A 238836-nucleotide genomic window follows, 5' to 3' on the forward strand; every position below is an offset into this window, starting at 1 on the left:
CAGAGAGACAATTAAGTTCCCAGAAGGTACAGTTACCACAATAGCCCCAGAGCAGGCTCCTCCTCCAGGGGGCTCTGCTGCTTTCAGAAACAAGCTGCTCTTGAAGCGGGAACACCTGTGTCCCCAAACAAAGGGGTGACGTTAGAATTTGACCCCCGATTTTGGAACAACATCATTTTCCCTCAACTAGCCTGACTGGACATGTTGACTTTTAGGAATGTACGCAGAAAAAGTCAAACGCCTGTAGTTGTCAGAGTTACTCCCTCATCGCTGTGCCAACACCCGACAAAAACAACTGAGTGGGGAAAACGGTTTATTTTGTCTAACAGTTCCAGAGGCCGTCGCCCCTCGTGGTGGGAAAACAGCTGGCAGCAAGCAGGCTAGGCGTGGTGCTGAGTGCTGGGGGTTGGCTGGCCTTCACATTCAGGAAGTGGAGCATGAACAAGAAGCAGGGCATGCATAGGAAGCGGAGCGTGAACAGGAAGTCGAGCGTGAACAGAAAGCAGGGCCAGGCTGTAACGCCTAAGGCGCTCCCCACAGTGATTCGTCCCCTCTGGCAAGGCTCTCCTGAATGTTTCACAACCTCCCCAGAGTAACTCACCAACTGGGGGCCAAGCGTTCAAACACATGTGTAGCATTAATCTAATTGATCTTATTAATAAAAACCTGGTTATAGGTGAAAGCTGAGTGATCAGAGAAGTAAAGTCTCCAGACACTAAAGTTCTTACCTCTACAAAATCCTCAGACCGAATGGGCTGAGTTCTTGTCTCCTCCTCCCTTCTATTCCTCTTTCCTCCCATCAATATCACTCATGTCCACCTCCCCAGTGCTGAGATTAAAGTCATGAGATCCTGAGTGCTGGGATCAAAGGTGTGAGCTCTGCTTCTCTTCCAGACTGATTAAATCTCACATAGCCCAGTGTGGCCTTGAACTCCTCATCTTCCTGCTTCCACGTCCCAGGTGTTGGGATAAAGGTGTGTGCCACCACTACCTGGCTGCTTTGGTTAACTAGTGGCAAACTCCATCCTCTGATCTTTAGGCAAGCTTTATTTGTTAGAGCATAAACAAAATATCACCACACACATGAGTCTAGGCGGGACATCTCACATTCAAACCACAATATTTAGTATGTTGTTTACTTAACTTTTATTTTGATTGTTTTGAATTATGTGAGTCTGGGAGTGGGTATGTGCATGTGAGTATAGCTGCCAGTGGAGACCACAGACATCAGACTCCCTTTGAATTGGAGTTACAAGCATTTATGAGCTGTCCAACATGGGTTCTGGGAACTGAACCTGAGTCCCCTGTGAGAGCAATGCCTGCTCTTGACTACAGAGTCATGTCTTCAGCCTCTGATACATTATTTTTGCATTCATTTTAAGACACACATTACAGCCGGGAGTGGTGGCACACACCTTTGATCCCAGCACTTGAGAGGCAGAGGCAGGTGGATCTCTGTGAGTTCGAGGCCAGCCTGGTTTACAAAGTGAGTTCTGGGACATAAAAGAATAGTTTTAGTGTATTCTTTACTTAAGATATATTATTACTTTTGCTAATTCCATAGCTCAGTGGTGGAACACTTGCCAACAATGCAGAACCATGGATGGGTTCAGTCTCCAACACTGAAAGAAAAGAAAAAGGAAAGAAAGACAAACTCCTATTTTTCTTTTCTTTCTTTTGAGGTGGGGTTTCTCTGTGTAGCCCTGGCTGTCCTGGAACTCACTCTGTAGACCAGGCTGGCCTCCAACTCATGAAGATCCTCCTGCTTCTGCCTCTGGAGTGCTGGGATTAAAGGAGCGTTCCAACATCACTAGACAAACTGCTATTTTTGATCTCACAGCTCATGAAAATTTTATTCAAATTTCTTTATGTACAACCATAATATTAGCATCTTAATCATCACACAGACCAGTCATTCTGGAATTGTTTAACACCATTTTCAAGAGAATATTGTTTCTCTTGTCTAAGCATTTAAAATTCCAGATTTGACAATGTCATCAGAAATGCTATCCTATTTTTGCTTTTGTCCTCTGAATTGATATCATAATTTTTATTCAACCTCCCATATTAGGATATTGCTCTTGCTTCCTGAAGACTTCCAAGAGATAAAAGCTTTTGCCTCAAAGGAACAGCACAAAAATCAAATAAAGGAGAAAAATGACACTTGACATTACCTTTGCAGCAAACAATGATGAAAACAAACTGAACCTGACCCCAACCATAAAATTATGTCCTTGCTACTTCATAACTGTGATGTTGCTGCTGTTGTGAATCGTAATGCCAATATTTGATTGATATGCAGGATATCTGATATGTGACCTTAGCAAAGGGGTCACAACCCACAGGCTGAGGACCTGCTCCGTGGAAAGAGGATAAGTTTGAATTTGTATGCTCCACCTGTGAAATGCTGGGCTTACGGTGTATGGCCACTGCTCACTCCTAGTCTGTGTATTGCAAATTAAACCCAGAGCCTCAGCTGAGCTCCAGATCTCAGACCTGAGTCTGTTCTCTTTAAAGCTGTCCAGTTGTTTGTACTGGAGAACTCTGGCAGGGGTTCCCTACGAAATCTCGTGAGTCACCACTCTTGTACATGCAAATCCCAGTATTTCAGAATAATCCTCTTATGTTCATTCCAGCCTCTAGGATTCAGTGGGTACAACAAGCATTGGCATCGGCCTCTGGCCATCTCTGGTGCTTGTGGATATGAGGGTCTTGTAAAAGAAAACTGTGCTTTCGTTTCCTGGCTGCCCAGACCTGAATAATCACACAGAAACTATATTAATCACAACACTGTTTGGCCAATGGTTCAGGCACATTCCTAGATAGCTCTTACATCTTAAATTAACCCATTTCTATTAATCTATGTATTGCAACGAGGCTGTGACTTACAGTTAATTTCTGGCATCTTTCTCCTTTGGTAGCTCCATGGTGTTTCCCTCAACTCAGCCTACTATCTATCTATCTATCTATCTATCTATCTATCTATCTATCTATCTCTATCTCTGTTCGGATTTCCCGCCTGGTTTTACTCTGCTAAGCCATTGGCCAAAATAGCTTTATTCATTAACCAATAAAAGCAACATACATACAGAAGGACATTCCATATCAGCGTATGCTCCTTTAGGCAAATCGAGACCTGTTTCTCAGAAGACTGGTTCCCTCACCCTCACCCTCCTTAAGGCATTTCCCTCCTTCTTCCAGCAGTAATATTCAAGACAAACATGCAAATTATATTTCTTGTTCAAATCCCATGTTACATTTCCTAGAATTTCAAGGCATTTTCTTTTCTAATTTGCATTGTGAGTTAAACAGACTTCTGTGGGCCCATCACAGCACATTGTTACCAGTGCACAGAAGGAAACTTGTCTCTTTGTAGAGCGAGGACTGTCTGACCAGCCTGCCAGTATCACAGCTAAAGGCTAGAAGGTTCTCTTTTCAAATCTGGGAGGCCTTTTTAGAAATTAATTTAAGGTAGGAAGTTATGAATATGGTTACAGGGGATGGGGAGCTGAGAAGCAGGTGTCTGGTTTGCTCTGGATCCTCTTCCTAATTAGAGGGGGACAGAAAGCGGGGCATGACAATAAAGTCACAGTTGACCCCTTCCGTGGGAAAGCAGTCACACTCTGAGGTGGTAGAAATGGGTCAAATTTAATCATTAATGTTATCACCTATGGTGGGTTGAGCACCTATGGGGCCCCTGGCCTGTTCTAGATGTTCAGGTGACATCTCTGACAGGTCAAGCAAAGACCACAGGGAGACTGACACCAGGTAAGAGAATAAAACAGGTACCCAAAACCATGTAAGGTAGTGACAGGTGTCATGAAAATCCCACAAGGCAAATCTTGAATAATATGTGTCTGTAGAGGTGGCTTCTGGCTGGACATCCAGGAAAACTGTGAAAGCCAAGTTTACATTTTAAGTTTTAATTACTATGCCTAAGAAACCCTTAAAACAAAACAAAACAACAACAAAAAAATTGCTCCTGATTCGCAAGCCCTTTGCCCAAGGACAGAGATTTACTGAAATGCTGGAGGCTGTTGTTTATGGGAGATGACCAAGCCACATGGTTTCACTCCCCTAAACAAGTTTTCTTGACCCATCTGCACTGGGTGTGCTTAATCACATATGGGCGGGACATAACGTCAGGAAGTACCCTTGCCCCGTTTGGCTGTAGGCAGTAGGTATGCAGGCGGAAAGTTCGTCAGGATGTATAATTGCTCCTGATTGGACCTTGTGGGAAATGCAGTGAATTATGGATTTGCCTTCTTCTGCAAAACGTGGCTGAGGCCATTTCCTGGGAATACAGGTATGAACCTTGACAGAACCCATTTACCTGGCTAATATTTAATTAAAGCTTGCTTCAAATTTGACTTTAAACTCAGGTAGCAGTCCTATTCTCAACCAGTGGTATTAACAAAACCATCTGAGGTAGCACCTTCCATGTTAAGACCGAAAACCAGCTATGGGAAGCTGTCAGACGAACATCCCAAGCAGACAGTGTCTGCAAAGGCTCTGCTGTGGGCTAGAACTTACCAAGGGCCAGTGTAGCTGGAGTACAAAGCCTGAATAGAGGTCAGGCACCAGAGAGCAACTGAAGGAGGTGAAGGGGGCGTCTGGTGTGTTGATGTGGGATTCCCCTCTGTATGCTGTGAGTATGCTTTATTACCATTGGTTAATAAAGAAGCTGCTTTGGCCTATGGCAGGGCAGAATATAGGTAGGCAGGAGAACTAAACTGAATGCAGGGAGAGAGAAGGCGGAGTCAGGGAGATGCCTTGTAGTTTCCAAAGGAGAAAGAGTCCAGAACCTTACCAGTAAGCCACAGCTTCACGGCGATACACAGATTAATAGAAATGTGTTCATTTAAGATGTAAGAGCTAGCTATAAATATGACTGAGCCATCAGCCAAACAGTGTTGTAATTAATGTAGTTTCCATGTGATTATTTGGGTCTGGGCATCTGGGAAACTAAAGCACAGTCTGTGTTTACATGGTGTGTCAATTCAGAATTGACCCCAAGTGCCAGGACACCAAAGGGGGCCATCCAGGCAGTAATTTACGAAATACCACTTTTCTACTCCAAGAGTATGAGCCTGGTGACCACCAAGACAATGGAGACTGCCATGTCCCCAACACTTACCCTGTACGTGGAGGGCTTTGCTTGGGCTTGGTTGATCCCAATCATCTCTCTAGGGAGCAGAGATTACTGGAATTCCAATATCGCTTATAAAGGAAATGAAACCTAGAAAAGTAAAGGACTTGCCTCCAGCTGTGAGGGATTTTAAGAACCCCTTTTTATAGTTATATGAACCAAAAATAGCCATTATTAAAAAACTTTTGTTAACACAAAAAGAAAAAAAATTGATATTGCATTTCTATGATAGAATCATTGTTAACATTTGGTTTACATTTTCCTACCTGTTTCATGTAAGTATTTTAACTACTGCTTTCTTTAATATGTATATTATATATGTTATATACATATTAATATATATTGTATATATTAATTATATACATATTAGTATACAAATTAACATATATATTAATATGTATATATAGAGAGAGTATGTGTTTGTGTGTGTGTATTTATATGTATACTCACATGCTCCATGTCCCTGCGTACATATGAAGGTCAGAGGATGACTTTTGGGAGTTGATTTTTTTCCTTCTACAGTGTGGGTCCCAGGAAATGAATTCAGGATGTCAGGTTTGGCAGCAAACACCTTTGCCCTCAGCCGTGACTACTGTTTTCAAAATCATATAATTGTCTTTCTGCTTCCAATGCAATAATTCCTGAGTGTAGGGTGTTTTTTTTTACACTTTTATTATCTCAGAACTGAATGATACTATGAAAAAATTGTGAATTATTGGAAAGTTAATCCATATGAAATATTACTTAAGAATACAGTTCTTTTCCAAAAAAAAAATACAGAATGCTGCCATCAACAGAGGGGTAACTGAGGCAGAAGGATTGCTGTGACTTTGAGGCCACTCTGGGCTACATAGTGAGACCTTGTCTCAGTCGCAGTAACAAAGGGTCTGGTTGCTAGTGGTGCTCCAGGAAACACAGTGAGTGCTCCTGCACTTTCTGAAGTAGATGTGGTAAGCACCAAGTCCACAAAGTGACTCAGAAGAAGGGCTAGGATTCTCTGGGGGCCCGGAGGAAGCCGGTTGGGACAGTGTCTATGCTGGGCAGCTTAAACCCAACCGAAGTTCATAGACAATACTAGAAGTCCAAAGAATGTGCCAGGTCTAAGAGAATGTTGGCTGGCAAGAAATACAAGCATTGTGAACAGGGAGGTGAGAAGTAGAGAAAGGGCCAGTTGATCTAGTTCTAGCCAATCTTGTTATGACGTTACATTCACACAGAAAACGTGTCTGAAAGGATATATACTGCATGATTTAGGGTGCTACTGTTGTTAGGAACCAGAAGGATTTCTACTTTGTTTTATATCCTTTCTTTCTAATATCGCTATCAAGAATATTTACTTCTGAAAGTGATACTAAATTGTCATTCAGAAGAATAGGTTAAAACAAGATTGGGGCTGGAGAGACGGCTCAGAGCTTAAGAACATTGACTGCTCTTCCAGAGGTTCTGCATTCAATTTGCCCCAATCACATGGTGGCTCACAACCATCTATAATGAGACCTAGTGTACAGAAAAACATGTAGACAGAACACGGTATATATAATAAATAAATAAATCTAAAAAAAAAGGAACTAAACGAATGACATTCCCCAACGACAGTGTTCATAGCTCTCTGAGTGCCTTGTCAGATGCAAGCTGCTCCCAGAAGGGCCATGTTCATCTGCTCATGGTGGGTTTGTGAACCAGCCCCACTCACTGACAGTATGATTCCAGCTACTGATGAGCTGTCCTGACTCTCTAGAAGCCCTACGTGCCCTCAGCATGGAAGAGGCTATTACATCTGCAGCGGGTGGGCTGTTTGCTTTCCACTCAATCTTCACAACCCAAAAGAGCAACAAAGAGTATGTTGGCAGAGACTGCTCAGTTATTTCCTGGCTGCTCAGACCTGAATAATCACACAGAAACTATATTAATTACAACATTGCTTGGCCAATAGCATGGACTTCTTATTAACTAACTCTTACGTCTTAAAATAATCCACTTCTATTAATCTATGTATGGGCACGAGGCTGTGGCTTACTGGTAGGGATCCAGCATCTGTCTCCTTTGGCAGCTACATGGCATCTCTCTGACTCCGCCTACTCTCTCTATATCTCTGTTCAGATTTCCTGCCTGGCTTACTTTGCTAAGCCATTGGCAGAAACAGCTTTATTCATTGGCCAATAAAAGCAACACATATACAGAAGGACTTCCTACACCAGAAGTCTGGGATCTCAATGAAGTGAGTCATCTCAAATAAGGAAAGTCTCTTAGGACACATCCATGAAGCTGTACCTTCATTCAACACTTTCCTTGCCCTGCTGTGGCCAGTTACATAGCTGTATCTCATTTTCTTTAACATCTCTATGACCAAAATAATTGCCAGAAGAAACATAAGGGAAAATAGAACTACCTTGGCTCATGGTTCAGAGGGCCCAAAGGAGTCGCTCAGGTTATGATGAGACTGTGCAATGGAAGCTGTTCATGCCATGGCAGACAGGAAGCTGAGAGCCAGCCTGAAACCAGGGGTAAGATGTAGTCCCAAAGGACCACCCCTAATGGCCTACTTCTACAAACTAGGCCCTACCTTTCAAAGTTCTCAGAACTTTCAAAATAGGACCAGTTGTTAGAGAGCAAAACATTCACAGTGTGAGCCTGCTGTTTCTATGTGTGACCTGCAGAGAGCCAGCTTGTATGGCACCATAAATATCAGTGTGAAAAAAAAAAATCAGGTGAGCGGCTCACTCCTATATTCCCAGCACCTGGGAGGATCAACCACAAATTCGAGCTCAGCCTCGGTTATGTAGTGAGTTCTACGCCAACTAGGACTGCAGAGTAAACCCATAAATATATATATGGAGATGACTGAGGACTGAGTTGGTAAAGTGCTTGCATTGCAAGCACAAAGGCCTGAGTTCAGATTCTCCAGCATATAAAAAGCTGGGCTTAGGGAGCTGGAGAGATGGTTCAGCGGTTACGAGCACTGGCTGCTCTTCCAGGGGTCATGAGTTCAATTCCCAGCAACCACATCATGGCTCACAATATCTATAATAAGATCTGATGCCCTCTTCTGGCATGCAGGTATAAATACAGAGAACTCATACATAAAATATAAATAAGGCCAGGCAGTTGTGGCACACACCTCCCAGCACTCGGGAGGCAGAGGCAGGCGAATATCTGTGAGTTTGAGGCCAGCCTGGTCTACAAGAGCTAGTTCTAGGACAGGCTCCAATGCAACAGAGAAACCCTGTCTCGAAAAACCAATAAATAAATAAATAAATAATAAATAAATAAATGAAGTGAAAAACAAAACCAACATCTGGACTTAGCAGCATATGCATATCTATAATCAGGAGGCAGAAACAGGAGAATCTCTGGGACTTGATGACTAGCTAGTCTTGTCAAATCAGTGACTGTAGGAAGGAGGCCACTTGTGTGTTCTTGACTGCTCAGCAGCTCAGACCCGAAACAACCACACAGAAACTGTATTAATTAAATCATTACTTAGCCCATTAGCTCTAACTTCTTATTGGCTTTTACATATTAATTTAACCCATTTCTATTAATCTGTGTATCACCATAAGCCTGTGGTTTACCGGGAAAAGTTCTGTCTGGGGTTGCTACCTGATTTCTCGCTAACTCCACTTTCTTCCTCCCAGCATTCCATTTAGTTTTCCCTGCCTGGCTCTGTTCCCCTATAGCTCTGCTAAAGGCCCAAAGCAGTTCCTTTATTAACCAATTATATTCACAGCAGACAAAGGGGAATCCCACATCACCTCCACTTTTCTGTTTAAATAAAAAGGAAAGTTTTAACTTTAACATAGTAAAATTACATATAACAAAACGGGTATCATGCATACACATACACGGGGACACATACACACACATATACACATGGGGTCACGCATGCACACACACAGGGATACACACACGCACACACACTAACGTGATGATGTGATGTGTCTTCCAGCACTTTCCCCTTACCCAGCCATCTCCTAGAATGAATAGTTTTGATACCTATGCGGTCCCACTCTTACTACATACGTGATGGCAGGAAGTTATTTAACACTGAGGTTCTGAATTCCTCATCTATAAATGGATTTCAAAAGATAATTTTTAGAATTAAATCTTATGACCCAACCTGTTGAGACATTACAGACCATGCCTAAGTGCCATTCCTTCCTCACTTTAGTCCTGCTAAACCTGTCAACTCCTTGAAGGTTCCAGGTCCTATTTATGAAGAATGGCAGGCAGCTGAAGCCTCACAGAGCCCTAGTTTTTGTCTCATTGGTCGTATCTTAGTTGTGAGGTCCTGGGAAGAGTCTTGAAGTCGCTCTTGCCTCGATGACTGCCAGGAGGTATAAAGGAAATGATGTCAAATGACTTTCTAATCGGGTTAAATCTATCCTAAACCTTGAAGGAATATGCACCAATAGAAATGGTACCTGGAATAAAAATGACCTTATTAACATGATGACATATACACACATCCCGAATAATGCCCAAACTCTGAGTCCTCATTTTCAGAGGACTGCCTGGGAAGTGGAAGTTACATGTATGTTTTATGTCATCTACATCTGCCCATGAAAGACCATGGTTTCGTGCAACCTCTTGCTATATTTGTACAGGGAGAGGAATCCAAAGAGAGAGAGAGAGTTCGGCATGGTGAGGGGGTGTGGAGAAGGCACTTTTACAGGCCAGCAGTGATGAGGTGCCCCACTCTGCTAGACAGCGCGAGTATATCTCAGCCCAGGCATTCCTCAGCTGCCAGGCTGGGAAGGGTGCTGATGACTTGCAGAAGACCCATTCCCATGGCCATGCTGATCAACGGGCCCTTGGCCAAGGAGACAATACAAAGCCTGCCTCTGGACCGCCTGTCTTGTGTCCGTCCCTCCATCCCAAAGACAGACGCATTTGAGCTGAGCTCTTTCAATCTGCCTGACAGATACTCCAGAAGGTTAGCCAGAAACATCTTTCCTAGGAATGAATCTATAGAATCAGCAAAGAGAATCAATAGGACCTTAAATGACCTAAAAGGACACTCTAGATCCAGAGACTGACAATCCCCACAGCAAAGGACATCCCAGGAAGAAATGGCAGCATCTAGGCTTGTCTGACCTTTTAACATTGCGACATGACGTTATCTTCTACTAAAGTCAAGCTTAAGAGCTATTCAATCAAGTTAGAAAACTACTCAGGGCTGGTGTGATGGCTCAGCAGATGAAGGCTCTTGCCACCAAGCCTGAGTTGGATCCCTGGTCCCACATGGTGGGAGGAAAGAACCAATTCCTGCAAGTTGTCTGACCTTTACACACTGAGTGTGAGTGACACACAAGCACCTGCCCACGTACACGTAAGTCCAGTGAACCTGGGCTAGCAACTCTCTCACAGACATGCACCAAAAGGTGTGTCTCCTCAGAGACATCAAATTCTTGTCAAGTGGTCAGCGTTAGCCACCACACCACCGGTGATGGTTCATACCATACAAAAAGTGAGACGATTCAAGGAGATTGGGAGGACCGGTTTGCTCTCTGAAAGATATATTAGAAAAACCAGCACACACAACACATTTGACTAGAATTCAGCCAAAGTAAGCCAAGATAGCAAAGGAAAGGAAGAAGCATGGGTATCTTATTCCCCTAGAGGGATTTCACTAATCAGAAAGAGAGAGAGATGTGGTTATGACTTTAAAAATGAAGATGTGGGGAGAGGAGCTAGAAGATAGCACAGGTTCAATTCCCAGCATCCATATGGTGGCTCTCACTAATTTGTCACTCCATTTCCAAGGACTCCAGCACCTTCTTTTGACCTTCTGGGGTACCAGGCACACACACAGTACATAAACATACATGCCACCAAACACTCATGCACATAAAATAGACTAGAAAACCAAGGTCGTGTGGAGAACTCAGTGATGAGGGAATGCTTGCCATGCTTGGGACCCTGAGTTCAATCCATCAAAAGAAGAGAGAAGCGAATAAATGTGACCGTCTGTTATGTTGGCTACACAGACGTGGAGAATGGGAAAAAGACTCAAGATCTCGGGAGCCGCTAGAACAATGTAAGGAGGAGTGGGTGAGATTGAGCCTCATGCTTTTATGTCTCGACATCTCTCCTGTGGCTCACACGGTTTTCATTTATCCTAACTCCAAGCTGCCCGAGCAAATGTGTGCAGGAAACTTGTCTTCTCAGCCGGGCGGTGGTGGCCCACACTTTTCATCCCAGCACTCAGGAGGCAGAGGCAGGAAGATCTCTGAGTTCAAGGCCAGCCTGGTCTACAGAGTGAATTTCAGGACAGCCATGGCTACACAGAGAAACCCTGCCTCAAAAAAAAAAAAAAAAAAAAAAAAAAAGATAAAAGAAAGAAACTTGTCTTCTCAAACACAATCATCTTCATCTTCAAAAAAAGATTGTACTTGCCAGGACAGTCTGAGAATTCTTATCTGTCAGTCATAACTCAGATATGTACATCATTCTGTGATGTAGTTTGTGTGAGTCCAGGAGACTGTTGAGACATATCTAGTCAGTCCGTCAGATGGGGGAAAATGAATAAAATGTATGTACTGGCAATGCTAAAGCAGGCATGGGCAGCCCATATATGTGGTTCTGTTGAACTTGTCCATATTGGGTTTCATGATCTAAGTTGATAAGGACGACTGACCAGGTCTCTTCCTCAGGAGGGCACCAGATCTCATAACAGATGGTTGCGAGTCACCGTGTGGCTGCTGGGAACTGAACTCAGGACCTTTGGAAGAGCAGGCAGTGCTCTTAACCGCTGAGCCATCTCTCCAGCCCCATATATCAGATGAAATTGATCTTTTATTCATACCATCTTTTCCCCCTCCCCCTTGGTTTTCTCTTTTTAACTTTTTATTGACTTTCTTGAGTTATACATTTTTCTCTGCTCGGTTTTTTTGAGACAGGGTTTCTCTGTGTAGCCCTGGCTGTCCTGGAACTCTCTCTGTGATCAGGCTGACCTTGAACTCAGAGATCCACCAACCTCTGCCTCTGCCTCCTGAGTGCTGACATTAAAGCCATCACACCGCTCCCCCCCACCCCCCAAATCCATACTGAGTCTTCCAATGTTAAAGGAGTATACTCCTTGGGTTCCAATCCCAGTTTCCCACAAACTCAAGAGTGTGCAATGGATTGATTGCCTTCTGCAGTGTCTGCATTTCTGTAGGGCAATTGTGAGACCCCGTTACCTATATGTGTTCAGATGTGTGGAAGTGTGTGTGCACACGCATGTGGCGGCCAGAGGTCTCCTTCTGTTGTCCTTCCTCAGGTGCTGTCACCTTGTTTTTGAGACAGTCTTTCACTGGGACCTGGGACTCACTCATCAGTCAAGCTGGTTAGCCAGTGAGCCCAGGTATCCATCCAAGTCTTTCCCCACCCCCAGTGCTGGGTTACAAGCATGTGCCACTAAACCTGTTTGGGCATTTTATTTTCTTTTTGTTTCCTTTTCTCGTTTTGTTTTTTAAAATATAGATTCTGGGGACAGAGTCAGGCCCTGGTACTTACAAGCCAAGCACTTTACCACCTGAGCTATATCCCCAGCCTCTAATCGTTGCAATTGTAGCCAAAGACGATACATTTCAAAAGCTGGTGAAACCGAATTGTTCTTAAGGAAGCACGGCACGTTTGGTTTTGACGGTAAATGTATTTCTTTTTCAATCTGCATCTTTATTGATTTTTCTGAAGTTACTACTAAGGCAGTTCCTACACAGTTTCCAATTTGGCCTCTTCCCCTCCCCCAAGTTGTGTTTGGCAGCTTCACTAGACCCAAATCTACCGTTTTCAGATCTGAGACGGCAACAGGCAAAAGATCCAAATATATCACGGATAGAGATATGGCCCATAGTACACGAAGACAGAGATCTGGGCCACACGATCTCTTTCCCATTGTCCCAGAGGGTCTAAATTTAGTTTACTAGATACACTGCAGGAACATGGGCCCGTTGGCAGAACAGGAATCAAGCAAAAGAAGACAGAGATGTTTGATGTGGCCGGAGGTATTTTAACGCCATGGCAACCGGGAAGTCTTCGCTATTATTTAATTCACTTCCTCAGAAGAGGTTATTTTCCCCACCCCACCCCACCCCACCCCAACCTCCCTGCATTTCCTGTTGCCATAATCAAATCAGGTCACCCTGAATTTATGAGTCTTCTCCTAACGGCAGCCATGTCTATTTCCGGCAGGATGAGGTTTCTCCTCTCCTGCCTTGCTCCCTGGCATCTTCATGTGTTGCCCTGAGTCCTTGTTCTCCCTGACCACAACTCAGTATGCATCCATGTCCCCTTTCATGCAGCCCCCTCCCCCACGCCCTTCTCCCGGGCACGCCTGGCCCTGGCCCTCCCACATCTCCTGCAGCTTTTGCACATGTCACTAACACAGTTAGGCACTGGACTGGCGTGATTTAGTGATTCAGAACCCGGGAACCGTGGTCCTCATAAGAGCCCATGCCTCCCTCCCTGAGGTCAAGAAAATGGCCTTTCGGGCCCTCCCTTTGCGTTTTCCTTCATCCTAGGAAGAGATGCGCTAGAAAAAGTGAACGCCCCGTTTGTTAGTCAGCCTGGATTCAGCCCTTTCCCTCTTCCCTTATGATGCTGGGCTTTGATGATTTACTTTGCCTAAACCGTGAGCCCCCGACTCCCTGGCCCCACCCTCCCCACCCCACCAGCAACCTGTACGAAGTAGGTTTGAGCAGAGCATTGGTAAGGACCAATTTTCCGCTGTACAAGGTGTTTTATCACCCAGTTGCTAGTTCTTACAAGGTGAAAATTCAATCATACTATTTTATTATCATTTATGTATGTGGGTCTGTGGCCAGCGGTGAAGAGTGGGGTGGGGGTGCGGTACCCATGATCCCCTGGGGTTACAGGCAGTTGTAAGCCTCCTGGTGCCAGTGTTGAGAAACTCTGGTCCCTCTGGAAGAGCAGTATGTGCTTCTAACCAGAATCAAATGGGACTTGACTGCTTCACAGTTCCTGGGTTGGGGATGTAGCTAGGTAGGCTCTGGGTCCCATCTCCAGCATAGCATAGACCAGGTCGTTGGCACACACCTGTACCCCAGCACTCAGGAGTTAAAGGCAGGAGGATCAGTAGTTTGAGGCCGACATGGGCTACGTGAGACTCTGTCTCAAAAATAAATTTAAAAAATAGAAAGCAAAATTAAATTAAAAAAAAAAAAACCCTTCACTGGACAGCTATGGTAGCACCACGCCTATAACCCCAGTGCACTGAAGACTGTCACAGGTAGATAAATGGGAATTAAAGGCAAGCCTGGGCTACATAACAAGTTCCAAACCAAACATAAAACCAACCTTTCTCAAAAACAGTAGCAAAAGGAGCTGCTGAATGGAGCTGAAGAGATAGTTCCGTGGTTAATGGCACTGGCTGCTCTTCCGGAAGTCTTCCCATGTTAAATTCCAAGAATCCAGATTACAGCTCATCACAGTCTATAACTCCAGTTCCAGAGCAGTTTTAAAAGCCCTTTTCTGGCTTCTGCAGGCACCAGACATGCAGGTGATGTGCATACATACAAGCAGGTATACACTTATACACAGAAAATAATTTAACATTTTCCCCCCCAAACGAGCTCCTGCTGTCTAACCTTGGAAACCCCTTAACTACCAGAAGCACCTGGACCGGAAGGATGTCTGAGGCCTTCCGATCCGGATCTGCTGGGGCACGTGGGCCTGAAGGATGCTTGGGGTCTTCCAAACCTGATCTGCTGGGGCAGCGGAGGAGTAATTTTTTACTAACCCCCAAGATAAGCGCAGCCACACTGAGTTTTTCCCCTGGGGTGCTCCAAACGCACAGCTGCTGACAAGCTTGTTTACCCTGGATATGGGAAGCACCTTAAATACAGAAAGATCGTAGAAATATATTCACTGTGAAAGTGAGATCACTTTTGCAAGACGAATCTGGTGAGTTCTCCGGGGAAAGCCATGAGTGGGGAAATGACTCAAAGTAGCCGGGTGCTTTGATTGTTTTAGACGGTGGAGGAGGGACTTCGGTTTCCCACACAGAGTCTGGAGAGATAGATAGACCACATGAGTGCGGACAGTGGAAGCTAAACCAGAGAAGCTTTGAAAAATCATCCCGTGCATTGAGGTAATGGCTTAGCAGTAGAATGCTCACTAGGAGACAGACACTGGGGGAGCAGTAGAGTCCTGTCTAAAATCCACCAGTGAGGGGCTGCGGGTGTGTGTGCTCAGCTAATAGAAAGAAGCCTGCTGCCGGGCGGTGGTGGCGCACGCCTTTAATCCCAGCACTCGGGAGGCAGAGGCAGGCGGATCTCTGTGAATTCGAAGCCAGTCTGGTCTACAAGAGCTAGTTCCAGGACAGGAACCAAAAAGCTACGGAGAAACCCTGTCTCGAAAATTTAAAAAAAAAAGAAAAAAAGAAAAAAAAAAAGAAGCCTGCCTGAATCCACCGTCAAAGGGTTAGGAGTAGTGATAACATGCTTGCTTCCATGTATGAAGCCTCAATACCGCAAAAACTAATTAATCAAAATAAGTTAATAAATAAAAGAAGGGAAAAAAAAAGCCAGGGCTCCTTGTGAGTAAGCAAGCAAGTCTCATACCAGAGTTTCCCGCTGACTCTCTTGTACACATCCTACTGTACTAGAACCTGAGTTAGGACCAGGCAGCTTCTATTGCTGCTGCACACTGCCTCTGATTAAGAGTTTCACTGATTTTCTAGCCCATGACCACACTGGCAGGGACAGAGGGAGACAGGGGAACCTGGTGGGAAGCCAGGTGGAAGGGGAACTCACAAAACGAGTTCTCAATGAAAAACTCTATAGGGAAGAAGGTGATAGATGCTTGTATGGGGCCAGCAGAAGAGTGCAAAAGATGCCCTTCAAATCTATGCTGAAACAAAGCTCTTGGCCAAATCACAAAAAGAGGGTCGGTCAGAGAACAATTCCGCACCGTTTACAAGAAATAGAATAGTCTTTTCTGTAAAATTATCAACAATATTTATCCTATGCTTGGTTCCAGATGCTCTGTTGGGTTCTGGGACTGCAAATAAGGATCTGTCGGGCTAGAAACTTAGCACACACACACACACACACACACACACACACAAATTTGTAAAGATCCAAGCACCCAAAAAGGGAACCAGCAAACATTTTGCCTAAATTCGTGGTCTAGAGTCAAGAGGGATAAAGGACAAGGCAGATGAGATGGGCTGTCCCAACGGCAGCCTGCCCTGTGGGAAGAGCTGGTGAGTTCCTTCCTGGTCCTGCTCCCCTCCCAGCCATTCCAGTTATAGAGACCCACTTCTGCAGGGTGTGGGCACTGGTCCCAGACCCCATCAAAGTGGCATATGGAAAGGGTAGGCGGGGAAAAGCTCACTCCTCCAGAAGGACATTCTCCTCTGAATCCAAAGGCAGAGGGGTAACACTTGTGACAGACCCGCCATCATATATACCCTCCCACCAGGAGACCATGTCTCACTGTGTTTAAACAGACATTTCCTGCCCCAACCCATTACCCCCTTTCAGAAGAGAAATACATTATTTTTGCTTCTCCCTTCAATTTTCAGCGTTTTTATTGTCCAGTAGCTGACGGAGGTGAGTATCTGATATTCTTTGGTAAGCAGAGTGGTGATATGTAAAAATTAAAAATAATTAAATATAATAACTAATTTTAATTAATATAATAATTATTATGAAAATAATTAAATATATGAAATGTCATATAAATCAAAACCTGGAAGGGATGAAGCAGTAGGTTCCCTTTCGAAAATCAGAATAAGGCCTGGCTTGGAATGTTCGATCTCTAGGACACATGCTTTAAAAGAAAAAAGACAAATTCGGAAGTGTACGGGTGTAGCCCAGCCACTGGGAAGGCAGAAACAGGTAGATTTCTGAGATATAGTCTACTCTTGAGTTCCAGGCAAGTGAGACAGTCTGTCAAAAAAAAAAAAATTAACATTACCTGAAGGACATCTGAGGTTGTGCTCTGGCTAGCGAACACACACACATGTACAGACACATACACACATATGTACATGCCCACACTCAGTAAAATCCTGCTTCTGTAGTTCATGTTTTAAAATGATGTAATATGGGACACTTGCTGATCTTCTAGAAGACCCAAGTTTGGTTCCCAGCACCCACACATCCAAGGGCTCACTACAGTCTGTAGCTTCAGCTTCTGAGTTCTGATGCTCCCTGGCCTCCTTAGGTATCCCCATACACACAGCATCCACCCACAGAGAGTCTCTCTGTCTCTCTGTCTCTATTTCTCACACACACAAATAAAAATCTTTAAAAAAAAGAGGTTTTAAATTATATTTGAATTTATAATTAACTAAAATTTAAATTATAATCTGAAGGTGTTCTTTCATCTTTCACAGCAAGAACAGATTTCTGTGGAGTCCACAGGCCCAGGTACCTGCCCTGAGAGACCTAAGGAGGTCAGGCCTGAGATAGAACTCAAGGTGATCTGGAAAACTTCAAAACAGTACAGGCTGAACCAGAGGACCCTACTGGGGTGTAACCTAGGCTAACGGTTCAAAGGCTAATCCAGTCTAAACCAGAGGAGTCTCTGCCCGGGTGAGTAGACTGTCTAATGCCCAGGAAGAGGAACTCATACCCTAGCACATCGGGGAGGTAAGGGTCACTAGCCCTGACTTTCCACAACCTTCCAATGTCTAAAGGGGTCAGCGTGGAGCTAAAATTCTTGATAATACTGGGAACTAATATCTCTAGAATTTTTTTTCTTAGATACTCCCACCTCTCCCCGCTTCAAGACAGGGGTTCTCTGTCCCTGTCTGACCTGGAACTGGCTGCGCAGACCAGGCTTGCCTTGAAGTCAGAGATCGGTGTGCCTCAGCCTTCCCACTACTGGGATTAAAGGCGTGAGCCACCGCCCCCGTTTGTTTGTTTGTTTGTTTGTCTTTTAAACCTGGCGTTTAATGGCCAGGGATGCAGTTCAGTTGGTAGAGTATTTGCCTAGCATGGAAGAACCCGGATTGATTCTTCAGTATCATTTCAATTCAGCGTGCTGGCCGATGCTTGTAATTGCTGCACTGGGGAGATGTGGAGGCGGGAAGATCATTAGTTCAAGAACATCTTCCTGGTACACAGTGAGTTAGTGAGTTAGAGGCTTGGGCTACAGGAGACCTTGTCTTAAAAATAAGAAGTTGGGGGAACGGGGATACTGCCTTTCCCAGGCGTTGAAAGTACTTTGAAATTCCGGCCTCGTGCATTGTTCACAAAATCAAATGGAACAACTTTCTTTGCTTCCTGCCCCACCCCTCCCATCCGCCGCGGTGGCTGTTCTTGGCAGAAGGCCAGACTGGCACCCGGTAATTCCACGGTACATTGTGTACATCTGCATTCATTTAACCCGCTATTTAAAGCGGTCCTTTACTGCCACCTGTAAGAGACAGAGTCATAATGACACTCTTAAGTGATTGTGGTGGGGACCGGGATTTTCTTCTCTCCAAGACGCCTGAATCTGCGAAGTGGTTGGTATTTGGAGAAACCAGAGAAACATCTAGAGACATCACACGTACAGAACGGGAAGCGAGAGGAGGCGCGCGAGATACAGGGTCCTGGCTCCTGCTCCCCACTTGGTGGCTCCGTCTCCAAGACAAGGGCGAGAGGGAACCTGCCCAGCCTCGGGTGAGGCCTGATTACCAGCCTGCTGCCATTTGGGTTTGATGAATTCCTGAATCTCCTCAGGGGGCTGGGGATGCGAAAGAGGGTGGAGCCTGGAGACCCCTGGGTGGGACCTGCGCTGGGGGGGGGGGATTCGGAGCGCAGGTCGTCCCCTAGAGTCTGGGAAACTGGATTGTGGAGGCAACGCTGAGCTTTGGGGGACATCTGCGCTCCTGTGCGCGCGGCACTTTGTAGCTCCGGGTGGTGACAAGCAGGGTGAAGTGGGAGCGCGAGGGCGAGAGGAAGTCAAGGCTCAGGAGCATCAGAAAACGCTTCCTTAGCACTGCGTGAGCTCTAGCTATCCTGCAAGGGTATAGTGGTGGGAAAACCCTGCACCGCGCATTTCCAAGTCACCGGTGGCTGCGCTCCGAGCCCCCGCCAACCCCAGGGCGGATACCCCAGCGATCCCCAGTGCTCCTGAGCAGCAGGCGGCGACCAGGACCGCGTGGCTGTCGCGCGGCGCGCCAAGCCAAAAGGTAAACGCCGCTGGGCCTGCCCACAGCCTAGCAGAGGCGGCGCGGCCCCGAAGCGCCTTCGGTTCTAAGGATCCTCACTTCTGGGAAAGGACAGGGAACTGTCAATCAACGAGGGAGGGAGCGCACCGGCGCCTGGTGATGTCAGCGGATCAGCTGCTCCATAACAAAGAGGGGATATTACAGGAGAAAGTTGCAGCGGCCGCTGCACCCCGGAGCCTTGGGGACGGGGGACGAAGGGAGGAGGGACGGCGGCTGCGGCAGCCGCGGCAGGCCGAGGAATTGAAAGGACTGTAGGGGGAGGCAGCGCGAACCGCCCCGACTGCTCCTCCTCTTCCTCCCCCTCCTCCTCCTCCAAACTCGCAGTGCTTAGCCCCAGCGCTCGCTCAGCCGCCGCGAGCACCCGGAGGGACGGGAACCGGCCGCACGGCCCGGTGCTGGGCAGGGTCGCAGCCGCCATGGATAGCGACGACGAGATGGTGGAGGAAGCCGTGGAAGGTACGACCGGCATTTCTCCAGGACCTGGGGGATGGGGGAGGCGCCTGGGGCCGCGAGCGCGAAAAGAGTGGTGGTCTGTGACTAGCTCCGGGCCGGGCCAGTGGTCATCGCGGTCCCTAAGCGGGTGGCCGGTCGCTTGGCTCGGGCGGGGGCTGCACTGCCACCGCCACGCCGCCGGGAGCGCGCGGGGCGCGGCGGGGCACAGGCGGGGAATGGGGCCCCGCGGGGTCCGCGGCCCTGGGAAGAGTCGGCCCCTGCATCCCGACGGGCCACAGCAGCATCCTCCCTGGGAGTTGCGAAGCTGCCCCAGCACCTTGGCCTCGGTCCTTGCGGGGATGGAGGAGGGGAGGGCGCCGGAGGTCAGTCCCTTGAGGCCGGCGACCTCCGCGGAGCAGCCGCGTTTCAGCCACCTCGACTTCCCTCTCCTACCGCCAGCCCTTTCCTGGCTGAGTCGCAGCGTCCCGCGGACACCAGGGCCCTGTCTAGGTGGGTCTCCCATCGCAGCGTACCCAGTTGCACACCACCAGGCACATGGCAGCCCCGGCCGCTCCTCCGAAAAATGATGAAATCATTGCTAGGTAGTGCATACCGCTCCCCACCGGGCTCGAACGCTCGGCACCTCGGAGGCGGCTAGCCCGGGTCGGCGCTGCCCCCGGGCGAACTCAGCCACCCGCTCCCTCCCCCTCCCTGCTTCCGAGCCGGGTGCGGGCTCTCGAGCCTGGAACGAAATTGCTGGGTGACACTTAACTTTCTGAATTCCGAGCTGTTGGCTGCGGGTGATATCACCGCCTGGGTGTCAGGTTTCTCCGCCCTACTCGAGCACCCCTCCCCCGACTTTTGTCGCCACAATGTTTTGCTGAGTTCCTCCGCCTCTTTTTTTCAGCCCCCAACTTCTAAAAGACGCGGTGGGGACGTTATACAATCTCGTTGTTTGTGTCATGAGAGGTTATGATTTTGTAACAATGTACGCTGTAAAACGGTCTCTAGGGTATTTATTATTTATTTTATCCTATCCCCCGATAATGTTCCCGTGATGTTTTGCAAGACCGAATAGTGTTGTTCCCCGATTTGTTAACCGGAGCATCTCAGTAAATAATTTTAAGTCGCTGGTTGAATCTGATTTTGATCTAATTTGTATAAACAGGTTCTGACAAACGATAGAGAATTTAAAAAAAGCGACGGTGTTTCACAACGCATATGGATATGTATTTGTTAGTGCTACATTGGGAGAAATCCCATTCTGATGCGCTCATAAACATAACTGCTTTTCCAGGCTTCTGGAGACTTAGGGTGAGATGAAGTAGAATGATTTTTTGTTTTGAATTCTTGGAAAGGCATCCATTCTAATGTAAGTTGTAAAACTTCTTTCTTCATTTAGTTTTTAAAAAACAGTTTTAAAGTGCATGGTTTTGCTTGGAACTTTAGAAGAGACTAGAAATGTGAATTTGCAGAGCTTCTATTTCTTCACATAAACTCAATGTTGAGGTTTAGTGAGGCCCAGAAGACTCAGCCACAGGAAGCCTTCTTTAACTTTCAAGTTATTGACTTCTTGCACCTTACTGTTAGTTAGGATAGGAAAAGCAGTTCTTAACAAATTGCTAGTGTTGCCCTCATTCCTTTCCTTTTAAAAACTGTCTACTTTTAGTTTTTAATTTATTTTTATTTCATGGGCAATGGTATTTTGTCTGCATGTATGTCTGTGTGAGAATGTCAGATCCCCTGAAACTGGAGCTACAGACAGCTGTGAGCTGCCCTGGGGATGCTGGAAATTGAACCCCCGTCCTCTGGAAGAGCTGCCGAAGCTCTTAGCTTCTAAGCCATCTCTCCAGACCCTCCTCCTTTTTTACTATTTTTATTGTATTGTTGTTGTTGCTTTTTGCTTAAAATTTTAGAAAACAAACCATGGATCATAGATAGTATGCCAGACTAAACCAACTCCCCCCGTGCTGCTGTTTAGAAAATGTACCCTGTTCTCTATGACCCTACCACTGTGAACAAAAACCTGGTGCGGTGGCACACACCTGTGCGTAGAGGTGGAGGCAGGAGGATCAGGAGTTCAAGGTCATCCTCAGCTGCATAGCAAATTCAAAGCAAGCCTGAAATATGCGAGACCCTGTATCAAAATAATAATCTTAAAAGTTTGTTTCCATGTGGATTGTGAGTTATTCCAGTGGATTCAAAACACTGAAATTTCTTTTATTTTTTTTCTCTTCTTCTTCTTCTTCTTCTTCTTCTTCTTCTTCTTCTTCTTCTTCTTCTTCTTCTTCTTCTTCTTCCTCTTCCTCTTCCTCTTCCTCTTCCTCTTCCTCTTCCTCTTCCTCTTCTTCTTCTTCTTCTTCTTCTTCTTTCTTCCCTGGGTTTTTGAAACAGGGTTTCTCTGTGTAACAGCCCTGACTGTCCTGGAACTAACTCCATAGACCAGGGTGGCCTCCAACTCACAGAGATTCACCTGCCTCTGCCTCCCAAGGGCTGGGATTAAATGTGTGTGCCACCACCGCCCAGCTTGAAGTTTCTTTACATAAACAGGGAGGCCTGTTATATAGGATGAGCAGTCAGTGTTACTGTAAATCAGGAGTTCACTTGAGCAAGAAAAGCATGATTAACAACCGTGCTGCAACGACTGACTTAAACCTTGGCATGCCTTGGGCAATCACTCCATTTTACCTAAAAGTAAACAAGTAGAGTAGCTTTCTTGTTTTGCTTTTTGTGGTTTTATTTATTTATTTACTTTGAAACAAGATCTCTGTAGCTTACACTGGCTTCGAACTTTAAACATTCCTCTACCTGAGTGCTAGGATTACAGGTGTGAGCAACTATATCTGAATTTTTAAAAGAACAACAACAACATTTCATTTATTTATTTTGCTGTATGTGTTAGGCAGACAGTATGCCACGGAGCTACATACTCCAGCCCAAAAGTAAATCCTAAGATTTTAAAGTCCTTAGAATGGCCAGGAACAGTGGGACATTCGCTTAGTCCCAGTTACTTGGAAGACTGAGGCAGAGAGCATCACTTGAGGCTGGAAGACTAACAGAGTTAGACCAACAGAGCCTGGACCAATAGTTACATCCTATGTCAAAAAAAAAAAAAAAAAAAAAAAAAAAAAAAAAAAAAAGGAAGGAAAAAAGGAAGAGAAGAGAGCTTGGTGCTTAGGAGCATTTCATTTGCTTTTACAGAGGACCTGGATTTGGCTCCCAGCACCACATGGCAACCCACAACCACCAGTAACTCCATTCCTGTGGGCACCAACACTCACACATATAAGATAAAGTAAATAAGTCAGAAAAGGAAAGAAGCCTTTCGACTCATTCCAGGCTGGGATTTGCAGGGTGCCTGGAGCAAGTGTGTGCTTGCAGGAGGACACTGCTTCCTTGGCCTTTCTTCAGACATTCTTGGCCTTGGCACTTTGCACTGCTCTTTACTTGAAGTCTAACGCACATCTCTGAACTGGTATAAACAGCTGTGAGCGTTTCCTTACCAAAACTAGTCTGGGTACCTTGCTGCTTCGACACCAGCTACTCAGCTCTGCACACACGCCGTCTTCCCGCCAGTTCCCTTGTCGCAGCTATTATTAACATCCTCTCTGTAATTGTTAGCTTTTATTGTGTGCAGCTATTGTGTGCAGATAATGTCTAGGCTAAGTGCTTCTCAGACATTATCCATCCAGTCTTAGGAGTCGGGTACTACATTGTCCTCATTTTACAGAGAAACTTAAGTTAAAAACACCTGTCAAAGAAGGGAGACAGGCTAGACTTGAGACGTTCCTTTGTCAATTGCCACTGTTCTTTCTAAGCCTGCCTATCTACATTTATTCCTTCTTTTCTTTCTTTCCCAACAATGTCTCGCTCTGTATTTTATAGCCCAGGCTAGCCTAGAATTCATTATGTAGCCCAGGCTGACCTGAAACTCACTACGTAACCCAGTTCTCCTGCCTCAGCTTCCTGAATGCAGAATGACAGCTTGAACCGCCATACCCAGATACATCTTCTTATCTTTTTAAGGCATTTCCCTTTAAAATTATTTTTTTGCTTAGATTCATTTATTTTATGTATATGAATGTTTTGCTTTCATGTACTTGAACATTGTGTGTCTCCTGGGACTAGCATTGTGGACATCTGTGAACCATCATGTAGGTACTAGGAATTGAACCCCAGGTCTTTGCAAGAACCGCTCATGCGCGCGTGCACATGCGAACACACACACCACACACCCTGAGGCCCACAATTCCTTGCAGCCTAGAGAAGCAGATAGTACAAGACTTCCCTGAAGAGGTGGCGGAATTGAGCTGAGAGCGGAGTTTGGTGAGTGAAGGTGAACAGTGTGGAATTGTCTGGCCCATCCAGAAAATATTCTTTGGCTCTGGCTGAAACAAGGGGCTGAAAAGAAGAGATGACACCCATGGGAGAGCTGGGGGAAGGAAGCTGGGTCATAGACTGAGAGCCTAGGCTGTGGGTTGAAACCACGGCTGTGGAGCCGGGAATGACAGGGTCGGAGTGCTACTGGGAAGTTCGGCTGTCTGATGCGTTAGGCAGTCGGAGGGCTAGAGCAGTAGCTGAGGCCATCACCTTCAGGGTCTTGCGGTATCAGATGTGCAGTTATGAAAGTAGAAAAAAAGAAGAAAAGCCTGGAAATTCATAAGACACACTGAGGGAACGTGCTCAAGATGGGAAAATATCAGAGGCCTCAGAACAAGGAACTCAAGTGAAAGCCAGTAGTTCCACATTCTACTGTCCCAACCACCTCCAAACAGTAAGGATACTTACTGTCCCTTACTGTCCGATCTGCCTGACTCTTACATGTGTGTGCCCGGGACAGTGTGCTGTGCTCTGACTGTACCTATTCCGTGTGGGCCACATGAAAACTGTGATCCTCACCCGCTGACATTTGGGTTCCTGTGCCTCTCCCAGGGTTCCTGTGCCTCTCCCAGGGTTCCTGTGCCTCTCCCAGGGTTCCTGTGCCTCTCCCAGCCACTGTGGCTACAGCAGGAAGAAATCACGCTCCTTGCATCCATGAGTTTGCCTTTTCTTAAATGATTTTTGTGGAGGGAGAGGAGGAGGTGTTTTGTCAGCAAATCCAGGGGTGTGCATAGGTCAGGAGCTCTTGTTCTGAGGAAAATAATCACACTGTCAGATTTCTGTGAGTAACTGGGAGACGGCCAGGGACCCATCTCCGATCCACAGCCAGTTTCGTAACAAACTAATCTTATCAAGTTAAGAAAAATACCTCTGCTCAGAGGTAACTTCAGGGGGGGGAGATTTTTAGCTTTCTATTTGTTTGGTAGATAAACATATTTAAAACAAAATGGGAAAAAAAATTAGGCACATTACTTTTTCTTTTCTCCGGCTATCATTCAGTCTGTCTGTGGACAGATCCCGGGTGGCTTGCTTGCTGGGACTGTTATGAGCACAAAGCGGTCATTCCAGTGAACTCAGCCTGTTGTTTGGGCCTGGTGCCCACCTTCTGTGTAGTGGGAACTGGCCTGGAAGGTGGTTGGCTGACTCCACGCATTCTGTAGTCTTCAGCAAAGACCAGAGTTTCCACACTGAGTTAGGCAACTCAGGCAAGGGATAGGAATTTGCAACCAGGATATGATGCGGAGAATCTTGGCAATTCTCTGCAGCCTGCCCACAAAACCTCCTTCACTTCTCTATAAGGAGCCTGGCATTGCTGGTGGTTTCCTTGTTTCTTTGTTTCTTTGTTTGTTTGTTTTTAGAGATTTTTTTTAAGTTGAAAAGCTATATAAGAAAAAACAAAATCACAGTACACTATTTGCTCAATAGCGCCCAGTCACTTACATGATCATAAAACTTGAAACATTGATTTTTTTAAAAACATATATTTTCTTTTCATCATACTTGGTGCTGGATTGTAAGAGTATTTCATACAAGTATGTATTGAACTTTGGCTATATTGCCCCATACTCTCCTGCCCCCCACTTAATCTCCTTTGTCCCCCTAAACAGCTTCTCTTTCCCTTTCTTTTTAAATTACTATTATTTATGTGTCTACTGGTGCCCTGGAAGGGCTCGAGAGGGTTTGGGATTCCCTGGAGCAGGAGTTGCAGGCATTCCTAAGCAGACCAATGAGGTGCTAGAACACCGTCCTCGGGATAGAACAGAAAGCCCTTTAACTGCCCAGCCGTAGCTGTAGCTCTTAGAGCTAGATCATTCTGCCATCAGAGAGGAGAAAGAGCAACCAGTTTGCCTTTCTCTAGACAGAAAGCAAATTGGTGGGTTTGAGGCGGAGGCTTTTTTTTTTAGAGTGGTCTGCAGTCTCTTGCAGGTCCCACCTGGTGTTGTGAGGTTGAAAAGAGGCGACAAGAAAGCATTTAGCCCAGGCCCACAAGCAAGGAGCTTTGCTGTTGTTTTCTTCTCTGGAGGCCGGCAGCTAAGGCTGTGATACCACAGAACCTTGTCGCAGCAGCATTCACAGGAGAATAGTGCCAAGATCTCACACAGCACTAATACTCAGTGCCACCAGGACTGTAACAACCTAATCTGTCCCCTAGCCTTTTCTGCTCTGCAGTCCTTTTGTTGTTATTGTTTTGACTGGGGCTGTCTGTTCCGTTCCGTTCTGTTCTGTTGTGTTTTGTGTTAGAGACAGAATGTTATGCAGCCTAGGCTGGCCTTAAACTTGCTATGTGCCTGGGGGCCACCCTTGAACTCCTAATCCCGGCAGGAAGATTGCAAGCTTTCAGGGCGAAGCCCAGCTTTTGGCTTTGCTGATGTTGTACACTGCCCAGAAAGCTACAATAGGTGTGGAAGTTTCGGATGCTTCTCTAGTTTCTAATTCTTATTATTGCATGGCACCTAAGAATGAAAAAAGCAAAACAAAACCAAGTCAAGAAGGAAATCCTGCTGAGGTCTGACAGATTTCAGAACTTGCATACGCAGCCAGACTAGCAGAGACTGGCCACCCATTCAGACAGACATCTTCTAAATGCACAAGGTCACCTGAGAAGTGACTGTCACACAGCAGTTCTCTGGGATAACATGAAGGAGGTCCTGCAGAGGGGTCCACGTGGAGCAGGTGTGAGATGCCCGCGCCCTCTCACCTGGAGTCGGAACTGCCCTCGGCCAGCCTCCGTTACACAACACCTTCCATTTTGCTTTAGAGTCTGAGTTCAGTGCAGAAGGTGACACACCTTCAGTGTTTGATGCAGAAATAGGACGAGGGAGGAAGGCGCACAGGAAGGATTACACCGGCCTCTTTCCCCGCAGTGTTCATGTTTATCATAGCATTTCTCTTGATCTCAAGTAGAAAAACAATTTTACTAACAACCGCTGTTTAACGTCTGAAGTGTGCGAACCTTTTTCCATTGTGGGAGTGTCTCCGGCCCATCAGTAATTACTCCCCTGAGAGACTAACCTAATTATTCTGATATCTCCACCTAAATCAAAAGTAGGACACTAAATTCATAGGAATGTTAATGGCTACATTTAATTGATTTCAATGTTTCATAAGAGAAGCCTTTTAGTTCTACATTGAGTGTTTTTTTATTAAAAGAGAAAAAAGGTAAATTTGCTCTGTTTTAATGAAAGAATATCACCAGTAGGTAGTTAGAAAAGAGTTCTCCAAATTATCCACATGACTCAGGTGTCAGAATTACATCACGTCATTCAATTTTTCTACCAGAAGAAAGTAATTTTGGACCAGATCCCTGTTGATCATGGATTTTCTGAGCCTTGTAGAAAAAGGTTGTGTTTAAAGAAGGGAAATAACCTGTCCGTGGTGTATTTACGTAGCCCTATAGGACTGTCTGTGGTGTATTTACCTAGCCCTATAGGACTGTCTGTGGTGTATTTATGTAGCCCCATAGGACTGTCTGTGGTGTATTTAAATAGCCCCATAGGACTGTCTGTGGTGTATTTAAATAGGCCTATAGGACTGTCTGTGGTGTATTTACCTAGCCCTATAGGACTGTCTGTGGTGTATTTATGTAGCCCTATAGGACTGTCTGTGGTGTATTTCCATATAGCCACATAGGGTCTGGAGAGATGGCTCATGTAAGAACACTGCCTGCTCTCGTAGAGGACCTCGGTTAGGTTCCCAGCGCTCACATGATGGCTCACCACCTGTGACTCCAGCTCCAGGGCATCCAATGGCCTCTTCTGGCCTCTGAAGGCAGGACCCTTCATGTGTATGGTGCACATAAACCCAACCAGGCACAGACATAAGTAAGCAAATACATAATAGCATGCACTATTGTACTATGTTCTAAGAAACTCATCCCATGTAGAGTCAGGTAGAACGAGGAAACATTGTATTTTGTTGCTATTATTTTATGTGTCAGTAGTCAATAATAAAAAGAATATTTGATTTCATTGTAGCTACTGCTTCCTTTACGACTTCTATTCTCTTTCAAATTTTTATCTTTCCTTGCGGGAGGATTATTTGTGATCTCAGACATGCTATATAAGCACTCTACCACTAAGTTCTATCCTTAGTCTGGTACTCTATCATCTTAAAATAAAAGTTTTAGGAGATTAAAGCATTCATTGTGGCGGCCAGTGTTCTGTGTTTACACCAGTGAGCCATCTGGAAGCCACGTTCACGTATTTAATATCCCTGCATTGCACGGTGTTCCATATTCCCACCCATGATCCAGGTCGTTAACCCAAGGGAAAAGACAGCAGAGTAATTGCTGTCTTTATTTTCATTTCTGCAAAATCTATTCACCCAGATGATGGGGGGGGGCGCTAATGAGGGGTTCATGGGGTCTGCTAAACACGGAGGTGATAACAAAGAACCTAGACACTGACTCCAGATTTGGGCTTTAGGCTGTGTGGTCTAACCAGAAAGCACCAGGAAGTCAAATGTGAGTGTCAGACTGTTCCTGGGGCCCAAGACCACTATTTCAGTGGCAATATGGACATCTGAATCTCCATTTAAAACAGAAGCCCTCTGACACATAGGGAGGATGGAAGGCTACCGTTAAACATTCACAGCTGAGATGATTTTCTAGCGTAGAGCACTTAGGGTTAGCTTAAGTTTAAGTTTAGAAGGACTCTTGGTCGAGAAGATTTAAATATTAGGGCAGTTTTTGACACGTGACTCTCTCCTTTGTTATCCGAATGTAAGATTAAAAAAAAAATGGTGTGTCCAGACTGTACTGGTGCTCATTAACATACTCTAGGGTAACATAAAATCAGATTGCATGTTTGCAACATATAAGATCTGCAGAGTAGGGGCTGGAGCAATGGCTCAGTGGTTAAGAGCACCGGCTACTCTTCCAGAGGACCTGGGTTCAATTCTTCAGTTCCTAGCACCCACATGGCAGCTCACAACTCTCTGTAACTTAAGTGCCAGAGGATCCCACACCTTCACACTAATGCATATAAAATAAAGTGAAATAATTAAAAAAAAAAAAAAAGAACTGCACTGTAGTGGATGTGACAATAAGATTGTAACAGTACCGTCTGAGCCACCCTTCAGGTGAATATGAGAAGCTGGGATGTTCATCCCAAACATAGGTACTATGGGGAAGCTTGGGAAGTGGGAACCAGTGCTGTAGATGGCCCCACTGATGAGAAAACCCAGTTCCAGAGAAAAGGCAAGCCAGCCTGTCCTCAAACGAGTCCAGGCCTTCCTGTGTGGACTGGCCAGTTCATGAAGTATACAAAACCTCAACTTCTGCCTGCTGAGTCCTTCCAAGACACAGAAGCAAGGGCTGAAGCAAGGGCTCAGCAGTTAAGAGCATGTGCTATTCTTTTTTAAAAAAATTATTATGTGGGCTGGAGAGATGGCACAGAGGGTAAGAGCACTGGCTGCTCTCCCAGAGGTCCTGAGTTCAATTCCCAGCAACCACATGGTGGCTCACAATCATCTGTAATGTAATGAGACCTGGTGCCTTCCTTGCCAGCAGTATATTGTATGCTTAATAAATAAATAAATCTTTTAAAAAAAATTATTATGTGTATCGTGTTCTGGGTACCAGATCTCATTATAGATGGGTGTGAGCCATCATGTGGTTGCTGGGAATTGAACGCAGGACCTCCGGAACAGCAGTCAGTTTTCTTAACCTCTGAGCCATCTCTCCAGCCCCACATGTGCTATTCTTGCAAATGACTGAAGTTCAGCTCCCAGCACCTATGCTGAGCAGCTCACAACCATCTGTAAGTCCAGATGCATAGGGACCTAGGCCCTCTTCGGGCCTCCACACAAAGAAGGGGCACCTTCGGCAGCTCTGAGCTGACAGTGGTTGCGTCGTGTGGCTGGTGTTAAGGTGTGGCCTGTGCTTCTCTCTCCCCAGGGCACCTGGACGATGATGGGTTACCCCATGGATTCTGCACCGTCACCTACTCCTCCACAGACAGATTTGAGGGCAACTTTGTGCACGGAGAAAAGAACGGACGTGGGAAGTTCTTCTTCTTTGACGGCAGGTAGCCCTCGCCTGTCTGTTTTGTTTGGGGTTGGGGGGAGGTCTCCCAATTATTTCAAAAGAAGGAATGATTCAAATGCATGAATTCAATTAAAAGTTTGTGGACACCTCATGCAGAAGATGAGTGAGAGTAACCCCAAAATGTAGGCAAGGCTTTGGTGGCCAGAAATGACAGTGGTGGCTATACGGAAGTCAGTCTAAGGTGTGCTGAGCCTGGCATGTGTCTGTCCAGTGATGTTCTGCTAAGTCAGATTCAGGGGGTCAGATTCAGGGGGACCCATTTGCACAAATACAGTTCAAAAGCTGTAACATAGCTCAATGACATCACACAAGTGGGAAAGCAAGAACTGACACCCCAGGTTGTCCTCTGACCTCCACATGTCCCATGGCCCACACTCACACACACCCGTGTGCACAGGCACACACATCATATATGCACACATACTCACACATCATATATGCATGTACAATATCCACTGGATACCTGATCCCAGGGTCTCTTTCAAGGTGTTGGCATCAGTGGCTCCTCTTTCAGAAGCTTCTGTCTAGAAAATAATTCCCCTGCTCCACTTCCATGACAATTTAACCAAAGCTCTCTTACTGGAAAATGTCAATTATTCCTTTACTCTGAGTCAAGCTACTTGGTTGTATTTAGTTGTATGTAGCTTTACAGACCTGGTGTACAAGAACATTAATGAGCTCATTTGGGCTAGACCGAGCATTTGAACCAGTGTGCCAAAAATGCACTCCTTATTATCCACAAGAAACTTAGTAGGCAGGTAGGGACCAAGATTCCTTTCAGATGGCACTCGGTCTGGAGCATGACAGCAGATGCGTATGGTCCTGAGGATACTGTGGAAGCGTTTGTTTGGTACTGAGAATGCTCTGTTATCTGCACCTCTGACTGTAATCTCTAATCTCGATGTGCAGTACAGTTTAACTGTTCTCTGTTCCACCAAAATGTGTAAAACTAGAGCCAGAACTTGTCACTAGCCTAGAACTGGGAGAAGGAAAACAAACAAACCAACAAACCATTGGCATCTACTTTCAGGCTGTGGAATGGGAATATTAGGGAGTTGGGTGGTCCAAGGCCCAAGATGAAAGTGAGGTAGTTTATTATATGTATGGTTATCCTTGGTATTGGGGGACCAAGGGCCTCATGATGCTGAGCGTCCTACCGCCAAACTTTGTTGCCTGCTCTTTCAATGCTGTTCCAAGTTGTCTGGCTGTCCTCACACCTGCTGTCCTCCTGCCTCTCCTGTAGAGTGCTGAGGTCACCAGCGTGTGCAATAGAACCCAGAGTGTAAATATTTATTGTCAGTGCTTTTCCTGGATGTGCCAACTGGTTTTCAAAGTATTTGCTATGCTTTTATTTTTCTATACCTAAGTCATTTTTCTTTTGTGTGTGCGCATATGTATGATATGTGTGCATCTGTATGTTTATATCTGTGTGTGTGTATATGTGTAAGTATATATGATATGTGTGTATATATGTGTATTATGTGTGTGTATGTGTGCGCACACTCGTGGAGGATAAAAAAGGTTCATTGTTGTTCCTCGTTGCCATGAATCTTGAATTATCCTTTTTTATTGCATTAATTGACTTATTGGGAGGGGCTAGACATGTCACAGTGTGTGGAGGTCAGAGGACAGCTTGCAAGAGTTGGTTCTCTCTTTTTACCATGTGGGTGCCAGAGGTGAAGCTTGGTGGCAAGCTCTTTACCTGCTGAGCCATCCAGAAGGCCACATCTTGGTGTGTGCTTTGTGTTTCTTTGTTTGTTTTGAGACAGGGTCTCTCCCTGACTTGAAACTCGCCAAGTAGGCTAGATAGAGATTACAAACCCACGTCATCATACTTGGCTTTGTTTTTTAAGTGGGTTCTAAGGGACAAAGGCACAGCCTCATGTTTGCAAAGCAGGCAGCTTGTCACCTGAGCTCCAGCCTCCCAGAGCCAGTTTCTGACATTGGCTTCCTGTACTGATGTGTCCTGATGAGAAGGACCCTACGGGCTGAGGGCCGATGAGCACAGCTGACATTTCCCAGGTTCTTACAAGGTGCTTGATTGCATCTCAGAGAAGCTGGGGTGGAATTGAACTTTTGAAATCATGTATTCCAGCCGCTCATGTGAGACAAAATCCTTTCTGTGTTCCTGACCATCTTCAGGCTTTTGTTGAAACCACGGTCAGCAAGCAAATACATTTGGATTTACAATTCCATGTTTATGAAGAAACTAAGGCTTGGGGAGGCTGAGTAACTTTCCCAGAGTCCCCTAGGTAGTAAGAGTAGAGTTGAGGTGAATTCATTTCTATATTTTCTTTCTTTTTTTTTTTTTTTTTTTTTGAGGGAGGGGTTCGAGACAGGGTTTTTCTGTAGCTTTGGAGCCTGTCCTGGAACTACCTCCCGTAGACCAGATTGGCCTTGAACTCACAGAGATCTGCCTGTCTCTGCTGGGATTACAGGCGTGTGCCAACACTACCCAGCCATTTCTACATTTCCTCCCTCCCTCCCTCCCTCCCTCCCTCCCTCCCTCTCTCCCTCTCTCTCTCTCTCTTTCTGTCTTTCTTTCTTTCTTTCTTTCTTTCTTTCTTTCTTTCTTTCTTTCTTTCTTTCTTTCTTTACCCCTGAGGCAGGGTCTCATGTAGCCCAGGCTGGCCTCACACTCACTATGTAGCTGAGCATGATCTTGAACTCCTGATCTTCCTTCCTCTATCTCCCAAGTTCTGAGGTTACAGATGTGAAACACTAAATTCATTTCATAGGCAACTGGTTTTTTTTTCTCACTACTTCTGCCACTGCATTCTCACCAGAAGTGAGAAAATAGTAATAGGTCTGCTTCCTTTTTCCGGTGCTTTCTTTGTTTTGTTTCTTTCTTTTCGAGAATGGGTTTCTCTGTGTAGCCCTGACTGTCCTGGAACTCACTCTGTAGACCAGGCTGGCCTCAAACTCATATTTCTTTGTTTTCTTTAAAGTCACTTCTTAGCTATTTTTTGTTTATTTGTTTGTTTCTTTGGTTAGTTGTTTGTTTTCCAAGACAGGGTTTCTCTGTGTAAAGCCGTGCTGTCCTGGAACTAGCTCTTGTAGACCAGACTGGCTTTGAACTCACAGAGATCCACCTGCCTCTGTCTCCCGAGCGCTGGGATTAAGGAAAGGTGTGTGCCGCCTCCATCTGGCCGGCTTCTTTTCTAAAGGTGCGTTAGCTCTTGCTAGGAGCCAGGTAGGTTGATGGAAGGTGTTCCTGGAGGGTCATTTGGTAGCGGCCTCCCCAAACTCCTGTTTTCTCATTTGCAGGATGGGGTGAGAAAAACTACAAAGACCTTGGAAGGCATAACACATCTGCCAAGTGCCCGGGGAGGGGGTAGATGGAGATGGTGACTAACCTAACCCTGATGTCACTCCACTCTTTGTTGATTACAGTGGCCTAGAAGACTGCTTGCTAGGGAAAACATCAAAGTGTCAAATGTCTTAATGGTGCTACAGTCACACGACCATCAACTACTCCTAAAGGTGTGGTTCTCCCATTCCCCTGTCCCAACCCCATCAGCAAGCAAGCACTTAGCACCAGGCACCAACCAGTGTTCACACATTCCAGTTCAGTTCTGATGATGTTTACCTGAGGTGTGTTCACCTCTCATAGTTCTGGGGGGTTGAGAGCTTTGAGATCAAAAGCTTAGATTGGAGTCTGGTGGGGACCAGCTTCCTGGCTTACAGATGGCTGCTTATCTTGTCACGGGCTAGAGAAGGAAGCCAGAGAAAGCAACCCCCCTTGTGTCTTTTATACGGGCAGTAAATGCACTCAGGAGGGCTCTGACTTCATAACCTAATACCTCCCTCAACACCTCACCTCTTAGGACCACCCCATTGGGAAATAAGGTTTCAATGTACAGATTTTCCAGGGACCTAAACATTCAGTCCATAGCCGTACATTTTTTTAGGGTTTCCTCTTAAAGAAGAGAACAAAATTGTGCTAATTGCTGTTATTTTGGGTCTTTGTGATCATCAGATTCTCTAGACTCACACATTCTCTGTGAAAGGATTAAAAACAAAGACAGGAGCGACTTTGAAGGTGCCCGGCACACGGGCAGGCGAACTGCAGGAGGAGCTACGCTTTGCTTGCCCATCCCACCCTGAAGGCTGAAGGTGTTAGCTGGAAGTCGCTTTAGCAGATGGGTTAGGGCTCCTTCGCCTTTCTCCACTTGCAGTATTAGCTAATAATACAGCCACATGGAAGAGTTCCTAGAACCATGTTTTCGAACTAAGCCGCAATTTGATTTGTTAGAGATGAGACTTGAATGTAGAATCTGATTCACTTTCAAGTCTCTTTCTCGACTCATGCTGACGAGGACAAAAATACCAGCAGGTGTGTCCAGCCTTTTGTATTGGACACAGTGTTCCAGTATAAAAAGTTGGACACACCTGCTAGTATTTTTTTTTTGTAGTTTCTTTCTTTTTTAATTGAGCTATACATTTTTCTCTGCTCCCCTCCCTTCCTTCCCTCTCCTCTCCTCCCCTTTCCTATGACCCCCACGCTCCCAATTTACTCAGGAGATCTTGTCTTTTTCTCCTTCCTCTGTAGAACCATGTATGTCTCCCTTAGGGTCCTCTTTGTTGTCTAGTTTCTATTGGCTTGGGATACAGTGTTATTAGCTACAAAGTTCAGACTTGAAAAACACAAGATAATAGAGTTACTAGAAGAAAAAAAAAATCGCCAAAAAAAATCTTAAGTTTTAACCAAGCTCAAGATTTAGTGTTGGCCACATTTATAGCTACCCCACAAGCTACAGGTTGGGCACACCTGTTAGAGAAAAGAAACAACAGTTAGGTCCAGAGATGGAAAGGGCAGAAACTCCTCAGTCTCCAAACTATGAAGAAAAGCTAAACTTCCCAAATACTTTTGTGTATTCGACACTATAGAGGCGACTTCCAAATGAAAATACGGTAATGTTTAAATAAAATGCAGGTGTGTCAGTTGGGGTGAGCAACTGCTCAATTTCTCCTCTAAGTTCTAGTTCCTAGTTTAATTGTTTTTGGAAACTTAGCACCTCGTAAAATAAAAAGGCTTGGCCTGGCGGTGGTGGTGCATGCCTTTAATCCCAGCACTCAGGAAGCAGCGGCAGGCGGATCTCTATGAGTTTGAGGCCAGTCTGGTTTATAGAGCGAGTTCCAGGACATCAAAGCTACACAGAGAAACCCTGTCTCAAAAAAGTAAAAAATAAAAATAAAATGTTGAAAAAATAAAAAGGCCTGTATATGTGAGGAGTAAGAAATGTAGTTAGGCTGATGTTTTCATTTCTCCTAAGTTTTCCAGTTGTTTGCTTCAGATACCATTGCCAGAAAAACCAAACAATCCAGTGCCCATTGTGGTCGTTTCTTAGTATCATCTAAGTCTGTCAGCAGGTTAAAAGGAAACATGGATTAAGAACATTAAAACTGGGCCTAGAGAAATGACCTCCTGGTTAAACACTTGCTGCTTTTTCAGAACACCCACGTTAGATGGCTTACAACCACCTGTAACCCCAGGTCCAAGAGACCTGACACCCTCTTCTGACACACACAAAAAGAGAGAAAGAAAGTTGAAACAGCAGGCGCCATTAGTGGGGGCCTATGTCTACAGTTCCAGCACTTGGGAGGTAGAGGCAGGAGAAGCAAGCATTCACACTCAACCTTAGCTACACGTTGAGTTCAAGGCCAGCCTGAGTACGTGAGGCCTTGAACAGCAGTGAAATACAGAGCTGAGCATAGTTTTCTAAGCTTGTAACCCAACACCAAGGAAGAAAAGAGGGGTCCTGAGCTTGAAGCTAGTCTGGACTACACAGTGAGACCCTGTGACCAAGAGAGGCCGGGAGGACAAGGAAAAGAAAGACGATGGGGAGGGAGAATGGAAATGTGAGATGTTTACATAAAAAAGTCAAACAAATACTTTGGATAAGAATACTGAAACTCTATACTTTCTGTAGCTTAGTGATACTTAAGTTTGTTTGGTTTGTTACAATGAACACATTGCTTTTTATTTTTAATATAAAAGGTATCTATTCCTTCCTTCTTCCATTCAATGGGTCACTCATAAATTACTGCAGAAAGAGAAACAGCTTTCTTACATCCCTGAAAAGGTAGCTTTTCGGGGTCTGGAATTTAGGCTAGCTGTAGCGCCCTTTGCTACCCGGCCTTCAGAAACTGCGCTCACTGTGCACAGTAAGCCAGCTGTGCAGAGGAAAAGACTGTCTCTCTTGAGAGGGAAGTGAGAATCCGCTCCCAGGCCAAGGGGCGAGGACAAACCATTGGCCACTGTTGGGGCTGAGATCAAAACAAGATGACTCAGTGGAGCTGGGTGTAGAGGCCCCTCCCTTAGCCCCAGCACTCAGGCAGGCAGATCTCTGTGAGCTGGAGGCCAGGCTGGTCAGTATAGTGAGTTTCAGGACAGTCAGGGCTATACAAAGAAGCCCTGTATGGGGGAAAACCAAACAGAAAGATGACTCAGGGGTAGAAGCATCTGCCTGATGATCTGAGCTCAGCAGTGGAAGGAAAAACTGATCCCCAAAGGTTGGTCCCTCCCACCTCCGTGAGCAAGCCCTGGCATGCGTGAACTTACACTCACAAAAACATTTGCAAGCCTGTGCTGTTGTTTTTAACTTGTCTGAGAGACCTGCGACTTTTAGATTTGATCATGAATCTGAGTGGTATTGGAAGGTATGTCTGTTGGGACAACACCCAAGTATACACAGGAACGTTCTGAACGCTACTGACAATCTAAAGTCAAACAGGTTGGCAGAACTAGCAAATAAAAACATTTAGAACACTGGTTAAATTAAAACCTCAGACAACAACGACAAAGCGTGTTTTTATATTTATATCTTATATTCAATATTTGAGATATGCACCGGCTGAAGTTTATAACCTGTCTAAAATCCAGGCTTCCCTGAACACCTTGTGTCTTTTTTCAGGGTATGGAGTTCAAAACAGGGTTTCTCTGTATAGCCTTGGCTGTCCTGAAACTCACTTCATAGACCACGCTGGTCTCAAACTCACAGAGATCTGCCTGCCTCTGCCTCTTTGCCGCTCTGCTTCTCTCTCAGCCTCTCTCTCTGCTTCTGCCTCCACCTCCCAAATTCTGGGATTAAAGGCACGCACCACCACCTTCTGGCCCCATCTTGTACCTGACCTGACAATCCCTCCCAGAAACGAAGAGATAGATGGCTGAACCGCTGCACACAGCAGCCGGCCCGTTGATTAGCGCTCCTTCTCCAAGCCAACTCTTTGTTAATTATGTGAATCTAATGACAGTCGAATCTCATTGATTCAGCTTCACCGACTTAGAGTTTTGATTAGTTATGCAAAAGCTATGTGAAAGTATACTTTATTCCATTCATGAATTTAATAAGCCTATTTGTCATTAATAACGCAAACAAACGGGAAGGAGAACTATTTATCTCCTTGGGAGGCCACAGATAGTGTCATTACAATGAAATGAGACGCTGTCACAGTTCAGGCTGTGCGTTTCATTTTAATAATTACAAATCGTTCTCAATCATAAGACGAGACGTCACGAGACAGAGAGTCAGGGACAGGTTGCCCAGACCCTGTGCCTCGCTCTGCATTCTCCCTGCCCTGGAACATGGTGTGTGCTTATCTTACCTAGCTCAGAACGTGGTGTGTGCTTGGCCTACTTAACCCAGTACACAGTGTATGCTTGTTCCAGTAGAAGGGATGTGTTTATTCTCCCTACCCCGTACGGACTGTGTGCTGTCCTGCACGGCCTCTTGAGCAGTGTGTGCTTGCTCGGCAGTGATGTTGTGCTGGATTATTCTGTGCACCATGCAGGCTAGAGCCCCACATGATGCTCACGACATAGAGTGCATACCTTAAATGCTTACTAGCGAAATCTGGGACTAAAAGCCAGGTGTTAAACCATCTTTGTTTCTGAATAGCTAGTATTTATCTTTTTGATCTTTAAATTACATTTGTTTATTGTGTGTATATGTGTTTTGGGTAGGGAGGTGGAGGCTTGCGTGTGGACATCGGCGTACAGCTTGCCTCTGTTGGTCCTCTCCTTCCAGGGAATCAAACTCAGATCCTCAGGTTTAGCAGCAAGTGCCTTTACCCTCTGAGCTGCAGTGTTAATGCTCACATTTAAAATTTTAAAAATGCTTTGAGCTGCCCTTCCGTTTATTCCAAATGGTATTTTTGGTAAACTTCCTTCCATTGCATAAGGATATTGGACAGAAAATGTATTTCTGAACTTCCAAATGTGTTTTCTGAGGACAGCGGTGGTAAAATCACTTTGAGTGTACTTTCTTCTGGTCTAGCCGTGGGGCTCGGGCTTTGTCAGGCTGCTAACGGGGTGACCAGGGTTGAGCCTGCAATCTCCCTCCTTTACCCCACCGATCCTTTATGTCCATGATCGCGCACATGAACACATGTGTACAGTTGAGTGTCACACGCACGACTCCATGAGCGGCATATACCACAAAAGCCCTGCAAGATTAGCGTGTAACCTAGATATGGACCCAGCTATAGCATCTAGAGTTGTGTGTGCATACTTGTGTTGTTCATACAGTGATAAAATCTTCTAATAACACATTTTCCAGAGCCTGTCCCTGTCATTGAGGGATACATGACCGTATAACACAAAAATAAGCCGGGCGGTGGTGGTGCATGCCTTTAATCCCAGCACTTGGGAGGCAGAGGCAGGCGGATCTCTGTGAGTTCGAGACCAGCCTGGTCTACAAGAGCTAGTTCCAGGACAGGCTCCAAAACCACAGAGAAACCCTGTCTCGAAAAACCAAAATAAAAAATAATAATAATAACATAAAAATAAGGCCTCATCAGTCTTCCAGAGGGATCAAAGGCGAGTCTGTTGATTGGGTGCCAGTTACCACTGCTACTGTAGAATGAAATATTAGTGACTTGAAAGTATGATAACCATTTGCACAAGCTACCCCACACTTGTGTGATTGGAGAGCTCCGTATGCAAGCCATCTAAGAACTGCACAAGTTCCCCACTGTTAGAGTGTAACCGTGGGAATGCTGGTGCCCCAGAGTAAGCTGGGCATCTGCCTGGCCATGGACACACAGGTAGCTGAGACTTGTTCTCAGCTCAACATGGGGCTTTCTTCTTCTCTCTTTCCTTTAGCAAGGAAAAAAAAAGATTCACAGGAATCAGGAGATTATGGGTCAAAGCTTGCTCAAACCCGGGGGCCTTGGGCATGCTAAGTAAATGCTCTACCAACCACTAGTCACCTCTGCCTTTTCCCAAGCCATCCATCTATGGGCATTCCAGATGTTGTCTTAGATACATGAAAACAGAGCTGGGCATGTGGACTCTTGGACCTGATTCTTTCTTTATTTTAAGATGATTCGGTGGGTAAAGGTGCCTACCACCAAGCCTCACAACCTGAGTTTGATCCCTGTCACCCACACAGTGGAAAGAAGGAACCAGCAACCATGAGATGCCCTTTACCCACCGCATGTATGAGAGAGAGAGAGAGAGAGAGAGAGAGAGAGAGAGAGAGAGAGAGAGAGAGAGAGAGAGAGAGAGCTGTAGTGCTGTGTAATCTGACTGTTTCTGTTCTTCCTTGCCTCCCAGTACCCTGGAGGGATATTACGTGGATGACGCCCTGCAGGGCCAGGGTGTATACACCTATGAGGATGGAGGTGTTCTCCAAGGCACATATGTGGATGGAGAGCTGAACGGACCAGCCCAGGAGTATGACACCGACGGGAGGCTCATCTTCAAGGGACAATACAAAGACAACATTCGACATGGAGTGTGCTGGATCCATTACCCGGTAAGCTGGCGCCTGTTGGCTCTGAGAGAACCGAGCTCGTTTTAAGACAATGTTTTGACTCCTCGTGATAAACAGTACAATGTATCTGCTATGAAGTCAGGGATCAGCCGCTATTGAGCTATTGACGAGAGTGTCTGAGGCCCACCTGCCTGCTGTTGCTCGCTATGACTTAGATGACTAGGCCTGAGGTTGCTATTAATTATTCTTCTGAGTCATACTGAGTAGTCCAGAGTGTTTATTCAGCACTGGAACAAACTAGCTTTATTGTACCATTTCTAAAGTAAAAAAAATAAGTTGCTTTTAATTCCTTTGGCATGTAGAAAGAAGTAGTGGGGTAATTTCGTCATTGAAATGCCTATAAGGGATGGCTGGGCGTAGTGACATGCCTTTAGTCCCAGAACATAGTGAGCTCCAGGACAGCCAGAAGTATGTAGAGAGACTGTGTGTCAAAATGGGGGGGATGAGAAGAAAAAATAAATTCATATAGGGGGAGAGACAGGCTTTCACTGTGTAATCTGGCTGACCTCAAATGCACTCTGTAGTCCAGGTTGTCCTCAAACTCATAGAAATCCTCCTGCCTCTGCCTCCAAGCGCTGATATTAAAGGCATGCGCCTTCTCTCCCAGTTGTTGCTTAGTTTTATACGTGAGACTGAATCCTTTTTGGAGTCTCTACAGCACTGCAGCTTGGTTTTTACAGCCCTCTCGCTATGACGAAGCATCATGGACTGCACTGCTTACATTAAGATGATTTAACTGAACTTGCCTTTATGTGTTTGGTAACTAACTGTGTTGGTTCTGAGTGAACTGCAGCAAATAGAAATGGCAAAGCCCATGATTTGGAATTAATAACTTTTGTTTGCATTTCAAATATCCCATCTGTTGTTGATGAGTTTGAAAACCATGTTTTGAAAAATAGACCGTAAGATATACTTTGTTTACTATTTTATCACGCCCAGAGCTTAACTGAAAATACCTTTCTGCTTACTCTGAGTTATTAGTAAGAGCAGGCTAGATGGAGTCGTGCTTGCCTGGAATCCCAGCATTTAGGAATGGAGGCAAGGGGATCAGAAGTTCAAGGTCAGCCTCAATGACAGACAGAGTTTGAGGTCTGCCTGGGCTACAAAGTAAAACTTTGTCCCACAAAAAGCACATTATTACATGTAAACCAAGAGAAGTGGTCCTCAGTGAATGCACTTACACGTTGTTACATTTATTTATGTGTTGTTTGTGTGTGCATGACGTGGGGGGATGCATGTGTCATGCATATGTATGGCAGCCATGTGAGGGCAATTTCTAGAATCCATTCTCTTTCCCACCTTCACATAGGTTCCAGGGCTTGAGCTCAGGCTTGTGCAGCAAGCACCTTTACCCCGCATCCCCTTCCTGAATCATCTCACTAGCTAACATTACTATTCTTTTTTAAAAAACAGCATACATAGTGTTTATGTATTTTTTTATACTTTTACTTTATTGTTTTAAGATTCATTTACTTCTTTTAGCTATTCGAGTACTCTATCTGCATGAATGACTTAATGCCAGAAGAGGGCATCAGATCCCTAGATGTTGTGAGCCACCATGTGGGTGCTGGGAATCGAACTTAGGTCCTCTGGAAGAGCAGCCAATGCTTTTAACTGCTGAGTCGTCTCTCCAGCCCCCACATTCTTGTTCTTTTGGGGAGAGGGGTTATAGAGTTTATTTAGTGGGTTATGGAAGGGAAGGAGGAGAGGGAGAGGGAAGGGGAAGAGAGAGAGAAGGGGAGAGAGAGAGAGGCAGCAGCCCCCTCTTCAGAAGACAGACAGGAAGAGCCACATTATTATTCTTTAGAAACTGTTTAAGTGGCTGAAAAGATGGCTCATCAGATAAGAGCACTTGCTATGAGTATAAGGACCTGAGTTCAAATCCTCAGAAACCAAGTAAAAAGCCTGGCTTGGTCACTTATGCCCCCCCAATGCTCTCACTGAGGATCTCTGGGGCTGGCACACCTCCAAGTTCAGTGAGACCCTGCCTCAAGGGAATAAAGCAGACAGAGCAGGATATCCAACATCGTCTAAGTATAATTGTTGTTGTTGTTGTTGTTTTATTTTTTGAGAAAGGGTTTTTCTACATAGTTCTGTCTGTCCTGGAGCTCAATGTGTAGACCAGCCTGGCCCCTGCCTTCCTAGTGCTATGATTAAAGGCACACACAATGGTGCCCAGCCAAGTCAATTGTGTTTTTAATCCGTTGAACTTGACACTGTTTATGCACCTGTGGTCCCAGCTGCTAGGAGTTTTGAAGTTTGAGGCTGGGGAAATGGCTCAGCAGTTAGGAGCTGCTGCTGTTTTATCATGAGGATTGGAGTTTGGATCTCAACATCCACAGTGGGAGCTCTAGAGAAGCAACACCTCTCTCTCTCTCTCTCTCTCTCTCTCTCTCTCTCTCTCTCTCTCTCTCTCTCACACACACACACCATATACACATGCACAAAGAATTTTAAAAAGAAACTGTGTTCTAAGGGAAGAATGTGGTTAATCTCTGTCTAAGACTTGCACAAACATTTAGGTCTCCGCTTGATCGGCTCTGATCCACAGACATTGTTTGGGGACTGTCTAGGTAGAAGCAGACAAGCAGATGAACAGGTGCCAAGGTACCTACAGTTCTAACACTGAGAGTGGGCTTCCTGCGTGGCCAGGCGGAGCTCCACGACGCTGGGGAGCTACTGACATTTGAGAGAGACTTGTCAGGAGAATGAGTGGAGCCCCGTGTAGGCAGAGGATGGGAGAGAGACGAAACAGGAATTCCCAGCGACTCCCACTCCCTGTCATTTCACTTCTGACTAGGATCAACTGAAGTCCTCTGATGAGATCGAAGGTACACTGAGACCATTTCCTGCCTTCATCTCACTGGGTGGAGCCAAATTTTGAAACCCAAATGTACAATAACTGTTTTTAGAGGATCTTTTGTGTTCTTGACAATTTTATAAACATGTATCCATCATATGCACCTCCAACTCAGCTTCCCAATCCCCCCAGACGCCCCCAACATGTCAGTTCCCACCTTTATGTTCTTTTCTCATTTTTTTATAGTCCCCTGAGTACAATTAGTACTACAGGCACACGGGCGGGGACCAGTCACTAGAGCGTGGACCACCCATCAGCCACTATAGCAACATTTCTCCCTGTGGTCTTATTAAATACCAAGAGAAGATCCTGGCGTGGGAAGGAAGCATTGGGAAATGGCTAGCTTCCAGAACAGTCGATGGCGCCTGCTTCAAGTGTGGTATCTGATGACAGTGGAAGAGGAAGATGGCACCCCTCTGCTCTCTGGAGTCCGAATCAATACGGAAACAGGCATTAGTGTCAGAGACTGAATTGCCGGTTTTCATTGCAATAACTTCAGATTAGAGGCATGGTGTGAACCCAAAGCCACAACAGGCTTCTCGGTCCCTTCTGCTGTGGAAGAAGGGGCTTCTCTTGAGGGACATGGGCCTTCCTGGAATTGACAGGGCAGTGCCTAGGACCCAGGGGAGGGTAAGTGAAAAGGGAGACTAGACACTCCAAGCAGCCTTTATCTTGTTAATCCCCACCCAACAGAGAATTGCAGTGACTACTCCTTCGGACAGGGGTGCCAGTGGGCAGACCGAGGCCATGGCCTCCACCCGATGCTTTTTGATAGAGTAGTTGGGCAGTATTTGTAACAGGCTAGAACAAGAGAAGGGAAAACAGAACCATTCTTCCTAGTGTACTTATAGGATCACTCTAGGAACTAAAGATACAAAAGTTTTGCTGTGGATGTTTTGGTTTTTGAGACAGTCTTCTGTAGCCCAGGCTGGCCTCGGATTCTCTGTGTACCTGAGGATGACCCTGAACCTCTGATCCCCCTGCCTCTGCCTCCTAAGTGCTAGGGTTACAGATGCCACCACCACGTCCAGATCGTGCAGTGCTGAGATCCAAACCAGGGTGCGGTGCGTGCTAGCTGAGCTCTCTACCGAGAGACATCACCTGCGATCCCGCTAAGTAAGCCCTTTTGTTTGGTTTGATTTTTAACTTCCAATGCATCTTTTTTCTTTTTTCAATTTAAAAGACTCATAACTCCCTTTGAAAACCAAAGGATTTCTATTTTGTCAGTCCAAAGAAATAAACTTTTGAGGGAAAAGGTGAGGCCCGAAACACAGACTGTGGCTTCAAATAAGCATAATGTGGGCGTCTGTTAGCTATGGCACGTAAGAGGCACGCGTGCTCCAACGCGCTGAGCCTCAGCGGCACCCCAAAGGCAGATCGCACAGAAAGATCACACGTTAGTAAGAATTAACTTCAGAAGGACGACGAGCAACGAATGTCACCCTACTGTGCTTCCTGCCAGTGAAAAATGACGCTGTGTGTTTTTCTTCAAAAGTTCTGAAATTTACTTTAACTGATCATTTCTCCCCATGAAAGAACGGCTAGACCGGGGTGAGCTGAGCAAATCGTGTAGGTCACGCCGCTTATTCCCACCTCAGTAAGCAGCACGGAGGGTTAACCTGCAACAAGCAGCCGTTCCCAGATACTTGAGCTGAGGACATCAGCCAAGCTATCCGAGAGGCCATGCTATCAAATTGTTTAGCAAGCGTACAAAGGACGTAGATGGATGAGTTATGCAGTCAAGATTTCCATGAGAGGGAACCATCCCTTGCATCCTAAATGAAATTAACACTAATGCTGCAGTAGCCTAGTTCAACTGAAAAAATGTCTAAGAGGTGGCTTTGTGGGTAAAGCTCCTGCCACTGAGCCTGGCAACATGATAGGTCCCTTGGGATCCACGCAGTAGAAGGAGAGAAATGGCTTCTCTGCAAGTTGTTCTCTGACCTCCACACACGCACCGTGTCACATGCTCACCCATGCAGTTACATGCACGTATACAGGAGCACACACATACAACGTGTGTGTGTGTGTGTGTGTGTGTGTGTGTGTGTGTGTAGTTGGTTACCTGCTGTGACCCTGGCCCTTACCAGGACATAGAATTACTCTGGTGCGGGTCCTATGGAATGAAGCAAAGCAGGCCCTTCTCCTGGAAGGAGGCTGGGGAGTCACAGATGAAGAACAGAAGAAAGAACTGATGTGGAAGAGACAAGGTCTTTTGTTTAGCCCTTAGAAAATACAGACAATTCTATTTTTACTTGAGTAGGTCAAACTAATTCTTAAGTATGCTTAAGGGCATACGGATTTAGTTCAGAGGTAGAGTATTTAGCATGTCCAGTCCTACAAGGTCCTGGGCTCTGGGTTCACCCCAGTGCTGTAAAAAGGGGGGGGGAATACATTTTAACTGAAGTTGTTTGTTTGTTTGTCTGTTTGTTTGTTTTGAGGCAACATCTCTTTATGTGTCCTGGCTGTCCTGGATAGATCAGGATTTTCTCAAACTCACAGATATCAGAGATCTGCCTGTCTCTGCCTCCCTAGTGTTGAGAGTACAGGTGTGTGCTGTAATATATATTTATAATATAGTTACGCTGTAATATATTTCCCTTAACATATTACAGGTGTGTGCTTAATTATATCTCCCTTAAATGTTTGCAAGCGTGTTTTGAGTGTAACGTGTTTGTTTCTTAAATAACACACCAAGCTAGAGTACCCGTAACTGAGTACACTTCAGTCTCCTACTCTAAAGGAGGCATGCATGTCCCTGAGCATAGAACATTCCAGAAGTGTATCTATATGTGACCATGGGACTATCTGCAGAGGCATGAAGAGCTCTGACTCCTGTCAGAAGCTCTAGGTTCTTACACTGTTATTATCAGTGTTGGTGTTCTTAAGGTTGGGGCAGTGAGTGCAGAAAAGAAACTTTCTGAACTCAGGCCCTACAGATGGACACTTTGTATAATACACTGGGCTTTGGTTTCTCCCACCAGGATGGAGGCAGCCTGGTCGGGGAAGTCAATGAAGATGGGGAGATGACTGGAGAGAAGATAGCCTATGTCTACCCTGATCAGAGGACAGCGCTCTACGGAAAGTTTATTGATGGAGAGATGCTCGAAGGGAAACTGGCCACCCTCACGGCCACAGAAGAAGGGAGGCCACACTTTGAAGTGACATCTGGAAGTAAGTTGTCCAGTGGGGGGCAGGTTGAAGAAGTTTTTGGTGGTGGTGGTGGTGGTTTTGGTTTTTTGTTTTGATTTGGTTTTTTGGGGACAGGATTCTCTGTGTAACCCAGGCTGTCCTGGAATTCACTATGGACCAGACTAGCCTCTGACTCACAGAGACCCACCTGCCTCGGCTCCCGAATGCTGGGATTAAAGGTGTGCACCACCATTGCCCTACAAAGAAGTTTCTTTTCTTCTCTGGGGAGCCCACTTTAACGAATGTCAGTCAGTTTTTCTTACTCACACACACACACAAAAGCAGGCTCCTCAGTCCGTCCCTGTTTATGACAGCAGCCACATGTCTGCTGCACCACGAGGTTTGGCTGGTCTAGGCTGGTCTGTGTCTTACGCTGGGGCCTAGTCTGAAGGCATCGAGACCACTTTAGGCAATGTTTTCTCACAGTGGATCGCAGATGTACCAGAGTAAACAGATACGAGAGGTGCTTCCCAAAGCCTCAGCCTGGAACTCCCCCCACTTACGTTGCATGTCCTGCCCGGCTCTGCACCTGACCTGACGTGCTGGTTTGTCTTTCAGGTTCCGTGTATCACTTTGATAAATCGACTTCCTCCTGCATCTCCAGTGATGTCCTTCTTCCAGACCCCTATGAGTCCGAGAGGTAACTCTTTCCTTGTGGCTTTCCTCGCGCCGTTTAGGCCCTGGTGGTGGGCACCCTTAAGCTTCTGTGGCTCTCGGCTCAGGCTGGGCTCCTGCTCAAGCCACACCTCTCCATAATGAGTACTTTTCCTTGGCACACTTCCAAGTAAGTGTGTGTGTGTGTTCTGAGGAAGACCAATTATATTCTTATATCAAGGCTGTTCACAGAAGGTCTCTACACTTCCAAGTAAGTGTGTGTGCGTTCTGAGGAAGACCAATTATATTCTTATATCGAGGCTGTTCACAGAAGGTCTCTACACTATCAAGCAGGTTCATGTCTAATTCTAGAATGAACTCTCTCAGTAAAGTGTTGAGTCAGATGGTCACACCCTTTCTGGGGACGCTGGGAAATTGGGGGAGCATGCAGGTAGAAACCAGAGAACAGCGTTAGAAATCAGCTCTTTCCTTCCACCCTCTGAAAAGGTGCAGCCTTGGGTCAGGCTTGGAAGCAGGTGTTTTTTGCCCAGTGAGCCATCTTCCAGGCCCTCTCGGGGTTCTTGATGATACAGTCCTCTAGGGGAGCAATCCATGCTCTTTCAAGCCTAGCCTACACCTCTGGTAGGACCCTTGGAACATAAAGCAACTTCTTTATTCCTAAGGGAAGACAGGATTGAAGCAAAGGCAGTGATAGCAAGCATTAAAGCATTCCTCCATGTCAGGTCTGTCCATTTCATACCTAACCTATAAAGAAGGCTGCCCTCTACCGTGGATTCTCCATACCCAAAATTCTCTTCATTCTCCTTCAGCTGAGGAAGTAAAGACAGCTCCTGGGGCGTGGCTTATCCTCGGCTGGTCTGCTGAGTAAGGACAGCCCTTGAGGGTGTGATTTACCTCTTGTTTACTTTCTGCTCCAGTCAGAGAAACAAGCCTCTTCCTGGTATAAGTGACAGCTCTGATCCCACAGTGCCACAGGCAGGGAGAAAATGTTATGGTTTTTTTGACAAGAGATCCTGGCCCAAGGCCAGTGGTAGTAGACTGGCTTCTGTGTTCACCCCAAAACACCAGGACCAACTGTATCCATCTATCAGTCTAGTCTGTTGTGAGATCCTGCAGAACAATACTCTCAAACCGCTTAGCTGTTTACAGAGGTCAGTGTTTTGTAGTATGCTCATGGTTCTGTGGGTTGGCTTAGATTCAACCATCTTTTGCTTGGGCTTCACCAGGCTCAGCCAGACTAGGCTGGACTCCAGGATTCAAGTCGGGTTCAGGTCTGTTTCACATCTCTTCATTCCAAGACTCTGACTAAAGGAACAACAGCCCCCCAGGACATATTCTTCTCTGGGAGGCCATGGAAACTGAAAGAGACTGGCAAAACTCACCGTGTCTCTTAACACCTGACACCCGGCAGCAGGGGCCTCCTCCACGCTCTGCTAACAAAGTCAGCAGGAAGGGATGCATGCCCCACTGCACCAAACGAAGTGCCACGTCGTGAGGTCACCTGCAAAAGGGTGACATGTATCACTCTGTCACAGGAAAGGAGCAGAACTGGAAGCAATAATTCAGATTTCCAGGCCATAAAATAAGCCAAAATTACAGGCGCCCACCTCCTAATAGGGCCATCTATCACAGTGCACAGAGAAATGAAAGATTTGTTGGTGCGACATAAGCTCTTATTCCCTCCGTTCCACAGCCAGGAGTGCTTCTCTTATAAAGCAGTGATTAGGAGTGGCTTTCCGTGGAAGAACACCAAGTAACAATGTGGACGCTTGGAGGCTCCGTGTTGTCTATTGCACAGACTCAGTTCCGCCTCTGAACACTACAGCAGCCAGATACCGTCTTAAACTGGGGAAGGCAGCTGTATCTCAATAAAACTTTATCAACAAAAATGAACTGTCAGAATTGACCTGGAGTTAGCTGACCTCTAACCCCTTTGTTGGGAAATGCTTGTTGGCTATAGCTCATTGTCGCTTTTTGCTGAAACAATCCATCTTGGCATTTAACTAAATAATGGTCTTCCTCTGTCTTCTGGCTTTGAGAAATTTGAGCACAGTGTTAGTAAACTTTGGGAAATGTTCTCTCATCGTTAGCTATAAACATTAGTTTCTTTTTCACAAAGGTCTATCGAGTACTGTGCTGACTGGTTTGTGTGTCAACTTGACACAAGCTAGAGTCATCAGAAAGGAAGGAGCCACCATTGAGGTCATGCCCCATGAGATCCAGCTATAAGATCCCTGGAACTGACGTTACAAATGGTTGTGAAATGCCATGTGGGTGCTAGGAATCAAACCCAAATCCTGTGGAAGAGCCCCATCTTCCCAGGCCTGGAGAAGACATCGTTTGAGGCCTGGGGTGTAGCTCAGTCGGTATGCCTAGCGTTCACAAAGCCCTGGGTTTGATCTCAACACCACATAAACTTGGGCACTTAGGAGATGGAAACAGGAGGATTAGAAGCCCCTAGTTATCACTAAGTGGTTGTCACCAGGGCCGGTGCCTCACACCTTTAATCCCAACACTCGGGAGACAGAGGCAGGAGGCACATGCTGTGAGTTTGAGCTTAGCCTGGTCTATATAGAGAGTTCCAGAACAGCCAGGGCTACACAGAGAAACCCTGTTTTGGGAAGGAAAAAAGATGAAGAAGTTCCTGCTTGCCATTGGCCAGAGCAAGTCTGAAGGAGGTGGGTGGAATTCATTTTGAATACAACTCTTAAAGAGATGAAAGTTATTTCTTCCATTACTGCTGCTAACTTAGTGTGGTTTAATTTCTCACCCTGTCTCCTTCTTTGTTGAATAATTGGAAACTGTCATTTGGAATTCATATGGTACTCATATTCACATGGATAACCATAATGGGGTTTCAGTGATTGATATCAAGAGTGGCACATCACACTGAAAACCTCACGATTTTATTTGTTGTTTGTTTGTTTAGGGTTTATGTTGCGGACTCTCTCATCTCCAGTGCGGGAGAAGGGCTGTTTTCCAAGGTAGCAGTGGGACCCAATACTGTTATGTCTTTTTATAATGGCGTCCGAATTACACACCAAGAGGTAAGTGGGAAGATGTGAATGTCAACCTAATTGATGAAAGGGCTTCAATAAATCCACTATCATGGTCCACAACCATCTCATAGAAAGCGGAATGATGGGGCCAGAGAGATGGCTCGGAGGTTAAGAACGCTGAGGTCCTGAGTTCAATCCCCAGCACCACACAATGGCTCACAACCATCTATACTGACATCTGGTGCCCTCTTCTGGTGTGCAGACTGAACACTGTATACATAATAAATAAGTAAATAAATAAATTTAAAAAAAAAAAAAGGAAAGGAAGGAAGAAAAAGAAGGAAGGAAGGGAGGGAGGGATGGAAGGAGGGAAGGAAGGAAGGAAGGAAAGCCAGGTGATGCTACAGCTGTAGATTTCCTCTAGACCACACCCAACATCTTTTTTAGGAAAGTTCCCTACTTTTTGTTAATGAATCAGCGCAGACCGGGCTAATGCCTCTTTTGCCATACGGAAATATGGGCCTACATGTGACCATTGCACAGCCGTGTCCCCATTGCACAGCAGTGTGACCATTGCACAGCCGTGTCCCCATTGCACAGCAGTGTGACCATTGCACAGCAGTGTGACCACTGCGCAGCACTGTCCCCATTGCACAGCAGTGTGACCACTGCACAGCAGTGTGACCATTGCACAGCAGTGTGACCATTGCACAGCAGTGTGACCATTGCACAGCAGTGTCCCCATTGCACAGCAGTGTGACCATTGCACAGCAGTGTGACCATTGCACAGCAGTGTGATCATTGGTGTCTCAACACTTGAAAATGAGTTCTTTTCAATCCGCCCATCATCTCTTCTCAGAATCATGAGGGTGTGCCAGGTAAAGTGTGCACCCATAACCGCAGCATTTATGAGGCTAAGGCAGGAGAACTATGAATCCCAGGCAAGCCTGGGTTGTATAGATGAAGGGCCTATCAGAGAGAGAGAGAGAGAAGGATCTGAGGACATACTGCGGGTATTAAAGAGAGAGAGAGAGAGAGAGAGAAGGATCTGAGGACATACTGCGGGTATTAAAGTAAGAGAGGAAAAGGTTCCAGGAGAGGCAAGAGTACACAGAGAAACTCTGTCTCAAATAACAAGCCGGGCGGTGGTGGTGCACATCTTTAATCCCAGCACTCAGGAGGCAGAGGCAGGCAGATCTCTGTGAGTTCGAGACCAGCCTGGTCTACAAGATGTAGTTCCAGGACAGGCTCCAAAACCACAGAGAAACCCTGTCTCAAAAAAACAAAAAACAAAAACAAAAACCAAAAAAAACAAAAACAAAAACAAAAGAATGAAAGGAAAAAAGGAAGGAAGGAGAACAAAAGAAACAAACACGGAGAATCCCTGGGGAAGGACCCTGACATCCTCTGGCCTCCCCACACATATTTATGACACACACCCCACCTCTTGCCTTTAAGACCCAGTCTGGTATATTTTAGAACTCCATAACTGGCCCTGCTTAAGTTTGTTCGCCTGTGGCTGACTCTTCGGGGTCTGTTTAGTCTGCAGCCTCCAGCACAACCCTGAGCCCCGTCACGGTCGCTAATGCTCGGGGCTCAGGCTCGTGACTGTCATCTCACGTTCCGGTCTCCACTTCGTCACATATTCCTGGGGTTACTAAGGGAGCATTCCACAAAATGTTCCAGTTAGTCACACATTCAGCGCAACTGGGCAGGCAAAAGACAACAGAATAGAGTCAGGTGGAGCAGATGGTATCCGCACAGGTGGCCGTGCTTCCCCAGCCCTCCAGAAGGCCCAGACAGTCATCGGAGAAGGGTGACTTTGGGGTAAGGGTGTATTACAGGTGGAACACCCCTTATCTGAAGTGCTTGGGACCAGAACGTTAGAAATCCGGGGTTTTAAAATATTTGCATCTTTAAATTATCTTAGGGATGGGACTCCGGTCAAAATATGAGATTTAGTGTTTCCTGTGTACAGAGTTAGGAGGCAGTTATGTATTTTTTTATATTTTTTAAAATATATTTATTTATTACATATACAGTGTTCTGATTGCATGTATACTTGCAGGCCAGAAGAGGGCACCAGATCTCATTACAGATGGTTGTGAGCCACCATGTGGTTGCTGGGAATTGAACTCAGGACCTCTGGAACAGCAGCCAGTGCTCTTAACCTCTGAGCCATCTCTCCAGTCCCTATATTTTTTTATTGTGTCTGCATTTTGCCTGTGACCTGTCATGAGGTCAGGTGTGTGGCTTCTTCCAATTGTCCATCAGCCTCAAAAAGTTTTGAATTTGGAAGCATTCTGGACTTTTAAATATTAAACCCGTTCTTCGTCCCTCCAATATCTTGTAGATGAGGAAATGGAAACCTAGAGAGATGAAACTGTTTGCTCAAGGTCACAAATGCAGTGAGGTGCAGAGTTCAAGCAAGGCTAGCATCTCCGCCGTGAAGACTCATGCCCCCTCGCACCCAGTGCCACCTAACAGCAACTTAAAGCCACCAACGCTCCACACAGCCGATCAGTGCTATGTGGTCACATGATAGGTGGGGAATGATGAAATCCAAGGGGACTTTGATCGATACTGCTGCCTGTGGCAGATACCTGGTTTGTTGACTGGATGTCACATATAAATGTAATGAATAGGAGGAAGGGTTGGTTTATCTAGGAGAGGTGTCCGTCCTGTGATCCACGGGCTACATGGGGCCAAGGATAACTTGTAAAAATAAATGAAGACAAGGCTGTTGAATTTACTTAAAGTTGTAAGTTTGCTTAAAACTTAAGAGACTGATACTCGATTGTTTGGTTCATAAACACCAACTGTGGATGGCGTTTGTTTCGCAGTGACATTTGTGTTGGACATGCCTGGTAGATTTACAAGTTCTACGAAAACATGATCCTTTTTATAAGGGCCATTAGGCTATTCTGCTCGCCTCCCAATGTCCAACCTGAAGGTGGCAAGTGGTTGTGCTATAGACGATGATGAGCCCTGGACAGGTAGGAGAGCACACTGGCTTCAAAATTGTCTCCTGCTTACCCTGATTCCTCCACTAGAGCAGAGGTGTGGGCCTTTTATAGATACTTTTAAAATGCATTAATGACTGGGTAGTGGTAGCACATGCCTTTAGTCCCAGCACTTGGGAGGCTGAGACAGGTGAATCTCTAAGTTTAAGGCTAGCCTGGTCTACAGAATGATTTCCAGGACGGCCAGGCCTACAGGAATAAAGGAAAACAAAACATTTATTTGGAGGGTCACGTGCTATCGTTCAAGTGAACAACTTCCAGGAGAAGGTTCTCTCCTCTGGCCATGTGGGTTCTGTGAACGGAACACTTGGGCAGTCAGTCTCGGAAGTCAGTGTCTGGACCCACTGAACCATCTCAACAGCCTCTTCTTCGTTTATTTTAAGTTCAAGTTTATCTGCTATTTTTGCATGTCTTTGGAAAGAGTCAAAAGCCTTTTCTTCTATATGAAAACACAATAAACAGTAAGCTGAGCTGTCTGGTCGCTCCATCCTTGTATGGGAAGATGTCCTGGCCAGCTCTCGTGTCTGCAGTACTCAAACCATGAAGCGTTAGCATAAATGAGTTAGTGCCTCTGCGATGCTCTGAGCTCTTGTGCGAAAGGCCCTCTCCAGCGCCGCTTCCCTGTGTCTTGCAGGTGGACAGCAGGGACTGGGCCCTAAATGGGAACACTCTCTCCCTTGACGAGGACACAGTCATTGACGTGCCCGAGCCCTACAACCACGTATCCAAGTACTGTGCCTCCCTGGGACACAAGGCGAATCACTCCTTCACGCCAAACTGCATCTATGACATGTAAGTGGGATGCCTGGGGACCCAGCATCACGGAGAGCATGGGAGAGGAGGGCCTTTGCCATGAGCCTCAGCCTTGTGGTTTAAGGCTCAGGGTCTAAACGGGCCTGCTTTCTGGCCGTGAGATGAAAAAGTGATTTCAAAAGAAGGACTCTCATAGAGATATGGTGGCTGCTTTATTGTGTCCTTATTTGCCCTTAGATTTTTTTTTCCTCATTTAAAGATCGAATTACAGGACCAGGGACGGCAGGAGCAGTTAAGTCATCCAAGGGCTTCATGAAGACTTGAGTTCAGTCCCCACTCAACACCTTTATAAAAAGCTGCGGATGGGGGAAGGCACTCATAATCCGAGCACTGAGGAGGCAGAAGCAGGGTGATTCCCTGGGCTCACTGACCAGCCATCCTAATCAGGACGTTCCAGGCCAGTAACCCAGTAACGCAGTACTTAAAACAAGGTGGATGGTGCTTGTGGAACACACACAAAATTGTATTTTGGCTTACACACACACATACACACACAATTGTATTTTGGTTCGCACACACACACAATTGTATTTTGGCTCGCACACACACACAATTGTATTTTGGCTTACACACACACGCACACACACACAGTGTGTGCACACAGGTACAGACATAACCCACATACGCATGTGCACACAGACAATGGGAACGGCAATGCAGCTCAGCCATAGAGTGTGCCCTTCCCTGCTTGGCGCTGTAGCTGCTGCCCTCTGCCCTCTACTGTGCAAGACCACGCTCCAGACATTTTATCTTGCCAGGATCTGGAGCTTGCTGCTCCTGAGACTCGTCCTTGAGACGCCATGGAAATCATCCCGGCAGTGACTAGCCAGGTGACGTGGAGTACTGGTGCCCCAGCTGCTTCTAAATGGCTGGCTAAAATGGCAAAGGACGTGTGTCATGTGGAACGAAACGGATGCTGTTATTAGCTGTGGGGCCTCCACGGCTAGTGTGAATTTAGCTAAAGCTCATTCCCAGCTGTGCCAGCCTAACAATGGCTGCTTAAAACCACAGCAACTAACCGTCCTAAACACCACTCAGACCCCCTCATTTGAATCAAGCCTGTCTGTGACTTCTCTACAGCAACAGCTTTTTTCCCAAGCGCAATAGAGAACTGGAAACAAGAGAAGTTTCTGTTTGTGCAAAATCAGTCTCTGCTCAGCAGGTTTTATTTTTAGTTTATTTTGTTGTCTTTGTTGGTGGTGGTGGTAGTAGGTTTTTTGTTTGTTTGCTTTCTTGCTTGCTTGCTTGCTTGCTTGGGGTGGGGAGAGTCAAAACAGGGTTTCTCTGTGTAGCCTGGCTGTCCTGGAACTCACTTGTAAACCAGGCTGGCCTCGAACTCATAGATTCTGCCTCCTGGGTGCTGGAATTAAAGGCACGTGCCTCCACTGCCCGGCTGTTTTCTTTATTGTGTTTTTGCTATTTGTTTCGCAAGCCCAATATGGCCAAAACTCAGTTATATGGGGTGATGTAAACTTCAGATTCCAATTCCTGGCGTTTGTGTGTTTCCTCGAGTCACTGGCATTAGTGCATACATTAATACAAGTGGAACAGCACTTCTCTGTGCCCCTTTCACTGGCGTCTGGCACACAGTGCCCAGTGGGCAATCACGCAAGTACTCCGCTACATGTAAATACGGGAATGTGTCAACTAAGGTCCAGAACTATTGGGCCCAGAGGTTTGGTTTCAGTGCTACTTCTATAGACATAGCCTCTGAACATTCATTCTGGGTCCCTCTCTCTCTTTCTCCCCTCATTCCTTCCTTCTTTTCTTCCTTCTTCGTGTTAGAGATTGAACCTAGGAGCTCACACATACCAAGCTCACGCTCTGCCCGTATATCCTAGCCTTACTCTGGATGCTTTGCATGTTTTACCTCATTCGTTCCTCCCAGGAACTCCCAGTCAGTTAGGTCTCAGATCTGGAGGCAGAGTGACCCAGTGCAATGTGTACCTAGTGTCCTGGCCAAGCCTTAACACCCGAGACCAAGTCTTCCTTTATATTCCATCTATTCCGATTCATTATATTCTGTGTGTGGTGATGCCCACCTATGACCCCAGCTCCTCGAAGTCTGAGACGGCGGAAGACTGAGTTTCTGAATCGCAGCACTGGAAGACAGCGGCAGGTGAACCTCAAATTCGAGGCCAGCCTGGTCTACAAAGTTAGTTCAAGGACAGCCAGGACTACACAAAGAAACACTGTCTAGGAAAAATTAATTAATTAATTAATTAAATTAAAAATAACAACAAAAAACACATCAAAATAAAAAGATGGCAATGACAATAAACAGGAGGATAAAGCCACAAGAACATTGGAAAAGAAGCCTTGGGCCCAAAAAATCAATATCAGATTCCGCTCCCCCACCCCCAGTGGACCTTCTAGGAATTAATCAAAACTCCATGTCAGGACATTATTTAATTTTCATACAAAAATCATATGATAAAAATTATAATTAAGTGTGTCAACTTAAAGACAAAATTGTCTGGCATGGTAGCTCAGGTCTTAATCGTAGCACTCAGGAGGCAGAGGCAGGTGGAGCTTTCTGAGTTCAAAGCCAGCCTGGTCTACCTAGGCAAGCAGTGCTACACAGTAATACACTTTTGTCTTAGTTACCATGACAATGGCAAGTCTTACAGTGGAAAACCTTTAACTGGGGCTGGTTTATTGTCCAGCGGGTGAGTCCATTGTCATCTGGGCAGGAAGCATGGCAGCATGCAAGCAGACACGGTGCCGGAAAGGTAGCTGGGAGTTCTACATCCGGATCCACAGGCAGCAGAAAGAGTGACACCGGGCCTGTTTGGGCTTCTGAAACTCCGAAGCCTGCCCCCAGCGATGCACTTTCTCCTACAAGGCCACACCTCCCAATAATGCCACTCCCTGTGAGCCTATGGGGGCCATTTTCATTCAAATTACCATACCTGTTTATAGATAGACAGCAGACAGATAGATATAAACATATATATATATATATATATATATACATACATACATACATACATACATACATACATACATGTATACCGAATTGTGATCTTAAGCCAGGGCTTTGTATGTGCCAAGCAAGTACTCTACCACTAGCTATGTCCTCAGCCAAAAGCCACAATAATAAAAAAATTCCTGAATCTGTGGTCTAGACATCTTTGTGAAGGAGCTCAATCTGAATGCTTTGTGCACACATGCTCACAGAAACACGTATATACCACATAATCCATGCATGCGCACACTCCTATACACATATTCACGCATGAACATGTTCACATGCATAGTAACTAATAGTAAAGTCTCATTTTGTACCAGGCGCTATGTAAGGGGCTTGCTACATGTGACCCCATTTTCTCACCACAGAGACCATCAAGGGTAAGTCTCACTGGTATTGTTGTGATTTTACAGATCAGGAAAGTGACATTCAGGAAAACAGGAACATAATGGAACACAGTGATACACACAGAACCAGAACTTAGAGCCAGTCTCCTGACCCCAAGTTAGAGGCCCCTTTCATGAAGATAGAGGGAGGCCTCTTTGGTGCCCAATAGGAGTTGTTGCTTTTTATACCTCATGAAAGTTATCCCGAACCATATACACAAGGCTGGGAATGTAAGCCCAGGGAGAGCACTTGGCCCTTGGTTTTATCCCAGTGTTCTAGAAATGCTGGCTTCTTCCCATTTGATGTGTCCTCTGTCTTATGTTCCCCAAGGGACTCTAAATGTCTCCACAGGTAAAGGTATGTGTCACCAAGCCTGGAGACCTGAGTTGCATCCCCGGGGTCCATATGGTGGAAGGAAAGGACCAACTTCTACAAGTTGTCCTCTGACCACCACGACATGTGCTGTGATGGCATGTCGTACACACGCACACGCACATACACGCACACATACACACGTGCACACGCACACAGATACAATAAAAATAAAAACACAAGGCTAGTGCACTGTCAGAGGTATTCGGATTTGGGGTTTTCTTTTTAAGACAGGATGTGGTATATCTCAGGTTGGACTTAAACTCGTTATAAAGCCAAGGATAGGCATGCGCCACCACGCATGAGGAGAGAGCCCAGGACCCCATGCATACTAGATCAACACTCTGCCAGCTGAGCTCTCTCCCCAGCCTGCCTCGAGTGTTCTAACCCAGCAGATCTGGAGCCGAGATACCCCTGGTCTCACGAGTTCCTATTGGAGCTGCAGCTGCTGGAGCTGTGCCCACACTCTGAGAACCCAGGAGTGATGCCCAGCCCGTGTACCTGGACAAGATGCTCCCCTTTGCCACTGAGGTCCTGCACTTTGGCTCAGGAATGACCTTTCCCATCTTGATGTTTAGGTTTGTCCACCCCCGCTTTGGGCCTATCAAGTGCATCCGCACGCTGCGAGCTGTGGAGGCTGAGGAAGAGCTGACCGTTGCCTATGGCTATGACCACAGCCCTCCAGGGAAGAGTGGGCCCGAAGCCCCCGAGTGGTACCAGGTGGAGCTGAAGGCCTTCCAGGCCACCCAGCAAAAGTGAAAGGCCTGGCCCTGGGGTCCAGAGACCTGGAGTAGAAACTTGGATCTATGCACCACATTTATCTGTCAACGGGACAACCAGGGACTGTTCATGCTGTGACATCACATCCTCTCGCCCTGCGTTAGCAACGACTCTCTCGCATACTAACTAGGTTTGACTATTACTCATACCAGATTTAAAATTAGCTAGCCTTGCAGCAACGCCCTACTGAGAGGTACTGTCGAACTGTAGACAGCATGATGTTCTTTGATGGTTGAAGTCTAAATCTGGACCACGTTCAGAGATACCAAATGATTCAGCTGAAAAAGGGAAATGGGATTCTTTGGTCATTTTTCGTCGATGGGTTTTTTTTTTTTTCCATGATGTTTTTTTCTATGGCCATTGCAAACGGTGTTGGGTCACCCTTGCATGATGCCATCTGCGGGGCAGGAAGCGATTACATCTTTATATAAACGTAGGGTCATTTGCCTTTTAACCTTTGATCTGTATCTTGCAGTAGAATGGCTTTGTTTTTGTTGTTACTCTCCTAGTGAACTGAAGCCCAGTCTTTTGAGCCTTTTCGTTAGCCTGACTCCCTATCTTAGCTATCCTTTCCGGGAGAAAGCTTCCCAGTGGACTCTGCCTTCACAGCAGTGTGCAGGTCTCTCTGGTTCTTTCTCTAGCATCTCATTCTTATGTCCTGATATAAAGTCCTGGCCCATAGGGCCAGACTGTTATGATAGACTTATTACTCTCGCATGTAAACAAAGATACCTTTGCTTTCGGATGTGAGAAGAAACGAATTTGCTTTGTTTGCATTAAGTTACGAAAGGAGTTGTAAGATACGCTTTCAGGAAGAAGAGAGGAAAATTGGTGTTTCTAAGCAGTCATCGTGATAGTTTCGCAGGATATTCAGTAGCGCTGGCAATTTTTTTCTCCTCGGGTACACATTCATTGTACATAACCTAGCGCAGTCTGACTTGTGGCACGGCTCACTGAATTCAAACTACAAGAGCCAACGTGCATTCCGACACGGACTACAGAACGCTTCCCTGACCACCAGTGCCAGGAAGACAGACGCGCTGATGGCTAGGTGCAAATCAGACCCGTAGCTAAAGCTTTCTCCCCACCGTGATCTCAGAGCACTTAACTGCTTCCAGGCTCTGCAAGCCAAGAGTTCACGCCTGTGCGGTCTCTACCAATAGTATATTGCCACCTCACAAGCCATATGTAATCACAACTGCAGAAACACAGAGAAAAACCCATTGTTTTAGCTTAGCTCATTAGATCTGTAACTGGATGGCTCTGAATGAATGCTGAGTTTGGGGGACACCTCCCCCAAGGTGTCGCTCCATCACAAGAAAGCCTGGGAAGAACCGGTACTGAGGCCTGCAGCTGTCGACAGTGCTACCTGTGCCTGAGTTGGGTTAGGGTTTGAGGGAGCTCAGAATGGATAGAGATGTTTGCTGGGAATGGGCAGGGATGGAGGGAGGAGACAGGTCAAGGGATGTTTGCTCTTTTCTTTTTCTTTTTCTTTTTTCTTTTTTGTCAGTTGCACGTTGCTCTTAACAACAGCTTTCACAAGTGTTCTCATCTGGGGCTGCGCTGTTTGCCCATCAAACAGCCCCAGAAAGGAGGACTCAGCCCTCAGCTGTGATAGCCGCACCCTGGGCTCTTTTACAAGCTTCCCGACACACCCAGCTTCCGGCTCTGCACCTAGGTGGTGGGGTTTTCCAGGACAGATGGCCGCAGCCTTGTTTGAAAAGCTTAAGAAGATAGTTCCCTCAGGAGAAACATCCTTGGGACTTCTGAGGAGGTCTCCTGCAAGACAACCGAATCGTTTTTTCAGACTACAAGTCACCAGGATAGGATCGCTTCTATTCTGTAGACAGAGACCCTCAGTAAACTGTGACGGAAGGATGGGGTCTCTGGATTTGGATTCTGAGAGGTGCTTTCGTGTCAATGTGCCCAAAGGCAGTTGGCTGCCTCAGAGAGAAAGATGGCTTTCTTCAGCCGCATCAGTCGGGTGATGGGACTCGGTGGAGAGACGGGGCAGAGGAGGAGAGGGCAGATCCCACCTCGGATGGTGTGCCCACAGGTTTTCGGTGGAACCCAGCCTCAGCTGCAGTGGAGGCTCAACTCCTATCCTAAAGGGCTACTCTAAGAGATCTCATTCAAGTGAAACTCGAGAACAATTTTGCGGCCTTGAGGACCAGCAAAATAGTTTAGCAAGTAAAGGTGCTTGTTGCCAAGCCTATGACCTGGGTTTCATCCCTAGGACCTCCATAGCAGGAGAGAGCCAGCTCTTTAAAGCTGTCCTCGACCGCACACGGTGTGGCGTGCGCGCACCCACACACCAAAAATAAATCATCCTTTTTTTTTTAATATATAAATGGATTGAAGAACTGTGGCCGGTGAGCTAGCTAATCTACGTTTCACATTCCATAATGGAGGAAGACAGTCAGGGCTTCAAGCCCAGCGCTGTGTACGTGACCCTTAGATCCCAGAAGCAGTTCGCGCAGCTGAGCCGCTCCGTCTTCCTTCTCCCCGTCTGCTTCCCGTATCTTTCAGTTTTCTTTCTGCTATGTGAGAAGCCTTGGTGCCTGTGCAGAACGGCAGCCCAGCTGATTGCTCGGCCTCTTTCTGTCTAGCGTTCCTCTCCGGTCTGGCTTCACTGTCTGTGTGTCTTTCTCCGAGTGGGACCCATTCTGGTCACTTGTTCGCGCCCTCCCCGAGATAACGCAGTTCCGTTGCAGGTCGCAACGGCCGGGTGTAGAGGCAGAGAAGTATTTGTAGAGCGTAGGGGATGTAGAGAGAATTGACCGCCAGTGCAGTTTGAGGTTTGTTTCTCTTTTGAACCAAAGTGGAAAAGCTTCAGAAAGCATCTTCTACTTCGCGTCTACTGTAGAAGGAAACAGGAAGCAAGCAAATCTGGTCTTCCATCAGGATCAAAATCACAGACAGACAGGATTGAGAGGCTATGTAGTAGGGGGGAAAGGATTACCCTTCTGCTGTCTTCCAAACAGCCGAGGCCTGTACAACTCGCCTGACGCCATGGTTGCCAGGGCATTCATTCAGAGCTGTCTCGGTCCAACCCCGCATGACCTGATCCATCGTTAGCACCTTTTCTATGATAAACTATTATTACCTGTGTTAGATTTAGGAATAGGAACTAATCTACAGAGCATGCCCCCTAGTGGGGGCATTCGTTTGAACTAATAAGCAAATGTAAGGATTGAATTTAGGACATGAGGCTAAAAATGCAAAGTGCAGGGAAGACTTGAGTTTTTAGTACCTATTCTTACTTTAACCTGCTTAATCCCGGATCTCCCCTATCAACTAAAAAGGAAATTTTTTGTCAAGACCTCTTTGAACCTGACTGGGACTAGAGTTCAGATTCGTTACCCTTTGGGGTTCAGCACACTTGAAAAACTATTTTCTTATCACCAAACCCCCCTCAAACACACACACGCATGCACGCTCCTACGCGCACACACACACACGCACACACAAGTGTTATGAGGTGTGTTTACAAGTGTGTGCGTGTGTGTGTGTGTGTGTGTGTGTGTGCCAACTGACGAGGCCATGTCCATTTACAGCATTTAACTGTGACAATTAGAATTTCATTGAGCCGGGGATGTAGCTCAGTGGTCCAACGATTGCCTAGCAACCAGAGGCCCTGGATTACATCCCTAGGAGGTGGGGGGGGAACACGACCAATTATGAACACTGAATTAAAAGTTTGTCTTGTGAGACAGTATGTGGCACTATTATTAATCTTCACTTAATAGATTTTTTTTTAAAAAAATCTAAATTTCTCACTGCAAAATACACTTAAAATCTTCTGAGAAGGTCAAAAAGCTCTGGGTTTTGTTTGTTCTCCAACAGCCACCTCAAGTTCTGTCTTTGGAGTAGCCATTTAGATTCCAGACATCTTTTGTTCTAGACAAACAAGCAAAACTATGTTGCAAGATGGATAGTTGTAATGTTTATTTGCTGCAGATCAAAGGTTCACAAAATATATTCAATGTAAGGGTACTTGAGGTACCGTGATAGATTCCTCCAATATACACCTTGGATTTTTTTTTTTCCCTTCAGAAATTTTAAGCCTTGGTGTTAGGGGTCTTTTTGCTTTGCTTAGTTTTGGTTTTGTTTTTGGAGGGTTTTTTGTTTTGTTTTGGGGGAGGTGTTGGGATTTTTTTGTTTTATTTTTTGGGTGTTTTGGGGGGTTTGTTTTCAAAAAATACTAAATTTTAAAAGTTTTATTTGCCAAACGTGTGCATACATATTCAAAGCAATGAAACTATTTCAAGCCATACAGCTGCAGGGGTGGGAACCCTTTTCACAAATTTCAATGTGTTTGTATGTAAATAGATGTTTGTATGAAATATTTTCATGGTAGAATGAATATATTTAAATGAAGTTGAATTATTCCAGTGCTATTTAAAACATGACAAAATTTTTGGTGAGAATTATGAGTCTATTGAGATATAATGCAGATCAATTTTCATTTTTAGAAATCAAAAGCCTACAAAGCCCTCTGACTGGCGCCCACCTCCTGGCGGGGTGGTGTCTGATGTGAGGTAGGCTTCCCCAGTGCCTCAGCCGCTTTCTGGTGGTAAGTTCGGTGCTAATGGAGGTGTGTTTACCTTTTAGTGATTCCCTGCAGGCCTCTCAGGGGCCTGCGAGAGAATCGAGGCATTAGAGACACCGGTGCAGTTATCGGAGCACAATTTCTTTGCAGGGCAGCAGAATCAGAAACCAGACTTGGCCGCGGGTTTCCCGGCCACCTTCTCTCGCCACCCCTAACTGCCTAGTCACAATGTCAGGGAGGCTACCCTCAGTGGAGTTGGGGTCCAGACCCCGGGGTGGGACTTCACAGATTTACCAATGCTTTTTGCCTTCTGACCTCCCTCTGTCCTGAGAGGGAGGGCAGCCGCTGGCGGGGGGGCCATTCTCAGCACAGTCCATATCCTGTCTCAGCTCTGGAAGACTATGCATCCAAGCACCCAACTTCACCAGAGAGGGAGACTTCCGCGGATAATGGAAACCCTTGACTCCTGTCTGTGACTTCGCACGCACGCAGTTGTTAAATGTCCTATGAAGACCATTCGTGTACCTAAGACATACCTCCCAATTCTGATGCTTGAGTTACAGGAAAGGAAAACAAAACAAATTTTTTTAAAAAAATCCTTTACAATCATTATGCCACTTGAGTGAGTTCCCCGATCCATCTTTGGTCCTGGATATAATGAAACAATAATCCGACAAATTTTCACTGTGTACACTAGCAATATGAACACTGAGCCAGTTCACCCTCCGCTGTCTCCTTGGCTTACTATCCTTACCTTCACACTACAGGGACTACGTATGTCATGCCTGTGGTTGATAAGAAAGCTATGAAGTTATGTCCATGATTTCTAGCTCCCTTCTTCAAATGTTTTTCCTCCTGGGTTTTCTATGTTCTCTCTACCCTAAAATGCATTTATTGGGTTATGAGGTGTGTTTACAGAACGTAAGCCAGGGGCTATGCTTTCGGCCTTGATTGTAACCAAAAGTCAGCCACATCACAGTTTAAAAAGAAAAAAAAAACATTTTTGGTCTTTTGTGGAATCTGAATTAAATCTATGAGCCTTATTCAATATCTATAATTCTATGATTTTTTTAAATTATGGGAAATTAATGGAAGATGTTTACATGAGTAATGTTTGCCCTTACTGTGTTATGAATGAATTTTTTTGTAGTGTGTCTGAGCGCATGTGCAAGAAAGTAGGAAAAATGTTTCTGAAACAAAACTTGACAAATATTTGTAATGAAAAGTAAACTTAAAGATTGCTATAATTGCGCTATAGAAACAATGCAAGTATTAAACAAAATATAAAATCCTCTGTTGTCTTTATTTATTTATTTATTTGACTATCTAGGGAAGAAAAGCAGCAACAATGTCCACACGGTGTGCCTACCTGTGTATTTAAATTACTAAAGGAACTTCACACTGTAAGTTGTTTAGCAATCCCAGCACAGGGATGGAGACATGACTCAGTGGTACTCGCTCCATTAAGATCACACACTGGAGCCGGGCCGTGGTGGCGCATGCCTTTAATCCCAGCACTCGGGAGGCAGAGGCAGGCAGATCTCTGTGAGTTCAAGGCCAGCCAGAGAAACCCTATCTTGAAAAACCAAAAACAAACAAGCAAAACAAAAACACCACACACAGCTCTGCTGGAGGACTAGAGCCGCCAGTACCCATGTCAGGTGACTCATGCCTGCCTCTAACTCCAGCTTCAGGGATCATCGTGACAGCCTCGTCCGACCTCTGCCGGCTCACGCACACATGCGCACATAACCTCACACGGATACGCACTTATACACATGATTCAAAGTAAACGAATCTTTAAAATAAAGTCTTATTCTGAGGGCTGGTTTAGAAGGTTCAGCGGGTTAAGATGCCTGCCACCAGTGTAATGGGCTGAATTCAATCCCTAGGACCCAGATGGTGGGAAGAAAAGATCTAACTCCTGCAAATTGTTCTCTGACCCACGGCACATACGCCCCCTGCTAGCAATAATAAAATTGTAGTTAAAAAAAAAAAAAGGCAGCGATCACTGCCCCTTTCTTCCTCTCTATAATAGCCTTGACTCTCCAGCTAACTAGGACAGGTGCCCAGAGATCAGTGTCTCCCTGTATGTGGAGGGCGCACTCTTAAGTAATTGATGGCGGAACCTAAAGCCATGTTCTCTATTTGTCCATCCGACATCTCTGCAGCCTTACATAGAGCGGGCCCAGAGTCCATAGCAAGGGGGAAACATCGCTAACAAGCCAGAAAATAACCAAACATGCTCAGGTGGGTAGACATGGGCAAAGGAGGAGTGTGGGGAAGGGGTGAGCCTCATAAGGGGGGGTCGGGGAAACCCTACCTCCATAAGGGTGACACAAAGCACGAGTCTCCATCCCGGGCTGGGGAGAGACAGCCAGACCCCAAGCCTGAAATGAGTGTGTCTGGATTTTGCAGGAACCTCAGGAGTCAGGGCTGGCGGCAGAGTTGGATGAGCAGGGGTAGGACTTAGGGTTTCTGTTGCTGTGAAGAGACAGCATGACCACAGCAACTCTTATAAAAGAGACATTTGGGGAGCTGGAGAGATGGCTCAGCGGTTAAGAGCATTGCCTGCTCTTCCAGAGGTCCTGAGTTCAATTCCAGCAACCACATGGTGGCCCACAACCATCTGTAAAGAGGTCTGGTGCCCTCTTCTGGCCTGCAGACATACACACAGACAGAATATTGTATACATAATAAATAAATAAATATTTTTTAAAAAAAGAAACATTTGTTGTTGTTGTTTGTTTGGGGTTTTTTGTTGTTGTTGTTGTTGTTCTTTTGTTTGCTTTTTGGTTTTTCGAGACAGGGTTTCTCTGTAGCCTTAGCACCTGTTCTGGAACTAGCTCTTGTAGACCAGGCTGGCCTTGAACTCACAGAGATCAGCCTGCCTCTGCCTACCAAGTGCTGGGATTAAAATGGAGATTTGGGGCTTAGGAGGTGACAAACATGATGACCCAAGTTCACATTCCCAGCAAGCACCCACAGAAAGCTAGTGTGGCCTCCACCTCAATGTTGATCTCAGAACTGGGCCAGGGGCAGGGACAGGGCGGAGACAGGAAGATCACTTTGGGCTTGCTGGCCACAGGGTTTCAGTGAGAAACCCTATCCAGAGAGTAAGGCAGAGAGTGAGCATGCCTAAAATGTTCCTCTGGCCTCAGGAAGCTTAGAATTATACGCGCGCGCGCGCGCACACACACACACACACACAATATGTAAGGCATATAGTGACAGAAGACCAGACACAAGTGCCCTGGAAGAGATAGCTTGTCAATGACAGCATCTTGTAGAACCACACATAGAAGTACAAGATAGGCAAGGAGACGAAGAAATCAAGGGAGCACCCTGGGCCAGGCAGTACCGCCAGAGCCACCAAGGACTGTCCATCAAAGCAGAGCTGAGCTGCGGGACTGGGGATGTAGCTCAGGGGCAGGGCACTCACATCCCACCCATCAACCGTTACGTCCTGGGTTTGCTCTCCAGAACCAAAAATAAGTCACTGGAAAGTGAGTGAAGGGCGAACCCTATGGTTGGGGTCTGAGCGACCAAAGCGTGGATGGCGTTAGTGACAGCATCTCCCACCTGCTGACCACTCCTGCTGGACCAGCCTTCACCCTCAGCCCTTGAGTACGAAACAATCCTTGAATTTCTCTGTGGCTCAGCGCCCCTTGTGGTGAGGATTTATTCTCATCCTGTTTCTGGCAAGAAGACATAAAACAATGACCTAGTTCTAGTGTGTCTTCAGAAGAAACGCAAAGGCCAGGCAAGTGACACTTGGGAAGCAGAGGCTGGAAAATCTGGAATTCAAGGTCATCCTGGGCTACATTGTGAGTTCAAGGCTAGCCTTGGATACATAAGACCTTTTCTAAAAGAAGTAGGAGAAGGCGAGGGAGGGGGAGAGGAAGGGGAAGAGGAGAAGGAGGAGGAAGAGAAGAAAGAAATCTGCTGGGTTGGGAAATAGCTGAGTGGCGGGTGCTCACTTCGTGTGAGGCCCTGGGTCCCATCCCCAGCACCACACACACACACACACACACACACACACACGATCACAAACAAAAACAACTTGAGCTAATTTTTTAATCACCAGATTGAGCTTTTAATAGCTTTTTAATTGTTTTAAAACCCCAAATTTCAAGAGGGCTAATAAACAGCACATTTGGTGCCTACAGTAAACTAGATCAAACTAGAATGCAGTTATCTGCCAAAATACAAAATATGGGTTCATTAGTCCCAGCAGGTGTACACCTGTGCCTCCCTAAGTTGTCTGCTGTGGAGGAAGAGTTCTGGTTCATGGAGGAAACTGTCCTCTCCTTCATCGTACACACCAAGCACAAGGAATTAAATCCGGCCATGGGTAGTAGGCAGCTCCCTAAATCCTTCTAGAGCAGTGCTTCTCAACCCTCCTAATGCCGCAGCCTTTAGTACAGTTCCTCATGTCGTGATGACCCCAACCATAAGATTATGGTCGTTGCTACCTCATAACTGTAACTTTGCTACCAATGGGAATTGTAATGTAGATACTTTTGGAGATAGAGGTTAGTCTAATGAGTCACAACACACTAGTTGAGACCCACTATTCTAGACTCCAGCAAAGAGAACACCTCTCTAAGATAGAGAAGTCTCCGGCGCCTTTACACAGATGGAAATAAACCAGGTATGTCAGAACATACTGTTAATACCAGTGCCCAGGAGGCAGAAGCAAGAGGAGCTCTATGAGTTCAAACTTACCATAGTCTACGAAGCAAGTTCCAGGAGCAACCAGGGCTCTGCAGTGAGACCTCATCTCAAAACAAAGCAAAGGGCTTGAAATAAAAATTAAATCAGGGATGACCAGAAAGCTCAGCAAGTAAAGGTGCCCGCTGCTACTGTAGCCTGCTGACTTGGGTTCGTCCCACGTGGTGGGAAGAGAGAGTGGACTCCTGGAAGTTGTCCCCTGCCCTCCACTGGTGCACACACACACACATACACACACACACAGCCTAACCCGTGATATTTTTCATCTGTCTTTCTCTGTGTGTGCGTGTGTGTGAGGGCGTGTGTGTGTGTGTGTGTGTGTGTGTGTGTGTGTGTGTGAGCACGAATGTGAATGTCAGAGGAGAACTGTGGAAGTCAGCTCCCTCCATCGTATGGATCCCAGGGATCAAACCAAGGTTGCCGACACCTCAGCAGCAAGTGCTTTCACTGGCTGAGTCATCTTGCCAACCCATAAAAAAGAGTTTAAAAAAAAATCGTATTCCACCCGGTCAATGATGGTGCATGCTTTTAATCGCAACACTTGGAAGGCAGAAGCAGGTAGATCTCTGTGAGTTTGAGGTCAGCCTGGTCTACAGAGTGAGTTCCAGTACAACCAGGTATACACAGAGAAACCCTGTCTCAAAAAACAAATCAAGACAAAACAAAACAATATTCCAGCTGGGCAGAGGTGGCACACGCCTTTAATCCCAGCATTTGGGTGGCAGAGACAGGCAGATCTCTGTGAGTTCGAGGACGACCTGGTCTACAGAGCAAGTTCCAGGACAGGCTCCAAAGCTACAGAGAAACCCTGTCTCAAAAAACAAACAAACAACAACAAAAATAACCCACAGTATTCCAACTTGTCATTTGAGTGAAATATATACTAGAAGGAGTAACATCCACCCCATAACAACTAAGTTAATTTCTAAAAGAGCTATAAGATATTTATAATATCTTGGTTATATATTTATAATATTATAAATGTATGTAACATTACATATGAAAATTATAATACTCAACCTACATGCATGGATGAACATATGTTTGTATGTATGTATACTTGTGTATGTATACACATGTGTGCACAAGAATTCTTAGGTAGGTAATGCCTACCTAAGTACCCACAGCATGTGGCATACAGTCAGAAACCTGACAGCAATCAATCACTATTTCAAATACCATGCACTTTGCCTTGGCACAGCTACTATGGGACATCAGAGTTGAGACTCAGAGCCTCAGATCAGGGAGAAATGAAATCCAGCAAAAGGAACGGGAGGGGGGAGCATCAGGAAAACGCAGTTGGTTGTCCAGCGGTCTCCATGAAGGTTTAAACACTACAGCCACCACCTATTCATCTTATTAACCACTGACAACATTCCTGAGTTAACTCTCAAACCTCAGTGGAGTCAATGACTATATAAGGGTTTGTCAAATGTAGAGCCTCTTGGACTCCAGTCTCACAGAGCCCATATCTGCATGGAGTTGCCCAAAAACACCCTGGAGCTCTGCCTTGCAATGCAGTTCAGTAACTAATGCTCATGGTAGTGTTCCCAAGTAATTAAGAGAAGATTAAAAGTAAACAGAAATGATGGCAGTTACTGTCTTGAAACCTCTCTCTGGAGGCTGTATTAAGACCCAAGCAGTGATACCTAATGTTGCCAGAGAACAGGGGTAAAGTTCCAGTCAGCAGAGCAGGATTGGATAAAATATCTTTCAAAGCCATCACAAGGTTTGGCGCTGCCTTTAAGATAATACAGGAAGTGGGAAAAGTAGCTGGGGCATAAACAGAAACAGGCTGGCCCTGTGTGGAAGCTCAGAGAGGGGCACGAGGGAGTTCATTATATTATAATCCTGCTTTATGTTTTCAGATCTGGAATAAAAAAAAAAAAACCATAAAACAATTTTAAGCCTCCCAAAGGCTATTAGCTAGAAACATATCAAGTGCAAGAATCACTGAATCTGATTGCGGCAAACATTGCCTGACGTAATTGTATCTGAGCCATTGCCTTTCTTTAGTTTCTTGGGCCCAATGGTATCTAATCCCTCTTGTGAAATGGATGGATCAGGTTTCATTAAGGGCTGCACTGATATCAGAGAACCCTCCGACCTGATTCATGCTCTTTAAGTTGCTCTCTGGCTGCCATTCCCCTTTGGGGAAAAGGTGTCGAATGCTCCTTAGTCCCTGCCGTCACAGTCTTCACTGTCTGTGACTGATTCTGAACATTGCTCTTAGGAGTTTGGCTCATAGATGTGTCCTCAAAAGTGGAGCTATTGTGTGCAGACAAAACATCCAGGTCCAAGGGGCCTGGAGAGATGGCTAGGTGGTTAAGAGCATTTACTGAGTTCAATTCCCAGCCCCCACATCAGGCAGTTCACAAATGCCTGTAACTCCAGTTCCAAGGGATCTGACGCCTTCTTCTGGCTTCCAAATATTTTTTTTTTTTTTGGCCTCTATGGGCTGGTAAGACAACTTATTGGGTAAAGACATTTGCCACAGGGCTGGAAAATGGTCACCAGTTAAAGATCACTGACTGCTCTTCCAGACAACTCAGGTTTGAATCCCAGCTCCCACATGTCAGCTCACAACTGTCTGTAACTCCAGGATCTGACATCATCACACATGGACATACATGCAGGCAAAACACCGAAGTACATAAAATAATAAAAACAAATAAATAATTTTTAAAAAGACATTTGTCATGCAAGCCTGCTTTTTAAAATACTTTTGCCTCTAAAATGATTTAGTTACAAGCAAACCTTTTAATTTGTAGTCAGTTTCTCAGCATGCATGATGAGTAGTTGTCAATCTTTTGAAAAGAATAATATAACGCGCCACTATCTGTCTCCATTATAATCACTATTTTTATAAATACTAGCTTTCTTGTGGTCCTAGCACGGTCTTACACACATCAGGTAATTTACCACTGGGCTACAGATTCCCAGCATAGTATATACTGACATTTATCGATTAATAATGTCAGTGTAAATGTCAATTTATATTTAGTTAATACTTAGTTTTTTTATATTCACTTTATTTACATATTCATATTTGCATATTCATAGTTGGGGGGTCAATTCTTTTTGTTTTCTTCTGAGTCTTCTACACAGGCCATCTGAAAGCTCCTTGGTCTTTCAAAACTAATTATTAAAAAAAACCTTGCAGAGATCAGGAGCTAGAAGGCAGCTCAGGGCAAAAATAGACACCAGCTGTAGCCCAGAGCCACCTCCTCCATCAGACAGCTGCTATTCATAAGCTCCAAAACTGAACCAAAGTGGAAGTGAGCTGCTCTCAGGCCGTGAGGACAAGGAAGAGATAAGCAGAGCCAGAAAACAAAAGCTCTTTTACAAAACACCAGTTCTGAGCTAGAGAGCTGGCTCAGGGTTAAGAGCACTGACCTCTCTTCCAGAAGACCCAGGTTCAATCCCCAACACCCACATGACCGCTCACAACTGTCTGTAACTCCAAGATCTGACACCCTCACACAGACATACATGTAAGCAAAACACCCATGAAAATAAATTAATTATGGTAGAAATATCTGTGAGAAGGTAACAGGACAGAGTCAACCCCTCTGTCCTCTGTCCTGGGCAGAAACAGCTGAGTGGGCCCACACTACACAGAGTTCAGTGTCTCTCTGGTTCTTCTGCCCTACCTGCTGCAGAGCCTGAGACTTGAGGCTCACGACTTCAGGGCCTACCTCTACTAGAGTGTATTCAAGGACAGCCTGGACGATTTAGTGAAATCCTTCTTTGAAATATATGAAACCCTAGCCGGGCAATGGTGGCGCACGCCTTTAATCCCAGCACTTGGGAGGCAGAGACAGGCAGATCTCTGTGAGTTCGAGACCAGCCTGGTCTACAAGAGCTAGTTCCAGGACAGGCTCCAAAGCCACAGAGAAACCCTGTCTCGAAAAACCAAAAAAAAAAAAAAAAAAAAAAGAAAGAAATATATGAAATCCTGCTTTGAATTATAAGAGTAAAACTTTTAAAATGAAGGGGTTGGGGATATAGATAGCTCTATGCTAAAGTGCTCTTAGGATGTGTGGGATCCTGGGCAGGAGGAGACAACACAGAACAGCAAGCTGGGGCATCTATGTTAGAAATGACCTTGGGAGTTGCAGAAGAATGCAATTTTATTTATGTGTCTAAGAGACTTAAGTTAATGTAGGTCAGTCCAATAAAGAAGAAGAATCTTGAGATTCACAGAGAGGCAAGTGGGGTGACTTAGGGTAACTTAGGTGGGAAAGCAGGAGCAGAGAACCATGTTCACGGAGATTGGACAAGCAGAAGTGGCCCTCGCTGACTGTCAAAATACGTGGTAAGGAGGTGAAGAATTGGTTGTTTCTCGTTCCCTTTCTGAAACAGGGTCTTATTGTATAGTCCACGCTAGCCTCACCCTTGCCATTCTCCCTCCGCCTTCCGAGTGTTGAGGTTTCAGGTGTGTGTGCCGTACCTCGCTCCATCACTGAAAGAGATGCTACTACCTCACTGAGCTTAGCCAAGAAGTCAAAATCAGAGTGCCTGTGTGTTCACTTTCCTGGAATGAAACTCGGAAGGCGCATGTTCCCAGCAAAATCCCAATGCAACACAGCCAGAACATCATGCTGGGCAGGAATTACTCATTTTTACAAAGCGTGATTCAACCATCACATCAGGAAACGTTTCCTCTTGTAAAGCCCTGGGAGCCAAATTGGTAGAGAATCAAGAGGAATCGTTTAAAGAGTGATTTTCAAATGTCAAATGCTTTGGGGAGAAAGGATGATTGTGTGGCAATCAAATACAAGGTACTGGCCTCAACATGCGGAGATTGTTACAATCAAGGCTATTATAAACAGAATTAACGAGACCACTTCTTTGCACCGTGCTATGAACCTGCAAGCAGGAACCCTTGACTGTGCCTTACATAGTGAGGATACTAGGCCCCAGCATCACAAGGCCACAGAGCCACAGGTTGCACTGCTGTCAGCTGAAGAGACAGCACCTGAAAAGGCTGGTTTACAAACCACCAGCAACGCAGTTTGTGCAGGGGCTCCAAACTCTTCAGGTGGCAGATTCTCAGCAAGATGGCTATGAGTAACGGTGCTTGTTGCCGAGCCTGGAGAACTGAGTTCAATCCCAGGGACACACGTCAAAGAGCAAATTGATTCCCAAAAGGAATCCCCTGACTTCTATGTGAGCCCACACTCAATACACACTGTCCAAGTTCGCTTTCCGTTGCTGTGATAAACGTTATGACCAGAAGGACTTGGGAGGAAAGTCATTTGGCTCACACATCCCTGTCACACTGAAGGCAGGCACTGAGGAAGAGGCCGTTGAGGAGTGCTGCTTGCCCGTTGGCTGCTCACAGCTCACTCGGTTTACATCCATCCCTGGCCAGGCTTAGCCCTGTTCCTGGGGTTTCTGTTCCACCATAAGCTGTGTGAAAAGTGTCTTTGTTGGAACTTGTTTGCTGGGCTGGCATCTCTCCCAACGTGCTCTTGAATACTAATTAGGTATCACATTTGTCTTTTTAACAAACGGGTCCGGAGTCTAATGTGGGTCTAAATTTGGAAGGATTTTCAACAAGATAGAAAATTCTAACTTTTAAAATGCCAAGATCAAGATGGGTGCATTTTTCGACACGGCGTAGACTTCAGATACAAAAGCACATCAGACCAGACTTTCCTGAGGAAGCAACGGCTTAAGTATTTGTTTTCTTGTTTTTCTTTCTGTTTTTTTTCTTTTCTTTTCTTTTTCAAGACAGGGTCTTATATGTATCCCTCTTTGTCCTGGAATTTGCTCTATGGAGCAGGCTGGCCTCGAACTCAAGAGATCCACTTGCCTCCACCTTCAGAGTATGGGATTAAAGATGTGTAGGTGTGTGCCATCACTCCCTGGCTAAGTGTTTGTTTTTCTAAAAATCATCATTAATGGCTAAGAGGTGGAACCTGCCTAGATGTCCATCAAAAGGTGAATGAATAAAAAAAAAAAAAGAAAGAAAGAAAAATGTGATGGAGAGCCATGGAATTCTATTCAACCGTAAAGAGCTCAACCCTAAATGGGACATCTCTACCATAACCCCTCCCCTTGATACTCAGGGGTCATCTCAGAAAAGGAGGTGGGAAGACTGCAAGGGCCAGGGCCAGAGGAGGGCTACTTCAGCACAGTGTTTTCCAGGCGTGAACTCACGTCGCTGTAGCTGTGACTGCATACACAAGTTCAAACCAGCCAAAATTCCACCATAGATACAAGATGGGTTCACCAAAACCAGTCGCTGAGGCACAACTGACAGATGCCAGAGGAGGGATCATCAGTTTCTTTGAATGTGGTCCCTGAGATTCCCAATCACATATTGGCAACAATAACTGGGCTTAGCAGTCTTAAAAAAGACTATGTAGGGGCAAGAAGTTCAGCAGTTAAGAATACTTGCTTCTCTTTCAGAGGACCTGGGTTCAGCTCCCAACACGCACAAGGTGGTCCAAAAAAAAAAAAAAGGTACATGAAGTTGGAAGGGAAAAGTATTTTTAAAAGAAGAATAAAATGTTATAGAGATGGTTCACCCACAGGGCAGGTCACAAAGTGCCTGTGACTCTGACTTCAGGGGACCCAACGATACATAGATCTTTTTTAAAAATGAAGTAACATGTACAGGACAGTATATGGAACTAGGAATATTACGCTGAATGAAATAAGCCAGACAAATACCTCAAGTGTTCTCTCACGTCAGGGTCCTTGATTTAAAACTGTGTAACCGTGTGTGTGTGTGTGTGTGTGTACATTAAACTATATGTGGGTCAGGAAACCAAAAGGGGGTCCATATGGGGAAGATGGGGAAGCACCCTTAAGGGTGTTGGCAGGAAAAGGAGAGAGAGAGAGAGAGAGAGAGAGAGAGAGAGAGAGAGAGAGAGAGAGAGAGAGAGAATGTGTAGAATATGGAAGTTGGGACAAAGGGGAACAATTGGCAGAGAGAAAGAGGAACCAGCAGGGGGTGGCAGGGGGTGGGAATAAGAGCAGTGTACATAAGAAAGTGTCATAATGAACAACCCACTGTTTCAGATGGTAACTTAAAAATCAAAAGAAACGAAGGAAGGAAGGAAGGAAGGAAGGAAGGAAGGAAGGAAGGAAGGAAGGAAGGAAGGAAGGAAGGAAGGAGAGAGAGAGAGAGAAAGAAAGAAAGAAAATTAAGTCAAGAGAATCATTAAGCAGAGTGGTGGTGCACACCTTTAATCCCAGTACTCGGGAGGCAGAGGCAGGCGGATCTCTGTGAGTTCAAGGCCAGCCTGGTCTACAAGAGCTAGTTCCAGGACAGGCTCCAAAGCTACAGAGAAACCCTGTCTCGAAAAACAAAAAAAAGGAAAAAAAGAAAAAAAGAAAAAAGAGAAAGAACCGTTAAGGTAACATAGTCCTTGGTATAAGTGCATTCTCTGCAAATGCATGGCATAGCTTTCATCTTCGCAAGGATTTTATTGGCTCTAGCATGGCACAGACGAGGCTGCTGTGAGCAGTAACTTCCCACAGTCCCCGGGTGGAAATGTTAAAAGGCTACAGTTTTCCAGATAGAGCTCCCCCACAGCAGCCAGAGGAAGCCGTTTCAATTGCTCTTCAGAGACATTTGTACCTAATTAGAAATGGCAACAGGAGCAGGCTGTTACCAGCTATAGTACAGGAAGTCCACTGGACTTGAAGCTGCCATGCCGTGAGGAGGGTACAAATGCCTGGGAGGACCAACCCTGAGAGCTGACCGCCCCACCCCAGATGTCCAACTTTTCCCAGCTACCCTTCAGATGACAATGTCCTGGACACCCAAACAGGAAGGGCCTAGCTGAAGAGCTTGCTATCCCACACCCACCACAACTGAGGGGTAATAATTGTTTTATCAACTAGGGGTCAAAGAAATTTGCTAGGCAACCATAGAAATGACAAATATGACAAATCATTTAGTTGTCACAATAACCCAAAGAGTTGCTGTCAGTCTCTTCTAAAATAAGGAGAGTCCGGCTGTGGTGGAGCGCACCTTTGATCCCAGCACTTGGGAGGCAGAGGCAGGTGGATTGATCTGAGCTCTACCTCGGGAGACCCTGTCATTAAAAAATTAAAAATAAAATGGGGAAAGTGGAGGCCAGGGATAGTGGGATGGCTCAGCAGGTGGACTGTGCAACCCTGAAAACCTAAGATCAGTCTCCAGAACTCACCAACGAGGAAGGAAAAAAGTTGGGCTGACTTCAGGGCTGTCCTCTGAGCACATCACTCCTCAGCACACAGATATATGCATGCTCAGTAATAAATGAACATTCAGAATGAGATTCGAAGCTGTACAAGCAAGGCCAAGAGCTAGGCAGAGCTCTAGGTATGAAGGCAGACAGGAAACACAGGCCAAGCAACTCGGTTCTGTGGTCTCTTAGGTCACATACACTGGGCTGAGACACGCGTGACTCCTGGGCAAAACACGGCTGGCTTGACAAATATTGACACGCTTAGACAGGAGAGCTAGAAATGTGAGATGTGCACAGAGTCATATAAATATGTCTGCATGTAGGCTGGAGGGGGGGGGGTGGAGCCAAACAAGACTGAAAGTCTGTCCAGCAAGAGTGGAGGTTGGATAAGCGTGTGACCGAGGAGGGTACACAGGGTGGAGCAGTGCCAAAGCGTCACAGTGGCAAGGATGTCTGAGTGACATTCTGAGGTCCACGGGAGGAATTCCCTAAGTGAAGGGGAAGAAGCCCCGGTGATGGCTCCAGAGGAGCTGGGTTCCGAACAGTGGTTTAGGACTGTTGTGTACAGGTATCAGTCTAAAGCAGGCCTGGGATGTAGTTGGCAGAATGCTTGCCTAAGGTGCTCAGAGGCCTGGGCTGGGGAGGGTAGAGTCCCAGCACCACACTCAATAGGCATGGTAGGGTAACTCTGGAACGCCAGCACTCTGGAGGTGGGGGCAGGAGGATCACCCTTGGCAACCTAGTGAGTTCAAGGCCGACCAAGACATGAGCGCCTACCTAAAAATTAAAAATTAAGAAGAAAAAGGTGAGAAGCAGCTCAGAAGGAGTTTGTAGGAATCTGGCTCATCTTGTAGCACTCACAGGGACACTGAGGTTGACCCTGACTTTCTGACTGAGCCCCACACTGAATGTTCTCCAGTTTTCTGGCTCAGTAGGGAGGAAAATGGTCACCGACCGTTTCTGATGTTGGATACTGCAACATCTAAACAGAAATAAACTAACGGGCAGTCCCAAGGTGAAATTTCTAGAACGGACTGGTGAATGACCTGGCCAGTTGGGGTTTTCCCTAAGGCCGTCATCGTCAATAAATCCATGGACAAATAAGGCAGTGTTCCCATTTCAGGAGAGAAGGGATTCGGGGTAAGGGAGTAAAATTAGCAGAAAGCCAAGTGGTGGTGGCACACACTGTTAATCCCAGCACTTGGGAGGTAGAGGTAGGTGGATCTCTGTGAGTTCGAGGCCAGCCTGGTCTACAAAAGCTAGTTCCAAGCCAGGCGGTGGTGGCGCACGCCTTTAATCCCAGCACTCGGGAGGCAGAGGCAGGCGGATCTCTGTGAGTTCAAGACCAGCCTGGTCTACAAGAGCTAGTTCCAGGACAGGCTCCAAAACCACAGAGAAACCCTGTCTCGAAAAAAACCAAAAAAAAAAAAAAAAAAAAAAAAGCTAGTTCCAGGACAGGCTCCAAAGCTACAGAGAAACCCTGTCTTGAAAAAAAAAAAAAAAAAGAAAAAAGAAAAAAAAAGTGTAAGTAGCTGTGACAGCTTACAAGAGCATTTGTGCATTACCGTAAAAGGGTAACAAATGCGATCACTTAACAGAGTAACGACATCATCACACTTCTGCTGGGAATTCTGTGGCAATAAAGGGTATTTGGAAATGAGGTCACGGTGACAGCTGATTTACTGTGATAGCCTAGACAAAGCTTTAACTGAGACGCTGGCAGAGTACATGTACACCCATAATCCCAGTGCTGGCGAGGTGGAGGCAGGAGGATTAGAATTCAAAGGTCATCCTCCTCTACACAGTGAGGAGGCTGCGTGTCTGTCTCAAAACTGAATGGGTGAATGGATGGATTAATAAAAGTCCAAAAGGTTGATAGAACTGTGCAGTGGTACTTGTCTAGGGTGCCTGAGACCCTAGACTTAGTACCCTGTGCCCCAACCCAATACACTTATCCCCTATGACAAAAGTCCTACTTACCTTTGGTGAAGTGCTTTCTGAAAGCATCTCTTGCCTACAGAGAGACTGAACTTTTGCTAGCCCTCACAGTCAAGTTAATAATCTGCCTGGGGATTATTTAAGACTATGTGTTTCATCCGCTGTCCTACTGTGTGCACTGCCCTAATGTGTGCTCGGCTTGTTTAACCTGCCTTTAAGAGAACAATGTAACCAATCTTTTTTTTAAAGATTTATCTATTATATGCACAGTGTTCTGCCTGCATGTATGCCTGCACGCCCAAAGAGGGCACCAGATCTCATTATAGATGGCTGTGAGCCACCATGTAGTTGCTGGGAATTGAACTCAGGACCTCTGGAAGAGCAGTCAGTGCTCTTAACCTTAAGCCATCTCTCCAGCCCAATGTAACCAATCTTAACATGCTTTGGATTTTCCATGCAATCAGCTTTTACAACCTAAGCTAAATGCATAGTTCTACTCTTAAAAAATTATGTACTCTTCCATGAGCCAGAATACTGTGTGTGTGTGTGTGTGTGTGTGTGTGTGTGTGTGTGTGTGTTAATCATTTATTGAAATTAGCCAACAGGTTGAAAGCAACCTTAAACAAAATGAATATCCACCATAAATATTGGAAACAACATGTGATATCGGTTGATAACGTGTGAGGTTTTGAGTGTTGAGTCAGTTGAAGTCAGCAGTTTCTTTCCAGGTAAACCTGCTGAGGAGTTCTGTAAAGAAGCCCTCGTTTCGGCTGGAGAGATGACTCAGCAGTTAAGAGCACTGGCTGCTCTACCAGAGGACTTGGGTTCAATTCCCAGCACCCACATGATAGCTCACAACTGTCTATAACTCCAGTTCCAGGGAATCTGACACCTTCACACCAATGCACGTAAAACAAAAAAAGAAGCCCTCATCATTACTTTCCCATACTATGTTTCCTAGGCTATTAAATAAATACAGAGCAAAGCCTTTCGCTAGGGACAGGCATAACACACAGGCAGCACAGGGCAGGCACTGGGGGCAGATTGGACATACAACACACAGGCTACAGACAGGTCAGAAATCACAAACTACAGAGGGAAGACACAGGGAGAGAAGTGGGGAATTCACATTCGGGCTCACTGTTGGTCAAACTGTCCCGAGAGGAAGTCCGATTTGCTCCTTAATGTGACATCCATGCACTGACCTATCACTTATTGTATGTTTGTGTGCGTCACTGTATGCCGTGTGTATGCAGGTGCCTGTGGAGCCCAGAAGAGGGTATCGTATCACCTGGAGCTGTGTTATAGGTGGTTGTCAGGCCAGCATGGATCCTCTAAAGAACAAGCACTCTTGACCACGGAGCTATCTCCCCAGGCCCTTACCTACATTTAAAGTTCTTCAAAGACAGTCCTGTTTGTTTGTGTTAACTCCACAGCCTGCCGCCACTGCGGCACAGAGTAAGAACTTGGTAAGCAACAAACAGACAAGATCATTTCAATAAATCAAGTGAATTGTTATGTTCTAGAAAACCTAGAACATGGCCAATTAATGACCCAGAAGACTCAAGTCCCCAGTCCCCACGTCGGGTGCCCGAGGCACCTGTAACTACCTATAACCACAGCTGCAGGTGATCTGACACCGTCTGCTGGGCTGCACACACACCTGCAGACCCAGCTTCTGAGGAAGCCAGCTCTCCCTGGATGCAGTTCAGCATCTGACTTAGGTAATGCAGCTGGCCAGCGGGACGCAGTAGCCCCTGACAAGTCACCAGAGGGGCTGGGGGACAGTCTTGTGCCTGAGACATACTCTTCCTTCTCCTGCTCTAGTACCTGCGTGCACCCTGCAAACACACTCCGGCCATTTCCAGAGCATGTGCTGTCTGCACTGAGGACTCTCGAGAACCCTTACGCTTTAGACTTTGGTTTCTCATCATTTAACACCTAATCTAAAAATTCCCAATCCAAAATGATCCCAAATCTGAAAGTTTCTAGATGAAATAAATATCAGATTTTGGATTTTCAAATTAAGGAACTGCAGGATATATATGTTTTCTAAAAAACCACAGCAGACACGGGAGGAGGTGAGGTATGCTCTTTAATTTTATATGCAACCCGGAAAACAAAGGAACCAAAACACCGTTTCTTCGTGGCAAAGATGATTTATTGTACTTCGAGGGAGAAACGAAAGAGTGACACCTGTTTCATAGCAAAACTACCGAGCCTGCTGAGGAAACGTGAAGAACAACTCTGCCAATCCCGCGGTTTGCAGCCACCACAACAGAGCTGGGAGTTGTTCGCTTTGGTGTTCTCAGATAAAGATTTTTCTGACACATCTGATACTTCCAATTAAATGTCAGTTAAAATAAACTCACAGAGATACAAAATGTATGATTTGTGCTTAAAAAATTAGTAACTAGAGGTCAGCTCACCACCATCTGGACGCAGGTCAACAGTCAGTGAAGTGCCTTCCAACACCCTGGGCTACATCTAAGGCCTAATCTTGCTCTCCTCATAAGTATCTTTTTAAAATAAGAAACTAAAAACTTAAAAGTAGTAGGTCGCTACAAATGAGAGACAAATGTTTTAATTAATAAATACTAAAGTGGAAAAATAATGGTTTTCACAGAATTGTAAAGAAAGCTCACTAACTCCTTACAAAAAGAAACAGTCTGCTACTTTAAAAAGAGAAATAATTATTAATAGTGCTTGAAGAGACGATCCCAAGAACAGTAGGAAGAAGGCACACGCCCGGAAAGCCTCTCTGTTCCCCAGCTGTACAGTGTTGAAAACAATGAACAGACGCCCTTCTGTAAGCACGGCCACGGCCCAGCTACTGCGCCCATTATGTCTCACTAGAAAAACAGTTCCCGAGTCAGCATTAATTTGGCTAAATCTTTAATTATAGCACGATCAGGAAAACTGTAGAAGGCTAGTTCTAGTGACACAAGCCTTTAATCCCAAGCGGCTGGAGGATGAGGCAGGGGGATATCTGTTAGTCGGAGGCCACCCTGGTCCCAGGCCAGTCAGGCCTACAAAGTGAGACCCTGTATTTAAAAAGAGAAAAAGAAAAATCTCTCTAGATGCAAGTAAAGCCATCCTGGCCCTAGTATTTAAAACTGGACAACCATTTCATAAAAGTTTTACTTTCACTTAGCTTACTAAATAGAAAATTTTGCTTTTGTAACTGAATTTTCCAACTGGGACCTTCAGAATAATGAAACTAGGTCGGAGTGCCTTTGTTTCCCACATTCTGAAAACATTTAAGTAAAATCTATTTTGTCTTAATTTCCTCTAAAACTGCCCAGGGCTGCAAGCTGTTAGAACGAGGATGTGCACACTTAGGCTGAATGCGGCTTACACAGCATTCCGCAAAGAGCTTCATATGGAAATGTGCACTGTTCTTTGTGCAAAGTCTTAAATTTAAACTAAAAGTGCTTAGGGAAAAAAAAATTAAACTATTTCTTTCACCACTGAGGGGCAGTTAAGATATTTTTCAAGCCGGGAGGTGATGGTGCACACCTTTAATCCCAGCACCCGGGAGGCAGAGACAGGTGGATCTCAGTGAGTTTGCAGCCAGCTTGGTCTACAGAGGAAGCTCCAGAACAGGCTCCAAAGCTACAGAGAAACCCTGTCTTGAAAAACCAAAGAAAAAAAAAATTAATCCCTTTTGTCCAAAGGAACAGTTTGTGGACATAAAACGCAAACATTTAAAAAAACTAACCCAACGCTACTATGACAGGAATCCACGCAGTCGGGAACTTGAGGCGTGCCTTCAGAGCTCTGGCAGAACGGACGCTGCCAGAGTCCAGCCCTGAGTCACCAACTCACTATAGGTGGAGGACAGGGGCATCAGGAACCAGCTTTGCAACTATCTGATATTTTAATTAAAAGTCATGGCTAAAATAAATTCCCATTACAACTGTCTGGATTCTTTTGATTAGTTTTTTAGTACTTAGATGCCACTTACAATAAAAAGCACCTCGGTAACTCGCTTTTTGCCGTTAGCTCCGCGCAGTAAGTGTGCGCTACACGACATTTCTTTCCCAGTCCAGGAACACGGCGTGGGCGCCACACTGAGCCTTGAGGTCCCATCATGCTCACGGGAGGCCTGGGACTGGAAAGAAGGCCTGGTCGTCCCGTCTTTGCTTCCTTCTCCATCCCAGCTGTAAACTGGCCTTCTCCTTGGACGGTCACAGTGACAAACTTAGTAAGAAGATGAAAATACAAAAGGCAGCGCAACGACGGAACCAGCAGGATGAGCCATGATATTGAAGAGTTAATCTTACACACGTAATCACACTGCTTCAGACTCAGTCAGACCCGTGAGGGGCATACCTGTGACTCAGCACCAGCACGGCACCGCGGGCTTTGTTTCGGGTTTCAGGATAACTCTGTTATCAGGTGGCTGGCTAAGCATCAATGGCTTGTGGCTCTTCAGCTTATGAGCCAACGTCATAAATATCGCTTCTACGTGGTCATTATCATTGGGGTTTTTAGCCGACGTCTCGAACAAAGGCATGCTGTGTGTGTCAGCAAACTTCTGTGCCAAGTCTGTGGGCACCTGGATGGCGCTTCTCAAGTCACATTTATTCCCAACCAGGATGCGAGGTATGTCACTTGCCAGCAAGTGCTGCTTGCATTCCTCAATCCAAGATGGCAGGCTGTGGAAGCTGGCCATGTTGGTCATGTCATAGACAAAGACGACAGCGTGCACGTTTCTGTAGTAGTGCTGAACCATGCTCTTCCTGAACCGCTCTTGTCCTGCAGTGTCCCACAGCTGGATCTGCAGCGCGGGAAACAGAAAGCAAGGTCGACACGTTCAGTCCAATGACAGCAGCCTAGCCACGTCTACCTGCCCCGAACACTCTGCCGCTTGGGAGCTTGGCTTTTCTGTGGGATCTAGACTGCATGATCTTAGGATAGTCACCATGTGACTACTAAATATCATTTTAAAATCTGAACAGGTAAAGTCTTAACAATTATTTTTTAAAGAAGATTGAGGGGAAAAGATACAGCACATAAACCATCAGAATATTCATAGCCTAGAGCTATGAAAGGCCAGCGCTGAGTCAAACGCACTGAACGAGTGGTTTTTAATGTTTATCCTGCATGTACACACATGCATATAGGCAGGTACAAACCATGATGAGTGCACACAGGTCAGGTCAACTCAGGAGTTGGCTCTCCACTGACACTTTGGGGTTCAGGGATCAAGTGTCTCTGGCCATTGGGCCATCCATCTAGCCCTCAGTTCTGACTTTTAAGTCTGTCAGCTCTTTAAATCCAAACTTCTTCATTTTATCCTGTTTTTCTTTCTTTTTTCCTCTCCTTTTCTTCTTTTGGAGACAGGGTCTTTAACTGTGTACTCTTGGATGTCCTGGAGCTCTCTATATAGACAGGGCTGGCCTCAAACTCACAGAGATTCACCTACCTCTGACTCCCAAATTCTGGGATTAGAAGAAGCAATTACCAGCATGCCCAGACTCTCCAGTTTCTTAACAGTCTTCCTTTGACTAATATAAGCCTAATTTTATCCAGAGTAGAAATGTAACGTACTTACAAGTCTTGATTTCTCTGTTTTCTTGGTACTTAGGGGGACCCAGTAGCAGAATTTGAGCCAATACCATGCAGCCAGCCTTCCTGGGAAGAAGGCATTCCAGGAAAGCAGCTGTCTTTGAGATTGAAAAAAGAGGGTCCGGGGAGACAATAAAGTGTTGCTGTATGTGTAGTTTGAATGTAACTGGCCCTCATAAGCTAATAGGGAGCTGCACTATTAGGAGCTGTGGCTTTGTTGAGGTGGGTATGGCCTTGTTGGAGGAAGTGTGTCTCTGTGGGAACAGGCTTTTGAGGTTTCCTATGCTCAGGATCCTGCCTGGTGTCACCGGCCACTTCCCGTTGCCTTCTGATCAACATATAGCCAACACCATGTCTGCCTGCACGCCGCCATGCTCCCTGCCATGATAATGGGCTGAAATCTCTGAACTGTAAACCACCACCTCAATTAAGTGTTTTTCTTGTAAGAGTCGCCATGGTCATAGTGTCTCTTCGCGGCAACAGAAACCTCAGCTATGACCCTACGGATATGAGAACCTGCATTCTGTCTCCAGTACTCAGAGCCGGGGGAGCAGTCACACCTAGAACCTGCATTCTGTCTCCAGTACTCAGAGCCAGGGGAGCAGTCACACTGAGAACCTGCATTCTGTCTCCAGTACTCAGAGCCGGGGGAGCAGTCACACCTAGAACCTGCATTCTGTCTCCAGTACTCAGAGCCAGGGGAGCAGTCACACTGAGAACCTGCATTCTGTCTCCAGTACTCAGAGCCGGGGGAGCAGTCACACCTAGAACCTGCATTCTGTCTCCAGTACTCAGAGCCGGGGGAGCAGTCACACTGAGAACCTGCATTCTGTCTCCAGTACTCAGAGCCACGGGGAGCAGTCACACTGAGAACCTGCATTCTGTCTCCAGTACTCAGAGCCGGGGGAGCAGTCACACCTAGAACCTGCATTCTGTCTCCAGTACTCAGAGCCAGGGGAGCAGTCACACTGAGAACCTGCATTCTGTCTCCAGTACTCAGAGCCGGGGGAGCAGTCACACCTAGAACCTGCATTCTGTCTCCAGTACTCAGAGCCGGGGGAGCAGTCACACTGAGAACCTGCATTCTGTCTCCAGTACTCAGAGCCGGGGGAGCAGTCACACTGAGAACCTGCATTCTGTCTCCAGTACTCAGAGCCAGGGGAGCAGCAATGGCTGTGAGGACAGGAGGATCTCTGAGGTGTGCAGGCCAGCCAGACTAGCCGGACCATTCAGTTGCCAGTGAGAAACCCTGTCCCCAAAACTAAGGAAGACTGCAATGAAGGAAGAACTCTAGCCTCCATTCATGCCTGCACACACAGGTGCACACACGATCATGAACACACACAGTAGAGCATTTAAAACATGCCAGGTGTCACAGCTCACTCTGCCCTTGGCTGCCTGACAACAGGCATTTTTGTTTTTTGTTTTGGTTTTTGGTTTTTTGAGACAGGGTTTCTCTGTGTAGCTTTGGAGCCTGTACTGAAACTCACTCTGTAGACCAGGCTGGCCTCAAATTCACAGAGATCCTCCTGCCTCTGCCTCTGAGAGCTGGGATTTAAGGTATGTGCCACCACTGCCCAGCAACAACCGGTATTTTGTAAGAGTAAAAACAGCCTCACAAGGAGTCACAATAAAGAGTTAAGGGTAAGTTTGGCATCCTACCAACTGGGGATATCACATGACTGCTACCTCTGGTTTTATTCTTTTTTGAATGTTTCTAAAATTTTAAGATTTTATTTATGTTTATTTATGTGTTTTGCCTGTATGGATGCCTGTGTACCACGGGTGTGAACAGGATCCTCTAAAACTGGACAGTTGCCAGTCACTGTCCTGGGAACCAAACATGGGTCCTTTGGAAGAGCAGCCAGTGCACTCACCTGCTAAGCCGTTTTTCCAGCCTCTAGATGTCATTTTTATATGACAAGATAAGACCTTTTACAGGTTCAACACCACTGCTGAATTTCCCTTGACATTGATAATGCTGTCAAGTTATCTACTACACTACCTTATTTAAAGTTACCTACTTTGTTTACTCAGGAAATCCCACAATTCTGAATTTGTCAGATAAGATACTAATAAACCCTCAAAAGTATCTGAATTCTATCCTGGCATGGCGGTGCACACCTTTCATCCCAGCAGAGGCAAGTGGATCTTTGTGAGTTCCAGGATAGCCAGAGCTACATAGTGAGACCATGTCTCAAATAAAGGTATCTGAATCCTATATTCAGGGGCTGGCAAGATGGCTCAAGCAGGTAAAGGTGCTTGTCTGATGACCTTAGTTCAATCCCAGGACCCACACTGTGGAAGGAGAAAACCAGATCCTGCAAACTATCCTCTGACTTCTACATGCTCACACTCACACACACTTCACACATGTGCACACGCACACACACAGACACTAGGTATATGTAATTTAAAATTAAAGCCTCTAAAAATAAATACAATCCAAAGTTCAGCCAGATGTGTTGCTGTCTGTGACCTGTTACTCGGGAGAGTAGAACAGGTGCCTCTAGAGTTTGAGACAAGCGTGGGCAACTGAGCAAAACCCTGCCCTTAAATTTAAAGATTCATAGGCTGGAGAGCTGGCTCAGCAGATAAGAGCATTTGCTGCACTGTAGAGAACCACGTCTGGGTCATGGCACCCATAGGTTGGCTCACAATGGTGTGTAACTCTAGTTCCAGGAACCCAACATCCTCTTCTGCCATCTTCGTGCACACCGGGCACACACATGGTGTATAAACACTCATACACATAAAACAAATGAAAGCTTTCTTTAAAATCCTAAAAGTAGATGTTCTATCTCACTCTCATGACCTCTGTTCCTAGAGCTATTATCTCCAGTTACAACGACTTGCCTCGGTGGGCCTTCTTCATCAACGAAAGCCAGCTACTGAAACCATGGCTTTAGGATTTGTCCTTTGTCACCTTCGTTAGCTTTCTTTGGCACTTGGCTTTGAGAATTCCAGGGTAACCTACCAACTGACCTGTTTGCACGACTGCACACTTAGTCCCTGCACACAACCCTACCATAGGGATTACTGGACCTAGACCCTACTCTAACAGGGAAGACAGATACACATACAGTAAGATGGTCCTGGTCTGACAGAGGGCTAAGGGGATTTTCACTGAAGGAAGTAGAATGGCTGGGATTCTAAGGAGAAGCTCAACAACAATCCTGCAGGCAGATACAGGAAGGAGGGATATTCCAAGCAAACAGCGAGAAGCCAGCAAATGACTTGGCCGAACTACAGGGTGACTGAAGGAAGCAGCATGGCCTAACAAAGAGTGGCTTGTGGTGCTGGGCGGTGGTGGTGCACGCCTTTAATCCCAGCACTTGGGAGGCAGAGGCAGGTGGATCTCTGTGAGTTCAAGGCCAGCCTGGTCTACAGAGTGAGTTTTAGTACAGGCTTCAAAGCTACAAAGAGAAACCCTGCCTCGAAAAAAACAAACAAAAAAGGAATGGCTTGTGTTAGCTGTTTTTAAATGAGATCAACTGAGCTGCTACCAAAATTCAAAGTCAGGTCTGAATTTTTTCCCAGTGCTGAAGATGAAACCCACTGTCCCAAATGTGCCAGACAAGTGCTCCACCACTGAGCTTTGCAGATCTCTATCCCCTCAAAGGGACGCTTGGAAGAAATACTGCAGCTAGGGTTTTGATGAGAGGAGTAATATGAAAAATAGCAGTAGGAAGCTAGTTGGATCTAGGGAGTAAAAGATAAAGATTGTATCAGGATGACCTGGTAGATTCTGAATTTCATGTAACTTTCATTTATCATGAAATCTCATAATTACTCTCTCCAACCATACAAAGACATGGCTGAGGTACAGCTGAATGACAAGAGTGCTGGCTTGTAACCGTGCAATGAAGAAGCCCTGCGTTCATACCCAGCACAGAGAAAATACAAAACTAATTCTTAGACTGCATGTCACCTAAAACACGAAGCAGAGCATCTGAATGTCACAGTTTGCTACTCCTCACACTGGACTAGCATTCTTTGTGCTTAATATATTGATTTATGGGAAGGAGATACAGTGATTGTTTTTCCTTAGTTAATATTAACATCTTGCTCTCTTCTCCTGCTATAAACAAGAAAGCCACTGACATATTTAAGTAGTGATTGCTAATCCCTGATGGAAGACTGGATTAAATCTCAAAATATCAGACTTTACTGAAGCCCCTGCCAGGGCAAAATGACTGTTGAGAGAGGAACACAGCTAGACAGTCAAGGAGGAGCATATGGATTAAGACTGAGACAGCCAATCTGAAAGTCAAATGCATTTTTATTTAAGGAATTCATTTTTATTCAGCTGCCAAAATTCTCAAACGAGATTTTCCTCTTTCAAGTTTATGTATACAGCACTCAGAAATCAATCGGCAAGCACAGACCCTCAGGGTTTTGCTTCCTTTCTTTTGTATGTGTATGTTTAGACAGGCCCTCACTATGTAGCTCGGGCTGACCTGGAGTTAAAAAGGAAGACTCTTTAAGGCTACTGGACTGTTGGTGGCCGTGGACATACAGTTCAGCTGCCTAGTGACACAGACTGGGGAGTCTTCGGACAGATCTGCGAGTGCTGGGATTAAAGGTGTGCTATCAAGTCTGCCTCGGTTTTGTGGTTTTTTTGGGACAAGGGGGTCTGCCATTCACTAAGTAGTCAGACTAGCCTTGAATTTAAGGCCGTCCTCCTGGCTCAGCTTCACATTTCGTAGCTCTGGCAGGCCTCTAACTCTCATAGATCTACCTATCTCTGCTTCAGCAGTGCTGAGAATGAAGGCAGGTGTCACCACACCCAGCTTAAGGAAAGGTTTTAAAAAGATTCAATGTACACACGGATGGGGACAGATCTTAGTCCACAGAAAGCTTGCCCATCTTACACACACTAAAAGCCCGGATTCAATCCCCGGCACTGCATAAACCATGGGGGCGTCTGTAATCCCAGCACCCGGGAGGTAAAGTCAGGAGGTTCACAAGTTCAAGGTTAGGTAGGGAGATGAGGCCCAGTCTCAAAAAACACAGCAGTAGAGAGCAACTGAGGGAGGCGTCTAACCAACGTCCGGACTCCACATATATGTAAATGAACACACAAACACACACACAGTTCAAGGTCATCCTTGAATATATATAGACTTTGAAGTCAGCTTTGGGTACATGAGTCCCTTGGTTTTTTTAAAAAAAAGGCATACAGGGTTGGAGAGATGGCTCAATGGTTGAGAACACTGGCTGCTCTCCCTGAGGACCAGGGTTTGATTTCCAGCACCCATGTGTTGGCTTAAAACCATCTGTAATTCTAGTTCCAGGAGAACACAATGCCTCTGTATGCACACACATGGTACATAGACATACATGCACGCTGCTCCAGTACACATAGAATAAGAAATATTTTTCAAGTGCCAGGGATGTGGTCAGTTGTGGAGGTGGTAGAACACTCCACCTAACAGGAAGAGTCTGGGTCCAAGCCCTAACACCACCACCACACCAGTAGACACTTCTCCAGCAGATGAGACTAAGGGGAGCTGTCAGATGCACTGAGCAGGTGGACAGATGGAGAGAGAAAGAGTGTGTGTGTGTAATAACTGAGCATGTTACCACGCTCACCCATGATAGTTCAGGGCTAACAAGACTGACTTTATCACTGAGCAAATGTTCACAAATGCTGTGTGCTCCTTATTCTAGAATGACCCTGACCATAAAATTAATTTCATTGCTACTTCATAACTGTAATTTGCTACTGTTAAGAATTATAACATGAATATCTGTGTTTTCTGATGTCTTCAACAACTCCTATGAAAGGGTCGTTTGACACTCCCCCAAAGGAGTTGTGACCCACAGGTTAAGAAATACTGCATGGGGGCTGGAGAGATGGCTCAGAAGCTAAGAGCACTAGACTGTTCTTCCACAGGTCCTGAGTTCAATTCCCAGCAACCAGCTGGTAGCTCACAACCATCTGTAATGAGATCTGGTGCCCTCGTCTGGCCTGCAGGCACACATGCAGACAAAACACTGTACACATAATAAATAAAGAAATCTTAAAAAAGAAAGGAAAAAGAAAGAAAGAAAAAAGGCAGGTGAGTTAGAAGCCATCCAGGTCTACATAGAAAGACTGTCTCAGTGGTGAAGAGCAATGGCTAATGACCCATGCCTTTAATCCCAGCACTCAGGAGACCAGCCTGGTCTACAAAGTGAGTTCTAGAACAGTCAGGGCTGTTACGCAGAGAAACCTTGTCTTGAAACAAACAAAAAGAGCACTGGCTGTCCTTTTAGAGGACCCAAGTTCAAATCCCAGCACCCATATGGCAGTACCCAATTCAGACATACATACAGGCAAACACCAATGCACAAGAAATATAAATAAATTTTAATTTTAAAAAAGGTTCTCAAAATCAAAGATAGATAAATATAAAAAATATTTCTTTTAAAAAACACAGAAAAGTAAAACAAAAAGCGTGACAGGCCACATACCTTAGTCTGTTTTCTGTTGCTGGATAATTTAGAGAATAGAGACCTATTTGGTTCACACCTGATGGGTGGCGAGAGCCACACTCCCAATAACCCCTTAACCCATGAGATTAATCCACTAATTTATGAATGAACTAATCCCTTAACCAGTCAACAGATCAGTCTAATTAATCTGTGAAGGGATTAACCCATTCACAAATCCAAAGGACCCGATCACCTCCCAAATGTTCCGCCTCCAAGTTCCATTAGCTCAGGAACTTGGGAATTAAGTTTCCAACACATGAACTCGGAAGACAATTTCAAGCCACACCATAGCCCGACGCTTCTCATCAGCTCACACTTGCACCTGGGTTAGCTGAGCTCCGAAGCATGAGTAACTCTTCCCACAACTGCTTATGCAGACTAAACACGCACACACCAGAAGCCTCGTTCTTTTTTGCTGCCATCGGTTTCTAGACCTAACCAAGTTTTGCAAAAAAAAAAAAAAAAAAAAAAAAACAAACTTACCTCCTGCTCATCTAGCTCTTCTTGCCATGCACACAGTCTCTTCCCTCAGCTTCTGATGGGGATCATACACTGGGTCTTGTGCACCCTATTAAGACTCTATCTACTCCCATACATCTCCTTTTGTATACCATACAGTGTACCCAAACGACCAATTACTGGCAGCCTGAACAAGACAATCAGCCGGGAAAGTGCTTGCCAAGCTAAATCTGGACCCTCAGCACCTGTGATCCCAGCCCAAGAAAAGCAGAAACAGGAGGATCCCTGGAGCTTGCTAGTCAGATAGTCTCATGGAATCAGGGAACTGCAGATTCACTGTGAGACTGCCTCAAAAACGCAAGATAGAGAGCAACTTGGGAAGACTGACATGAACATATAGAGTCTAGACTCACCCCCACTGCACACATGTACACTCACACACATAAGATAGATGGAAACGGAAAGCAGAGGGGCCTAGAAAAGGTGGTCTCTTAACTCAGATGATTTCCCCTTTTCTTTACTAGGGGTAAAAGCTCTTTGAGGGCAGGGAGGGGAGTAAAGAAACAGAAACTTCATGCCTCAAGGATAAAAGGGTAGGAGGAACAAATCAAACCTGTTCCAAGTAGAGGATCCCCAACGTAAGGCAAAGTGAAAGCAGTTGCTTAAGGAAGTCAGGGGAGGCGGGGCGGGATTGATTTGTTTGTTTAGTTTGAGATGGGGTCTCAAGGTAGTTCCCCACTCCCTCTTCTCAGAATTAAGTAAACCTAGCGGTTTTGCAATAGTGTCATGGTTTACACCGTGAGGAGGCCCCTGACTTGCCACGGATCCTTATCCCGCAGTTCCAGCAGGCGAACGCTTCACCATCCCAATCCTGGCTGTCTTGGCCTTCCCTACTATGATTACGATGTCTGATGTCTCAGAAGCCACCTGGGAGAGGGTCTGTGCTTGCATCGAGAGATGGGATTTCGGCAACCCACTTAAGAGTCATCACATATACAATGCTTCAATGGGAAAATAGGGCTTTTTTTCTAAATAAATTGGTTATCATACAGAAACTGCCTCCAACGCAACAGGCTTTATTTCCACAATACTTATGCATTTATGCAATGCTCAAACGAATTCTTAGAAATAACTTGAGCTTTCTATGCTTAAGAGTTTCCTTTGGTCATCATATTCCCCAGCACATAACTCTCACGTAGGCAATGCGGGGGAGGGGTGACTCCCCTACACCATTGACACCGCTGACAGTGCGGTCCACAGGCTCATTGTATTTGCCTAACACCAAATCACAACGTGCTTTTTTTGAAACACAAGATGCCCCAGGTAAAGTTGCACAAGATGCCCCAGGTAAAGTTGATGCTCGTTAGAGGTGGGGAGACACTGTCTCAGAAGTTGACTGCATACAAACGCACTTTCCACGCCAGCGTGGGAGCACTCGGGGCGCGCACTCCTGCACAGAGCCAGGGTGCGGTCCAGACACCTGCAAAGCCGGGGCGCCCCTGCGCAGCCCCCTTCCCCGCCGCCATCCGCTCACCTTGATGCGCTCGCCGTCGATCTCCACGGCTCGCTCTCGGAAGTCCACCCCGATGGTGGCCTCGGTGCGGTCGGGGAAGCGGCCGGCGCAGAAGCGGTAAGTCAGGCACGTCTTGCCCACGTTCGAGTCGCCAATCACGATGATCTTGAAGATGCGGGAGCGGGCGGGAGGCAGACACCCGGACGCCCCTGACACCGCACAGCTGGACGAGAAGCTGACCTCCAGCGACGACTCCACCTCCGACGCCATCCTCCCGACTCTCTCCGAGCTGAGGCGGAGGAGAGGAGCCTCGGGTACGGCGCCACCTCAGCGACAGCGCTCCCGGGCAGCGCTACAGCACAGCGGGCTCCCCGAGGACCCGCAGGGCCCGCAGCGCGTGCGCGAGCCCCGCCCGCCCTCTGCCCCCCTCCCAGGTGTGGCGCCCGGCTCCGGTCTTCTCCGCCCCGCCGCTGCGGTGTATCCGGAAAGAGCGTTCGGCCCTCCCTGGCTGGACCGCAGCACCAAAGGGCCGCCTGGGGGAACCGCTGTGTGCGGCACTCCGGATTTGGACCCGCCCCGCCACGTCCGCTGTACCCCGCTCTGGAGGAAGCGGCGCAGCTCCTCGGGGGCGGAGAGAGACAGCGGGGAGGAAGGAGGTGCGGCCGGGATGCTGTCTCGCGAGAGGCACCCGGCAGGGCGCTCGCCGCCTCCTCCAGACTCCAGCGACAGCGGAGCAGAACCGCGTGGGCAGGAGAGTGTGAGACTGCTTAGCAGATGGACCCCAGCCTTTCCCGGCGCCGCCACAGCCCCTTGAAGTTATCCTCGGAGCTTGGTGCCCAAGGTTTCTTTGCTTTAAATATTCCCCCATCCCGTAGAGGAGAATTGTAGGGCTCTTGAGAAACCCAAACCCTTTACGCAGCTGGGCGTGGCGGTCCACGTTAGAATGCCTGCTGGAGGGAGCTGAGGAAGAAGGATGGAAAGTCCGAGCCCTCAGGGTTGGCTTTTAATGCCAGCTCTCGGGAAGCAGAGGCAGGAGAATCTCTGTGAGCTCAGGGCCTGCCTGGGCTACGTTGCGAGCTCCAACACAGCCAAGAGATTTTGTTTTGGTTTATTTTTGGTTTTTCAAGAAAGGGTTTCTCTGTAGCTTTGGGGTCTGTCCTGGAACTAGCTCTTGTAGACCAGGCTGGTCTCGAACTCACAGAGATCCGCCTGCCTTTGTCTCCCGAGTGCTGGGATTAAAGGCGTGCACCATCACCGCCTGGCCAGCCAAGGCTTTTAACAGGACCCTCAGACCTTAGTAGCCCCCCACACCTTACTTAGCACAGCTGACACCATAACTGAAGTACCATTCAGGTCTTGGAACCCAGCAGCACTTAGCAACATCTGCCAGAGAGAGAACAAAATCCTAATTCATAGTTCTGGGAAAGTCTCCAATGTAGTAACCTTACTTTTTTGGCTTCTGTGGTTCTGCTTCTGGCTAACTGGTCTTGTTAAATGAAGTGTGTCAACCCAGGATGTGTATGTGTGTGTTATTAAAAACTCACCCTGAGAAAGGCTTGGGACTGCACTCAGGTCCCAAATGAAAACTTTCTATTTGCTTGAACCCATGCATGTCCAATCGATCTTCTCCGGTGGATAACTGACAGGAAGACTATAGAGAGACCCTGTTTTCAAAAGCAAACATGGTGTGCCGGGCGGTGGTGGCGCACGCCTTTAATCCCAGCACTCGGGAGGCAGAGGCAGGCGGATCTCTGTGAGTTCGAGACCAGCCTGGTCTACAAGAGCTAGTTCCAGGACAGGCTCCAAAACCACAGAGAAACCCTGTCTCGAAAAACCAAAAAAAAAAAAAAAAAGCAAACATGGTTAGGGATGTAGCTCATTTGGCGAGTGCTTTACTGCATATAGGAAACCCAGTTTCAGATCCCAGCACCATAAAAAAGCAAACATACTCAAAGAGTTGACAATCTAGCTTGTCCTGGTGGCAGAAAAACAGCTAGAAGTAGAAAGGAATTGCCTAATGATGAAAGGCTGAATTTAGTAGGAAGAATAAACTTGTTTGAAACTAATAAAATGTATCTTATGTGCATCGGTGTTTTGCCTGCATGTATGTCTGGGTAAGGGTATCAGATCCCTGGAAGAGAAGTTACAAACAGTTGTGAATTGCCATTTGGGTGCTGGGAATTGAACCCTGAGACTCTGGAAGAACAAGTCAGGGCTCTTACCCCACCGAGCCATCTCTCTAGCTCCATCTCAGCTCCTTTCTAATTGTGACCAGGACAGTAGTAGATGTCTCTCCACCCACCTCCTGTCTAGTGCTGAGGACTCAAACCAGCAGATGAACCATGACTACAGATTTTAAGTGTTCTAAGCAAATTGTGTTAATAGAAGATTAAATGTGTGTTAGAATAAGCTGGTGAGGGAAACGCCCAGAAAAGCTAAGGATATAGGGGCCTTGGGGACAAGAATTTGGAAGGGCCAAAACAAATTAAGAAGAGTGGGAAACTGGATTAGATTAGATGGGATTAAAGTTCTATAGAATAGTTCTAGGTGTGGGTGTGTGCCTGTAAGAACAGCGCTAGGGCAACTGAGGCAAGAGGATAATAAACTCAAGACCAGCATGGACTACATACTTTCAGTTCAGCCTCAGAGGTACAGCCAGACCCTGACTGACCATGTCACAAATAAAAATGGATTTTTTTTTTTTTTTTTTTGAGACAGAACCTCTAAGTAGCTCTGGATATCTTGGAGCTCACTCTGTAGACCAGGCTGGCCTTGAACTCCCAGAGATCTTCACATCCTCCTGCCTCTGCCTCCCAAGTGCTGGGATTAAAAGGTATGCTGCCCCACCCAGCTAAAAAAAAAAAAAAAAAAAAAAAAAAAAAAAAAAAGGCCAGGCAGTGGTGATACACGCCTTTAATCTAAGCACTCTGGAGGCAGAAGCAGGCAGATCTCTGTGAGTTCGAGGCCAGCCTGGTCTACAAGAGCTAGTTCCAGGGCAGGCTCCAAAGCTACAGAGAAACCCTGTCCCAGGCATTCTAATTCTGAAAACATTGCTAGATATGCAACTAGATAAAATAGCAAAGCTTTTTGAATCATATGTGCATATAGATAAAATAGCAAAGATTTTTAAAAATCATATCAGCAATGCCAAGACAGTGGTAGAACATATGCTTGGCATATAAAAGGCATGGAGTTCGATATATTGTGTTAAAAGAAGAAAAAAATCTGATAAAGTTTGTCAGCCAAGCTAGGTGGCACATAGCTAGAAACCCACATCCTCAGAGAGTAAGACAGAAGGAGTTTAAGTTCAAAGTCAACCTGCTGAATTTAGCAAGATCTGCTCTCAAACAGTATACCTAACAGTGTTGGCATAATAACCTAATTATACTAATAAGTATACCTAATGTGTCTACATAATGTCAAATAAAAACACGACATATATGTGAAGAAAATGTTGAAATGCCAACACAGAGCCAGGACGTAGCTCAGTGGTAAAGCACTGCCCTCACAACGCCCAGCATTTGATCCCCAATACTAAAGAAAATGTCTTAAAAATGTCAACAGTCTCAGAGTAACATTTATGAATGACTAAACTTGTTTTTATTTTTTATTTTTTTTTTTTTTACAGTGGACTTACATAGTGGGCAGAAAGATTTCTCCAAAATAGGATAATGGAATGGCTGCTAAGCCTTCCACTTACACCCTCTGGTGGCTACACGGGTTGGATGTTCTGTTCTTCCCACTGCCATCTTTAGACTTGTAAATGTAAAGTAATATTGCCCTGAATGGTAGAGCACATGTAGGCAGAAGTTTCTGTCCCGCCCAGTCCCACAGTCATTCAGTCCCAAAGAAACACACAGAGGATGTTATTAATTATAAACTGTTTGGCCTGTTAGCTCAAGCTTATTATTAACTAGTTCTTACAACTCAAATTAACTCATATATATATATGAATTTTTGTTTTTTGAGACAAGGTTTCTCTGTAGATTTGGAGCCTGCCCTGAAACTAGCTCTTGTAGACCAGGCTGGCCTCGAACTCAGAGATCCACCTGCCTCTGCCTCCCGAGTGCTGGGATTAAAGGCATGCACCACCAATGCCCAGCTTAACCTATAATTCTTATCTATGCTTAGCCACGTGGTTTTGATACCTTTCTCAACGCAGCATTCTCATCTTCCTTCCTCTGCATCTGGGTGGCGACTACAGACTGAGCCTTGCCTCGTCCCAGAATTCTCCTAGTCTGATCACCCCACCTATACTTCCTGCCTGGCTACTGGCCAATCAGCATTTTATTGGTTTCCCAATATGAGTGACAAATCTTTACAGGGTACAAGAGCATTACCCCACAGAATTTCCCTTTTTTCTTATCAAAACAAGAACTCTGAATCTAATCTCCTTTGTTTAGCTTTTTTCCTGACCATTATCCATAAAAAGTTTTAACCAACACTCTAAATAAAGTCAAGCATCCATAATCTACTTTTTGAGAATTTGGGTGTTGTTTTCTTCTAACTGCTTCCTGCTGTTTGTTGGGCAAAGTATTTTTAGGGGTTACGGAGACCTTTCAGTGGGAGTCTTGTTCCATCAAACCACATTAGTCTGGAAGGAATCCATAGGTTCTCATCTTCTGTGGAAACAAAGCAGAACATCTTTTCCAAAGTAACATATCCTTAGACTCAAATTTTGAAGTCAAGATACCTTTATTTTTTTAAGACAGGGTTTCTCTGTAGCTTTGGAATCTGTCCTGGAACTAGCTCTTGTAGACCAGACTGGCCTCGAACTCAGAGATCCACCTGCTTCTGCCTCCCAAGTGCTGGGATTAAAGGCGTGAGCCACCACTGCCTGGATCAATACCTTTAAAATATATATGTTGGTTTAGCTTAGCAGCCCTCAGAATCAAATGTCTCTCTTTAGTCAAAAAATCCAAAGAAAATATAATAATACACATAATCCAGACTCTGTGTATATTGCATGTTTATGTGGCTTATATTTTTTATTCTATTACTTTTCAATATTATTATCTTTATTTCTTTAATCTATGACTGTCTTTACTCTTTCTTCTGTTTCTCCTAAGCCCATGTACATTTATCCAATAGTATGACCCATTTAGAGGTCTTTTTTTCCCCTGAATCTGTCTTTATTGAATATCTGTAATCCGTGTTTGACCAGGAGTGCTTCTTAAAATGCTAAGTAGCATGACTAGGAATAACACTGCAGCTTTGCCTGTTGACTCTGCCCAGAACAACATAGAAGAGGTATGCTGAACACCTCAGTTCCAGGGATGTAGTACTGAGAAGCGGGCTGCATTCCCGGCACCCGGCTAGCTTAACCCCTGAAATAACCACATGGAAATTGTATTAATTAAACACTGCCTGGCCCATTATCTCCAGCCCCTTATTAGCTAACTCTCACATATTAGTTTAACCCATCTCCGTTAATGTGTATTGCCACTTGACTGTGGCTTACTGGCATGAGTCTAACCAGCGTCTGTCTCTGAGAGGAGAGCAATGACATCTGCCTGACTCTGCTTTCTTTCTCCCAGCATTCTGTTCTGTCTACTCCACCTAGCTAAATTCTGCTGTATCCAAAAGCCAAGGCAGTTTCTTTATTTGACCAATGAAAGCAACACATAGAAAGAAGACCCTCCTACACCACAGGGACACAGCTGGTCTATGTGGCCATTAATCAACTTGTAGCACTCTGTTCACAAACCCATTTAAATGCTTATAGCCAGACCTCACAAAAGAGCCAGAGCCATTTGTGCCACCAGCACAAAGCAGGAAGCTGACTCTTAAAAAAGTCAGGCCTCTGTTCACTGTCAGCAAACAGAACCTTTCTGAAAAAAATACAGCTACCAAGAAGTTCCAGTTCACTCCCATTTTTGTGAGTCTAGAAGCCCTTTTTGATAAGCTTTCTTAGACTTTATGTGGATGTATGTTGTCCAACACTGGAAGCCATTTTGTAAACAGAAAATGTACATTGGTTTCCCAGTCACCCAGACCCAAATAATCACACAGAAACTGTATTAATTGCAACACTGTTTGGCTGATGACTCAGGCATATTTCTAGCTAGCTCTTACATCTTAAACTGACCCATTTCTATTTATCTGTGTATCTCCACAAAGCTGTGGCCTACTGGTAAGGTTTCTATGGCATCTTTCTTCTTCAGCAGCTACATGGTGCCTCCCTGATTCTGCCTTCTTTCTCCCTGCTTTCAGTTTAGTTTTCCCACCTAGCTCTATTCTGCCCTGCCATAGGCCAAGACAGTTTATTAACCAATGGTAATAAAAGATATTCATAGCATACAGAGTAGAATCCCACATCAAGGACATGTTCAGCATGTGTGAGACACAGAATTGTCTCTAGTACCAAAAATAGTTATTTATGAATTTTTACTCTTGGCTTTTTTTGAGGGGCCCACCACCCAGCTCCCAAATAAATCACACATGGGGGATTATTCTTCGTTATGAATGCCTGGCCTTAGCTTGACTTGTTTCTTGCCCATTTTTCTTAAATTATAACATCTACCTTTTGCCTCTGGGCTTTTATCTTTTTAACTTCTCTATATCTTACTTTCCTTCTCACTTCGTGGGTGGCTAGGTGGCTGGCCCCTGATATCCTCCTCTCCTTGCTTTCCTCCTAGAAGTCTCCTTCTATTTATATTCTCTGCCTGGTAGCCTTGCCTATCTTTACTCCTGCCTTGCTAATTGGCTGTTCATTTCTTAATTAGGACCATCAGGTGTTTTAGACCAGCAAATAATCCCAGCTTCAGAGTTAGTCAAATGTAGCATAAACAAAAAGCAACACACCTTAAAATAATATTCCCCCCAAAATAGTTGTTTTAAAGAAAATCACTAAAAAATTCAAGAGACCTATTCAGCTGTGGATGTAGCTCAGTTGCTACAGTGCCTGAGTTTGGTTTGCAGGACCACATAAAACTGGGCATGGTGATGCACTGTAACCGCAGACCTTGGAAGGTGGAGTCAGATCAAACGTACAAGTCATCCTCTACCCATTCCTGTGCCAAGCCTCTTCTCATACTTCTTTCTGGCTGAAACTTCCTTTCCTCTTTACTATCCACATTCTTCATGAATTTCTTTATTATTCCTCCCGGGACATTTTTTTAAATTTATTTTTACATTATGTACATTGATGTTTTTCCTGGATGTATGTCTGTGACAGTGCCAGATCTCCTGAAAAAGACAGTTGAGTTGCCATGTGGGTGCTGGGAATTGAACCAGGGTCCTTTGGAATAGCAGCCAGTGCTCTTAACTGCTGAGCCATCTCCACAGCCGTATTTTGTTGCTTTTTGTTCATTATTTTTTTATTAAGTTTACTCATCTATTTTACACCACAACTGCAGTTTCCCCTCCCATCTCTCTTCTGCTGCCCCTCCATCCACTCCTCCTCTGTTTCTGCTCAGAAAGAGACAGGCCTTCCATGGTTGTCAACAAGCATGGCACATCAAGTTGAGGTAGGACTAAGATCCTCCCTTTCTATTAAGGCTGGGCAAGGCATCCCAGCATAGGGAACTGGATCACAAAAGCCAGCTCAAGTGTTACGGACAGGCCCTGATCCCACTGCTAGGAGTCCCACAAATAAACCAAGCTACACAACTGTCACATATACGTAGTGGGTCTAGGTCGGTCCCATGCAGGCTCCCTAGGTGTGGGTCCAGAGTCTGTGAGCTTTTATGAGCCCAGGTTAGTTGTTTCTGTGGGTTCCCTTATGATGTTCTTGACCTCTCTGGCTCCCCTGGAATATTTTGTATTAGTTGCATTGCATCTTTCATTTTTGTTTAAATCTGTGTACACGTTCATGGGTGTGCACATGTGTAGGAGTACACATGCACATGTGTGTGTACCTAAATGTGGAGCCAGAGATCCACGTCAACTGTACTCTATCAGTCTCCACCTTTTTGTAGGTGGACTGTTTTTGAGACAGTCTCTCACTATGCATCACTGTTTGACCTGGGACTTGCTAACTAGGCCTGCTTCTGTGTCCTAAGTGGAGCTGATGTCCCACCCGACCATACCCAGCTTCTACCTTACTGTCATTTGTTTTTTTGAGGCAGGGTATTGTCTGTCCTGGAGCTCACTGTTCACCAGGCTGACCTTGAATCACAGAACCTCTTCAAGCTCAAGGATCTGCCAACATCCACTTAGAAGTGCTGTGTCTAGGGAAAATTGAAAGTTGTCTCAATGCAGTAAACTCACAGGTTGGCTTTTTCTTTTTCAACTTGTATCCCAGTATAGTAAACATGACTGAAGTTATCAGAACAGTGTGGATGGGAAACCAATCAGAAAGCTCTTAACAAAGTTAAAATTCTGGGCTCATTTACTTAGTATAAGAGAAGACACAATCTCTGTACTTCCATAGTTTTTCTTATTGTTTTCAGAGACAGGGTTTCTGTGTGTACTCTTTCTTGGTCGTCCTGGAACTCATTCTGTAGATCAAGTTATCCTCAAACTATCAAAGAGATTCACCTGTTTCTACCTCCTCAGTGTTAGGATTAAAGGCACACCTGACTGATAACGATTACACATAGGAAAAGTACTAACATCAATAAGTATCTATAATATTTTGAGATGATTACTTATGGCCAACAGATAGGACCAAGATGAATCTTCTATAACCACAGACAAGGGATAGGAAATTTGAGATTTTGCAGATGGTCTAAGGTCACTTCCTATATTCTGTGAGGCAATTATGCATGGCTGTCACCATGGGGTGTTTTTGGTTTTGTTGTTTTTCAGACAGCATCTCTTCGTAGCTTTGGAGCCTGTTCTGGAACTCGCTCTACCAGGTTGGCCTTGAGCTCTCATAGATCCAGAGATGCGCCTGTCTCGTCTCTGCCTCCCAAGTGTTGGGATTAAAGGCATGTGCCACCATTTCTAGGCATCACGTCTTTTAAACTTCCATAGATTTACAGGCTGGAGAGATGACTAAGTGAGTAAGGGCACGTGCCACCATGCCTGCTAATCGGAGTTCAAATCCTGGGACCTATATGGTGAGAGAAGAGACTGGCTCCTGTAAGCTCACACATAATATATAATAAAACAAATTTAAAAGTGGATTCATAGGAATTTGAAGCAAAGCATGAGTCATGTAACTTCATGTTACATTGGACATTTCACTCACTCAGTTCTTGCAGGAAGCTGAAAATGCTGGGTTCAACGGAGTGCTTAAAGTTTTCAAACTACAAAAAAAACAAAACAAACAAGTGAAGCAGTTGGCTTATTCTTAGGTCCTTTTTAATGAGCTTCTGAACAAGTAATGCTGAATACATGTTCCTAAATATGTCTATTACTCTCACTTCTTTTTTTTTTACTAAGTTAATCAACGGAAGTTATTAGTATTTGGTATTCCAGAATCCAGGGGATAGTCCTGTTACCATCTACTTTAAATGGCAACTTTTTCATTTTAAAAGATACAGAGCAACAATATGATTACTTGAGGGCAGGTAAGTTGAGCTCCTAAGAAAAGCCAGTTTGGAAGAACAGTGTAGCCACAAGTGTGTCCTGAAAAACTCTAATTACAAAGTAAACAGGTGGACAAATTCATTCAGGACCAAACGGAAAACCAGAGACAGCACAGGGTTCCCATGCCAGTCATGTACAGGTAAACACAGAAGACAAGCATCATTAGGTGAAAACAACTCGAGATCTACAACACTCTCAAAATTACCTCACTTCCTTACTCCTAAATGAGAAGACAGTTTGTCCTCAGAGGCCAGACATCTTTACATTACAATGAGATTTCCAACATGTAGAGAAATACAGGTTCTTGAACTAGAAATCAAGGCCTCACTTACAGGCCAATTAAATGTCTCAGCAGGTAGATGTGCCATGCAGCCAGGTAACCTGAGTTTGATCCCTGAAATGTAAGGAAGGTGAGATTCCTATGCAAGTTGTCCTGAACGCCACACATGCGCTCACATAGGTGTGCCCCCCCCCCGCCCATCTTCTTAAGCTTTCATAGCTAGGCATGGTGGTACACGTATTTAATCCCAGCACTCAGGAGAGTGAGGCAGACCTCTGTGTTTGAGGCAAACAGGGGTACATAGTGAGATACTGTCCCAAAAAATGTAAGACAGACCTTGGAATGGTTTTGCTGCACTGCTAGTAACATCCTTACATTTGGTACAAGCAGCCTTGAAACAAGGGCTACAGTCTGGTTCAGGTACATAGAACACTGAGGTTACAGCATCAGCAAATTCTAATTTATATTGTACCAAACTCTTCTTCTGGCTACCATCCCAAAATGGTGCCTCAGCGCCAACTGCATGAACTAACAAATTGGAGACTTTCAGACTCTTTCCTTTTATAGTTTTTCCCTATGCTTTATCTTTCCAGACTGGTCCTCAACTCCATCTCCCAAGTGCTGGGGTTATAGGTATGCATTCTGCTTGTTTTAGTAGTGTGTACCATGAGTATGTGCAAGTACTCATTTTGTTATACAAACTAGAGTATACATAAAAGATATTCTTTGTTAAACAGCACTCTCCAGAATCTCCTACACACTATACTTTGCATTTCCATCTCATAGCTGTACAAGGGAAAAGCGAAACTTAATAACCTTTTCCAAAAATTTTTATTGCTGCAAATTGTAGTTTCCAACCAGCAAAAACTGAAACCATTTCTGCTTCCTGTGGTGCAACAGCTATTTCATAGGGTTTGTGTCTTAGATTTGACAATCTTTCAATTAAAAAAAATCAGGAGCATGAGGCAGAAAAGACTCCTTACATCAGAAATGTTGCTCTGGAACTCTTAGTATCATGATCTTCAGAATTCAAGGATTATTTAAAAGAAACGCCTACCATGTTCAATACTCTACTTTTTAAGCTTTCCCCAAATGTATGCTATGCATGACAACAGAAATAGTCTCACCAGTTGACCAGAAGGGATGTCTGAGTTTGTTACAACCCACCTGACTCTAGACCATGGCTCTGAGGTCTTCACAGTCACAGCTCTCATTTCATTGCTCTGAGAGCAGGAGAGTATGCAGTACAATCATGGTGAAAAACACAGGGCCTAAGAAGACCCAGAAAGCTTTCCAGTGACATCGGCACTACTTTTAGTCATGCTATTAGAGATCATTTTATTGTTGTGCATAATAAATACAGAAAAAATAGTGAAAATGACTCAACTATCTAATTAAAGCTAAGTAAACTAAGCTAGTCAGAGTTTAGCTTTTCAATGAGAAATGACAATAGTGAATATAAAGAAAAACAAAAGGATCTTTACTTTCCTATATTAATACAGGCCGAGGGAACCCCTTATTAAAAGGGTTGATAACACCAGTTCTTAGCAATAAACATAAGGCACTTGTTTAGATTACAACATCACACTGCATTTCCAACTTGTTTATCTAACCCTGTTTCCCCCCACAGTATCACTGGAAATGAACTGAATATGGCTGGGGTAAATGGGAAATCATCCAGTTGATATACTCAGAGAGTACAGTACAATGTTTTAGGTGAACCCAGTCAAGGTCCTTTGACACCAGACAATGTATACACTATAAAGTAAACCTGAAGGAAAATAAAAGATTTATTCAATAGTTTCAGTAAAATTGGGTTCGAATACAATATACATGATAGGAATTTAGCTCCTCTCCGGTGGTACCTGCATTAGAGTTCTGAGTACTTCTGAGTATTCATCCTAAGACAATCTACATCGTTTGAACATTGTCAAGACAAATAGACGGATTTCATTGTGATATACAGTAGAGTTTAAACAAAACCACACATACACGCCTACTATATGGCTGGTGCCTCCTCCAACACTGAACCAGTGGCAGAGGTAGCACTAGTGTTTATTCCAAACAGTAAGAGCCTCAGGTGCCACTCATATGAGAAGTATTTTTAAAGTTCACTTTTTTTTTTTTTGCCATCTGTTAAGATGTTCCTGAGACAGGGCCTGTTAAAGCAAAGCACTGGAGTTCAGACTGTAATTACCTTTGCGTCACTAACCTGTTAGACTGGGATGTGGAATGCAGATCATGTACTATGAAACAAAAGGATCTGATCTGAAAATTCCCTTTAGCGTATGAACTATCTATAACTAAAATACTACAAAAGTTTGATTTTATATACACTTAATTAATTTTACTTAAACTTAATTGCTCAGACCTTGCAAACATAAAGAGAATATTGAGCCTGAGGCTAGTTGTCAGTGTACAGGTTTGACGTATTTAAGGCTCATTTTCCCAATCAAAATAGTCGTGTTTCGTTTTCTTTTCAGATTATGAATTACATTCATAGGACCTGCCACAATCCTAGCCCTCAGTGAAATCTGAACAAAGGAGCAGCATTCTACTTCATTCCGGAACTTCCCTGACACCATCATTTAGTCCACTCTAAAAAGCTCCCCTCCGTACTAGCCCTACAATGCATTTCATTGCCTCTGGCTTGCAACCTCTGTTTCCACCTGTGTATTTCACAGAAGCCCAACTCGGATTAGTGGAAATATTCACACAACTGTTTTTCAAAACAATTTATTGCATCATATTTGGTACCTTATGTTTGACAACAAAAAAGAAATTACATTTGTAACTGCAGGAAAAAGAAGCTGGTCTGTTATTGAAAAAAAAATCTTGGGCCCTTTAAAAATTACAAAGTCTTGGGCTTGCCTGAAACAACTGAGCAAGAAATATATTCTTAGAAATGAAGGGCTTCAAGTATTACAAACCTGTGACACTGTGGAAAAGTTCCAGAGGTATCTAAACTGCAGCACTTTTTTCTGCATATCGTGAACAAGGCCTGCTGAGGTTTTTAGCTATTAGTCTCTTGATCAGTCATAGAATGGTAGTCAGGAGTTCTGCTCTTTAACTTCAAGCCATGGTAGATTTTCTTGTTTTTCACTCTCGGGTGAAAAATTCATGCTTGCTAATTAGTTGGTGCCACATCACAGTGCATTTGGTTCTTGCATTACAGTTTTAACAAGTTTGGCCAAAAACAATGCTAAAGGTCTGCATTGTTATTTTAGTTCTTCAAGTTTTAGTTAAAATTGAGATTGTTCCAACTGGTTCCTTCGGTTAAAAACTGTGGTACAAGAACACCAAACTGATCATGTACAGCAAATTTTGGAAACACAACACGCGTACTGAACACCTTCTAGGTTTCATATAATCTGCTTGGTAGCTATGTGTCCCAGTCTCTACAACCAATTGTTGTAGATGGCTCTGTACATAGTGATTCACATTGCATACTTCCTATGGTCAAGAATCAACCCCGTAACAAAATCAGTCAGATGCTAAAGCCCCAACAACTCTTTGTGCTCAGTGAAAGAATCCAGTGCTGAAACAGCATTTATGCTGTCTGAGATAGAGTAAAATCTCACAAGACAAATTCAAAGTAATATTTCTGCCACACACCTGCTATGTTAGCTGTAATAGCCTCCAGATTTTATATAAATTAGTTTAAAAATATGGGCAGGGAAGGTAGGAGTAGGATATGGAATTTTTTTAAACCCCTCAATTTTAGCAGCTTTTAATTTTTAAGAAACTGAACCTATATCCTGTAATGTTAGATATTTTATATATAGTTTTCAGCAGGATAAAAAACGTAAAAGACTATTTGAAGGCAAGAACATTTACTCCTCTCATTTTGTGTAAGTTAGAGCAATGCAGCAGGTGCGTGACAAAAATATTATACACTAGATATGGTCCAAAGTCATTCCATTTGCTTGTTTAATGATGTTCAAATTTCATTGGCCAGTTCTTCAGTTTCTGCAGAGCTATCTCCATTAACTGTGATCTTCACATCCTCTTCGTATCCAGGGGGCATGAAAGCCAAAGCATAAGGGAAAAGCTTATGACAACTTGCTCTGTAAGCTTCAGCAGCTTCTCTACAGTCTCCTAGGCTACCATCACACAAGGCTTCCAACACCTCCATGCAAGTCTAAAGAAAAGAAAAGGTCATGTTAGAAGTTGGCACAAAACAGGTCTTAGCATGAGACACTTCAACCATTTCCAAAATAAGAATAAAATGCTCATTTAAGCAAAACAAAAGCATTTCCTCCTGCTTATATATCCCACTAAGACGGTCTTCAAGGCCTAAATCAACCATTTCTTTAGAAATGGAGGGTTTATACCCAAATTAAACAGAGACGAATGTATGTACATTTGATTAAATACATAAGATATTAAAAAGTACTTTTTTGGGGGGGTCTGGTTTTCTTTTTTGGGAGGAGGGGTGTTAGAGAAAGGGTTTATCTCTATAGCCCTGATTGTCCTGGAACTCACTTTTTAGACTAAGCTAGCCCCGAACTCAGACAACCCTAGCTTCCCATGTTCTGGGATTAAAGGTATGTGCCATCAACTACCCAGCTAAAGTAGTGTTCTTTAAAGGGGTACTCTGTGCAAGTACACAGCCTTATGAAATGACATTACCACAGACTAGCCTGGCCCTATGTATAAACGTTAAACTTACAACGTCAATGCCAACTTCCACATCTAGGAAATTTTCTTTCCTTCTTTTGGGGAAGCAATGAGTCAGCAAAATCAAATACTGGCCAGGTCATGGTGGCCCACGGTTAATCCCAGCACTTGTATGGCAGAAGCAGGTGGACCTTTATGAGTTCAAAGTCAGTTTGGTCTATGTTACATAGTGAGTTCTAGTCCAGCCAAGGCTACTCTCAACAAACTACAAAATCAAACCCTGCTATTAAACTCTAAATTCAAATTAAGGAATCTTGAAGCTGGAGAGATGGCTCAGGAGTTGAGAGCACTTGTTGCTTTTGCAGAGGCCTCAGGAATGGTTCTCACCATCCACATGGTGGTTCACAACTATCATTTAACTTGAGTTCTAGGAGATTCAACACCCTCTTCTGACCTCCAAGAATACAAAGCATGCATATGGTGCATATCTACACATACAGGCAAAACACTCAGAAGAACAGTCCATATTGCATAGAGAAACCCTGCCTCAACTACCTCCACACACACAAAAAATTTTTTTAAAAAGCAATCTTAAAGAACATCCAAGAATTAAGCAGAAAAATGTTCAGTACAAAGTGATTAGAAACAGATTTCTCTCACACACATTTCTTTCAATATCCCCTACATTTATAATCTGCATTTTAAAATGTTTCACGTTATGTGCATTTCCCACACCCCCCCTTTAAAGATTTACTTATTATGTATACAGTATTATGTCTGCAGATATGCCTGCAAGACAGAAAAGGGCACCAGAATGGTTGTGAGCTGCCACGTGGTTGCTGGGGATGAACTCAACCTTTGGAAGAGCAATCAGTACTCTTAAATGCCACCTCTCCAGGCCCCTCACATTTTCTTTTCAGTTAGACAAAACTACTTGGTTTCCATATATGAGGCACTCCAAAAATCTTGCCAAGATACAAAAAATATTATATTCACATTCTAACCCTAATGGTGCATTACTTGATAACCAAGAGTTCTAAAACTTTCATTCTTAACTTAGTAGTTTAGAGGACCAGAAATCAGCTCCCAGTTGATCTCTCATGTAACAAGATGGTATCCAAGAAATGCCTGAAACTACAAACCTAAGGATCTGATACAATCTTCCAGAATGCACATTCTCACGAATGCACATGCTCATTAATGCACACACAGATATTTAAAAAAATATATTAAATATTTAAAAGAAAAGATATATTGCCTCCATTTGTACTGACTAAATATAAGCTTTCTTTCAACAAGCACTCTTTTTTTTCAGACTCTGTAGGCTAAGCTGGCCTCCAACTCACAGAAATCTACCTATCTCTGTCTCCTAAGTGCTGGTATTAACAGCTTGGGCCAGGCCAAATATGCTCTTTATTGGACTAACTATAATATAATATTAGCTGTCTTTTCTCCTTCCTTCCTTCCTTCCTTCCTTCCTTCCTTCCTTCCTTCCTTCCTTCCTTCCTCCCTCCCTCCCTCCCTCCCTCCCTCCCTCCCTCCCTCCTTCCTTTCTTTCTCTTTATTTAGTTATTGTGCATACAACATTTGGCCTCCATGTATGCCCACACGCCAGAAGAGGGCACCAGATTTCATTACAGATGGTTGTGAGTCACCATGTGGTTGCTGGGAATTGAACTCACGACCTCTGGAAGGGCAGCCTGTGCTCTTAACCACTGAGCCATCTCTCCAGCTCAAGCTGCCTTTTCTTTATAGTTGAAATTAGAATTAACAATGTCATATTCTCACGATAGATATTACTCTAAAATTTAGTTTTCTTTTGTTTTTAAAAATTTTAACTTGGTCTATGCTAAGAAGATCTTTTATTTTTCAAAAGAGGGTCTCACCTAATGCAGCTCTGGCTGTCCCGGAACTCAATATTTAGACCAGGCTGACCTTGAATTCATAAAGATCTGCCTCGGTCTCCTGAATACTGGAATTAAAGGAATGCACCACTACATCTGGCTTTCAGTACATTTTAAATGTATCAGAATCCTCGCTGAGACTACCGTAATGGTTGCAAGATATACAGATATCCTGAAATATAACTGAAATCCAAAAAGAACTGTTTGTTTTGTTTTTTAGTTTTTAAGAGATTTACTTTTAAATAAATGCATGGGCAAATGGGCATTTTACCTTTATGTATGCTCAGAGTCCATGAAAGCCAGAAAAGAGTGCTAGATCCCCTAGAACTGATGTTACATTTGTGAGATGCTATGTAGGTACTGGGAACTGAACCCAGGTACTCTGGAAGAATATGCAGTGCTCTTAACTGCTGAGCCATCTCTCCAGCCTGAGGACACGTAATTTTATCATAACATATTTCTAAGTTATTTCAATTTATATACATGAAACTAGTTATTAAAAGTATACCAACTAACCTGGTATGCTTCTGCACAAGAATACAGATATACATGCACACAAAGCCCCTCAAAACGTTCAGTGAGAAGTAAAAGAGTAGTTACTCCTGAAATAAGTAAACCCTGTTACCTGAAGGTTTCTGTTGGTGAGGGATCCGTCAAGTGTTGTTGCCAGCTCTATTGCTCGTTTCTGACTAGAAGAATCTAAATAATATACCATTTTGGCAGCTAAATGAAAGAGAAAAAAAAATGAGGTGTCTTAGCTTAGGGACCTTGAACAGAGTCTCAGCATCTACTCATTCAGATATAAAATAGAAGGTATGCTCAAACAGCTACATGTTATAGCCATGTGAGACACTGCTATTATAACAATACCCTGAGAGGGTTGAATTGTCTAAATTAGGAGAAAGGATTAAGGTATGTAAGAGATCCACGCAATGTTAGTAAACTATGCATAATCAAAACATGGAGCAATACAAATACTCTAATACTTGTCTTGGTGTAATGAGATTATGAATCATTTTCCAACTAAAATAAATAGCGAAGGGGAAATGGTTCAATAATTTCATGTGGGAAAGACAGCGAGAAGAATGGCAATAAGACAAAAAGCATGAGACAAAGCTTGCATTCAGCTTTCCACAACAGTATACAAAGCTCTAGGACTTAGCCAGGTTTGCTTTGTTTTGTCTGAGGCAGAAGACATCACTGCATAGCTCTGGCCTAGAACTTGCTAGGCAGACTAGGCAGGCCATGAATACACAGAGATACATTTGCCTCTATCTCCAGTGTACTGGGAATTAATAGTATGTGCCAACAGTTGTAAAAGCACACTAATAAAACCCAGACTTTGGTTTATGGTGACTGATTCTTCTTGATTCAAACTTTCTAAAATATAAGGTGATTTTCAGGTGTTTAGCTTACTGAGCCAAATAAGTACATTAGCATAAAAAAATCAAAATCACATTAAGTGAACTTTATAATCACAATAATGGAAGCAAGAGAAGAGTACAAGCTCTGCCTACAAAGTATTGCAATAAGACACTTAAATGCACTTTGGGGTGGGTGGGTACTCGAGATGAAACCCATTTAATTCAGTTGTACTTCTGGGTAGCACATGCCTTTAGTCCCAGCACTTGGAGGCAGAAGCAGGCAGATCTCTGTGAATTAGAGGCCAGCCTTGTCTACATAGTGAATTCCAGGTCAGGCAGGTATACACAGTGAAACCTTACCCTTACTCCCAAAATCAGTTGTACTTATGTTGGTTGTGAACTAGTAGAAAACAATGTATCGTGTTTCACTGTAACAATTCTGTTTCACAAAATATAGTAAATATTCCCATTTTGAGCAAAATACAAACCCTACCTTAACAGTGACTCATTATAGCACTGAAGTTGTTCAGGACGGCTACAAGAAGGGTACTAGATGGACCAAATTAAGCATTACCTGATAATCTATGTGGCAATGAATCAGAATTCCTTTTCAGAAAAGTTTCATTAAAATTCTTTGGATTTGTTGCTCCAAAAAGACGATTCATTTCTTGCTTTAATACTGTTCTAACCGTTTCAGGTAAGTCTTTACTTTCACACACTGTTGGATGAATTAAAAAGACAACTCTCTTAGCAGTTAGATACTCTGATAAAGCTTATAATAGTTCGTTGTCCTCTACACCCAAGGAGCCTTTACTAGCTAAAGCAAAATGAAATATGACCAACTTCACTGACCTTTATCTTCAAGAACTGTGGGAAGAACTATTCATTACAAAATAAACTTGAAAGAGGGTGAGAAGTAGTCTAGAAGACACCTTAAGGAAAAGCTACTGTGTGTCAAAACTGTATATAATTGGCAGTAAATAAATTATACTTATTATTTCACTATACGTCTGAAAACAGTAGATTTTCTCAGTAAAAAAACTCTGCTGGTTAATTTTAAACTTTTACTACAGCTAAACATTTATGTAACCAACATATATCCCATATCCTTGACATGTGCAATATACGCTGACCTTAAAAATGACTTTGAGCTTATGCTTAGAATATTTTTATTTTTATTATTTGCTTTTATTTATGTATGTGTATACCATGTGTATTGATTTAGGCAATGAAGGCCAAAAAAATCGCACTGGATGGCCCAGAGCTGGAGTTAAGAGGTATTAGTCTAATGTGGGTCCTGCAAATCAAATCCAAGTCCTCTGGAGCAGCAACAAAATCTGAGCCAGTGAGCCATCCTCCAGCCCCACACTCATTACTAGTCAAATTTGTTCAGTATGGGAATAAAAACTTACCAGAATTAAAGAGGCGGATCATGCATTCATGAAGCCAGGGATGACTAGCATCAATAGCAAATGCCCGTTTTACTGATTGTAGCATCAAAAGAAACTTTTCTATTAAAAAAATAATAATAATAATAATATGTTGATAATTTGATAAAGTAAACTGTCTTTCCTGAAAGGGCCACGGATCTTAGAAACACAAAAAGTGAATTTAGAGTCAATAACATCCTTTGAAGCAAACACTTTCCTTCCAATTGTCTACAAGTCAGTTATGTTCATATATGCCATTCTTCAAGTGATTCCACAAAACAGAACTTACACGACAGTCTGTGATATAGGAACTAGTATCATATAAACTGAGAAACAAAATTTCAAGCCATTTCAGTTCTAGCTTCCTTTTATTAAAACAAAGACATGTTCCATTACTTTGAAAAACTCTTTGTGTGTTCTGTGGCACAAAGTTCCCTTTCCACCTGACTATTCCAATCCAGCTCTGACTCCTCTGCCACCTCTGGATGCATCTACCCAGTCTATGTTTTCTAATTGCGCTACACTATCCCTATTCCCATCTGCTTACCTTCCCCAAGTCTCAGTGGTACCACCACCTGTTAAACAGAAACTTACACTGAGTCTTCTTGATCATCACCTCTTTGTTGAGACTTCCTTAAATTTGGTATCAGGCTTCAAAGTATAAAACCTTAAGTTCTTCTGAAACAATTCCTTTCCCATAGCCCCCAAACTCATAAAACACTAAAATTCCTGCCATGCTCTTTATTATTATCTACTAGATACCACTGCTAGATGTTGAGGCCCCTTTTGAGAGTAGAACACAGCCAAGAAGCCAACTGAACAGAGCCCTTCAGTGCCCCTTTAAACAGGGAAACTACTGTATCTGGGGACTCCACCTAGAAACATTTTTGTTTTTTATTTACACTTTAGAAACAAGGATCTCACTATGTTTTGGCTAGCCTAGAACTCATGAGCCTCCTGCTGAGATTAAAGGAGCAGTTGCTACATTGGACTAAGAATTGTATTGACTGAATGATTTTGAATGTGCTTGTGAAGGTCAGAGAATTGTAGGAGTCAGTTTTCTCCTTTTTCTAAATAAATGGGTTCTGGGGTAGGAACTCAACTGTCCAGCCTGGGGGTACCTGATCCTGGCCCTGTAAGATTAATTTTTAAAAAGAACTAGGTTAGCAAAGTATGGTGTGCACCCTTAAGCCCAGCACTCAAGAAGCAAAGGAGTCATGATCGCTATGAGTTTCAAGCCAGCCCTGAAACCATATCTATCCCCATTTTAAAAAAGGGTGTTAGAGGTCAAAAAATGTAAAAATTACTGATTAAAAGAACTTATTTTCAAAGTTTTAACTGTGAAAAATATAGTTAAGATAAATTTTAACTACTTAAAAAAATCTATCAAGAAACAACTGTTATCATTTGATCTATTTCTTCCTAGCCATTTCTGTACTATATATAAACATATTAATATTAATATATAAATATTTTAATAGCTGGGCATGCTGAGACACACCCATGATCCCAGTCTCAGGAAGCAAAGGCAGGAAAATTGCTGCCAAGTTCAAGTCTAAACTGATCTAAATACTAAGTTCCAGGCCAGCCAGGATAAACACAGGGATGTGTCTCAAAAAACAAATAAACAATCAATTAATACTAAGTTTTGCATCTCATTTCAAAATAAAAGTTACATTAGTCTCTGTATTGTCCATGCGGGCCTTGAACTAATGGGCCACAACTCTCTTCCCTCAACTCCCAGGAGCTGGGACTATCTCACCCTAGCTTCATGAGTCCTAGTCTGATCTTACTAATAAACAGCTTCTTTTCACTTCAATTCATACTACCGTAATAAACTTTTCCAATGATCTGAATTACATAAATTTAATACTATGAAATCGTGTGTGTCTGTGTGTTTGTGTGTACACATTAACATTCAAACTGTGGAAGACAAGGCCATTCTCCTGGCCCCTCCAAAAATTCTGACACTAACACTGTTGACACTTTCTAGTGTTTTTAGTGGATAATCTTTCCTTCAGAATCATGAACTATTCATAAGACAGAGTTCAGAGATTAGTTTCTATTTATGACATCAATTCTTTTTTTAAGATTTATTATTTATTTATTATGTATACAACATTCTGCCTCCATGTATGCCCGCATGCCAGAAGAAGGCGCCAGATCTCATTACAGATTGTGAACCACCATGTGGTTGCTGGGAATTGAACTCAGGCTGGAAGAGCAGCCAGTGCTCTTAACCACTGAGCCATCTCTCCAGCCCTATGACATCAATTCTTAACAGCTAAAAATTATCTGATATTTAACTGTGCTACCCACTATTCTAAGCTTTACATTTATCTTAAGTATTTTTATTTACAAACTTCTAAATTCTTTCCTCGAATTATACATGAGGTAATTACTATCTCTAACTTAAAGCTAGGTGTGTATCTCCTGTTGGGCTCTGGGTTCTCTAAGAGGACAAATACATCACTCTACTTTCTACAAATTTCTGTGCATAGCATGCATTCCTATGAGCAATCTATATTGGCATCTACCAAGAAATGCAACAGTGTGGGTGACACTAACCCTACGAAATGTCATGATCAGTTGTAGAAGGGCCACTGTACCCTAATAGCCTACCTTTCCTAAAGTAAATCTCAAAGGCAAAAAGATGAGTTTCTATCTTGTTCTTCACCAAATTCTTCAGCGGTGTTAAGAACTTAATAGCTTCTTCCAATGGAGTTTCAACCTAACAAAATAAAAGACATTATACAAAAGGAAGTAAGATTCTGGAAAAATATAAACAATTTAAACTCCTGTTTTCTTTTTCCAAAAGTAAAAAAAAAAAATAGAAAAAAAGCACTTACCAGTTACCCAGATATACACTGTCAAATCTTAACCTCCTACAATCTATACAAAAGCAATTTTCAACTTTAGAACTCTCTAATTATTTTTAAAATTTTTATTATTTTTATTTCTATTGGTGTTGTCTGCAGGTGTGCCTGTACATCACATGTGTGCAATGACCTTAGAGGCCAGAAGAGTCTGAGATGCCCTGATACTGGAGTTAAGACTGCTGTACGCCATGAAATGGGTACCAGTCCTCTAGAAGGGCAGTTTAAAAATGACTGACTAGGTGCTGGGGAGATGGCTCAGTAATTAGAGCACTTGTTGTTCTAGCAGAGGACTCAGGATTGGATCCCAGCACTCACATGGGTGATGTGGGATATTCTTCTGTGTATCTGCTGCTTTTATTGACTAATGAATAAAGCTGCTTTGGCCTATGGCAGGGCAGAATACAGTAAAGCTGGAAGAAGAGAGAGAAGGGCAGAGTCAAGCAGACGTCATGTACCTGCCAAAGGAGAAAGATGTAGCCAGAACCTTTCCAAGTAAGCCACAACCTCGTGGTGATACACAGATTAATAGAAATGGGTTAATTTAAGATATAAGAGCTAGCTAGGAATATGACTAAGCTATTGGTCAAGCAATGCTGTAATTTATATAATTTCTGTTTGATTATTCAGGGCATGGGCAGCCAGGAAACCTAAGAGCAGCATCCATCTATACATGGGAGCTTAGAATCATGTGCTAAACTCCAGATCTAGGGGATCCAACATTCTTTTCTTACCTCTGCTGGCACCAGGCACAGACATACACATAAGAAAAATACTCATACACATAAAATAAAATAAATCTAAAAGAAATTATTTATTCCTGTAGAAGAAAACTACAGTTTGATGGCCCTTGGAAAGTATAAAGAGAAACATGAGCAGTACATGAAGAACTCACGAATACAGATTACCACCTCATATTAAAGTAGTTTAAACTTTTTGGTTGCTGTGCTGGGAGACAGAAAGATATACTCCTATACAGTATGTCTATATTTGAATTATATGACTATAATTCAAAGCAATTTATAAATTTGAAGATTGTATGCTGGGCATAATGGCTCATGCTTGTAATCCTAGCACTTGAGTTTAGGAAGGAGGGCTGTCACAAACTGAGATACCCTGGGTGGGAATGAGCCCCTGCTCAAAAAATAAGTGAGCTTTCACCAAAACTTCAGATCGGTCAGGCGGTGGTGGCACATGCCATTAACCCCAGCACTCAGGAGGTAGAGACAGGCGGATCTCTGTGAGTTTCAGGCCAGTCTGGTCTATAAGAGCTAGTTCCAGGACAGGCTCCAAAGCTACAGAGAAACCCTGTCTCAAAAAGACCAAACTTCAGATTTAGCCTTAGCTAACTGAGTACCAAACTTATTAACTAAATCCACACCATTTTCCATTTCTCAATGGGTAGAATTACTGATGATTTAATGTTTTTTTTCCTATGTTACCTTGAGTTGATTAACACTAATTTCTGACACACACACACACACACACACACACGGCACTTTAGGCTATTTACCCAGATTTGACAGCAATTTCTAAAATAGCCTTCAAGTTACAACTAATAATCATGGCTTGATGTAATCTGACCTTGCCACTACCAGATACAGGTGAAAGCTACTGTAGAAGGGCATCTTTGAGGAAGATAGGGGTCTTATGTTCCTAACAGGTAATAATACTATGAAGTGAGGAACAATCTGTGAGAACGGTTCCTTTTACTATGTCCCTCTCAACAATGCATATACAAACACTTGGTTCTGAAACTCTACAACCCTAGTTCTAATAATCATTAGCCCACATCGTGACATTGGGCACAAAAAAACAACACTGCAGTCAAGACTCAGGAAACCTTCCAAAGGTGGCCTGGCATAGCAGTTCTGTTTTGCAGAGAGCTCAGAAACCATTGTTCTCTCCCAGTAGTTACAAACTGTAAAAACATTCAATATTCCCATATGAGAGCCAAACTATACTGCTCTTTCTTTTTTTTTTTTTTTTTTTTTTTTTTGATTTTCGAGACAGGGTTTCTCCGTAGCTTTTTTGGTTCCTGTCCTGGAACTAGCTCTTCTAGACCAGGCTGGCCTCGAACTCCCAGAGATCTACCTGCCTCTGCCTCCCGAGTGCTGGGATTAAAGGCGTGCGCCACCACCGCCCGGCTATACTGCTCTTTCTTATACCACTACTGCTATGTCTAAGAGAAGGTACTACTTGCCCTATATAATTCTAAATGTATTCTCCAACTCTCCCTTTCATATACTAATTATCTTACATAAGGCAGCAAAAAAAAAATTCAGGGCTGGAGAGATGGCTCAGTGGTTAAGAGCACTGTCTGCTCTTCCGGAGGTCCTGAGTTCAATTCCCAGCAACCACATGGTGGCTCCAAACCATCTGTAAAGAGATCTGGCACCCTCCTCTGGCGTGTGGGTATAAATGGAGGCAGAAAGTTGTATACATAATAAATAAATCTTTAAAAAAAAAAAAAAAAATTCAGATTTCAAATGATTAGTGATACTAAAACATGCTTATTCTATCCACTTAACACAACGATTTACACAATTATTACCCCTACAGACTAGGATTTCTATGATCAAAAGATAGGTTACTAATCAAAATAACTCAAGTGATTTTAGGTAGGTAGGTTTGGGCTCAATGGTTAAAATCCACATATCAGAGTCTGGTTTTTAAAAAATAAAGACTTTAAAAATTTTTTTTTCAGATAGGGTCTTTGTTAAGTAGCTAGGAGAGTCTGACTTTCTACAAATTGTCCTCTAACCTCTACAAGCACAGCCACACACACACACATATGTACATACATATCTGCCAAAAGCCTGCCGTGAACTCACTCACTTGTGCTAAGCACGACAATGAAATACCTTGGCTAGTTTCTCTGGGATAAGTTCTTCTTTGGGGCCTCCAATTTCCTCGTCGTCATCATCCTTTTTCTTTTTCTGATTTCTCTGCTGCTTTTCTTTCTCTGCATTTTTTTTCTCTTCTTCTATCTGAGCTTTCTTTTGAGCTCTTCTTTGTTTATTACGTAGTTTCTTTAACTCTTTGTCAGACATGTTTGCTGTAAGAAATAATGTTAATAGAATTATAAACATATTAACCAAGTAAGTCATTGCAACTACCGAAGACACTTTCAAAATGTTATGTGATGGGTGTGGGTGTGTGGTGGTTTAAATAAGAATGGCGCCCACAGGCATATAAAATTGAATGCTTAGTCATCAGAGTAATCTGAGAAGGATTAGAAGGTAAGGCCATGTTGCAAGGGTGGGGGAATTTTTGAGGTTTCAAATCCCCATGTCAGGACTAGCACCCCTCCTCCCTCCCTCCCTCTTCCTCTCTCTCTGTTTGCTTCCCAAGAATCAGGATATAGCTCTCAACTATTCTACTACCAGGCCTGCCATGCCTACAAACATACTCCCCACCATGATGGTAATAAACTGAAATTGGAACCAAGCTCCCTTAAATGTTTCTTTTATAATACTTATCTGTCTTTTTACTGGGGAGTAATGTCCCGCTGACCTGAAACCAGAGAGAAAGCAAGAAACCTCTCCTAGCCATGGAACCCCACTGAGCCATACCTGGCCTAGCTCTGCAGTTAGCATCCAGCCTTTAATCCATCCTTTGTGTTACAGATACCTTTTGTTGCCCTATGGGAATCTTGTCTGAGAGTTTCCCAAGGATACAAAGCTAATGGAAAACTTGGTTAAGAGGAAATCCATAAAACTGTGGCTCCTCTGAATCAGGTATTTGCACAGGGCATTGTATTTTTGGAAGCTTCATTCAGTTTGTTTTGAGATATGGCAATCTACTAGCTAAAGTGTAAACACAGGGAAAAATAAAAAAGCGAAAGAGCTAGAAAAAGTGCTTCAGTTCACAGAGCCCCCTGCAGAAGCAGACTCAAGTGTCTGAGTCTTCATTTCACACACCTGCCTGAACCCACACACCAGCGCCATGTTACTCACGACATTTCACAGAAATGAAACAATGACTAAGACAGGATATATTGTCTGTTGTGTGTACTGTGTGTGTAACTGGTGCCCTTAGGTCAGAAGAGAGCACTGTAGCCCCTAAAACAGGAGTGGGCATAGGAACCAATCTCTTTTGCAGGAGTAGCAAGTGTTCTTAATTGCTGAGCTATCTCACCAGGCTCTAATTTTTACCCCACAAGACTTTAGTTATTTAACTATTTAAAGTATATGTATGTGGAGGGGATTGGGTACATATAAAACAACCTATAAAGGCTAAAAGACAGTATCAGACCCCTGGAGCCAGAGATATGGGCAACTGTGAGCCACCCAACATGGGGGTTGGGAAGCAAACTTGAATCCTCTCCAAGAAAAGCACATGATCTTAACCATTAACCACTCCCTGCTCATAATTGGTTTTTATTTATTGTAAGCCAACTTTATTTTGTGTATAGTAATATTGTTTACATATTAAAATAACACTCTAATAGAATGTTCTAACATAAATTATTTTGGTTTTTGTTTAGTTGAGTTTTTTTTGTTTTTTGTTTTGTTTTGTTTTGTTTTTTTGAGCAGAACACAGTGGCACATTCCTGGAATTCTAGCACCTGGATGGTAGAAGAAGCAAGCAATCTTTATAAATTCAAGACTAGCCTGGTCTAGACAGTGAGTCAGGCTAGCAAGGGCTTTAGAGTAAGACCCCCATGTAAAGAAAAGATAGGAAAATAGGAAGGAAGAGGTGGAAAGAGAAAGAAGCCTTGAGGAAGGGCAGGCTAAAGTGAAGAAAGTGGGAAACATCAATAGTGAAACAAAACATATCAAATAAACTAAGAGACCTAGCTAAAGTGATTTTCTAATCAAAGCACTGAGTGTAACATCTGCTTCTTGTTGTAATAAAAATGCAAGAGAAAGAATCTAAAGTAACAGGGAGCTGAAACAAAAGCAAACATGGACATTAAAATCCAGAATGCAGAGACCATTCAGTGAAGAAAACAACAAAAAGGAGATTCTAAAGTGGTAAAGGTGTATGTGGATTCTAGTAACAAAATACACAGAAATGGCCACCAAGTTCTCAATGGAAGTGTATAGGCAGAATCACATTGAATTTGGACTGAAAAGAAACCATGTTGGGGGGGGGGGAACCTTTAGACTTTCATTTTGTGTGTGTTTGTGTTTGTTTTTCCAAGACAGGGTTTCTCTGTTTAGCTTTGGCTATCTGGAACTTGCTCATATTACAGGCTGGCCTCAAATTCAAGAGATTCACCTGCCTGTCTCCCAAGTGCTGGGATTAAAGGTGTGTGCCATCACTCACTGTCCAACTAGACTCATATTTTTACTAGCAGAAGACAGTGAAATCATTCCTTTGCAAATAAATGCAATTATGTTTATGTTGGTTTTTTTTTTCCTTTTCTCCAAGCATCTCCCTTTGCAGCCTATTTAGTGAGATCCAGGATAGCCAGGAATACTGAGTGAGATCCTATCTCAAAAGTAAAAAACAATAAAAAAATCATGTTGATATGTGTAGACCTTGTTATGCCCAGATCTGTGAAGTCCCCCCAAAACCAACAAGGAGACCACGTCCCGTACGTAAAAGCAAAGAGCCTTCATTTTATACAAGTTTGCAAACTCGGTCTCTCCGTGTCACACAGGAAAACCCTGTATCGAAAAGACAAAGCAATCTTTTTTTTTTTTCATTCTATAGCCCAGACTGACCTTGAACTCACCACAACTTTCTTGGATTACAGGTGTGAACCATTTTTCCTAAGAAATTTTTCTAGTTTAATTCTAAGCTGTATTTTAATGTTCAAAAAAAGTATATCTTTTACTGGGTTAATTACAAATTACTACTAAAGAAGAAGCAAGTGAGGTAGCTCAGTGGGTAAGGACACTTCTGCCAAGTCTTACAGCCTACGTTAGATTCTTGGAACTCACATGGTGGAAAGACAGAACTGATGCTCGCACAAATGCATGCATCAAATAAACGTAACTAGATTTTCTTTTTAAAGGAGTACCAAGTTATACTAAAGAGTCAACACTAATGGAGTTTGCACACTAATTATATGGCTAGGAATTATGGTATTATAGTTAGCTGAGTAAAATACGATATTAAATGTGAAATTTAGGTAATTCAACCTCATTAGATAAACATCTAATTGCAAAATAACTCAGTAATAGAATGCCTAGTAAGGAAAAAGCACTGGATTGGATCCTTAGTTGCCCCTGAAACAAAACTCTCGAATCAAAACCAAACACCAAATGTATCATTTATTTTGGAAACATAAAGTGGTATTTTCCTTAGACAAATTTACAAAATACCCATAATTTTTTAGTCTTGGATAACAACCTCACACCAAGATATACAATAAAATCGATGGGGGAAACTACATTATTCATGAACAAAAGTACCTACAAACACAAGGAGCAATAATGATAAATCTTTGAATGTTATACCTGTATCAGCCTCGTGCTCTTTATTCTCATCTGTAAGAGGGTTGTCATGAAGCTTCAAATAGATCTCAATAGCAATTCTTGCTGCTTTGAAGTAAAATGGATGCTGCCGAAGTACATCTTCTAGTTTTAATAAGTCCACATATGATCTAAGGGTAATCTTCCTCATACAGTATGTATGAAAATCAAACTGGTCATCGGTGATTTCTATAAAATGCTAACAAAATTATCTTTTTATTATCATACTGGAGTATAACATTGTCTAAGAAAACAATAAAAGCAAAACCTTGGAATTACTTATTTCAATAGAATTAAAAATTAATAAAAGTAAAAAATTGCAGTCATTTGATATAGTTTGCATATAAAAAGATATACTTGGCAGGGGTTGGAGAAATAATTCAGTGGTTAAGAATACTAGCTGCTCGCCGGGCGGTGGTGGCGCACGCCTTTAATCCCAGCACTTGGGAGGCAGAGGTAGGCGGATCTCTGTGAGTTCGAGACCAGCCTGGTCTACAAGAGCTAGTTCCAGGACAGGCTCCAAAGCCACAGAGAAACCCTATCTCGAAAAACAAAAAAAAAAAAAACAAAAAAAAAACAAAAAAACAAAACAAAACAAAAAAAAAGAATACTAGCTGCTCTTGCAGAGTACCCAGATTCAATTCCCAACAGGCATATGGTGGCTCAAAACTGTCTATAAACCCAGTTCCAGAGGCTCCAACTCCCTCACACAGACATACATGCAGACCAAACACCAATGAACATAAAATGAAAAATAAATAAGAAAATCACTTTTAAAAATACAGTTGGCTCCCACCTAGCAAAGAACATACAAGAGAAACTGAATAATTTAATGAAAGGGGATAACAATGCTTCGACTATGTTCTTTCTTCCTTAATTATACTCAAGTAAAACTATTCTGACAAACTGCCCACTAACTAGTATATATAATGATGCTAATTGGCACATATGTTACAGTGGTTTTATTTAGAAAACTTATGGCAGGGATTACAGCACATAGTATTAGTAATTTGCTGAGGCTCTAAATCTGAACTCTATGTAGCTTGCAGCTTATATGTAAATAAAAAGTCAAGTAGCCAATAAGTCAAGAAATCAGCAACCTCATAGTTCAACCAAGTACTAATAGTCTACATTTGGATTATAAATGTAAATTTAATAATAAAACCTATATTTATCTATAAAACCACACACACAAACAGTAGCCATAGGAATGAATCTAGAGTGAAGTAACAGAAAAGTGATTTTTATTTGGGATGGTGTTCAGACAGGGTCTTATGTAGCCCAGGCTGACCTCACTCCAGATATTCCTGTCTCTACCTCCCAAGTACTGGGATTATAGCACACATTACCATACCCGGGTTGAAAAACATTGATTTTGTAAGAAAATTATTAGCTGCACTGCATACAGAAACAAAGGGGAAAAGTTTTAAAGATCAAATCTTTATCAAGGGTAGATGGTACGAACTAAAAACACAATGAACAGGACTGGGAAATCAATGAGCTTTTATGTATTAGGGAATATACAGAAGCAATTCAAACGTTCAAACTGCATTAAAACCATCATCATGACAAAAGTTTCCTAAACTCTTTGGAAAGGATTCTTAAATAAAAGATAATACAAAGGATGGCTAGAAACACAGTGCATAATATTTTCATTTTTAAAACCTGAAATATGGTATTGGTCATTCTAAAATCACATGCTGTGAATTATAAATGTGGGGGGAGGGTATATGAAAGGCTTCAAGATCTAACCAAACAAAAGGAGAGGTTCACATATGTAAAATACTTACTCTCTCAATTTCATGACATTTCTTAAGTGCTTCACCAAACTTGTTCATTGCTTTGTATGCCTGGGCACACTCTGTCTGGAACCACATGCACTGCATTTCATTCAAGTTCTCTACTGCTGATGTTCCTTCCTAATGAAAATCACATAGTGATTCCAGACAATCCCCACCAAATACATCACGTTATCATAATATTTAAAAAGGAATAATGGCCAACTGATCAAATTTCTGAAATAATTTTCTGAGTCAGGGTTTATCTGTGTAACAGTCCTGGCTTCACTAGAACTCACTCTGTAGACCAGGCTGGCCCCAAATTCAGAGATCTGCCTGCCTCTGCCTCCTGAGTGCCAGGATTAAAGGTGTGTGCCACTACCACGTGGCTTAAGTTCTCTTTCTATGCATTAGAGATAATTTGCAAGTGCCACTACCACGTGGCTTAAGTTCTCTTTCTATGCATTAGAGATAATTTGCAAGTGACTCCACAAAAAGTTTATAATAACTGGCTGTCAGGGATGAGCATAATAACATCATAGAGCAGATAAGTAATAAAAATATTAGCTCCCCCCAACCCCTAAGACATTCTCAACATTAATCATTACAAGCCAGTTTTTTTGTTTGTTTGGTTTGGTTTTTCAAGACATGGCTTCCCTTTGTAACTCTGGCTGTCCTGAACCTCACTCTGCAGACCAGTCTGGCCTCAAACTCAAGAGATCCATCTGCCTCAGTCTCCTGAGTGCTGGGACTAAAGGCGTGTGGCACCACATCTGGCTTTTTTCTTTTGGCTCTTTAAAAGTGTTCCTCTGAATAACCATGACTGTCTTGGAACTTTGTAGACTAGATTGGCCTCAAACTCAAAGATCTGCATATCTCTGCCTCAAGAATGTTGGGCCTAAAGGTTTATGTAACTACAACCAGCTACAAACCAGTTTTAAAACTAATTTGGACAGGTAGTGGTGGCGCACGCCTTTAATCCCAACACTCAGGAGGCAAAGGCAGGCGAACTCTGTGAGTTCGAGGCCAGCCTGGTCTACAAGAGCTAGTTCCAGGACAGGCTCCAAAGATATAGAGAAACCCTGTCTCAAAAAACAAAAACAAAGCCGGGCGGTGGTGGCGCATGCCTTTAATCCCAGCACTTGGGAGGCAGAGGCAGGCGGATCTCTGTGAGTTCGAGACCAGCCTGGTCTACAAGAGCTAGTTCCAGGACAGGTTCCAAAACCACAGAGAAACCCTGTCTCAAAAAAACCAAAAAAAAAAAGACAAAAAAAAAAAAAGAAACAAAAACCAAAACCAAAACAAAACAAAAAAGCCAATTTGTCCCAACAATATGAAAAGAAAATATTTTATCCAATGTTTCTATTCTTTCTCTAATACAGTAATTTAATATCTGGAAAACTGTGAAACTGACAACAAACTTTGGGGGCTGGAAAAATGGCTCAGTCAGTTAAGAGAACTAAGCGGTCTTCCAGACCATCTCTAACTCTAGTTCAAGGAAATGCAATGCCCACTTCTGGCCTCAGTGAGCACCAGGCAAGCACATGGCTCACAGATACACAGGCCAGTAAAACATAAAACACAGAAAAGAACTGACTTTGGAAGAGAGAAAAGTAAAAGTACAAAGTCAACTATGTCCTGCTTACATTCCAGAACATTAGTCATACAAACCCTTGTAAACTTGGAGCACATTTCTTCAGCCTCTTTAATCAGATTGGCTTTTAACATGTATTTTGCACACTTGGAATTAATAAATCTGTCTGCTGTGTCCAGGGCCTGGGCTTCATCCATCCACCTGGCAGCTTCTTTAATATTCCCAGCATGCTTGAAAGTACAAAAACAAAATTAACCAGTAAATATGATAATAGTACTGGATTAAGAAGTTTGCGACCTATAAATAATTAAAATAAACAAATGAAAGTAAAGACAGTCATTCTTCTGACTCAAGACCTGGACTTGGATCCCAGCATCCATGTAAAAAAGACAGTTGTGGTAGCTTGAATCTCTAATTCTATTTCTGGAAGAGGTCAAGACAAAGATTCCTGGACATCACCAGCCAGTTAGCCTCACAGAACAGGTAAGCCCCAGGTCACAAAGAAATTAATGGACATCCCCTACTATTCTAATCATAACTCATTTAGCTAATACTCTGGTAAAGCCACAAAACTGAGTAAAACTTCACTTTAAAACATTTGGGTTAGGTAGCAAACAAGAAAGATGGCTCACTCAGCAGGTAAACAGAAACTGCCGCCAAGCCCGATGCCCTGTTCAAACCTTTCTACCCATATGATAGAAATAGGAAACTTGCGTAAGTTGTCCTCTGACATACACACATATGCCGCATCCATCAAAATGAATAAATATAATTTTAGAAATGTTTTTAAAGTTCTGGGACACAGAATAGTGGTGTGCACACTGGTAATCCCAGAACGTTGGAGGCTGAGGCAGAAGTCCCACTTTTGAGGCCAGCCTAGATTACAAAGACCAAGCTTCAAAGAAAATAAAAGGCAGTAATTTAAAAATAAATAAATAAATAAATAAGCCCTTGCACGTGGGTGCAAGTTGGTGTTAATGTCTATATAGTATGTATGACGCTTTAGATTCAATATCCAGTACAGTAAAGGGGGATTGCTTTGAAATACTATTTAATTCCACTATTTTCTTACTAAATAATTACTGGTTTACAATAACATCTTTAAAAGATCCGATTACTGGATATACTGGCAAATAAGATAGAGACGAGGCAACTTTAAGATGTCAGAGCATGTAACAGGAGATCCATAGCTCAGGGACTGAGTCAAGAAATGGTAACATGTACATCAAAATAAATTAACATCAGATGCTTACATGTGAACATACTTAACTGTTAGCAGAAACACATGATACAGTGATAATGTGAGCTCGAGTCTTGAGTGTGCATGCTTGTGTGTACACACACACTCTTACGTATTGTTTGTATAGTTAGACAAATGACCAAATAAACATAACCATGACAATTCCAAGAACAAATCACCCTGAGAGTTCTCACAGAATGTTATTTTACTTATTCTATCTAGAAGCTGTAAAATAACAAAAATTATGACTAATATCATTACCTTACAAAAAAAGGCAAATAAAAGTTTTTACCTTATATATTTTAGCTTTTACAAGAAAGAGTTCTATCAATGTTGGCGTACTTTCAATAGCAGTATTTATGTATTCCAGAGCAATAGATGGCTGACCAATTTTATCATAATGCTGTGCCAAATAGTACTGGACCCAAAGTAACGTGGTTGGGGGTTCCTCCTTTCCATCATCTTGAAAAGGAAAAATGAAAGAAAAACCAAGATTAGCTATCGCAAACATTAAGAGAAGAATATCCACTCCCCCTATATTGGTCCCTCCATTGATAAGGAAAGTAGTTTTAAAGTAGCTTATATATGTATCTAGATATAATCTACAGCTAAGCACATTAAGACCTAACAAAGCATGTTTTCTATGCTGTATCTTAAGCACTCCTTAGCATAATACCTTGCGCATAGTAAGATTTTAAAAAGAAAAGTGTAACTGCCTAATTAAGTTTCTAAGTAATATACTAACCCCACATATATATTTGTTGACGTGGACATTTTTATTTTTGGTGACATTTTCAGGTCTTAATTTTATGCTGAATATGTAAAAATTACTATAAAAACTGAATAAAAGCTATTTCCAAAGAAAGACAAAATATTTCTTCTGTATTTTAGTACAAGATGTAATTTTTAAAGATGTAATTTTAACATCAAGAATATGTGAAAGTTAAACACAGAATTCACACACCAAAAATTCTGTACTTAAATATAAATTTCTATAACCTGAAAACTGTAATTGATTTCAAACTCTATTTGTTTATTATTTTCCTAATAAAAATAGAGTGGCTCAGTGGAAAATAATAGGAGTGGAACTCACCAACTCCCCACCTGATAGATCTGCAACACAAGTGTTGCATATTCATGGGCATGTCATTGAGCCTCTTCCACATTTGTAAAATATATAGGAAAATGCTGATAACCAAAGGAATATCATGACAATTAACCAATGAAACCACGGTATGCCTTTTTAAAACTACTGCTAAAATTTAATCTGAGACCTAGAAACAACGGCCAGCTTACTAGCAATGTGCACCCCAGGTCCCACGGTGGGCTATTCCACTATTGAAGCCAAAACTCTGTGGGGAAAATGATTCCAGATCTTCAGTGGCAGTGCACAAGGTAAGCGCTCAAGCTCTTGTCAGCGAGTAAGTTATCACCTACCACCACAGCACGTGAAAGATGGAGCCACGTATAATTAAATAAATAAAGACCAGACATGCTTAATATAAATTATTTTCTTTTAAACACTTATTATAGTGATTTGTTGAAAGTGTGTATGCCTGGGTGTGTGCCTGCCCCAGTGTACACGTAGAGGTCAGAGGACAACTTACTCCAGTAAGTTCAGTGCTGTTACCATGTGCAATCTGAGACTAAACTCAGAAATCACCAGGTCCTGAACTCATATTTTTTAAAATAAAACTACTTGCCAAGTATGAGGATGCAAAGAACCAGCGTAATCTTTTGAAAATTGGTAAAGAACCAAAGTACAGCAAAAGAGAAAAAAAAAAAATTTGTTTTTCTCCATACAAGCTGAAACTTTTGGAAATCAAGTAATAAGTGAAATAAAATTTAGCTTTTAAAATAACAGTATTTGCCTACTGATAGAAGAAAATTATTTTGGCTCACTCAGTTTAGAAAGGGGGGAAGAGACATAGAGGGAAAGGAAGAGAAAGGGAAGGGAAAGAGGAGGAGAGCCAAATAATCAACCTTCATCAAACCATTAGCTAGAGAGTTCTGGAGCAACAGACATGTTTCTCTACCTGCCCTACTGGGCAGAAAAGACATTAGCTATATACATGTGCTACTGACCAGCATTTGATCTGTACTGTAACTAAAGAATTAGATCAGCAATCTCAAGCTATGGGTCACTACCCCCTTGGGGGCCAAATGATCCTTTCACAAGGGTTGCCTAAGACCTTTAAGAAACAGAGATATTTAATTATATTTAATTATGCTACTCATAACAGTAGCATAATTACACTTACAAAGTAGCAACAAAATATTTTTAAGGACTGATCAGGATCACCACAACAGAGGAACTATATTAAAGGGTCACAGCATTAGGAAGGTTGAGAACTAATGAACCAGACTTTCTATGTGGCCAATGGTAATCAGAAGACAATGCACTTCTACACCAAACTACCAATTTAAAATTTCTAAGGGCAGAAAAATAATATATATTATAATATATATTCATCAAAATCTAGGATAAGAAAATTCATTCTCCAGTAAAAAAAAAAAAAAAAAAAATCACAGGTTCAAGAGATGATAAAGAAGCATGAATTAAAAGAGACATAAAAGACAACAACCAAACTTAAGAGTTACTTAGATCTTCAAACTAACAAAAGGAAAGGGCTGGGTGTGGTATAATTCAAGCACTTAGGAGACTAAAGAAGGAATATTGCTGAGCTGGCTATTTTATGTCACCTTGACACAAACTGCATGATTTGGGAGGAGGAAACCCCAATGAGAAAATACCTCCACAAGAGTGGCCTGTGGACAGGCCTGTAGTGCATCTTTTAAATTAGTGATTGATGTGGGAGGGCCCAGTCCACTGTCAGTGTTCCTACCCAAGGAAGGTGGTGCAGTGGTACATAAGAGATCAGGTTGAGCCTTAGGAAGCAGGCCAGTATGCAGCCCTCCTCCATGACCTCTGCTCCAGTTCCTGCCTCCAAGCTATTTGCTACCCTACTCCTTCTTGATTTCCCTCAGTAATGGAGTATGACCTGAGAGTTATAAACTACAACAACCCCTTCTCTCCACAAGTTACTTTTAGTCATGGTGCTTATCACAGCCAGAGAAATCCTAATACAACTGTCATGGGTTCCAAAATATCTTGGATTATAAAGACCCTATCTCATGAATCTGGAAGAAAGAAACGAAAAAAAAGAAAGGGAAGGAGAAAAAAGGAAAGGAGAAAGGAAGAAGGGATTGAATTAGAAGAGAGGGAAAGACAGAACATAAGACAACTGAAAATATGATGGTAAACTGGTTATTAAGAATTAAAGACATATTTAGTTTGTGTGCATGTACACTTATTTGTGTGTGACCCAATGCACATGTATGTGGAGGACAGAGGACAGTACTGTGTCATTTCTCAATTGCAAAACACCTTGTTTTTAAGATAGGATCTCTCACTGGGACTCAAGGCTTGCAAACTAGGCTAGGTATGCTATCCAGTAAATCTTAACCAACACTGGGAACATAAACACGTGCCACCAGGCCTTGCCTTTTTTTTTTTTTTTTTTTTTTTTTTAATGTGAGCATTGAAATCAAGCTGGGGGAGGAGTCCTTACACTTGCCAACAAATACTTAATGGACTGAGCTATCTCTGTATTCAGGAAAGTACTAATTTGTAAACATAATGATGATATCATCCTGGTTTGTGATTTTTTTTTTTTTTTTGAGAGGGGGACATGGAATACTTAAGATTGAACTCCATGGCCTGGTAAATCACATCAAGCAAATACTCTACAACTGAGGTGTATCAGCAACCCTCTTTTTCCTTCTTTTTTAAAAATTTTGATACAAGATCTCACTTGTGCAGAGGAATTGAACTTCTTAAAAAAAATCTCCTGCCTCAAATACTGAGTAGATGGGATTACAAGCCCATGCCATTAGGTTGAAATGATATTATAGTTTTGTTTGAAATAAAGTACTTAAGATATGTTGAAAAATTCATGGAATAATGTAAACTTTGGATTTAAGAATAGAAGGAGGCTCAGAATAGAAGAAGATGGCTCAGAGGTTAAGAGCACTGACTGTTCTTCCAGAGGTCTTGAGTTCAATTCCCAGCAACCACATGGTGGCTCACAGCCATCTGTAAAGAGATCTGGTGCCCTCTTCTGGCCTGCAGGCATACAGACAGACAGAACAATGTATACATAATAAATAAATTAATTTAAAAAAATGTTAAGAATAGAGGGAAAGTCAGGCACATGTCTTTAATCCTAGCACTCGTGAGGCAGAGGCAGGTAATCTCTGTGGGTGTGAGGCCAGCCTGGTCTACAGATCAAGTTCTGGGACAGCGAGGGCTAAACAGAAAAACACTGTCTTGAAAAACCAAAAAAGAAAAATAAAAGTAAAGAATAGAGGGGAGTAGTTAGGCTATGATGATATGTTTAGACATGAATTTAAAATTATTGCAGCCAAGTGATGAGCAAATAGAGGCTCATTGTATTATTCAATCAAGTTTTATAGATCCTTTAAATCTGACATAGCTTTCATACCAATAAATTAATATGATTCTTAATAAAACATCATAACATGGTGTGCAATTAATGGAACTTCATCATAATAAAGAAATTAAATGCATCATACTTGCTATCAAAATAAACAAGACTAACCTGAATAATTTCATAATCTATTAAAACTTATGTACTTACCCTTGGGGTTAAATAAGCGACAGCTTTTTAGAGAGGTTTCATAACCAACTACTAGTTCTTCTACGATTGCCACCTAGAGTACAAATACGACCACATTTTAATGAAAGAAAGTTACTGCTCTTGTGAAAAATGTGTTCCTTATATAAAGGACTAAATAAATATTTCAACACATATCCCCTCCCTTTATGAGTATTTTAACCTCTAAACAAAAAGCTGTAAAGTCTCAGCCAAGCAGTGGTGGCACACACATTTAATCCCAGCCTTCAGGAGGCAGAGGCAAGTGGATCTTTGTGCGTTTAAGATCAGCCAAGTATACTGATGAGTTCCAGAGTAGCCAAGCCTATACTGAGAAACCCTGTCTTTAAAATAATAAATAATAAAAAAATCTAAAACTGATGATACACATTAATACTCAATCTCCTAAAACCTTACTAAGTCCCTTTCCCTGACAGAAAATAGAGAATCATCAACTAAACCAGCAGTTGGTGAATGTTGGACAGAAATAATGTTATGAGTAACACACATCTAAATTAATTTTTATCTTAAAACATGTAAAGAATACCAACAGTCATCATCTGTTCTTTATGATCAAGAATTAAATGCCATGATCTAGCACGGTGGCACGTGCATATGACGGCAGCATGTGGAGGCAGAAAGATCAAGAGTTTGGTCCAGGTCAGCTCCAACTATGTAGCAAGCCTGAAACTTGTGACATGAAGCCTGGTCTCAAATAAATAAAAAGAACTAAAGGCTAGAAAAGGGCATTTTTCTTTTTCTTTCTTCCTTTCTTTCTTTGGATTCTTTCTTTTTTTATCGTTTTTATTGAGCTATATATTTTTCTCTGCTCCCCTCCCTTTCTCTCCTCTCATGGTCCCCATGCTCCCAATTTACTCAGGAGATAGTCTTTTTCTACATCGAAAAAGGTATTTTTCTAAGAGTCTGGTAAATGAATCTTCTCATAATTTAGGAGAAATACCACTAACCCTGAAGCCCAGCAAAGTGGGGTGTTTAAAGTTCAGGAAAATACCTGTCTGTCCAGGTTGTACTTTCTCCTAAATTTTAACTATACTTCTGGCTTCCTCAGAGGCATGGAGTACTTTTATTTCATTAATTCCCCAATTTAAGCAAAGAACAGTAGTAGACATCTGTAGTCCTATTCAAGTATCTGAGGCAAGAGGATCAAATGAGCCCAGTTATTCTAGCCAACTTGAGCAACACAGCGCAATACCTGCACCAAATTTAAAACCAAAATTTAAAAACAAAACTTGATTAACTCATCCTTAATGATTTCTGTTACTACAGAAACTCTTAAATGGCCCGCAAACAGATTATTACAGTTCTCTTTGTGAGTAGACTGTAGGCATAGCATGGTCACAGCCAGGTTACTCTGGTATACCTGTACTCTCCTCCCAAGTCAGGCTACACACTTATACCAAGATGGACTATGATGTCCCCAAACTGTTTAAATTAGATGCATTTAGTAACAACTGAAAGAACTATCATAATGCAGAATTTAATTCAATATTATATAAACTTAGTACAAGTAGAAAATTATCTCTATAATTATATTATGTAAAGATTAGAAGAAAATTGTGGAATTGTATACTTAAGACTGCTTCACAAACAATTCTCACTGCTCCAAAACTAGAATAGGTTAGATTTTATGGATGTGACCTATGTAAGAAAAAAAAAGAGAAATCAATAAAGCCTGTATCTTGGGCTTTTCCACAAAAGATAGCCAATTACATGTACATTATGAGTTGTCCACCTTTCTAGTTCTTTTCAATGTCTTTCAAGTTTTTAACCCTAGCTTGGTGACATTGTTGTTGCAAGGAAGCAAAATATAAAGATTAAGATACCCTCTTAAGGGGCTGGAGAGATGGCTCAATGGTTAAGAGCATTGCCTGCTCTTCCAAAGGTCCTGAGTTCAATTCCCAGCAACCACATGGTGGCTCATAACCATCTGTAATGATGTCTGGTGCCCTCTTCTGGCCTGCAGACACACACACAGACAGAATATTGTATACAAAATAAACAAACAAATAAATAAATAATTATTTTTTTTAAAAAAGAAAAAAAAAAGATACCCTCTTAAAAATCACTTGAAGGCTGGAAAGTGGTGGCACATGCCTTTAATCCCAGAGGAGGCAGGTGGATCTCTGTGAGTTAGGAGGCCAGCCTGGTCTACAGAGCAAGTTTCAGGACAGCCAGAGCAGTTATACAGACAAACCACGTATCAAAAAATAAAATAAAAAAATTTTCTGACAAAACATGTTTACTGAATAAAAATGGAGGATTACAAGGTTAAAATTTAGTTTCAAGGAAAAGAAAAAAATCACTTCTGACTTCTAACAATAAGAAAGGTTAGAAAAAAATGTTAGCTGTCAGCCAACCAATGCCGGTGCACACCTTTAATCAGAGCACTTGGGAGGCAGAGGCAGGAGGATCTTTGTGAGCTCAAGGCCAACTGATCTACAAGAGCTAGTTCCAGGACAGCTAGGGATGTTACACAGAGAAACCCTGTCTTGAACCCCTCCCCTCCACACAAAAAAAGGTTAATATGAGCTAATAGAAAGAAAGCAAATCCTGGAGTCACTAAAGCACCAAAGGGTAAATAGACTACAAAAGAAGGGTATAGAAAAGCATTCCCACCAGAAGCCAGGAGACTAACAGTGCTTCACAAAACACATAGTACTGGACAGACTATGAGCCTGCACACAGACCCTGAGCACAGAGAACAAACACATCATGGTTGTTGACTTTACCTTCTCTTTATCTCTGTATAAAGATCTCAGAGTATTGAAGACAGGTGGACAACCCTTACTGAAATTCATCCTTAGGAATCTATCCAAACACTCCTTAAACTTCTCTCCTGGAAGAGATAGAGTCTGATGACAACTCTAACAATGCATACATTGGCCTTCAGATACATACATATTCATACTTAAATCACAACAGCGTTTTCTTTTCTTTCTTTTGCAATTCTCTACTTACCAGATAAAAAGTTTAATGGTAGCCTTCTTGGCACCAGCCCCCTGGGGTACTTAGTCCAGGCCTCCTCATAAATTTTTAGCCGTTCAAACATATTAGCTGTAGAAAAAAAAGGAGAGAAAACTTTCTTTTTATATGTAATTACAAACTGCATATTTCTACCCAATTACAAGTTTTCTAAATAAAAATTACAATTGGCTGGGTGTGATGACATGCACCTTTAATCTGTCAGAAGCAGGTGGATCTCTGAGTTTGAGGCCAGACTAGTCTACACAGCAAATTTCAAGCCAGTAAGTTACATAGCAAGACTCTGTCTCAAACAGAAAAACAAAAGGGAAAGTTGTACAAGAAAATTATGTGTAACTTTGTCAATTAACTATATCAACAATCATTTAAAAGTATTTCCAATTATTTCCATATTTTAAAAGCCTATTAGCCATACAAAGTAATTCGAAATCTCAGGACTCCGTTGTAAAAAACTTAGTTACTGTACATGGCTTCCTGAGCTTTTCCACTCTAACTCTCCTTTGATTATTTGGAATGTGTGGATCTGTCCTTTATTTCCATGTCTTCATATTTTATGTTTTTTTTTCTCTCAGCAGAAAGCCAGTCCTTAGTTTAATCTACCTTTTCCATTTTTTTGATGTGTCCTAACCTGATCTGTTCAGATCTTTACTTCAGGAATGTGATCTGTGATCTAGAATTCTCCAAATTGAGATCCCAGCACCCACTTCAGGCAGCTCACAGCTGTCTGTAATGCAGATCCAGGGGGACACAAAGCCCTCTTCTGGCATCCACCAACATCCCTTCTCCCACATACACACATATGTATCGTTTTTAAAATAATGTAACTTAAGATTTTTATTTCAGGAGGGCTGGTTAAGAGCACTGGCTGCTCTTCCAAAGGTCCGGAGTTCAATTCCCAGCAACCATATGGTGGCTCACAGCCATCTGTAAAGAGATTTGGCGCCCTCTTCTGGCGTGCAGGCATACATGGAGGCAGAATGTTGTATACTTAATAAATAAATCTTTAATAAAAAAAAAAGATTTTTATTTCAGTAAGTAGGCTTTTCATTCTCAGATTTCTAATAAATATTTCTTGTAACTATGTTTCACGGCCATAATTCCCTGTCTTAGATTATCTCCATTATCTAATATGGAATAATGATGTTCCTATGAAAGTATAAGTCCCTGGTTAAAGTAATCACCAGCAAAGGTTTCTCCTATATGTAGCAATGACATCAAGAATGGTCCACTACACCAGCCTTAAAAGGAATTGAGTAAAACCAGATTGTGTGGGTGAAGTTTTCTTATGTGGTGTTTGTTCTTTTGTTTTTTCAAGGCAAGGTTTCTCTGCATAGCCTCTTCATTCTAAGATGTGGATTAAAGGCATGAACCACCACACTCAGCTAACGTATTATTTTTGGTTATCATTTCTATTCTCAGTATCTGGAAGATCTATCTCTCTAATAGTAGTCTATGCTGAGGCTTCCCAGCTTGCAGATGCCCCTAAACCTTTCTTCTTTTTGCACTTTAGAAACTTCACCTGCTTTGTTCCCTGTGTCAACTTCTACTTTAATGAACATAGGTTATGTAAGGCTGTTGCTGATGTTGTGATTTCTCTTGCTTTTTCAGTCCATTTATGGGAGAGAGAAAGAGATGGAAATTTAACACAAAACCATGATGCATGTGAAGCATGCCGACATTCATACAGCTGTACGAACTGCCCTGCCTGCCACAGCTGACCAGAGGTTCTAATTGTTTCTTCTCTCAGAAAGACAGGCCCATTACAGTAAGGAAATTTACACTTCCCTTTCATGATTTCAAAGTTAGTACGCATTTATCCTTTTTTCCCCCAGAAGTTATTTCTGGCTGGGTATGATGGCGCATGCCTTTAATATCAGTACTCAGAATGCAGGGGCAGGCGATCTCTGAATCTGAGGCAGCCAGGAAGACACAGTAAGATCCTTTACAAGAAATAAGTTATTTCAAATCCTTTCTTCATTTCTTTCTTTCTTTCCTTCCTTCCTTCCTTTCTTTTTTAAGACAGGGCCTCACTATGTCACCCTTGTTGGCCTAAAAATCACTATGTAGACAGCCTATCCTCAAATTCAGAAATCTGTCTGCCTCTGCTTTCTAAATACTAGGATTAAAGGTATGTGTTACTGTGCCTGGCAGTTTCTTTTTCTAGCTAAAAGAACTCATGGTGCTAAAGAATGGCTCTATGGTTAAGATGCTCTTTCAGAATACCTGGCCTTGATTCCAAGCACAGCTCACAACCATTTTAATTCCAGCCCAAGGAGGTCTGTCCACCACGGGTATCAGGCATACTAAAAGTGGTGCACACACATATATGCAGGCAAACCATTCATATACACAAAAATTTAAACTTATGGCAGTTACTTATTTGAGTGTAGTATGGTGTGTTTTGGGAGAGGGTGTACACACATGCATTAACATGCCACTGTATACATTTTAACGTTACAGGTTGGGAGTCAAGTCTCTTCTTACACCACGTGAGTCCCAGGTACTAAGTTCAGATCACACTAGGCTTGTAAGTACCTTTACCCACTGGTCATCTCACTGGCCATTTTCTAGCAATTCTATCATCTTTTTTTTTTTTTTTTTTTTTTTTTGGTTTTTCGAGACAGGGTTTCTCTGTGGTTTTGGAGCCTGTCCTGGAACTAGCTCTTGTAGACCAGGCTGGTCTCGAACTCACAGAGATCCGCCTGCCTCTGCCTCCCAAGTGCTGGGATTAAAGGCGTGCGCCACCACCGCCCGGCTATCATCTTTTTTTTAATGGATCTTTTTTTATTTCTTATTGTTTATTTACTTTATTTTATGTGCACTGGTGTGAAGGTGTCAGATCCCCTGGAACTGGATCTTCAGACAGTTGTGAGCTGCCATGTGGGTGCTGGGAACTGAACCCGGGTCCTCTGGAAACAGTCAGTGCTCTTAACCGCTGAGCCATCTCTCCAGCCCCAAAATGTATTTGTCATATTCTTTTTATTATTACTATTATGTGTACATTGTTCTGCCTGTATTTCTGCCTGCAGGCCAGAAGAGGGCACCAGACCCCATTACAGATGGTTGTGAGCCACCATGTGGTTGCTGGGAATTGAACTCAGGACCTTTGGAAGAGCAGGCAATGCTCTTAACCTCTGAGCCATCTCTCCAGCCCCTCTATCATCTTGTAAAAGTAGATTTCAGAATATTCTCAATCTTTTATATAACTAAGAAGTATACTTGTCCATTTAAATTTTGGATCTATTCTTGTTTTGCTATTATTTCTGGGTATCAGCATGTAAAATCTGGCTTTGAACCTACTTTTTCAACCTAGATTGGCCTTAAACTCAAAATTTTCCTACCTCATCCTCTCAAGTACAGAAGTTATAAACATGAACTAAAAGAAAATTAGCATGTTAGACTTCAAACTAATTTGTGTTTCTTTTATTTGGTTAGTTTTCTAGAGACATAGTCTCACTATATAGCCCTGGCTGGCCTGGAATTCACTTCCTAGGTACTGACTGAAGATGTGCCTGGCTCTAGATTCTGTACAGCCCTAACCACTACTTTTCTAGCTGCACTTTACAAATAGACAAATAGTTAATAAAACATACATTAAGAAAAGGACATGGGGGGGGGGGGGGGAGACGGGCTGTGGTGATGCACGCCTTTAATCCAGGCACTCAGGAGGCAGAGGCAAGCAGATCTCTGTGAGTTTGAGGTCAGCTTTGTCTCTACAAAGAAGGTTCCAGGTCAGCCAGGGCTAGACAGAGAAATCTTGTCTTGCACATACCCTCCCCCAACCCCCGCAAAAAGGAAAAGGAAAGGATGAAATCAGTGGCTATAAATACCTGGCTTCAGTGCTTTTTCTAAGCCTTTGTAATAGGCCCAATTTTCAGGATTCCTCTCTTGTAATCCTCTATAAACATCAGCAGCATCTTCCAAACGACACAACTGCAACAGAAGTTCCCCTATTTAACAAAAAAGATAAAAATTAAAATACTCCAGCCCCATCCATTACGTATTTTATAAGAACTAACATAAATATGTACTACTGAAAATAAAATCTGACATACAGTACTTACACAGTAATTTTTCATATATATATATATATATATATATATATATATATATATATATATATATATATAATTACAATTATCTCCTGTGTTTTTGACCAAATCCTGTAGGGATTTCTTTTCCCCTTTTTGTAATACTGGAAATTGGAACTTAAGGCCTCACACATGCTAGGCTAGTGCACTACAACTGAGCTACATCTCGAGCCCTGTATTTTCAATACAGGGGTAGTTTACAGAATGAATGTTCACATTGGGTGTTAGCCTAACCCTGTAGTCTCAATTACTCCCAGTTAGAGAATAAGGACCACTGAGCCCAGGGGTTTAAGACCAGCCAAGAGGGCAAAGCACAGCCCCCTTTAAAGACAATCAAAAACAGAGAAACATTTTACCAATGTCATTTTATTAAATGATTTTTTTTTGTGATTTTCCTCCTTAATCAGCAATGCTCATCATTTAATATATGATGAGAACTTAAATTCTATAAAATGCATGAATGATACATTTTCCCATCATCAATAAGATGAATTATATATGACTGTCAGCAGAAAATATGAATTTTGAGCCCACTTTTGGCTATAATTAAAAGTTACAATGATATAGTTTTTAAAGTACCTTTAGTTTCTTCTACAGCAAGTTTATCACAAATCTGCTTTTCATAGGTACAAAGATGTTCCAAGGCTTCTCTATAGAGACCTGCTTCCCGAAGAACTTGATTTTGATATAAAAGGAGTTCACTATATTCATAATCCACTTTATCAGGAGATGTCTGTGTGTAGACACAAGGAATGCAAACAGTAAGAATTTTATTTTTGTATTGGAAAATAATTTACACACCTCAAATAAAAAGATAATACCTGGTTAATAGCAATACATTAAAATTCCTAAATATTTGTTTAAGAAATAGTAAACAAGTAGCAGCTCATAATAAACTGATTAAAATAAGCCACAAGTTCTGGTATACAATAAATAATGAGTCGAGCAATGGTGGCTCACGCCTTTACTCCCAGCACTCAGGAGGCAGAGGAAGGCAGATCGATGTAAGTTCGAGACCAGCCTGGTCTATAGAGTGAGTTCCAGGACAGGCTCCAAAAAGCTACACAGAGAAACCCTATCTTGAAAAACCATAAATGAATGAGTAATAAGTAAGTAAATAAAAACGAAAAAGGGGGAATCTGCCAGCAATAAAATGCAAATAAGAAATCTTGAAAAAAATATAGTAGAAGTGAGAGAATCTCTATTTCAGAGATGCCATTTTAACTGTTGAACCAGGCAGTGAATGCTAAAGGCTAGTGGTCAAAATCTGATGACAGGTGAGCTATTTGGTCTTAGATTGTTCATAAATAAAAAGCCGGGCGGTGGTGGCGCACGCCTTTAATCCCAGCACTCGGGAGGCAGAGGCAGGCGGATCTCTGTGAGTTCGAGGCCAGCCTGGTCTACAAGAGCTAGTTCCAGGACAGGAACCAAAAGCTACAGAGAAACCCTGTCTCGAAAAATCCAAAAAAAAAAAAAAAGCAAAACAAGTTTACAGTTGCAAATACCACCCTAACACAGTAATAAAATAGAACGGATAAATTATGTACCAGTTGATTTGCTGAACTGAGAAGCAACCATCATTAGTCTGTGAATTTCTGTGCAAAGTGTAGTTTTAACTAACAATGAGGAAAGGGAAGCAAATCCAAACTCAGGAACATTCCAAAAACATTACTGTATGCTCAGCATAATAATTAACAGCAGAAAATATAAACTATTCATTCATTCATCTAATGTGCATTGGTGTTTTGTCATGGGTGTTGTGTCTCCTGGGACTGAAATTACAGACAGTTGTGAGCTGCCATGTATCCATGGGAATTGAACCCTGGTCTTCTGTAAGAGCAAGTCAGTGCTCTTAAACACTGAAGCATCTCTCCAGTCCCCAAAATACAAACTCTTTAAAATTATTTCAGATAGACTCCAGAGAAATGATCACTACATGACAGGTATGCTTTAAAATCAGACAAAGTAATTGAAAAAAATTATTAGAAAAAAATTAAGACCATTTTCACTATGTACTAAGCTTAAAATAAGTCTAATTTTGATAATATGTGAGACCACCTGCAGTTATAACAACTACAGTAATCCTAAGGAGCACTAAGAAGTATGTAAAAGAGTAACCATACCTGCAACCGTTTAATGAAAAAAATGTAAGCGTCAATATTAGCCACAAATATTTTAGAGTACATTCCTATAGTTTTTTTCTGCTACTCTTTCAATTGAGAACAAAACTGAAGCTATTTCCAAGTAAAATGCTAGCTAAATTCTAAACTTCTTTTAGCTATACTTAAAATCAGATACAATAAAAAAAAAATCAGATACAATAAGCTGGTTTCTTATTACCTGCTGTGTTTTCCTAAATTCTTCTAAAATTTTTGCTGCCATTTCATAGTCTTCTAATAAATGATAAGCAATAGCATAACCAATCCATGATGCTCTCTGTGCAGGTCGAAGCTGAAGCAACTGGTATCTTGTTTCCTTCACGGGGCAGAAGAAAACAAAACTTATGCTTAGGTTTACAGTTAAATGGAATGCTTCTCTACTAACTAGCACACAAGGCCTTCAGGGCCTTAAGAAAACAAGATTGGCTGAGCAGTAGTGGTGCATGCCTTTAATCCCAGCACTTGGGAGGCAGAGGCAGGAGGATCTTAGTGAGTTCCAGGGCAGTCAGGACTATTAGACAGAGAAACCCTGTCTCGAAAAACCAAACAAAGAACAAACAAAAAAGATCACATTAATCTGTTTTAAAATTATTCATTCTGGTAACTATTTTCAAAAAACTTACTTGTATAGAGACAAAGAAATGAGCTAATCTTACAGTGTTTATTAACTTGATACCAGATATCCTTCTTTATTTTCTGATCTCCTCGACAAAATCAGCAAATGAAATTCTTTAGAAAGTACACCCTAAATGTTTATAGGGCCTATAAAGAAAACAGCTTGGCAAAACACTAACAACCATGAAGAAACAGAACATTAAAGACGAAAAAAACCACTACTGATTTAAGGGTTAAAGAGAAGCTACTAAACTGTATTAAATCTCAATATAAAGAGACAACACAAACTTAAAAACTTACTTTACAGAAAATTACAAAAGACTATATAGTTACAAAATAATAATAGCAACATTCTATCTGGATGTTAATGTTTTACAAAATGAGTAACAACCTACACAGTACTCCTCTATCTCACAAAAAAATGATGTTTTTAAAATCTAACTGTTCCAATCACAGGTATAATCACTAAGGGGGCAGCCAGTTAAATTTCTTTCAAAAAATGGAAAGAAAAATTTCTTTATCAGAATATAAGTCCTAAGTAACAAGTTTTCTTATAAAATAAAAAACATATTTTACTTACCCTATAACCCTCAAGATCTCGCATTTGAATCTGTAGTAAGGAAAGGTCTCTTAAGATCTGAAGATTGTCCTTATCCCACTTCAGTGCATTTCGGTAGCACTTAATGGCTTCATCATATTTTTTGTCTGACCTTTGAAGAAGGCCATAAACATGCCAACCTAAAGGAACTTAGTTAAGGATACAACCTGCATGTCAAGAAATACTATTCCCGTCGGGCGGTGGTGGCGCACGCCTTTAATCCCAGCACTTGGGAGGCAGAGGCAGGTGGATCTCTGTGAGTTTGAGACCAGCCTGGTCTACAAGAGCTAGTTCCAGGACAGGCTCCAAAACCACAGAGAAACCCTGTCTCGAAAAACCAAAAAAAAAAAAAAAAAAAAAAAAAATACTATTCCCAGCCAGGTGTGGTAGCCTTTTATCTCAGCACTCAGGAAGCAGAGAAAAACAGACTTCTGTGAGTTTTAGGTCAGCCAGGGATACACAGTGAAACCTTGTCTACTAAAGGAAAGAGATAAGCAAGGGAATGAACAATTGGTTCTAAGAACAGCTGGTCACGGTGGTGGTGCACGCCAGAGGCGTGCTGATCTCTGAGTTCAAGGACAGCCTGATCTACAGAGTCCCAGGAAAGCAGGGGCAAAGGGGGATGGGGGAAATATGAACGAGAATAAACTATAAAAGGAGGTCATACCTCACCTAGTATAAACTTTTAATTGTATCACCAATCACTCAAACCTACCAATTCCCACCCACTCTTTTACAGGGTTTCTTTATAGCTTTTGGAACCTGTCCTGGAACTCGCTCTGTAGACCAGGCCGGTCTTGAACTCAGAGATCTGCCTGCCTCTGCATCTTGAGGAAGTAAAACCAGAGCAAAAAGCTGTATCTAAAACACACTGTTAGCCCTGGCTTTCTTTTTTTTGGTCCTCTGATTACTCTTCTTGACAGACTTCTGCTTTGCAGGATTAGTAGTCCTTCTTTAAAAATCCAAGTTCTATATACACTCAGAATGCTCTCTAGAGCTAACTAGTACTTTACTTCAACAGACTATTTACTTCACTTGTACTGTCCTAACAGACAGTTAACAATTGAAAATGTACGAAATAACTCAGCTCTTAAATTATGCTAGCCCACGAAACACATAAAGGTATCCTTGTTAGAGACTGAAAACTACCAAAGCACATTTTTTTTCTGTTTTCCACCATATACTTCTACTCAAATACAGCCCTTATCAATCCCTTAAACAGAAGACAAATTTTGTTATATATTAAGTCACTACTACCAGAAGAGTATGAATATTCCCATTTCACAAATAAGGAAATTGAGGCCTAAGATAACAGAAAGAGGCTGAGCAGGGTGTCAGGTCCAAGTGAAGCTCGTTACACACTAAACCTCACAACCTCTGCTTTTACTCAGTATAGTATATATAGTATATGGTTCTTTAATATTCCTTATTTATAGAGCCTCTCTAAGCGTGAGGTGGTAGTGCATGCCTTTAATCCCAATACTCAGGAGGCAGAGGCAGAGGGATCTCTGTGAGTTCAAGGCTAGCCTAGTCTACAGAGGAAGTTCCAGGACAGGCTCCAAAACTATACGGAGAAACCCTGTCTCAAAGAACAACAACAACAAATTAGCATCTCTAAAGTTATGGTCATGGATGAATGAAATCAACATGATACTTGTCTTGGACCATTTAGACTGCTATCATAAGTAATATATTATAACTTACTTAAAATAGGTAGTTTATAAATGAAAGAAATTTGCTGTTGATACTACTTCTGCATACCCATTATCTAGTGAGTCTGGCTCTCTCTTTCACAGATGGCATATCCTAACTGTATCAGCATGTGGCCAAAGGGACTTTTATACAAATCTTATTCCTGAAGGCTCTATCCTCACACCCTAACCACTTTTTAGACAACCTTACTCCTAATACCATCACTCTGATGACTGGGCTTCAACATGTGAATTTAGAGGATATAAATATTCAAGCCATAGCAATATCCCATCCCAAAATGAGAAGAGCTTCCATAGATACAATATCTAACATGTACTGTTAAAATGTAGTGGGTATATGGGGGAGAGGGGAGAGTTTCCTGAATGATAGTTGCAGTTTTCACTTTAAGAAAAAAATCCTTTCCTCATGGTAATAGGGATCTACACTTCTTGACTCCATTCGTATTCTTATGTCAAAACAGCCTACTCAATCTTTAAACACAATTCAAAAGGATACACACATGACTTTTCAAGTCATTTCTCAAACCTCTGCGAACCAATTCATAAGCTTCTTCCTTTTTTCCCAGACAGTTCAATGTTAATCCTTTCATAGCCAGGGTTTCTGGTTTAATAACAAAGAAAAAAAGAAGGTAGAAGAAAGTAATCAATAAGAAATAACTATAATTTCATGCAAATACTACAAACATTTCAAGATTAATAAGGCGTTTCCAGGTCTGTACAGAATTAAAGTACTTTCAAAAACCAATAAGGCAAGTAAGCAAAAACCTCTAGATTCTACTCTTACAGGCTCTCAGAGATTTTTTTTTTAATGAATAAATATAAGAAAAAAAAGCCTCACCAGGCATGGTGGCATTTATCTTTAATCCCAGCACTTGAAGGCAGAAGCAGACAGACCTCTTGTAAGTTTGAGGCCAGACTGATCTACAAAAAGATAAAAACACAAAATGCACCTACATCTGACTAAGGCAGACTATCTAGTAATAACCATTCTGTTGGCACTCTTAGGGAAATTCATGAGATTGACTATATACCTAATCCTTTAAAACAGGAAATACTATCTTGAAAACAGACTTCATTTTTATGAACCTATGCTATATGAAGGGTAAATCAATTCTTCATTAAAACACACATAAATTATCTACAGCTCTGATTTTGTGTGTATTTATGACTTGTGCGTTTGAAGTATTGAGGTCAGAGAAGGACCTTGGGTTTCTGTCCTTACTTTCCACCTTGTTTGAGGTAACGCCTCATTGTTATTTGTAGTCGTGTATATGCCAAAATATTTGGCCTCCCAGCTTCTTGAGATTCTCCTCTCTGCTTCCTATCTCCCCATAAGTGTACTGGGATTACAAGGGTGCACAGTACTTTGCCTGTCTTTTCTTGTGGTTTAGAGGAATTCAAACTCAGATCTTTATGTTTGCTTTAGCGGGTACATTACCCACTGGCATCTACACATCCCCTACATTTCTGATTTTCAGAAATTTATTATTGAATCTTTAGGATTACTATGACTAACACAGTGAAACATGTCAGAAGCTCATCATCACCGGTTAAGAGTACAGTGGTGGTGGAGAGATGGTTCAGTAGGTAAGAGCACTGGCTGCTCTTTCAAAGAACCCAGGTTCAATTCCCAGCACCTACATGGCAGCTCACACCTGTCTATAACTCCAGTCCTAGGGCCTCTGACACCCTCACACAGACAAACATGTGGTCAAAACACCAATGCACATAAAGTAAAACTAAATCTTTAAAAGTAGGATTTTTTCTTTCTTTTGTGTGTGTGTGGGGGGGGGTTCAAGACAGCATTCCTCTGTGTAACAGTCCTAGCTGTCCTGGAACTTGTTTTGTAGACCAGGATGGCCTCAAATTCACTGAGATCCGCCTGCCTTTACCTCCCAAGTGCTGGGATCAAAAGCATACATCACCACTGCATGGCAAAAGTGAATTAATTTTTAAGAAGAATATTATGGGAAATAGTGAACTTTTCAAAAAAGGAAAGTATTCCTAATTTTTATAATGCATAATCCTATGACAGTTAAAACAGAAATATTACAATTTACCTAATTTTTTTTTTCAAGACATGGTTTCTCTGTATAGCCTTGGCTGTCCTGGAACTCACTCTGTAGACCAGGCTGGCCTCAAACTCACAGAGACCCATCTACCTCTGCCTTATGAGTGCTGGGATTAAAAGCACCACCACCTGGGGATTTGCCTAATTTTTAAGATCAAATTTTAGATATAGCCAGGTGGTGGTAGTGCAACCTTTAATCCTAACAGATGCGTACAGATTTCTGAGAGTTCAAGGCCAGACTGGTTTACAAGACAGAACAGCCTATACTACACTAGAAACCTGTCTCAAAAAAAGAACTATAGGGAAGAATAAAGATATGCATAGGCCCAGATGCTGTTGTGTGCACAAGTAACCCAACCCTTGCACTTAGAAGAAGACGGCAGGAGGGCCATGGATTAAAAACCAGCATGAACTCTGTTCTCACAAACTAACAAATAAAGCCCAAAGGTGTTATCTGTTTAAAAATATTTCCAGTGAATTTGTGATACTTCATATTCAACCTAATTTCAGTCTGTTATGATATGAAGATGTTCTTTCTTCCTAAACTGTTTCAGAAAAAAAAGAGGGAAAACTGCTCTAAAATTATGAGACATGACACTTTTCTGATAATGAAACTACCATGATGAAATCAGGAGTTCTATTACCAGAACACATACTTGAGAAATGGAATATAAAAGAACCCACTATCCAGATAACAACTGAAGATAGGTTTTCTTTCTTTTGTGGGAGAAGGGAGGGAGACAGACAGGGTTTCACTGTTTAGTTCTGGCTGTCCTGGAACTCTCTCTGTAGACCAGGCTGATCTTGAACTCACAGAGATCCACTTTCCTCTGCTGAGATTAAAGGCATGCGCTACAACTGCCCAGCCTACAAATGATTTTTCATAGGATATCTTAATCAAACTCAGAGATCCATCTGCCTCTGTCTCCTGAGTGCTAGGATTAAAGGCGTGTGCCACTACCGCCTGGCTGAAGTTAGGTATCAATAAGAAACAAAGATCAATTTAGGTATTTTTACTCTCACTGATTGTATCTCCAAACTGCAGCATAAGTATATCCTCAAGCATAGGGAAACAAGTACAAGAGAAGGAATGATGAAAACTTAAAGAGTTAAACTGTCATTCTCCCCTTCCAATACAATGTCAATTAATTACTAAATGAGTCATGTTTCCCAAATCTATAGAAATCAGACCCCTCAAAATGCTATTTTCCATTTATTTCTTTACAAGTTCAGTCAGATACTCATCAACTGTTTTACAAGAATCTAACCATCCATCATTATTCAGACAAAAGTTATACATCTGGATGTAAATACAAATGTCTTAAACATGACTCCGTGGTAAGCTAATTAAGATACAATATAAATAAGTAACTAAATGGTCACATTCTGAACAGCTTATGGTAAAGAATAAAACTCTTCAAGCTGCAAGCTCTAAAGTAAAATGTTCTGATGAACATATTAACTAAAACAAGCATCCAGTCTAAATGGGCTCTTCTGCCTTTCCATTGGCTCTACTAGAAGAACTAATACTGAAAAGAAGAAACCAAAACAAACTGAATGCGGAATCATTTTCTTGGTATTTAACTCAAAATGCATTTATTATTAAGTTTTATCTTCTCATAAGAGTTAATGGGATACTCTGGAAAATAAAGACAGCTGGGTAACAGCAAAGTAACAGGGAAGCCAGACAGTCATTCAATTATGCCAAATCTAATTAAAGGTACACAGTATTTGTCCTTACCTCCATGTTCTGCAAATTTGGGATTGGAAAGAATTTGTTTACAGAACTTCAATCCATTTCTATACTGTTTATGTTCATAACATCTCTGTCAAAAAAAAAGAAAGTATGTCAGTTTAACAACAATTGCAGAAACTTTCTAAGTTCATTGTTAAATTTTTATGCTATTAAACAGAATATTATTTTCAGATTCTTCTAAGTCCTCTTAGATACTCACCAAAAGGGGATGAGAACATAATTAAGTGGCAGAACACTTGCCTAGCATACCCAAATCTCTATCCATCACCAAAAGTTGAAATGTTTAAATACAATAATTAAAAGCAGGACAAAATGAAAGATATAGATTTGAAAAATCATAAACTAATTTTTAAAAATCTAGTCAGAGTTTCTCTGTCTGACAGCCCACCCAGGCTGGGCTACACAGCAAGTCAGGGACAGCCTGGGCCGTTACGCAGAGAACTGTGACTCGAATTCAACCACTAAAAAAATATATATATATCTTTTTCCATCTTTCCACACTAAGACAGTGTGTTTCTTCTCCACAGTGAGATTTCCTTTAGACAACAAACAGCTTGATTCTGTCTTGTAACCTGGTCTGCTAACCTGCATCTTTTTAGTAAGAAAATGAAACCATTAGACTTAAAGAGCTAAACTGGGGGCGGAAGGTACATGCCTTTATAATCTCAGCACTTGGGAGGCAGAGGCAGGCAGATCTTTGTGAGTTTGAGGCCAGCCTAGTCTACAAAAGCTAATTCCAGGACAGCCAAAGATACACAGAGAAACCTGGTGTAGGAGGTCCTTCCGAATTTGTGTTGATTTCATCGGTTGAATAAAGAAGCTGCCTTGTCCTTTTGATAGGGCAGCCCTTAGGTGGGCAGAGTAGTCAAAACAAAATGCTTAAAAAAAAAAAGACAGGCGCCATGGAGTTGCCGAAGTCAGACATGCTAAATCTTTCCCGGTAAGCCCATGGCCTCGTGGTAATACACAGATTAACAAAAATGGGTTAAATTAAGATGTAAAAATTAGCCAATAGGAGACTAGAGCTAATGGCCAGACAGTGATTTAATACAGATTTCCGTGTGATTATTTCGAGCATAAGTGGGGGGGGGGGTGGCGACAATAAGCAGCCCGCCAGCCCTGGTGTAATCCAGTCCGCTCCTCCTCATACTACAGAAATCCTGTCTCGAAAAACAACAACAACAACAAAAGATTTCAAGAGCTAGGCCTGCCACTGTGCTGCACTGGTTTCTTTGATATTTTCCTAATCCTTATTTAGGTTCTAGCAGCATCTTGAGTCTTCTGGGATGTGTTTATCTTTCTTTCCAATGTTTAGGATTCCTTTAAATATTTTCTGCGGTGCCACTAAAAGTGATCAAGTAAATTCCTTTAGTGATATCTTTTTCCTTCAATTATGAAGATGACTATGCTAGATCAGCAGTTATTGTCTTTCAGACTGATATATATTGGTCTGTACCTTTTGGATTTTCAGAGCTGAGAAATCCACTGCTATTCTATCATTTTCCTTTATATATAACTTGATGCCCGTCTCTTGCAGCTTTCAAGCTTCTTCTCCCCCCACCCCCATGGTTTTGAGACAGGGTTTCTCTGTGTAGCCCTTGCTGCCCTGAACCTCACTCTATAGACCAGGCTGGTCTCTGACTCCCAAGTGCTGGGTTTTTAAAGGCCTGAGTCACCATGCCAGGCTAGCTTTCAACCTTCTTTGTTCTGTATGCTTCCAATATAATGTAAGGATTTTCTTTTCGGGTTTTTTTTTTCTGTCTGACTTCCACAGGCACCTGCATTCACTTCTCCCTCTCCACCCAACTCACACAAAAAATTAATAAGAAATAATCATTAAAATAATATACTCCTTTAATTCTAGCACTTGGGAGTCAGAGACAGGCAGATCTCTGAGTTTGAACCAGCATGATATATATATATATATATATATATGTATGTATACACACATACATATATACAGCGAGCTCCATTTGAGACAAGGGTTACAACATGAGACCTTGTCTCAAAACACAAAACATAATAAAAATCTTTAAAAACAAGTCAGAGAGGGGGAAGGGGAGGGAAAATGAAGAAAATATAACAAAATAACCTTAAATGATCAACACTCAGCAGGGAGACCTATTCCTAGTTCCAGAATAATTGTGTTTTGGGCAGGACAAAGCCAGTTCATTAAACTGAAGCTAGATATTAAATAAAGCTGCCTGGCACAAGATTAAACCAGTCAACACTCCAGCATGGAGAGAAAAGAGATTTACTCAAGTCCCACATCTAGCTGAGGAGCAGTAGTTAAACACCACTAGAGGGCCCATGATAGACTGACTGCTTCAGGGTACAGGAGCAGCACTAAGTAGACTCAGCTAGTTATGAGGAGGGTGGGAAGGGGAGGGAGATGCTACAGGATGAATTGAAGGAGGGGTTGAGGAAATATATATGATCTAAATACACTGTGTTAATATATGAAATTACCAAAGAAAGAATAATTTTTTTAAAGAAGAAAAAGAGAATGAGGTAGCTGTACGACAATCTTTGTGGTCTTTGCCGGAGCCTGATTAGGTCATTTGGGCAGCCCATCCTGCCTCAGAGTTTGGGGGGGGGGGGCACACAAAGTGTGCCCTGCAGTCCCTTGTCAGGGCGTAGGATAAGGTGTTCCTATTCTGTGCAAGCAATGGGGAGCCAAGTCAATCCTATCTCTTTCCACTTAGGTAGGGTACAAACACTAAGCCTGCCTTGTCCCTATCCTCTGGTAAACAGTGGTGGAACTATCTGTGTGGGTCACCCAGGTCTATAAACTCGACCAGGTTTCTATTTCTTGGGTCACTGTAATTGTTACTCAAAGATTGTTCCCCTTTATCCAGAGGCTTTTTTATAGGCCAGGTCTTAAGCATATAGTCCATGAACCTGCTCTGAGTTACTAGACATGCAAATAGGGACTTTGCATGGCTCTAAGTCGGTTTGGTAAGATGTAGGAGAGGTCTTTTTAAAATAGCTTCTTGTCGCTGCTCAGGTTAAGTATCTTCCCACCACCAACTCTGTATCTCTGCACACCCAGAAGCAGCACAATGCTTTTGCTCTCTCTGCTCTATATGTTACTGAAATATAGCAGAAATGTCCTGTCGTAAGTCGTAAGTCGTAGCTCCAAGCCTCTGTGGCTGCTCGCTCACCCAGTCTGTAGAGCAGAGAACGCCCCAAGTTCTCTGGAATGAACTCTGCACTCACTCTCTTTCTAATGTTTTTTTTTTTTTTCATTTCCTGCTACTGAAAGCACTGTTTTTCCACTGCCAAACACTTAGTATGATGGATAAATCATGCCCAGTTTATTCCCCAGAGATTTATTTTTGGCTTAAGCCAACAAACAGAGCAGCTTTCTATTCTCCAATATGCAGACCTACTTGCATATACAATCCACAGGGTTTCTCTGTGTAACCCTGGCTGTCCTGGAACTTTTGTAGACCTCGAACTCACAGAGAACCACCTGCCTCTACTTCCTAAGTGTTGGGATTAAAGTCATGCACCACCATACCACCCAGTTTGTTTCACCTTGTTTATTATCCAGTTTTATAATCAAATAAACCTTTAAAATGGCCGGGTGGTGGTGGTGCACGCCTTTAATCCCAGCACTCGGGAGGCAGAGGCAGGCGGATCTCTGTGAGTTCGAGGCCAGCCTGGTCTACAAGAGCTAGTTCCAGGACAGGAACCAAAAAGCTACGGAGAAACCCTGTCTCGAAAAAAATAAGTAAATTTTAAAAAAATAAATAAAAATAAACCTTTAAATGCAAAAAATAGGGACCCCCTGGGGCCATCTTTGAAGAGTAGGAATGCCAGGTGGGCTGCTACCTCTCATCCAATATTTACAGGAGTCTAGGGCTCTTATTCTTGGATAACAGGCTCTTTACCTACTGAGCAATTCCCTCAGGCTCTCTTTCTCAGTTTTTAGAAAAGCATCCACGCATGCATGTGCACACACACACACGCACGCTAGGGTCTACATTAAAATGTAATTTTAAAAGCCCCCTCCCCAAATAAAAACAATTAAAATTTGCTGGTGTGGTGATGCATGCCTTTAGCCCCAACATTTGGGTGGTAGAAACAGGTGGATCTCTTTGAGTTTGAGGCCAGCGTGGTCTACATAGCAAGTCCAGGCTAGCTACTATTACACAGGGAGACTCTGACTCTAAAAAGAAAAGGAAAAAAAAATTACCTGAAAAGATATACACATGGCTAATAAGTAATATTTAATGGGTTTTTGTTTGTTTGTTTGTTTGTTTGTTTTTTGAGACAAGGTTTCTCTGTGTTAGCAGTACTAGCTGTCTTAGAACTTAACTCTGTGGACCACACCAGTCTCAAACTCACAGAGATCCACCTGCCTCTGCCTCACATGTGCTGGAATGAAAGCGCCTGGCAAAATTGTTCATATTTTAGCTTGCATATTTTTATCATACAGTGGAGTTCTCTTAAAGACAGTAACATGCATGTATACACACACATACAATAAAAATGCACAACCACCTTTAACAGATATTCAATATAGCATCTGAGAAATACAAATTAAACAGAACACAGATTACCTCATTTTCATTAGTGTGCTATTATTTTTAAAAAGACTGAGAGCCAGCCAGATGGTGTGATGGTGCACACGTGTAAACCCAGCACTAGGGAGGAACAGAGATGGGTGGATCTCTGAGTTTAAGGCCAGCCTGACCTATAAAGCAAGTTCCAGGACAGCTAGAGTTGTTCCACAGTGAAATCCTGTTTTGAAAACCCTAAAAACTATGCTACAGAGAAAAAAAAAAATAGAGCAAAACAAGGCATAATAAAACAGAATGAACTATTCTAATAAACAATAAAAAATCTCATCTCTGGCACTCATATAACACTCTTGAGCTATCTGCTCCCAAATGTACAGGAGTAACTGCCATCAGCTTAGACACATGCCAAGTATAAAAGTGTAGAGCAAGTTTGAAAATATCTGTTAACGGCTGTTGGACCAAAAACAGCACAGGACTGTGGTCTCAGAAGCAGGTAAATCCCCTTTTCTGCCTAAGGGCATTTTCCTGACGGCAGATTAGGGGTGGAAGAAGAACTCATTCAGCGGTGTACTATCTAAGCAGCTGTAGTGTGAAAACTGCTGAACAGCCAGACTCTCAGGAAAGGGCAGCACAGGGAAGTCAACAGATACAACCTTTAGAAACATCCTTAGGAATCTTTGCAGGGCCACACCATACTTAAGGCAGGGAAAGGACAACTACAATGCAGCACGAGCCTACAAAGCCTGTCTACCAAGAAACGTTGGTCGAAAAAAATTAAACATTAAATAAATAATAAAGGCAACCGTGAAAAGAACAAACTAATGCACGCACCCCCCCACCTACCCCACACAAAAGCTGCCTGACAAAACAAAATCCTATTAAAGGCAACAGAATCCACACATTCAACTGACTGTCCACTGTATCTAAAATTATGAAGGGAAGGCACTACTACTAGAAATAGAAGGACACAGAAAAATGACCCAGAGCCTGCAGGAGCAACAAATTAAGAGCAACACTCAGAAATAATGAGGGAGGCAGCAAAGACATTGAACGAAGTTTCTATTATACAATACCTAAAAATTAAAAGAAAATCTGAACATAATCAGAAAATAGTTACCTATAGAAATTAAAAATATTATAGACATCACAGTAATGTTGAAGCCATTGTGATTATAAAAACCACTACAGAAAATGTAAAGTCATACTAATAGAAACTATCTAAATGGAAGCTTAAACAGTTCAAAGTAATGAAACTCACATTCCAACAACCTGTGGGAACAATACCAAGTATAACAATACCAGAGAAAATAAAGACCAAAATGAGTGAAAAATACTGAAACCAGCTATGGTGGCATATGTCTATAATACTAGCTTATAGAATATGAAGCCAATGTAAGCTACATGAGACTGCTTCAAAAGAAAAAAAAAGAAAGGAAACAAAAGTTCTATCACAATCTAATTGCTGGAAAGCAAAGGCAAAAAAAAAAAAGGAAAGCGGGCAGGAAACAAGCAAGCAGAGGAAAATAATAAAGGCAATGCAGTTAGTGAAATGAAAAGGGAAATATCAGAAATCAAAAGCTACTTCTTTGATAACAAAAAAAATGAATTAACCTCTGGCCAGAAGCACAGTCTCAAAAGTACACCACACAGCAGAATAATTAAAGCCCAAGCTTTCTAGCCAGAGGATGAAAAGAAGGACCAACAACTCAGAAAGAACACAAGAAAAGAACTGTGAAAGCAACCATACAAAGCTGTTTACCCCTAAACTCCGAGAACCTGGATCTGATCCTATTCACATTAAGGAATTTGAGCTGCAAGAACCATATGGCCATGGGGTGAGGAGGGGCTTATGAGCAATAGACCAAAGCAGAAACAGGAGGGTTTTCAAAAATGAACTGACATTAGAATCACATCCCATAAGAGTTAGGACTTGCAGTTTAAACCTAACTGATCTGCTGAACATAATTATCAACATTCAAACAGTAAAATCTCAATTTGGCTATAGAATGGTAATAAAAAGAAGCCATGTAGAGGTGAGACATTGAACTAAGACTTACTTATATGTCCACTGTATTTATGACATGACAGCAGTATAATGCCTTGAAAACAGGGCATCAAAACCCACAATGGGGGCTGGAAAGATGGCTCAGCGGTTAAGTTACTTCCTGCTCTTGCAGATTTAAGTTCAGTTCCCAGCACAAGCAATATGTAACCCCAGTTTCAGAGGATCAGAAGTTCCTCTTTTAGCCTCCACAGTCACTGCATACACTTATATACACTCGGGCAAAAACACTCCTACATATACCATCAAAATTAGTCTTAAAAGTCGGGCATTAGCTGGGAGGTGATGACACGTGCCTTTAATCCAGAGTCGGGGGCAGAAGTAGGCAGATCTGAGTTCAAGGCCAGCCTGGTCTACCGAGCAAATTCCAAGACAGGCTCCAAAGCTACACAGAGAAACCCTGTCACACCAAAAAAAAAAAAAAAAGGAAGGAAGAAAAGGACGGCGGATGGGCAGACAAACGGTCAGGCAGGCAGGCAGGCATGGTAGTTCATGTCTTTTCATGTCTTTGATTCTAGTACTTGGGAGGAGGCAGATCTCTGTGAATATAAAGCCAGCCTGGTCTGCAATTTCCAGGATAGCCAGAGCTGTTACACAGAGAAACCCTGTCTCAGGGGTGGGGTGGGAGAATTTAAGACTAGGTATGGAGGTGCATGCCTTTAATCTCAGCACTCAGGAGAGAGAGGAAAGCAGATCTCCCTGAGTTCCAGGCTAGTCACAGCCACATAGTAAGACCCACCACCCCAAAAAAGACCAACCAAAGGAAAATTTAACAAGTCAAGATTATGTTTTAGAGTATCCTTTAATCTGAAGAGCTCTTAAATCTCATCTGTTGAAAGTGACCACAGCTCATGCCTAATGCCAGCATTTAGCAAAATAATTTTAGGAACTGATCTAAACAGTATCTCCTTTTAACTTCACAACTGAGTCTAGCTTAGTCTACGATTTTAGAGTTTCTCTTCTCTCACCCTGCTTAATTCAACCAAAAATCTTTGTTCTTTTAACTGTTCCTTACACGAAAGCTTCAAGTCTCCTTAATTCTCTGGACCACTCTCTGAGGCCAACACAAAGTTCTCATATTTTAAAAGTCAAGTTTCAAAAAAAACCTGAAGAATTGAAATAACATCTTCTATTCTTCTAAGTACAGTTTATAAAAATGTTATTAGCAGTTTATAAAACAAAATGCAATATATATATATGTAAATATATATACACACACATACAGACACACACACACATACATATATTTGGAGACAGCCTCACCATGGAGCTAGCCTAGAACTCAATATTTAGACCAGGCTGCCCTCAAACTCAGAGATTCACCTGTCTCTGCCTCCCTAGCCCTGAGATTAGATGTGCATCAATATGAGCAGCACATCTTAATCTTTCTTTTTTTTTTTTTTTTTTTGGTTTTTCAAGACAGGGTTTCTCTGTGGTTTTGGAGCCTGTCCTGGAACTAGCTCTGTAGACCAGGCTGGTCTCGAACTCACAGAGATCCACCTGCCTCTGCCTCCCGAGTGCTGGGATTAAAGGCGTGCGCCACCACCGCCCGGCTACATCTTAATATTTCTTAAGCAACAAGTATATAGTCCCAGAATAATATAGAAGGATCTGTGGAAATTTCACAACAATACTTTTGTAGAATTTAAGAGGGTTTTTTTTTTGGGGGGGGGGGGGTTCTAGACAGGGTTTCTTTATGTAACAGTTCTGATGCACTGGAACTCACTTTGTAGACCAGGCTGGCCTTGAATTTACAGACATTCACCTGCCTCTGCTTCCTGAATACTGGGATTAAAGGCATAATCTGTCGCCACCACCAGGCTATGAGCCACTTTTTTTTTTTTTTTTTTTTTTTTTTGCTGCCTCTAGGTTTGGAGCTCAAAAGTGAAAAAACAGAGATTCAATTTTACTAACAGCAGAACTAAGGGTGACAGCTGTCACAGGCTTTTTCTGGTACTACATTCACACTCAACATAAAACATGCCAGATTTCACCAGGTCTTTCTTTTCTTTTTGGTATTAAATTATGTTATTTGAAAGAAGAGTCAAGAGTCAAAAGAAGATGAAAGAAGAAGTGAAAGGAGGCTGGAGACTCTTTTGGTGTGCAGATGTACACGCTGACAACACCCATATGCAAACAGTATATTAATAAATAAATCTTTTTGTTTTTGTTTTTCGAGACAGGGTTGCTCTGTGTAGCTTTCAAACCTGTCCTGGCACTCGCTCTGTAGACCAGGCTGGCCTTGAACTCAGAGATATGCCTGCCTCTGCCTCCTGAGTGCAGGGATTAAGGGAATGAGCCACCACTGTCCGGTCAATAAATCTTTAAAAAAGGAAAAATAGGGGATGAAGAGATAGCTGTTCGTTCAGAGGACCCAGTTCAATTCCCAGAACCCACATGGCAGCTCACAATTGTTTGAAATGCCAGTTCCAGGGGATCTGACACCCTCACAACAGTATATATGCAGGAAACACCACTGCACAAACAAATTATTTTAAAGAGAAAGAAAAGGTAGTAGTTAAAAAAGAGAGAGAGAAAAAGTGCTATTCCAGGGTAGTACAATAGAACCAACACAATTAGCACAAGTATAGGTGAGTCAGCCCCAAAACTGTGACCATAAAAGAGCTGTTGCCATTCCCATCTGGTAGACCAACAATCCTACAGCGGCCAGGACCAGGTCAAGACCCAGGGTTATGACTTGACTTTGTCCCAACATCCACCCCTTCTATGTTCTGTTGGAGCACGTGAAGGGACCTGACCCACAGACCCAAAGCTGCAGGATGTCCACAATACAGGGCGCCAGTGAGATGTCCAGGAAGAGACCTAGTGGGGGCCCAGCATCAAACATGTAGTGGAGACCAGGGGCCTCAAATTAGATCAATGATTCTTTGCAATGAACACCTGCAAGTAGAGATGTATGGACAAGGGGGCGAACAGCATGACTTGTTGGATCATACTGCAGCTTCCGAGATTTTTAATTCCTTCCCTTTTTCTCATTTTATTTTTTTCTCTCTTGACTTTTGTTTTATTGTGGGGGGAATACCCCCTGGACAGGGGGCAGATGTGAAAGGACTCAGAATGAATAGGATCAAGATAACCTTTAGCCCAGCAGAGACAGGCATCAGCTTCTTGAGTCCTAGCTTGGTACAGAGTGAGTTCCAGGACAGCCAGAACTACTAAGAGAAACTGTCTCCAAAAAAAAAAAAAAGCAAGCAAGCATGTGGGGAGGGTGTCAAACACAGTGAATGACTTAGAAGGCTGGGGAATAATAAAAATATATTTTTAAGACCAGCTTTGGCTTCAAAGTGAGTTTAAAGACAACCTAGAAAAGAAACTGAGAAGGAATGGTGGGCAGGAGGGTTAGCTAGCTGAAGTGGGATTTTATGATTTCTACATAATGTTAGTATTATCTACAAAGCTCAGGGTATGATTGAAAGTCAGCCATATAACAAAGTTCATAATTACATGAAATTTTTGCAAAAAATAAATTTGAACAGGACACAAAAACATAACTATAACCAACAATTCAGTTAGAACTTGAATTAAAGATTATTTTAAATCAAATATTCAGGAAAAACATACAATAAAGATGAAGTCTAAGAAATTTACTGCCCTCTAATAAACAATCCACAAATCCTACAAAAGAACAGTTCAGGTGGAGGCTGAACGAAAGCTCAGTGGTTAAAAAGAGCTTACTGTTCTTGTCAAGGACACAGCTCCAGGTCCCAGAATCTACATCAGGCAGCTCACAACTGAGCGTAACTTCACCTATATACACGTGACACACATAAATACACATAAATTCATTAGGTATACATATATCCATGCTTATACATAAACAGAAATTAAAGTTAAATTTCTTAAAACAATACAGGCCCAGAAAGAACAAATATAATCAACCATTTGTTGTAGGATAATCTTTGGAACACTGTGAAGATGTGTCACTATGATTGGTTTATAGAAAGCTGAAATCCAATAGCTAGGCAGGATTTTGGGGGCAGGGAGGACACTGGGAAGAAGGCAGGTGGAGACACCAGGATGGCAGCATGGGCATTAGAAAGTAAAGGTTACTGAGCCATGTAAAAGAATGTAAATTAGAAGAAATGTATGTAAGTTAATTTAAATTATAAGAGCTAGTTAGAAACATGCCTATCGGGCAAGTTTTCATAATTAATAAATCTCCCTGTGGTTATCTGGGAGTTGGAAGGCTGGACAGAGAAAGACTCACTACAACCACAGCTGACCATACAATATAAATAAAACAACTAAAAACCTAAATTTTCAGATAAGTGCACATATATCTAAGACAAAGAAACTCAATGTCCAAAGAACAAGAGAGCAAGGTCCTACACATACTGCACTTATTAACAACACCTGAAATTTGCTCTCAAAAAGACAGGTCCCCTATCAGACAGGAAGAATGGACAGGAGATCTGACACACAATAGAGTCAGCTTTGTCTACTGGGAAGTCACAAACGACTCTGAACATCTGTTAAGATAAAAGTTACAGTTTTTTAGCAACATATAGCTTTAGAGAGAAGAGGACGTATCTTACTTAAAAGGAAGGCTTGAGGTGGTTGGTGGCCACAACCGCCTTTTGATCCTAGCACTCAGGAGGCAGATCTTTAAATTTAATGCTAGCCTGGTCTACATAGCACGTTCCAGGACAACAAGGGCTATACAGTGAAACCATCTCAAAAATAAATAAATGAACAAACAAGCAAACAAAGAGACACAGATACAATTTATTAAAGTCACATGTAAAGAAGAACGTGGGCACTGACCCTCAGTGGCAACCCACTCATACCCTCTATCTCTACAGGAGTACCTCTTGCCAGCCTTTCACTGAAGCTCTCTTTTATAAGAAAACTCCTTCCAAGTCATGCAGTGGTGGCACACGCCTTCGATTTGAGCTCTAATGTGGCAGAAGTAGGCAGACCTCTAAGAGTTCGAGGCCGGCCTGATCTAGAGTGAGTTCCAGGACAGCCAAGGATACAAAGAGAAACCCTGTCTCAAAAGAAAGGAGGGAGGGAGGGAGGGAGGGAGGGAGGGAGGGAGGGAGGGAGGGAGGGAGGGAGGGAGGAAGGAAGGAAGGAAGGAAGGAAGGAAGGAAGGAAGGAAGGAAGGAAGGAAGGAAGGAAGGAAGGAAGGAAAAGGAAAGAAAAAACAATAACAAAGCTGGGCGGTGGTGGTGCACGCCTTTAATCCCAGCACTCAGGAGGCAGAGGCAGGCCGATTTTTCTGAGTTTGAGGCCAGCCTGGTCTACAAGAGCTAGTTCCAGGAAAGGCTTCAAAGCTACAGAGAAACCCTGTCTTGAAAAACCAAAAACACCAAACAAACAAAAAACAAAAGAAAGGAAGGAAAAATTCTTCCTAAAACTCAAGAAGAGAGGAAGGGTAGAAGAGAGAAATGCATTATCAAATACATTGGCAGTAGCAACTAAAATAGCAAAGAACATGAATATGCCTCAGGAAGCCCAGCAGAGACAGAAGAGTGCACACAAAGTCTATGGTCTCTACAATGCTATAGATATGAATACTTGGCACTGGTATAGATCTTGGTCTACTGATACAAATTTTAGATCAATTTTGTCACGTGTATATTTCTGCTCTTGATTAAGGTTATTGTGTTTGGGCATCTCATTTAAAAATGTAATGTATAATTAAGAAATACAGGATAATAGCCATCTATAATAGCCAAGCTTGTAGTCATGTTAGTTAGGTTTTCTAGATGTACAGAGATATATTTCAGATGAATAGTTATTCTTCAAACCTTCCAAAGATTACTGAATATGGCATTTAAAATATTTTAAAAACTTAGGACTTTTCTTAACAATGAGATACGTTTGCTCCTGGCAACACCAATCTACTTCAAGAGAATGATGGGTATCAAAGAGGCTCCTTATGGAGTTTGCTAGCCATCTGAGCAAGAAATTGCTCTTGCCTGGACTGCTTGATGTTATACTGTATGAACTGGATATGCAGGACCCACAGAGAAATGACTGCTGAACTTGCCTAAAGATGAGACAATCCTTCAGGGTTCCTGCTTCATGAAAGGTCTGCCAGACATTCTTCAGGATACAGAAGAAAGTGACTGACAAACTGCCAATATGGTCCAAACTGTCTTTGAAATTTCTTGCTTCATGGAAAAGTCTGCCAGATACTATGGGCCTGCAGACTGAAGACAGGTGCCTCAATGGTACAGAACTTTGGGTGACTACTATCCAGGTAGCAAGATGTCTCTGTTAATTCTAGAGTTTTGGAAGTTGCTCACAATGCACTTCCTGTTTATTTAGATAATATTATATCCTTCTGGAGTCTTTGATGGAGTTGAAAAATAGTTATAATTATAGTTTTACTTAGTTATGATAAAAGATAAAGTAGATATAAATATTGCAACTATAATTCTTGCTTGATACCTGTTTTGTTATATGTAACTTAATTATGTTAAAGCTAAAACCTTCCGTTTTATTTGAACAGAAAAGAGAAAATGGTGTGAGAAGCCCTTCTGTATATGTGTTGCTTTTATTGGTTAATGAATAAAGAAACTGCTTTGGCCTGTTACAGGGCAAAATAGAGCTAGGCAGGGAAAGCTAAACTGAATGCTGGGAGAAAGTAGGTGGAGTCGGGGAGAAGCCATGTAGCTGTCACAGGAGCCAGATGCCTCCATTGAAGCCAGCTGCAACTTTGCCACTGGGCCACAACCTCATGATGATGTACGGATTAATGTAGATATGTTAATTTAGGGTATAAGAGCAGCTAGAAAAACGCTTAAGCTACTGGCCAAACAGTACTGCATATAATATATAGTTTCTGTGTGATTACTTCGAGTTAGGACAGCTGGGAAACTAATGGCCTCTGACAACACTACAATGTTGTTAGGCAGGGAACAGCAAACTCTAAAGCTTGTTTTGAATATACACATTTACTACACTAGAATTAATATATTAGGGGATGTCTTAATCTCTTAAAATTTTGTATTTGCTTCTGTGGGATTCCAACTTCCAGAAAACTAAGTGACACAGAAAACAGCCAGTTGAGACAAGTCCTGTGGGCATGCACAGCACATTGTTGCAAAGCCATTAAACATCTACCAGCTACCTCAGTTCACCCTGTGTACTCTGAGCCAAACTATGCACATCTACCCACATCTGATACTACCTTGTATCAGATTTCAAAAAACCTACCTCTTCACAGTAATTGGCAAACTATACTCCTTTGGATGCTCACTTCCAAAACAAGCTAGCTTCAAGTTTTTTTTTCCATGAAAAAAAAATGTACCATTTTCTTACAGTATTTAGGTATCTGTTAATTATTTTACATATGTAAATCTATGCTACCTTTTTAAAAGAGTCATTTTAATGTGTGTGTGGTCTTGTATGACTGTTGTACAGTTCCTTGGAATTAGAGGCAATATGTTAGTTACCTCAAGTGGGTACCTGGATGTGAATTTATGTCCTCTGATAGAATAAGCATCTTAACCACTGAGCTATCTCATCAATCCCCGTATGTTATCATTTTTATTAAAGTCCTATTTTGCTGTTATTGGGGACTTGATTTTTGAGATAGGGTCTTTCTATGTAGCCCAGGCCAGTCTGGAACTTAGCTTCCAGAATGGATTGCTAAGACTGTATAGGCATGTACCACCTTTTTTGTATTTGTGATGCTGTGCCAGGTCCATTTTCCCCACATACCCTGTAGTTTTTATTCTGAACTTGCATAATACAAAGTCTTTTAGGAACATGTATGCCCTGATATAGATAGAACATATACAAAGCAATGAGAAAGATACTTTTAACAACGTAATGTAGTAGGAACTACCTATCTTACAAATTTTTAAAGGAATGTTACAAGGTTAAGTTAGACCCATCAATATATAAAAACAAAACAAACAAAGCTATCATCCTGGTTCAATAAAGGTATTCAATAAATACTACAGTTTACTTCATTCTTCATTTTGATGCAGTCTTGAAACATTGAAAATCAAAGGAGATTTTGTGAATAGTCAATGAAATCTCTCTGAAAAACCAACAATACTATTTTAAGTAGACCCTATTATCATGGGGAAGGAACGATGATTGCTATTTAGCTACTTGGTACAGTAAAGTGTTTGAAAGTAGAATATCCATCCTAAGACCGTGTACCCTACCCCAGCTCTGCATTTAGAAAAGCAAATTTTCATTTCTCCTTTTGTACAAAGATAAAACATCAAAAAATTCACACACCCTACAGTTTCCCTAGCAAATCTAATGGATACTCCAAATTACCTCAACTAAAGTTTTGTTCATCTTATACTAACAAAAGATAATTACAGTAGAGAGTATGAGAGGTGGGTAGCCTCAGTCAGGCATTAACACAGCAAACACTTGTAATTCTAGCACTCAGAAAGATGCAGCTGGAAAGACTGCTACAAATCTGATGCTAGCCTGGGATATATGGTGAGTTCCAGACCAGCATGAGCAACAGAAGACTATCCCAAAAACCAAATCCAGCAGCTAAGGGCACTGGCTTCAACTGCAAAAGACTACGGTTCCTCAACTCCACCATCTACTTGGTAACTTACAACTAATTGTAGCCCTCCTCTAATTTCCGTGAGCACTAGGCTAGGCATGCACACATGGTGCACATACATATATGCAGACAAAACAGACATTTAAAATAAATCATTTTTTAACCAAAACCAAAATTTAGAAAACACCAGCTCCATCATTTACTTCAGCACAACTTTTGTTTTACTTTAAAAATAGGAACTTTAAATAGGGCTAAACATGACAGCACATGTCTTTACTCACAGCACTCAAGAGGCAGAGGCAGGTAGATTTCTTTGAGTTTAAGGTCAGTCTGGTCTACATTGTGAGTTCTAGACCAGTCAGGACTACATAGTGAGACATTACATAAATAAACAAACAAATAAATAAATAAATAAGTATAAAGTTTTAAAAGGGAAAAAGTGTGGCATAACTCTTTTTTTTGGGGGGGGGGATTAAGACAGGATCTCTCTGTGTAGCCCTGATCTCTGGCCTCAAACTCAGAGATCCGCCTGCCTCTGTCTCCTGAGTTGAGATTACATGGTACACCATCACCACTCAGCTAAAATCCTATCTTAACAAGGAGGGAAGTAACTATATACAACAAATTAAACTAGGTTTTGCTTCTGGTTTGGTGTTTTATTCATTTCTTTTTGGGAGAGGATAAGGAGGTAGTGCTAGAGATTGAAACCATGACACTGGAAATTTGAGGTAAACTCTAACCCTCTGTAACATCCCTAACCTTTGGGTTTTTGAGACAGGATCTCACTAAATAACTTAGAATGACTTCGATTTATTCCAGGGTGGCTTATAACTGTTAATCCTCCCTCCACGTCCCAGAATGCCAGGACTGTGTCACTACTACTGGCTTAAAACTTCTTTTTGTTTTTCTAAAGATTTATTTTATGCATGAGTGCTCTATTTGCATGTAAGCCTACATGCAAGAAGAGGGCATCAGATCCCACTACAGATAGCTTGTGAGCCACCATGCAGTTGCTGGGTACTGATCTCAGTACCTCTGGAAGAGCAGCCAGCTGGTGCTCTTAACCACTTAGCCACCTCTCCAGTCCTGTTTTGTCTTTTAAAATTACAACCTTAATACAAATCTATGTGAAAGGCAAAGCATACTTCAAAGTTTAGATACCTAACTGTACACTTGCTATTCCAACAAAATCCCCCAAAATCAAGATTATAACCACAACATTAAAGTCCTCCATAGCCTAATATCACATTTAAAAATGTCACTCTCAAAACCTCTTCACTTGCACTTTTTAACACCAGAACTACAAAATGGCATTCTTGTAAGAACAAACTTTCCTAACCATCAGTTTTCTCTCATCAATATGACTGTCTACAAAGAAAAAACAGTAGTTAGATGTGAATGCTGACAACTGGCTCAACTCAATACTAAGTTAAATCAACTGCTTACTCTTTCCTACATCAACTTCACAACTTTGATCAATCCTAAAACCTCAACTTGATTTTTAAATTTTCAGAAAAAGAATCACAAAGGAAGTATATATAACATAACATCTGTGTCAGGTGGTGGTTGGCGGTGCACAACCTTTTTTTTTAATTGTTTATTTTTATTGTATGTGCACTGATGTTTTGTCTGCATATGTCTGTGTGAAGGTGTCAGATCCCTTGGAACTGAAGTTACAGACGGTTGTAAGCCATCATGTGGGTGCTGGGAGTTGAACCCAGGTCCTCTGGCAGTGTAGACAATGTTCTTTTTTTGTTTGTTTGTCTTTTGAGACACGGTTTCTCTGTGAAATAGTCCTGGCTGTCCTGGAACTTGCTTTGTAGACCAGGATGGCCTCGAACTCACAGAGATCCGCCTGCCTCTACCTCCCAAGTGCTGGGATTAAAGGCGTGCACCACCACTGCCTGGCAGTCAGTTCTCTTTAACAGCTGGGACATCTCCCCAGCCCCAGTGGTGCACAACTTATACAGGGTAATACCCTGTATAATAATACAGTCTATGATGCCAAGGACCCAGCTCAACTATCTTCTCTGAAAATACTCATGCAAACACAATCCAAAGAGCCTTTTCTCTTGCACTGTAATTGCTATTTTAACACCTGTTTTACGCAACATTTATTTAGCACACATGTACTATATACATTACCCAATATAAACATAGCAATTAACAAAACAAAGTCCCTATCATAAAATCCACATTTTAAATGCAAAAGATGTGATAAATATACAGCTAAGTATATATCAATGGTCATAATTATATTGGAGAAAAAAAACCATGAAGGAAGAAAGAAATAGGTTGAGAAATACTCCTGATCAAAGAAGGTTCAAACAACGTTTAGAGGACTCCACTTAAACACAGGCCCAAGAGAAATGTGCAAATGGATCCATGCAGTTTCCTGGAAGAGAAACTTCCCAACACCCAGTTATTCGTGTATGCTCTATCAGACAATGTGGACCTTTTGAGTACAAACACACACTTTAATGAACAGTATGTATGTATGTATGTATATGAATCAATCCTCTATCTTATGTACATTTTCAGAAGCTGAAATAGTTAAGGAAATAAGATGGCACACTAAAAAGTAACCCATCCAGTTGAGACCACTTGGTCAGCTGCACTCCAGACCTCCAATCCTACAGGGTGCCAAGTGTTCCCCTCTGGAAAACTCTCATCAGTGCTTCACAACAGCTGGGATGGCAGTTCTATTATCAAATGCATCAGATCTGGGACTGTATGGCTTTGCAATATCTATGAAATGTAACTAATTTCAGTTCCTATAATTGTCTGCTTCTGTAAGAATACAGTATTGTTTACTATTGAAAACTGAGCTGGACATGGTGGCACTTGTCTTCAATCCCAGCACCCAGGAAGCAGAGGCAGGCAGATATCTGTTAGTTCGAGGCTAGCCTGGTCTACAAAGTGAGTTCCAGAAATTCAGGGCTGAAACCCTGTCTGGGGAAACAGGGAGAGGGGATGGAATGGGGAAGAAGTCAAGACTTAATTCTTCATGTAAAAATAAATAAGCACATCCATTTCATTAGTGTATGTCTTAATTTCATTGCGTTGCTGAAATAAAATATGGCAAAAGCAATTTAGGAGAGAGAAAGGATTAAGTCACAATTCCAGGTTACAGAGCATTACTGCAGGGAAGTCACAGCAAGAGCTGTCTTATAGTTTCTATTGCTGTGATATAACACCATGACAAGAAACTTGGAGAGGAAAGGGTTTATTTCATCTTTTCTCCCCAAATAATGTCCATTTATAACACAGGCAGGTTAGGGCAGGAACCTGAGGCAGGAACAAATGCACAGCCCAGGGAGGAGTGCTGCTTTCTGGCTTGACTTGCTCAGCCCTGCTTTCTGTTAGGACCCAGGACCACCTGCTCAAGAGTGGCACCACCCCCAGTGAACTGGGTCCTCTCACATCAGCCATGTTAATAAAAACAAAACAAAACAAAGCAAAAAAACATATTACAGAATTTCCCAAAGGCCAATCTGGTAAAAGCATTTTCTCTACTGAGATTCTCTCTTCCAAATGACTCTACCTTGGATCAAGCTGGCATAGACCTAGCAGCACAAGAGCACTGGTGATATTACACCCACAAACAGAGCAAATGAATTAGTTTTCATGTTTGCAGTAAATTGGAGTTAATCCTGCCTAAGGAACGGTGTCACCCATTGTGGGCAGATATTCCCACCTCAATTGTCATAATCAAGATAATCTCCCACTGGCTGCCCATAAACCAACTTGATCTAGACAACTACACACACACACACACACACACATACATTTGTTTTTCAAGACAGTTTCTCTGGCTGTCTTGGTACTCTTACAGACTAGGTTGGCCTCGAACTCAGAGATCAACCTGTCTCAGCCTCCTAAATGCTGGGACTAGACAATTTCTCATTAAGACTCTTTTCCCAGCCAGAATCCCAACCTAATGAATAGCTCTGCCACAGTGGGCTGATCATCCCTCTTCAAATGACCTAATCAAAATAATCCCCCACAGGCATGCCCAGAGGCCTGGCTCCTGGGTGGTTCTAGAGCTCAACAAATTGACAAATGAGTTTAACCAGCACAGACAAGGAGAAGAGAAAGAAAATGAAAAGAAAGTAAATGGGAGACTCCTTTCCTAGGTGATTCTAGACTGTCATGCTCACAATTAAATACAGTCATTTCAGTTTACAACTTACTTTCCTCTTCACTAACTGGTAAGATTAACGTGTATCAAAGAACTGTCTTAATTTTCTTGACTGGCACGCCTCTAATCCCAACACAAAGACAGATCTCTGAGTTCAAGGCCAGCTTGGTCTGCACAGCAAGTTCTAGGCTATATAAGACTTTGTCTCAAAACAAAATCAAACAAACAAATAAATAATAAAAGCCAGCTTAGGGTCAGGTACAGGTGCTTGCCACATCAAGCCAGAAGGCCTGAATTGGAACCCCGGAGCCAACATAATAAAAGAACACACAACTGAAAGCTGTCCTCTGCCTCCACATGAGTGTTGTAATATGCACTCCAACATGCAAAATAAATAAATGTAAAAAATTTTTAGGTTTTTCTTAAATTGTTTTAATGAAAGCCATTACCTTGTGTAGCTAATATATGTTAATGAAGACATTAAATTTTTTAATAAGTAAATGTTTCTTCATGATCAGTTAGTATCTGATCTGATTATCTTCTTTATGTATCTCCATTAAGAGGTTGTATAAAATTTCTCAGGTAAAAGGAGATCACAAGTGGAAAAGGTTTAAGCAGTCCTGGTTTACATGAATGTAGTATAGGCATAAATATATTAAAACCAATTTCAAAAAGAAAAAGGAAACCAATTTCAAAGGAACTGCCTATACTCAACTGCAAAACTAGAATAATGTCACACTGAAATTTAAATAATAGCTGAGCCTGGCATGTGTGTGCCATGGGGTTTGATCTCCAATTTGGGCAGATGTAATAGAAAAAAGGCAGGTGACCCTTCCTGTGCATATGGAAATCTCCTTGTTAATAATTCCTAATATGAATTTCATCAGCAACTAAACTAACCTGTCACTAGTTATAAGGACACCTTTTTTCTTTCTTCTTCTGTCCTCTCACATCTCTCCCCCAAATAGTAAACACTAGATAAGTATCATTTAATTGCTCTGAAAAAATAAAGTCTGATTCCTGACTCCTAGCTCTAGATGTGAACCCTAATTTAACTTCAGTCTGTTTGCTTAATAAAAATATCTGCCTGAGGCCAGCAGGATAGCTCAGCGGGTAAAGACGCTTGCTGCCAAGTCTGATGACCTGAGTTTGATCCCCAGAACCCACATGGTGGAAGCAGAGAACCCACAAACTGCCTCTGATCACAACTCACTGTGGCATGTGTATGTGGCCATGCATGTGCAAGCATACACAAACAAAATAAATAAATATGTAAATTAAAAGTCTGCTTTGCAAGCTTCTGAGATTTTGAGATTAAGAACTCTCAAAAGTGCACTGTAGAGAAAGTCACGGTGGCACACACCCATATCTAGTACTGAGAAATCGGAGGCTACTCTGAAAGGTTGAGAGCACAGCCTGGAAAATGGAAGGGGTTCAGTAAATCACAAACTATCACCAAGCTCCTAACTCTTTCTTGTATTTTTAGTTGTGAGGCTAGTCTTTAACAACTGAGCCATCTCTCTAACCCACAATTCCTCCCCACCCTGAGATAGGGTTTCTCTATAGCTTTGGAGCCTCACCTAGAACTCACTCTGTCGACCAGGCTGACCTTAAACTCACAGAGAGATCCGGGTGCTGTGATTAAAGGCTTGCACCACCACTGTCCAGCTCCTACTACCCTTTTCTAAGAAATATTCTGCCCTTGGAACTTAAAACAAATCACTCAAATTAAAGTTCAAAACAACATTTATAATTTATTTGTATTTTATGTACATTTGTATTTTGTCTTCATGTGTGTGAGGGTGTTGGATCCCCTGAAACTGAAGCATAGGCATGAGCTGCCATGTGGGTGATGGGAATTGAACCTAGGTCCTCTGGAAGAGCAGTCAGAACTCTTAGCCGCTGAGTCATCTCTCCAACCCCAAAACAACATTTATTAACAGTGGTACATATTCCCACTTTAGATTTTATTTTCTTATGACTCACATTAACATCTAAAGAGTAAAAGAGAAGGATGCAGCAGTAGCAACAACCAGCTTGTGATTTTATTTAGGCATGAAGGAGGTTCCACTTTTCCAGTGGGCTGAAATCTGAAAGGTGTGGGTGTTGGCCACATCTTTCTTACCATAAACCTAGGTCCCAAGAAAGTGATGTAAAGCTGGGCATTAGTGCCACACACCTTTAATTCCAGCACTCTGGAGACAGAGGCAGGCTGTTTTGTGGGTTTGAGGCCAGTCTGATCTACAGAGTGAGTTCCAGGACAAGCTACAAAGAGAAACCCTGTCTCAAAACACCAAGAGAGCGATGAAAAGTTTTAGGACAATTCTCAAACTTCTCTATCAGTGTTTCTCAACTTGTGGGTCACGATCCCTTTGGAGGTTGAATGACTTGTTCACATTGGTTGCATAAAACTATCAGAAAGGCCGGGTGGTGGTGGCGCACGCCTTTAATCCCAGCACTCGGGAGGCAGAGGTAGGTGGATCTCTGTGAGTTCGAGACCAGCCTGGTCTACAAGAGCTAGTTCCAGGACAGGCTCCAAAACCACAGAGAAACCCTGTCTCGAAAAACCAAAAATAAATAAATAAATAAATCAGAAAACACAGATATTTGCATTACAATTCATAACAGCAGCAAAATTACAGTTATAAAGTACCAATGAAAATAATTTTATGGTTGAGGATCACCACAACATGAATTGCAAACCATTCATTGAGAACCACTCATCTAGATGAAAAGTATACAGAGGCCACAATTTTCTAACAACTTCATTCTCTAAATATATTAAAATGATGTGAAACTTTAAAAGGACTGTCAAGTAACCAAGCACAATCTCACATAATACAATATACATAGACTGTAACACCAAACGTTATCCTTTTTCTCTAGATGAACTGGAGACAAGAGATACTCTGCAGATGCTTTTATCAGGTTATAACCAGGCCTAGTCAGAACACAGCACTGGGGAGAAAGGGAGGGCAGATGTGCAACAGATGTTATTGCAGGTAAGCCAGGAAAACCCACTGTATGAAATTGTGCAAAATGATACTTAGACCACTTTCCATTAAAATACTGAGCCAGAAACATTTCATCATTCTGAAATTGAGGGTGAAAGTCCCTGTGAAGTATGAACTGGTGCTGTATCAGTTTACTAAGTAGGGAACACAACGAAAGGAGTGCTGCTGTCACCAACCCTACCAAAACTTGATTCTAGCACTAGACAACACCCTACTTTCCCTTTACCTGACAAGAAAAAGTGGGGGAAAGAGATCCTTAAAATTCCCGACACTATGGTGAACGCCTTTAATCACAGAACTCAGAAGGCAGAGACAGGCAGATCTCTGAAAATTTGAGGTTAGTCTGGTCTATACAGTGAGTTCCAGGACACTCAGAACTATGTTAAGAGAACCCATCCCACCCTCACTCCTACCCTGTCTCAGAAGAAAAAAAGAGTTGATACTGTAAAAGTTGAAACAGAATCCCAGCATTCAGGAGGCAGAGACAAGCCTCTCTGTGAGCTGGAGGCCAGCATGGTCTACAGAATGACTTTCAGAATAGCCAGGGCAGGGCAAGGGCAGTTAAGCTGCGAAACCCTGTCTTAAAAAAACCAAAAGCAAAACTAAAACAAAACAAAACAAAACACACAAAACCAAAGCTGAAACAGATGCAGTTTTGAAACAAAACTATTATTTTGCTTGGTAACATTTTCTTCATTCCTAATGCCTGCCAACAATAAAAACATTGTATCTCATTTTCTTCTTGCATTTAGTGATTTACACATTTTTCTTATTTATGCCTTATCACAATAAATCCTTTAGTGGGCTAGCAAAAACGCTCAGTGAGACAAAGTGCCTGCCACTTAAAAATGTAAATTTCAGCCGGACGGTGGTGGCGCACGCCTTTAATCCCAGCACTTGGGAGGCAGAGGCAGGCGGATCTCTGTGAGTTCGAGACCAGCCTGGTCTACAAGAGCTAGTTCCAGGACAGGCTCCAAAACCACAGAGAAACCCTGTCTCGGAAAAAAAAAAAAAAAAAAAAAAAAACCTAAATTTCATTCCTGGACTCACATGGTAGAAAAAAAGAACCAATTCCAGAAAACTGTTCTCTGCCCTATACATATGTGTGTTGGCATGAGGCGTGCACACACATTCACACGATTAATAAAATGGTGTAAAAAAATAAAGTACTGTGGTTTTAGCAATGAAATTAAAGGGTTTTTTTGTCTCACCATCACAACCAAGAACCATAATTCTATAAATTCTTAAACATATTCTACTAAGTCTATAATGCAGAATATTACTTTGCAATAAAACAGAATAGACAACTGATACAAGTGAAAACTTAGATAACCCAACAAGGAAATTCTGCTGCACTGAAGAAATGCCAATCTGTAAGTTATATACTTTCTTTATGATTCTCTTTAGTAAATAAATGCTCTTTAAAAAATTGCTCAAATAGGCTGGGCGGTGGTGGCGCACGCCTTTAATCCCAGCACTCGGGAGGCAGAGGCAGGTGGATCTCTGTGAGTTTGAGACCAGCCTGGTCTACAAGAGCTAGTTCCAGGACAGGCTCCAAAACCACAGAGAAACACTGTCTCGAAAAACCAAAAAAAAAAAAAAAAATTGCTCAAATAGGAGACACACTAGTCACGGTTGCTAGACAGTGGGTAGGAGGAAAGAGGATGGGAAGGATATAGGTGGATGTGGTTCTAAAAGGGCAACCCAAGGCTCCTTTGTGTTGACAGAGAACTGTCATATCTTGGACATAGAGAAGAACCTACACATGTAATAACACTGCATAGAACTAAACACACACAACTACAAGTTAACTTGGGAAATGTGAATAAAATTGGTAGACATTATCAATGTTACAATCAGCTATAAAATTTTATAAGATATTAATATTTGGAAAAGTAGGTAAAATATACAAAGAATATCTCAAGTTACATGTAACTTTATGGCTCTCTCAAAATAAAAATAATTTTTAGAAGAGGAGATATATACTACTCGGTGATAGCATCTGCCTAGCATATGCAACAATACCTGGAGTCAACTCCAATACATGAATATACACAGCCACACAGTTGATTCTGTTAAGCATGGTGGCTCATACCTGCTACCCAAGTACGGAAGAAATGGAGGCCTGCCTGTACTACAGATTAAGACTCAAAAGAAATACAAACAAACAATAAAAAAGTGTCACTAACAGTTGGAAAACTTGAATATTAGAAAAAAACTATTAATGGTATTACAACCATACAAGGCAACATCTTTATGTCTAAGGAGTGAAGCATTAAGTATAGTTTTCTTTTGTTTCATATGTATGCAAAGAAAAAGTAATCTTGGTGATATGTTAAATATAGGTAAAACACTTAAGCGTATTTTTGGTGCTCTCCATATTTTCCCCCTAGTCAATATAAACAGAGGGAGAAGGAATTGGGAGACAACCCAACCCCTGGCTCCAACCTCCAGCATAATAAAAATAAGGAAAAATAAAGGGACAAGGGGGTGGGTGGGTAAATGTTGCAAGAAAACTATGCTATAGTTCTACCTACACATCAATTAGTCTTAAAATAATTGAATGTAGCCAGGCCTGGTGGCGCTGGCCTTTAATCCCAACACTCGGGAGGCAGAGGCAGGAAGATCGCTGTAAGTTCGAGGTCAGCCTGGTCTACAGAGTGAGCTCCCCAAAGCTACAGAGAAACCCTGTCTGGAAAAACAAAAATTAGATAGATAGATAGATAGATAGATAGATAGATAGATAGATAGATAGATAGATAGCGAGCGCGGCTCGCCTGCTTCCATGTACAAGTTCTGGGCTAGATAGCCAGCAAAGAAATAATAACAGCAACTATTCTAGATTTCAGCTGATGAGATGGCACAGTGAGTAAAAACACTTGCTGCCAAGTCTGTTTTTTTGTGTGTGTTTTCAGACAGACAGGGAGAGAAATGTTTCAGAACACAGGGAAAAAAAAACTATGCTACAATCTCACTTCAAACAGTCTGAAAACAATATCATTAATATTTTAATTCAATACGAACTGGTTATCTATAATGGATATTTCTGCAATATCAGTTACCTCAACATAAATGGTTATTTATACAATTATGTATTTTATGTATATGAGTGCTCTACTTGCATGCACAGCAGAAGAGGGCATCAGATTCCACTACAGATGGTTGTGAGCCACCATGTTGATGCTGGGAATTAAACTCAAGACCTCTGGAAGAGCAGTCCAAGTGCTCTCAACTGCTGAGTTACACAGAAAGGGAAAAATAACCTAAATCTCCGCATTTCTTTGTCAAGCAAGAGAATTGTAATTGTAAGCTAAATGGCTAATACTAACACACGCTCCAAAATTCAAGATAGTCTCTTCGTTTTTCGAGACAGGGGTTCTCTGTGCAGACCAGGCTGGCCTCGAACTCACAGAGATCCTCCTGCCTCTGCCTCCCGAGTGCGCTGCCACCACCGCCACTCAAGTACTAAATTTGGCAAACGCACTTCATTTCTTCCTAAGAAAATGTTTGTGCAAAAGAAGCGACCCATACACTAAACACCAAACAACAACGGCAAAAGAAAGTGCTACAGTGTACTAATGACAGCTCCAAGACTTCAGGGCACAGTTTACAAAGTAAACAGGCTCAATCCAGTGCCCCTGGAAATTAACAATGCATGCATTTTTTATGCAAACGGCAAACATCCAAAACACAGCTAGCGTCGGCAAGAACCGTCTCAGAAGACTCAGAGATTATCTTCTGCTAAGTTTTGCATCGGTGTTTTTAAAACTTCACAGTGTAAAATCTGTGCGAGAACTTCCAACCGGACCGCCCCCTAGATATGAGTTGCACCTCCTCCGGAGAAGGGTGGCGGGGTGGGACAGCTCTGCTCTCAAACTAAGAAATGTTTTTATCCCCCCCCCGCTCCCCCCAAAAGAGGCCCAGAGGATGCAGGGCCAAGTGCACAAGCGATTACACGGAGGTGGCAGACGGCAAAGGTCCCTTCGTTTTTCCATTCTCCCCCACCCCCTCCGCCACCACTCGAGTCAAACAGTGACCCCGGCCGGGCGGGGACAGGTGAATCCCAGGTGGGGAGGAAGAGGGAGGGACGGGCCGCGGAGGGAGAAGCGCGTTCAAGGAATGAATGAGTCGTGCCTCAGCCACACCACCTGTTCCTCCCGACGGGTGCCACCCCGAGCAGCCAGCAGGATCCCTGGCCCGAGCGGGCCGCGACTCGCAGCCCGTGCGGCCCGCTGGCCCCGCTCAAGGCCAGGCTGCTCCTCCCTTCGCTCGAGGAGGGGAAAAGGCGGCCGCGAGGAAGCCGGGGCGTCGGGGCCTAGCCCGGAACCGAGGCCTCCGAAGCCCGCGGTCCGCGACCGCGCGGACCGAGATGGGCGCCACCGGGGCGAGACGAGGGAGCGCGCTCCGCCGGGCAGCACGGCCGAGGCGGGGTCCCCCGCGAGGTGGCCCGGTGCCCGCCCGTCCGTCCCGGGCTCGGGAGTGACAGGCCCGGCTCCCAGCGAGACGCTCCCCGCCGCCCGCTCGCCGCCTCGGACTCACCAAGATCCGCTTGAAGAGCGCGTTCTCCTTGGGCGGGAGGCTCACGGCCGGCATGGTTCCGGCTCCTCCCGCGGCTCCCGCCACCGCCCGGCTCGGTCAGTCCGTTTGTCCGCCCGCCGCCGCTGCCGTTCCCAAGCTCGCTTCAGCCTTGAATCCTCCGCTCCGCCGCCACTAGGCCTCGGCTGTCGCCGCGTCGCCCTGTCCTGACACCCCTTTCTCCTCCTTTTTTTTTTCCCTCCCCTCTTTCCCCTTTCTCACTTAGCGCTGCCGCCACCTCCCCCCTCACGGGTCTCCGTCGGCAGTTCACGTGGTAACTGAAAAGACCGACAGAGGCAGCCAAAATGGCGGACGCCGAGGGCTTTCCCACCCGGGTCACACCTCCCAGCGCGCAGGCGCGGTGACCCGCTCTCCCCACCCTCGCTGCACCGGCGCCTGCCGGGAAGGCGGAGGCCGGGTCGGCCTGCGGAACCGCTGATCCTGGCTTGGCTCTGCCGGTCCTGCCAGTGCGGCGCGTCTGGGAGGGCGGCCAACGGCGCTTCCGCCGCCTCCTCGCCGCCGGCAGCCTTTCTGCCCCTTCTCGCTAGACCGGCCTTTCTTTCACTCATTGGGGTGGACGCGCCCAGGTGCTGTAATCATAGCTTGAGCCTCGAGTGCCAAAATGCCGGTGGAGGTGTTTCAAGAAGAGTTCTAGTCGGTCAAGGCCCGAGTGCCTAAATTGTGAGCAGAGGCGAAGGGTGAGATGAGAAAACCTTTCGCCTCAGTGGGGACTTGAGAACCGATCCGAAGAGGTGAGGGCTTAATCGTCTTTGAAAAGCGTCAGAGAACTCGACGTACGAAATGGGCTTGCCTAGCTAGGGTATCTGTGATTTTGTTGACTGTAGTTAAGATAGCCAGGAAAGATCGTTAGCCAGATCCGAAGTGGCGTGTTTGTACCGCCGAAGGAGCCTCTGAAGGTTGAAGTGTACGTGTTTATTTCATTGCTGAAGTCAAGGCAAGGTTGAGGAGCGGGCTGTCGCCTTGATGTAGTGGTGGAGCTGAGAGTCGAAACTCCTCGAGCTGGCTTCTAGTTCGTGCTTAGGGTTGTAACTGTCGAACTCAACTGCCAGTTGCGGGAAATCCTTAGAGGGCAAACTTCACGCCTGATCTGATCAGAGTAAAGAGGATCCCTTCCACGTGCAGACATTTCACTAACCGTTGACAATAAAACCTTCACAAAGTGACATGCCATTGAGTCACAAGAGCCATTTACCCGTGATTATCTCGTGCAGACCTTGTAGTATTCTGTGCATCATGAATCATAAAGATGTATGAGAGTTTGGCTTTTTTAGTCTTTTTTTTTTAAACAGATACGTTGTAGTTTTCAAATTAGCCTTTAACTTTCCTGCTCTACAGAGTGAGTTCCAGGACATCCAGAGCTACACAGAGAAACCCCGTTTTGAAAAACCAAAAAGAGAGAGGGATCATAGCAGTCGAACCCTAGGGTCTCCTTGAATACTGTAATCTTTCTAAAGATTTAGGAAAATCAGGTTGGTGAGATGGCGCGGGGAGTAAAGGCTCTTACTCTGCCAGCCTGGCAACCCGAGTTTGATCCCTGAGCTCACATAAAGATGGAAAAAGAAAAATGGCTCCGCGAAGTTGTTCCCTGCCCTCCATGTTGGCACACTAAATAATAAGTGAAGTTATGGGGCTGGAGAGATGGTTCCTTGAGTAAGAGCCTTGTTGCTCTTGCAGAGGATCTGGGTAGGGCTCTCAGCCCCACCGAAGGCACCAGGTGAGCACACGGTGCACATTCATACATGCAGGCAAAACGCCCATACATATAAAGAAAATTCAGCACATACAAAGACAGATATGAGTAGCTTCTCTGTGAGTGTGTGCTGTCGGAGCTCTAGCCTGGCGCTTCATGCCGGCCACACAAGCACACCTACCACTGAGCTAGCTACACCCGCAGCACTAGATACTGACTTTTGTTTTTTGAAATTGTACACGTGATATTTTTAAATTATAATGCTTTCTTAGCGTGTTAATTATACACAATAATGGTTTTCATTGTTTCATGAATGTACATAATATATTTCAATCTTATTCACACACATACATACCCTTACCATCTCTTGTCTCCATCCACTACTGTTGACCCCTTTCCCACTAAATAGCAACTTTGCTTGTTTGTTAGTCTTGTTAAGTAGCCCAGGCTTACCCTGAACTCACTTCCTCCCTCTTTGCTTCCCAGATGCTGAGATTACAGACATAATGCCCCTTCCAAGTCTTAACATTTGTATTTTATAAAGATTTGATCTCTGTTTGTGTGCGTGTGCACATGTGCAAGTGTGTGGATACTGGTACCCACAGAGGTCAGGAGAGTGTCAGATACTCTGGAGCTGGAGTGAGAGTACCTGTAAGCCACCCCCTAGGTCCTCTGGAACAACAGCAAGTCTCCTAGCTGCTCAGCCTTCTCTTCTGGCCCAAACAACGGTTTTTAAGGTTCCATTAATACTGGTGTGATTATAACACTGATCTGATTCATCTCTGAGTTAAAATGTACCTACAGAATGGACACACAGTCAATGACATAGCCTGGACTCCAAACACGGCTACTTGACCAGTAGAAACTGAACTGGAGCTGGGCTTTGCGTGCCTCGTGTGCTTCCAGGGAGTTACACCCACGGCTCTCTGACACACAGCTGCTGAGGACCCTCCGTTGTCCCCGTTACTATGGTTACAGGGCTTCCTCCAGCTGCGGGTAGTGCTGCAGACGTGGAATCCCAATACTGGTACTGGAAGACTAAGGCAGAAGGACTTCAAGACTGTGGTAAGCCCAGCACTCAGGAAGATTGTCTTGAATGGGAGACCGGAGGCCAGTCTGTACTTGCATTTGATAGAAAAAGCAACATTAGGGAAGCCTGTCACCCAGACTTAACAAAAAAAAAATTGTCAATTTGGGTATGTTTGCTTAATAAAAAGTTACATGTATACAAGAAACCATGCTTCTTCGGGCCCTGAATTTGATCTATGGGCTTATGTATATAGTGGTTTTTTTTTTGTTTTTTTGTTTTTTTTTCTTATTTCAGCTCTTGTTCTTTACTTCCTTCCTTGGACACATCAGTCAAGTAAGTTTTTTTGTTTTTTGGTTTTTTTTGTTTTTTTTTTTTTTGAGACAGGGTTTCTCTGTGGCTTTGGAGCCTGTCCTGGAACTAGCTCTGTAGACCAGGCTGGTCTCGAACTCACAGAGATCCGCCTGCCTCTGCCTCCCGAGTGCTGGGATTAAAGGCGTGCGCCACCATCGCCCGGCTGTTTTTTTTTTTTTTTTTTTTTTATGGAAAAATTCAGGGCTAAAAATCCAGCGGCTAACGCAAATCGCCCTTCACCTAGGTCACAAGTAAGGTTTTTAGCATTTAAGCATGGTTTAAATGGATGTTTAAAAAGACATCTACCAAACTAGAATTTGCTATTAGCTCGTGTTTTTCTCAAAACAAGTTTTATCTTCATCTGCCTCCTCCAACTCTGGGAGTCCAGTGAGCCTTAATATACTGAAAATGCTATGCTCATACTTCATTGCTGCCCCCAAAAATACACTAGGAAAGGACACAGGGATCAAAGTTCTGAAAAAGAACAAAACTGAATTCCCCAGCATAGATCATGAAGTGGTACTGGGCTTCCTGTCTGTGCACTCAGAGCCGGTGGCTCCAGTTTCAACTCGCTGAAGACTAGCAAGCTGTGTCAGGACAAGCTCTGGCAGTGTGGGGTAGAAAGAGTATACAACCGACAGTCTGCTGAGTGGACAAGAAGCCAGCAAGTTGGGAGCCAACAACTGACTCAGCGCATTGGTGGACTGGTTTGCTTACTTGAGCATGAGTTCAGAAGGCTCAAACCAGGTTACAAACTAAAGTACTAAAGTAAAGTAACATTTTAGCCATCATTTGGGCTTTAAAGTGAGCCACAAAGCACAATATAATTATTTTATCTTTTATCAATAATTTATTTCCTTTCCCCTCTATTTTAAAATACATGTATCTATTTAGTGTGAGTGTATATATTTGTGTACACATGTGTGCTTGTGAGAGCAGCCATCTGGAGGTCAGAAGGAAACTCTTTAAAAATCTGTTCTCTCCTTCCATCAAATGGAGCATGCCAATTGAACTCAAGTCACCAGGCTTGACAGCAAGTACCTTGACTATGCATTATCTTTCTGTGCCCACCTTTTCATTCCTAAGAGACAGGGTCTTTCAGCGTAGCCCAGGCTGTCCCAGGACTCACTATGAAACTCGAACTACTCTGAAAACTGAGGTACTCCTGCCTCAGCTTCCGAAGAACTGGATTAGACATGAGCCACCACACTCTGCTCATGACTACTTGTTTTAATAAAAAAATTTAAAAATAATATTGCTAAGCATACATAGAAAAATGCTAACACTTATTTTGCTATTAAAGTGGACGTAAGCAGCTTTGGGTTTTAACAAACAGCTTTTAAGGGCAGGTTTGTATCCTCTGCAGGCTGGAGAGACGGCTCAGCTATTAAGAGAGCATATTTCCCTAACAAACACTCGAGTTTGGTTCCCAGCACCCACTCCAGTTGACTCACAGACGCCTATAAATCCAGCTCCAAAGGATACAATGCTCTCTTATCTCCAAGGAGAGTTTCATTCATATAACCCCCCCCACCATATGCACACATAATTAAAAATAAAATCTCACAAAGTAAGAAGAATATATCATTTATGACCTGTTCTTTTGTTAAACAGCGTCTTTGGACACCAGGTAGAACTAAGAAACAGAATCTCTGTCGGCTGTGCAGCATAAAGACCAGCTGATCATGATCTACAAAGATGGCTCCGCGATTAAGAGTGCTGAATTCTCTTGTAGAGGACCTGGCTTTGTTTCCTAGCACCCAGAGCACACTGGACAACTAGGAGCTGCTATAACTACGGTTCCAGGGGGATCCAGGGACCTCTTCTGGCCTCCTAGGGCATTTGTAGGCAACATCCTGCTCTTGACAACCAGGCCCAAACACAGACGTAGAGATGTTTAAACCAGCTAATCAGTCAGGGCAATCCAAAGCCTCTGACCTTCACTGTGACCTTCCAAGCACCAACACATACATATCACAATGTGAACCTACACATAAAAATTATAAAAGTAGCCGGGCGGTGGTGGTGCACGCCTTTAATCCCAGCACTCGGGAGGCAGAGGCAGGCGGATCTCTGTGAGTTCGAGGCCAGCCTGGTCTACAAGAATTAGTTCCAGGACAGGAACCAAAACCACAGAGAAATCCTGTCTCAAAAAACCAAAAAAAAAAAAAAAAAAATCTCAAAATAACAAAACAAAACAAACAAAAAAACTCCAGCTGATTATTACAAATGTCTTGAATAGGCAAACAGTATTTACTACACCCAAATAACTCCTAAGCTTCCCAACAACCCTACAGGATAGGTTTTATGTTACAGATGTAAAACTGTGGTAGAGATTAACAACTAACGATCATGGTGTTGAAATGTGGCCAACACAAATGCTACTGGAGACATGACAGTTTGGATCCTGTTCTACATAGACACATGGCCTTATAGCCAGTCCCACCTCGTCAGATAGGCTAACAGGAGCACTTTCATGTAACATTTACAAGAATTTTGTCAGGGCCTGGTGGCAAAGGTCTTATAATCCCAGCTCCTCAAAAAGCTGAGGCAGGAGGATCAAGTTCATGGCCATCTGGGTAACTTAGTGAGAACCTATCTCAAAAAGTGAAAAGGCTATGTGGGGATATGTAGCTCAGTGATTAGGCATTTGACTAGGATGTAGGAAGCCCTGTATTTCCTCCCTGCCGAATAACAGATTTCTATGTCACAGGATTGAGAGGCATCAAAGTTGTCTTGATAAATGGATCTTAGAAACCGTTGAGGCCTTTACAAATAAAAAGTTCCCTTAGCCGACAAGTTTGTCTTTGAGTCCATCTGTTAATTGGTGCTAATAATCACTGCATATCCTGTAGTCAATGTAGTGATAAAATGACTGTAAACCACACAATGAATTAACTTACTGTACCTGAAACACTAAATTCAGCCCAAATTTTATTCTTCAACAAAACACTTCCATTTTCAGTTTTGAGGCTCACCAATGAAACATCCGACGAGCGCTCTGACAAACTGTTTTCCCTGCCCCAGCCCCCTTTTCACTGTTTTCGAACAGTCCGGGTTTTAGGAAACTTTGTCCTCAAGCCAGGACGCTAGCCCACCTGCGAGTCCCGCTTCTGCTGCCAGGGGGCGCTGCGCTCCGCGCCACCTGCCGGCGATGCGCGCGCAGTGAGAAGGCGGTGCCCGCCCGACACGACGCGCATGCCCAGGAGGGACGGACTCTGTAGGGCAAGATGGCGCCGTCTGCCGTACTGCGCCCGTTTTCGCGGCTTCTGGCCCCGGCCAGGTTCCCGAGCTGCTGTGAGTGTCTCCAGGCCCATTCGGCTCCCGGCCTACTCCCACCCAGCACTGACCACCCTGGAACCTCCGGAGGAGGTCGCGGCTCAGGCCGACCTGCAGTGACCTTCACCGGCCGCGGTCCGCGTTCTCTGCATCGTCGGCCGTCGGCCCTCCAAACTACCTACCCTCTTGAGAGTGGATTTTGTGTCTTTTTGACCCCCGGCTCTACAAACATGCCCAGGAGACAACAAACAGGGAGGTCCTCCCGGGGCTGCTTCTCATCCTCCCACTCCCCAGTCTGTGAAGGCCAGCGACACTTTAACGAGGTTTTGAAGGCGTCCTGAGTCCCAAGGACGGCCGTGTGGCTCTGCTGGTGGCCCCGGACAAGTTACTCTTGTTTTCTGAACTATGCCCAGATTGAGGTTGGGCAGATAGAGTATAAATGACAATGTAAAGCCAGGGATGGTGGGGCTCTCTTGGAATCCCAGCCCTGGGGAGGTGGAGACAGGTGATCAGGAATTCAAGACCATCCTGGGCTACCAAGAACTCCTATCTCAGAAGAGAGAATTTCATGCACTAATACGTACGCACACTAGTAAATGTTAGGTTTTCCTCGCTACAAGTCAGTAAGATACATATTCTCTTTCTTTTTCAGCTTCAACGCGGTCAAAGTTCTACGTCCGGGAGCCAGTCCATGCCAAACCTGACTGGCTGAAAGTTGGGCTGACCTTAGGCACCTCGGTTTTCCTGTGGGTTTATGTGAGTACCCTACCCATCGGGATCCCTGGAACTGGAGTTACAAACGTTTGTGAACTGGCAGTTGTTGGACCTGGGAACCAAACTTGGGTCCTTTGCCAGCAGTACATGGCTCCTAACTGCGAAACCATCTCCACAGCCCCAATTTTATATTTCATTCTCAGAATTTTTTGATGGTGGAAGGCTTAATTACTGCCAAGAGTATTAAGGGTTGAAATTTGGTCTTTGATTCCCATGAATGCCATCATGTATCGATCATTGTTCCAGCGACATAATCTATCAGACAGTGGTTCTAAGAAGTAGCTGTTCCCTGACTTCTAATTAACACACAGAGAGGTGAGGGATGGCTCGGTTACTCACTCACAGTGGCAGGCTGCTAAGACTGGAATACAGCATGCACCATAGGATAGATACAGTGGGCTGATCCTCTATATGAGCACACACAGGCAAGCTCACCTGTCCATAGATTTACACACACACAGGCAAGCTCACCTGTCCATAAATTTACATACACACACAGTTACACAAAAGTATAGCATTTTCCTTATCAACCAGCCTGGACACATGTGATAACGACAGGTCATGTTTTGAAATTCTTCTGCCATCATATGCTTTCCATTGTCTTTCGATTTGAATTTTTTCGCTTTTTATATCTAGTAAAATAGTAATTGTTTTAACCTACCCTCTTTCTCTTATGAATCATAAGTATCTTTACTTGGTTTCCTCCTCTTTAAGATACCTGAAAGATTACATTTCTAGTTTTAATCATTAACTTATAGCTCATCAATCAACATAATGAAGATGTTTTGGAGTATAAAAGAAGAAATGGATTGGAATAAACTTTGGAGATATTAATATAGTAAGTATGTTTATAAAGTATACAGATTATGGAAGTTAATTGATCTGTTTGTGGCTGTTACAGGCTCTCCACTGCACATGCCTTTTTCTAGTGCCAGCACTAGAGAGGTAGAAAGTAGGCAGATCTCTGTGAGGACAGCCTGGTCTACATAGTGAGGTCCACAATAGCCAGGGCTAAGCAGAGAGACCTTGTCTCAAAAAAAGAGAGAGGCAGGGTGTTATTGCATGTCTTTGAGCTTTCTATGTAGACCAGGATCCTCCTGCCTCTACCTCCTAAGTGCTGGGATTTTAGGAGTATGCCAGGATTCCAGACATGTAGAATAACCCCAGTACTGGATGAAGTCAGTACCTATAATGCCAATACTTCAGAGTGTGATAAGGAAATAATTAGTATGAGGCTAGCCTGGTCTGCACAGCAAGACCCAGTCCCAAACAAAGTAAAGACAAGCAACAATAAAACCAAAATCACGTTAAAATCATGTCTTCTTCACTAGTACTTCACCCATCGTGTTCATAGCCCTCAGGATAGTTGGCATAACTTGTGTGTGTTTGCTTCTGTAAGAGCAGAGTTCCTATCTATTTATTAATGCTTATGTTCTCAACACTGCACTGCACTGAGCACCCAGCCATTCTAGGCGTTTAATGTTCGTAGAACGAATGAATGTGTAAAGGCAATGGATTCTGCATTTTTCTGCTTAACCGTTTCATTATGATTGTCACTGTAGCTAGCATCCAATTGAAGAATTCAGGTAAAACCTAATATTAATGAGATAATGTATTGTACATGCTCTAATTTAAAAGAGATACGTTTGTGAGTCTGTGTATGCACATGTATCACACACATAACATGCATATGCTATGTGTATTATACAAACATGTAATGTATATACTTTATTCCTGAAATTATTTGAAAGAAATCCTTTACTCTTTATGAAGTGAAAAATCCCTCATTTAAAAAAGCCCTTAGCTTCTGGGCTGAGGAGATAGCTCAGGGGTTAAAACAGCTGCCACACCAGCATGAGTGCAGAGCTCAGAACCCCAGAGCCCTGGTAAGGATGATTTGGCGATCACTTGTGATTCCAAAACTCTGAAGGTGAGCAGAGGATCCCCAGAATAAGAAGGCTAATAACACTGGTGCACTCTGGGGTCAGCTGAGAAACCCTACTTCAGTGACGAGGTGGAAAGCCATTGACAAGACTCCCAGCATCAATGGGCATTCACGTGCACACATGCAGACATGCATGCACACCACACACATATCTTGGTACCCGTGGATTAAATCTAGTAGATAATAAGCATATTATAAACATAGTAATCACAAAACACATTTTTCTTTTTTTTTTTTTTTTTGGTTTTTCGAGACAGGGTTTCTCTGTGGTTTTGGAGTCTGTCCTGGAACTAGCTCTTGTAGACCAGGCTGGTCTCGAACTCAACATTTTCTTTTAAGAATTCTCAAATTAGGAAGGTCACGGACAAGATGGTGCCCCCAGTTCAGGTCTCTCCGCTCATCAAGCTCGGCCGATACTCAGCCCTTGTCCTCGGCATGGCCTACGGCGCCAAGCGCTATAGTTACCTAAAGCCCCGGGCAGAGGAGGAGAGGAGGGTGGCAGCGGAGGAGAAGAAGAGACTAGATGAGCTGAACCGGATTGAAAGAGAACGGGCAGAAGCTCAAGATGACAGCATACTCAAGTGAAGCGCCAGTGAGCTTGCCTTTCTTAAGTCGCTGAGGATGAATAAAGCTTTGTCGTGCGATGCAAAAAAAAAAGAATTCTCAAATTAATATTTTAGGGTTTATCGTCTAAATCTTTTGCTTCTTTTTTCTATTAATACCACTTTGTCCATTTCAGTATTATTGATATAAATTTAAAATCAACTACTGATTCTATTTAATAGATATATTTTCTAGATTTTTTTTCTGGTGCTCTAAGGTAAATTATTCAGAGAAGTCTGGTTTTAACATTATCTGATCAGTGCCTTGGATTGATTTTTTTTTTTTTCTTTTCCTTGTAGGTCTACTTCATATGATGGAGTCCATTCCTCTGGATTCATCTATCTGTTGAGTTGTGGATATGAGGGGAAAGCATATGTAAATATGTATCAGTCAAGTTAACGTGGGTTTTACTTTATTAAATAAAAGTAGTTACGTTCTTCATGTGTAGAGATGGATTCACTAATCAGTGCTGATGGACTCTTTTCAGCTTTTAACTTTTTATGTGTTTGTATGAGTGCTTGTATATATGTGTGTACCGTAACATGCAGTGCTCATAGAAGCCTAAGCTGGAGCTGTGGTGCTTGACAAAGGCCTTGGGAACCAAACCTGGGTCCTCTGCAAAAACACCAAGTGCTTCTAACTGCTGAGCCCCTCTGTCACCTCCCTTCCTGCCTCCCTCCTTCCCCATATACCTTCTTCCCTCCCTTCCTATTTCCCTTCCTCCATTTCTTCTTTTTTTTTGTTTTGTTTTTGTTTTTTGAGATAAGGTTTCGGACAGAGTTCTGGCTGACCTGGAACTCACTCTGTAGACCAGGTTGGCCTCAAACCCACAGAGATCCGCCTGCCTCTGCCTCCCAAGTGCTGGAATTAAAGGTGTGCACCACCACTACCTGTTTGTTTTTTTTTTTTTATTTTTCTTTATTTTTTTGAGACATTGGCCAGCCCTCAACTTTTTTTTTTTTTATATTTATTTATTTATTATGTATACAATATTCTGTCTGTGTGTATGCCTGCAGGCCAGAAGAGGGCACCAGACCTCATTACAGATGGTTGTGAGCCACCATGTGGTTGCTGGGAATTGAACTCAGGACCTTTGGAAGAGCAGGCAATGCTCTTAACCACTGAGCCATCTCTCCAGACCCAGCCCTCAACTTTTTTACTGAAACACTTAGATGCCAAAGAGTCCAAGTAATATTTTATTAATGAAGAGGTGATAAGTCAGATAGTAAAGATAAACTCTGTTATGACAGTTGCCTCTGTCTCCATTTACTTGAATGGGAATGTTTTTATTGGCATGGCTGTGTGTTTGTTTGTTTTGATGTGAATGAGGAGTGTTTGCCTGCCTGTGTGTGCAGACCATATGCAGTCTTGTGCCCTGGAAGGTCAGAAGAGGGCACCACATCCCCTGGAACTGTTTGTGAGCCTCCAACCCCCAGGCCTCTACAAGAGTAATCAGTGCTCCTAAATGCCAAGCCATCTAGCCCCAGAGTGACTTTCTACTCACTTTTATGGCCACATGAAGTTTTCCCATTGGCTTTCAGTCAAGTTACAACAACCTATAGAGTTTTGTTTGTTTTTTGGAATGGGTTTCTCTGAGTAGCTTTGGCAGCTGTACTGAAACTCCCTCTGTAGACCAAGCTGTCTTCGAACTCACAGATATCACCTGCCTCTGCCTCCCTCCCGAGTCCATGGATTAAAGGCGTGCACCAACACTGCCCAGCGAGCTGTAGATTTTTAAAGAGAACCAAGCTGGCAAGATTCTCAGTGGGGAAAGAACTTGCTGTCCTGACCACCTGAATAACATCTCTAGAATCCTTGAAAGGTAGAAGAGAGTTGACAAGATTATCCACTGACCGACCACGCATAGTAGCAATAAACTAAAACAGAGTAAAGGTGGGGGCGCTACATGGTGGCCTTGAAACTACTTACCAAGGTCCTGCCTCAAAAAGGCTGGAGACGGCCCACTAGTGAAACCCTTGCCTGGCATTCTTTTTTTTTTTTTTTTTTTTTTTTTGTTTGAGACAGGGTTTCTCTGTAGCCTTGGTGCCCATCCTGGAACTAGCTCTTGTAGACCAGGCTGGCCTCGAACTCCCAGAGATCTGCCTGCCTCTGCCTCCCGAGTGCTGGGATTAAAGGTGTGCACCACCACCGCCCGGCCTTGCCTGGCATTCTTGAAGCCCTGGGTTTAATCATGAGTATCATGAAAATGTTAAAAAGGAAAGAGTTAGATATATATGGTCTAAAATGATTTCTGCTTTGAAGTCCATTGATATGGCATGTGTTTGGGGCCTGGAAAAAAGCGTGGTCTTTTGATGTCACTTCTGGACAAAAATTCAAAACTGTAGTATTTGATAATATGCTAATGCCATGAAAAGTCAGATATAGTAGTAACTTAGCTTGTGTCGGTTTGGATTCCTGTTAGAGTGGGAAAACTCGGGAGACTGTAGATCAATTTCATGCAAATGCAAGAACAGAAAAGGACACTATCAGGAAGGAAGTCCAATAAAGTCACCTCCTCGCGAGGACATGTCTGTTAGACCCAATGGCAAAGGGAGTGAAAAAGTCGCAGGTGGAATTAGGGCTGCCGATAGGGCAACCCTGAGGAAATTGCCCTGGAGGATCCAGCTGGGCCCAGAGTCATCACAAGGGTCTTTACACGTGGCTATATGACATCAACCTGCTGCTGCTGGGGTGTCTGCTATAGTTTATGAGTGGAGAATCTAGGGCCCTGCACCTGCCACACAAGCACCCCGTTAGCTCCATCCCCACCACTTCTGGGTTTGAAAGTAGAAGGAGGATAAGAGCTAAGAAGAGCAAGAAAAAAGTGAATGCCCCTGTTGAATGTAAGCCGAGTGAGACACACCCATGAGCCTCGAGTTACTGAATGCGCGGTGTTTCGGGTTAGCACATCTGCAAGAAACTGGTGCTAGCACGAGAGGCCAAAAAGTCAGTTAAGTCCAAAGTAACAGCCCTGCAACAAAAACTCATATCTCCACAACGTCCAGAAAACACCAAAACATCTGCAATTTTAAAAACTTTTAGTAAATACAATCTTTGCATGTCAGGCTTTGAGACTGCAGTTTGTTTTAGCCTTTCTCTTGAGTGTATCCATTTTAACTCTAGGGGGAGCCTTCTTGATAACCTGGGCTGTGGGTGAAGGGAAGAACCTACCATAATGGGAGCACTCTGTAAGGCCAGTTCTCAGCAGACAGATGCAAGAAAATTGTAAACTTGAAGCCAGTGAGACCCAGCCTCAGGAAGAAAGAAAGACTCTTAGTTTTAGCTTTGCTAACTATGTGTCTGCATCATTCCTCAGCGCTACTGCCACCCCCACCCACATGGTAAGGAGAAGCAAATAGTGCCAGGGTTTGCACTCAAACCAAGGCTGGGCTGAGCAAGAATCATTCTGGTTCTAAATTCCCAAAGGATTTTTTAAATTGGCTTCTTTGTTTGTTTGTTTTTGAGGCAGAATCTTAATGAGCAGCTCTAATTCTGGCTGGCCTGGAGCTCCTCTGTAGACCAGGCTGGCCTGGAGCTCCTCTGTAGACCAGGCTGGCCTGGAGCTCCTCTGTAGACCAGGCTGGCCTGGAGCTCCTCTGTAGACCAGGCTGGCCTTGCACTCACAGATCCATCCACCTGTGATAATGATGGACATCTACAAGCCGAAGGTTACTGGACGACAACCAAAACTAGAAAATGCAGGGCATGGTTCGGCCCACACTGTGGTTTCAGACATCTGGTCTCAATAAATAAATAAATAAATAGGCAGGCAGTGGTGGTGGTACATGCCTTTAATCCAAGCACTTGGGGGGTGGTGGCAAATCTCTGTGAGTTTGGGTCCAGCCTGGTCTACAAAGTAAGTTTCAGGGACAGCGAGGGCTAAATAGAGAAACCCTGTCTTGAGAAACAAAACAAAACAAAAAAAAATTCTTTTCCTCCTCCCAAAAATCTTTTCAATTTTTCCTAACTTTTTTTTAAGTGTTTGTGTGTATGTGTGTTCAAAATTTAAAAGGTTGTAGACCATCCGGGAACAAACCAACAAACCTCTAGTCCTCTGTAAGAGCAACCAGCTCTTATCCACTAAGCCATCTCTTGTTTCTAGCATTCCGTAGAGTTTGGGAAAGGATTCTTTTCTTTTCTTTTCTTTTTTTTTTTTTTTTGGTATATTTCTTTAGGTGTGGGTATGTGTTGGGGTGCACATGCCATAGGTGTGCACGCGGAGATCAGAAGACAGCCTCCGAGAGTCAGTTCTCTCCCTTCCACCATGCTAGTCCAGGGAGCCAGCTCAGGGCATCAGGCTTGCCAGCTGAAGACTCACATCTGCCTGGCTGTCATTTCTTCAAATGCTTTTTTTTTTCCTTTTTGAGACAGGGTCTCCGTGTGTAGCACGTAGACCAGGCTGGCCTTGAACTCACGGGATAATACTCTCCCTCTCAAGTGTTGGAATTAAAGGTGTGCACCATCATACAGGGAACCAAAATACTTTAAAGTTACCCAGCACATAAGCCATGGAATCATAATTATTGTTAGCACTGGACTCTTCCAATGTTTTCAAAGTTGGTATCTTTGTCAACAACCAGAGTTTCAGTGGAGGTCATCTGAGCTAAGCCAATATATCTGCGACCCTAGACGTTTTAAAAATGTCAAGGATTCTCTCAAGGGCAGTGAAGAATCTGAGCTGCAGGGGAATGTCTGAGCCTGGTCAGCCACAGCAAGAGCTAATGTGAAAATGTCTGGAGTTCTCCGGAAGCAGCTGGAAAGCAGGCAAATCTGACAACCAAAGGGCATGGGTTTTTTGTTTTATTTTGTGTATTTCTGAAAATAGCTCACTAAAATATAAAAGGAACCCACCAAAGCCCACAGGAGTGGAAGAGTAAGTCGAAAATTCCTTTGCCCCGAGACCCGAGCCTTTAGGAAAAGCATCTAGAGGTGTACGATGTCCCAGTACTGTCTCTCCCAATTGGGACGGCCATACTTGGCAGATACAACCAAAATTGTATGCCAGACTGAACGGGTGCAGAGGAATCGTGAGCTTGAGGCCAGCGCTGCCTCTTCCATCTGACTCAGAACGTTTCACATCCAGTGTGTCTCAGAACTCTCCTCGGCTGCGTTACTCAGTCCTGCAAGATTTACAGCTCTGACCCAGTGGCGGTGGCTCATACCAGGCAGAGGCACCCAGTGGATCTCTGAGCTTGAGGCCGGCCTGGTGTACAGGAGTTCCAGGACAGTCAGAGCTACCCAGAGAAACCCTGTCTCGAAAAACCAAGATTCACAATTCTGGCTGGAGGGGGATGGCTTGGTGTTGAAAAGCGCTTGCTCCTCCAGAGTGCCTTTACCTACTTGTCCTGTTAGTAGCTTTGTTCCCCCCCTTCCCCCGCACCACCACCAATGCTCTTAGTGATTTTTTTTTTTGAGACAGGGTCTCATATAGCCTATGGTGTCCTTAAACTTGCTATGTTGCCAAAGATCTTGAACTCCTGATCCTCCTGCCTCCACCCCCTGAGTGTTGGGATTATCTGCTTGCGCCAGCACGCCTGGTTTTATGCGCTGCTGGGTATTGATCCAGTGCTAGGTAAGCGCTTTACCCTGTATTTAAGGTCTTGGAAACAGTGGCTCGCTTAGAATCCAGCCATCGCCGGGGGTGGGGGGAGGGGTGGGGGGGGGGACGACGACGACGACGGGACGACACGGACACCTTACGCAAGCAGCAGCCTTTAGTCATAAACCTGTCGCTTGTAAAGTTTCCCCCACTACCTTTTCCAAGGAAAGTTAACGCAGTGGGTGGGATAAAGTGGCCTCCGCCTGGAGGAAAAACCGTGTCTGCACAATGAATCCTGAATCTGGTGTCCAGCGTGACCTGGAGGAGAGTTTCTCCATGGAACAGAGCGGGTCAGGCACGTAACAGCCACTTCTCAGTTACCTATCTCTTCTGGGATGCAGCCCTTAAGCGGCTGCCCGAAAGGGGCGCCGGAAAGCAGCACTGTTAGAGCAGGATAAGCGGACCAAGGTGCAGACCACTAACTCAAACCCCCTTCCACGTGCCCCGGGCCGGGGAGGCACGGGACCTGGAACTCCACCGCCGGGCGGGGCGCTCCTGAGGCTCCGCCCTCGGAGCCTGGGTTGCTTGCTCCCCGGCTGCGTCTCTGCGCGTCGGGCGATGTATCTCCGAAGGGCTGTGTCTAAGACTCTGGCGCTGCCCCGGAGGGCGCCCTCCGGACCTGTGCCACTGGGGAAAGACGGTGAGTGCCCCACACATCTCCGTGGGTCCAGGCTGGAACCAGCGCCCCGAACCCGCCAGCACCTAGTCACAGACGCCTGAACCAGAGGTGAAGGAACAGTGAGGGAGGGTCTCAGGCAAGCACTCCGAAGTTCTTGGAAACTTTGGAAATAGGGAGCTTTTCTAGGTATGCCTCTGAATCCAAATTAGACTTCCTGGGTTCCAGAGCTTATCTCCGGCGAGTAATGTCTCTTTATTTTTAAAGCGAGGATCACAGTTGCTGTAATTAATAAATGTGGAGTGGAAAATCACTTCGAAGAGCGTCTGGCTCACTCTTAGAGTCCCACGTAGATTATTCAATGAACCTCTAGGCTCCCCAAGAGATAAAGAAACGGATGGATAGGTGGACGTGGGTTGTCCACACGCCAGCAGGTGGGCTCCCGTCAAGGTCCCGGTTCAGGGAACACTGGTGGTCTTGACCCTGGAATCTCCCGACCCTGAGCTACCTTCGAAGGGGGTGGCCTCGGCCTCTGGTCATTCTTCTGACGTTGCTGAGAAGCTTACAGCTCCATCACCTTTGGATTAGGGAATGCGCGAGGAAAGAGCTCTTGGGAATTTTCTAAAGAGGAAAGCACCGAGTAACATAACGCCGCCTAGAACAGAGTAGGTGCTTAATAGGTGCCGGATCTAGACCGGTTTGCAGTTCCTCTCCGAGCCGCCTTTCCTGGTCCTCACTCCCGCCCCGCACCCCTCGTCCATCACTCACTGAATCCCAGCTCTGGGATGCTGGAAAGTTAATTCTTGCTGTGCTTCACCCGACTCCCTGAGGCGTCCATGGCAGCATCCAGAGTGAGGATTTAAGCGAGGGAGACAGGAAAACGCCTGCAGAAAATTCCATGAGCCACAGGGGTGTTTGAGTTTGGTTTGTCCACTTGTTTCCCCAGCTTTGATTGGGTCTATGTGGGTGGTGGAGGGTGAGAGGAAGTTCTATCTATCCTCCTGTTCTTTTAAATGTTACTTGAAAGACATCTCCCCACACGTGTTAAGATGCCTTCTCCTCACTGTATAATTCTTAAGATAGCAATTTTCATCATCGATGAGGTAGGGAGAAGCCGTTTAGTTTAAGCTGAAGATACTGAAGCTGTTCTGATCTTCAGAGAAGAAGATGAGTCCACTGACCACACACACACACACACACACACACACACACCAGAGCCTGCGTGTGTTCAGAGGACAGCTTGCAGGAGTCAGTGGGTCCCAGGGCCGAACTAGGTCTTCAAGCTTGACTGCAGACACCTTTACCCTCTAGTCCTGTCGCCGTCTGGACCACACCCCACACCGTTATATGCCTCTACCCCCTTCTCAGGACCCCTCCCATCAAAATAAAGGCAGTGTTAACCTTCTAAACTGCAGTTAAAAGTCCTGGGCACAAGGGCACTGACCTTATTTTACCTAAATACTCTCTCTTTTTATGGCGTCCATTCAGCGTAGGTTGAATCTAAGGGCCATCATTTTTCTAAGCAAGCCTGCTTCCATTGAGCACCAAACTACAGCCACAGTCATAATTACTGCTTTTGTTTGGTTTTGTATTTTCATTTTTTTAAGACAGGGTTTTTCTGTGTAGTCCTGGAACTCACCAGGGTCCTCAAACTCAGAGATCCTCCCACCTCTGCCTCCCGCTTCTGCCTCCCAGTGCTGGTGTTATACCAGTCCAGCATTGACTGGAATTGTAAATTTGTCTTCCTTTGTGGGCATTGATTGATGTCTTATTGGTACTTTCTACTTTGGTAATAAATTTGTTTCAGTGGTTTCTTTTTTGAAAGACACATTTTAACTATCATTAAATTTTGTTCTTTTTGCAGCAAAATGTAACTTTTTTGACTTTTCAAAATAAGTGTACCTTTTCAATGAGTAGTTTAGGCTTGGAATAGTTCATTGGGAAAATGCCAGAAAGGCAAGATATAATATATAAATCACATAGAATCTTCCTAATAGTAAATATCATTGTTTATGGTTAGTCTACTTAGTTTTAGAGATTTTTGTTGTTCTTGCTTTATAGAAACAGGACTAGCTACCCAAACTTGTCTGAAGCAGTTAATCCCCCTGTCTCAACCTCCCAAGTACTTGCATTATGGTGTGCACCAGCACATGTGATTACTGCAGGTCTTTTTCTTCTTATACCTGAGATCTGTGTCACAAGATTATTGTGTAGATTTTCATATAACGTGTGGTAGAATTTTCTCATAGTCTGAAGAGTTGGCTCAACAGTTCAGAGCATTTCTTGCTCCTGCAAAGGATCTGGGTTCAATTCTCAGTACCCACAAGATTACTCGAACAGTCTGTGATTCCAGTACCAGGGAACCTGAAGCCCACCCTGACCTTGAAGGGCACCAGGCGTGCGCATGGTGCATATATACTATACATTCAGGCAAAGTGCTCATCCACATAAAATAATAAATAATCTAAAAAAATCAATTTGTTCTCATATAAGTAAATCCTAGTGTTCACATCGTATGAGACTACTAAAATACGGTTTTTAAAAATAATTTTTTTTTTTTTTTTTTTTTTTTGGTTTTTCGAGACAGGGTTTCTCTGTAGCTTTGGAGCCTGTCCTGGAACTCCCTTTGTAGACCAGACTGGCCTCGAACTCACAGAGATCCGCCTACCTCTGCCTCCCAAGTGCTGGGATTAAAGGCGTGCGCCACCACCGCCCGGCTAAAAATAATTTTTAAAGATTTTTATGTTATTTTATCTTTTTTGTTCAGAGCTGAGGACTAAACTCAGGGCCTTATGCTTATTAGACAAGCACTCTGGCCCTGAGCTAAACCCCCAACCTAAAATACGTTTAATTCATTCATATTGGATGGTTCTCTTATTGCTATTTTAAATAATTCAGCTGAATTTTTTTTTAATATTTATTTTTTATGTGTACGATATTCTGTCTGTGTGTGTGTGTATGTCTGCAGGCTAGACCTCATTACAGAGCCACCATGTGGTTGCCAGGAATTGAACTCAGGACCTTTGGAAGAGCAGGCAATGCTCTTAACCACTGAGCCATCTCTCCGAGCCCCAGCTGAAATAATTTTTAAGTCTATTTGTATTGCTGAAGTTTTCTTTTTGTTTTGTTTTTGTCTAGACAGGGTTTCTCTGTGTAACCCTGGCTGTCCTGGAACTCCCTCTGTAGACCAGGCTGGGCTTGAGCTCAGAGATTCGCCTGCCTCTGCCTCCCAAGTGCTGGGATTAAAGGCATGGGCCACCACATCCCATCACTAATAATTTTCTTTATTTTTAGCTATTTAATAAGAACTCTCTGGAGCACATGGGGCATAGCTTACCCAGTAGACAGAAACCAATGGATTTCACTCCTAGTATTTAAAACACAAAACAAAACAAAAAAAAACTTAGATCAAATAAGAAACATATACACATATACAAATGTCAAAAAGGTTGTGAGATTTTTGTTTTGTTTTGGTTTCATTTATTTTTGGTGCTGAGGAGGGAACTCAGGCCTCCTATATATTAGACACAAACTCTAAGACAGGTGGGGTGGGGTTTGGGGGGAAGTTGCTTGTTTTGGCGGTGACATTTGGGTCAGTGGGTACAGGTGCTCATCATCAACCCCGATGACCAGAGTCTTATCTCCAGGACCCACTCAGTAGAGGAGAAAGTTAACTCCCACAAGTTGCCCTCTGACCTCCACATACGGGCTAAATGAAAGCCTGTTCCAGACGCCCTCCTGCTACAGCCTCCTAAGCGACTGGGACTAGGAAATGTACATCCAGATCACAGATATGTTTTTAAGACAACAAAAGTGTCACACACAGGAAACCAGCCATGCAGCTGTAATCCCAGTGTTCAGGAGGCTGAGACAAGAGAATGGCCAAGAGTTTGACCTCAGCTAAGTAGTGAGATCTTACTTCAAAAAGCTCAGGGTCCAAACATGTGTTCTACCCATCCTTAAATGCATTTTTTTTTCTTTTGGTTTTTTTGAGACAGAGTTTCTCTGTGTAACAGTTCTAGCTGTTCTGGAACTAGCTCTTGAAGACCAGGCTGACCTCAGACTCACAGAGATCCGCCTGCCTCTGCATCACCACTGCCTGGCCCCTTAAATGCAAATTTTATCTTTAGGTATAAGTGTGTTTAGTTGTTAAAGCAATCAGTTCCTTCTTTCTCAAGTGGACAACTGAAAAAATGAAGAAAACAAAAGTAATTCTTTCTGATGGTGTCTGTTTTGGCTACATATGGAGGAATGTATTTCTGCATCTCATTTGGCTGGTCAGCTTGTTTAGTTCTTCTGTCATTTCCCTTCATCCACATCTGCCCTTCCTGGTGCCTAACAGCAAGATGGCAGACTTCTCAAGCACTCTTCAAATCAGACCAGAGGCCGTTGGGTGGAATTACTACCCCTGCCTTTAACGCTGTTTGCTGAAGTGAAAATCCACCATGTTAGTAGGTTCCAAGATCCCTGAGGAGAAAACGCCTAAAAGATGTAATTATTTAAAATGCCAGGTCTTTTTTTTTTTTTTTAGATTTATTTATTTATTATGTATACAACATTCCTTCCATGTATGCTTGCATGCCAGAAGAGGGCACCAGATCTCATTCTAGATGGCTGTGAGCCACCATGTGGTTGCTGGGAATTGAACTCAGGACCTCTGGAAGAGCAGGCAGTGCTCTTAACCTCTGAGCCATCTCTCCAGCCCTAAAATGCCAGGTCTTACGTGGTGAAGGTAACCATGTTTAAATTTGTTTTCCTAGCATCTCTTCGCCGAATGTCATCCAGAAAACTCCCTGGAACATCTGGGTCCAATATGATTTATTACCTGGTTGTAGGTGTGACCGTCAGTGCTGGTGGATATTACGTAAGTGCTTAAGGACCTACTAAAGAATTCCTGTGCCCTGCTTGCTGGCTCACACCTTTAATCCCAGTACTCTGTGTACAAGGTCGGTCTGGTCTGCTTTCTGAGTTCCAGACCAGCAAAGGTCCCTTATGGAGTCAGGTCTTGTCTCCCCAAAGAGGGGGTTGGTGGAAGTGGTGGGCAGGCGTTGGTTTCTGTGCTGCACTGAAATTGTTCCTGAAACTTCTAATGGTAGTAGCATAGAGAAATGTATATGACGAGTCTTAAAGCAGGGGAAAGAGAGCTAAGCACACGTTTTCTTTCAGACTTATAAGGCTGTCACATCAAAGCAAGCCAGACGTACAGAACGTGTAAGGGACGTGAAAGAACAAACAAAAGCAGAGTCACAGCCACTTCCAGGTAAAGGGAATTTCTTTTTTAAATTTGTTTGTTTATTTATTATTTTATTTATTTATTAAAGATTTCTGGGGCTGGAGAGATGGCTCAGTGGTTAAGAGCATTGCCTGCTCTTCCAAAGGTCCTGAGTTCAATTCCCGGCAACCACATGGTGGCTCACAACCATCTGCAAAGAGGTCTAGTGCCTTCTTCTGGCCTTCAGACATGCATGTACACAGAATATTGTATACATAATGAATAAATATTTAAAAAAAAAAAAAAGATTTCTGCCTCCTCCCCGCCACCGCCTCCCATTTCCCTCCCTCTCCCCCAATCAACTCCCCCTCCCTCAGCAGCCGGAAGAGCAGTCAGGGTTCCCTGTCTTCTTATTTTGTTTATTTATTAAAGAGGAGGTCTCATGAATCCCAGGCAGGATGACCCTACACTGTGGTACCCCTGCCTCCACTTTTTGAGCTGGGATGACAATCATATACCCCCACCCTTGGTTCTTTCTTTCAGTTCTTTATCTAGAACGGCTATGTATAGGGGTTGGATCAGGAAGAAGATCATGGTAACCTCGAGCTTTGGATGAGGACATTTGATAAATGAGCGAGTTTTCTGTGTGTGTTTTGCTGAGAGGTAGTTTTCATTCCTCTGTGTGGTAATATTATTTCTACTCCGTAGACACCCATTCATGCAAACATAATTTTAGCGTCTGTCTCAGCAGTTTGACCTCTCTTTTTCCCTACCATTGTTTTCAATTGTAAGCTGATTTTTTTTTTCAGTATTGGCAAGCACCACCACTGTGTCTTTCTCAAAGTCTGCTTCCCATGAGTTAAAACAGTTGAGCATCCTAAGACCCTGAGCCTGGAAAATGGCCCCCTGGGGGGACAGAAACTTTGCAGTCGCCCCCCCCCACATCCATTTCTCACCTTAAACAACTTTAACTTTTTAAATATTTATTTTATTTTGTGTGTGTCTTGCCTGCATGTAGATAAATAAGTACAGGTGGTATACCTGGTTGTCATCATAGGGTCCTGTCCTGTCCCATCTGTGTTCCAGCCCCAGAGGTCAGAAGAGGGATCCCCCAGAGCCCAGAGCAGAATAACAGATGCTGGACAACAAACACAGGGCTCTGTATAAGGGCAGCCCGGCTCCTAACATCGAACTGTCTCTCCAGCCCCATGCTAATTACTTTAAATGAAATTTTTTCCTGTCTCAACTCTAACATTACTATCAATTACTGCCGTCACTGTTTAGGAACAGGGGTATTAGCACCTCAGGAGTCAGGTTTTGCTTTGGGAGCTTTCTTTGCTTTGGCCCAGAGGTTGTTTTGGTTTGGTTTGAGGTTTTTTGTTGTGGTTGTTTGGGTTCTTGTTTTGGTTTGGTTTGGCTCTACTATGTAGGCCAGGCTGGTTGAACTCACCTGCCTCCACTTCTGGAGTCCTGGAACTAACAAGTGTGCACCACAGGGCCAGAATTCAATTTTAATTTTTTGTTAGGGTACTAGGAAACAGAATATTATAGCCAGCAAGAAGGCTCAGGAGACTAAAAGTAATCACAATACTTGCAAAATTGGCGCGGGAGGATCGGGAGTTCGAGGTCACCCAGGCTACATAGCAGATTTATGTTAACCTAGGCTGTAGTAAATGTCTCAAAAAAAAAAATTCAAACTAAATTCAAAATTCCCTTCCCTCAGATTAAAATAAAATAAATTGATTACATTATTCCACTTTATTCCCATGTTCTTCAAATCAATACTTTGCTTAATGAACCAAATCTTAAAGGCGAAAAGGAGAATGTGGCAGAAGCTGGGGCCGGAGAAATTTCTGTAAAGGAAAGTGAATTGGTACATGCTGAGGATGTGCCCAAGGCTGCAGCAGGGCCTCCAGAAGGGTCTCCGGCCTCCCCGGTCCCTGCAGAGGCTGCGCTAGAGGAAACATCCACACTGAGAGAGGAGCCTGATCTGAAGATCACCGAGGCTTCTCCGGGGGAGACCACCGAGGGAGTCCCTGAACCCACTGTGGAGGTGGAGAGCGCGGCTCCTGAACCCACAGCAGAGGTGGAGAGCGCGGCTCCTGAACCCACTGTGGAGGTGGACAGCGCAGCTCCTGAACCCACAGCGGAGGTGGACAGCGCAGCTCCTGAACCCACAGCGGAGGTGGACAGCGCGGCTCCTGAACCCACAGCGGAGGTGGACAGCGCAGCTGCGGACCAGGCGGACTGGGCGTGTACCAGCGAGGAGGGTGAAGATACTGCTGGGAATCGGAGCTGCCCGGAGAGTGCTGAACTAGAAGAAAGCCCTCCCTTAGGCTCAGAGCCCTCTGCCCCCCAGGATTCACAAGAGGAAACCGCCGAGGTCACCGCAGAAGGAGCCTCACCCCAAGGCTGATCTGCAAAACTCCAGAGTTGCTTTTGTATTTTTAGCAACCTTAGACTTTCTTTCTAGAATTTAATATACCTTAAAGAATTTGGCTTTTACTAATAGATGTTTGGATTGGAGTTTGGTATTTTACATGTCTTAATAGTTTTCTACCCTCTAAGATCAGGCTGGGTAAAGAGCTTAAATAGTATTAGCTTTGGATTTAAATTTTACGTTTTAGAAATTAAGGTATCCATGCAGCCTGTATTCCCTTTGATTTTTGCTCTACCTTTCTCTTAATTATATGTAAGACCGGATTATTGAGTTTGATGTGAACTCATTGAAATAAAATTAGAAAATCTTAACTGTTTCGATTCTTTCTTCTTGTTGGGGGAGGAGGACTTGTGATTAGGAAAAGGATGACCATGACCCAGGCTGGCATCCTTGCTCAGGCCTACGGTTTCTATAGCCTCAATGTGCACTGCATTTCCTATTAACAGCCACACAAACACCCTCACATGGAGAAACCAAGCTTTATAATATTAACGCAGGAAGAGCAGGGCTCTGGAGAGCTCTGCCCTTTCCCTGGCTGTTATGTAAGGGGGCAGAGGATGGGAGGGGGTGCCCGGCTTTTCTGGTTCAGTGCAGTGTTTACTGAGGATTTACACACCCTGCCAGGACTCATTCGTGCACGAATGCATGCAGCAAACATTCAGAGTGCCTTCTGTCCACCAGCCGCTGTTTATAGCTTAGCGCAGGACTAGATAATAAGATAAATAAAATTATATATAGGGATTAGGTAGAGTTTGCAAGTGTCAGTTGAAATTGTCACTTTAGATATGGCAGTCTTTATTTTATGAGACAGTCCTTGCCTCAAATTCACTATATAGCTTCAAGGCTAGCCTTTAACTTCTAATCCCCCTGCCTCAGTGCCCTAAGTGCTAAACTTATAGATGTGTGCCCCCACACCCAATCAAAGCAAGACTTTTTACAAAGGTGTCTTTTAATAAAGACTGATGGTTCTGGAGACGACATCATGCCAAGTGGGGGAACAGGAAAGCACACATGATCTGCAGCTAAGCATGCTGGGACGATCCAGAATTTCGAGGTGGTCCGTGTGAGTGAAGAGGAGTCAGAAGAAAGGAGAATAACTGGAGCGGTCTCAGAAAAGAAAGGGAAGGGGTGAAGGCAGGCATAATTATGCCAGCACTCAGAGACTGAGGATAGAAGTTCATGAGTTCGAGGTCAGCTTTAGCTAAATAAAATAAAAGAACCTTGTTTCAAGAGAGAAGACAGGTGGGGTAGGGGGAGATGGCCTAGATAACACGGAGTTATGCAAGATTTGGGGCATGTGGCCGCTGATGACATTCTGGTTTGATCCCCTTAACTGGGAGCATTTGCTCCCAGCTGCTATGACTGTTCATGTCCTTCCCCAGCCCCCACCCCGCCTGGCCCTCACTCCAGGCAGCTTATAACCATGACTGACATCAGAACACCATGGAAGGTGGGGCCAGCTGAAGTACAGTGCTCCAGGGCTCTAGTGGTTCAGAACTGATGCTGGTCCCTGGGAGAGACTATATCCTGCTTCCCTCTCGCCGCCGTTCTCAAGAGAACATTCTTCCAGAGACAGTGCTTGGAACATCTGCATCTAGGGAATTTTACCTAGGATGATTAGGTAAAAACATCTAGATTAGGGAGGACTGGATGGATGAAACCAATAGACTGAGCAGGTGATGACCGTGGGATTTGAGAGGCAGAGACACAGAAACTGAACGGCTTAATCACGACTCTGCGGAAAGAATGACACCTTGTATTTGCTTCTAATTTGTCTCAGTATCAATTCTTTAGGAGATAGATAAATCTAACACTCACCAGTCCTCTGAGATGAGACAGAGTGCCTCTTAGTGCACTCACACTCAGGGATACACTCCTAAGTACACTCACACTCAGGGATACACTCCTAAGTGCACTCACACTCAGGGATACACTCCTAAGTGCACTCACACTCAGGGATACACTCCTAAGTGCACTCACACTCAGGGATACACTCCTAAGTGCACTCACACTCAGGGATACCCTCCTAAATGCACTCACACTCAGGGATACCCTCCTAAGTGCACTCACACTCAGGGATACCCTCCTAAGTGCACTCACACTCAGGAATACACTCTTGAGTGAACTTACACTCAAGGATACCCTCCTGAGTTCACTCACACTCAAGGATACCCTCCTGAGTACACTCACACTCAGGCACACACTCCTTAGTGCACTCACACTTAGGGATACACTCCTTAGTGCTGTCACACTCAGGGATACACTCTTGAGTGAACTCACACTCAGGGATACCCTCCTGAGTGCACTCAGGGATACCCTTCCTAGTGCACTCACACTTGGGGATACACTCCTGAGTGAACTCACACTCAGGGATACCCTCCTGAGTGCACTCACACTGAAGGATACCCTCCTGAGTGCACTCACACTCAGGGACACACTCTTTGGTCTACACACATACAGAAAAACACTCCTTCGTTCACTCACACATACACACACACAGAAGCAGTACATAGAAGTCAGTGCTTTATTTTATAATTAATTTATTTTTGTCATTATTGTTTTTGAGACAGGGTTTCTCTGCGTAATCTCGGCTGTCCTGGAACTCACTCTGTACACCAGGCTGGCCTTGAACTTAGAGATCCTTCTGCCTCCATCTTCAGAATGCTGGGACTAAAGGTGTGCACTACCACTGCCCAGTTCTTTGTACTATTTTAGTTGGGATAGTTTCTGTTGCAAAGGTAAGACCCTAACTGACAATGATTTAGGGACAGAGGTCTTCGTCACACAACTAGGTGTCCAGGAGCTGGTTTCTGTGACTCGGTCATCAAGAACTGGGATGTTTATCATCAAGCTTCCAATCAAGAATGTTTGGCAACTAAGCCTGGAGAGATGCTTCAGGGGTGAAGAGCACATATTGTTCTTGCAGAGGACCTGAGTTCTATCCCCAGCACCCACATCTGGAATTTCACAGCTGCCTGTAACTCCAGTGTCAGGGGATCTGACGTCCCTCTGTCCCCACTCATGTGCAGACAGATACACATATACATACATACATACATACGAATAATAAAATATAAAGTCAGGTGGTGGTGGCGCACGCCTTTAGTCCCAGCATCTGGGAGGCAGAGGCAGGTGGATCTCTATGAGTCTGAGAGCAGCCTGGTCTACAGAGAGAGTTGCAGGCCAGCCTAGGGTACAAAAAGAAATCCCATCTTGAAAGAACAAAAATAAATAATAAATAAATAAATTATATACATATATACATACACACACACACACATATATGAATGTTTGGCAAGCCAGGCACGGTGGCACAAGACTTTAATCTCAGCACTTGGGAGGCAGAGGCTGCAGAATCTCTTTGAGTTCCAGGCCAGCCACTACTTTGGGCACAGCAAGTCTTCCTCATCGTCGTAGGACACATCACCAGGTCCTATTCATAACAAGAAGTTCTCTTGTCTTAGAAAGCAAACCTTAAAGGTGGAATTCTCTTTTCAATACTCTATTATAGAAAAACCTCAGACAAAAGAGGAATGGCGTAATAAAACTTCATGTGCCCTACACGAAGCCTTACCAACTGGAAACTGCGGTAAACCTTGTGTTCATACTTCCCCCATTGCCTTCAACCACTCTGTCTTGGGCCCTGCCTGTAGCTAATACCAGATGTGAAGGTCAAACATACAAAATGAAACCTACGTTTGAAACAGCATAATGAGAATTCGGCTAGGGATGGTTGCATTCAATCGCCAGCACTGTACAAAGGGCAGCAATTAAATGTAGGTCCACTGAGGCTCTTTCCCAGAGACCCACTTCCTCCAGAGAGGCTATACAGCCTCCCACAGCACCAGCGGCCAGAGACCAAGTGTACAAACAGGAGCTTGTAAAAGACATTTCACAAGCTGAAGCCCCTCATAGATTAGCTGAAAGATTTGATCACTGACGAGAGGAATACTAACACTAACAAATTAGTATAATGTTATTTGCAGTGTTGGCAATCAAACCCATACGCCTTGTTTCTGCCAAGCTGGCTCTCTTATCACTGAGCCGCACTGCCAGGCATAAACCCAAACATTCCTGTGAAAGATCTACTGACTTCCATATATGTAGTGCAACCCACACATGTACACACACACTAAATATGTGGGGGTCAGATACAGCTTGTTGGAGTCCATTCTCCCTTTCTATATGTTGGTTCCAGGAATTGAACTCAGGTCATCAGTTTGATTGCAAACACCTTTACCTAATAAGTCATCTTGCTGGCCCAGAACTTCTCTTCACATGTTAGAAATGTTCTCACTCATCCATTGGAACAGAAAATTTTATTAAGGTGTAGTCAAATCTATCTCAAGCAGAAACCAACTCGAATGGCCAATTAACCTGATGGCTACATTTGTTCTGAGCCAAGATGGGCAGTGACTGACTCTTGCAGTGACTGTAGTGTGTTATTAAGATGTTTATGGGGCAGCCTGGTCTACAAGAGCTAGTTCCAGGACAGGCTCCAAAACCACAGAGAAACCCTGTCTCAAAAAACCAAAAAAAAAAAAAAAAAAAAAGCACTCGGAAGGCAGAGGCAGGCGGATCTCTGTGAGTTCGAGGACAGCATGGTCTACAAGAGCTAGTTCCAGGACAGGAACCAAAAAGCTAAGGAGAAATCCTGTCTCGAAAAATCCAAAAAAAAAAATGTTTATGGGGCTGGAGAGATGACTCAGCGGTTGAGAGCTCTGGCCAGTCACTGGCTCTGCTTCCTGACGGCTTTTGCAATGGGATCAGCCATCTCAAACTCCTGCTTCCTTAATTCCCTAAAACGCCAGACTATAGTCTCAAACCCTGAGCCGAAACAAGCCCTTCATTCCTGCATTGGTTACTTTGTTACAACTACAAAGAAAGTAACTAATATTTAAAAATTAAGCCAGGCGGGGATATCCAACGCCTGCCATCCCAAGCACTCAGGAGGCAGAGGCAAGTGCATCTCTGTGAGTAGTCTGAGGCCATCCTGGTCCACAAATCGAGTTCCAGGACAGCCATAGCTATTACTCAGAGAAGCCCTCTCTCCAAAACACAAAACAAAACAAATTTTCACTATATATCAAAGCAGCTAATACTTCCTAAAGTGTGGTGATACGTCCCAGCTAAAACCTCACTTCTCTTCCATACTATGTGACTGAAACATTAAAATTTTGTGGCATTCAGGCTCCATAGCTATTTAATAGCATTGGAAATATTATCTGAGCCAGGGAGATAACTGAGTGAGTAAATGTGCTTGTCGGACAAGCCTGGTGACCTAAGTTCAATACCAGGAAGCCATGAAAATGTAGGAGAGAAATGATGCCATCAAGTTGTCTTCCAATCTCCACACATGCACCCCTCCCCAACATCATGGTATGTACCCCTCAGATTATAGAGGAACTCAACTAAAAAAATTCTCAAATACAAATATTTTGCCTAAAGAAGTAAGTCTGGGGCTGGAGAGGTGGCTCAGTGGCTATGTGAATGGTCTGCTCTTCCAGAGGACCTGGGTTCAATTCCCAGCACTCACATGGCAGCTCACAACTGCCTGTAACTCCAGTTCTAGGGAATCTGGCTCCCTCAAACAGTTATGCATGCAGACAAAACACCAATACACATAAACTAGAAAGAAATGAGTCTTTCAGAGAAAAAAAGAAAGCCTATGCTTTGCTTCTTAGGAGAAAACCTGCCTGTTATACCAAGTGGGATTTTTCTCTCCTTTCCAAGAAGCATGCTATTTATTGATGCATTATTCTGTTCTCCCTCTAGTCCACTGCCCTTGGTGTGCCTCGGCTAACCCAGAGAGGGCAAATGCTGGGCGTGGGCTCAGTAGAGCTCTGAACAGTCCACCAAGCAGCTCATCCTAATCAGCTTACATAAGAACTGCCCCTGCCGCGGGCCAGGCGCAGCCGAATGCTAATGCATCTGCCGCCTCGAATTAGTTTAGCTTCACTGTCCCTCAAGAGATGTTCCCAGCTATTTTCAAAACTGACTCCTCGCATCAGGGGGATTGGCCCTCTCCTAAGCTGAATACTGAACAAACAACCTGTGTCACAGTACATTTTAAAGCTCATTCAAAAAAAAAAAATCAGCAACACAAAGTTACTGAGAGAACTTACATAAGTTCTTGCAAGGACATTGGTTTTGGTCCAGTGACAGGCAGCTTCCAAAGAGGATTTCGTGAGGACAGCACTGAGGCCTGGTTTCTAAGACCATCTTCATTCTTTCTTGCCTGTTGACTGGTTTCGGCGGCAGGGGTATTTCCTGCTTCTCTTGAAAACTTAATTTCCTGTTTCTTTGCAGGTATTAATTGGAAGCAGAATCTCTCTGCCCTTTTTCTGCACTCAGACTTGGCCATCGTCTCATCTGTCTGCAATTGTTTTCCTGTGGAAGAATTTTCTAGCTGCAAACACATGGGTGAGGATAACAGGGTGATGAGATGGCTCGGCCGAGAAGGTCACTTGCCGCCACCGTCGAGGACCTGAGTTTGAGCCCTGGCATCCCCGTGGTGGAAGGAAAGGGCTAACTCCCAAAAGTTGTCCTCTGACCTCATACATACAGATAAATAAGTGTAATTAGAATTTAAAAGCAAAATAGATGAAAGCATGCTTAGAGGCCTCAGCACTTTCTACCAGCTGGCCATCTTCCATTAGCCAGCATTCATTTGTTGACCCACAATCTATAGTTCCAATAGGTGTTTTGCTTCCCTTGGGGAAAGGAGTGATAAGAGTTGAATCTATGACCTTGCACATGCTACATATATGTTCTACCGCTAATCTACACCTCCAGCCCACTTCCTTCGTCTTTTTTCTCTTTCTTTCTTTCTTTCTTTCTTTCTTTCTTTCTTTCTTTCTTTCTTTCTTTCTTTCTTTCTTTCTTTTGAAATAGAGTTTCATGTAGCCCAGGCTAGCCTTTAACTTCCTGTGCAGCTGATAATAGCCTTGAACACCTACCTGATCCTGCCTGCGGTCACGTCCCAAATGCTGTGCTTACTACAGATATGCACAGCTGTAAGGGGTTAACCTTAACTTTTCTCCATAGTCACCATTCCTGCCCATAGTCTGTCTCCATCCCCTTCCCTTTTCTTCTGTCTTGGCCTTTTTCAGAGGCTATTCTGAGTATTTGAAAATAAGTTACTCATCCTACTGAAATCTATTTCTTTTCCTCTTTCATTATTATCTCCCCAATAAATAAAATAAACTTACATTATATAAGTACTGATTGGAAGCGTCACCCCAGTCCCTGGCATCCATATCATAAATATCATCTCAGCTCCTTGTCATACCCCTATATCCAAAGAGTCTGAAATGTAATATTAAGCTGGGGGCATTACCCCAGCCCTCTAACACCCTATATCCAAGAAGTCTGGGATGATTGGAAGCCCTTGGCTTGGCAGTTGCCCTTTGGACTCCAACTCCCAGCCTGCCAAGTGCTGACCCCTCCCTCAGGACCAACCCACCCCCCCAAGGTATTTAGGAAAGAAGAACACATGATTTGTGTGTGTGTGTGTGTGTGTGTGTGTGTGTGTGTGCGTGTGCGCGCGCTCTCTGTCTTTCCCTTGCCATGCTCTTCCGGCCACCCAGGACTGCGGTCTATTAAACATGGGCATTTGATGTGTTTTAATCTGGTCTGATTGAATATCTTTGTGCAGGCAGAGCAGCTTGTCTTAGGATTTTTCCTAACAAGTACCATATAGTGCCTTACATTTTTGTTAATTTATTTATTGAATTTTTAAAGCATTTATTTGTTAGATGTGTGTGTGTGAGAGAGAGAGAGAGAGAAAGGGAGAGGGAGGGAGGGAGGGAGGGAGGGAGAGAGAGAGAGAGAGAGAGAGAGAGAGAGAGAAAGGGAGAGGGAGGGAGGGAGGGAGGGAGGGAGGGAGAGAGAGAGAGAGAGAGAGAGAGAGAGAAAGGGAGAGGGAGGGAGGGAGGGAGGGAGGGAGGGAGAGAGAGAGAGAGAGAGAGAGAGGGAGGGAGGGAGGGAGGGAGGGAGGGAGAGAGAGAGAGAGAGAGAGAAAGGGAGAGGGAGGGAGGGAGGGAGGGAGGGAGAGAGAGAGAGAGAGAAAGGGAGAGGGAGGGAGGGAGGGAGGGAGGGAGGGAGGGAGAGAGAGAGAGAGAGAGAGAGAGAGAGAGAGAGAGAGAGAGAGGGGGCATCATTTGGACCCTACGGCAGCAAGGCCTGTGTCTAGTCAGCGTGGCTATTTGAAAGCAGGATGTGACAGCTGAAGTTGACTCCACAGCCGGATCACAGAGAAACAAGGAAACTGGACCTGGTATTGCAGGATTGTCAACCCAGTCACTCAGGATGCTGGGGCCAGAGGATTCTAAGTTCAAGGCCAGCCTGAACAATTTAGTAAAGCCCTGACCCAGGATAAAAAGCTAGGGGAGAGCTGGGGCTATGGTTCAGTAGCAGGGTACTTTCCCAGCAAGCACGAGCACGGGGCTCTAAGTTCAACTGTGCCCTTCTTTCTCTTAAAAAGAAAAAAAAAGGTAAATAAAGTAAAACCACAGGAAGTCATCTGCTTTCCCTTTCATGGGTATTCTGGACACAAGAGGTCAGAGGAAGCCCAGTTGTTCTCCCAGATACGAGTAATAAACAGTTCTGCAAGGGTCAGACATGATGGCATGGGTAGTTGAATAGCTGAATAACTATTTCCTTTCCCCTCCTGGATTTTAAATAATCAATTATTACTTGATTTTATTCGCCCTTTGGTCAATTTTAATTAACTTTAAAAATAAATTTATTACTTTGATTGATTTGAACATATTCTCTTTTACTCCAAAGATTTCCTTGAAGTAATTTCCTGTTTTATCTTCAGGAATGTAAGATATGGGCTAGGGATAAAGAGAGGTCTGAGTTTTGGCCAAGTAATACTCTCTTGTCTTAGTTTCTGCTGCGATAGAATGTTCTGGCTAAAGCAATGTAGGGGAGAAAGGATTTATTTTGGCTTATGGTTCCACAGAGACAGTCTATCACAGCGGGCTGCTTGTCACATTGTATCAGCAATCAGTGTGTAGAGCAAAGGACAGGAAGTGGGTCTGGGCTATAGGACACCTCAGGGTCTGGCCCCAGTAATGTACTTCCTCTCCCAAAACTCCAACTACGGCTCCACAACGTTCCCACACTGCATCATCGGCTGGGGACAAAATGTTCAAACACGTAAGCCTTGTGGGGAACGGTTTACATTCAAATCACATTTCGTAAGGCCCTAGAAAAGAAAATTCTATACTTTCATTCATTTTTATTTTTATTTACATATTTAAAATTTGTTTAACTTTTATATTATGTATATGGGTATTTTGCCTGCCTGCATGTCTATGTACCAAGTGTGTGCCCGGTGGCTGTGCAGACCAGAAGAGGGCATCGTATGTACTGGAAATGGATTCACAGAAGATTGGAACCTGGTGTTGGAGAACTGGGAACTGAGCTCAGTCCTTTGGAAGAGCAGCTGGTGCTCATAACCATGACACCATCTTTCCAGACCCCATTGCATTTGTTTTATTTTATGTGTATGGGTGTTTTGCTAGCATGTATGTCTGTGCACCACTTCTGTGTGCCTAGTAGAGACCAGAAGAGGGCGTTGGGTGCTCTGAAACTGGAGATGCATGTTGGGAACAATTGAGTCCTGGCCTTCAGCTGCTCTTCCCTGTCTGTAGCCTTCTAATTGAAGTTACTAAAAGCTGTGCTTTGCCTAGAGGATCAGAGGATGGGATTTTCACCAGTTGGCCATTGACTGCAGGGTATTTAAGCCTCCATGGTACTATTAAAGAAGGGCTTTTGTACCAGCGATTGGAGGTCCGTGTGTCGGTCTCTCTCTGCGTGTGTTTCCTCAACAGCCCCTTGCCCGGAGCTCGCGAACTGGATTCTAGCGCATAGAGGGCAGACTGGGGGCGCGGTGCGCGGCAGTTGCAGATAGCTGTAACCCACCAAATGGGTGCTGGAAGCTGGACCTTCGTCCTCTGCAAGAGGAATAAGTACGCTTAATTGCTGAGCCATTCCTCTAGCACAGACGCGCACACAACACACTTTTTTTTTTTTAAGCAGTAAGTAGTCCTGGGACTGAGAGATGACTCAGCACTTAAGAACACTGACTGCTCTTCCAGAGGACCTGGTTTAAATTCCCTGTACCCACACAGCAGGTCTCAACTGTCTGTAACTCCAGCTGCAGACGACCAGACACCCTCTTCTGCCGTTTTTTGGGCAGCAAGCATGCATCTGGTGCCCAGACACCTGCAGGCTATGCACACACCAAAAGGTAAATCAATAAAATTTAAAAATCAAGACAAAGGAGTAAGCCCTGTTTTCCGGATCGGAGATCTCTGACTTCCAGATCTCACTGCCCTGCCTTTTGGCTCTCAGTGGCTTTCCCTTTCTTCAGAACATCTGTGCGTTGCCATGGTACTTTGAACATGAAATGTCCCCATAGGTTCATGGGGTGGGGCGGGGCAGTGGGGTCAGAGCCATCTCCTCAAGATAGGAGAATGGTCCTGGTGAGAATAAGTGGTGGTCTAAGCCACAGTTCTCACGAGCCTTAGCTTTGTTAGGGTGAGGGGGTGATCTGAGTGGTCCCCCGTACCACAGGCTGGCATCAGAGGAGGAACCCTTGCGCTACTCCAGGTCAACTTATTGAAGCTTATTTTACACTTCATATAGTTCACTAATGTCAGTTGCACAATTCACCGACTTGTACGTTTACAGTTTTACCCATGCAACTGTCGCTGTAAATCAGTTTTAGGACATTTTCATCACTCGGAAGGTTTCTCAAGAACGTATACTGTGAACCCCAATTCCCGAGCCTCTCGTCCTTCCACCTGCCAATCTGCTTTATGCCTGTACAGCTTTGTTGTCTCTGAATGTTTCATTTAAACAAAATCACAAAATATATAATATCTTATATCCACCTCTTTCACTCAGCATGATGCATTATTTCTAGAAAGAAATATGCATACATGGGGTCTGGACTTTGTTTTAAAATGACCTTTCATAATAAGAAATAGAGCAGAACTTCTATATAGTGCTACTATTATAGAAGAAGCTAACACCAGTTAGTTATAAGACACATTGCAAATCTCTGGATGACATCTGAAATTTTTTGGCGTTCCACTCTTCCCCCTAGTGGCCAGTACTATATTGCTAAAATAGGTTCTTAATGTTCTCACCTTGAAAATAGTAGACAAGGTAAACAGCTTGGTTGACTCTTTCTACCATGTCATTATAGATAAAATATAGATAAGACCCCCATATGCTTACACAAATATTATTTTACAGTTAAAGATGAATAAATAATTTTATTTTATTTGATTTTTTTTCAAGACAGGATTTCTCTGTGTAACCCTGGCTGTCTTGGAACTCACTCTGTAGACCAGGCTGGCCTTAAACTCAGAGACCCACCTGCCTCTGCCTCATGAGTGCTGAGATTAAAGGTGTGTGCCACCATCCCAGCCGCCCAAATATATATATATATATATATATATATATATATATATATATATATAAATTTTTTTCAGGTGTGGTGGTGAGTGAGTTCCAGGATGGTGAGGACTACACAGAGAGATCCTGTCTTGAAAAACTAAAAAGTATCCGGGCAGTGGAAGCACACAGCTTTAATCCCAGCACTCCAGAGGCAGAGGCAGGTGGATCTCCATAAGATTGAAGCCAGCCTGGTCTACAGAGAGAGTTCCAAGACAGCCAAAGCTACACAGAGAAACTGTCTCAAAAAAACCCAATGAATAAATAAATGATGTGTTTATGTATGTATGTATGTGCATGCCTGGTGACCTTGGAGGCCAGAGAGGTTATCAGAGTCTCTAGATAATGTAGGTACTGGGAACTGAGGCTAGGTTCTTACTGTAAGAGCGGTGAGTACTTTTAACTGTCAAGCTGCATCTCCAGCTCTGAAAGGAGTTTTGTTTTTCTTTTTTGGTTTTTTGAGACAGGGTTTCTATGCAGCCCTGGCTATCCTAGAACTTGCCCTGTAGACTAGGTTAACCTCAAACTTAGAGATCTGCCTGTCTCTGCCTTCCAAGTATTGGGATTAAATGCATGCAGAATCACCACCTGGCATATATAAATATTCTTAAATGCAGGGTCTCTGTGATCTCCATAGCCAGCAGAGTGACAAGCCACAGAAGGTAAGCATAGGTTCAACATGACTCAGTAACCAGTGTTGGTTCAAACTTTGGGAGACCAACCCTGAGTGGTTTATTTTAGGACTATTTAAGCAGAGCACAATTTGGTAAAAACTTATTCTGGTGATAATTAGCTCCGCCTCAGGTTCACAACAAAGCATGCGTAAATCTCTCCAGGGAACAAAGAAAGCTGGAGAGATGGCTTTGTCTCTGACTTGAAACAGAAACCTTGGAAGAATTCGGCTTGCTCACTGCAGCTTAGCTAGCTGTCTTCTACAGTTCAGATCAACTACACAGGGAATGATGCTGCCCACAATGGACTGCATCATTTATCAATCAAGACAGCCTTTTATAGACATTCCCACAGACCAGTCTGGTCTGGGAAATCCCTCAATGGACACTCCCTTCTAAGGTGACTCCAGGCTGTGTAAAGCTGATAGCTAAAGCTAACTAGGACAATAGCATCACACACTAGCAACAGACAGAACTGGGGAAGTGAATTATAATACACATATTCAGAATCACATTGTTAATCAATTATACTGGTCACGTTCCTCCATATTTATTGATGGGATAATTCACCCTGTGCTTGACTACAGTAGGTCACAGAATGAAACCATGAATATATTTATATAAAATCACTTTCGTATATCTATGATTAACACACTGTCTTGGTAGTATGACTCTAGATGACTTTTATTTTGGATCTTGTGCTTTTTCTGCACCCAAACTTGTTAAAATGTGCACATAGCATTCCATAAAGCTGTTATTAACTATAAATGCTTAATTAAATTGCAAGTGTCCTTTCTTGTTTGCACTCCTCATGGGCTCTGCTAGTAAAGAAGTTATTGAAGAAACTCGTTATGGAATTTGCCTTCAATGTTACAAGACTAGCCTTTTGGACGAGAAACTGTACTTGCCTGGACTGTTTGATGGTATGCTGTATAAACTGGACATGCAGGACCCACGGAAAAATGAGCGCTGAACTTGCCAAAAAGAAGGTGAGACAGTCCTTCAGAATTCCTCCTTCAGGAAAGAGCCTGTCAGACATTCTGCAGGACACAAAAGAAAGTGACTGACAAACTGCAAATATAGGCAAAACAGTCTTTTAAATTTTCCGCTTCATGGAAAAGTCTGCCAAATATACTAGGCCTGCAGGCTGAAGATGGATGCCCCAACATTATAGAAGAACTTAGTTGACTGTCTAGGCAGTGAGATGTCTATGTAAATTCTAGAGTTTTGGAAGTAGCTTACAATGCACTTCCTATTTACTTAGGTATTATTATATCCTTCTGGAGCCTTTGATGGAATTGAACACAGTTATAGTTTTCCTTAGTTATAATAAAAGGTAAGTTAGATACAAAACTTTAGACTCGCAAAGATAGATGACAGAATATTTTCTTTAATTTTTACCTAATATGAATGGACTAAATATTGTAACTGTAACTCTTGCTTGATAACTGTTTTTGTTATATGCAATTTTACAATGTTAAAGTTAAAACCTTCCTTTTTGATTAGACAGAGGAGATGGTGTGGAATGTTTATCTGTATATGTGTTGGTTTTATTGGCTGTTAAATAAAGTTGTTTTGGCCAATGGCTTAGCAGAGTAAAGCCAGGCAGGAAATCTGAACAGAGATATAGAGAGAGAATAGGTGGAGTCAAGGAGATGTCAGTCGGCCACCGAGACGTGTAGAAACAAGATGTGTAGAAAATGAGGTAATGGGGGCTGGAGAGATGGCTCAGAGGTTAAGAGCATTGCCTGCTCTTCCAAAGGTCCTGAGTTCAATTCCCAGCAACCACATGGTGGCTCACAGCCATCTGTAATGAGATCTGGTGCCCTCTTCTGGCCTTCAGGCATACACACAGATGGAATATTGTATACATAATAAATAAATATTTAAAAAAAAAGAAAATGAGGTAATGCCACAGGCACATGGCAATCAATACTTAGAGTAATAGAAATGGATTAATTTAAGATTAATTTAAGATGTAAGAGCTAGCTAGACATATGCATGAGTCATTGGCCAAACAGTGTTGTAATTAATATAGTTTCTGTGTGACTATTTTCAGGGTTGATGGACTGGGAAACAAAAGCACAGTCTCTGTCTATAGTTCTACCTCTAACCTCGCCTGGACAGCACAATAGAGCTGACCCTGTTCAAGGAGGGCTGGGGTGGGGACAAGCTGGCCCTGAGGGCACAAGACTAGGAGAATGGGTCCCACCTCCCTTGTCTGGGTGAAGGAAAGATGCCTTCCTCCCTTCCCCCCTAGCCACCTGAAGCAGGTCGGGGAGCTGTCCCTGTTCCTCACTTGCTACAACACTTGGGAGAGCAGACCCTGCATCTTGCCCGGGCAGCAGAGTAGAGTTGACCATGTTGGCAGGGGCAGGAGTAAGCCACCAGGGAATGTGAGCATGGGGGATCTGTCCCTGCCCCTCATCTGCCATATGGCGGTGTGGGTTAGGGAGAGATGCTTTCCCTACCACGCCCCCGACCCTTGCAGCCTGTGGCAGTTGGGAGAGCTGGCCTTGAGGTCATAAGAGAGGGACAACCAGCTGCAGCACTTGAGAGAGTGGGTCCCCCCACCTCTACAGGGCAACACAGTGGAGATGGCCCTGGTGGTGTGGGCATGAATGAGCAGACCCCAAGAGCATGAAAGCAGGAGAACTGGCCCCACCCCTTGCTCTTTACTGCAAGGGGTGAACCAGCCTGGGCAATGCTGGAGAGCTCACCCCGGTGGTGAGGACAGGGGAGAGCTAGCAGGCTGGCCAACCATGCAACTACCCAGGCACAGAACCAGGGCTATGAGTTGACACATCCCAACATCCATCCCATCTATGGTCTGCTGGAGCACGTGAAGAGTCAGATTATGCAGACCCAAAGCTGCAGGATCTCCACGACACAGGATAGCAACAGGACATCCAAGAAGAGTCCCAGTGAGGACCCAGCACCAATGGCCTCTAATCAGATCGATGATTCTGTAATAAGCAATTGCAAGTAAGCTATATGATCTAAAGGGTATACTGTGTGACTCACTACAGCTCCCACGACAAGATTTTTCTCTTTTTTTAATCTTAAATTTTATTTTATTGTATTTTTCAGTGGCGGGGAGATTGAAAGGGTACGGATACAAAGAGATGAGAGACGAATGGGGCTGAAATGCAAAATGTAAAAGACACAAAGAAAAAGAAATAAATATATTTAAGAAATAAATCTTAAAAAATTAAGTCTATGGGGCTAGAGAGATGGCTCAGAGGTTAAGAGGATTGACTGACTGCTCTTCTGGAGGTCAAGAATTCAAGTCCCAGTAACACTCAGTGGCTCACAGTCATTTATGAGATCTTGTGCCCTCTTCTGGTGTACAGACAAAAAAGCAGAACACTGTATACCTAATAGACAAATCTTTCATAGCTGCTACTGGGGGTCAGAGGACAATTTATGGTATCTATTCTCTCTATATATAGTGTATATTTGGGCCCCAGGGATCAAATTCAAGTCATCAGGCTTGGTGGCACCTCTACCTACTGGGCCACCTTGCCAGCCTTCAAAAAGATTGTGTATATGCTCCTTGTAAAGAAATTTAATAATTTAAGAGCATGAAAAGTAAACAAAGATAACCTTATCTTTCCTACCCTCCTTTATTTTATTTTTTCCCTTTTATTTATATGTTTATAAGTGTGCCTGCTTGTCTCTGTGTCTACCTAATAGGTACAGTTCTGGTGGAAGCCAGAAGGAGGCATTGTATCCACTGGAACTGGAGTACCGTACTTGGTGTGTGTACTGGGAACCAGGCCCAGTTCTCTGCCAGAGCAGTAGGCACTATTAACTGCTGATGCATCTCTATAGCACCGCTTTTAAATATTCTTACCTATTAATCATATCCTCAATGTGGAATATGAGTTTTCACTCCGTACTACATTGTGAATATATGAACTGAGTATCTGAAAAGTGTAAAAATCTAGGGTAATTTATCTTTTTAGTTTTCTGTTGAAACAAATAGTATATATATATATATTAAGTTAAATATATATATATATTTAATCCCATCAAAACAAGGTTATAAGGGAGGTCTGAGGAACCATTGTCAATGTTCTTCATGATGGCAGCTTTGCATCTGGAGCATGTAGCCAAGAACAGCACCACTTTCATGACATTCCTGAGTCTTATGACGTTCCCGCTCCTTCCTGGAGAGGATGTTTAAATTGGGAGGAAATAACCACACGACACTCCACCCTTGTCTGCAGCCCTCGCCTTCCTTCCGCTGGTGCCGTCCCTGGCAAGGTGGTGCTGGGGTGTATAAAAAGCAGGCTGAGCAGGATAGGAGGAACAAGCCAGTAAGCAGCCCCTCCATGACCTCGGCATCAGCTCCTGCTCTGAGTTCCTGCCCTGGCTTCCCTGGATGATGGACTACAGGCTGTAAGATGAAAGAAACCCTCTCCTCCCCAGGTTGTTTTATCACAGCAATAGAAACCCAAAGTAAGACAATAGTGTAGCACATAGCGTCCAACAACCAGTTTTGCTCAGCAGCCTGTGTAGTGCCTTCCAGAACCAGGAAAACCTCCAGCTCCGTCTCAGCTTGATTTCTCCTTGCTCTGCAGCGAAAGTGTGTGCTGTCTTCTGAGTGGGGCCTTAACATCTAGTTCTGGCATGCAATCGATATCAATGGCTTTACGGAATGTGGAGTCTCAGGGGTCAACAACCCACAGGGAAGTCTATTTTTTATTTTTATTTTTTCAGTAAGTCCACTTCTGGTACAGGGATTTTTCATTTTTCATTCAATAATCTCATAGCTTCCGGGAGTGTCTTCTTTTAAAAAGTCACTTCTGTCTATAGGGTGGTGAGATGGTCCAACAGTTAAGAGTGTGCACTGAACTTACACACCTTTCACACTAGCACTGGAGAGGAGAGGCAGGCAGCTCTCCAGTGCAAAAGCTGTCTGGTCCATATAACCAGTTTCAAGTCAGCCAGGGCTATATAGTAAGACCCTGCCCCTCCCCGCAAAAAAATACATTAGGTGGGCATGACCAGGCTCATGCCTTTAGTCCCAGCATTCAGGAGGCTGAAGCAGGTGGATCTTTGCAAGTTTGAAGCCAGCCTGGTCTACAGAAAGAGTTTCAGACTAGCCAGGAATACTTAGTGAGATCTTATCTCCCCAAAATTACATTTATTTACTTTTATGTTTGTGTATGAGGGTGGTGAGCAGAGGACAAGTTGTAAGACTAAGAGCCAAGTCTCTCCCTCCATCATATGACTCCTGGGGGGCCCGGGGGAGCGGGTGAAACTCAGGTTGTCAGGCTTAGTACAAGTGTTTTAAACACCAACCATCCCACCAGCGCTGAGGAAAGCCTTTCCCCTCCTGTACAGGACACCTTTGTTCACACTCTAGTTGTTGGGTTTTAAAAAATATCTATTTGCCAGGTGGTGGTGGCACACACCTTTAATCACAACACTTGGAAGGCAGAGGCAGGTGGATCTCAGTGAGTTCGAGGCCACCCTGGTCTACAAAGGAAGTTCCAAGACAGCCAGGATTGTTCCACAAAGAATCCCTGTCTCAGCAAACCAAATAAATAAGTAAATAATATTTATTTATGGCCAGGAGGTGGTGGTGCATGCCTCTAATCCCAGCAGAGGCAGGCAGATCTCTGTGAGTTCGAGGCCAGCCTGGTCTACAAAGTGAGGTCCAGAACAGCCAGAGCTGTTACACAGAGAAATTCTGACTCTAAAAACCAAACTAAAGAAAGAAAGGAAAAATCTGTATTTATTTGTATGTTTGTTTATTTAATGTGTGTGAGTGTGTGTGTGTGTGTGCCTGAATGTATGTATGTGCACCATGTGCATTCAGTGTCTGCATAGACCAGAAGAAGGCATTGGACCCGTGGAGCTGGAGTTACAAGCAGTTGTGAACTGCATGAGGTTGGTTTTGTGAAGTGACCTAGGTCCTCTGAAAGAGCAGCAAGTGCCCTTAACCACTGGGCCATCCTTCCAGCCCCATTTAACTTCTGTTTCAATTACCCATTATGTATTTCAATCAATATAGCCTGTGTAGAGTTGTAAAACAAACGGAAGTACAATTAGTTCTGAGGTCCTTAATGCAGTCCTTTGCATCAGTGGCTGTGAAATGAGTGTCCCTAATTGCTATCCATTCTCTGGGGTGGGTAGGGGGGTGTCTGATTTGGACACGACCCAATGGGCTTCATCGGTTGACTGCTTGCACAATAAATTAATAAAAACGTTTTCAATGGGCTTGTGGCAGTGTCCAGAGGTGAGCATGCATTTGCATCCTTATTGACTTATACAGGCCCCGTCTAATCTCTCGGTGCTGTCATTTGGAACATGCCTCACATTTTGGGTCACCATGCAGAATCTCAGAACACTTGGTGGCAATGTTGAGAGCTTTTGCCACTTTCCAGCCTGTGTGGGCTCCCAGACTTTAGATAAGCGTAGGAACGAGCCTCCAGCGGTCTGTGGGGGAAGATGGCTTATAGTTTGGTAATTACATCTGCTTCCTGATTTCCAAAACTCAGTGAGCTATGGGCTGCCACATGGAAAACTACTGACTCGGGTTGAACTCGTTATGTAGTTCCTCCGACATCTGCGGTCCCCATGGTGGTGGAAGCAGCACCTGCCCGTTCTTTTCCCACTGGGCCATCCATAAAGTCAGACCTTCGACTATAGCCCAACAGCTGTGGATACAGATTGTCACAGGATAAACCCCGCGAACTGGCGCTTTCCCTGCGGCTCTACTCTTAGCCCACTGTTTATGCTGTCTCTCTCTCTCTCTCCAGCCACACGGGGTCAGTGTTCATTTGCATTTCAGCAGCGGCCTTGTCCTGTTGGATGCCCGCACTTAGGGCATCCGTGTAGCAGGCATCGACAGACAGACAGGGCTTCTCTTAGCACTTTATCTGTCTTAGCTCTCGGGTCAGTTACCGGCGGAGGATCAGAAACTGGAAAGAACACTGGCCCTAGCGCAGCTCACATGGCGTCAGCCACAGGACTTGCAAACACCACACCCACACCACTGGAAATATGCCTGCCACCTTGTGCAAGTTTGATTCTATGCCGCTGGAGACTTTCAGTCGGATAAGCAGCCATTGTTATTGAGATGGCAGGTCCCACCTTTTGAAATGTCTCACATTTGAGGGCAAACTGGTACAGCAGCTTTGGAAATCGGTATGGCAATTTCTCAGAAAATTAGGAAACATCCTACCTCAAGACCCAGCATTACCACTTTTGGGTATATACCCAAAGGATGTTCAATCATACCACAAGGACATGTACTCAATTATGTTCATAGCAGCATTGTTTGTCATAGCCAGAACCTGGAAACAACCTAGATGCCCCTCGACCAAAGAATGGATAAGGAAAATATAGCACATTTACACAATGGAGTACTACACAGCAGAGAAAAATAATGACATCTTGAAATTTGCAGGCAAATGGATGGATCTAGAAAACATCATATTGAGTGAGGTAACCCAGACACAGAAAGACAATTATCATATGTACTCACTCATAAGTGGCTTTTAGACATAAAACAATGAAAAAACCAGCCTACAATTCACATCCATGGAGAACCTAGACAACAAAGAGGACCCTAGGAGAGACATATGTGGATCTAATTTACTTCAGAAGTAGAAAAAGACAAGATCTCCTGGGTAAATTGGGAGCGCGGGGATCATGAGAGAGGGGAGAGGGGAGAGGAAGGAAGGGGAGCAGAGAAAAATATATAGCTCAATAAAAACAGTAAAAAAATAAAGAAAGAAATGTCTTGTGCTCATCAGCAATTGCTGCTCTAGTACGATATACCGCTTCCTTCCCTTTCCATGACTGGGACCCAAATCCTTTTAGAGGCCATTGGAAGGGCTGGAGAGATGCCTAGTGATTAAGAGCATTGTCTGCTCTTCCAGAGGTCCTGAGTTCAATTCCCAGTAACCACATGGTGGCTCACAACCATCTGAAATGAGATCTGGTGCCCTCTTCTGGCGTGAGGGCATACATGGAGGTAGAATATTGTATACATAATAAATAAATAAATAAATAATAAATCTTAAAAAAAAAAAAAAAGAAGCCATTGGAAGCAAACAGCTCAGGTTGTTTTTATCTGTAGTCTCCTGAACTTCTGGTGATTTCTAACACAAATGATCTGGCAAGGATCTTAGCATACGCAGTAACCTCTTGAGCCATTTATTTCTTTATTTTGGTACCATCCACACCCGATACCTTTTAACTAAGCTGTTGGATGCGATGTGCATTTTACCGGAGAACAACACTCCTAGGAATTTCACAGCTGAGCTCGGTACTTGTGCAGCGCGGGCTGACCCCCCCCATCCTGGTTCCTTGAGGTGCACACTGTAAGTCTTTCCGAACAGTATAGGTAGTGAAACTTTTTCACAAAGAGGAGGATGCAGGAGAAGAAAACGAGGTCCTGGGGCCTCCTTCCCTTGCCAAATGGACAATGTGTGAAGAGAAGTTTGCATGAGTATTCTGAAGCTCCTCTGAATGCAAACTGACCTCGGGAATTCAGCCACCAAGAGAATACAAAACAACAACAACAATAATGAAGTATTAGCAAGGTCCAACACGACATGAAAAGGTCCCACAACTTTTTCAGTTGTCCTGTTGAAAGAACAATGTCGGGTATAGCCGTGTAGACGGGGTGACTGCCTGACTTAGTTCTCTGTATCCACAGGCCACATACCAAGCTGTAGGAAGGCCTTTGGGTTGCGCTAACTTCTAATCTTTCCAGTTTTTTGAAAGTTTCAGTCATTTCAGCACAGACGTGCGGGTAGTCCTACTGCTTGATGTTTCGAGGTCTATCGGGGCAGGAAGTCTACAGGATCCCATCTTGCCCGTCCACGAATGACTGCCTTCCCATTTCACACTCTCAGTTACAAAGAAAAGGGTAATTACTTTATTACTTTCCTGGAAAGGTAATCTTATACAGAACCTTTTTTTTTTTTTGGTTTTTCGAGACAGGGTTTCTCTATGGTTTTGGAGCCTGTCCTGGAACTAGCTCTTGTAGACCAGACTGGTCTCGAACTCACAGAGATCCGCCTGCCTCTGCCTCCCAAGTGCTGGGATTAAAGGCGTGCACCACCACCGCCCAGCTTCTTATACAGAATCTTAAAAGAATCACAAACCTAAACTTTTATATATGAAAAAGAATCAGTCAGATCTACTTGGAATTCTTAGGGTGCAAACCCATTCACCAATAGTTTTTATAACGGGAGATTGAGGGCAGAAATGTGAACAAGGAATTAATCATCACCTTTGATCTTCAACCAACCCTAGCAAGGAAAGTACATCAGCTAGTTAACAATTGGGCTGCTTTGTATTTTTGACCTCAGCTATGTGTCCTTGGCAACTGTAGATTGTTTTCTAGGGTTTTCCACCTGAAAGTTATTATCGAAACATCTGATCCAACGTGAAGTTATTTAAAGCTTTGTTTCAGCTAAGGATGCACAGCAAATACCGTGGCTACATCTTTCAGCATTGAGAGAATTAGGGTCAGCTTGGCTCTGGGGACTCAAACTCAGTTGTTTCTCTCAGTAGCTATGGAGCCTGTCCTGGAACTCACTCTGTAGACCAGGCTGGCCTCGAACTCACAGAGATTTGCCTGTGTCTTCCTCCTGCCTCCTGAGTGTTAGGATTAAAGGTGTGTGCCACCACCGCCCGGCTCAATTGTTTTTTTTTTTTAATATTTATTTATTTATTTATTTATTTATTTATTTATTATGTATACAATATTCTGTCTTTGTGTATGTCTGCAGGCCAGAAGCGGGCACCAGACCTCATTATAGATGGTTGTGAGCCACCATGTGGTTGGTGGGAATTGAACTCAGGACCTCTGGAAGAACAGACAATGCTCTTAACCACTGAGCCATCTCTCCAGTCCCCTCAATTTTTTTTTGTTTTTTTAAATGAAAAGACATTTTTATTTTTTATTTATTTTTTTAAATATTTATTTATTTATTATGTATACAATATTCTGTCTGTGTATATGCCTGAAGGCCAGAAGAGGGCGCCAGACCTCTTTACAGATGGTTGTAAGCCACCATGTGGTTGCTGGGAATTGAACTCAGGACCTTTGGAAGAGCAGGCAATGCTCTTAACCACTGAGCCCCTCAATTGTTTTTTTTTAATCATTAACTTGAGCTATGGTCCATGCAGCTCCTTAGATGAAACTCATAGGCCCTTGCTGTGTAGCATTTCCTTGTATTTATTTTTATTTCTCAAAACGCTGTACAAGCAAACATTATTATTATTATCAATTAGACTGTACAGCTTAAGGAGGAATATCTTTATAATAACTCTCAGGTAAAATGCTCAGTAGAACTGGAGGTTTCCATTAGATAAACACACTACATTCCAGGTACCCATTCACACCATGCCAGATAGTAGAGAAAGATAATAGCAGCAAACGTTTAAAGGCACAGCAGAAGCCTTTGGTCTGTGGTCTGGGGCCTTGCCTGTCCAAGACTGACCCATCAGAGAGTTTCCTCTTGGTGGGCTGAACTTTTGATTTTCACCTGCTGCTCCTCATACCCAGCCATCTGGCCAGCCATCTGCTCTAGAGCTCAAGGGATTATTATTATAATCTATCTATCTATTTTTGAGACAGGGTTTCTATTTATTCATTTATTTATTTATTTATTTATTATGTATACAATATCCTGTCTACATGTATGTCCGCTCTTAACCGCTAAGCCATCTCTCAAGCCCCTGGAACTCACTCTTGTGGCTTTGAATCACAGAGATCCACCTGCCTCTTACCTCCCGAATACGGGGATTAAAGGCCACCACTGCCAGGCGGTTTCTTGAGTTTTATAACTCTCCATCTATCTTTCTGTCATCTAGTAGAGAATGTTTCAATCCAGAAGAACTAGCTATGGAACTATGATATGGGATGTCCTGTATGCTGCTTTGGTCTATAGCAGGGCAGAATTTTAAAATCTAAGCAGAAATATAGGGAGAAAGAAGGCAGAGTCAAAGAGATGCCAGCAAGTTACTGGAGCAGCAAGATGTACTAGGGAACAGGTAATTCCATGAAGTCATGTGGCGATACACAGATTATTAGAACTGGGTTAATTTATATCTAAGAGCTAGCCAGTAATAAGTCTGAGCAGCTGGTCAAGCAATTACAATCAATATTAAGCCTCTGAATGATTATTTTATAAGTGGCTGTGGGGACCAGCAGGCGGGTGGGAGAGAAACAGGTTCAGGACTGAGTAGGACGAGAAAAGCCTCCAGCTACAAACTTGCACAAGCAAATCATCTTGCGCAAAGGCCAGTATGGTGCTTCAAACTCCAGCTTGACTTTACTCCCTTTTGAGATAGCTCACGGGTATGTAGCCTATGCACGTACAAAGGTCTTCATGCTTGGGAAGGCTCACTGATTGGCTTACTACTCTGATGTGGCTGAACACTTCTAAAGGTTGGAGAGATGGCTCAGTGGGTAAGAACAATTGCTGCTCTTCCAGAGGATCTAAGTTCAGTTTGTAGCATCGTCGGGTGACTCATAACCATCTGTAAGACCAGTTCCAGGATATCAGGCCAGCCTCTTTGGGCTTCTGGGGCCACCAGCCCTCATGTGCACACACACCCTGGCAGATACACACACATAAATAAAAATAACTCTTTAAAAAAATAAACAAATAAGCCAGGCATGGTGGCACGTGTCTTGATTCCAGCACTCAGGCAGAGACAGGTGAATCTCTGTGAGTTCAAGGCCAGCCTGGGCTACACAGAGAAACCCCGTCACGAGAAACCTAAAATCAAAACAAAAGAAACAACAAAACATTTTCTAATATCTAAGTTATTGTATGAAGGGCCCTGTCATTCGCCTTACACCAAGCCTTACAAATTGCATAACTAGAGTACTGGGCAAAAGCTTTGACCTCCAAAGAACCTTTCTCTTCCTTCAAGAAAATATATTTAGGGCTGGAGAGATGGCTCAGAGGTTAAGAGCATTGCCTGCTCTTCCAAAGGTCCTGAGTTCAATTCCCAGCAACCACATGGTGGCTCACAACCATCTGTAATGAGGTCTTGTGTCCTCTTCTGACCTGCAGGTATACACACAAACAGAATATTGTATACATAATAAATAAATAAATATTAAAAAAAAGAAAGTATATTTAATGACTTACTAGTTAATCACTTTTCTGACTCCCAAATGTACCAGGTGATATTTCACTGTACCGTTTAAAAAACAGAGCCTGCCAGCACTTGGGAGGTAAAGGCAGACAGAACTCTGAATTCGAGACCTGGTCTGCAGAGCGAGTTCCAGATTGCTAAGGCTACATAGAGAAACCCTGTCTCAAAAAACAAAAAAACAAAACAAAACAAAAACAAAAAAGCAGGGCCTTTGAAATGGCTCTTTGGTTAAAGGAGTTTGCTGCCAAGCTGACTGTGTTCAATCCCCAGGCCGCACATGGTAAACTAGAAGGAGAGAGCCAGTTCCTGAAAGTTTCCACTGACTTCCACACATGTAAACACACATACACGCATGCATGCACATGTACGCACACACACAAACAGGTGTGCGCACACATTCACATGCATGTACACACATGTGACATAAATGTAACTAAAAGAAAAAAGCTGCTGGAGGAGGCAGCAATTGACCAACTCTCTTGAGTACCTGGATTCCATGTCTGATAGTCGCAAAATAAAGAAATAAACTAACAACCAAAGAGCTTTCCCCAGCACATTTTCTCCGCTACGATCAAACCTAAATAAACTCTCCTGTAGGGTTGGAGCCCTAGACTCTGGTGTTCTAACATGGCACTCTTTTTCCTTAGGCTCCATGCTCATCCACTCTGTCTCCCTGGGAAGACCACCTGAGTTCCATCCCCAAGGACTCACATGGTGGAAATAGAAAACTGGCTTCCATGAGGTGTTCTTTGACCTCCAGTGGCATCACCCCCTCACCCTCACCCCAATAAATAGTAAGACAAAACATAATTTAAAAAAAAGCTAAGTCGGGTGGTGGCGCACACCTTCAATCCTATCACTTGAGAGGCAGAGGCGGGTGGATCTCTGTGAGTTCGAAGCCCGACTAGTCTACAGTTGAATTTTAGGGTAGCCAGAACTGTTATACGGAGAAACCCTGTCTCGAAAAACAAAAACAAAACCGAACCAAGGAAAAATTAGATCTTTGGCTTCTGAGTCAAGTGTTATTGTTTCCCCCCAACCCCGGCCTTGAACACTTGTATACTTGTACACTAAAACTTTCAGGAGATCGGCCAGCCTTTACCTAGTGTGGGTAGGGAGTGCACCACTAACCACCCGATAAGACTTTGCTCTTTTCTAACAAGTAATGGAGGGTAGCAGAGTTTTAGGTCTTTGAAAGCTCTAGTCTTCCTAAAGATCCGTAGCTTGTAACAGCTGTATCCTGGTACGAGTTTTAGTTGGATGAAATATAAATATGGGCTCGTCCGGGATTTGAACCCGGGACCTCTCGCACCCTAAGCGAGAATCATACCCCTAGACCAACGAGCCACGTAAACTAGTGTCCTTGATCCATTTTATGACCATTCAGGCGTCTTAGGGCGGGACCTGAAGGACTGAGCTGGGAGGAGAATCGGATTTCAGACCCGCCCTGAAAGGGTGAATTCAGACCGTGGTTGCCGAAGAACTCCATCATTCTGGTCCCTCTCCATCACAGACAAAGTTAGGAGCCCTAGCCCGCCAGTGCGGCTTTCCCTTGGTCTTGGCAGGCGGATGCTACTCGGCGCTTGGCGGGCAAGTTCACGCTGCCCACGTGTAAGCTCGTGCTCTGGAGGTCACAGTCACTGTGCCGGACAGACGGCTGCTGGAGCCTCCTTGGGCCGCCCCTCCTACAACACCAGATCGCGCCACGCAGCCCATGGCAATGCACCCTGGGGTAGAGCGAGCCGGCTGTAGCATTTCCCGCTTGTGTGTTGTGTCTTGCCCACCAGCGAGGCCAAAACCTAGATGAGAGCAGGCAACTGCCTGTGTGGACTAGAGGCAGATGCTAAGAGCCGCGACCCTTTGGGCTGGACAAGTCGCTCGTCGCACGCGTGGCCTCAGACCCGAAGAAAGGGTGCGCACACGGGGGATGCAGGTGGACCACCTAGCGGAGCATAACCCGGTCTGCCATGCTCCTCCGTCCCCCGGGACAGTCGCTGGGTCCTAGCCGCCTCGGGGGCAGCATGGACTCCGTCCAGAGTTGGAAATCCCTCTCCAAAGCAGGTTTCGTTGACCTCGAGATATCCAGCAGATCTGGGCCGACCGGTCTCTGGATTCTGGAGATCAAAGCCACCAGTTCCCTCCTTCTATGGAGTTCCTAGGGTTTGGGTAGCGAGGAAGCAAGACCTTCACCCAGCCAACCTCCATGGAAGGGCTATCCGCTCTTCTGCTTGTCTCGCTGTTTGCCGGGGCTTTAACATTGCCTGGGCTTTAACAGGAGGAACTTCACAACTACTTTCAAAAAGTTGGAGAGTAAAAAATAAATAAACGAATAAAAGTATTGGGCTCGTCCGGGATTTGAACCCGGGACCTCTCGCACCCAAAGCGAGAATCATACCCCTAGACCAACGAGCCACTAGGCTAAAATGTACCTTTCACCTCTTCACAGCAGCGAGATAAAAGGACTATCATCCCAATCATTCTGTTAGCTCAGTAGTTACTACAGATTCCACAATTCACGTCGAATTTCCAGGGTGTGTTAATTTGGAACACACACGAATGAGCTGCTGAGCCCACAATTTTTCCATTCTCCAATGGCCTAATGTATAGCACAGGTGGTCGGACCTGTCGGTGAAGTGGCGGGTTTACAGGCTTGATTGTGTTAGGAAGCACAAAGGGAAGCGCAGAATTTACATATGCCCTCCCTCCCTCCCTCCCTCCCTCCCTCCCTCCCTCCCTCCCTCCCTCCCTCCCTCCCTCCCTCCCTCCCTTCCTCTCTTCTTTCTTTCTTCTTTCTTTTTGTTTTTCGAGACAGGGTTTCTCCGTGTAGTCTAGGCTCACCTGGGTGTCGCTTTGTAGACCAGACTGAACTCAAACTCAGAAATCCGCCGGCCTCTGCCTCCCAAGTGCTGGGATTAAAGACGTGTGCCACCACCACCCTACTCATTTTTCAAAATGATTAATGAATATCCAAACGAAGCACATCGAAGACCTATAACTACCTTAGCTGTGTAGAATTTTAAAACAAAGTCTTTAAAAATGTAAAGTTCTGAGGGGTGGGGAAGAAGGATCAGATGCTAAAAGCACTCGCTGCGCGTGCCTGAAGACTTAAGTCCCTACTTGGAATCCAGAGTGGAAGGGACGGGACATGTGGCTCCTGAACGTTTTTCTCTGAAACACACACACACTATTATTATTATTATTATTATTATTATTATGGAATTTTTTTTAAACTAAAGGAATCTTTATTCCCTGTGGATGGTAATGGAAATTTCCACTCATAATGAAAATCACTATGGAGAGTCCCACAAAATATTATGGAAATTTTTTTTAAAAAGTTCAAGACAAGGTTTCTGTGTGTAACAGTTCTGGCACTCACTTTGTAGACCAGGCTGGCCTCAAAATCATTGAGATCCTCCTGCCTCTGCTTCTCTAATGTGCTGGCATTAAAAGTATGCACCACAACCGCCCAGCTAGAAGCCTTTTAAAATAAAATACATGTGTGGTTTGTAATGGGTATGGCAGCACTTGGGAAGTGGAGCAAGGAAGACCTAGGCTGTCAAGATCTTCCTCTATTTCATTACCACCCGGGAACACATGGAATGAACATAGCTTATGTGTTAGTTTGGGATGTCTGGCCTGATAAAGGACAAGAGGCAGCCACACCCATCAGGAAAACCAAGAAGTTAGGGAAACCTAGCTACTCACCTGTACCCCTGCCTCCTATTCATCCTGCTTTCACAGGAAGGAAGTCAAGAGCAGAATCCAGCTCCCTGTGGTTGTGGTTGCCCTTTGCTGAATATGGGCTGCGATCCGCAGGCTTCTCTGAACTAACAACGTTCTCACCCATGAGTGAGATGGCTCAGTGGGGGAACAGCACTTGCCGCCAAGCCTGAATTAGACCCCAGGACTCCCATTGAGAAAGGAGAGAACTGACTCCCACAAGCTGTTCTCTGACCTCCACACACAAACTGTGGTTCACAGTCCCACCCCACCATCAAATAAACAAATAAACAATAAATGCAAAAGATGCCAGCAATTACATAACAAAACAAGTTATACGCTCTAATTAGAAAGCAAGCAAACCTGGGTAAAGTTTTGTTTGTTTGTGTTTTTGACCTACAAAAGGGTATTGAGGGCTAGGGAGTGGGTTCCATGGGAAAAGTGCTAGCTGCACAAACGGAAAAACCGTCACTAGCATCTGCATCTGCATAAAAGCCAGGCACAGCAGAACACACCTGCCACCCAGTGCTGGCAGTGGGAGGTGGAGACAGCAGACAGTCCTTGCGGCTGCGACTGTGGGGCCAGCCGGCCTAGCCAAGTCAGCACATTTCAGGGTCAGCGGTAGAACACGTCTCAGAAAATAAGCTACAGCGATCTTATTGTGAAAGACACCTGATGCCAGCCTCTGGCCTCCTCGTGCCCTGCATGGAGAGGGCACCCGTGCATACCTCTCTGTCTCTCTTTACGTGTCTCTCTGTGTTCCCATTTCTGTCTCTGTCATTTCTCTCTCACACACACACGCCACACAAAGACATTCCCTAAATCAGGAATATTGGGAATTAGAAAGGTGTTAAGACAATCCTAGCATTCGGGGAGGCTGAGATAGGAGGTCTGCTGTGAGTTTGAAGCCAGCCTGAGCTATGTAATGCTTCTTATGTGTCCTTTTTTTTTTTTTTTTTTTGGTTTTTCGAGACAGGGTTTCTCTGTGGTTTTGGAGCCTGTCCTGGAACTAGCTCTTGTAGACCAGGATGGTCTCGAACTCGCAGAGATCCGCCTGCCTCTGCCTCCCAAGTGCTGGGATTAAAGGCGTGCGCCACCACCGCCTGGCCTTATGCGTCCTTTTTAAGTGCATGAGAGAGGTCCCATTACTGTCCACCGGGAGCCGAAGGTGAGAACACAGGCAGGGCAAGAAGTACTAGCTCGCATCTACCGAGCATCAATTCCTGCGTGAAGTGTGTAATATATGTATATATTAACTCCTTTAACTTTTATTCAAGATATAAAGGGTGTGGCAAGGCATGGTGTAGGCCTATGGATCTCAGCACCCAGGAGACTTACTGTCAATTTTAGTCAACCTGAGTGGGCTACAGGCTGAGTCCCAGGCTACAGCCAGGGCCACAGAGCAACAGAAAACAGCAGCCACAGAGCAGCCTTCGAGGGTTCTACACTTTTCCGGACTAGCTAACTTTATCCTTCAAACAAGCTTATTAACTTGGCCTTATTATTATTCCCTTTTTGCAGACGTAAGTGGAGTTGGAATGAGACCGGTGACTAAGTGCCTCCGCAAGGTTATGTACGTCTCAGTAAGTGGTGGAGCCAGGAATGGAACAATCAGTTTATTGTCAGAGTCTGGGTCTTAATCATTCTTAAATCTACTTTAGGTACTGTAAAGTCCCACTGTAAGTGCTTCTGGAATACACGGGGTCAACTGCGAGCTCTCAGAGAAGGAGGGAAGAATTTAAATGAGTCAGCCATCTTATTACGTGTGTGTGGGATTGAGGTGTTTTGGGTCCTGCAACTCTGCCTTGAAGATTTTGCAGTTAATATGTGAGTGTCCCTCCATGAAGTCAGATCTTATTTAATTAATATATATGATTTATTTATATGAGTGTTTTGTCTGGGCACCATGCATGTGCCTGATGCCTCAGGAGATTAGAAGAGCATGTTAAGTCCTCTGGAACTGGAGTTATAGGCAGTTGGGAGCCACCATGTGGGTGTTGGGGACCAACCCAAACCCTCTGCCAGAGCAGTGGGTTTTCTTAAATGCTAAACCGTCTCTCCAGCCCTCTGGAGTCTGATCTTTCTATCGTGCCTTCAATCCTTCAGGAGAGTGTAGGCCAGTAAATTGCTCTTTAAATTAGTACCTTCTTAAGAAATTTCCAGTAGCCGTTCTGAACACATGCCATCCACCCACCCACCCCTTTGCTTGCTGACTTTGGAGTCTGAGATTTAAGGCTGCTTATTACAACAATTATAAACTAAGGTGGAACTCAGTGCTGGTGAGTAAGCGGAACCCAAAGGCTGTGGTGAGTCCAAGGGAAGCTGAGGGACCTATTGGGAAGCCAGAAAGACTTCCTGGATGTGAAATTTGAATCTGAAAGACAAGCACCTCTGACAGACAGGGCAAGGGAGAGAATTTGGGGTAAGGAGATCTTCCGCAAGGACAGCTGGGTGTGACCAATGAGAAACCATTTGTGACTCCATTAAGAAAAGTCTTGAGGGCTGGAGAGATGGCTCAGCTGGCTTTGATTCCCAGCACCCACATGGTGGCTCATCACAGTCTGTAACTCCAGCTCTAGAGGCTCTGATACCTTCTTCTGGTCTCCGTGGGCACCAGGCACACTAGTGGTGCAGACATACCTGCAGACAAAACACCCAGACATATGATGGTGATGATGATAATAATAGTGATAGCAGTAATAACAAAAAGATAAGCTTTGAAAAAAGGGGGGGGGCTGGAGAGATGGCTCAGAGGATAATAGCACTGGCTGCTCTTCTGAAGGTCCTGAGTTCAATTCCTAGCAACCACATGGTGGCTCACAACCGTCTGTAATGAGGTCTGGTGCCCTCCTCTGACCTGCAGACAGAATGCTGTATACATAATAAATAAATAAATCTTTTTTTTTTTTTTTAAAGATAAGCTTTGGGGCCACATGTAGGTACTCTAGTTACTACCCAGATTATTGCCCTCTTGTGCTGTGCTCAGTAAACTGTTACAAAAGAAAAGAAAGAAAGAACCAAATAGTAGTGTCCACTTTTTTCTTTTTAATGATTATTTATTTTATGCATGCGTGCCTGCATCACACACATGCAGTACCCATAGATACCAGAAGAGGGGGCTAGAGTCTCCAGAACTGGCGTTACAGTTATAAACTGCCGTGTGGACACTGGGAACCTGATCCTCTTTCAAGAGCAGCCAGTGCCATCTCTCCAGTCCAGAAACTTCCACTTTCAATCTCGGCACTCGGGAGGCAAAGACAGGCAGACTCTCTTGAGTCCAAGGCTAGTCAGTGCTGCTAGTCAGACCCTCAAAAAAGAAGAGAAGAGGAAGCAAGGGAGGAAGAAAAGTAAAGAAAAGTCTTGGGAGGTCTGTCTGGACGACTAGGGCTGACTCAGACTGTGTAGAGGTCTTCAGTGGCAGGATCAGTCCATAGTAAGGCATCCTGCTATGATATTGCTTGGAGAGAAGCTGTGTCTGCAAAGGCTGACTGACAAGAGCCTCAGTAATTGGGGAGGTTGGAATGTTGCCGGTCCAGAACCTAACTACTATTTATCTTGTGCTATATTTAGGCTCCCTAAATAGCCCTTCCTTGCCCACCTGTGTTGGACCTAACATTCCTTGATTAACAGATTAAAAACCTTCAGGAATGTGCTCCTTTAGCAGACACTAAGTTCTACCCAACCAGAAGCAGAGAATGCTCACTGATAGCATCTGAAAGTTAGAGGTGAGAGTTCCCTGCTGTGTGCCTACTGACTGTTTCCACCAAGATGGCCTGGGGCTAGAGAGGTGGCTCAGCAGTTAGAACTTGCTGCTCTCGCAGAGGATCAGGGTTTGGGTCTAGCGCCCACATGGTAGTAAACAGAGGTCTTTACTGCAGTTCTAGGGGATCCAGGGCTCTCTTCTGACCTCTATGGGCTCCTGCACCCCAGTAGAGCTTGTAACCTCACACAGGCACACATGCACATAAACAAGAAATACAAAGGCAGGCTGGAGAGACAGAGTATCAATTAAGAGCACTTGCTCTTGGAGAGAAAGGAGCTAGATTTGATACCCAGCACCCGCAGTGGTTCACAACCATCTGTACCTCCAGTTAAAGGCCTCTTCTTGTCTTGGTGGGCACCAACGATGAGTGTTGTGTGCATACACACACACACACAGGAAAACACTCACACAAAAAATTAAATGAATAAATCTAATTTAGCAAAAAAGTTAAAAGCTTGTTTTGTTTTTGTTTGTTTGTTTTCAGGTGTCTTGATGTCTAACTTTTTTGTTATCCAAAAAAAAAAAACTTCCTGAAATTGCTTCCCATATTGCAACATGGAATTTGGGGTAACTTAAATTCCATGGCCATGCGGGGCGGTGGTGGCGCACACCTTTAATCCCAGCACTCGGGAGGCAGAGGCAGGCGGATCTCTGGGAGTTCGAGGCCAGCCTGGTCTACAAGAGCTAGTTCCAGGACAGGCACCGAAGCTACAGAGAAACCCTGTCTCGAAAAACAAAAAAACAAAACAAAATAAAAAAAATTCCATGGCCATGGTCATTCGTGTTTGGCTCCAAAATACATTACCTTTTATCCCCTTTGAGGTGAGAATTGTGTTTTTGTTTTCATGCTGAGAATACCATGTACAGGTGTGCACCTAAGGATGGGTACCACACCAAGAGTTGAACCACTTGGTTAGAAAAAGGAAGAGTCATTTCCCGTGTGGTGGCATACACCTTTAATCCCATCACTGAGGAGGCAGAGGCAGGGGGGATCTCTGTGAGTTCAAGGCCAGCCTGGTCTATAAAGCCAGGACTGTTACACAAACAAGGAAACAAACACACCAAGGGGCACAGTTTATTGAGAAGCAGAAAGCACCAAGAATGGGAGTTGACCAGTGAGCTAAAAGAATAGCTTAAACAGCAGTTGGCCATGCAGCCCGGGACCCGTTACAAATCATTCCATGGCAACCCCCTCGCCCAGGGTTATAGGATGCAGGTTTTGTTGAGCATCTCTCTGTTCTATGAAACACAGGTGCAGAACGCTGTCCAGTCTTTATTCTCCTGTCGGAGATTCTGATGCAGCAATCTACACACACTATCTAACACTGGTTTGAATGAGACACTTTGTGAAGAATGGGAACCAACTTGACCTAAGCAAAGGAGGAAATGACAGTATATTATGGAAATGTGATCTAGAAACCCTTGAGGGACAGGTGAGCTTCAGACCAGTGAACCTGAACACGAGGGCCTCTCAAACTGATGGCTTCAGGAAAGGAATATGGGTGAGCTCTTGAAATCTAGCTACTCAAGTGGCCAAGTAACTGCAAAGTAAGACATTTTAACCACCGTGAGTTTCAACCCTGATCTCTCTAGCTGCACACTCCTGAAGTCTGTGCCATACAGTATGTTGTAGGATAGCTTTTTCTTGTGGGTATAACGTGGGCATCCTACTGCCCTTCCCAGTGAAATAAACACACCAGTGGAGATAGGTAGGCCCCTGACAATGCTAAGGAGCTATTGACATTCTCCAGTTAGGAGGAGAGAGGAATGTTCACAGGTTTGGGATCTGGAATTCCAAACATCATAACCCTACCCCCTGCCAACTAACCCTTCTTCCCCCTCCTGCCAGCTGCAAGGGATCTGGGGGAGATGCTAGCATTTATAAGGGAAGATGAAGGTTAACTTAAAGGGTCCTTAGTGATGCGACTTCCCAGAGGTCATCATTATGATGGTATAGAACTTTGTTGGTGACGAAGTTGTTCTGGGGTCACCCTTGAGGATCAAAGTAACCCCTTCCTCACTCTTGTTAAGTAAGTACAATACACTAATTGGTTACCAAGTTGGGCTTTGGTGGAATCACTACCCTGAGCTGTCCTTGGTTCCCTAACTGGTATGAGATATTTGTTAACTCAATCCCAGGAAGAGTGAACAGTGCATACAGACTTTGTTTTTTGACTTTCACTTGGGAGTTTGGAGTGAGAAAATCTGCCTGCGCAATGTTTGAGGTTTTATTTCAGTGTTTTGCGCCAGTGTTGTGTAACAGCGTCCTCTAGATTACAACATTTCACTCTGCAGGGACGTTCCTTAAGCAGGAAGGTAAATAACTCCAAAGAGTTTCAGGAAGTTCCTGAAACTCAGTAGATTCCCTAGGTTCCTCCCTACTAAAGTAAGAAAGAAAAGCTGTGAGTTTCCCTCAGAAGAGCGAAGCCAAACCACAGAGAGGACTCTTGACACCAGAACAGCTGCTTGGACGAAGCCGAAAGCAGCTGAGTGAGTGGCTTGGAAGAGGTTAGACCAGCTGAGACACATGGAAAGGACACCCTCCAACCTGTGAGCTGCCTGCATGCTATACAGCATGCTCCAGTTTATCAGTTTTCATGAACTGTCACCCATGCTGGGGTAGGCTCTGTTGATGCAGCTGTCTTTGAGTCATTTCTGCTTTCATAGGTAACCTCTCACCCGTATTCCTATAATTATCCCAAAGCAACTCATTGATGTTCACCATGTTGGACTTTGGGTGGTGTCTTATGCCTTTAATTCCAGCACTTTGGAGGCAGAGGGAGGTGGATCTCTGAGTTTGAGGCCAGCCTGGTCTACACAGCAACTTCCAGGACATCTAGGACTATACAGAGAAACCCTGTCTTGAAAAACAAAAACAACAATAGTGAAAAAATTTAAAAATTGCATATGTATGTGTGCATTGTGTGCAAGTGTGTGTGTGTGTGTGTTTCTATTTGGGTATGTTGTATGCATGCAGGTGCCCTAAAGGCCAGATTAGGGCATTAGAGTCCGTAAGGGTGGAGTTATAGATAGTTGTATAAACCAACTTGTGGGTTCTGGGAATTGGACCCTGTTCCTCTTGAAGAGTAGCCTGTTATCTTTGTGAGCCATTTCACCAGCCCCCAAAATACTTCTATATGAAATAAAAGTGACAGAGGTTTCCTTAAATCAAAGACAAACCTAAGAGTTCATAAGATGTTATTGATTACAAATTGTGAGGCTGATACAAACTTTCCCAAATCAACAATAACAGAAAACAAATTTTAATCTATGCCAAAGGCTTCAGAATCATCACACAATGGAGCTCGAAGGATGGCTCTGCTTTAATAAAGGACCTGAGTTCGATTCCCAGCATCTACATGGTGACTCACAACCACCTGTAGCTCCAATTCACAAGAATCTGATACTTTCTTCTGAATTCTGTGGACACCAGGTACATGCATGCATACATCTATCTGTCTGTCTATCTATCTATCTATCTATCTATCTATCTATCTATCTATCTATCCATATTTTTTCTTGTTTTATTTTGTTTTCGAGATAGGGTTTCTCTGTGTAGCCCTGACTGTCCTGGAACTTCCTCTGTAGACCAGGTTGACCTCAAACTCACAGAGATCTTCCTGCTTCTGCCTCCTGAGTGCTAGGATTAAAATCATGTGCTACCACGGCCCACTCGCTGTTTATTTTGTGTATGGATAGGGTGTTTATAACACAATGCATATATACAAAGGTCAGAGTACAATTTGGTTCTCTTCTCCCAACATGTGACCTCCTCCCTCAGGTCATCAAGCTTGGCCACAAGTACCTTTGGCTACTGAGCTATCTCCCTAACCCTCATTTTATCTTATGACTCTCAGGCCTTCTTTGTATTTCTTCCAGCTGTTTCTTGTTGGTCTTTATGTTTAATCCCGGGCCTCCTGTGAGCACGTTGGCTGGCTTATCTTGACTCTCCTGCTACTCTGTCTCCTCCCCCTCTCTCCTTAGCAACAGTTAACCAGCAGTTACGGAAAAGAGACAGTGTGCTCAGACAGGAAGGAGAGCAGGAAGAGCAGGATACAGAAGCCACAGGCTGCAGAGGGATCTGTTGGCAAGTGTGGTGTACGGATGTCTGGAGCTAGGGAGCCTGGCCTCTGAGATAGTGCTTGGTTTATCAGGCAGGATGGCAGGCAAGGTAGAAAAGAGTCGGGTAGTGCCATTCATGAATTTGGGGGAATGGAAATGATGCTGGTGTCAAGGCTGAAGCAGAGGACAGTATTTGTTTTGTCCTTGGTGGCTGACATGAGCAGATAAACCTTTAATCCCAGGAAGGAGGCCCAGGTATGAGGATTGCCAGGAGTTTGAGGCCAGCCACCCTGGGCTGTATTGTGAGTTCAGGACAGCGTGGGATGCAGAGTAAAATTATGTCTCTAAAAACCAAAGGGACCAGGCAGTGGTGGTGCACGCCTTTAGTCCCAGCATTCCGGAGGCAGAGAGAGCAGATCTCAGTGAGTTTGAGGCCAACCTGGTCTGCAGAGCGAGTTTCAGGGAAGTCAGGGTGGTTACACAAAGAAACCCAATCTCAAAACAAACAAACAAATAACCAAAGGGGAAGGAAAATTATATATATTATAATATATATTATATATGGATAATATGTAACATAGAAAATTATAATATAGTATATATAGATTTATATATATCAATAACATCAAGAACACGAGTTATAAAACGACAGTTTCATAGAAAACATTATATGCAGAATTATGAGGACCTAACTTCTTTTGTACGTTATTGAAAACGGTGTACTTTCTGCTTATTTAATCTGATTGCATCTGATGGTACAAATTTCATCCTCAAAGGTTACTTCATTAGAGGTTGGCTCATGCCTCTAATCCTGGCACTTAGGGAGGAGGAGGCAGGAGGATCTCTATGAACTGGAGGAGGCCAGGCTGGTTTACATAGGACATTCCAGGTTGGCCAAGGCTAAGAACAAACTAACAAGGAATTGCTTTATGAAGGTCAGTGAGATGGTTCAGCAAGGAAAGGCATTTGCTGTTAAGTCTGATGACTTGAGTTCAATCCGAGGATCCCACATGGTGGAAGGAGAGGCCTGATTCTCTCAAGTTGTCCTCTGACCTCTTCAAGTGTGTCCTGGTATCTGTTTGCACACACCAGGGCACACATACAATAAATAAATGTTAAAAAATAGTTTTTTAAATTGTAGTCTAGAAATTCAACATATTCTTTTAAAAGCAATTTGGATTTGTGATTCTCTAAGATAGCTGATTTTGTTGTTGTTTATGTTTTCAGTTTATTTATTTATTTATTCATTTTTATACAGGGGATTCTCTGTGTAGTCCTGGCTGTCCTGGAAGTCACTATTATAGACTATGCTGGCCTCGGACTCAAAGATTCACCTGCTTTTGTCTCCTGAGCGCTGGCCTTAAACGTGTGCACCACCACTGCCCAGCTGACAACTCTCTTGTAATTTGGTCACTACACAGGTTTTAAAAGATTCTGCTTCATAAAAGACAAGGGATCGGAGAGATGACTCAGCGGTTAAGAGCACTGGCTGCTCTTCCAGAGGACATGGGTTCAATCCCTAGAGCACACATGATAGTTCACAACTGTCTGTAACTTCAGTCTCGTTTTCTGATGCATTCATTCTTGTCTCCTTGGGTAACAGGCATGCAGGTGGTACACAGGCATACATGCAGGCAAAACACTCTTACACATAAAAAATGAAGAAAAAAAGAGGCTGGAGAGGTGGCTCAGTGGTTAAAAGCACTGACTGCACTTCAAGAGGACCCGGGTTCAATTTCCAGAACCCACATGACAGTTCACACCTGTCTGTAACTTAGTTCCAGGGAACTTGACACCCTCACACCAATGCACATAAAATAAATTACTTAAAAAAAATAGGCCAGACAATATCTAAACCAAAGAATGAGCAGTTCCTTTGCGGCCCCATTGTAGAAGCATGATTTACCTTCTCTGCTGAAGTTCAGAAAGGAGGGTGGGAAAGGCAGCAAAACTGGTCCATACAGACAGGGTATGCCAACACCAGAATTCAACTGGCTGGTCGCTCAGAACCACTTGTGTAAGGAGGGGCCAAAGGTGGCACATGTCTTTAATTCTAGCATTCAGTAGGCAGAGGCAGATGGATCTCTGTGAGTTTGAGGCCAACCTGGTCTAAAGAGTGAGTTCCAGATAACCAGGAAACCCTGACTAGGGACAAAAGGAATAAGGAAGGAAGGAAGGAAGGAAGGAAGGAAGGAAGGAAGGAAGGAAGGAAGGAAGGAAAGAAGAGGGGCCAAAGAAGTTTTTTTTGTTTTGTTTTTGCTTTTTTTTCCCTGGTTGATCTCATAAGGTATGTATGGTCATTGATAGCCAGAAATAATCCCAGCCTGAGATGAAAGAGACATGAGTTTAAACACTGGTTAGGTCACTAACTGTTATAACCCTCTCAGCTTACTAATATCTTTGAGTAGTGGCCTTCAACACTGGACTAGGTCACTATGTCAGAAGTGATGGTGTGTAAGTTCCCAGGCAAGGTCAGAGTAGCCTATACCTTGTTCTTAGACTACCGACTTTCAAGGTTAGAAAGAAGTATGGCTTTATTTAATTAAGAATAACTCTGATCACCCACAAGTAAATACCCCGATTAGTAGAGGGAACTAGTTTATCGGCCAACTCTGTGGAAATAGTTTCCTCTTGTGTTTTCCGTGACAGTTGTTACCGCAATCCCTATAATGGGCCCTGAAGGGTCCTTCTCCCATTTAACACACTGGTATTGAAGCAGGAAAACCTCTTCCTTTGCTCAAGCTGTCCTACTAAGACAGACTAAAATTTAAAAAGACTTCCTGTGTAATTAAAGAGAACAGAGGGGAAATAAACACAGAAAAAAAGTTGTATAAAAATATTCCACCAAAGCCGGGCGGTGGTGGCGCACGCCTTTAATCCCAGCACTCGGGAGGCAGAGGCAGGTGAATCTCTGTGAGTTCGAGACCAGCCTGGTCTACAAGAGCTAGTTCCAGGACAGGCTCCAAAACCACAGAGAAACCCTGTCTCGAAAAAAAAAAAAAGAAAAAAAAAATATTCCACCAACACACATTATATAATCCCGTGTATATTTTAATTTGCCTTCACATATGCATATGCATATATATGCACATAAAACACCTAAAACCTGCGCTGGAGGTTGAGAGTCCTTTTGGTCTTGCTGAGGATCCAGGTACATGCTGGACTGTTTTTATGGGTATTTGAGAAAGAGGAGAGGTGTGTAATGACTAGGAAAGTAAGAGAGCCTCAGTATAGAGGGGCTTGGATTCAACTTGTTGTTGTTGTTGTTGTGTGTGAATGTGGAGCTAGCCAAGACCAACCGCCCATGTTTGTCCTCAGGAGGCCTAGTCCAGGTCTTGACCTGTGCTGTGGTTACAAGTGACCATGCCTGATTTTTGTTTTGTCTGTTTGTTTGAGACAGGGTCTTGCTATGTAGCCCTGGCTGGCCTACAGTTCAATAGGTAGACAGGCTGGCCTTGAATTTACAGAGATTTTACAGCCTGAGCCTCTGAAGGTCTGGCATTAAAGGTGTGTGCTCAGGAATGGCTTTTCTGAAAACTGATGGCTCATCAGTTAAAAGCACTGGCTGTTAGTCCAGAGGACCTGGGTTCAATTCTAGCACATACATGGTAGCTCACACCTATCTGTAACTCCAGTTCCCGGGCTCTAACAGACATGCAGGCAAAACACCGGGGATCATAAAATTAAAACACACACACACATACACACACACACACACACACACAAACAACTCATGGTTCTGGGGTTCAAACACAGTTACTCAGGCTTACACAGCAAGCACTTCAACAACTAAAGTATCTTCCCAGACTTGGAGTCTTTTTTTTTTTTTTTTTTTTGAGGCAGGGTTTCTCTGTATAGCTCTGGCTGTCCTGGAACTGGATCTGTAGACCAGACTGGCCGTGAACTCACAGAGATCCACTTGCCTCTGTCTCCTGAGTGCTGGGATTAAAAGGGTGTGTCATCATAGCCTGGCTCAGACTTGGACCCTTAATATGCTTATTTTGTAGTATTTGAAAAACGATGATGGTAATATGTTAATGGCTCACATGTAGAATTAAGAAATGAATTATGTGATATAAAAAAATAAAATCAATGTAATTATAACATAGATATCTGTTGCACGATCCTTAGCTTGCTGCTGGGATTTCTGGCCTCATCAGAAAACCTTTCCTCCCGACCCTAAAGTCTTTAAGACACTTTGTAGTAAGACTTTATGGTTTCTTAGTTGGCTTATCTCTACAAAGGATGTGTCTTTGAAGGCCTGCTTCCAAAGATCTCTCTCAGAGAACCTCATTCTTCACCATGTTGCCTAGTACGAAAAGAGCAGATCATGTCATCTGGGAAACATACATACTCATAATATAGGTCATAAAGCAATAACGTTGCTGGGAATACATATAATCTTAGGTCTCCATGCTGAGGCAGGAAAATATTGTATTGGCAGCCAGGAGGTCCCTGTTAAACAAATGAACAATATCTTATATTCTACAATGTTGTGTGACAAAACTTTTCCTGGGGAGACTCAATACATTATCTATTCGCCCCAGTTAGAACACCCACACAGACCAAAGTATAGATACCACCAAAGTCCAACCTGATGAACCAATGAGTTTTATTGGGGTTGCTTACAGGAGTATAGGTGAGGGGTTCTTTTTTGTTTTGTTTGTCGAGACAGGGTTTCCCAGTAGCTATGGAGACAGTACTGGAATGTGCTCTGTCGACCAAGCTGGCCTTGAACTCACAGAGATCCACCTGACTCTGCGTCCTGTCCTGAGTGCTGAGATTAAAGGCTTGCATCACCACCACATGGCTGGATGAGGGGTTCTTTCCAAGAACAGAAATACTCAGGGACAACTACATCACCAAAGCCCACCTCAGCAGGAGTGACAGCTCACAAAGCTGGGAACCTGGAGCACACTGTACAGCATGCAGGCAGCTCGATAGGTTGGGCGTGTCCTTTGCGGGTACCTCAGTTGGAAAAGCTCTTCCAGGTAGCTAGGCTGCTTCTGCTTCTTCCAGGCAGTAGCTCTTGTGTCAGAATCTTCTCTGTAGTTTGACTTTGCTCTTCTGAGAGAGACTCTCAACTTTTATGGCGGGAAGGGGCTCAGTGAATCTGGTGGGTTTCAGGGACTTCCTGAAGCTCTTTTGAGTTCCTGATTAAGGTGCTTCCCTGCAGGATGGAATATTTCAATCTTGAAACTGTTGCACAACATACAGGTCTCTGGATATAAATTAGGAATGGTTCCAGGCCCTTTACCAGTTTGTGTGTGTGTGTGTGATCTTTCTTGGACCAGTAGACTCCCCAGACATGTTCTTCAAATTGTGTGTAAGCCAGGATGCTGGGGAGGCAAGCAGAAACATGCAATACCTCTGGAGGCCAGGACCTTCAGAATCTTTACACTGTAACAACTTCTGTCCATGTTGGTTTGGTCAGAGGTAAATAAAGTTATCTGAATTCAACATCAACAGGATGGAGGAATATCTAACCCTGAGTTATGGCAGATCTACATTTCTCTTTTTTTTAAAGCATTTTAAATTTTTTATTTATCATTTTTATGTTTTATTATTTTGTATGTGTGTTTTGCCTACATGTATTTCTTGGCACCACATGCATGCCTGATAACCACAGAGGCCAGAAAAAAAACGGCATTGGATACCCTGGAACTGGAGTTACAGATGTTTGTGAGTCATAATGTGGGTGCTGGGACTTAAACCTAGGTCTTCTGGAAGTTCAGCGGGTCCTGCTGAGTCACCCTTCAGCTCTGAGCGCTGCATTTCAAAGGGTATGCATGCATGCATGCATGCATGGAATGGTGGGGGAAAAACGCCCGAGAGCAGTTAGGTTTTTTTTTGTTTTTTGTTTTGCCTGGGACTTTCCAGCTACTCTGGTTGGGAAATGGGAGTAACAGTCCTTCTCAAAGTAGCTAACAGGAATAGGATGTTCCTGCATGTAAGATTTGCTTTTAACTAAAGAAAGCAAGCTCCTGCCATGTGAGCGATGCAGGGTTCTTCAGAAAGTATCAAAGCTGGCAGTGGTTCTGCTAAGTGATAATTTATTTTTATGAGAAACAGGAGATAAACATCGTCCTCCAGAAAGGATGCTGCGTGTGCAGTACCCTTCTGTACATAAAGATCTGAAAATTATTGAGACTTCATAGATGCACTTCAGAGGAGTACCTATAGTCACCAAGTCTTTGAACTCAAGACTGAAAACTTCCCATGAGTTAAGAGGGTCGTTGATTAACCTCTATGCTAATTCAGGTTTCGGCTACATTTCAGAGTGAGAATGTCTTGTTAAAAAGTTGCTTTTTAAGATACGAAAGCATCACATCCAACTAGGCTATAACAGCTTTAAAAAAGGAGGTTAAATTATTACGTTCATCAGGAACTTAAAACACAGCAAGCTACCGTTTGTCTCCAACGTTTGACGCAATCTAGGGTCATGTCCACGTTTCCCACGTTCATTTAAACAGCTATGAAACCGCTCGGGACTTCGTTGTCGTAAAAACTGGTCGTAGAGCATCAAAAACAGTCCGGTTGGAGCCCAGAAATTAACCCAGTGGAGGCTGTTCCAAGAGTCGAGTCTCCCGCAGGGAGGCTGCAAGAGTCTGAGCACAGCAGGATCAGCCCCCGCGCGCACCGGGACAGCCGCCGATGCTCTTTGTTAAAGAAACGAATACAAGCCGCGGCGGCGGGGAATGGTGGCGGTGGGGGGGGAAGAGACCCGGGTGTTTGCATGCATAACTGCGCCTAAGAAAGACCATTAGCGAGCCGCTGCAAACGCAGGACATCCCGGGCACCGTGTCATTGGCTTTTGTGCCCTGGAAGGCGCGTGAGAGTGCCCTGCTCAGAGGCTCCCCTTTGTGTGAAAGTGTGCAAACCAGAAGCCTGCAGCTCCCGCTGGCTTCCCCTTTTTATTTCCTCCCCCCCCCCCAATTCGCGGACACTTGGAACAAGATCCTCTTCCTCCTCCACTCGCACGCGCTCCTTCACCCTGGCCCCGAAGATCCCGGGACTTGAGTTACTTCTCGGTGGCGGACGGAGCGAGGAGCGACAAAGGCTGGGGCGGGCGGTCGCGGCTCCCCGGGACGACTCCCCCCCTCCCCGAACGGGGGGCCGCCCGCCGCGCTCCGCAGCTGCGCGCTGGGCCGCCCGCCCGCCCGCCGGCCACCTCGGGCACCAACCGCCGCGCAGCCCGGCCGTTGGGCGGTGGTAATTTCTGGGAACGGGGCGGGGTCCGCTGTGGACGAGCCGGGAGGCGGAGCGGGCGGCGCCCCCGGTCGCCGAGCGGGCGGGGCGGGGCGCCACGTGCGTCAGTGGCCGGGTGGGGCGGGCCGCGCGCTGCTGCCCGCCCGCCCGCCCGCCCGCGCCACCACCATCCAGTGAGCGCGGAGACGCGCGGGGACTCTGAACGCCCGCGCTGACAAGAGTTTTATTTTCCAAAGCCTCACTTCCCTAACGCGTAGTCCTAGTGCGGAGCGGTCACGCCAAGACCTGGGAAGGGAACCCCGAGATGGGAGGGGGGG

At 43.5% G+C, this 238836-nt stretch overlaps 6 protein-coding genes and 2 non-coding genes across 10 annotated transcripts; 4 read left to right on the forward strand and 4 right to left on the reverse strand.

Annotated features, from left to right (window-relative positions):
- The first annotated feature begins 18594 nt into the window (after nucleotides 1-18594).
- On the forward strand, nucleotides 18595-63806 carry Setd7 (SET domain containing 7, histone lysine methyltransferase). 2 transcript variants are annotated; one of them, XM_057756921.1, is made up of 9 exons: nucleotides 18595-18768; nucleotides 19644-19775; nucleotides 30028-30157; nucleotides 39737-39938; nucleotides 45801-45990; nucleotides 46567-46648; nucleotides 49553-49670; nucleotides 53280-53437; nucleotides 57767-63806. In XM_057756921.1, the coding sequence occupies exons 2-9, from the start codon at nucleotides 19736-19738 to the stop codon at nucleotides 57945-57947; spliced, it is 1101 nt and encodes a 366-aa protein (XP_057612904.1). In that variant the 5' UTR covers nucleotides 18595-18768; nucleotides 19644-19735; the 3' UTR covers nucleotides 57948-63806. The 2 variants fall into 2 exon arrangements, with proteins under 2 accessions (XP_057612904.1, XP_057612905.1); XM_057756922.1 differs by lacking the exons at nucleotides 18595-18768; nucleotides 57767-63806 and adding an exon at nucleotides 53658-54844 and having other exon boundaries at nucleotides 18900-19775.
- Nucleotides 63807-79525: 15719 nt separating this feature from the next.
- On the reverse strand, nucleotides 79526-92027 carry Rab33b (RAB33B, member RAS oncogene family). Its single transcript, XM_057757388.1, has 2 exons — nucleotides 91432-92027; nucleotides 79526-82167 (listed from the first exon to the last, which is right to left on the reverse strand). The coding sequence occupies exons 1-2, from the start codon at nucleotides 91678-91680 to the stop codon at nucleotides 81727-81729; spliced, it is 690 nt and encodes a 229-aa protein (XP_057613371.1). The 5' UTR covers nucleotides 91681-92027; the 3' UTR covers nucleotides 79526-81726.
- Nucleotides 92028-100653: 8626 nt separating this feature from the next.
- Nucleotides 100654-172180, reverse strand: Naa15 (N-alpha-acetyltransferase 15, NatA auxiliary subunit). The gene is made up of 20 exons (XM_057756923.1): nucleotides 171880-172180; nucleotides 145068-145152; nucleotides 141752-141856; nucleotides 139526-139683; nucleotides 138512-138646; nucleotides 136751-136904; nucleotides 135911-136030; nucleotides 132057-132152; nucleotides 131828-131934; nucleotides 129063-129135; nucleotides 124694-124863; nucleotides 123239-123391; nucleotides 121580-121708; nucleotides 119775-119988; nucleotides 116226-116419; nucleotides 113108-113216; nucleotides 110468-110566; nucleotides 109630-109773; nucleotides 108317-108414; nucleotides 100654-105308 (listed from the first exon to the last, which is right to left on the reverse strand). The coding sequence occupies exons 1-20, from the start codon at nucleotides 171931-171933 to the stop codon at nucleotides 105108-105110; spliced, it is 2598 nt and encodes an 865-aa protein (XP_057612906.1). The 5' UTR covers nucleotides 171934-172180; the 3' UTR covers nucleotides 100654-105107.
- Nucleotides 172181-178190: 6010 nt separating this feature from the next.
- Nucleotides 178191-182055, forward strand: Ndufc1 (NADH:ubiquinone oxidoreductase subunit C1). Its single transcript, XM_057756977.1, has 4 exons — nucleotides 178191-178304; nucleotides 178939-179042; nucleotides 179819-179898; nucleotides 181908-182055. The coding sequence occupies exons 1-3, from the start codon at nucleotides 178238-178240 to the stop codon at nucleotides 179876-179878; spliced, it is 231 nt and encodes a 76-aa protein (XP_057612960.1). The 5' UTR covers nucleotides 178191-178237; the 3' UTR covers nucleotides 179879-179898; nucleotides 181908-182055.
- On the forward strand, nucleotides 179915-181872 carry LOC130865877 (ATP synthase subunit e, mitochondrial-like). The gene has a single exon (XM_057756979.1). It carries the CDS (start codon nucleotides 181375-181377, stop codon nucleotides 181588-181590), a length of 216 nt encoding a protein of 71 aa, XP_057612962.1. The 5' UTR covers nucleotides 179915-181374; the 3' UTR covers nucleotides 181591-181872.
- Nucleotides 182056-187744: 5689 nt separating the features above from the next.
- On the forward strand, nucleotides 187745-195733 carry Mgarp (mitochondria localized glutamic acid rich protein). 2 transcript variants are annotated; one of them, XM_057757211.1, is made up of 5 exons: nucleotides 187745-187847; nucleotides 192584-192687; nucleotides 192990-193083; nucleotides 194847-195305; nucleotides 195419-195733. In XM_057757211.1, the coding sequence occupies exons 1-5, from the start codon at nucleotides 187766-187768 to the stop codon at nucleotides 195484-195486; spliced, it is 807 nt and encodes a 268-aa protein (XP_057613194.1). In that variant the 5' UTR covers nucleotides 187745-187765; the 3' UTR covers nucleotides 195487-195733. The 2 variants fall into 2 exon arrangements, with proteins under 2 accessions (XP_057613194.1, XP_057613193.1); XM_057757210.1 differs by having other exon boundaries at nucleotides 194847-195733.
- Nucleotides 195734-221040: 25307 nt separating this feature from the next.
- Nucleotides 221041-221112, reverse strand: Trnap-agg (transfer RNA proline (anticodon AGG)). The gene has a single exon. It is a non-coding gene; the product is annotated as a tRNA-Pro (tRNA).
- Nucleotides 221113-222105: 993 nt separating this feature from the next.
- On the reverse strand, nucleotides 222106-222177 carry Trnap-ugg (transfer RNA proline (anticodon UGG)). The gene has a single exon. It is a non-coding gene; the product is annotated as a tRNA-Pro (tRNA).
- Between the last annotated feature and the right edge of the window lie 16659 nt (nucleotides 222178-238836).

Source organism: Chionomys nivalis, chromosome 24 (genome assembly GCF_950005125.1).
Source record: "Chionomys nivalis chromosome 24, mChiNiv1.1, whole genome shotgun sequence".
Lineage (NCBI taxonomy): Eukaryota > Metazoa > Chordata > Mammalia > Rodentia > Cricetidae > Chionomys > Chionomys nivalis.

Bases quoted from the DNA above. Each gene is read 5' to 3' on its own strand.
- LOC130865877 (XM_057756979.1), top strand. From the start codon at position 181,375: ATGGTGCCCCCAGTTCAGGTCTCTCCGCTCATCAAGCTCGGCCGATAC.
- Rab33b (XM_057757388.1), bottom strand. From the start codon at position 91,680: ATGGCGTCGGAGGTGGAGTCGTCGCTGGAGGTCAGCTTCTCGTCCAGC. The intron at 82,168-91,431 runs GTGAGCGGATGG...CCCGCGCTGCAG, and splicing joins TCGACGGCGAGCGCATCAAG to ATCCAGCTGTGGGACACTGC.
- Mgarp (XM_057757210.1), top strand. From the start codon at position 187,766: ATGTATCTCCGAAGGGCTGTGTCTAAGACTCTGGCGCTGCCCCGGAGG. The intron at 187,848-192,583 runs GTGAGTGCCCCA...TTGTTTTCCTAG, and splicing joins TGTGCCACTGGGGAAAGACG to CATCTCTTCGCCGAATGTCA. The intron at 192,688-192,989 runs GTAAGTGCTTAA...GTTTTCTTTCAG, and splicing joins TCAGTGCTGGTGGATATTAC to ACTTATAAGGCTGTCACATC.
- Ndufc1 (XM_057756977.1), top strand. From the start codon at position 178,238: ATGGCGCCGTCTGCCGTACTGCGCCCGTTTTCGCGGCTTCTGGCCCCG. The intron at 178,305-178,938 runs GTGAGTGTCTCC...TTTCTTTTTCAG, and splicing joins GGCCAGGTTCCCGAGCTGCT to CTTCAACGCGGTCAAAGTTC. The intron at 179,043-179,818 runs GTGAGTACCCTA...ATTAACTTATAG, and splicing joins CGGTTTTCCTGTGGGTTTAT to CTCATCAATCAACATAATGA.
- Setd7 (XM_057756921.1), top strand. From the start codon at position 19,736: ATGGATAGCGACGACGAGATGGTGGAGGAAGCCGTGGAAG. The intron at 45,991-46,566 runs GTAAGTTGTCCA...TTTGTCTTTCAG, and splicing joins CTTTGAAGTGACATCTGGAA to GTTCCGTGTATCACTTTGAT. The intron at 53,438-57,766 runs GTAAGTGGGATG...CTTGATGTTTAG, and splicing joins CCAAACTGCATCTATGACAT to GTTTGTCCACCCCCGCTTTG.
- Naa15 (XM_057756923.1), bottom strand. From the start codon at position 171,933: ATGCCGGCCGTGAGCCTCCCGCCCAAGGAGAACGCGCTCTTCAAGCGG. The intron at 136,905-138,511 runs GTAATAAGAAAC...GTCTACACACAG, and splicing joins AATTTAGGAAAACACAGCAG to ACATCTCCTGATAAAGTGGA. The intron at 121,709-123,238 runs GTTTGTATGACT...GATTTTCATTAG, and splicing joins TGTGCTCCAAGTTTACAAGG to GAAGGAACATCAGCAGTAGA.